General features: G+C 46.1%; 1 protein-coding gene across 3 annotated transcripts; it reads right to left on the reverse strand.

Moving 5' to 3' along the window:
* Positions 1-52,290: 52,290 nt before the first annotated feature.
* On the reverse strand, positions 52,291-231,730 carry PPP2R5E (protein phosphatase 2 regulatory subunit B'epsilon). 3 transcript variants are annotated; one of them, XM_062181829.1, is made up of 14 exons: positions 231,219-231,730; positions 228,968-229,131; positions 134,716-134,912; positions 104,586-104,687; positions 98,714-98,806; positions 72,664-72,794; positions 72,435-72,494; positions 71,423-71,531; positions 69,656-69,709; positions 69,498-69,548; positions 68,598-68,717; positions 64,662-64,789; positions 61,892-61,978; positions 52,291-57,008 (listed from the first exon to the last, which is right to left on the reverse strand). In XM_062181829.1, exons 2-14 carry the CDS (start codon positions 229,122-229,124, stop codon positions 56,909-56,911), a joined length of 1,389 nt encoding a protein of 462 aa, XP_062037813.1. In that variant the 5' UTR covers positions 229,125-229,131; positions 231,219-231,730; the 3' UTR covers positions 52,291-56,908. The 3 variants fall into 3 exon arrangements, with proteins under 3 accessions (XP_062037813.1, XP_062037812.1, XP_062037811.1); XM_062181828.1 differs by having other exon boundaries at positions 61,877-61,978; positions 228,968-229,128; positions 231,219-231,727; XM_062181827.1 differs by having other exon boundaries at positions 61,877-61,978; positions 231,219-231,727.
* Positions 231,731-288,358: the final 56,628 nt, after the last annotated feature.

Below are 288,358 nucleotides of genomic sequence, written 5' to 3' on the forward strand. Positions count from 1 at the left end.
GAGGATGACCCAGTGCTTGGGCCCCTGCACCCATGTGGGAGACACAGAAGAAGTTCCTGGCTGCTGGCTTCAGATCGGCACAGTTCCAGCCATTGCAGCCAACTGGGGAGTAACCTTGTAATGATGACAATTTACAGTCTCCACACATGTGGAATCTCCTAGGTGTCCACATATTTTATCTCTAAACCTTACAATTCTGTAAATGAATTGTTGCTTTCTCCATTTTACATAGGGAGAACAGGCAGATCAATCATTCTATAACCTCCTACTTCAAAAACCTTCAGCTTCACTGGGAACAGCAAGTGAGCTTGTTTCCTCTCTGTTGGAAGTGGCTGTCTGGAAGCCACCACGGCAAGAAGGTGACTGGAACCATCCCAAGTGCAGACAGAAAGGGTCTGTTGCTTTATTATGGTTGTAGAAAGTGGGGGATGGTGTACGGATGCCATTTGTCTGCAGTCCCTCCAGTGTGCCACACCACTTGTCTCTCGGTAGGCACACTGAGAGGTTATCATGCAATTTCAAAGGTTACTCAGGAACCTGGAACTTACAGAAAATCTCTGCACCACAGTCTATGCACCTGCCACGTTCCCTGCCGCCTACTGTGAAATTCCCACCACTGAAGCCACCACCTTGAGGTTACAGAGACGTAGGCTCTGTCACTAGCTGGAAAAATCTCTCACTTTGTCCCATTGTCATCTTCACATGAATTCCTTGAAGCCTTGGAGGATGAGTGCAAGATACAGATCTACTAGAGGTTAGAAGAGAAGAGAAGGAATGTACGAAGCGATTCTTCTGAGGTCTGGGGGAACCATGATAGCAGGGGAGGAATGGACCAAGCATCAGCACCTCAAAGGTGTGGCTGACACCTGAGCCCTGGAGCAGGGAGAGCGCCCCCAGGTGGGGAGGACCTGCAGTGTGCAGGAGTGCTGAGATGGAGATGCTGAGAGACCGGAAGCCCCCTCTGTGGCTCGGCCATGCTGACTCCAATTTGCATGAGTTTCTTTGGGATTACCTTAGCCAAGTCACTTCTCTGAGCCTCAGTTTGTTCCTCAGTAACTGCTAGGGCTGGACCCCATAACTCATAAGTTCCTTCCCGGCTCTGGGATTTGAGAATTTGCAAATGATTATATAGCAGAACAAAGCAAGGCAGATGGAGAATCCATGGGCTATAATAAATAAATAGACAGTCGTGCTGATTTGTGTTCTAATCCTGACTCTGACGCTTACCAACCTGGGAACCTGGGAAAGTCCTGTAACACCCCCGTGTCTCAAGTTCTCACAAAACTGAAAACGCTGGGGCAGGCATTTGGGGTTGTGTTTAAGACAGCACTTGAGGTGCCCACACCCCATGTTGGAGGTACCCATAAGGTACCACACCCCATGTGGGTTCAAGTCCCAGCTCTGCTCCTCATTCTAGCTTCATGCTATTGTACACCCTGGGAGGTAGCAGGTGACAGCTCAGTTTGTGGCATCCTTAGAATTGATCTTTGATGAGTCTATAAAAGATGTGCCTGCTCCAACGTGTATTTCTCCATGGTCCTCTCAAAACACACAGGCTGGGGCCAGCGTTGTGGTGCAGCAGGTTAAACCACTGCCTGCGATAAGATGCCAGCACCTTCTATGAGCTCCAGGTCAAGCCCTGGCTGCTCCACTTCTAATCCAGCTCCCTGCTAATGCTCTTGGAAAAGCAGTAGAAGATGGCCCGAGTCCTTGGGCCCCTGCACCCATGTGGGAAACCCAGAAGCTCCTGGATCCCGGTTTCTACCTGGCCCACCCCCAGCCATTACAACCATTTTAAATAAATTTTAAAATAATATTTTTTTTAAAAAGTATGCAGGGATCAACTCCTTCACCACTGTGCCTCCTATGGATGAATTTAAAAGATGCAAACATAGCCACCTGTTCCAAGGAACCAATAGAATTATTTTTTCCTTTTTTCCTTTTTTTTCTTATTTTAGGACTCTATTTATTTGATAGGCAGATATATATATATATATATATATAGTGTGTGTGTGTGTATATGTATATGTGTATATGTATATGTAACCTTTGAAATTGCATGATAACCTCTCAGTGTGCCTACCGAGAGACAAGTGGTGTGGCACACTGGAGGGACTGCAGACATATGTGTGTGTATATATATATATATATAGAGAGAGAGAGAGAGAAAGAGAGAGAGAGAGAAGTTTTCCATCCACTAGCTCACTCCCCAGATGGCAGCAATGGCCAGGGCTGGGCCAGGCTGAAGCCAGGAGCCAGGAGCTTTTTCCGGATCTCCCCCATGGGTGCAGGGGCCCAAGGACTAGGGCCATCTTATGTTGTTCTCCCAGGCACATTAGCAGGGAGCTGGATCAGAAGTAGAGCAGCCAGGACTCGAATTGGCGCCCATATGGAATGCCAGCAACGCAAACAGCGGCTCAACCCATTACACCACCACAGCAGCCCTGCAACTAACAGAATTAGTGATTTTCTGCAAACAGGTACAAGCACGGTCCTGGTTGGGGTCTTAACAACGTTGCATGCTGCTCTTAATCTCTCTCATCTACAGGGAGGAAAAACACTGGGCTTGTGGATGAAGACGAATGGTGAGGACAGAAGAAATGGATTTTATTGAAAAGCCATTTCTTCCTCTCCCAGCACTGGGTATTCGCGGGACAGCTCCTCATGTTATTGACTTAAAGAGATAACATTTGCCCTGGAATATGGTGCCGTTGCTATGGTAACATTTTTTTTTTTTAACTAGACTAAAAATAATGAAGCCTGTGTGGGATTTGCCAGGACAAGTCAAGCTTTCCCCCACCACCGTCTGAAAGCCGTGTCTGTCAGTTGTCACAGATTTATTTCGAATTAAGGGGCACATGGTTTAGGCGCTGAAGTGAAATGTTTTTATTTCCGCCTGGCTCTTGCACTTTGGAATGTCATAGCTGTGCAGAGCAAGGCAGACACATGCCCAGCAGAGAGCAACAGAGCAGAGTTTAATGAGTCGCAAAGAAGGATTCTTTGTGTCAAGTGTATCCTGTATCCTCCTTGGATGGAGTCCACAAAGCCGCCCGCTCCCCCAAACCCTTCATTTGTTATTCCCCAAGGCCAGGAGGGCTGAGGGCGCAGCAGAGAAGCCGCAGCTGCTCTTTCCTTGCCTACTGACGTCTTTCCGAAAAAGCCCCCCAGACAATGGACGCCTGTGTTGGATGACAACGGCGCAGGTGATGGAAGGGTGGAGAAGGAGCAGCAGAGAACTGCTGTGCTCTGCAGTATCCATAACACCAGATAACAGGCAGCCATGATGCCACGACTGGGTGCCAGGCAGGCGCTGTGTCACACTGGGGCCACCGAGTTCCTCTAGAAAATTCAAAGATGGTGATGGTGGGAGGCGTGCAGACGGCAACAGCTAACCACGGGCAGGATCGATGGATTTCTTTCCTTCTCTCGCTCCCTCCTCCCTTCTTCCCTGTCCTTAAGTATGTTACTGAGTTTCACAGATTATCACCATGTGTTAGAAGCATACTAAGCACATGTGATATAAACATGAACAGAACTGAGGAGTTGACCTCACAGCCAACAAGGAAGCCAACAGATCCGAGGGTTGGAAATCGCCTTCTTGGTCATCTAACATGAGTTCATGGAAGTGCATTATTATGAAAAAAAAAAAAAAAAGTACACAGGGCCTTTAATTCTCTGCACCAAAATAGACAGTTTTAAGTTAAATTTTTCCATGAACTGTTTTTGGAATACTTATTTATATTTTTAAAATTTATTCACAAGGCAAGGCAACAGATAGAGAAAGATTGTCATCTGTTGGTTCACACCCCAAATCCCACAATGGCCAGGGCTGGGCTGGGCTACAGCCAGGAGCCAGGAACTCCATCCAGGTCTCTCATGTGGGTGACAGGGACTCAAGTACTTGAGCCATCATCTGCTGCCTCCCGGAGTGTGTATTAGCAGGAAGCTGGATGGGAAGTGGAGGAGGGACTCAGTACCAGGCACCCAGATACAGGACATGGGCAGCTTAACTGGCTGCACCACCTCGCCCACCCCTCCATGAACCGCTGAAAACACATCTACTCATAAGTGCCCCAAACGTCACACAACTTGGGTGTCTTTCGACTGGTGAACAGTTAAACAAGCTGGGGTATATAACGTGGAACATTACACACTGGGGAAAAGGGAGATCCCACAGCAATGTTCAGTGAGCCCTGCTGAATTTAAAAAGCCAGCCCTGGAAGGTGACATGCTGTCTGCTGGCTGTCAGACAACCTTGTTGAAGTGACAGTTAGAGAAACGGCTACAGACCAGAGGCTGAGAGGTGGGAGGGCTGTGGTTACGAAAGGGTAACATAAAGGATTTTCTCAGTGAGCCCAATGTCCCCTTGACCGTGCTGGTGGAGGAGCAAAAGGAACCATGCCATAAAACTGCATTGAATTCAACAGGTGCACACACACACAGAGGAATACAAGTAAAGTGGGAAATCTGGATGAGATTGGTGATTGTATCCATGCCAACCCTGGTGACGATATTGTACAATAGCTTTGTAATATGTTATCATTCAGAGAAATTGGGTAGAAGGCACCTAGGATCTGTCTGCATTTCTTTTTAAATATTTATTTATTTATTTGAAAGGCAGAGTTACAGAGAGGCAGAGGATAGAGAGAGAGAGACAGAGACAGAGACAGAGACAGAGAGACAGAGAAAGAGAAGTCTTCCATCTGCTGGTTCACTCCCCAGATGGCCACAACTGAAGGAACTACATTGATCCAAAGCCAGGAGCCAGGAGCCTCCTCTGGGTCTCCCACGCGGTGCAGGGGTCCAAGGACTTGGACCATCTTCTACTGCTTTCCCAGGCCATAGCAGAGAGCTGGATCAAAAGTGGAGCAGCCAGTCTCAAGCCGGCGCCCATATGGGATGCCGGCACTGCAGGCGGAGGCCTTACCCACTATGCCACAGCGCCAGCCCTCTGCATTTTTTATAACTTCATATAGAATCCACAATTATCTCAAATTAAAAGATTTTATTTTTTCATTGCTACCATATTAATTGTAATTAATGCCATGATAAAAATAAAAATGTGACGCTATGAGAGCTGAGCCTAAGGGATGCAAAGGGGTGTTGTCTAGAGAGACTTTCCAGAAAGATGACTCCAGGGGCAGGGAGGAGAGAGAGGGGGAGAGAGAGAGAGAGAGAGAGAGAGAGAGAGAGAGAGAGAATCTTTCTAGGCAGAGAAAACCACACATACAGAGAAGTCTCTCTGTTCACCACTATTTCCCCAATGACTGGAAAACTGCCTTTGTAAAAATTAATTATCAAAAACTTTGTTGAACGAACAGCTCAAGACTTGGCAGAGAGAGTGTGGTTTTAAGCTCATCTGGTTGAGCCTAGCGTGTCCTCAGGAGGTCAGCCAGGGAGGAGGATGGGAGGAACAGGTGGGTCGGGTTCTCTGGCAGACCCTGCAGGCATACGGAAAAGAGACACTGGAGCAGTTAGCAGCTGGGGCACCTGCTGAGGCCACCCAGGTGAGGGCCTCCCAAACAGCCTCCCAGGGTAAACCTAGGTCTAAGGCAGGGGTGTCCGACAGAGGCAAAGCTCAAGCCACAGATTCAATGTCAAGTTTCCTAGCAGCCACAGAGAGAAAGGTAACGAGAGGGGCAGGTGGTTAGCACAGCCGTTCAGATGCCCACGTCCGGTATCAGAGTATCTGAGTTTAATGTCCAGATCCGGCTAGACTCCACCTTCCTGCCAAAGCAGACCTTGGGAGGAGAAGTGATGGCTCAAGTCACTGGGTTTCTGCCACCCGCGAGAAACCTGGATTAATAAGTTACTGGCTTGTTGCTTCATTCCTGGCCCAGCCCCAGCCATTGCAGCCATTTGGGGAGTGAAAGAAAGCAAATGAAAGATCTCTCCCTCTCTCTCTCTCTCTCTCTCTTTCCCTCTCTCTCTCTTTCTGCCTTTCAAATAAGTAAACAAATCTTAAATAAACTAACTAAATAAATAGAAACATGTGAGATTGATTTTAGAAAGTGCTAGAAATAAAACAGACTTTATTCAACTCCACATTATCCAAAATATCACCATTCCAACATGTAATCAACATAAAGTTACTTATGAAATATTTTGCACTCTTGATGTCTTTCTGATGCTAAGTCTTTGGAGTCTGGACAGCATTGACAGCACATCTCATTCCAACCATCCACATTTCCAATGCCCTAGGAACCACCACGGGGGCCACGGCAACCCTACTGCACCAGGCTGGCACTCAGCAGTGGCAAAGAATAATTAGGTGAACTCTGTGTGGACTCATTCCACGCGGCGTAGTTATTCATTCTTACAGCAACAACAATCATCCTACGAAAGATTATTTTCTATCCTCTCTGATGAGAAAACTGAGACCAGATACCAGAGAAATCAAAGTAATTAGAAAGAGCCTTCCAGGGGCCGGTTCCATGGTGCAGTAGGTTAATCCTCCACCTGCAGCGCCGGCATCCCATAGGAGCACCGGTTCGAGTCCTGGCTGCTCCTCTTCTAATCCAGCTCTCTGCTGTGGCCTGGGAAAGCAGTAGAAGATGGCCCAAGTCCTTGGACCCCTGCACTCATGTGGGAGACCCAGAAGAAGCTCCTGGCTCCTGGCTTCGGATCGGTGCAGCTTCGGCCGTTGCAGACATCTGGGGAGTGAACCAGCAGATGGAAGACTTCTCTCTCTGTGTCTCTCCCTCTCACTCTCTGTAACTCTACCTCTCAAATAAATAAATAAATAAATCTTTTAAAAAAAAAAAAAAAGAACCTTCCAGCTAATCAGTGATGAAGCTGGGATTCAAAATCAGGTCTGCTTGTCCTGTATCCGGCTGCTCTGGTTCCAGTAAGAAACTTTTTCCAGGGAAACAGTTTCAGTGTTGCAGTAAGAAGCCTTTGGATCAATCTCATAGCATAGCTGAGCCCTCACCAGCTGAGCCCCTGCAGGTGGAATTTCAAAGTGTAAAGCAGGAAGAAGTCACTAGAAGAGATTTTTTTTTTCCAGAACTTAATCAAAAATGCTTATATATCCAGAGCCATGATTTCTGATCCGCTGAGCCTACTTACTTGATCCGAGAGACTGCATCTCGGAAAATGCGCCTGTTTGCTGGACTGAATCAGGGCTTCTTAACGTCATTGAAGAGGCTGCATGAAAAGGAATTGCAGAGAACATCTCTCCCAAGTAAGCGCTGACATTCAGTGAGCAATGAAGCCGGAATAGGAAGTGAGTCCAGAGCAAGGGAAACCAATGTAATCAAAAGCGGAGGGATTTTATCATAAAGAATGGAATTGAACAAAATGACCCAGGCTGGATGGGCAAAGCCTGAGCAGAGGGAGAATACAATACAAGAGCTCGAAGCGCAGCAGCCCGCGGACAGCAGAGCAGCACTCACAGCTGAGACGCATTTCAGTCTGTAGCTGAGGCTCCTAGGTCCTTGGCCCTTCCCTCTCCCCAGCTCTTTCTCTGCCTCACCTCACGCTCATCCTCCAGGACATGGCTTAGCTGCCGCTTCCTTCAGGAAGCCCTCCTTCGTCCTCCCAGGGTGAAGTGCGCTCCCACCACGCCAAGCCCCTCCCCTATCACAGCTTCTTTCACAGGGCTCTAGCACCAAGCAGCTACCCTGTCTGCCTTTACACCCCTAATGCCTGCACACAGGAGGGAGTCTTCACGTGGCTGGCGCTGTGGTGTAGTGGGTAAAGCCGCCACCTGCAGTGCCGTCATCCCATATGGGTGCTGGTTCGAGTCCAGACTGCTCCACTTCCGATCCAGCCCTCTGCTATGGTCTGGGAAAGCAGTGGAAAATGGCTCAAGTCCTTGGGTCTCTGCACCCACATGGGAGACCCAGAAGAAGCTCCTGGCTTTGGATCTGCCCAGCTCCGGCCATTGTGGCCATTTGGGGAGTGAACCAGCGGATAGAAGACCTTTCTCTCTGTCTCTCCTTCTCTCTGTCTGTAACTCTATCTGTCAAATAAATCAATAAAATCTTTAAAAAAAAATTTTAAGTGAGAATTCAATGGACCAGCACCAGTCATCACGAAATGCCAAGGACTTTGAGTCGGTACCGTGTGGAGCCCACATGTGGGGGTGTGGACCAACCGAGGCAACGAACTTCCTGGAAGTATTGGGCATAGGCTGCAGGGTCAGCACCCACATCCTCGCCATCTTCTTCTCCATCCCAGGACATTAAACCTGGTAGCTTCCACCTCCCCCGAGTCTGAAGATTCTTCTGCCCAAATGGTCAAGTGCCCACACCGGCTTCTTGGTCCTCTTTGGCACCTTGCTCCGTTTGGTCGGGTTTGGTGACTAGTTTCACTTTTGTGGGGGAGGGGAAACAGCTCATCAAACAAAGGTGGAAAGCTGTTTGCTTCAATCACGTATGCTATTCTGTAGCTGCGTTTGGAAAAGAAGAGTTCAGACACTTCTGACAGTCTGATGAGCAATGATGTAATTTTAATAATCCTCTCCCGCCAGGGGCAGAGGTAGAGATGGAAACCTCATAATGGAATGACTTGGGCCCAGAGCTAGAGTCACTGGATTCGTGCTGTTTGCATTGTCCGTGTCCAGGACTCATGAAACCAGACGCCTGTCTCAGGCACGCCTGGCGTTGCTGTCCATGCTCTATTTTCTCAACCGCCCTGAAGATCAGAGAGGCCAGAAACAAGTGTGAAGTTTTAGAAATATGATTGGAATACACATACTCAGCTCAACTCTATTTATCATGTAAAACTATGGATCTAATCGCACAGTTTAAAAAGTTGTAAGACCTTGGGCTGGCGCTGCGGTGTAGCGGGTAAAGTCACCCCCCTGCAGTGCTGGCATCTTATATGGGTGCTGGTTCGAGTCCTGGCTGCTCTACTTCTGATCCAGCTCTCTGCTGTGGCCTGGAAAAGCAGTAGAAGATGGCCCAAGTCCTTGGGCCCCTGCACCCATATGAGAGACCCAGAAGAAACTCCTGGCTCTTGGCTTCAGATCGGTGCAGCTCTGGCCATTTCGGCCATCTGGGGAGTGAACCAGCGGATAGAAGACCTCTCTTTCTCTCTAGCACTGCCTCTCTATAAATCTGCCTTTCAAAATAAATTTAAAAAAAAAAAATTAAAAAAAAAATTTAAAGACCTATCAAAGGCCATGTTCATACTTCACTGAAATTGGTTTTAAAAAATCCAAAACTCACTGAGAACCAGAAAATACCTTGAACAGCCAAGATTTTTGCTCAAAAACCTTGAGCAAAAAGGACAAAGCTAGAGGCATCACACTACTTGACTAAAATTATAATACAAAGCTATAGTAGCCAAAACAGCACAGTAGTGACATAAAAACAGAACCAAGGGGACCAGCGCTGTAGCATAGCAGGTAAAGCCACTGCGTGCAGTGCCGGCATCCCATATGGGCGTCGGTCCAAGATCCAGCTGCCCCACTTCTGATCCAGCTCTCTACTATGGCCTGGAAAAGCAGTTGAAGATGGCCCAAGTCCTTGGACCCCTGCACCCACTTGGGAGACCTGGAGGAAGCTCTTGGCTCCTGGCTTCAGATCAGCACAGCTCCAGCCATTGTGGCCAACTCGAGAGTGAACCAGCAGATGGAAGACCTCTCTCTCTTTCTCCCCCGCCCCCCCGCCTCTCTCTCTTTCTCTCTCTCTCTGTGTAACTCTGACTTTCATAACATCACAGTGGCATAGTGGGTGAGGCCAGCAGGCTGATGTGCCTCTCAAGCTCCAAACTCAGCACCCTCAAGCAACAGCCTGGACAACATGGAAGAAAGAGACAAGCGAGGGAGATACAGAGTCACAAGCATTTTTCGTTTAAGAGGAAGAATATCTTACGGAAATTTCCTGCTGATTTCCTCTGTGATCACGTTGGCCAGAATCAAGTTACCTGGTCTCGTTGGCTGTAAGAAGTCTGAGAATGAAGGCACAAGGCATGCCAGAGACCCACTCACCACCAAGGAAGGATGGCAGGGGACAGCTACAGGGTAAAAGGTTAAACGACCACCGGCATCCATCCAGCGTGCAGGTGCCGCTCAGGACAGAAGCCATTAGACTCCCTACCAAGCTGGACTCTGCTATTTGGCTTCATTCAGTAAGAAACTCAGTATTTTTATCTCTTCCTTGGGGCTTATTTGTCTGCTCATTCCAAGCTCGGAGCAAGGGAAGGGACACGATTATTCCTCATCTCAAACACTTAGCAATCACCAGCAGGAGCATTGCCGACTATAGCAAAATCAACCACCACTTGCTCTTGGACCCCAGTTCCTTTATCTGAAAGCAAAGGAGCTGAAGGAGAGCACCTCCCTCCACCCAGACATGCCCCCCACAGTCTGTGGTCCCACGACCGTGTGTTCCAATGTCTCCAAGCAGAGAATCAAATCGCAAGTAGCCTAACGAATGTTATGAGAGGAAGAAATTCAAGTCACATTAACTCACGGTGGCCTTTGGGGCATCAAAAATAGTCAACTACAGTGACGTTTGAAGCCAGTGTCAGTTCAATAAAATTGGAACTTCTGACTGCGCTCCAGGCCTGTTACTGAGGGTAACCATGTAATGAATGGGCTTACAGGAATCTAGGACAATTGCTGCTCCCTCGAAAAATGAGTTTTGTAAGGCAAGCAGAATGGCAGGCGCTGAAACGACTCTCTTCTTTAGCTGCGCCTTGAAATAATTTTGAATGCCTACAAATTGCATCCCAAACACCTCGACACAGCTTCTAAAAAATCCTGTCCTGGGGCCAGCGCTGTGGTGTGGCTGGTTAAAGCTGCCGCCTTCAGTGCCGGCATTCCATATGGGCACTGGACCAAGACCGGGCTGCTCCACTTGTGATCCAGCTCTCTGCTATGGCCTGGGAAAGCAGTGGAAGATGGCCCGAGTCCTTGGGCTCCTGCGCCCATGTGGGAGACCCAGAAGAAGCTCCTGACTCCTGGCTTCAGATCGGCACAGCTCTGGATGTTGCAGCCATTGGGGAGTGAACCAACAGATGAAAGACCTCTCTCTCTCTCTCTCTCTCTGACTCTCTGTAATTCTGCCTTTCAAATAAATAAATAAATCCTTAAAAACAAATCCTGTCCAACAAAGCATGGGTCTATATCTATTCATACTCAGTAATGATAACAGCTAATTTTTTTAAAAATTTTTTAATTTAAAAGGCAGAGTTACAAAGACAGAGGGAGAGGTGGCAGGAGGCAGGAAGGAGGACAGATCTTATCTGCTGGCTTGCTCCACAAATAGCCACAAATGGCCACAACGGCCAGAGCAGGGCCATTCCAAAGCCAGGAGCCAGGAGCTTCATCCGGGTCTCCCACGTGGCTGCAGGGGCCCAAGGACTTGCCATCCTCTGCTGCTTTCCCAGGTGCATTAGCAGGAAACTGGATTGGAAGTGGAGTAGCTGAGACTCAAACCGTCACCCATAGGGGATGCTGGCACTGCAGGCAGCAGCTTAACCCACCACACCACGGCACTGGACCCCACAGCTAACATTTTAAAAGTCTTACCCTGTGCTCAACACATACGAAGTCCTTTCTGGTGCACGGTCTCTTTCAATCCTCACAATAGTAGTATTGTTATAACTACATTCTCCAGATGAAGAAAATGAAGCTAATTAATTTGCCCAAGGTCAGCCAGTAGAAAGTGGGGGACCAGAACTTACACAGACCTGGGACCAGAATCTGAACTTCAGCCATCTGTGCCTACAACCCAGGCCCTTGGCCATTACCTCACATTGCTCTGACAGCATTTAAATTCTTTTAAAATGTTTCTTGCATTTCTATTTCAACCACTATCACAGATGGGGCCATTGTCTCTTCATTCCCTAGCAGCATATCTGGCAGCTAATAGACACTAAATACTTCAAGGACAAATGAATGACATTTCATACAGACCTCACCTTTCTTCAAACACATTGTCCTTCATCGCACCCCTGTGCCCTGACTTCCGCCACTTCCTCTACCCAGAGGAATCTCTTCCGTGCTCACATGTCCTGCATGTCCTGCGTATGCTGTACTCTTCACATGGAAGAAAAGTCACAGGCAAAGGACCAAGAATCACAATGGCGCTGGGGTTATTAACTAATCAGGATGTACTAGCAGCAGTTATTAACTAATCAATCAGGATCCACTAGCAGCAGCTCCTAAATCTCAATGACTTTAACTCAACAAAAATCACTCACAGCCAGCAGAAGCAGCAGGCAGAGTTCTGCAAGCACCAATCGACAGAGGACACACCTATCGGCACCACCACCTCCAAAACATGGCCTATAAGGCTGCCATGGAAGGGCAAGAGCGCTCGTGGGGAACGGTGTGAGCACTGAACTGGGAACACCACTTGCATGGGCCTTAGCTTCAGTCTTACAGCCCTAATCTCACTGCAAACAAGGCTGAGGACCAAGTTTGCCTATGCACACAAGAAAAAGATAAAATGGCTGTGATGAGCAGAGAACACGGTTCCCACCGTTCCTTCCATAGCTCGGTATGGAGCATCATCATCAAATCCTAATGAAAATGACTTGCAACGTAGAACTCCATATCCAGCCAGAATGCCTTCAAGGGTGAGAATCAACTAAAGAAATAGTCAGACACGCAAGATTTCCAGAACTTTATAGTCTGCTCTCCTTCTCAGGAAGCTGCCAAACCATGTAAACAAGAAAGTCACTAAAGAAGTTGGAGCATCTCACCTAGACACCAGGGATCTGATGCAGGGGAGAGCAGAAGGCAAGCTCGTAGATGAGAGCTGGGCTCTGGTCTGGAGAGTGACTGTTCTCAGCTGGACCCGGAGGACCGCTGCCTTTCAACAATGTGAAAGGGGAAACGGACAGGGGATCTATTATTCTACCAGGTGCTAACTTATGCTGCTCCCTCTTCTCCCTGATAGAAAGCCTATGTAGGGGGCCGGCACTGTGACGGAGCAGTGCCAGCATCCCATATGGCCGCCAGTTCGAGTCCTGGCTGCTCCACTTCCAATCCAGCTCTCTGCTATGGCCTGGGAAAGCAGTGGAAGATGGCCCAAGTCCTTGGGCCCCTGCACCTGCGTGGGAGATACAGTCTTTCTACTCTCAGAATACTTTCTATTTCTAAGAACAATTTCTGTCTGTCCCCTCTGTCTTTCCTCCCTTCAGAACAGAAATCTGGTCTCAAGACTTGACCACTGGGACTGGTGCCATGTCATAGCAGGTAAAGCTACTGCCTGCAGTGCTGGCATCCCATATGGATGCTGGTTTGAGTCCCAGCTGCTACATGTCCCATCCAGCTCTCTGCTATGGCCTGGGAATGCAGTAGAAGATGGCCCAGGCCCTTGGGGCCCTGCACCTGCATGGGAGACCCAGAAGAAGCTCCTGGCTCCTGGCTCCTGGCTCCTGAGTTTGGATTGGCGCAGCTCCGGCCATTGCAGCCAACTGGGGAATGAACCAGCAGATGGAGATTCTCTCTCTCTCTCTCTCTCTCTCTCTCTCCCTCCCTCCCTCCCTCCCTCCCTCTCCTCTCTCTGTGTAACTCTGACTTTCAAATAAATAAATAAATCTTTTTTTAAAAAAGACTTTACCATTTGTCTCCATACCTCACTATGAAAACAGGAGTGTTTGATTTTCCTGTATTTCTGTGGATCACTTTTAAAAGTAAATTTCAAAATCAGAGAAATATAGCCAGGGATTTGGCGTAGCTGTTAAGCATCTTGGGACACCCACATCCCACCTCGGAGTGCCTGGGTTCAAGTTCTAGCTCTGCTTTCTGAATCCAGCTTCCTGCTTAGGCTCACTCCGGGAGGCAGCAGACGATGGCTTAAGTACTTGGGTCCCACATGGGAGATCTGGATTAAGCTGCTAGCTCCTGTCTTCAGCCTGGCCAAGCCCCAGCTGCTGCAGGCATTTGGGGAGTAAACCAGTAGATACACAACCTCTCTCTCTCTCTCTCTCTCTCTCTCTCATTCTGTTTCTATGCCTTTCATATAAAATGAAATTTAACACATAAAAACGAAAACCAGGTGACTAGTCTTGTAACTGGTTTCTGCTCTCCACTTAATCCTTCTTTGAGTCCCTGGTGAGGGAGAGTAGATCAGGCTCCCTTGCCCCCTTGTCCCCGCTCTGTGACAGTCGCAGGTGGAGCAGGTGGAGCAGAGGAGCGTGCTCGTTCTACGTGAGGCTGCTGTGATTGGAACCTCTCCCCGGGCACAGTTTACTGATACCGGGAATTTGTCATGGTTACAAAGCGCTTTGATTTCACAAAAATAAGAGGGTAGTGTTTTGTTTTCTTACATAGAGTAACTAGGCAAGGACTCTTCTCCTCTCCTTCCCAGCCAGCTACCAACCTGCTCGGAAGCCAGTGCTCCGTGAATGCAGTCACGAAATTAGAGTTGGAGAGGAAGTGAAGAGGGAAAGGTTTTGTCTTTGTCTTTGCGGTGAGGCTGCCAGGGCAGGCTCTTGCCCCGTCTGCCTGTACAATCTCACGTCCCCTGGCCCTTGGGTCCTGCTTATTAGCAACGAACTCTAAGTAAAGGCAGAGCTTTGTGTTTAGCCTGTTCTAAGAGCTCAGCCAACAGCAACTGAAAACAAACCAAATGGTGACAAAGTCGGAGTTCCGGCACTCGGACGCACCTGGTGGCTCGTACAGTTCAGCTCAGGACTGACTCTTACCTAAACCTGAGACTTAATAACAGAACAAAATAAAAAAGAAATGGTACGGACAAGTGTGAACACTACACTGACATTCCAGAGGTCTTGTCAGTTAGCACAAATCGTTTAGAAAATCATTTGCTCCTACATCTCCAAAGTCACAGAAAGTTTTCTACCCTCCCAGTCCTAGCACCAGACCTTGAAGGGAAACAATCTAAAATGAGACTACAACATAGGCAAGACACATTTATGGCAGTACACTGGTAAAATAAATAAATAAATAAATAAAACATCAAGAGGAAGCACCCTAATCATTTATTGGTAGAAAATTTTTTTTAAAGATTTATTTATTTTACTTGAAAGTCAGTTACACAGAGAGAGGAGAGTCAGAGACAGAGAGAGAGGTCTTCCATCTGCAAGTTCACTCGCCAATTGGCCACAATGGTCGTAGCTGCGCCAATCCGAAGCCAGGAGCTTCTTCCAGATCTCCTGTGCGGGTGCAGGGGCTCAAGGTCTTGGGCCATCTACTACTGCTCTCCCAGGCCGCAGCAGAGAGCTGGACAGGAAGCAGAGCAGCTGGGTCTTGAACCAGTGTCCATATGGGATGCCGGTGCTTCAGGCCAGGGCATTAACCAGCTGTGCCACAGCACCGGCCCCAGGTAGGAAATTATTAAATTATAGCCCATCCAAATGATAGACTAGCATACATCAATTACAATTATAAAGACAGTAGCATATAAAAATATATCATATGACATAAGGTTCCTGGGGGAAATCAGAATGCAAGATTGTACATAAGTGACATGGCTATATCTGTTTCAGTTATGCAAGTCAGTGGCCAAAACCTGGAAGGTCATATGAAAAATGATAATTGAGGGTGTTTTTTAAAGACTTTATTTCTGTATCTGAGATGTAGAGTTATAGACAGAGAGATGTAGACAGAGGGAGAGGTCTTCCGGCTTCTGGTTCACTCCCCAAATAACCGCAATGGCCGGAGCTGGGCTGATCCATAGCCAGGAGCCAGGAGCTTCTTCCAGGTCTCCCATGCAGGTCCAGGGGCCCAAGGACTTGGGCCATCCTCCACTGCTTTCCCAGGCCATAGCAGAGAGTTGCATTGGAAGTGGAGCAGCCTGGACTTGAACCAGCGCCAATATGGGATGCTGGCAGTGCAGGTGGTAGCTCAGCCTACTATACCACAGCGCTGGCCCCAACAGTTGAGTTCGTAAGGTGAGTAGACTGTGTTAACCACAAGGACTGAATTATTTCAAGCCTTCAAGGAAATAAGTCCTGACACTATTTAAACAATTCCAGAGAGGAATGCATCCCGGTTGTTTTCACAAAGACACTAATACTGCCGGTGCCACAGCTCAATAGGCTAATCCTCCGCCTGCAGCGCCAGCACACCAGGTTCTAGTCCCGGTCGGGGTGCCAGGTTCTGTCCTGGTTGCTCCTCTTCCAGGCCAGCTCTCTGCTATGGCCCGGGAGTGCAGTGGAGGATGGCCCAAGTGCTTGGGCCCTGCACCCCATGGGAGACCAGGATAAGCACCTGGCTCCTGCCTTTGGATCAGCGCGGTGCGCCGGCCGCAGCGCGCTGGCCGCGGCAGCCATTGGAGGGTGAACCAATGGCAAAAAGGAAGACCTTTCTCTCTGTCTCTCTCTCACACTGTCCACTCTGCCTGTAATACTGAAAACTTGAATGAGAAAACACCAGAAAGGAAGGCCCTACACTTATTCCCTTTATGAGTACTGATGTCAAAATGCTAAATGAAATACTAGCAAATCGGCCGGCGCCGTGGCTCAACAGGCTAATCCTCCGCCTTGCGGCGCCGGCACACCGGGTTCTAGTCCCGGTCGGGGCACCGATCCTGTCCCGGTTGCCCCTCTTCCAGGCCAGCTCTCTGCTGTGGCCAGGGAGTGCAGTGGAGGATGGCCCAAGTGTTTGGGCTCTGCACCCCATGGGAGACCAGGATAAGCACCTGGCTCCTGCCATCGGAACAGCGCGGTGCGCCGGCCGCAGCGCGCTACCGCGGCGGCCATTGGAGGGTGAACCAACGGCAAAAGGAAGACCTTTCTCTCTGTCTCTCTCTCTCTCACTGTCCACTCTGCCTGTAAAAAAAAAAAAAAAAAAAAAAAGAAATACTAGCAAATCAAATTCAGCAATATGTTAAACAAACAATATACCATGGCCAAGTTGGGTTTATTCCAGAAATGCAACGATGACTCAGTAACAGGGAATCTGTGTAATTCTCCTCATTAATAGATCAAAGCAGAAAAACACATGATGTCATCTCAAGAGAGGTTGCAAAAGCAAGTGATAAAATAAACACAACAGTTATTCCTTGATTTGAAGTAATATTGAGTTTTTTAGTAAAATAGTAAGAATAGCTGCTTTCTCGGTGTTCTGGGTATTGTGTGTCTTTCTGTGTGTGCATGCATGGTAGCTACACCGAACTTTGATTGTTCAAACTGTAAAAGCTTAGCAACAGCTCCTTCGTCCAGTGAGACCCTTGGAGACTAAATGTGCAACAACCATTGAAAAGCTCAAAGCAAGGGTGTACATGTGGCAGTTAAAAGACAGGCCAGACTGTGGAAGAAAATTTCCTGTATGAAAGATCTCTGTGAGTGAGATCCCAGTGGAAAGAACAGGCCGTCAAAGGAGGTACCTTTCTCTGAAGGGAGGAGAGAACTTCCACTTTGACTATGACTTTGTCTGAATAATATCGGAGTTTGTGGACTCAAGAGGCTTCCATAGCCTTGGCAGCTCATGACAAGAGCCTCGGGTGATCACTGGTATCATAAATAAGAGTGTCAATTGTTAAATCAACAACAGGAGTCACTGTGCACTTGCTCCCCATGTAGGACCTCTGTCCTTAATGTGTTGTACTATGAGAATTAATGGTAAAACTAATCTTCAAACAGTACTTTATACTTTGTGTGTCTGTGTGGGTGCGAACTGTTGAAATCTTTACTCAGTATAGAGTTGATCTTCTGTATATAAAGATAATTAAAAATTAATCTTAATGAAGAATGGGATGGGAGAGGGAGTAGGAGGTGGGATGGTCTGGGGGTGGGAGAGCGGGTATGGGGGGAAGAACCGCTATAATCCAAAAGTTGTACTTATGAAATTTATATGTATTAACTAAAAGCTTTCTATTAAAAAAGACAGGTCAGGATGCTTGCATCCCATACGGAAGTGCCTGGGTTCGGCTGACAGCTGGCTGTATGCCTGATTCTAGCTTTCTGCTAATGCGCATGCTAGGAGGCCCAGGATGGCTCAAGTCACTGGGTTCCTGCCACCCACGTGGGAGGACACTCTCTCGCTTTGTTCACCTCTGGGACGACACGCCTCTCACAATGCGAACCTCTCCCCTCTCCAGCTGCTGTGTCTGCGTTCTCACTTGCCACTGTGGTGGTATTTATCATTTATTGTGTAGGTCCATGAGGGTAAACATTGACCATACTATTGTTCACGGCTCCGTATTCAGTACCTAGGACAGCACCTGGTAGACCGCAGACCCGTGCTGAACACATTGTTGAAGCCACAGGGATGGTTGCCAGGTTGCAACCATCAGACACAGAGCTAAGTTCCAGATGTTGAACAAGTTCCACAGAAAGGCAGGGCTTCGTCCCTTTTCCGCAGAGATTTTCTCTGTCCTTCTTCGCGTTCCAGCATGGCAGCTCTGCCCTCAAACTGAGGTTGCCCTCATGGCCCCCAGACAGCTGCAGCGGCAACTGGAATGACATACTTTCTCTTTCATGACCACCGGGAGTGAGCAGGACTCTCCCCTCAACGTGGAATAAATCTGCTCTGCCCCAGTCAGTTCATGTGTCCACCCTGCCCCAGTCACTGGCAAGCTGGGGAGCTCAGTGATTGGTTCACATGACTCAGGCCCCACCCCCAGAGAAGGATGGGGTTGGCCTCCACAGGTCAGATGGGGAAGGGGGGAGGATGCTTGAACAGAACCTGGATCATGTGTGGAAGCAATAGGTAGAGGAAATGGATCCTGGATAACCAAGGACTCCAAAGGAATGCCTCAAACCCAGGAAACTTTCTGGAAGAACTGCCTCTTGGAACCTTGAAACACAGCCATTTTCTTGGGCTACATTTTGGGTTGAACACAACCTTAGGTCGGGGAGCCGAGCACTCCTTTTCTTGGGAGGGAGCAGGAGATGGGAACAGCTGTTGAAGGCACATCTTACACAGAACAGTGTTTGCGAATTAGCATCAAAACACAAAGCTTCTACCAAGTAAAGTGTTCCTACAAGGAACCTAAAGGTATTCGTGTTCAGTTAATATGGATAAAGGCATTCAGCCACAGGAGAAAAATATTTTGTCAGCAAAATGGCCATACATCAATGAAAACAAATCACTTGCCAACCATCCTAAATGGTTTTGTTATGTATGTATGTATTTAAGAGAACTACCACCCAGCTGGGCCAGGGCTGAAGGTAGGACCCAAGGACACAATCTAGGTTTCCCATGAGGGTGGCAGGGACCCAGTTACTTGAGCCATCACCTGCTGCCTCCAGGGGCTACGTTAGTAGTAGGCTGGACTCGGGAGCGGGAGCCAGGAGTCAAATCCAGGCACTCTGATTTGGGATTCAGACATCTTTTTTTTTTTTTTTTAAGATGTATTGGTTTGTTTAAAAGGGAGAGAGAGAGAGAGAGAGAGAGAGAGAGAGAGAGAGAGATGTTCCAACCCCTGGTTTACTCCAACAATGGTGGCAATAGCCAGGCTAAAGCCAGGAGCCTGGAACTCCATCCTGGTGTCTCCCATGTGGGAGTCAGGAGCTCAAGCACTTGGGCTGTCTTCTGCTGCTTTCCCAGCGGATTAGCAGGGAGCTGGAACTGCTGCAGAGCAGCCGGGACTCCAAACAGCACTCTGCTGTGGGACACCAGCGCCACAACCCAGCCCCGGGATGCAGTGCCTTAATTGCTACCCTGAACCATTCAACAACAGTTTGACTAGAGAGTTGTTCAGGGGGGCGACATATGCAATAGAATGATCTACCGGGAGACAGAGCCAGAGGCGGACATGGGAGAGTGTCTACACTCTGAAGAGAGTGAGGACATCTTCCTCCACTTCCTGCAGAAACAGAAATGGGTTTGCAAGCTATCCTCCCTGAGAGAGATTCCTCGCTTCGTTGCACTGTACGTCCTTCCCTGACACTTTAAATCTCATAGGATGTATAGGTTTCTAATGAGCAGCTGCAGTACGGCTAACCGCACTGAGACATTCGGAAGTGGGTGGTTCCCACACCTGGAAAAGGCTGCTTTTCTCAGCGTTCGACACACCAACGCTGATGTATGCTGACCGCCTTCCCCCGGGGCCCCAGCAAGAGCCTGCACACAAGGCGAAGTCGAGCCTTTGGTTTCTAACACAGAAAGGACGAAGCTTTGTTTGCTTTCTAACTGCCCCGCAAAGCTGTCTTTGCACTGCCCTCAGTGTGCCGCTGGCCCTACTGTTACACGAGCCCCAGCGTTAATGACAACGTCCATGACAAAACGTCCACTGATTCTGTCGGGAATGAGGGGGAGCGACAAGAGATTTGAAGATGCACCACATTTCATTCGTAGCCAAGAAAGTACATGAAGGAGCAGGGAGCCATGTAGCAAGTTGACATCGTGCGGTTGGTTTATGTTTTCCCCCTGAAGTGGAAAGCGAGCCCAGGAAGGGAGCAGAGCGGGGATCTATAGCCAAGGAGCAGGGTTCGAGGCAGGGCGCGGAGCAGGCTAAGCTACAGACAGTACCGAGGGCTGGGACAAGGCCGGGCTGCGCTTGCCCAGAGACGCTGGCTCCCTGTCTGCAGGGCTCTGCGCAGCAGCCCGGGGCCACCAGAGAGCAGAGAGGTCGGGAAGGGCGGCCTCCAGGCCAGCTGACAGGCACGGAGCCTGAGACCCTGCGGGGAGGGAAGCAGGGGGCGGAACCGAGAGGGTGGGACAAGGGACGAGACAGGTCGAAGCCATCTCTGAATCCCTAGCATCCACTGGAGCACCTGCTCCGTGCACGGTGGCTTTGTGTGCGTGAATGGAAGAGCTCACACACAGCCAGGGGTGCACACACACACACACAAGCCTCATAGACCACACTAGAACCAGAATCACCATCAGGCACAAATTACCATTTTTTAAAAAAGATTTATTGATTTATTTGAGAGGCAGAGTTACAGAGAGAGAGAAGGAGGGAGAGACAGATTCACTCCCCAAATGGCCTCAACAGCAGGAGCTGAGCCAATCTGAAGCCAAGAGCTTCTACCTGGTCTCCCATGCAGGTGCAGGGACCCAAGGACTTGGGCCATCTTCTACTGCTTTCCCAGGCCATAGCAGAGAGCTGGATTGGAAGAGAAGCAGCCAGGACTTGAACCGGTGCCCAAATGGGATGCCAGTGCAGCAGACTGAGGCTTAGCCCACTATACCACAGCACCAGCCCCACGAATTACCATTTTTAAGTTGTTGTTAATCCTTCTTATTTATCTGGACCCCTCACTGCTTCCCTCTGCATTATGGGAGACTCCAAATTAGGGACACCTCCTGGGAGTGAAGGACCCCAAATCTGGGAATCCAACGCGCTCGGGTGGTCGCCCAAAGACCCAAACTCCAGACCGGTAGATGCAAGAGCAAGAGGATTTTTATTAGGCGTTTGCGCAAACGGGCTCCCCAGCACCACAGGCGTGAGAGAGAGAGAGAGAGAGAGAGAGAGAGAGCGAGCGAGCCCCGAGCAGGGGTTACAGCAGTTTTTAAAGACAATAGCCACCTGATTAACATATGTATGCGGGGCGTTTGGTGATTAGCTATTTTGAAGGGCAACAGGCATGCAAACTTTTGACGCAATTTTTTAGCGAGGGAAGGGGTAAGTTTATACAATGGTCACTAAGTTACAGAACCTTATTGCAACTCTTTTCGGACTCTTGCAAGTGTTATCGCATGAGACAGTTACACAGAGCAGTTTCCCAAGGTTATTCTGCAGGCGGGTGGAGACACAGTTATCTTAAGGAATGTCTACCGCCAGCAGCTGAACTTTTTAACCCTTTACTATAATATTATTTTAATATTTACTTTTAGGAGGGGTCTTACAGGAGTCTTCCAGGAAATCATTTCCTTTTGGATGAAAAGGGACCCAGATGAAGACGCTCTTCTTTCTCCATACAGTCACGTCAGGGTGTGATGTCTGGAACAGTAGCAGCCGTTTTGCACCCAGGAGGAGGCAAGCCTGTGAATCAGAGTCAACAGGTAGTAAAAAAAAAAATAAATAAATAAAAAGTCCCTCGTCCCCATTGTTCCACTGAATGAGCCACTCTTCAGCTGATTCCTTAAGGGGGGTTATAAGTATTTCCTTATGGAAACTACCATTTGTCCCATTTTCTGTGATTGCAGCCCCATCCCATCTGAGACACAAGGCCGACAGAGTGGACCCCCTCACCTGCAGGCTTTTATCACACAAGGCTGTTGGGAGGGGAAATTAGCATTGCACTCACTAAAACTGTGCTATCCATGGACTTCCATTAGGAAGCTCAGCATCTCTGATGAGCAAACGCAAGGCAGGCTCATCAGAAAGGTGGCAGGAAACCCAGGGCTGTCTTCCTCTCAGAATTCCATCCCCTCTTCCCCGCACCCACCAGAACGGATTCCCTGGAAGTGACTTGCACCCCGCATTTGTTGCTCCTGTTGCGTATCAGACCCCATGCTGCTCACACTGCCCACACTAGCCATCTCATCCTCAGAACCAGCCTGCCAGTCAGGAGGCTTTCTCACTCCCATTTACACAGGAGAGCAGCCGGGCTGAGAGCAACCCTCAGGATCCCACCTCGCTATGAGCCTCCTCCCTGCTAACATCTTCACCCTTCGGGGTGGATGCTAACGACAAGGAAATACGCAAATATCAGAAAGCAAAGGAAGACAGAGAAGCAAGACACCCAATTAGTCCAGTGTCACAAGAAACCTAGTCATTATTATAATCACATAACTAATTATAAATTAGTTATAAATTGTGTAAGTAGCTCAGGATAAGATAAAGTAGAAAAATCGGCTTTTACCTAAGGTTCCTCCTGGTCCTTTTCAGCACCCTCTACGTGGGTTTCTGTCTCACTTCTTCCATGACTCCACTCCAGGGACGTCTCCTTAAGGACAGCTTCGTGTGAGTGAAACATGTCCAGCCATTTCCAAAGTCTCTCCTCAAGAATGAATCTTCTTGCAATCCCAGTCTCTAAAGTACAAAACTTTGGGGTTTTTTTTGTTTTTTTTTTTTGTTTTTTGTTTTTTGTTTTTTGTTTTGTTTTTTTTTTTTTTTTTTTTTTGACAGGTAGAATCAAACAGTGAGAGAGAGAGACAGAGAGAAAGGTCCCCCTTCCGTTGGTTTACCCCCCAAATATCCGCCAGGGCCAGCGTGCCACGCCAGTCCGAAGCCAGGAGCCAGGTGCCCCCCCCCACCTCGTTCTCCCATGCAGGTGCAGGGGCCCAAGCACCCGGGCCATCCTCCACTGCCCTCCAGGGCCACAGCGAAGAGAAGCAACTGGGACTAGAACCTGGTGCCCACATGGGATGCCAGTGCCGCAGGCGGAGGATTAACCACTCTGAAGAAGACACCTGTACAAAGAAACTACAAAGACAAAGCTATGTTTGTTTACTTTAGAGTAGCGTAGTAACTCTGTGCTGTTTGGTCAACTCTCCACCCAGACCAGGGCTCCTCGTAGTCAGAACCTTGACATTCAATGGAAGGAGAATCCATGAGGCTTATTTCTCTAGGCTGGTTTCCCGGGTAGATAAGCCAAACACGAATTTCATGATCTCATAGTGAGCCAGACTGTTCCCAAATCTCAGACGAAGAATACTGGAGAGAGGCTATGGATAAAGTAAAAAAAAAATAAAATAAAATAAAATAAAACCAACAGATGATAGTAGCAATGGCCATGTTCGTAGGAATAGTTTGTCAGGTGAAAGAATAAAGAAACAGTGAGAGTAAGAGTTTTCCGATATAGTGAAAGAATTCTGTAATCTCTCCTCTTAGGGCCTTGTCATTCAGGTTCACTGAGGATTGTGTGTCACAGTGGGCTCTCCAGCTCTCTGGAATCTTCTATAGCAGGTGTCACCACTTTTTCTTTTTGTTACTGGGGGGGGGGGGGTACCACTGGGACTTAGTCTCCCCAAGGGGAGGAAAGGAAAATATCTAAAATACTCCATAGATGAAACTTTCATTTTTTATAAGATTTATTTTTATTTATTTGAAAGGCAGAGTTAGAGAGAAAGGCAGAGACAGAGAGAGAAGTCTTCCATCTGCTGGTTCACTCCCCAAATTGCCAGGATGGCCGAAGCTGCACAGATCCAAAGCCAGGAGCCAGGAGCTTTCTCCAGGTCCCCCACATTGGTGCAGGGGCCCAAGCACTTGGACCATCTTCTACTGCTTTCCCAGGCCACAGCAGAGAGTTGGATTGGAAGTGGAGCAGCCGGGACTTGAACCGGCACCCATATGGGATGCTGGCACTGTGGGCAGCAGCTTTACCTGCTACACCACAGCGCCGGCCCCTGAATCTTTCTTCTGATGATGATGGGGGACGCTAAGGAATGCCCGCACCACACCAGAATGTGTTAGCAAAGCCACCAGAAGGCAAGGCAGCGCCCAGAGAAGCCCTGCCTGTGAATCCGTAAGCACATGGATGAGTCCACTTGAGGAATAATGAAACCCTTGAGAGAACAATGGAGTCATGGCCTGCATTTCACCTGTCATTTCATTATCTAGCCTAGTCACCACCACCCCACCCCACCCCACCCCGCCCCGTGAATCTGCTGGTATTAATACGATTTCCCAGGAAAAACAAAGAACAGTAAACTCTTAGGCGTGTCCCATAACAGTTGTGATATCTCAATCACTCTCTATCTATGTACATTTTAGTCTGCGTTTCACTTCAACCAACAGTTTGGAGGTGAAAGACTTGATCGCATAAAATCACGGAGTACGAGACTAACCCCCGCGCCTGTGAGTGTCTGGGAGCTTCGTACAGCTCACTGCTTCCCACGCTCTGTGTGCTCAGGATCCCTTTATCTAGGCAACCACTGTGGATCTCCAAGAGCTTTCATTTATATGGATTCTACCTTTCAATATTTACTATTGTAGAACTTAAAACTTAGGTATTTAGGGCCGGCGCTGTGGTGCAGTAGGTTAATCCTCCGCCTGCGGCTCTGGCTTCCCATATGGGTGCCGGTTCTAGCCCCAGCTGCTCCACATCTGATCCAGCTCTCTGCTGCGGCCTGGGAAAGCAGTGAAAGATGGCCAAGTCCTTGGGCCCCTGCACCCATATGGGAGACCAGGAAGAAGCATCTGGCTCCTGGCTTCGGATCAGCACAGCTCTGGCTGTTGTGGCCATCTGGGGAGTGAACCAGCAGATGGAAGACTCTCTCTCTCTCTCTCTCTCTCTCTCTCTTTCTCTCTCCCTCTCTCTCCCTCTCTCTCCCTCTCTCTTCCTCTCTCTCCCTCTCACTGTCTGTAACTCTGCCTTTCAAATAAATAAATAAAATATTTTTAAAAAGAAAAAAAGAAAAAAATTTTAAATGTCCAACTATTAACTAATTTTAAATTAACAGTAATAAACTCATTACATATTAACACACTTTTTGCAAAAAATAACTGTTCCCAAACAAAATAGTAAGGGAAACTACTCTGTTTCATTCATCGACAAATGCTTACACCTGCTCTTGTAGGAAAAGGTATTTTTAAGTTCAGATCACTGTGGGGTATTGTTTTAGCTGATGAATATGAAGAAAATCCAGGCTTCCAATGACAGATAGTCAGAAATGAGAGGAAAAGTTTTAATACCTTTCCAGGAATTTTGTGGGTATTTCTCGTTACTAAGTCATAACTCAACGAATGGTGGTTTCATAAAGGCTGATGGTAATGTGGGACCTGGAAGCTTAACAGAGAACTTTTTGTATGGAATTAGCTTAAGGCCCATTGGTCTGCCTTGCACTGTGAAAGAATCCTTTATAGATGCATAGTTTTTCTTTTTTTAATAGAAAACTTTCATAAATATAAATTTTAAAAGTACAACTTTTGGATTATTGTGGTTTTTTCCCCCCATAACCACCCACGCATCCCATCTCCTACTCCCTCTCCCATCCCATTCTTCATTAAGATTCATTGTTAATTAACAGATGCATAGCTTTTCACATCTCACATCTGCCATTTAGAGAACCCTAGTTCACGGATTGTGTAAATCTCTCAAGTGTTCACATATTTTGTCATACAACGTCAAGAAAATTCCATTCTCTAATATTACCAGTATTCTCACTAGGAAAGTCTTTGAGTTTTTGGAAGCTGTCAAGCTCACAGCAATAGAAAGAAGTTTTTCAAAACCCTAGGTCTCCCTTGAACGCTTGAATTTTATTACAAACAACAGATCCTGTCAGTTACTTTCCTTGAAGGGATGAGTTACTTGGTTCATCTTCTAGAAAATGTCTGCCAAGCATCCAGTTCCAAATAACCACAGTGTATCTGTCCTTGCCAGTAAAAATGGCGCACCATGAAAACAAGACAGCTGATTCAGCCGGGGTGAATAACAGCCAAGCTGAGTGCGCTCAACTCAATCACACAAATGCTTTTCCTCAGGACAACCAGCATATTTCTTTCTTTTTTTTTTTTTTCTTAAGATTTACTTATTTATTTGAAAGGCAGAATTACAGAGAGAGAGAGAGAGAGAGAGAGGGAGGGAGGGAGGGAGGGAGAGAGAAAGTCTTCCATCCAATGGTTCACTCCCTCATTGGCCGAAATGGCCAGGGCTGAGCCGATCCAAATCCAGGAGCCAGCAGCTTCTTCCGGGTCTCCCACATGGGTGCAGATGCTCAAGAACTTGGGCCATTTTCCACTGCTTTCCCAGGCCATAGCAGAGATCTGGATCAGAAGTGGAGCAGCCGGGACTCAAACCGGTGCCAATATGGGATGCCGGCACTGCAGGCAGCGGCTTTACCTGCTATGCTACAACGCTGGCCCCCAACCAGCATATTTCAACAAGAAGCGAAAGCACTTTATACAAACTTCACAGATCATCATGAACAGCATGGAAATGGATTCAAGCACTGGAATTTAGCAAAAGGAATGATTTTTACTGTTGTTTTTTTCAAAGACATTCTTAAGTGAAACAAGTATTATTAATTAATTTTTTTTTATTATTTGAAAGGCAGAGAGACCAGAAAGACAGAGATCTTCGTTTCACAGATTCACTCCCTAAACGCTTGCAGTAGCCAGAGCCAGGTCAGACTGAAACAAGGAGCTAGGAACTCGATCCAGGTCTCTCCTGTGGGTGAGCTGCCGCCTGCTGCTGCCTGGCAGGCTGTGAATTCGTGGGAATCTAGACTCTAAAGCAGAGCTGGGACTTCAGCATGCCCTGCAGGTGTCCCAAGTGGGGTTTGGCTAGCTCGCCAAATGCCTGCCCCTGTTTTTATTTCAAGGTTTATTTATTTATTCAAACAGTAGAGTGATAAAGTGAGAAGATGAATACAGAAATCTTCCATCTACGGGTTCACTCCCTCAAACGGCCCCAACGGCCAGGAGCCTGGAACTCCATTTGGGTCTCACATGTGGGTAGCAGAGGCCCAAGTACTTGGGCCATCATCTGCTGCTTTCCCAGGCACATTAGCAGGGAGCTGGATTGAAAGTGGGGCAGCCGGGACTCGAACCGGTGCTCACATGGGATGCCAGCATCACAGGCAGCAGCTTAACCCACTGCGCAACACCACCTGCCCCTATTTTTTATTTATTTTATTTTATTTCTGAGAGTGTGTGGTGGTGAAAATGTCAGTAGCTGCTATTAGCTCTGGGTGGCACTGCTCCACTTCATGCCAAAGTACCAGCATGCTCATCCTTCATGGTTTTTATACTATTAGTGCAAATGTTAACACATCGTAAGAGTAAACGGGGGACGGCACCATGGCACAGCAGGTAAAGCCAGCATCTGCAGTGCTGTCATCCCATATGGGTGCCTGGTTCAACTCCCAGCTGCTCCACTTCCCATCCAGCTCTCTGCTATGGCCTGGGAAAAGCAGTAAAAGATGGCCGAAGTCCTTGGGCCCCCGCACCTGCGTGGGAGACCCAGAAGAAGCTCCTGGTTCCTGGCTTCAGATTGGTGCAGCTCTGGCCATTGCAACCAATTGGGGCATGAACCAGCAGATGGAAGACCTCTCTCTCTCTCTGCCTCTGCCTCTGCCTCTCTGTAACTCTGACTGTCAAATAAACAAATAAATCTTTAAAAAAAAAAAAAAAAAAGAGTGAATGACATCTCACTGTCACTGTGAGACGTTTTTACCTTGCAAGCCTCCTAAAGAACCAGTGCCCTATGAAGAGATAGACTAAGCTGAGCCAGAGTAGGGGAGGGGGAAAGAGAGGGAAAGGAAAGGGAGAGAAAAGGCAAGAAGAATCTGATGCAGTTAACTGTTTGTTTTAACATAACTTTATTAGTGGTAGAACTAAAACAGCTAAAATAGTAATACATTTCCAGTAAGGTGATCATGGCTTTTATTAATAACCAGGAGGTTAGTAATCCACTAGCTGACACTGATTACCAAATATTCAAAATCAAATCTCTATAGTTTTTAAGAAAATCGATTTTAATTGAAAGGATGGCCTTTATATTACATGGGTAATTTGCTTTTGCTTTTTTTTTAAAAGATTTATTTATTTATTTGAAAGTCAGAGTTACACAGACAGAGGAGAGCAGAGAGAGAGAGGAGTGTTCCATCCACTGGTTCACTCCCCAGATGATCGCAATGGCCAGAGTTGCGCTGATCCAAAGCCAGGAGCCAAGAGCTTCTTCCAGGTCTCCCAGATGGGTGCAGGGGCCCAAGGACTTGGGCCATCTTCTACTGCTTTCCCAGGCCATAGCAGAGAGCTGGATGGGAAGTGGAGCAGCTGGGACTCAAACCGGTGCCCATATGGACTACCGGCGCTTCAGGCCAGGGATTAACCCGTTGGCCCTAGTAATCTGCTTTTAAAAGGTTAAATTTTATTTCAGTTTCTTTTTTAAAAAAATATTTGCTGATCTATTTGAGAGGCAGAGCTACAGAGAGAGGGAGAGACAGAGAAAGAGACAGAGAGAGATGTTCCATCCACTGGTTCACTCCCCACATAGCCAAAATGGCCAGAGATGAGCTTATCCAAAACCAGGAGCCAGGAGCTTCTTCTGGGTCTCCCATGTGGGTGCAGGGGCCCAAGGACTTGGGCCATCGTCTACTGCTTTCCCAGGCCACAGCAGAGAGCTGGATCAAAAGTAGAGCAGCCGGGACTCAAACCGGTGCCCAAATGGGATGCCGGGTCGCAAGCGGATGCCTAACCTTCTACGCCACAGCACAGGCCCCCTTATTTAAGTTGCAAGAAGGGATTTGAACTGCAATATGGTCAATTTATTATTATTTGTGATTCGGTCTTAGGAGGGCCAAATAACTTGCTTCCTCTACAAAAGAAGTGACCAAAGCAGCAAAGTCAAAAACAGGAATTGGACTTGGTCCTCCCCCTTCTAAAGCCCTTGGTAACTGCATTGCTCTTGGGATAAAATCCAAACACGACAAATGGGCCTGGCAAGCAGTGTGAGTGATCCTGCGGTTCTTAGCTGTCTCCCCACTCTGCACATCTCACCTTCTCAGGGCCTTTAAGCTAAAAAACATTACATTCTAGGCTGAGTTCTTAAAATTCTAGTTAGAGAAATGATTAGAGGGGAAGAGGTTTTGCATATTTATGTGTTACATATCATATTTTATTGGATAAAGGGAACCCAAATCTTATGAATCCTCTTTTCTGGCAAAATAATGCATTTACACTATGTTAAAAGTACAAATTAAAAATCTCATTACAGTCAATAAAAGTCTTGCTCCCGCAGCCGGCGCTGTGGTATAGCGGGTAAAGCCACCACCTGCAGTGCTGGCATCTCATGTGGGTACTGGTTCTAGTCTCGTATGCTCCACTTCTGATCCAGCTCTCTGCTATGGCCTGGGAAAGCAGTAGAAGATGGCCCAAGTCCTTGGGCCCCTGCATCCACGTGAGAGACCCGGAAGAAATTCCTGGCTCTGGATTGGTCCGTCTCCGGACATTGCGGCCAACTAGGGAGTGAACCAGTAGATGGAAGACCTCTCTCTCTTTCTCTCTCTCTCTGCCTCTCCTTCTCTCTGTGTGTAACTCTTTCAAATAAATAAATAAAATGTTTCTTAAAAAGTATTGCTCCCAATCTGTGTGCATTTATCCTGCTGGTGCAGGGGTGAGGATGTTTGGCCAGGAGCTGGGAACTCAATCCAGGTCTCTTATGCAGGTAGCAGAGGAACCCAACTACCTCAGCCTTCGCTTGCCCTCAAGGGTCTGTATTAGCAGGAAGCTGGAGTCAGGAGCTAGAAGTTGGTATCAAAATCAGGTGCTCCGGTATAGGATATAGACCCTCTACCTGCTGGGCTAAACACCGCTCAGTGACTGCTTTTTTTTTTTTAATATTTATTTATTTATTTGAAAGGCAGAGTTACAGAGAGGCAGATGCAGAGAGAGAGAGAGAGAGAGAGAGAGAGAGAGAGAGGTCTTCCATTACATTGGTTCACTCCCCAATTGGCCACAACAGCCAGAGCTGGGCCAATCTGAAGCCTGGAGCCAGGAGCTTCTTCCAGGTCTCCCCCCAGGTGCAGGGGCCCAAGGACTTAGGCCATCTTCTCTACTGTTTTCCCAGGCCATAGCAGAGAGCTGGATTGGAAGTGGAGACGCGAACCGGCGCTCATATGGGATGCCAGTGTTGGCGGCGGCAGCTTTACCCGCTACACCACAGTGCCGGCCCTGATGACTACTTTTTAAGTCCAGTCTTCCAGTAACACATAACCGTGCTTGTTGTCTGACCCCACAGCCTCGATCCCCTCAGCTTCCAATCTGTCATCCCAGAACTCCAGAAACCTTAATTTTAAACTGAATTCCAGAAAGTTTAATTTACACAAAATTACACAGTTGTGCAAACAAAAGAAGCCAACTCTGGAAGATTCAAAAAAACAGAGGAAAAAGTTGGAGATTCGGCTCAGACCTTACAGCTCAGGACTGAGCCGGTCAGGGTGACACAAGACAGCCCTGGAGAATTCTGTCACCTCCACCCCCTGACACTGAACCGCTCTGCTTATCTCCCCTCACTGGACCTCAAATGGCCCCAACGGAACCCCATCACAGCATGAAGAATTGAACAAATGATTCCTGCTCCGGAGGAATCACTCTGGGCTCTACAGCCCGGGAAAGGGGCGGGACGTGAGCCCCGTGCATTCTCCCAAGGCTCAGACGGAGGTTCAGGGGTTGAGCAGTTGAAAAAATAAAGGCAAGGCTATGTCAAAAAAAATTCATGAAAAATATAATTAAAATACAAGCTTATTTTGTTGCAAAAGCTTTGTTTGAATCTATAGGAGTCTCTTTATGCTTGGGAGTCCCAGGCTGCACTGCGACCATCTCCTCGCCGCAAACCACGAAAGGGCAAATTGTTGAGGAGAGAGTGGTGATGTCCCCTCTTCATCCCATGTGTACACACGCAGCCCCTCTCTTGCCCTACTGTCCCCTCACCCTCCAGGACTCCCCACCTCACCACACAGACAATGAGCTTCAATCTTCTGCCGTTACTTGTAAGCTGGCAAGGCGTAGCCTCTGCATTGGCCGGCTAATAACGAACACATTCCTGTGCACAGATCTTTGATGGTTCCACAGGGGGAAGGGTGCAGTCCAACCCTCCGACAGTTTTCCGTTCCATTTCAGTCTCTCCACTGGCCAGGGTTGTTGCCATGTTCCTCAGCAACTATGCAGGTGCAATCAAATCTTGCCTCAGCAGGAGCTGGTCTCCCAGCCAGCCAGCCAGCCAGCCAGCATGGAGTCATCTCTCCTAAGACGTATACTCCCATGATGCTCTCTCAACAAAATGCCTGGTGTTATGGGACCAATGAAGCCTCCCACTGTGTGATTTCAAAGACCTTGCAAGAGCCATTCTAGACTGATGACATCATGGCCCCACATAACTTTCCATGATCCACAAATCTTCTCTCTTTCTTTTTAAGGATTTATTTATTTGTTTGATAGAGTTACACAGAGAGAGAAGGACAGTCAGAGAGAGAGAGAGAGAGAGAGAGAGAGAGAGAGAGATCTTCCATCCACTAGCTCACTCCCCAATTGGCCACAACAGCTGGAGCTGCGCTGATCTGAAGGCAGGAGCCAGGAGTTTCCTCCAGGTCTCTCACACAGGTGCAGGGGCCCAAGGTCTTAGGCCATCTTCTACTGCTTTCCCAGGCCACAACGGAGAGCTGGATCAGAAGTGGAGCAGCCAAGACTTGAACCAGAGTCCTTATGGGATGCTGGCACGGTAGGCAGTGGCTTTACCCACTACACCACAGAGCCAGCACCCAAATCTTACTCTTAAAGGGAAGACAGATCATCCCCTCATACCAAATGATACTGCAAGGTCTCACATCTCTGCTGGCATAATGCATCATGGACCATCGTTAATCCTTTCACAGTTCTGAAATCCAGACTCAAGGTGATGGAGGTGTTAGTTCTTGCTGGTGCCTCTGAACAGAATCGGTTCCCTGTCTGTCTCCTGGTTTCTGAAGGCCCCTGGCAACCCTTGACGTTCATTGGCCTGGGGCTACATAAATCTGTTCTGTCTTCCCATCATGTCTGTATATCTGTCGCCCTCTCTTTCCATTACAAGGGCCCATGTCATTGAATTTAAGGCTCAGGCTAAATCTAAGCTCTCATCTCAAGGTCATATCTTAATCACATCTGCAAAGACTCTTTCCAAATAAAGTCACATTCTCAGGTCTTGGGCGGACATTCCTGGGCGGAGCTCTGTTCAAGACAGTACACCCATAGGAGAAGAGAACAGAGCAGAGTTCAACTGCCCTTAAGAGGAGATGGGCAGGGATGAAGACACACTTTGTCTTTGCAAACCCAGCCGATTCTTTGTCTCTGGACAAGCTACACTTCAGTCTTGATGATCAGAGATAACGTGAAACAACTTGGCCTGAATAGGAACCTGCTCTTACAGAGTTAATAAGAATTGTCTTTCTCATCCTTTAAAAAAAAAAAAAAATAGAATTGGCGTGTTCTACTTAGCAAGAGATTCCAAGTCTGCCTGTCTCTCACATCAACTAAAATTATTGCTACCCATATGATGCTGTCCCTGGAAGCTCTGTCTCCTGTCCACATTTTTTACAAAAGGAAAACAGATAATGAGTTTTAATTAAAGGTGATTAGAAAGTTGGACAAAGGCTCTCAGGCGTAAATACAAGGCTGGGCCACCCATGATCGAAGGAGCTTTCCGCCGAGGGAAGAAGAAAAAAAAAAAAAAAGAATCCTTTAAAAGAGAAAGAGAATAAAATCACATTAACAGTGGAGACCAGGGGCGCTGTGGCATAACAGGTTAACACCCTGGCCTGAAGCGCTGGCCTTCCACATGGGCACTGCTTTGAGACCAGCTGCTCTACTTCTGATCTGCTGTGGCCTGGGAAAGCAGTAGAAGATGGCCCAAGTCTTTGGGCCCCTACACCCACGTGGGAGACCTGGAAGAAGCTCCTGGCTCCTGGCTTTGGATCTACGTAGCTCTGGCCATTGCAGCCAATTGGGGAGTGAACCAGCAGATGGAAGACCTCTCTCTCCCTCTCTACCTCTCCTCTCTCTGTGTAACTCTGACTTTCAAATAAGTAAATAAATCTTTAAAAAAAAAACATGGAGACCAGGCTCCTGGCTAGAACCGAAGAATACCTGGCCTGGACGAACAAGAAACATCCATCAGAGTTGCAGGTGGCTCCTGCATCACAGTGGCCAATGCAGAAAAGACCACGGCCCAGTCAGCTGAGATGGATGTGAGGGAAACGCCTGTGGTACTCATGACATCACGCCGTATCACGCTCGAGAGATACAGACCAAGTGACACAGGCCTGGTCCTCAGGGCGTTCACACGTCCAAAGAGTTGTCATTTTTGTATCTGCTCGGGAGAAACATTCCGGATCAGATGAGAGCACGCATGAATGCCAAGCAACACTCCGGAGCTGGGGTCAGGCCCCCAGCCGGGACCCCGCGGCACACCATCAGCATGTACCCCCAGGAGTGGACACGGGCCATGGCAGGCACTGACAGTTTGGCTTGGCACCAAGAAAACAGCAATACCAAGAGGGCTTTCGGGGCTGTAGCCTGTCATTGTCGGGATGCCTGGGTGGCCGGGCTGCCACTGCAGGGCACAGTCGTCACAGAAACTGCTCATCCTGTTTAAATGTCACTGGAGGAGACATGTAGGCAGGGGCCCAAAGGCCCCACCCCAGGCAGTCCTCATGTTCACAGATGAGTTACAAATCTGCAAATGTCCGATCCCCCAGCCCCCACCCCCACCCGCACCCCAAACCAGCATCATCCAATTATGTCCTCTCTGAGCTGGTGTTTCTCAGGAACCCCAGAATCCACAGCCAGTGGCTTGGGGTCAAGAAAATGTGTCCGGTTCACTCAGCTGAAAGATAAGAAACCCTAAAGGGCAAATAAATATGCAAAGAAAATAAATCTAACTAAGGATGGTTGAATAACAGGGTGAGGACAACAGGATCAACCTTACCCAAAAAGATAACCATCATTCCGTGGCTTTTCTTGCACCTAACAACCTATTAAGAAAAAAAAGGCCAGCGCCACAGCTCACTTGGCTGATCCTCCACCTACGGTGCAGGCACCCCAGGTTCTAGTCCCGGTCGGGGCGCCGGATTCTGTCCCGGTTGCTCCTCTTCCAGTCCAGCTCTCTGCTATAGCCCAGGAGGGCAGTGGAGGATGGCCCAAGTGCTTGGGCCCTGCACCTGCATGGGAGACCAGGAGGAAGCACCTGGCTCCTGGCTTCAGATCAACGCAGCGTGCCAGCCCTAGCAGCCATTTGGGGGGGGGGGTGAACCAGCGGACGGAAGACCTTTCTCTCTGTCTCTCTCTCTCACTGTCTAACTCTGCCTGTCAAATAAAAAAGAAAAAAAAAATAAGCTTTCACTCAACACTCTGGAACCATGGTTGGTCAGCTGCCAACTTCCTCAGGTAACGGGCTGATACAAAGTCTAGCATTAGAGATTTTGGTCCGCGGAGGCGAGGTGCTGCTGTAACAAATACCTAAAACTGTGAGAGTGACTTCTGCTTTTCCAGGATGAGGCCGGAAGAATTTTTAGGAGTAGGGTTGGAAAAAAAAATCGAAATTGGTTCAAAGAGAGCGTTAGTACGAAGGATTTTGAGGACATGGCCGTGAAGGCTCAGAAGGAAGTGACGGCGCTACTGGAAACCACAGGAAAGAAAATGCTCGCGGTGTGGAGTAGAAAGCTTAGCACAGTCGTCTCCTGCGGTTCCGCAGAGAGCGAAACATTAAGGAATGACCTTGGCCATTTAGCTGAAGAGGTCTCCGAGCAAAACGAAGAGGGCAACACTTGGTTTCTCCTCACTGCTTATAGTAAATTGCCCAGGGGAATGGGTAAATCAACGGAAAATTATTAAACAGTAAACATCAAGGTTAATTATTTTGAAAATTATTCAACTCTCCAGGTGGGAAAAATGCTAAAATTAAAAATGGCTTCTTAGTACTTCAGGAAAATGAAGCATGGAGAAGCAGCCCAGCGTTTGATGCTCTCATTAAAATCTCACGACAGACCAGAGTCATTTCCAGTCACAGTAAGGACAGTGAACACGTGGCCCACAGGTCCTGTTAAGCAGGTGCTAGAGAGACAGTGGGCAGCCTGGGATCCTGGCTCCCCAGCCAGCTCAGCAAGACTCTAAGGGAGGGAAGGGCTCACCTTTACAAAGATCAGTAGGAGTGGCTTTCAGTGAATGAGACCCATGGGAGACCTACAAAGTTTCGAGAAAATGATTTTGGCAAAAAGACCATCAAGAAAAGTACAGAGAAAGTACAGAGTGAAAATTTGAGAAATAATAAGAGAAAGTACAGAGTGAATTATTTGGACTCCCCAGACCCTACATGCAGGAAGCAGGCTGATAAAGCTACTAAGCTGTAAATGCATGCTCTCTGTTATTTGTTTTTAATAAATAAATATAAATCTTAAAAAAATATAGTGAGTGTGCAATTTAAATAACTTAATGCTAATGGCCTGGGAAAAGTAGTGGAAGATGGCCCAAGTGTTTGGGCTGCAACCCACGTCAGAGACCTGCGAGAAGCTCCTGGCTCCTGGCTTTGGGCTGGCTCAGCCACCTAGCTGTTAGAACCATCTAGGGAGTGAACCAGCAAATAGAATATCTCTCTCTCTCTCTCTCTCTCTCTCTCTCTCTCTCTCTCTCTCTTTGAAAGGCAGAGTTACCAAGAGAAGGAGAGACAGATCTTCCACCTACTGGTTCACTGTCCCCCAAATGGCTGCAATAGCCAGGGCTGGGCCAGCCCAAAGCCAGGAGCCAGGAGCTTCATCAGCGTCTCTCTTGTGGGTGCAGGGGCCAAAGCACCTGGGCCATCCTCTGCTGCTTCCTCAGGTGCGTCAGCAGGGAGCTGGTCTGGAAGAGGAACAACCAGGTCTCGAACCGGTGCCCAAATGGAATGCTGGCGTCCATCTCAGGTGGTACCTTTACCCACTATCTCACATGCCAGCCCCATCGCACTAGTTTTTTTAAATAGTAGAGTGAAGTTCCTGATTTGGATGGTAAGATTCCGGATTTTGGACAGCTGCTGTGATGGGATGAGACTCTTGGTCCCTTGGGAGGCAGCAAATGAATTTTAGGAGGGGCTTAGCGGAGGGTCCTCCCTTGGAAGTCAGAAGGCCAACAGTGGTGAACAGCTTCCAAGACGGCCACGGTGATGCCTACTTCTTGGTGAGCCCACCCTCCTCTAAGCCCCTCCCCTGAGTGTGGTCCAGACTAATGACTTGCTTTAACCCAATAGAATATGGCAAACTTGATGATCCCTCACTTCCATGACTGTTACTTAAGATTCTATATCCACCATGCCTGGGCCAGCAGGCAGCCATGCGGGAGGGCCTCCATGCTAGGGAATTGAGAATGGTCTGTAGCCAGCAATAAGCCAGAAACCAGAGGTAGCACTCAGTCAGTAACCAAGCAGAAACCTTGTTCTTGTAATTGCAAGAAACCGAGTTCTGCCAACTCCCATGCGGGCTTGGAAGCAGAGCCTTTCCAGTCCTTGTAGACCACAACCCCCACCTCCCTCTTGATGGCAGCCTCTTGAGAGACCCCAGAGCAGAGGACGGAGCTAAGCCTAATCCACACGAACTGTGAGAGAATAAATGCGCATCGTTTTAAGTTGCCAAATTTGTAGCAAATTGTTACGCAGCAATAGAAAACTAATACAGATTCTGGTAACCTTGCTAGGGCTGTTCGGGGGTTTATACACGGAGCACAGCACTGAGATCTCTTGCAGAGGAGAAAGACAGGGGCTCACTCTACAAACACCTTCGTCGAATGGATACGCATATATGCAAATGATTCATTCATTCACTTAACATTTGCTTACTAAGCACCAGTTATGTACAAGTCATAGGGACTGGGTTGCAGCCATGAGTGAGGACGATGAGGTCTTTGCCATTACAGACTTGAGATTCTAGAAAGGAGAGAGAGTCAAGAGGCAAGTGAGCACATTTGGAAGTCAACACAAGAGTGTTCAAGCTGTGAGTTATTCAGCAAAAACAGGACAATGAGACAGGGGTCATTTGGGAGAAGAGACTCTGTGTTGTGTAGACAGAGGATCCACTGAACAGGTGACATGTAAGCAAAGAATCGAAACAGCTGATCCTACAGAGAGTCTCAGGCAGGGGAAACAGCAGGTGCAAAGGCCCTGAGGCACAGCCAAGGAGCAGCATGGCAGCCGGGGGAATTGGCACAGAGAAGCAAGAGAGGGGAGAAGCAGCAGCAAAGGTGAGAAAACCTGACGCTGAAGACCGGGGTTGGGTGACCAGGTTTTATTCTCTGTGTATCAGATAGTCACGGAATGGCTTTAGGAAGGGTAGTGATCAGCTTTCTCTCACTTACCTGAATCATGGCATTAATCATGGGATAGAAACAATCCTTGAGTCTCATAGAAAATCCACAGCAACTTCTTGGTATTTTATTCCCTCTCTCACAGCCCTATTTCTTTCAGAACCTGGACCTGAAGACTTCCACCACCTTCCCGGGTGTCGCATTTGTCCAGGATGGCCATTACCGTGGGCATCCTGGCAGGAGGACGTGCCTGGGGAAGCCCTGACGGCTCCTTCCCGGAGTGGAGACAATTCTAGGAGGAAGTCCCCAGAGCCACGGGCACATCTGGCCATCACGTCTGGAGCATGACACCCTTCCCTCACTAGCCGGTGACAGAGAATACGGTCTCTCCCAAGCTATTTTCTACGTCTCGCTTGGCTTTTTGGCTTTTATCTTTAAAAAAGAAATCAGGAACAATCCATCATGCTGTTCGTAACAGGTGCACTTTCCCGCCAAGATATGACACTTCACGGAAGAAAATGAAAGGTCAGGCAATCTCACAGTGAGAATAACACCTCCCACGTGGAAGTGCTTTCTCCCAAGTGATCCTCCCCAGATGGCCCTCCTCTCCTCTCGCCGGCTGGAACATAGCTGAATTGTTCACAGATCTGCCAAGGTTTCTGTGACTATTCCTCATCTAATAGCCAATCAGAAGACTACGTGGCTGCAGCTCCCACAGGGAGACCTGGAGGGGTTTGACCCTCAGGTGTACCGTACAGGTGTACCCTCAGGTGTACAGAAGCAATGCACTTGACCTGCCTCTCACGCCCCTGCACAAGGTCCCTTCCCAGCCCACAGGACCCCCTGCAGCCAGCACGGAGCTTTCTGAAGTGTCAGTTCCGCTGCATCCCCCTCACAATCAAGATGGCCTTCCTCTGCAAGTCCACAGGCTCCAATTGTCCCTTCATTATTGCCCATTCTGTGAACTCACCATTGTCTGAGGTGCCCCAGGTGCAGACGTGCAACCGGCATCCCAGATAAGACCCCTTTTGTGTCCAGGAAACAGTCTGTAGACAACTACCTCATTAACAGTCTCATAGTCACATTTTCTCATTCAAGCCAACAAGGAGGTAACAAGTACGTGTGCCAAGTTTCTTTCTAATCTGGAAGATAATAAACAGATCATCCTTGCATTCTCAGAAGTTCAACCTCTTTGATGGATTTGGCAGGATATCATCCTGACTTGCTACTTCCTAAGGCTTGAGCTGCATCTTTATCTTTAGAAAAATTGCTCTGGCTTCAAAGAAAGCCCTTTTTATACCAACAGACATGTCTTAATCCGCTGCTGACGTTGGCTCAGATCTGTAACACTGAGCTTTTGAAAACAGAATGCATGATATTTTTGACCTGTTTTTCATGCATTGAATCTTCAGTAAAATGTATTTTTTAAAAGATTTATTTGAAAGTCAGAGCTATACAGAGAAAGAAGGAGAGTCAGAGAGAGAGAGAGAGAGAGAGAGAGAGGTCTTCCATCTGTTGGTTCACTCCCCAGATGGCCACAACAGCCAGAGCTGCACTGACCCGAAGCCAGGAGCCAGGAGCTTCTTCTGGGTCTGACATGCAGGTGCAGGGACCCAAGGACTTGGGCCATCTTCTACTGCTTTCTCAGGCCATAGCAGAGAGCCAGATGGGAAGTGAAGCAGCCGGGACTCGAACTGAAGTCCACATGGGATGCCAGCACTGCTTTACCCACTACACCACAGTGCTGGCCCCTAAAATGTGTTTTACTATTCCTTATCGGCATGATCACTCTCAACTCCCTCTTACTAATTACTTCATCACTTAAGCTGCCAGTAATTGCTCCATTTCCAATTTGCTTAGGCTGCTATTTCTTGATTTCTGTTAAGGATTTAGCTCCCCTGCACCACTGATACCTCCCCTCACCCATATTCCTAATATACCACCACCTGAATTAAATCAATAATCAGAGTTTGGGCCGGCGCCATGGCTCAACAGGCTAATCCTCCGCCTTGCGGCGCCGGCACACCTGGTTCTAGTCCCGGTCGGGGCACCGATCCTGTCCCGGTTGCCCCTCTTCCAGGCCAGCTCTCTGCTGTGGCCAGGGAGTGCAGTGGAGGATGGCCCAAGTGTTTGGGCTCTGCACCCCATGGGAGACCAGGATAAGCACCTGGCTCCTGCCATTGGAACAGCGCGGTGCGCCGGCCGCAGCGCGCTACCGCGGCGGCCATTGGAGGGTGAACCAACGGCAAAAGGAAGACCTTTCTCTCTGTCTCTCTCTCTCTCACTGTCCACTCTGCCTGTCAAAAAAAAATAAAAATAAAAATAAATAAAAAAAATAATAATAATCAGAGTTTGTGTTCATGTCTGTGATAATATTCTCTGCAGGTGCAGTAATATACAATGATTACAAAGCTCTTACAAAGATTCTCTGTTTCCTAGATCTTAGAATTAATTGCCTGTATTTTTCTCTTACCCTGCCATCTACATTTCACTAATCATTTTCAAACATTATATCAACTTCTTTACCAAGTCCTCTCTTTTTTTTCTTGCTTCCAGGGTGTTTTAATGTCATCTTCACTGTTGATTTTACAGACCTGCTATTCACATACTAAATTTCTTCCTAGGCAGGGATCCACTGTTCCCTGCACCCTATGTCTTCTGCTTTCTTATTTTACTTTGTAGTGTTGTTGTCTTGCTGGGGCATATCCTGAAGTAGTTTCGAACTTAAGTAAAACTTAACGATAAGTGAATTTTCTAAATACTGGCTTGTATAAAAACTCCACTCTCACAACAGAGTGCCTGACTGCATATGTGATGCCAGGGGGCGAATCCCTTTTCCGTACATTTTAAAGGCACTGTCCGACTGCAAAGGAGGAACATGAGGAAGTTTTGAGCACAATGAAATTTTCTATGTGGAACTGTGGTGAGATACCAGATTCTAAGCATCTGTCAGAACCATGGGATGGCACAACAAAAACGAACTGCAAAAGTCAACCAAAGAGTAGGCATTGGTCACGGCAGATAGGTCACCACGTGAGATAGCCACGTTCCGTTTCAGAGTGCCTTGTCTGAGTCCTGGCTCCTCCGGTTCCAATCCAGCGTCTGCTAATGAGCACCCTGGGAGACAACGGATATGGCTCAGGTACGTGGGTCTCTGCCACCCACATGGGAGAATCAGGCTTAGTTCCAGGCTGCTGGCTTCAGCCTGGCCCAGCCTGACAGCTGTGGACATTTGGGGAGTTAACTAGTGGATGGGAGATCATTCTTATCTGTCTCTCTCTGCCTTTCAAAATTTAAAAAAAAAAAAATCTTCAAATTCCATTTTCCATGAATTTTTTGAAGTCCCCTTGTTTTTGTATGTGTATATTAATGCACATATACACACATTTCTATTGCTATAGCTGCACTTATGTGTTGAAAATATAAATACATACTGATACTTCTAGCACCAGAGAATTCAGCCTAACCTCCTTTCTCCAACAATGAAAAACCTAGCAATATTCCTCTGACAGATTTACTTACTTGTTTAACTTTATTTTTATTTTTATTTTATTTTATTTTATTTTGACAGGCAGAGTTAGACAGTGAGAGAGAGAGAGACAGAAGAAGGGTCTTCCTTCCGTTGGTTCACCCCCCAGATGGCTGCTACGGCCGGCGCGCTGCACCGATCCGAAGCCAGGAGCCAGGTGCTTCTCCTGGTCTCCCACGGGGTGCAGGGCCCAAGCACTTGGGCCATCCTCCACTGCACTCCCTGGCCACAGCAGAGAGCTGGCCTGGAAGAGGGGCAACCGGGACAGAACCAGTGCCCCAACCGGGACTAGAACCCGGTGTGCCGGCGCCACAGGCAGAGGATTAGCCAAGTGAGCCACGGCTAAAATAGTTTCAGAGTTCTTAACTAATACATATAAAAGAAATTTACGCTTCTTTTTGCTTTGAGCTTCACAATATTTAAAGTACTATTTAATACTAAGCACTATTTAGTACTAATTAATATTTAAGCACTATTTTCCTTAGCAATTTAGATTAACTCTTTTCTTCCCTATCCTAGTTGGTATGATTATGATTCATTTTTTTAAGATTTATTTATTTATTTGAGAGGCAGAGTTACAGACAGAGAGAGGGAGAGTTGGAGAAAGAAATCTTTAATCTGCTGGTTCACTCCCCAAATGGCCACAACATCCAGGGCTGGGCCGATCCAAAGCCAGGAGCCAGGAGCTTCTTCCAGGTCTCCCACATTAGTGCAGGGGCCCAAGCACTTGGACCATTTCTACTGCTTTCTCAGGCCATAGTAGAGAGCTGGATTGGAAGATGAGTAGCCGGGACTCGAACGAGCCCTCTTTTGGGATGCCAGCACTGTAGGCAAAGGGTTAACCTATTATGCCACAGTGCTGGCTGGGATTCATTTGTAACATAGTTATTTGTTGTAGTTCCCATTCTATCTTCCCCTCCACATCTTTGTTGATTTCTATTTGATAGATTTACTCCCCAAATGCCCACAGCAGTCAGGCTGGGACACGCCAAAGCCAGGAGCGGGGAATTCAATCTGCATCTCCCACGCGGGTGGCAGGGACCCAACCATCCGAGCCCTCACCTGCTGCCTCCCAGGGTGCTCACTTGCAGGAAGCTGGAGTCAGGAGCAGAGCTGGGACTTGAACCCAGGCACCCTAGATCCGAGATGTGGACACTCCAGACAGTTAACTGTTGGGCCAAAGGCTCACAGCAGAAGACAAGTTTATTTTGGTGAAAAAAAAAAAGAAACTTGTTTGAAATCTACACATAGCTTTTTAGTAATATGCATTTTCTCTGAATTTTTTTGAAGATTTCAAAAAATTTTACCCCCAAAATAAACTTACCTTCGAAATTCATTTTTCACAAACCTTTTGAAGTACCCGCAGGTTGCCTAGAAGTATCTCCCGGGACAGAGTATAAACAGTGGCAACGAACACATCTACTATCCAGTCTTAGTGTCTAAAATATCATTCTCTAACTAAAGAGGCCAGGGGGCTGGTGCTGCGGTGCCGTAGGTTAATCCTCCATCCGCGGTGCTGGCATCCCATATGGACACTGGTTCTAGTCCCGGCTGCTCCACTGCTGAGCCAACTCTCTGCTGTGGCCTGGGAAAACAATGGAAGATGGCTCAGGTCCTTGGGTCTCTATACCCATGTGGGAGACCTAGAGGAAGCTCCTGGCTTCTGGCTTTGGATCGGCCCAGCTCCAGCCATTGCAGCCAGTTGGGGAGTGAACCAGCAGATGGAAGACCTCTCTCTGTGTCTCTCCCTTTCTCTCTGGTGCTCTCTCTCTCTCTCTCTGCATCTCTGTAATTCTGCCTCTCAAATAAATAAATCTTTAAAAAAAAGTTTGTGGAAAATGGCATTAAAAGATGTTCATTTTGATGCAAAATAAATTTGAAATCCATGCATTGCTTTTTCATAACATGCATTTTCTTTTTTTTTTTTTTTTTACAGGCACACTGGACAGTGAGAGAGATAGAGAGACAGAGGAAAGATCTTCCTTCCATTGGTTCACCCCCCAGATGGCCGCTACGGCCAGCGCTGCACCGATCTGAAGCCAGGAGCCAGGTGCTTCTCCTGGTCTCCCATGCTGGTGCAGAGCCCAAGCACTTGGGCCATCCTCCACTGCACTCCCGGGCCACAGCAGAGAGCTGGACTGGAAGAGGAGCAACCAGGACAGAATCCAGCACCCTGACCGGGACTAGAACCCGGGGTACCAGCGTTGCAGGCGGAGGATTAACCTATTGAGCCGTGGTGCCGGCCAATAATAACATGCATTTTCTATGAACATTTTGCAGACCCCTCGTATTTGCATAGTCTCGAAGTAGGTAGTGATTATAAAAGGGGGAATAATTGTGCAGTGGAAAATGCTTGTGGACAGAACCTGAGTCCGGTGAGCTGGGAGCGCACAGTGATGTCTGGTATCCCCTGGTATCATGCACCGAGCCCGACTGGTCACCTCTGGAACGTGCCTCCAAGTAACGCACGCTTTCAATCTAATCAGGCAAGCGTCACAGAATCCCACCAGACTCGAACAAACCCCTGACTGGAAAAGGGCGGAAGTCTCAGTCATTCATTATAAGGGAAGATGCAGAAACTGCCGAAGACCGGGAGACTAAAGCGACCTGGAAACTAAATGTGGAGTCTGGGCTGGATCTTGGAAACAGAAGAAGACATTAATGGAAACAGTAATGAAATCTGATTCAGTTCAAAGTCTTGCTTAATAGCTCTGTATCGCAGACAACAGATCCAAGATGAATTTTCCTGCGGGTACAGAACATGTGACCACTAGGGTGACGGGCACCCGGGAATTCCTATTTTTCAACACTTCTGTAAGTCTAAAGTGATCTTAAAAGAAGGCTTAAAAAAATAAGTGGAGGAAAAATGAGTCAGCAGAAATGCTGAAGAACAAGTGTAACACAGCCGTGCTGTATGGTAAAACACATATGAGGATGGCTGATGGGTGAGAACCAATAATGTCAACTGAGAACAATGCCTGATGGATAACACACAGTGAGTGTATGTGGCCGGGCGCATCACGGGTCCCCACCACATACCCCTTGCTGGAAGACCTGTTTTCAGAGCACTTGACTAAAGCCCTACCAAACCTTGCCTTGCAGATACACATGCTAAAAATCCAGCCAAAACCCAATGGGCAGTTGGGAGTGAGTGGTGGGACATGGGGAGGCACCGACAGGTGTGTTCTGAAAGGGGAGCAGCTGTTGGAAGAAAAGATGCCCCTGGTGGTGAGTTTGCCGTCTTTATAGGGTCAGCGTCACACGAAGCAGGATGTAATACAAAGCTATCTTTCTGGCCTGGACACCCAGAGGGCATTCTAAAGTAGCATTGTGGCTGCCAAGAACTGAGGGCGGAAGAAATGGAGTTTTATTGTTGAATGGGTTGAGCTTTGGTTCTGCAAGATGAAGAGAGAGAGAGAGATGGATGGTGGTGACGGCCACACTATATGAATGTACTTAATATCACCGAGCTGCACACTTAAAAAAATTATTAGGACAATAAATTTCACATAAGAAAACCAAACAACAGCAACAAAGCGAGGGCAGAGTGCAGGACAATCACAGCCGGTGGGAAGTGAGGATGAAGGAAGTGAGAGAAGCAGAAGGCAAAAACCCAAACCTTGTACATCGTCCAGTCCAAATCTCTGTTCAAGCCTTGCACACATAGAATGACCTCCTGGGAAGGGTAACAGAACAGAACCGACATGGGAGCTGCTGCCCTAGAGGGGTCTGTGCTTTGGGTCCCTTCCAAGTCAACTGCTTGTCAAAACAAAATGATTGGCCAGCGCCATGGCCCAAGAGGCTAATCCTCTGCCTGTGGCACCAGCACACTGGGTTCTAGTCCCGGTCAGTGTGCCGGATTCTGTCCTGGTGGCTCCTCTTCCTGTCCAGCTCTCTGCTGTGGCCCGGGAGTGCAGTGGAGGATGGGCCAAGTGCTTGGGCCCTGCACCCGCATGGGAGACCAGGAGAAGCACCTGGCTCCTGGCTTCAGATCAGCGCAGTGCGCCGGCTGCAGCGATCATTGAGGGGTGAACCAACAGAAAAAGGAAGACCTTTCTCTCTGTCTCTCTCTCTCTCTCTCTCACTGTCTAACTCTGCCTGTCAAACAAAAATGATCAATGGACTCTCAGAGGAATACACAGGATTCAGAGTTTCCATGCTATTCAAAATAACCAAAATTACAAAGAACCAGGGAAAGGTGACAGATGCCCAAGAAAAAGACAAATAAAACAGATCCTGATGTGAGCCAGATGTTGGAATTTGCCAAGAATTTTATGACATGTACCTTCCGTGATATGTAGATTCAATGAATGAAAACCGGCAATCTCGGAGAAAGAAAAGCTAAAAATTAACGATGCAAACATCATAAGATAAAAAATCCAGTATCTAAAAGAAAAAATACCTGCATGGGCTTATCAGCGATAGAGGAAAGAGCCAGTAAACTTAAGTAAAGACAGATTAACCAAAGCCACCTGATTTGAAGAACACATGAAAAAAAAAGAGATGCTTTCTTAAAGATGAACAGCACCCTCCCTCGATGACAATAGAAATAACAAATGTTAGCATGAATATGGATCAATTAGAACCTTCATACACTGCGAGCAGGAACCAAACAGTAAAGCTGTTGTGGAAGACAGCCCGACAGTCCCTCAACAAATTAAATGGCAAGTCTAGGTTGGGCATATGGCCCAGCAGCCAAGACGCCACTTGGGACACACAGCTCGCGTCAGAACGCGTGGGCTTCAGTCCCTGCTCCTCTTCAAACTGCTGATGCCAACCGTAGAATGGTTCAGCAGGTGGGTCCCTGACACCACATGGGAGACCTAGATTGAGTTCCTAGTCCCTGGCTTCATTTGGGGAATGACCCAGTGCATGGAAGGAAATAGTTCTCTCATTCTCCCTCTCTCACTTTTTTTTCTTGTCACTCTCTTCCTTTCACTCCTACCAAGAACAAAAAGAAAAACAGGCATTGATACAAAAAGGTTTAATGAAGTTTGTTAACAGCACCACTCACAGTAGTCATAGGTGGAAATTATCTGAATGTCCATTCTTGATGAATGAACAAACTTCTAAGGGCAATCCCATTCACAATGCCTATACAAAAAATTAAATACCTTGGAGTAAATTTAACCAAGGATATCAAAGATCTCTACAATGAAAATTACAAAACATTAAAGAAAGAAATACAAGGAGACACACACACACACACAAAAGAACAATCTTCCATGTTCATGGATTGGAAGAATCAATATCATCAAAATGTCTGTACTACTGAAAGCAATTTACAAATTTAATGCAATCCCAATCAAAATACCAAGGATATTCTCCTCAGATCTAGATAAAATGATGCTGAAATTCATATGGAAACACAGTAGACCCCAAATAGCTAAAGCAATCCTATACAACAAAAACAAAGTCAGAGGCATCACAATACCAAATTTCAAGATATACTACAAGGCAGTTATAATCAAAACAGCCTGGTACTGGCACAGAAACAGATGGGTAGACCAATGAAACAGAATAGAAACTCCAGAAATCAACTCACACATCCTACAACCAATTTATCTTTGACAGGGGAGCTAAAATCAATCCCAGGAGCAAGGACAATCTCTTCGACAAATGGTGCTGGAAAAACTGGATCTCCACGTGCAGAAGTATGAAGTAAGGCCCCTACTTAACAACCTTATACAAAAATCCACTGAAAATGACTCAAAGACCCAAACTTATGATTCGATACCATCAAATTATTAAAGAACATTAGGGAACCCCTGTAAGATATTGGCATAGGCCAAGACTTCTTGGAAAAGACTCCAGAGGCACAGGCAATCAAAGCTAACATTGACAAATGGGATTCCATCAAATTGAGAAGCTTCTGTACTTGCACAAGAAACAATCAGTAAATTGAAGAGGCAACTGACAGAATGGAAGAAATCATTTGCAAACTGTGCAGCTGATAAAGGATTAATATCCAGAATCTATAACAAGCTCAAGAAACTCAACAACAACAAAACAATTCAGCTAAGAAATAGACAAAGGACTTGAACAGGCATATTTCAAAAGAAGAAAGCCAAATGACCAACAGACACGTGAAGAAATGTTCAGGATCATCAGCAATTAGGGAAGTGCGAATTAAAACCACAGTGAGGTTTCACCTCACCCTAGTTAAAATGGCTTTCATACAGAAATCAAAAATCAACAAACACTGGTGAGAATGTAGGTCAAAAGGTACCCTAACCACTGTTAGAAATGTAAACTATAGGCCGGCGCCGCGGCTCACTAGGCTAATCCTCCGCCTGGCGGCGCCGGCACACCGAGTTCTAGTCCCTGTCGGGGTGCCGGATTCTGTCCTGGTTGCCCCTCTTCCAGGCCAGCTCTCTGCTGTGGCCAGGGAGTGCAGTGGAGGATGGCTCAAGTGCTTGGGCCCTGCACCCCATGGGAGACCAGGAGAAGCACCTGGCTCCTGCCATCGGATCAGCGCAGTGCGCCGGCTGCAGCGCGCCTACCGCGGCGGCCATTGGAGGGTGAACCAACGGCAAAGGAAGACCTTTCTCTCTGTCTCTCTCTCACTGTCCACTCTGCCTGTCAAAAAAAAAAAAAAAAAAAAAAAAAAAAAAAAAGAAATGTAAACTATTGCAGCCACTGTGGAAAACAATATGAGGATACCTTAGAAATCTGAATATAGACCTACCATATGACCCAGCCATCCCACTCCTGGGAATTTGCCCAAATGGAAAGAAATCAGCATATGAAAGAGTTATTTGTACCCCTATGTTTACTGCAGCTCAATTCACAATAGCTAAGATATGGAATCAACCCAGATGTCCATCAACTGGAGACTGGATATAAAAAATTATGGTAGAGGTACATCATGGAATACTATACAGTGGTAAAAAAAAAATTAAATCCTGTCATTTGCAACATAGTAGATGCAACTGGAAAAGATTATGCTTAGTGAAATAAGCCAGTCCCCAAAAGACAAATACCATATGTTCTCCCTGATTTGTGGTAACTAATACAGTACCTAAAACGTCAGGGCGCCGGATTCTCTCGGTTGCTCCTATTCCAGTCCAGCTCTCTGCTGTGGCCCAGGAAGACAGTGGAGGATGGTCCAAGTGTTTGGGCCCCTGCACCAACATGGGAGACCAGGAGGAAGCACCTGGATCCTGGCTTTGGATCGGCGCAGTGCGTCAGCCATAGCGGCCATTTGGGGAGTGAACCAACAGAAGGATGGCCTTTCTCTCTGTCTCTCTCTAACTCTGCCTGTCCAAAAAAAAAGGGTAATCTATAGAAGTGAAATTGACACTTTGAGATGTCCTTTTGTCTCAACTGTTGAGGCACAGTCTTTCCCCCCATACTATTTGTTGAACTCTTTATTTAGTGTGGTGTTAATCTGATGTGTATGAAGTTAATTGAAAATAGCTCTTAGTAAGAAATAATGGGACTAGGAGAAGGAAGAGGAAGAAGTGTGGGAGGGAGGGTAGGAAGGGAAGAATCACTGTTTTCCTAAATTTTTATATATGAAATGCATGAAGTTTGTACACCTTTAAGGTTTCTAGGTAAAAACAATACAAACATGGAATATACATACCATGGAATATTATTTAGTCACGAAAAGTAATACTACCACATAAGTAAACTTCAAAAAGCATTGTGCTAAATCTAAGAAACCAGACACAAAAGCCCATAGATCATATGATTCCATTTATATGAAATATACAGAATACATAAAGGAAGAAAGCAGATTAGTAGTTGCAGGGACTGAGGAAGGAATGTACTTTGGAAGTGCACAGAATGATGGCTGCACACTACCGTGAAAGTTTAACTTCCTGCAGGGTTTACAGTGGTCGCGTTTGTTAACTGTGTTTTATCTCCATACATACAACAAAAATTTAAAAATATGAGCAATCTCAGGGACCTTTGGTACAATACCAAAAGGGTTAACACACATAACAGAAACAGGGAATACAAAGAATGGAGAAGTTTACCAAACCTGGTTAAAAGGTATAAACTTAAGAGATACAAATACAAACTGCTGAGTGATACACAAAGACACTGATTGAGAATCCTTATATACATAGTGTTTATCCCAGAAATTCAATAAAATAAAAGTAGAAAAACTGTAGCATCATTTCAATATATCCAATACTTATTCATGACAAAAAAAAAAAACTCAGAAAACTAAAAATAGAAGGGAACTTCCTCGATTTCATAAATGGCATCAATTTAAAAAAAACATACAATTAACATAGTTGATGGAGAAATATCACTTTCTCTCTAAGATAAGAATGACACTTGTGCCACTTCTATTCAACATTATGCTCCAGTCTTAATCTTCACAATAAAGATAAAGGAAAGAACTATAATAGAAATTTGGAGATCAAAACCAAAGAAATAAAATTTTCTATCTGCAGATAACAGGATTATTTACACAAAAACCTATGGAGTCTATAAAACTAATTAAATAGGTAAATTTAACAAAATGTAAAGATGTCAGTTAATACACAAAATCAATTTTAATATCAAACAAAAATGAAAAAACAATTCCATTTAATGCCTTCCCAAAACATAAAAATATTTACCAATACATTTAACAAATGATGCAGGAGACTTCCAGACTGAAAAATTACCAGATATTGTTGGGGGAAATTAAAGACAAAATGAATGAAGCTATACCATGTTCATGGATGTCAGTCCATCTCATGGGGCTGTAATAGAATGTCACACAGACCTGGGTGATGTTTAAAGAGAACAAGCTTGTTTCGCATGGTGCTGGATGCTAGGGGGGTCCAGGTGCCAGCATCTGGAGGTGGCCTTTCTATATCATCCCATAGCAGAACACAGGAGGGTGGGAAAGGGAGGGAAGGAAGAAGGAACGTGGAGCAGGAGTGAGAGAGAGAGATGGACAGCTAGAGATTGAACTCATCCTTTTATAACTAATCCAGTCCCAGGAAAACAGCATTGATCCATTCCTGTGAGCAGAGGCTCCTGCCTCCCAAAACTGTTGCACTGGGGACTAAGTTTCTAGTATATGCTTCAAGGGGAACACATTCCAACTACAGATTATAATTCAGTATTTGTGTCAGTCCTTCCCAAAATCATAGGTTCCATGTAACCCCAATCACAATCCCACCAGTTTATTTTCTTTTGTAGAAATAGATGGGTTGCTTTTGAGTTTTATGTAGAGATCAAAGGGTCTGGCTGGCATATGGACAGCAACCTTGAAAAAGAAAGAGCACAGACAACTTGTTCCCAGGCTGTCTTAACGCTACAGTAATCATGACACCATGGTTCTGGCCCAAGGACCTCCACTACAACTGGAGTAGAACAGCAAACCCCGATGTAGATGCAAACTTTCAGGATAGCTTGTTGACAAAGGGACCAAACCAACTCTTCAGGGAGATGTTTCAGCAAGTGGTGCCATGGTAACTGGATATTCATATGAAGAAAATGGATCTAGATTCCTAGCTTATAATCTACCCAAAAGAGAATCCAAGGGGAACTATGCACCAAGACAGAAAAGCTAAAATTATAAATAAGTTCTTAGAAGAAAACATAAGAGCATATTTTCGGTTCTGGGATGTGGAGGTGGGGAAAACAGAAAGGTTTCTTAGGTCATAAGAAACAATTATCATAAAACAATTCTGCCTTAAGAATAAAAGTGTAGGGGGCTTGTGCTGTGGCATAGCGGGTTAGTCTGCCATCTGCAGTGCTGGCATCCAAATGGGCATTTGTTCATGTCCCAGCTGCTCCACTTCTGATCACCTGCTACTGTGCCTGGGAAAGCAGAGGAGGATGGCCCAAGTCTTTGGGGCCCTGCACACACATGGATGATCTAGAAGCTCCTGGCTCCTGGCTTCGGCCTGGCCCTGAGTAAACCAGCAGATGGAAGATCTGTCTCTCCCTATCTCTGTAACTCTTTCAAATAAATATATCTTTTTTTAAAAAGTATATTTATAACATGCATCACAATCAGAAAAAAATCAAATTTTCATTTCTCCTAACTATCCCATGCTTTAGTTTTTTTGAAGCTAACGTGAACTTCAAAGAAACTTTCAGGATACATCACTAATTTTGTTTTTTAATACATTTGGGAGGCAAAGAGTCGGTGAGATACAGAAAGAACTCCCACCTACTGGTTTAGTCCTCAAACACCCACAATGGGTAGGGCTGGGCAAGGGCTGAAGCTAGCTCAGAGCTGGAGCTCAGGACCAAACCGGGGCATTCAGACACGCAGAGAGAGCACTGTAACCAGTGTTGGACACTGCCAGGCCAAACAGCCACCCTAGGACACATTACTTGCATAAAATCCGGGAAACACAATTGCACTTTCATCCACTATGCCTCCATTTTTGTAAATACGTATTTACAGGGGTGGCAGCCCCTGCCACTTTCACTGAAATGGGAGTCATCTCTTAAATCTCTAAGCCCTAAGTATTCTGTGACATGTTTCTTCTCCCCATAACCTGCCAAGAGGTTCATCTTCAGATGCTACAAGATACAAAATGCCCGAGTTTACAAGGACTTTTTCCTCCCATTCCAGATTCTCTGCATAGCAAACATCAACTGGTTACCTCCATGTTTCTCGGTTTTATACAATTTAATTGGCTAACAGTAGACCACACCCAAATCAAATGCTTTACAGAGAAACCATTCCTCTTGCACGTGCCTGCAAATTAGCCGAGACATTGAGGTTTGTGTGTCCCCCACCCTCACCTGAAGCTGAGCAGGCTCTGTGACTTTAGTCAATAGAACAGGACAGAAGTGATGCTAAGACCGTCGGCCCAGGCTGCAGGATGCAGCAAACTGGCAGTCCCCGTGTCCTGTCTCTTAGAACCCAGTGGCCACACTGTGAGAGAGGAGGCCCATAAGGCAAGTGCTCGCATGAACCTGACGGCCACGTTGAGTGAACCGACTTGGGAGTGAACTCTCCTGCCCAGCTTGAGACATCCATGCTGATACGAGGTTCACAGACCAGAAGCTCTTGCCAAGTCCTTCCCAAACCATAAAACCCAGAGTGAACACTTAAGCATTGCTGTGTGGAGCCGCTAGCATGGGGAGAGGTTGGTTATACAATAAAGCCCCTGGACCACTGCCCAGAATTATACACCCCTCATCATAGATGAATTCTCCCCAAATTGGAAGCCCCAGCACGCCAACCTCACTTGCCCTCAAGGCTGAATGGATCAACTCTATCACCTGTATGGTTCGAAAAAGGCCACGGAGGTGAGAGACAAACAAAAGAGTCAGGCGCCCCAGAACGCTCCACTGCTTTATTCTGATGCACCCACAGTACAGAACCTTTCACACAGTTGTGAACGGGGGTTACATTGCGTTGGGGGAGCACCTTCATTTTTGTTTCTGTCAACCACTTTGAAGAATGTTAAATCATTTCCAAAGAAAAAACATTTTAAGTTCCAAGTGTTTTAAGACCCAGCTTGCATTTTGTTGTGTCTGAGAAGGAAGGAGCTGGAAGATTTGGTGTTTTCACGTTGTGGATCAGAAGTCTTCACCGTCTGGTTGAACCAGTCTATAATTTTCATATGCAACTTTTCATATAAAAAATGCTTCACTTTTACCTCTACCCACAAACAGATGCTGTTACACACACACGCACACACACACGCACACACGCACAGCTAAATTCAAATCCAACCATGAATCACAGCATTACTAACAGGGAAAATGAACTTCTGCTGCCCTCTCCTGCTAAGACAATGAAATACTAAAATACCAGATGTATAAAGCTACAGCAAAATCCTCAGACCAAAAGCAATGGACATGTCATTTTCATTATGCTTCAATCAAAAATCAGACAACAACCAGAAAATGTATTGGTAATATTTATATTTTTGAAAGTTCCCCATTTGATACATGAGGTGTGGATTACAACTTATTTACAATAAGTGATTTCCAAAAAAAAAAAAAAAAAAGTAAAGAAAGAGGAAAGGGGGCAGGAAGGAAGGGAGGAAGACAGGCTAACAGAAAAGGGGGAGAAAGGAGGAAGAGAGGAGATTGGGCAGGGGGAAAAGCTCCGAGGAGGACGGGAGAGGCGGGAGGAAGCAAAGGAAACCTATGTTCATAGACATCGTAATACGGGACGTGTATTTCCGAGACCTCTGCTGCTGTCGCACACGAGAAGCAGCACAAACGAACATTCTGCTAGATCAGAATTTGCTCAACTTTCTCTCCAGATGCACAATCCTCCTTTTAGCTTTTCAAAATGAAATGCAGAGGAATCTAAGATGCACTGTCAATAGACCTACTACAAAAATCCCTTGTGGCTCATCCCTCAACTCCACTCAGAGAAGCGGCTGAGCCAGACACACACAAAAAATATCGATGTGCAAATACAACTTTACTGATCACGTCTGGTGCCACCTGGTAGCCACAGTGACTGTCACTTGGTGATAACATTGGTTATAGCATCAAAAGGATCTCTTCATTTCCTGGGCCAGATCAGTGCATCCAATTAAAAGGGAAAAAAAAAAAAAAGGGGTGGGGGAGGGCCAGAATCTGAACACTTAAAAATGCCAGTAACTTCCATATATCCCTTTCCCACCCCCCATGACCCCCACAAAAAAATAAAAAGGCTTTTAAAGCTCTAAATATACTTTTTTTTTTTCCTTTCCATAGTGTGATTGCGCCTAGGGCTATGTGTTTAAGTATAGCAGGTGCAATTACTAGCAATTCCTGGCTGTGCACCCTGGACTGCCCCATGCCTAGGAGGAGGTACAGAATAAATCCTTCTATTTAGGCAAACAAGCCCAAGAGGAAGGAGCATAACCCTGCTTGTGAGTATCCAGCGGCATTGAGGGTATTTTTTTTTTTAAAGGTTTTTTTTTTTTTTTTAAGTCAAATGTTAGGGAGAGCAAAATATACTAAAACTTAAAAGGACAAAACCTAACATTGAAGGAAAACAACTAGGACATTCGCATGATGAGAAAAAGGAATGCATGCTTTGATTCAGAGTATGACACGGGTTGATTTTCACTCACACAGTTGTCTAGGCCCACAGCCCAAGGCCTCAGTCTCGTTCTAAACCACAGGGCTGTGTGTATTGTTTTCTTCCAAAGACACTCGTAATCCTATCCCTGAAACCAATATGGTAGGGAATGGGTTGGAGTGATCCTCACTAACTACAATATTTGCTATTTAAAAAATATATTTATATATAGTTCTGGAAATCATGACGCAAACAAAATAGAACACCAAGAAGCATTTGTCACAATTAACTCGAGTTGCAGCAACAGCAGAATTGTGGGGAGGGACAGAGAGAGGGCGGCTGCCAAGGCAGCAAGTACGTCCTGAAAAAGGTCACATAGTGCAACAGTCGGCTTACCTCAGTTACTCTGCGTCACTGCACACAACGTGACACACGTCACATTGTCACTCTCAGTTAGGAAAGAAAAAGACAGCGTTTTCTTCTCAGAAACTGCCCTGTGGATTGTAGACATATAGCTCTACCGCGGCTTCCTTAAATACACCAAAATTTGGCTTTAGTCTTCTCAGTTTGGAATGATCAACACAAAAAACTGACATCCAGGATCACCTGTGTCATTTCCACCTTCACCCTGATGACAGTGTAAGGTGCAACAAAAAGAAAAAAAGGGATCCTGGCCTCTCTCGTCTCCAATGACTGCACTGCATTCCGATGGGCAGAGGTTCTTGATAAACCTGGGGTTTTCACATCTCCTATCTAAAAAGATGAATTCTGGGCAAAAAAAGTTTATACTACCAAAAATAAACGTGATGCAGAGTCACAAGGAAAGGGCGAAAACCAAAAGGGCGGAGAAGAAAGGTTACACACGGTCCTCCAGCATCAGTAACTCAACTTGCGCCTCGGCTCCCGCACTTTGGAAGTACGCTGCCTCCCCTTTGGCAGCCTCTGCCACCTTTACGTTGAAGCCCCATGAACTTCTTTTTTTTGTAAATCTAGGAATTCCATCAACCCACGTTGTGTTTGGTGTTGTGCGTGGTGTTTTTAATGCTATTTCTTTTTAGGAGTGAACAGAGTCAAGTGTAGTCTACAAAGTTACCTAGCTGACAACATCCGTAACCAGCTGACTCCTAAGGACGCACTGGACCTCATGGCCCTGGGGCACGAACTAGGGAGGAAAGCTCAGTGGCAACTTCTTTATCCTTTCTCTTGGAGACAATAACACTGTGTATTCTACCTTATATTTCAATGGAGGAAAGAAAATATACAGGCCCATATTTATATTTCTAGTAAGAGCAACAGTAGTTCATATGCTCATGTTTGCTACTATCACAATTTAACATATGAACAAAGACTCAGCCCTATACCTTGGATACATACTGTGGAGGAGGATGGCTGAGGATTCTCAACTCACTGCTGCCCATCTACGACGAGCAAACGCACCCTGGACATCACCCAGGACACAGCCTTCCAGTGCATCTCAATGCAGCCACGTTAAGTTCGTACGTACTGTACACAGGTTGTACCAGGGACTTCCCTACCCCCCGGTATAAGAGTCCTCTTTTAAGTACAAAGCAGAGAGCCAATAAGATACATCTATAATCTAGATTTTGTTTTTTGTTTTTGTTTTCTTAAACAATTTGGTCACGATGCACCTTTGATATAAAAGCATTTTTAAACTTTATTATTAATACTCAGGACATTAGGAATTTCCAGATTTTTTCAGTAGCATTTGTAGAACCACTTTTGGTAACAAATACAGTAGTTAGGAATACGCATCCAGTTCAGAATGCATACTGTTTATCCTGAACCCTTTCCGGCTAAAAACAGGGTGGGCACTGTGATGAGATATAGAACGAGAAATCTACAAAAAACACTGTAACATGTTTGTTTGTTTTTTCCCCAGAGGCTACATCCTCTTTTGCTGGAATACTTTATAAATACATATTAAAAAGTAAGGCAACAACTCCAAACAGTCCAAGCTGTTTGCTCAACTCTGTTCCCAATTGGATTCACAATCCTGGTGATCAATTTCATGGTTAGACTTTAGTGTTTGTCTTTCTCATTTCCTATGGTCCAAAAGGATGTTTTTCTGACATTTCTAAAACATCTCTGGTCTGTGTGTGTTCAGTGATGTATGCAACGAATACTGGCCAGGGACGGAAGCTTGTGCAGCCCCAGTGCCTGTTTTCAAAGGATTCAAGACACTGATTTGGATCCACCATAGACTCACGCGTGAACCCAAAACTCCCCTCCCTACTCTGTTTATCACCTCTTCTCTTTTGACTCCTAATTTTCAAATGAAAGGAGCATCAGGGCTACCTGGTGACTGGAAAGATGTTCACCCCAGTAAACAAAACTTTCTTTATCAGGGGCCTTAATAATTCATGGGCCCCTTCCACATGGACATTCAACTCATGAAGATGTGCAAAAGGAAAAGATGCCAAATTACAGTCAAGTTATCCAAAGGAGGATGGCATACAAACTTAAAAGGAAATGACAGTCTTTTTTTTTCTTTCTTTACTATAAATACATTTAACAGCTTAGCAGAAAGACAAGCTAAATTTAAGATTGTTCACATTTGAAAATTTTATCATACTCTCTGCTAGTGATAAATAAGGAACTCCTGATAATGGAATTTTAACATAGCAATTTCATCAACAGATCTCTGAAGACCGCTGTTTCGTGTTTTAAAGAGGGTTAGAACAATGATTACGTTTGCAAAGTTCTGAGAAGTCCATCTACTGTCCAAACTTTGGATTTGAAGTCCTTATTTTTTTTCCTTTACTTAGAGACAGGTATATACAGTGCTGTTGTAACAATGAAACAAATGTGAAATCTACTGTAAAGTTGCACAATACAGAAAACTGTTGCTCCATCTTCTACTACATAGATGTGTGGCTCCACAGGTTAGTTAGGTTGCTGGCGCTGTCTCTGTTAGGTTGGAATTATCCCGTCGCGTCTAAGGCCTCTCTTTAACTCCAGGTCCTCCAACTTCTTCCATAACTCTTCACGCTCCTTTTCTTTCTTTTTCTCACTGGGGAAGAGAAAAACACAACATAAACAACCGAGAAGCGGGGGAGATTCTCCACCAACAGCTGCCCTCTAACACATTTTTCCTGTCGATGTTTGAAAAGCCCCCAAAGGCTCACAGGAAGCTGGGGCGTGGTCCTCATTTTGCGTTTTCCTCTGCTGTGCTTGCATTTTGTGAATTTTTTTTTTTTTTTTTTTTTTTTTTTTGCTACCTACATAGGCACAAAAGTAGCATTACTCCACAGAGCAGATGCCACACTAACGCCCCTTTATACTTAGCTTAATGGGGAAAATCAGCTTCAGAATCACTGAGCAAGCGCCTGGGGTGGTTTCCAGGAGGAGCTGTCCCAGGACCGTGGCCTGTCAGGACGTCCTGGGGCCTCGAGGGACTCTGGCTTCTCAAAAAGGACGGTGGACACGACACTGACACAGAGAAAACAGCGCGATCGGGAACAGCATCTTCCCCGCTCTGTTCCTATCTGCTTTTCCTACACCAGGAATATGCCAACTCCTTAGCAGCTTGGGAGAAACGAAAACCTTGCAATTTCAGTTTAATTAATGACTGGGGCCGGCTTTGGCTGACATCATTATCTGTTCACTCTCTAATGTACCAAGACTTCAACTCTGATTCAGTATCAGTTTTACTGGTGATTTCCAGTCCTTCAGATTTCACTGACAAAATTTACTGTAAAACTGGATTCCAACATATAGTCAACAAATTGTATTTCCCCAAGGACATTTAGGAATTAGCAGATTTTAACCAAAGACAGTAAGTGTTAACATCAACCAAGCAGGAATACACAGCTATACTGTAAACTGAATGAAGTTCGTTTATTCAACATCATTCACTGTGCTGGTCCTAGTTCTCCTCATCTTTCAACAAAGCAGTAAAGGCAGACACAGGAACACCTCTGAGTCCACAAACTCCCATGATGCCTGAAAAGAGGGGCCCTGCCAGTTCAGGCACAGCAACGTGCTCCCTGCGCTTTATCAGCAAGGATTTAACTTCGGCCACAGTGCAAGTTTTACTACTCGGGAAAGTGGCCGCTCGCTCTCTCTGCCTTATAAAGAAAGAAATCTCTCAGGGCCAGCCCAGTGGGTTAAAGCCCCAGCCAGCAGCGCCAGCATCCAAATGGGCACCAGTTCAAGTCCCGGCTGCTCCACTTCCGATCCAGCTCTCTGCTGTGGCCTAGGAAAGCAGTAGAAGATGGCCCAGGTCCTTGGCCCCTGCACCCACGTGGGAGACCTGGAGGAAGCTGCTGGCTCTGGATTAGCTCAGCTGTGGCAGGTGAGGCCATTTAGGGCAGTGAACCAGCAGATCGAAGACCTCTCTCTCTGTAACTCTGCCTTTCAAATAAATAAATCTTTAAAAAAAAAAAAAAAGGAAAAAAGAAATCTTTCAATAAAAAAACCTCCAGAAAAATCAAAGTAGTTTGCTATCCTCATTCCTCTAGCGTCATGAGGGAATGCTGGGCTGTGTAACGAGTATCACCATTTCATAATCAATATTTTGATAACCTAGGCCTTGACTGCTGTAATTAGATTTCTATAGAACCTAACTCTTACTGGGCGTAGCAAAATCACCTATCTGGCAATTCTGACCATGAGAAACTGCATTAGCACGGCAGAGGCAAGATTGGATAACCCTCAACAACAATCTGGCCCCCGAGGGTAAGGACTTCTATTTCTCAAAGGCCACAGAGCAGAATGGAAAGGCGAGTCACAGACCAGAAGGTATCAGCAATGCACATGACCGACAGAATACTCCTTAAAAAATGAAAAGATAAAAGGGAAATCTAGCAAGTCACTATTTTTTTGCAAGCACTCATCATCTTCTTGCTGAAGTGTTTCACTCGTGTTCTTGACCACAGCTGAATGGCCATCAATACAAACTGGGCTTTTCCTCTAGGGCTTCTCCTACAGATGAACAGTTTTATATCTTTAAAAATTCTAAATATTTCTGATATAGTTAACTATCATTCCATTCTTTCCCACCTTCCTTTCTCCCTGTAGGTGGAAATTTTAAAACCTAGCCACAATGTCATGCTGGGGATATTGTCCAATTTTAATTTCACAAGGCACTGATGTTGGTGTATGTAGCTAAGGACGTTAAATCCTTCTTCCACCCACCATTTTCAGATTTGTAATACTTCAAAATTAGATCTGAAAAGAAACCATTAATTTCTTGACACCTGGAAGTGAAATCTTCCATCCACTTCTCTGATAATATCAAATGTATCTCCCAATTCTCTGATCCCAGTACCAAATCTGTAGAGAGACAAGTGGTTCCATCTGCTCCGTAGAATCTTCTAGTGCTCATTTAGCAAAGTATTGCCCTGGCTTAAAAAAAAATCGTTCTCTTCTATGAAGAAAGTCTACTCGCAATAACTCACTTTAATATGCCAGAGTACCTGAATTAACTGCACAGTTCTGTCTATTCTTAGTCCTCCTGGTTCATTTTTTTTTTTAACAAGGGTTTGGACTTAGTTCAGATGACAAAAGATCAGGCAGCAGCTTTATTATTGAAATTTACTAAATATGAAAGATTGATTGAATAACCATGATGAGCTTTCAGAGTGGCCGTTTAGCCTACTGTTTCAGACGCTGACTGAAGGCGCTGTGTCCACTTTGGAGTACTTGGGTCAGACACCACCTCAGTCTCCTGACTCAGCTGCGAGGCAGCAGTGGTGGTCCTACCGCCCGAGTCCCTGACACCCGCACAGGAGACCTGGACTGAGCTCCTGGTTTGGTCCAACCCAGTTCCAGCCATTGTGGGCCCCAGCGGAGTGAGACCTTCTCTCTCTGTCTCTGTGTGCATCTAATAAACCAAAATATTTTAAACAAAATAATAAGCTTTTAGGTGCTCCAAAACAGGATGTTCTGGGCAATGCACTCTTTAGTGGAATATCACAGTAATCAAATGTGCTCTTGGCCCCCTATTTAAGTAACTTAAAAAAAAAAAAAAAAGATTTAAGTTTGGGGCAGGAAGGCTGTTACAAATTTAATGATTGATAACAACTGCTAATATAGTGAATTAAGAGTTGTTTTTGGCCTGTGCTGTGGTGTAGCAGGTAAAGCCACAGCCTGCAGCGCTGGCATCCACATGGGTGCCGGTTCGAGTGCCAGCTGCTCCACTTCTCATCTAGCTCTCAGCTATGGCCTGGGAAAGCAGTAGAAGATGGCCCAAGTGCCAGGGCCCCTGCACTCGCATGGGTGACCTGGAGGAAGCTCCTGGCTTCAGATCAGCCTCGCTCAGGCCATTGAGGCCAATTGGGGAGTAGGCCAGCAAACAGAGGACTTCTCTCTCTCTCTCTCTCTACCTCTCTGTAACTCTGCCTTTCAAATAAATAAATAAATCTTAAAAAAAAAAAAAAAGTCATTTAAATTGCAAGTATGGCATGACATCCCATAATTGACATTTATTCCAAAACTGTGCTAAGAAAACTCAGCTTCTTCTGCATACAGCTGCATATTCCACAACAAGTTGCATTTCATAAATGTCCGTGGTGACTGAAAAAAAATTACTGCACTAATACTTCACCCTCTGCCACCAAACTTTCTCCTCATTGCTCTTCTAATCAGTAAAAGAGAAGTAACATACTCAAAATCAGCAAAGCCAGGAATCAGAAACCGCTTTTTCCAGAAAGGTGAGCAAGGGCCTGGGTCTGAGCCTTCGCACAGCCCTCTGGGACCCTCTGAGAACCATGGCCTTGGGAGATTCAGAACTGACACTTGCTCCTGGGCGATCAAAGGCCAGTCCCAAGGCCCAGCTACGAAGAAGAGCTCTCAAGATTTCCCGTGTTCTCGCCGCATCTTTTGGAAGGCATCCAAAGGTGGACACACAAGAGGTCTTCAAAACACGTACTGTGAAACATCTATGCAAGGACTTCAAACTCTTTGCACCAAAAAAAGTTAACTTTTAATTCCATCTGCCATGAACTTTTTGAAATACCAAATAACCAAACCGAGCAATATAAATGGCACTGAGGAAGGCCCACGGTGCCATAGCCTTACTGTAGGAAGCTCCAGTGCTATTTGCTTCCTTATGGCCTTAAATATTGGAACGGCAGACTGCTAGGCTCCATGTTCTTTGTGCTGTCTTTTAAATTGCAACGAGGGGTGAGTATTGGGTGTAGCAGTTAAGACATCACTGGGACGCCCACAGGCCATATGCGAGTGCAAAGTCCCAGCTCTGCTGCCAATTCCAGCTTCCTCCTAACGTGCACCCTGGGAGGCGGCTGGTGATGGCTCAAGGACTCGAGGCCCTGCCACCCACATAGAAGACCCAGCCAACTTCAGGGCTCCTGGCTTTGGTCTGGCTCAGTCTAGCTGTTGCAGGCATATGGGGAGTGAACCAGAGGATGGGAGGAACAACCTTGCTTTTGTCTCCTTCTCTGCCTTTCAAATAAATAAAAAAAATTTTTTTAAATAGTAAGAACATTGCAATGAGTCTGTTGAGTTCCCGTAAATCTGGAGCCAAAGTGCTGGACAAATGGCGCCGCATCCCTCCTGGGGGTGGCCTAGGTTGAGCGAGTCCGGGTGAGAGTGACCCGGCTGGCAAGCCACGAGCTGATGGCCGTGCACAGGCCTGAAGCAGCAGTTCCGTGCCAGACTCTCAGCCCCGAGGCATAACTGGGATATTTCTGGAAGGAAGGGAGGAGAGCGGGCTCCAACAACATGACACTGTCACACGGCTTCGTTACCGGTGGGCACCAGCAAACACACAGCTGATGAGCAGGCGAGAGTGAAGACATACGTAGGTAAAACTGCACTGTGCTTATGATGTGGGGAGCCACCGGGCAACATCGGCAAAGGGCAAGGAAAGAACTCAGTACTTGTATGCACGTCTGACAAAAAAGCTTTAAAAGTTACCGCTGACGATCTGACTTGTATGTGGCTGTCAGCTCATCAAACATGGTGCTGTTCATCTCCATAAACGCCTTCAGCACGTTGTACACCAGTGCCACGATAGCCCTGTAAGAGAGAGGAAGGGAGCGTGCGGTCAGCCACCTGCAGCAGGCGCCCAGGAGGAGCGCAGACGCGACCTGTGTCTGGAGGAGCTCCTTCGTGCACAGAGCTCACCCCCACCCCCGGCTGGAGCCACTGGAAATGACTCACAGTCCACTTCCAGTTCAAGAGGCTTCTACTCTTTACTGTTGAAGGCAAAACATCGTTCCTAGCGGTAGCAGACTTAGGAAAAAAGAAAAAAAACCTTAAATGTACCCCTCTAGAAATACACTTGCTCACAGCCTCTTGATAACTCTTAGTAAAAAGGCAGAACACCTTGAGTGTCTCTACGGAAATGCCTGGGACCACAAATGCCGATTGTGTCAGTTTCGGGACTGAGAACTATTTGCACAGACTTTTTACCACTGAACACCCCAACTCTGGAAATCCAAAATCTAAAACTGGCTGGGCGTCAAGGTGGAAATCAGAAAGTTCCACGTTTTAGAGTATTTTTGTAATTTTAGATTTGGGATGCTCAACTTTTATAAAAATAAAGCAACTTTACCCTAAAATAAGTTTATCTGTGGCCACACTGGCCCTCAAGACCTGCAAGTGCATAGAATTTTACTTGTCAAATATCACACATAATCCATCAAAATCAGAAGCTGTCCCCATGGAAACAAACATGTTTACACACAGAATTCATATTCAAAGGCAAGCCTCTGTAAACTGAGCTGTTTAATAGGAGGTCTCTATTAATCATGATTTCTATCAGTCCATCCACTCTGCTGACCCTATAAAGATGCTGATAAGATAACTGAAAGGGCCAGCACTGTGGAGTAGCGGGTGGAGTCGCCACCTGTGGTGCCAGCATCCCATTTGGGCTCCGGTTCGAGTCCCAGCTGCTCCACTTCCAATCCAGCTCTCTGCTATGGCCTGGGATGGCAGTGGAAGATGGCCCACAGTCATTGGGCCCCTGCACCCACATGGGAGACCCAGAAGAAGCTCCTGGTTCCTGGCTTTGGATCGGCACAGCATCAGTCATTGTGGTCAATTGTGGAGTGGACCAGCGGATGATGGAAGACCTCTCTCTCTGCCTCTCTTTCTCACTCTGTGTAACTCTGACTTTCAAATAAATAAATAAGTAATCTTTAAAAAAAAAAAAAAAAAGATAACTGGAAGCTGCTGAAGGCTGCTATTAGCTGTGGCACCCGACCCAGGGCACAGGCGAGGGTGGGAGGGTGGCAGCCCGGCCTTCTCAGCTGAAAGGGCAGGTCCCTGGCAACACGAGGGTGCGCCGAGAGGGGCTGGGGGCTTCGGCTACAGCCTCAGTAGCAGTGCCTCTGGCCAAAACACACAAGTTTGCTTCCACTTTCAACAAATGTGTTCCCATTACCACTGAAAAAGGCAGTCATAAAAATTAAGCTTTGCATTAAATAAACCGCAAGTCTGACCTTTCCCAAAACATGTATAAGAAGTACATTTGAGGGGCTGGAGCTGTGGCATAGCGCATGCAGCCGCCACCCGCAATGCTAGCATCCTATGTGGGTGCCAGTTCAAATCTCAGCTGCTCCACTTCCAATCGCGCTCCCTGCCAAGGCCTGGGATAGCAGCAGCAGACGGCCTGAGTGTTTGGGCCCTGTACCCAGTGGGAGACCCGGAGGAAGCTCCTGGTCACAGCCATCTGGGGTGAACCAGCAGATAGAAGATCTCTCTCTCTAACTCTTTCAAATGAATCAATCAAGGAGGGAGGGAGACAGGAGGGGGACGGGAGGGCAGGGGAGGGGAGGGGAGTGAAGACGGGGACTAGACACTGAACTTCTTGAAGATTTTCAACCTTTTTTCCTAGAGAATATACATCACAACTAACTTGGAAGCCAAGAAGTGGATGTTGGGAAAACACGAGCGCATTCAGACTACTTCAGTGTTTCCTCATCACCCCCTTGGTGAGACCTTACGTGGGCCCCGTTCCCCTTCCAGCAGCCTGCCCAAAAGCCCAGTGCTCAGCCCCCAGCCTCGGAGTTCTAAAAGCCTAGCACGTGTTTTCTACGTCACTGTGCCTCTCTGTGTGATGGACGGATCCGCTGAGCGGCCCGTCACATCCATCTGCCAAATCCCAGCCCCTCATCAATATCCACCAACCTCTCCCTCGGCTCCAGCGCGCTCCCTTCAGACAGGGCAGAGTCTCTCAAGTCAACAGCTCCTGTTCATCCATGGGCCTCCCTGCTACTCAGTAAATCCCTAAAAGGTAGGGACTTCCTCTTTGTGCCTGTCTGCAGAGCATTTGGCCCAGCGAGCATTCGAGACATTTTGACAAGACGACAGGAAAGGCCAGAGAGAGAGAGAGATGGAGGGAAGGAGGAAGTGATGAGACTCAAGACCGCGGCCGTGTCGCGGCGCAGCTGGCTAGGCCGCCGCTTGGGGCACCACACTCCGCAGCACACTGTTTGGCTCCAGTTCCAGCTAAGACCTCCAGGAGGCAGCAGATGACAGCTCAAGTGCTTGGGCCCCTGCAGGCCACACGGAAGACCCAGATGGAATTTCTGGCCCCAGGCTCCAGGCTTTGACTTGACCCAGCCCTGAGTGTTATGGGCACCTGGGGAGTGAACCAGTGGATGGCAGACCTCTGTCTCTCTCTCTCTCTGTCTCTGTCACTCTGCCTTGCAAGTAATGAAGATAAACAAACAACTGGTAAAAACTGAAAACCTACGGATTCCAGTGTTCTTTTGAAATCCTGTAAAGACTGGAGAACATGATGGGCAGGATGACGTTGGAGTTCTCTTCTATCAAGCTCATGATGTACTCGTTATTCCAATAATACAGGGCTCTTTCTGCCACCTGCGGGAAAGGAAACACGAGATGTCAGGCGAGAGAAAAAGACAAAGATACACCAGAACTGTAGTCTCTCCAAACAAAAGTAGTTTAAAAGACTACTTTTCAAAGTTTAAAAAAAAATCGGATTTAAAACTAATCGCATTTTATATTTTTAAAAAATCTCTCAGAAAGTTCCAAAGCGCTTCATCAACATCAGCTTGGAGAAGGAAAAGGCAGTTTTCCTACCTGCCATTCTATAGTCTCCTTTAAGTCTTCCCATTTCCTTGCACTGCAGATTTTTGCCTGCACAGCTCCCAAGCTGCAAACATCTCCAGCCGACCTGCACCCCACACGGCTCCCCTCCTGGCTCACCTGGCTCGGCCTGCACCCTCAGGCCAGCCACAGACCTGGCTGTGAGCATGCACTACAGGTGGACTGCACCAGCACAGCACCGGCCACCACGGAGGCATCTCTGTGATGGGTACACAGCAGCTCAGAGGCACTGGGAAACCCAGCCTAGGGTCACAGCGCTAGCAAGGGGTAGGGACCCAAGTGTCTTGGGTAGGGACCCAAGTCCCTTCCTTTAAACGGGGCAAGCCAGGAGGTGGCTGCTCAGTTTCTGGACATGCAGGGACACGGGCTGCGTCCCTCTGCTTGCCCTCTCAGAGCCCTTCCCTCGCCCACCACACAGACTCGAACTGCACCTGCTGCAAGCGTGTGGGGCTCATCGTGGATTTTACTGGTTCCAAGGAACATCTCAAAAACAAAACCTACAAGCTCTACAAGGAGAGGTCCTCTGTGGGGAAAGGAAAGAAGCGGCTGCCTTCATTCATACAGAGAGGAGACTGTGCGCTGGAAGAGGACAAACAGTACAGGCCGCACCACCGAGAAATGAGCACTGCTCCTTTACATCACTCAGTTTGGTTAAAAAAAAATATCCTGGAACCTGCTCAGCATTAGACCCTGAGAATACAGACAAAAATCACTTCTGAACGTTGACGGCACGCCTGGCCCTGGCTAAGCGGTCCACATACACAGTATCTCATTTAATTCTCACAACCAGCAAAGAGCTGCTACCACCACCCCAGTCTGCAGAGGAGGACCTGGAGGCTTAGAGAAGATGAGGTGCGGGCTCTTGGCCACACGGCTAGTGGGGGGCACACTCCCACGTCTCTGCTCTTTACCATCCCCCCAAGCTGATAAACTAGCGGGGAAAGGAGGCAGCAGCAAGCCCATGCCATCCCGAGTGGTGACAGACGCTGCATCACACAGAGGCGTATGGCACCCGGTAACGGTCTGGCTGCATGACCCGGCTGCCCTGGGGAGCCCTGGGGAGGCAGGCACGTGCCCGGGCAGGCGGCACTGACTGCGCTTTGGAGCATGAAGGCAAGGGCATCCCAGCAGAGGACGGCGGGGCAGAGGCACCCCCATCAGCAGTACGTCTGGAAACCACCCGAGCAAGCGGCGTGGCCAACGCGGCCAGCACAGGAGCCAGGGGAAGGGGCGCAGAAGGGTCAGAGGGCAATGAGGCTGCCTTGAAACCTGACACCAAAGGACTATGCTAGCAGAGATGGAGGGAAGTTAAAAAAACAGTCAACGTGGGGTGTGTTGTGGTGTAACAGGTTAAGCCACGGCCTTACAAGCCAGCATCCTGTATCAGAGCGCTGGTTCAGGCCCTGGCTGCTCTCCTGCCTACCCAGCTCCCTGCTAACGAACCTGGGAAGGCAGCAGATAACGGCTCAAGTGTCTGCGCTACTGCCGCCAGGTGGGAGCCCAGGACGGAGCTCACAGCTCTTGGTCACAGCCCAGTCAGCCCTGGCTGTCGTAGCCGTTTGGGCAATGAAACGGTGGTCGGAGATCAAATGATCGATCGATCGATCTCTGTCACTCTGTCTTTCAAATAAATAATAAATGTGTTTCCAGATGAACAAACATTTTTTTGAAAAGATTATTTTGGGGGGTCAGGTGTTGTGGCCCGGCGAGTTAAGCCGCCACTCAGAACCCCACATCCCCTAGCAGAGTGCCTGGGATTTGAGTCCCACTTCAGCTTCTGAGCCAGCCGCCCGCGAACAAGCCTGGGAGGCAGCAGACAAGCACCTGGGATTCTGTCACCCGAGTGCGAGAACCACATGGAGTTTCTGGCTCCTGGCTTCGGCCCGGCCCACCTCTGGCTGCTGGGGGCAGCTGGGGAGTAAATCAGTGGACAGAGATCTTTCTCTGTCCTTCCCTCTGTTTCTCTGCCTTTCAAATTAAGACAACTTCCAAAAAGAAATGATTCCGGTGCGGCAAGTTCTGGAACCCACGCACAGGTCTTTCATAGTACACATTTCCCATGGACTTCGTTGAAGCTCCCTCATACGTTGAAGTCTACTCTCCAATGTGACTATATTTGGACAGAGGACTTTTAGGAAGTCACCAAGGTCAACGGGGGTCATAAGGGTGAGATCCTAATCAGACAGGACCGGTGCCTCTCCCACTGCGCGTGCACACAGAGAAGAGGGGACACCGTGAGGCGGACGTGATAGGGAGCAGGACCTCGCCAGAATCCAACCCAGCTGGCACCTTGACCTTCGAGCCTCTGGAACTGGGAGAAACCAGTCCCATGTGCTAATGTACTACAGCACCAGGGCGACTAAGGCCCTGTCTCTCCTTCCCAAGCTCCTGAGAAACACTGAAGACTCCCTGGCGAGGCTCACTCTAAGAGACTCCTGCCCTGGGCCTCCATTCCGCCACACACCCTCACGGAGACAGAAGCCCAAGACGAGCAGATCGGCTGTGCAAGCAGCACAGGCCCTGTGTAGACGGGAAGCGCCCGTCGACACGGTTCTGCACGTTCTCCTGTTGCTACTCAGACAGGTCCTCCATCGTCTGGACAATCCACCCAATGATCTCTAGCTTTCCTAGGTGCTGTACGGCACAGTTGCTAGGAGTCCTAGGATCAGGGCACGGACATGCTAACATGTCTCAGGTCAGCAGCAGCCAGTGTTGCTACGCCGGTGGGGGACCCCACAGCGTCGGCAAAGGTGCATCCTCAGATGAGCCTGCCACAACAGGTGTGGCTTTGTGCTGCAAACCACGCTCTGAACAGCCCCTTGGCACTGGCAGGCAGCATGGACAGTGGCAGCTCTCCACCTCTGTCAGAGGTACCTCTGGTGACACAGCTGCAGGGTAAAACCCAACAGGAGTTCAACCCTGAACTACCCACCCAACACGACAGCAACAGCTCCAAAAACATTCGCCCAAGTTTACCTTCCCTGTGTTCCCCTGAGTGGCCACAAGGAGGCAGTGTGGTGCCACCGGAAGGTTATGGGCTTTCCCTAGAAGCTACGCCTAAGACCAAAAATGGGCTCCACACCTCTGAGCCTCACTTATAAAATGCAAAAAGGCTTCCCAGCACACTCTGAGGTTTTTCAGGAACGTGGGTGATGTAGCTGACACTAGAGACTGCTGGGGTTCTCACGTTCTCCCTAAGCACTACGTGGTATTCTCTCTTACACACAACAGGAAACCTATCAGCTCATTTCTTAAGTCAGCAATGTGCCCGAGCAAAGTGATTTTACCACTGGAGTTTCAGTGCTCACATCTTCAAAACCAGAAAAACATAAAGCCCTCCTTGCAGGGCATTATGGGAAAGTCACAGCCAGCGCAGAATGCACACTACAGTGGCCGCCGAGATAAGGCGCCTATTGTTAAAATTATCATGAGGGGAAAATGCAAATAAAGCCCAGGAAGTTGCTAGTGTCCATTTTATCTCTTTCAACACGAATAAAAGTTACCCAGAATAACTGCACCGGCCACGGCCACTCCGGCTCACGTTCTCTTCAGCACTAACCTGAAAGTGGGGGCTGGACACACACTTGGCAATCTGTTTAAACAAAGGTTCTTGGATTTTTACAAATTGTGAAGGTTCAATCACATCCAATATCTCTTCCAGCTCCCCAAGGAACATGACCTGGAAGTAAAAGCAAAACACAGAACATGACGGACCTCGTTAAAAATCCTCACGGACGGGTGAAGGGGAGTCTGTACTGACTGAAGAGAAATTTATACATCAAGCCAAACAGATAAACTGGGCATTATCCCATGTTAGACGTTGTGTTCACAACGAACTCACGATAGGGGACTTCTTAAAAGCAAGTCACCACGGCACTGAAAATACAGAAGTTTGCTGTGCATAATACAGGAACACACTGCATCAGGGCCCTGGGAAACAGGACTTTCCCTGGAGGGGGCTCACCTCCCTACTGGCAAGACCCAGCTACCTCTCCAGGGGGAGGGTGTGTCCCACCCCCTCCCCACACAGCAGCACACACCGCAACTGGCCAAGCAGGTACAGCCCCCGCCACGCGCTGGGTGCTCCTCTAGCACAACCAGCTAAGAGAACAAAGTCCAGAAAACACAGATGACCATTCCGGGACCTTTCTGGGGTGTCCTGTATTTTAAGATCCTACCTAGTTACCTCCACAGAAACAGAACTGCACCACGGGACACACGCCTGGGGCCTAAAGGCCCTGGGTTCAGAAGTCACAGGCACTGGCCCTGGCCCATTCACCTGTGCCCACCTGCGTAGCTTCACTACGGCTCCATCTCACGGCCAGTGAAGGAGCATTCCCAGGCCCTCCCCGCACAGCTACAGCACACGTCAGAGGGCTGTCACACAGGCAGGCCCCGCCCCTGGCGTTCAGCACCGCACCTGGCAAGCTGCTCACAGCGTGGGACAAGAAGCACTCACCTCTTTTTGACTACATGTTTTAGGCCAAAATTTCATTAATCCTCTAATAACCTAAAAGGAAAAGAGAAAGAGAATGATTGTTCACATACACTTCCAAGACAAGTCGTTTTTCTGAAGTTTCTTTTTCTTTTTTTTTTAATTATGGAAAAAATTCTTACTGGTTCTGTGAGTGAAGGGTCTTTTTCCAGAAACTGTACTATACAATAGGCCAACTGAGGAAACAAAAAGACAAGACAAAATTTTACATTCGACATACTAAGGGCTCAAAAAATGCAGTATTAAAACTTCCAAAAAGGATCCCAGACTCCGGTCTTACTAACTTCATGTTCAATTCACTTTAACTATGATACAAATAAAATGCATACAAAGCAAAATAAAAAGCTTCGTTTTCAAACCAAAGTCAGACATTAACAAGGCTCCAGGGGAATCTACTGGGAGGTGAGGGGGGAAGAGAATCGAGGTCAGAAACCCACAGCTAATGACAAGCAGATTCGGAGTCTCGTCCACACGCAGCTTCAGCGGCATCTCAGGCGCTTCCCTTCTACCACCAACAGGACTGGGTTTACTGTGGTTCTAAGGGTCCTGCAGGGGAAGCAGGCAATTCCAAAAACTTTGCTGGCTGCCTGAAATGGCACAAACTACGCAGGCTCCTGAACAGACGAAGGGTTGTCCGTCACAGTGAGAACCTGGAGCTCGCTATCCGATGCTAGCACATCTCAGCAAGAATTCTTATGTGGGCATGGAATGGAACATCCCATTTCCAAAATGAAAGGTAAGACGTAGGAAAGGTTTGTAAAGATTCTTGGCCAAGGGGCCAGTGCCGTGGTGCAGCGGGTTAACCTGCTGACTGCAGCACCAGCATCCTATATGGGCGCTGTTCGAGTCCCAGCTGCTCCATTTCTGATCCAGTTCCCTGCTAATGTGCCTGGGAAAGCAGCGGAAGATGGCTCAGGCCCCTGCCCCCAAATGGGAGACCTAGAAGAAGCTCCTGGCCCAGCCCTGGCTGTTGTACCCAGTTAGGGAGTGAACCAGCAAACGATAGATATCTCTCTCTCTCTCTCTAGTTCTGACCTTGAAATACATAAATAATCTTAAAAGGGGGGCGGGGGTGGGGGAAGACTCTTGGAGATCCACCCTCGTAAACATTAACATTTTATGGTGTTCCAAAACAGAAAAAGAGGAAGTAATTCTTCTTCAAAACACAGAACTTCATATTTAAAGAACAAACACTGCTTAAAAAAAGTGTTATATTCTGGCGCAAACTCAAAACACTCCTATTGGAGCGGGGAGGGGGTCAAGAGTTTTGAGACACTGCAATTAGAAATACACTAGGTCATCCATCTCCCCCTGGTGACACGCTCGCCATGCGGGGAAGTACTGGCTCAGGAGTCAGAGTGGGACAAGACAGGATATGCTTTTGCAGTAATAAGGCAAAAAAAAAAAAATGAAAATAGTAGACTTCCTGTGTTTATTTCTGGGTAGAAAGTGAGAACTAAATGGAAACTAACTCAGAAAAGGGGGCAAAAAAAGGCAACTGATAGGGTAATTTAAAGTGAGGCTAAGGATGGACACAATATGGAAGAACACTAAAAAAAAGACTGCACATGTCCAAAGATGCAAACCTGGAAACCCACACACAGTTTCTTCCATGCACTACGTATGTCCACACGCAGTTGTGTGAACCAGGGCAGTCACCTCCGTTCTCTGTCGCAGGGACGGCTTCTGCACAGAGGCCCCGCCCACCTTAAAAATGTCCCCAGGACTTTCCTGGGCATGGAGGGAATGACACACATCTTGATCTCCCTCGGGGAGTATTTTCAACTTGAATAAGTCCTTTTTTAAAAATAAGGAAACTGCAACAGCAAAAGAAACTGAGTTTCCCAACGTTTCGATGCGCTTCCAGACGCAGTTGTGGCACATCCTACCTGCGCGTGGAAGAGCGATAAGCTCCTGACAGTGTGCAAAGGGATCAACACTTTCACCAGAAACTGTTTGTGCTCGGCCTTCAGAGGTAAAGCAAAGCCATTGATAATACTAGGAGAAAGAAGAGACGCGAATTAGCGACGTTGACACAGCTAGACTCGCACACAGCTGCCCCGGGAAGCTGCTCAAACCTGGAACAGTTTGTGTTGGTCCAGAACAATCCCAAACCCGCCCCAGCTGCAGTCAAGATTTCTGTTACTTCAAAGAGTGCATGTAAGTAGAAAGGCAATTTAAAAGGAGAAATGAATTTGCTCATGCTCGCCCCACCATTAAAACTAATCAGATGGCTCCTAAAAGCTTTCCAGCAAAACTCCTTTGTTTTTTTCTCGCCTGCTTTTCCTCCTCCTCTTTAAATCCGACACTTCCCATTTCCAGACAGCATCACTCTTCCCCATGCCTGAAATCTCTGCCCACCAAAGGCAGGTCACTAACGGAAAACCGTGCGACTCCCCCAGCTGGGCTCACGCTGCCCAGCTGTCTCCCTTGCGTGTAGGAACCCACACAACAGCCAGCTTCCTCTAGTTCACTCCCCTACTCACTCCAGGCAGCAGCTTCCAAGAACTGCAGCAGGTACACGGTCCCTAGGAAGACAGCAAGCTCTCCTACGATTAGCAACTTGCTCTCCGCAGCTATGCCACAGGTCAGCAGCCTGGAAATTAGGCTTATGGCATTCAGATGCAATTAGACATACTTGTATTTTCCCTACAGTAATGAATGAGCTGTTAGCGCCTTCAGCCATCCCAGTGGAATTATGCTCATTAGCAACGCCTCGCGGGGAACACGGGGAACAGGAAATCGTGTCTGGTAGTCAGTTGGGAGGCACGCTAGGCACAAATGCCAGAGACCCACCGAACAGTCAGCAAGAGATCCAAGTCAGCACTTCTCAGCGCCACCTGCACCCCATCTACAGAAGGACAAACACCTGAGATGAACAAGCAGCCGAAAAGCACTTACCTTCCTAATATTTCCAGCAGTTCAGCTACACCATTGAAGTGTTCTGTTTCATAAACAAACCTTAAAAAGGAAGAGAAGGTGGGAAGATAAGGACAGGAGGGAGGGAGAGAAGGGTAGAGATGGGAAGAATAACATCAGTACAGTACACGCTCATATTGGAGGTTTACTGAATACTTCTATTAAGACATCAGCCTGGCTTATCCTTTTCCCCCCGCCGCCCTCCACTTACCTTAGAAAAATATTGTTAATCTGTTTTCGGATAAATGCTCTAAGACCAAGAAACTTGCCGTAGATTCTGTGTAAGACTGTTTTTAAGTAGTCCCGCTCCCGAGGGTCTTCACTGTCAAAGAGCTCCAGAAGCTGTGGGGAGAGAGGGCGGCACAGCTGTCAGAGGAGCGCTGCCAAGGACTAGGGACTCCAGCACTCACTGCTTCTAATCCCTTCCCTCTGCAAAAACGGGCGAGGATTATCGCTGGTCTTTGGGGATCTGGTGATAACTAAATCAGATAAAGGCACAAGCTCCAGTGAAGAGATACACAACAACAGGTGGACAGGAAGGACAATGCAACAGTCCAGCGAAAAGCAGACACAGCATTTACTGTGACTATCCATTTCCCAAGCCGTCCACACAGCTAATCCTCCCCGCGAGGCAGTTTTACTCCCAATTCACAGCCGAGGAAATGAGGATACACTTGAGCATGGTGTCACAGGAGTATGTGGCAGGGCTGGGACTTGAACCCAAGCAGTAAAGGTCAAAGTCCACGCTATCAACCAGGGCACTATGCCGCCTCCTGAGAATGTACACCAAATCAAGTCCTTACCAACAGAACCAAGGAGAAAAGTCCCGGAAACTCCCCACGACACCCAGCCATGCTCCCTTTCTCTTCATACACCTGTGCTCACTTCCCAACTATTCACTGCAGTGAACACTTAGTACTTACGCATACTATACATGAGTAACATTTTTAAGTCCTCAACCATGTGTAATCTACTGTCAACAGATCAAGATAACAGCCCAGGTATGCACTCAAAATGAGACCCAGTATATTCCTAAAGCTACAGCCTCAGGTCAACTGACAGCGAGTATCAGAGAGGCAGCTGAGTCCCCACCCCAATTTCCCGCTTTGACTTTGCAGAAATTAACAAACTGCTACTAAAATCTCTAAGCAAACGCCAAGGACCCAAAGAGCCAAATTAATCTCAGGCCGGGGATGGGGTGGTGGCGGCAGGGGATGAACTTGGAGGAGTTAGGCTTTCAATTTCGATATTTACTACAAAGCTACACTAATTAGGACAATGTGATACTGGCATAAGTTCATACATACATACAGATCAATACATTAGAACCGAGAATCTAAAAATAGGTTCCCACATTGTGGTCAATTGATTTTCAACGCAGACGCTCAGCCACTCTCGGTGAGAACAGTCCTTTCTACAACACTGCTGAGACAACTGGATGGCCACATGCTAAAGCTGGAACCTGAGCCCTTACCTCACCCCACACACTCAAATTCACTCAAAATGGATAACCACCCTAAAGGTTAAGAGCTAAATTATAACAGAAGCATTAGGAAAAAACTTAAGAATAAACCTTCATAATCCTAGATTAGACGATGGTTTCTTAGATACGCACCAACAGCATAAGCCACATAGAGAAAAGCACCATCAAGAAAACGGTATGACAATCACACAACAGGAGAAAGTGTGTGCAAACCACTTATCTGTGAGAGACTAGAATCCAACATACGGTAAAAAAAAAAAAAAAAAAAAAACTCTTTAAGCTCAACGACAAAAAATCCCCAATATTAAAATGAACAAAGGATTTTTTAAATACACACACCCCAAAGAAGGTATAAAAGTCCAATAAACAGAGGAAAAGGTGTTCCATTTCATAAATTATTACAGATATGCATGTCCAAGCAAGGGGCTGCCATGCACTGAATAGCTATAATCAAAAAGATAATGAGAAGTGCTGGCAAGGACATGGCGAAATTGAAACTCTCATATATTTGTGGCAAGAGTGTAAATGGGGGACCAGCAATGTGGCATGGCAGCTGAAGCCTCTATCTGCTAAGCCAGCACCCTACATGGGCACAGATTCAAGTCCTGGCTGCTCCACTTCCAATCCAGCTCCCTACTCATGTGCCTGGGAAAGCAGGCTAAGATGACCCTGGTGCTTGGGTCCCTGCACCCAAGTAGGAGGCACAGAAGAAGCTCCTGGCTTCAGCCTGGCCCAGCCCCAGCCTTTGCAACCATTTGGGGTATGAACCAGCCTTTCAAATCAATAAATACTTTTTTAAAAAGATTTGTTTGAAAGGCAGAGTTACAGAGAGAGGGAGAAACAGAGAGAAAGAGAGGTCTTCCATCTAATGGTTCACTCCCTAAACAGCTGCAATGGCTAGAGCTGAGCAGATCCGAAGCCAGGATCCAGGAGCTTCTTCCAGGTCTCCCATGCCGGTGCAGGGACCCAAGTGTTTGGACCATTTTTCACTGCTTTCCCAGGCCATCAGCAGGGAGCTGGATCAGAAATGGAGCAGCAGGGACTCGAACCTGCATCCATATGGGATGTTAGCGCCACAGGTAGAAGCTTAGCCTACTACACTACAGTGCCAGCCCCAACAAATAAATGTTTTTTTTTTTTTTTTATTTGACAGGCAGAGTTAGTGAGAGAGAGAGACAGAGAGAAAGGTCTTCTTTCTGTTGGTTCACCCCCCAAATGGCCGCTATAGTTGGCGCACTGCACCGATCCGAAGCCAGGATCCAGGTGCTTCCTCCTGGTCTCCCATGCGGGTACAGGGCCCAAGCACTTGGGCCATCCTCCACTGCATCCTCCCTGGACACAATAGAGAGCTGGACTGGAAGAGGGGCAACCGGGACTAGAACCTGGCGCCCATATGGGATGCCTACGCTGCAGGCGGAGGATTAACCAAGTCAGCCATGGCGCCGGCCCACAAATAAAATTTTTAATAGAAGAATGTAAAATGGTAGGGCCAGTGCTGTGGCTTAGTGGGCTAAGCCTCCACCTGTGGTGTCAGCATCCCATATGGGCGCCAGTTCTAGTCCCAGTTGCTCCTTTTCCAATCCAGCTACTCTGCTATGGTCTGGGAAAGCAGTAGCAGATGGCCTCCTCTAGAGGAGTAGAAAATTTTCTCAAGATTTTCACAGAGTGGAGCAGGCATTCAGCCTTGCAGTTAACACATCAGTTAGCATATCCCATATCGGAGTGCCTAGGTTTGACATGCACCTCCAGCGCACGGCTGCCGTTCTTGCTAACGCAGATCCTGGAAGGCAGCTGTCACGATGGCTGCAGTGATTGGCTTCTTGCCACCCGTGTGGAAGTCTGGATTACGTCACTGACTCCCATCTTCCACCACAGCCTAGTCCCAGCCAGTTGTGGGCATCTGGGGACAGATCCAGCAGAGAGGGGAGATCTCTCTTTCAATTCCCCCCACCATAAAAAAATTTAAATGCCACCTTTAGAAAGAAACTTCCACAGAATTACCATTCCCAGGTACATACCCAATAGAACTCAACGCACATGTCCACCCAAAATCTTTTTTATTGTTTTTAAAGGTTTATTTAATTTATTTATTTGAAAAGCAGAGTTGGAGAGAGAGAGAGAGAGAGAGTGAGTCAGAGTCTTCCATCTGATGGTTCACTCCCCAAATGGCCTCAAAAGCTGGGGCTGCACTGATCCAAAGCCAGGAGTGAGAAACTTCTTCCGGGTCTCCCACATGGGTGCAGGGGCCCAAGGACTTGGGTCATCATCCACTGCTTTCCCAGGCCATAGTGGAGAGCTGGATTGGAAGTGGAGCAGCCGGGACTAGAACCGGTGCCCATATGGGATGCTCGCACTGCAGGCAGAGGCTTTATCCACTACACCATAGTGCCGGCTTCCACCCAAAATCTTGTACACAAATGTTCATAGCAGGAACATTCACAACAGTCAAAAAGTGAAACAATCCCAAAAGTTCATTAACTAATGAATGTATAAGCAAAATGAGCTATAACGGAATATTATCCAGGCATGAATAAGAAATGAAGTACTGATACATGTTTTAACATGGATGAACCGTTTTCAAACATCTCGCCGAGTTAAGACATGAAAGGGCTACATAATGTATGACTCCATTTACCTGAAATATACAAAACAGATAAATCCATAGACACAAAGTACAATGGGAAGTCACTACTAACGGGTATGGGTTTCCTCGGGAGATGACAAAAATGTTTTGCAACTGGCCGGCGCCGTGGCTCAACAGGCTAATCCTCCGCCTTGCGGCGCCAGCACACCGGGTTCTAGTCCCGGTCGGGGCTCTGGATTATGTCCCGGTTGCCCCTCTTCCAGGCCAGCTCTCTGCTGTGGCCAGGGAGTGCAGTGGAGGATGGCCCAAGTCCTTGGGCCCTGCACCCCATGGGAGACCAGGAGAAGCACCTGGCTCCTGCCATCGGATCAGCGTGGTGCGCCGGCCGCAGTGCGCCTACCGCAGCGGCCATCTGAGGGTGAACCAACGGCAAAGGAAGACCTTTCTCTCTGTCTCTCTCTCTCACTGTCCACTTTGCCTGTCAAAAAAAAAAAAAAATGTTTTGCAATAATACTGTGGTTACCGGGGTGGGCACTGTGGCTCAACAGGTTAAGCCGCTGCTAGGGACTCCTGCACCCCATGTAGTAGTGCTGGCTTGAGTCCTGGCTACTCTGCTTCCAATCCAGTTCCCTGCTAATGCACCTAGGAAGCAGTGAAAGATGGCACAAGTACTTGAGTTCCTGGCACTCATATCGGAGACCCAGATGGAGTTCTTGGTTACTGGCTTTAGCGTGGGCCAACCTCAGCTGTTGCAGTCATTTGGGGAATGAACCAGCAGATGAAAGATCTCTAAAAAAGCATGGAATTTCTTGAAAAGGGTCCATTTTATGGTATATGAATTATAACCCAATACACTTGCTACTCTTTTAAAAAAACAACTGAAGTTCCTCATCTAAAGAGCACACTTTGGAGATCAGTTTGAATTCTATTCTGCTTTTCGAATGTGATCATCACTGCAATAAAGCAAAGCAAAACATTTCAAGAGCAGGCACAGACAGTCCAGAGGAAGCTGTCCAGAGCGTAGACAGGACACATCGCTATCAAAAACGTGACCAAGGCATCCACACGCGCAACTTCAGGCCAACAGAGTGGAATTCAGTAGGCAATCGGCCAACAGGCGTGCTTCTGCTTGCTGCTTCTCTTTGAATGAAGATCAGAGTTACGGACAAAAGCAGCCTCCCAAAACGGCAGGAAGCGTGAGCTGGAGAGTCCTGGGAAGTGGGCGTTGAGACAGGACCTGGTTTTGGCTCTACAATGCCTGCCTGTCATCCACCCACTCACGTAAGTCCTTGTTGTGGTCTACTCACAGCCAGTGGGCACACAAGGGGCAGCAGCAGAAGGAATGAGAGCTCACAGCACCTCTGCTTCCACAGAGCCTGTTCGGACAGAGGATGTGGTAAGGAAATGGCACGGTCTGCAGCTCGGGAGGCTGTGTGAATGCGGAGGAGCCACATCTGCTCTATGTGGAGTGAGGAGAGGCTCCGAGAGGGCAGGGCAGCCACGCTGACCCACGAGGAAATCAGAAGTCAAGAGTGGAGCCAGGAGCCGGCGCTGTGGCATAGCGGGTAAAGCCGGCACCTGCAGTGCCGGCATCCCATATGGGCACCAGTTGAGTCCCAGCTGCTCACTTCTGATCCAGCTCTCTGCTATGGCCTGGGAAAGCAGCAGAAGATGGCCCAAGTTCTTGGGCCCCTGCACCTATGTGGGAGACTCAGAAGAAGCTCCTGGCTCCTGGCTTGGGATCAGCGCAGCTCTGGCCATTGTGGCCATCTGGGGAGTGAACCAGTGGATGGAAGATCTCTCTCTCTAACTCTGCCTTTCAAATAAAATAAATCTTTTTTTTTTGACAGGCAGAGTGGACAATGAGAGAGAGAGACAGAGGTGCTTCTCCTGGCTTCCCATGCGGGTGCACGGCCCAAGCACTTGGGCTATCCGCCACTGCACTCCCGGGCCACGGCAGAGAGCTGGCCTGGAAGAGGGGCAACCGGGACAGAATCCAGCGCCCCGACCAGGACTAGAACCTGGGGTGCCAGCGCCGCAAGGCGGAGGATTAGCCTATGGAGCCACGGTGCTGGCTAAAATAAATCTTAAAAAAAAAAAAGTGGGGCCAAAGTGGGACACATTCACTAGCACATGCCCTTAGGAGAAGCCTATCAAATGGAGAAAGATACCGTTAACAAAAGCTGCCACCTCTCTGCCCATCCAGCAATAAAGGAAATAGCCAAGCCCTGAGATACACATCCCTGCGCCAGGGATCGTCCTCACTGCGGGCCACACACAACACTGGACATAGTCGGAGCTCACTAGAGGAGGCAGCACACAATTTCACAATACCAGGAGAATATTCCATCTAGGAAAGCAAGACAAGTGTCCCCATGGACACAATACCTGTCTAATATGCTCAAAATGATGTATAATCCCCCCATCCCATTCCTTGTTGGTGGAAAAAAATTAACCTTCGGGGTTCTACTTTGTAATCTGGCTTCTATTTTTAAGAATCGCAAAATGGTTGAATGAGTAATTTGGAAGCAACATAAGAGAAACTTTGAGGGGGTATAGCATTAGTAAAACTTGAAACAACCATGCTTATGCATTGTTAATCTTAAGAATTTAACGAAAACATAATAATTAAATAAAATTAACAAAGTTCCCATTAGGCCCTCAAAGAAACGCATTGCCAGACACCGAACTCGAGTCATTTACAAAGCCACAAGTATGACATGCATTATGCTTATGAGAAAGACAAACTGCACTACTGAACGATTTTGTCTGTTGCTCTATAGAACATCCTTTTGATGATTTTGAGAGTAAAACAACAGAGATATATTGCCGAGGCCAGAGAAGGGGAGGAGGAGGAGTCCTGGTTTCCAAACAGAACAGTGTTCAGTCAGAAGTACACTCCCCGGCACTTCCCACAAAAAAGCAAAGAGAAATACAATCCGGCATCTGTAAACGCGGAGGTGAACTGTGCCAGCCACAATGTGAGGCAGAGGGGTTGTGGAAGAAAAGCTGGAGAGTCCCCAAGGCGATCACAGAGCACAGACGGACCTCTCGACACACGGGCTCTGAGCTCACAAAACCGCCGTTCCGAGCCGGCAGGCAGGGGTGAGGTGCGCGCTGCTGTGCTCAAGGACCCTCCCTCTGCACCTCACAACAAACCGACGTGGAAGGAGAAGGGCGAGTGGAAGGGACAGTCGGGGCGTCCGGCTGTACCTGGAACCTCTCCTCCGAAAGCACTGTCGGGGAAGACAGCGGAAGAAACCCCAGAGCAGAGGAGACCGCAGGCGACACCTGTCTGCAGGCTTTTCAGCGACTCAAAGTGGGTGACAAGAGGCGGCTGCCTGTCTCGGGTTGCCTCTTGCTCCACTCTGCTGAGTGCTTTTCCATTCTGACAGCAGGGAGGGAAGCTGATAAGAAGTGTGGCAATTCCTACCAGAGAATCCTCGAAGGCTTAAGAAGTGAAGGCACCAGACACACCTGATGGATGTGTGAGAGGGACTGAACACTGGAGTGCTGGCTGAAGTCTACAGGACAGAGTACCAAGGCCCCAGATCCCTGTCCCCTGCAGTGCCCGTCAGATGTCCAACCTAAGTCTGGTCTTGGAGACACCTTACATACACAGGTACGTGATTCACTTGTGTAACATAATGGGATTGAGTAAAACACTGGACCCTCAAGTAAGGGCTTTGTCAGCTCCTCCTTCCAAGGCCCAGTTTCTAAGGTAGAGAGCAGAAGTTCTCCTTCTGGGGAAACTCACGGTCTCAAGAGAACAGGTCTATGGATGTAATAGTATCTGTTGGTTTCCCAGTGAAACGGCAAGTCTCTGTCCAACTGTCCCATTGAAAAACACCAGCTGTCAAGTGATACCCTTGCAAATAGATGGCACGTACATGTACACCCACATGCACAGGCTCTAAGTGGCTCTTGGGTAGACTAACTAGTATGACTATGAAGCAGGGGACCACCAGGCAATCTAATCTGAAAAAGAGACCAAAACAATTACAAGGAATTCAAAGGAAATAGGTACAATATAAGGAGTAAAACAAAACTGCAAAAAGGAATCTTTAACACCATCAGAGATAAATATATTGGATTCCTGAGACAAAAACAGAATGCTGTTACATATGAATATGCAGAAGATAAAAGTTTTTGGAAATTCAAGATATAGTAGAAACCAAAATTTCAACAGAAAGACTAGCACAGTAAAATGAACAAATCCAATGCTGAAAGTATTACCAAAAAGAGAATTTTAAAGAACTCATGAAAAAATGAAACTAAAAGTTTATTTTGCTACAAAAAATTTTGGAATCCATGCTTTTTTTTTTTCACAATGAACTTTTCTCTATTATTTATCTGAAAGGCACAGCAACAGAGAGACAGAGACACACAGAGATGTGGAGACATCGTCCATCCACTGGTTCATGCCCAAATCCTCACAACAGCCAGGGTTGGGCCAGGATGAAGCCAGGAACCCAGAACTCTGTTGGGACCTCCCGTGTGGGTGGCAGAAGTACTTGAGCCATCACCTGCTGCTGTCCAGGTGTGTGTAAGTAGGAAACTGACACAGAGGAACCGAAGCTCTAACCAAGCGCTCCAATATGTGATGCAAGAGTCCTGATCTTAACCATTGCACCAAACTGCTGTGCCTCGATGAACTTCTTGAAGATTGCTGATGTATAAGTTTTAAAAATTTTTATACCAAAATGAACATTCTTTAATTCCATTGTCCCAAGTTTGAAGTGTCCTTGTATAGAAGGAGACTAGAGAGCTGATCCAGAAGGTCCAATACACAAATAGTAAACAATTCAGAGAGGCAATCAAGAAAAATACAAAGTGAAGACAGGGAATTATCCCAGGAAGAACTCAGCGCAATTTTCCATGGGGGGAAAAAAGCATGCATTTTCAATACAGAAATGGCCCATTAGGAACTCTGTACAAATAAATGAACAAAAATCCACTCCAAAGCGTTTCAGTCTGAAGTCTCTGGACATAGGGACCAGGAGCAGATCTCAAAAGCTTACAGAAAAAGTAGGTCACTAGAAAGTATAAGGCATTCAGCTGACACAGGCCTTCTCAGTGCCAGCACTGGGAGCTACCAGTCACGGAGCACTTCCTTAGGACACCTAATAGATTACGGCTTCCAACCTATAAGTGAGTAGCTAGACAAAATGTCAAATATGTGCATAGGGGGCGGGCATTTGTCACAGCAGTTAAAACACCACTTGGGACATCCACACCCCACATCAGAGTGCCTGACTTGAGGTTCGGCTCTGATCCAGCTTCTTATTAATGCAAAAGGAATCAGCTGATGGCTCGAGTACCTGGGTCCCTGCTACCCACATGGGAGGCCCGCACTGAGCTCTAAGCTCTGACTTCAGCCTGGCCCAGCCCTGGCTGCATCAGGTATTCGGGGAGTGAACCAGCAATGGAAGATCTACCTCTCAGTCTGTCTCTATTTCCCTCTCTGTCTTCCAAATAAAATGAAAACAAATAAATTTTTTAAAGTATGTGGGTAGAATAAAGGCATCTTTAGACAAGTGATTTCAGAAAATGTTCATAAATTTTTTTTTAAATGTTTATTTATTTATTTGAAAGCCAGAGTTACAGAGAGGCAGAGGCAGAGGCAGAGGCAGAGGCAGAGGCAGAGGCAGAGAGAGAGAGAGAGAGAGAGAGAGAGAGAGAGAGAGAGAGAGAGAGGTCTTCCATCCGCTGGTTCACTCCCCAAATGGCTGCAATGGCCGGAGCTGCGCTGATACAAAGCAAAGAGCCAGGAGCTTCCTCCGGGTCTCCCATGCTGGTGCAGGGGCCCAAGGACTTGGGCCATCTTCTGCTGCTTTCCCAGGCCATAGCAGAGAGCTGGACTGGAAGTGGAGCAGCTGGAACTCGAGTGCTGGGGACTCGGTGCCCATATGGGACGCCGGCACTGCAGGCAGTGCCTTTAACCCGCTATGCCACAGCACTGGCCTCACATCTATGCTTTTTTGGGAAGCCTGTAGAGGATATATTCCACCAAAATGAAACAAAGGGAGTTAAGTAAGCAAAGGCAAGGCACAGAGAGAGCGAAGGGAAGTCCCCAGGACAACCACTGAGGACACGCCCGAGGGAAGCCACCACTGCGGTTACAGCAGGATGATGAAAGGTCCAGGAAGGAGGCCTCCAAGGGGAAGAACACTGGGGCTGATGTTGTAGTGCAGCGGGTCAAGCCACCGCCTGCGACAGTGGCATCCCACACGGTGCCAGTTCAAGTCCCACGCTTGGGCCCCTGCACCCACGAGAGACCCAGATAAAGCTCCCGGCTCCTGGTTTCAGCCTGCTTGTTGCAGCCATCTGGGGAGTGAACCAGCAGACGGAAGCTCTCTGTAACTGTCTCTCCCTCTAACTCTGTCTTTTAAATAAAATAAACAAACCTTCAAGAAAAATGTTGAACAGATTAGCTACTATGTGGGTCACACTGAGAAGAGCTATGTGGTGCCCTCAGATGATTAAGAGATGAACTAGTGATTGATACATAAGAAAGCAAACAAGAAAACAATAAGGCTGGGGGCCAGCGCCGTGGCTCACTTGGTTAATCCTCTGCCTGCGGCTCCGGCATCCCATATGGGCGCCGGGTTCTAGTCCCGGCTGCTCTTCTTCCAGTCCAGCTCTCTGCTGTGGCCAGGGAAGGCAGTAGAAGATGGCCCAAGTGCTTGGGCCCTGAACCCACATGGGAGACCAGGAGGAAGCACCTGGCTCCTGGCTTTGGATCGGCGCAGCGCTGGCCGTAGTGGACATTTGTGGGGTGAACCAACGGAAGGAAGACCTTTCTCTCTGTCTCTCTCTCACTGTCTATAACTCTGTCAAATAAATTAAAAAAAAGAAAGGAAGGAAGGAAGGAAGGAAGGAAGGAAGGAAGGAAGGAAGGAAGGAAGAAAGATAAGGTTACTACTAATTCCAGGGCTTAAAAACAAGGCTCTGTAAGAAAAGAAATACAATTAGTGATTCAGATATGAGCAATATGTATAGTCACACTAATGTAAGCACTCTGATTTTGATTTAATAGAATTTTATAATATGATGGACTGAACATGGAGGACAGAGATCTAAGGGGAGACATATAATGGCTTATACATGGAAATCAGGAGATAGCGAACACCTAGAATTTAAAAATCAAGAAATAGCAGTAAAAGCATGCTATTTAGAAATATGGAGATAAATAAAGGAAACAACCAGAACACTTGAATGTGGTTACCCCTAGGGAGTGGGACTCTGGGTTAGGGAAGAATGACACAAAGCATTGCTATTTTTCATTATAAACCATATAAACATATTTGAACACTTAAAATAGATATCACCGGGGCTGGTGCTGTGGCATAGTGGGCTAAATCTCCACCTGCGGCACCAGCGTCCCATATGGTCACCGGTTCCAGTCCCAACTGCTCTCTTCCAATCCAGCTCTCTGCTTATGGCCTGGGAAAGCAGTGGAAGATGGCCCAAGTCCTTGGGCCCCTGCACCCACATGGAAGACCCAGAGGAAGCTCCTGGCTCCTGACTTCGGATTGGATCAGCTCAGATCATTGTTGGCCATTTGGGGAAGTGAATCAGCAGATGGAAGACCTTTCTCTCTGTCTTTTCCTCTGTCTGTAACTCTACCTCTCAAATACATACATCTTGGAAAAAAAAAAAAAAAGGTAACTCACCTGCTCTACTCATGTACCATAAGACTTTAGGGAACATCAGAAATACTTAAGCAGGTAATCAATGAAATTGGTACTCTAAATGTCTTCATCCAAATTGCCAATGGACACCAAAACAGATTTCCAGGTTTCTGGCTTTGTTTGCACCTTTAGCCTGAAAACGGAGTATCTTCAACCTGACCAAACAATGCGCACAGAGAACACAGTGCAGAATCAAGAAATCAGAGCCCGTGGCAGCAGGACTCCAGCGAAGTGCAATGACCCAGAGGACTGTCCTCGGGAAATGGGGGGACCTGTGCATCACCAGTGATAGAGCACAGTGGATCCAAAGGTCACAATCTTAAGCCTCTAGCAACTCTGACTTTAAGATCCCTGTGGAAATTCAACATGAAAATTTCAAAGTTTAAGTCATATAAGTAAGAATTTAAGTAAAAATATCTCTACCAAGTCACAGGCTCTGCTTTTCCTCTTAATTCTAGGCATTCTTTTTACAAACTATGGAGAAGTCCTTAAGCATTCTGATTTAAAGGAAACCTTGGAATTTAAACTTTTATTAAAAAAAGAATAATCCTATATGGTGGATTTTTTTTTTAAAAGATTTACTTATTTGAAAAACAGAGTTATAGAGGCAGAGGTGGGGCGCACGTGGGGTGGGGGTGGGGGTGGGGGTCCTTCCATCCACTGGTTCACTCCCTAGATGACAGTAACAGCCAGAGCCACGAGCTTCTTCCGGGTCTCCCACACGGGTGCAGGGGGCCCAAGGACTAGGGCAATCTTCTACTGCTTTCCCAGGCCATAGTAGAGAGCTGGATTGGAAGTGGAGCAGCCAGGACTCGAGGGGACTCGAGCCATTGCCCATATGGGATGCCGATGCTGCAGGCACTGCTTTACCTACTATGCCGCAACTGTGGCAGCGGCTTTACCTGCCAACAACCCCGCAATTTAAACTTTTAAAGCATTCAACTTGATCAGCATTTCAACAGAGTTGTGCTTTAGTGGGATGCAGGCAGGGAGTATGTCCATAATCCGTGCAGCTCAGTGCAAAATGAACATGTACTGCACCTTGTTCCACAAGTATTAAGAATTTCAAGACAGCAAGGGCAGAATATTAAACCAAGCTCAGGGCCTCGTGAGCACCGGGTCTAGCGCAACTGCAGCAGCTGCACCAGCAAGCTGAGTCTGGATGCAGGCGTCACAGCAGTAAAGCCTTTTGGTTAAGATTTCTGAGTGTTATGTTGATAAGAGCGGCCTGATAGACTGTCAAGAGCTAGCTCATCAAATTCCAGGTGGAAATAAACGCTCCAGTTTCATTTGCTATAGGGTCTGAGAAAGAAATACAAACAGTTTGGCATATTCAACAAACTTGTTTAGAAAATAGTTCTTTGTATTTAAGCTGAGATTCAAGGCCTCACAGCATTTATTTCAGTTTAAAACTTAAAAATCTTTAACAGGTTGGACTATGTCATGTTCAATTTGTCTTGAGTTTTTAAAAACACAATAACAAAAGGTCACTGGTAAGGACAGCCTGGAAGATTTGCATAATTTGCATGATAATTACCGTACCTTTCAGCTAAATATAACTGCAAATGAGAAGTACAAATTACTAAACAGCAGTCTCCAGCAGTCCATATGTTTATGCGGATACTTGAATAGTATGTCTCTTAGCAACCACTGACTTGAATGGTTGAAAGCAAGCTTCAGAAATACCCTGCGAAATTCTTGCCACGATCATCCACCCAGTGAAATAATTCAGGGGCTGACAATTCGTCTGGATCTCAGCAGAGGGGAGGGGCGCCAGGTGAAATCATGTTTCCTGACAGGAGTCCAATCATCCCACAGGGGCCGGGGCTGCGGCGCAGAGGGTGAAGCTGCCGCCTGAGGAGGGGCTGGCATCCCATCCGGGCACGGTTCAAGTCCTGGCTGCTCTTCTTCTGATCCAGAAGCAGCAGCATCCTACCTATCCTCTGCTCTCTACCATTTCCTGGGAAAGCAGCAGAAGATGATCCAAGCGCTTGGGCCCCTGCACCCACGGGGGAGACCCAGAAGAAGCTCCAGGCTCCTGGCTCCTGACCAGCACAGCTCTGGCCGTTGCGGCCATCTGGGGAGTGAACCAGTGGATGGAAGATCTTTCTCTATCTGTAACTCTGCCTTTCAAAAAAAATAAATAGATCTTAAAAAAAAAAAAAATCATCCCACAAACCTAGGAAAATCTACACATTTACAGGCACAGAAGGAAGCTTAGAGTTCCCTATGTGAAAGACAGGTAACATTACCACAAACACACTAGCCATGTGCTCTCTGATAAATTTCTGACAGCTTCCTAATGTAAAGACTTAGCTGAGTACATGAAAAAATGCTAAAGGTTATGTACATCTAGATTTAATACAAATTACACTGAAATTCAGGAAGCCAGTTTAAGTATTCTCGAACAAAAACTACAATCCTGGGGCGGGTGTTTAGCCTCGCAACTGAGATGTCGGCGTTTGGCTTTGCATCCCCTAGCAGAGTGCCTGGGCTCCCTTCTCAGCTCCAGCTCCTAACTCCAGGTTCCTGCCAGTGTATACTTGGGGAGGCAGGTCTACACTAGCAGTTAACTGGGCTCCTAGCACGCCCTTGGGAGTTCTGGATTGAACTCCTGCTCCCAGCTTCAGGCCTGACCCAGTCCCAGACACCATGGCCATTAGGGGAGTGAACCAGCACATGGGCACTCCCTCTCTCTCTCAACCCTCAACAATTAATTAATTAATTAAATTGTAAAAAACCAACAAAACCTTTCTTAAAAAACATTCAAAGCCCTTTAACAAAAAAACAACAGCCTTTTTCGTCTGACCCACACATAATTCGGATTTCTAGCTTCTCTTGAAAAACCAGATGATTTAGCAACACTTGGCTCACTTACCTGGAAACAACAGTTAACAGGAGCGCATCAGCCGCAGAGCCCAATGTCAGCTGCCAGCTCCCATCACTCCCTTTGGTCACACCCAGGCTATGCAATTAAGTATCCCGTATCTGCATCCCGTGAAGATCTGAATGAGCTAGCCCTGGTTTCCACATACCATTAAGCTCTTTGTTCCTCAAACCAATAAGCATTGACTTTCCACACTGATGGGAAGAAATCAGCTGGCAATGTTGAACTGATAAGAATCCAAGAACACTGGAGACCACACGTAAGACCTCAAACCACACATGCGGAGTCCAACTAATCCATAACACGCCAGGAAAGACAGGACAGACTTCACAGACTGAAGTTATTAAAGAAAAAAACACCTTAAGAAGGTATCAAAATAAGAACTGCCCCTAATATAAGTATTAGCGACACACCAGTGTGACAATTAAATAACCACTTAGCATGTGTCAAGAATTTTCTAAATGCCTATGCAAGGGGCTTCAAAAAGTTAAAAGGAAAATGATTATCATGAAAAAACTGTGAATGGATTTCAAAATCTTTTTGCACCAAAAATAAACTGATCTTATAATTGTGTTTCCTAGGAACTTCCTCAAGACCTCTCATATGGCTGGCGCTGCAGCTCAACAGGCTAATCCTCCACCTTGCGGCGCTGGCACACTGGGTTCTAGTCCCGGTCTGGGCGCCAGATTCTTTTCGGTTGCCCCTCTTCCAGGCCAGCTCTCTGCTATGGCCCGGGAAGGCAGTGGAGGATGGCCCAAGTGCTTGGGCCCTGCACCCGCATGGGAGACCAGGAGAAGCACCTGGCTCCTGGCTTCGGATCAGCGCGGTGCGCCAGCCGTAGCGGCCATTGGAGGGTGAACCAACGGCAAAAAGGAAGACCTTTCTCTCTGTCTCTCTCTCTCACTGTCCACTCTGCCTGTCAAAAAATAAAAAAATAAAAATAGAAAATAAAAAAAAAAAAAGACCCCTCATACAGTATTCATTTACCCAATCTCAACAACAACCACAGGATGTAATCACTCGCATTATGGATATTTTGCATCTGTTTTCCAGAGGAGGAAACTCAGACACAGAATTACAGGTACATGAGTGGGGACCCTCCAAAAAGTCCATGGGAAAAATGGACGTAAACGACACCATGAGGGATGAGTGGTGCACGGGTGAAGATGCTACTTGACATGCCGGCATCCCAATTCACAGTGCCTGGGTTCACGTCCTGGCCCTGCTTCTGATTTCAGCTTTCTGCTACTGGCTATGCCCTGGGAAGGCTAATGCATCAAGTCAGCTGGCATGTATGAGCAATGCAAGGTGACAAAGGGAGAACGAACTTGCAACTGAACTGTTTACCATTCTTATTCATTATAACATACATGCTCATTATTTTTCAAATGCAAAAAACAGACAGACATACAAAACAGAAAGTGAGGCCACAAATAACCACACGCTTCTAGACAATGAAAACAATTTGTCTGTTTCTCCTTGCAAAATTGTCAGTGAATATTTCTATGGTCTGAGCGTGTCCCCCAGAATTCATGTGCAGGAAACTCTACCTGCAACACCACCATCTGAAGAGGTGAAGACAGCAGATCCAGAGGAGTAAAAGGAATGGGCTCAGCCTCTCTCGCCCTTCACTCTCCACCACACCAGACCGTGGTCAGCAGCCCTCACTCAGTACTATACCCTGGTCCGGGACATCCCAGCGTTCAGAGCTATCAGAAATAAGGTCCTGTCCTTACCCACTACCCAGTCCCAGATACTCTGCTAGAGCAGTCCAAACATTACTTTTCCCTAGAAACATCAGACACAGGCTCAAAAATTACTGTTCAACATCATGCATACTTCACTTAAAAACAGATCATATGTAACGCTCTCACTTTCTCTTTAACTAACTGATGACGATCAGTCATAATATGGAGTATGTCAATGGCCAGTTTATTCAATCAACTCCTACTGAGGAACTTTTAAGTTGTTTCCAATTCTCTAATAATTATTAACAATGATGTATTCAATATCTTTAAATTATGTGTGTGTGCAATTATATATATACATATACCTTTGTGTGTACATATCTATCTGATTATTTCTTCATGGAATTTCTGGGTCAAAAATTTAAGTTGACAATACTATTAGATTTCCTTTTCAGAAAAGTTAAGTCAATTTAGCATATGTATGTATGAATGAGTGAATGGATTTACCTATGATTTATCTATTAGCACATCTTAGGGGGTTTTACGGCAAATTCGGAAGGGTCTTTTCCACCAAAGACTGTTCTGTTCCATTTTCCTGTTCCAATACCATATCTGTTTTAATTACTATATCTTTATATAATGTGTTATTATCTACTAGGTAAAATACCACATCATTAATCAACTTTTTCAAAAGTTTGTTTCATGGACTCAGGAAATTTTTTACAAAGACTAGAATTTTAGTTGGCGCCACACTACATGGATAAATTACTTGGGGGGTGGCACAACTGTCCTCGTCCTTGTGCTGACAAGTCTTCCCATCTAGACCATGTCACATTCTTGCAGTTAGTCAAGCCTGCTTTGCAAAGCTTTACTGCTTTTTTGTTTATTTATTTATTTATTTGACAGAGTTAGTGGGAGAGAAAGAAACGGAGAGAAAGGTCTTCCTTCCATTGGTTCACCCCCCAAATGGCCGCTACGGCGCCAATCCGAAGCCAGGAGCTAGATGTTTCTCCTGGTCTCCCATGGGGTGCAGGGGCCCAAGCACTTGGGCCATCCTCCACTGCACTCCCAGGCCACAGCAGAGAGCTGGACTGGAAGAGGAGCAACCGGGACTAGAACCCGGCCCCCATGTGGGATGCTGGTACCACAGGCGGAGGATTAACCAAGTGAGCCACGGCGCTGGCCGCTTACTGTAAGTTTTACAGGAATTCTTAAATTTTGTTTCACAAGTTAGAAATTTTAAAATTAACACTGGAATCGAGAAAATAAGATATCCTACCAATGTGGGCAGATAATTTTAAGACGTGAAAAAAAGAATAATACTTAATGAGCCACTCTTAATGCCAGCAGACACTTTTCAAATCATCTCATGTGACCTCAAAAGAAGCCTACTTGCTGTGACTCCTTGCACAAGAGGTGAGTCTCCCCACCACTGCACAGAAACAAGGAGGCTCAGAGCGGTCAGTAACCGCCCAGGGAGCTCCGCACCTGCCTCAGACTGCGGCAGGGGTCCTGCCTTTGTGACGGAGCTGCCCATTTTAGGGAGTCTCCTAGTTTACTTAACAGTACTTCACTTATGCCTCATGTCAGGAACGAAAAAACTCAAGGCCTGAGCAGGAAGTGCACAGACTCACTAAAAGTCAAGAAAAGCCAGGGTTTGAATGCAGTTTCATCTGACCCCACAGCTCACATTCTTAGCTCCTAAAATACACTTACAGCACACAGGGGAGTCATGCAATCCCAGGGCTTCCTAACTTTCCACTACATCATGGCCTGGAAATGACTCGATTCTGATTCTGCTTTTGTGTTCACTGACAGAGGAATGAAAATCAGAAAAGACTGTAAAGAATACACTTAGCTGCTATAGAAAATACACTACGTCTCATGGCTAGAGTAAATTACATCTACCTGAATGAGGGTGTTTTAACTTGAGACAACCACAACTCTTTCTGAGATCATTAAATATCTATAGAAAATAGAAAGTTTACCCAAAGAAAAGGAACAAAATACATGCCATCCTGCTTGACCAAAGGACAAGGATAAAGGCTCATGGCCAGTCAGAGAGCTCAGCTTGGGTACAAAACACAGACAGGATCTGGGGGCACGAAGTGTCTGCAGGTGGGCAAACAGGAAAACGTGAGGATGTGAACAAGACCTGACCACAGAATAGAGAAGTGGGCAGGACCTGCCAGCCGAAGGGCAGGGGAGGCACGGGGACAGAGGCTCACAAGTCCTCCAACTCCAAAGGTCCACTCCTCCCCAGCAGGACCAACGAGGACCAAACCACACAGGAACGGAGCTCAGGAGAACTGAGGGAGGGGACGGAGGGTCCACCACTCTCAGAAGGTTTCGGGATCCCAGGGAAGTCAGTAAGAAGAGGGGCAGGAAGACAATTTGCTGACTGCAACAAGAAGGAATTGGCTGTTCTGGAAAATGGGAGCTACCAGGTACCCAGGGTTTGTCCCAATAAGGCAATGAAATGTACTGGTTGGTCAGGACTCATTCAAGTACCACTCAAAGGGGCGCTGCTGGGGCTACCCATAGCACACTGTGCTCTTTAGCGTCTTGAGAGAGCCCTGGTCCACAGGGCGAGTTCATCAACAGATCCAGCAGAGGCAGGTACTGAAGGCAAAGGTGGGAAAACAAGGAAGTGGCTAAAGATGTACAGTTCTAGTATGCTCCAATTCTCGTCTCTGACAAAACCCTAGCACAGAAGGACAACTCCCTGGTTTGTAAGCATTTAGAGTAAGCAGCTCATCAGGATCACCAACGTCACAGCATTCCTTTTCACAACACATTTACCAGGCCTGGAGCTGGCACTGTGGCACAGCAGTTAGGCCGCCCTCCACAACACCCGCATCCCACATGGGCACTGATTCGAGTCCCGGCTGCTCCACTTCCCATCCAGCTCCCTGCGGCAGGTGATCCCAGTCCTTGGGCCCTTGCACCCACGTGAGAGACCTGAAAGAAGCTCCTGACTCCTTGCTTTGGATCGTCCCAGCTCTGGCCATTGCAACTATTTGGGGAGTGAACCAGCAGATGGAAGATCTCTTTCTTTCTCTCTCCCTCTCCCCATAATTCTGCCTTTCAAATAAATCTTTAAAAGAAAAAAAGTTATAAGGCCCAGAGAGGAAGAGAATGCTGTAAACATAGCATTTAATCGAGTCTCTATGCTCTCCTAAAAAAACGCAACGAAGTCAAGAAATGCAAAGGATGACAACACACAAATACGTTTCTAACTGGTTCAATGATAGAATTCAAAGATTACGGCTCATGCCATCGGAACAGCGCGGTGCGCCGGCCGCAGCGCGCCTACCGCGGCGGCCATTGGAGGGTGAACCAACGGCAAAAAGGAAGACCTTTCTTTCTATCTCCCTCTACTGTCCACTCTGCCTGTCAAAAATTTAAAAAAAAAAAAAGAATTCAAAGATTACTGATGAATGAATTTGTGCTGAAATAAGAAGTATTTAAAGGCATGTCCCAGTCCTCTACTCTCAGTCCTGGCTAGGTCAATGGTTGTGATAAATGACTTAGATGACGCCAACAGTTAGCGAACGTAAAAGGATGACAAATGTGGGGCTGGAGGCATGGTACAGTGGGTTAAGCCACCGCCATGTGACACCGGCATTCCATCTGAGCACCAGTTCAAGTCCTGGCTACTCCACTACCGATCCAGCTACCTGCTAATGAGCCTAGTACTTAGGTAGTGCCACCCAGGTGGAAGGTCATGATGGAGGTCCGGACTTCTGGTTTCATATTGGCCCAAACCTGGCTGTTATAGCCACCTGGAGAGTGAACCAGGGAATGGAAGAGCAACCTCTCTGTGTCTTTTCCTCACTGCCTTGCAAATTAAAAGGAAAAAAAAAAAGTTAGACATCAGAAAGATGGAAGACAGTGAATAAAGTGGATGGATGACAATGTAAAGATCTAAAAAGACCTCTAAAGATGAAATCGTAACACAGGGCTATGGTTTCAACATGGTTTGCCCCTCTGAAACCCGTGCTGGAGTTTATTCCCACTGTGAGGTATTAACACGGTGGACACTCAGGGTAACTTTAAAGATGAGGCCTCTGACCGGTGATTAGGATTAGATAAGGTCATCAGGACGGAGGCCCCATGATTAAACACTGGTGGCCTTTTTAAACGAGAGAGAGAGAGGCCAGAGGATATGCACACACTCACCATCTGTCTCAGCACGTGGTGTCCTGTACCATCACTGTACTGTCAGCAACACAGCAGGTACCACACACAGCCCCACAGCCCCCAACCTCGCACCAGAACCATGAGCCAACACAAACCACTTTTCCCCACAATTTATCCAGTCCCTAGGATTATATTAGCAACAGAAAAAGGATTAATATACACAGGAATATTTGTCAAGCCCTCACTTAAATAAAATATCAAACTACAAAAACAAACAAGAAAGGGGGCACGGTAATGTGGCATAGTGGGTTAAGTCTCCGCCTACAGCCCTGGCATATGGGTGCTGGTTCGAGTCCTGGCTGCTCCACTTTCGATCCAGTTCCCTGCTAACATGCCTCTGAAAGCAGTGGAAGACGGCCCAAATGCTTGGGCCCCTGTACCCATGTGGGAGACCTAGAGGAAACTCTTGGCTCCTGGATTCAAATTGAATCAGCTCCTGCCATTGCAGCCACTCGGGGAGTGAACCAGAGGATGTAAGACCTCTCTCTCTGTCTCTTCCTCTCTCCACCTGTAACTCTGCCTCTCAAATAAATTAAATAAATCTTTAAAGGGGGGGGGGGGGGGGGGACATGCCCTAACAGCAACATGCATAAAGTTCAATCAAGAACACAAGGGTTTTTTTGCTTTTTAAAAAATTTATTTATCTATTTGAAAGGCACAATTACAGAGGCAGAGGGGGAGGGGGGAGGGAAGGGGGAGGGAGTGGGAGTGGGAGTGGGAGTGGGAGAGGGAGAGGGAGAGGGAGAGGGAGAGGGAGAAGGAGAGGGAGAGAGATCTTGTCAGTGGTTCACTCCTCGAATGGCTGAGTGGCCAGAGCAGGGCCAGGCCAAAGCCAGGAGACTGGAGCTCCAAGCAGGTCGCTTATGTGGGTGCAGGGGCCTAAGCACTTGGGCCATCTGCTGCTGCTCTCCCAAATGCAGTAGCAGGAAGTGGAGCAGCTGGGACTCAATCATACAGGCTGCCAGCACCACAAGCAAGTTCTTAACCCTCTGGGCCATCACACCGGACACAAGAACCCAAGTTTGACATCGGCTGTCAATATCATACAACAGCAAGAAATGCTAATGAGACGTTCCCTTTAAGAAACCTTTGAGACATCCAGACAATGGAATGGAAGACCCAACTCTAGGACGTGCTGGACTGAGCAGGCTCAGAGCGCTCATTCTGATGTAAGTGTTGTACATGAAGACACATGGACACATCCAGAAGATGCTGGAGGCCTCAGGAAGTGACAAATGCAAAAAGGCTGGCTCAGCACTCAGTCTGGAGCAGAGAACTGATGCTCCACAGCTGTTGGGCTTGATCCAGAAAGCAAACGGGCTGAGGTCATCCTAAAGACAACTTATCAGCATCAGAAAATGTGACATAAAAATCTAGATTTCTGTTTCCCAAAGAGGAGGGGGAGAAAAGACTGGTAATAACCACATAAGGGGGGAGCCAAGGCCGCCTTTAACAGGCACCAGTCTACCTCATCTGTGGACACCTGGCTACCAGACTCAGCACCGATCTAGAGAAAAACATGTGAACACAAAAGCAGTTTTCTTTTCTTTCTTTCTTTTTTTTTTTTTTTTTTTTTTTGACAGGCAGAGTGGACAGTGAGAGAGAGAGACAGAGAGAAAGGTCTTCCTTTGCCGTTGGTTCACCCTCCAATGGCCACCTTGGTTGGCGCGCTGCGGCCGGTGCACCGCGCTGATCCGATGGCAGGAGCCAGGTGCTTCTCCTGATCTCCCATGGGGTGCAGGGCCCAAGCACTTGGGCCATCCTCCACTGCACTCCCGGGCCACAGCAGAGAGCTGGCCTGGAAGAGGGGCAACCGGGACAGGATCGGTGCCCCGACCGGGACTAGAACCCGGTGTGCCGGCGCTGCAAGGTGGAGGATTAGCCTAGTGAGCCGCGGCGCCGGCTCTCAAAAGCAGTTTTCTAACACCCGAAAGGTTATTTCTGGGCTAGTAGTATACTGAGACCACTCTGGAAAAATCAGGCCTCCATATAAGGAGGCTCAACATAAAAAGAGCTTTCTAACAAAAAGGAAGGACCTGCCTAAGTGCACAGCCTTCCTGCACTGAAAAGGGCCTCCGGAGACTGAATCACTGGGTAAAGAACCAGAACGTGCAACCCCGAAGTCTTTCCAAGCATGGATGTGCCTGATGCTCCTGGCGTGGGCTTCACCGTCTTCAGCATCTGTCTACCAGAAAGAGCACGCGGGGCTGGCCCTGCAGCCTCTTGTGTGAGCACCGGCTTCAGCACGTTTCCACGTCAACTAAACACAGGCTCTTCTGTAGCACCACTATGTCACTCCCGCAGGCAGATTCATTGGCCAAACTTACGAGAACCCTGCCACTTCATCAGTGTTTCAACACAAGGGCTACACAAAAGCCACACTAAACAAACACAACTGTATCAAACTCAGACGCTTTTGCATAGCAAGGGAAACAACAGGGTGAGGAGACATCCAACAGAACGGAAAAAATATCTGCAAACCACCATTGACAAAGGATTAGTGTCCTGAACAAATCAGCTACTCCAAAGGCTCAACAACAAAACCACCAATCCAGCTGGGAAACGGAAAAGGACTTCAAAAACAGCTCTCCAGAGAAGAAACAAATGGCCAACAAATATGTGTAAAACGCTCAGCACCCCCAGCCACCAGGGACATGCAAACCAAGACCACAGTCAGGCATCACCTCACCCCGTCACTGGCTGAAATCCAAAACACGGAGTAACAAATGCTGGCGAGGATGTGGACAAAGGGGAGCACTTCCACACTGCTGGTGGGAATGTGAGTGAGTGCAGCCACTGTGGAGGTTTCTTTAGAAACTAGAAACAGACTTGCCGCATGATCCCACAATCCCACTGCAGGGTATTTACCCAAAAGACTTGAACACAATGTGTCAGAGACACCTGCACCACCATGGTTATGGCAGCAGTGTCCACAATAGCCAAAATTTGGATTCAACCAAGGTGTCTACCATCAGATGAATGGGTAACAAAATGTGGCATTGATACACATGGAATATTATTCAGTTATAAAAAAAGAATGAAATTCTACCAAATGCAGCAAATGCACACAACAGGAGGACATCTTGCTGAGTGAAATAAGACGAACCAGGAAAGACAAATACTGCATGTTCTCCCTTATATGTGGGAGCTAAAATTCAAAAATCAACAACAACAACAAAAAAGAAGAAAAAGTTTGTGTATATCAGTTGCTGCAAATATAGTTTTTTTTTTTAAAGATTTATTTGAAAGGCAGAGTTACAGAGAGGCAGACAGGGGAGGAGTCTTCCATCCACTGGTTCACTACCCAGATGGCCACAACAGCCTGAGCTGAGCTGATCTGAAGCTAGGAGCCAGGAGCCTCTTCTGGGTATCCCGCATGGGTGCAGGGGCCCAAGGACTTGGGCCATCTTTCACTGCTTTCCCAGGCTATAGCAGAGAGCTAGATCGGAAGTAGTGCAGCCAGGACTCAAACTAACATCCACTTGGGATGCCGGCACTGCAGGCGGCGGCTTTACCTGCCACAGTGCCGACCCCACAAGCATAGTTTTGTAAAACTTTGTTTTATACCTTTGTCAAACCAATGGTTAAGAATGTTACACTACTTGGCCGGCGCCGCAGCTCCCTTGGCTAATCCTCCGCCTGCGGCACCGGCACCCCGGGTTCTAGTCCGGGTTGGGGTGCCGGATTCTGTCCCGGTTGCTCCTCTTCCAGTCCAGCTCTCTGCTGTGGCCCGGGCAGGCAATGGAGGATGGCCCAGGTGCTTGGGCCCTGCACCCGCATGGGAGACCAGGAGGAAGCGCCTGGCTCCTGGCTTCGGATCGGCGCAGTGCGCCAGCCAGCCGTAGCAGCCATTTGGGGGGTGAACCAATTGTAAAGGAAGACCTTTCTCTCTGTCTCTCTCTCTCTCTCTCACTGTCTAACTCTGACTGTTAAAAAAAGAAAAGAAAAGAAAGAATGTTACACTACTATAGTTTTAATGATCTGGGATTACTTTAAAATTTACTGCATACGGTGAAATGGTCATTTTCCATTCAATTACTGTTTATAGCCTTTGTCTATATTTCCTCTAAACTATGGTGTTTTTGCTTTTTACTTGTTAAACTTCTTAATTTGCAAAGTATTAAGCCTTTTTACTGTAATGCAAATTTAAGTTATCTCAAAAATTTTTAAAAAAAGGGAAGAAGGAAGAAAGGTAAAAGGGGAGGGAGGGAGGGAATAGCATGATGTTCTTAGAATTCTATCTACAAAGCACACAGAATCTGTTAAACACTAATTAAAAATTAAAAACAAATAAATCTTTAATAAAAAGAGGCTCCTCCTCTCTTGTCACTTCAGGCCTAAGTGAAGGGACTCACAAGGCAGCAATGGGGCATCATGGACAGAAAACCAAAATAGGAAATGTGCTTGGGCAAACTGGATCTTCTTTTGAGACCTCAGTTTATTCACCTAGAAAATGTGCCTTAAAAACTTCGCCAATTCTACTCTAGAAGACTGTTGTACAAACCAAATAATACATGTAACAGGAGCTCTGACAACTATACAGCACCGTACACATGCAAGGGTTTTACAACACAAAGCACCGATCTGTTACTTCTAGTTGAGGTTTTCTGAAATGATGCTTGTTTCCTTGGTCAAAGGATCTGTATCGATCTACCAATTAAACCTGCGGTCCAGGGCTGCTGGTGTGCTATCAGCTCAGTCCTCCTTCCCCCAAAGCCTCTGATGTCAGGGTGTGAGCACAATTAGCCAGTGGGGCTCAAAGCACCTGAATGTGCAGAAGGAGTCAGTGATCTGCCCTGTGACCTCGGGAATGTGGACTGTCAGTAGGGGGGTGCTGATGAGCTAACACACCAAAGCTCCCTCCCACTCAGCCACATTACCCAGGGTGCAGAGGTCCTCCGTGGCCCGCCGAAGTCTGAAGCTGGCCTGCCTCTGGTATTCTGTTGAACTGAACCCTAGGAATCTGTCATGTGTCACACACTCAAAAGCTGAAATTCTACTTATTGCCCACTAGGAAACAGACATTTACTTTTTTCCTACACAGTGTGCCTCCTGTGCCACCCAGAAAGCAGCTACAACAGCCTATACACCATGGTGGCTCACGCACCTGTCTGCACAGATAAACAAGAGGAAGGGCTTACGACCGCAAAATTCAGGGCCACGAGAAAAGCATCTCAAATAAAAGGGAAGGTATGGCCAATGGTTATAAATGGTACGACGAGAAGACAGGAAAGATATATTCCCTGAGAAGTCCCAACTGGACAGGTCAGAGTTAATCCCCAAAGTGTTAGACTACTATTTTCTAGCAGTAAAAGCTCACTAATACCCAGACTCTGGTTATTAAAGGTTACTTACGCTCGGCAGTATGAACCTGCCTACTCAGTTTTAACAGATGTAGTAACAGTTCTTTAGGAATCCTTATGCAAATACAAATTTTTAAGCTGCATAAATATTCACACAAACCAGGGTTATATAAATGAAATTCCTTTATAATTAAACTTCAAGAAAGAAAACCACAAAGATTTAAGCATTAGCATTCGTGACTGTGCAAAATGCAATTAATTCCCACCATAAAGAAATTAAAAAGGTACCTGTTATTCTTAATGAAAACTAACATATATGCATACATACGTATACCTATATGGTGCTATAACAGTCATTGCAGGAGAAAATCTGATGAACTATACAAAGTTGAATAACACAACCAGAAGAATTTGCTTACCTGTAATACAAATTTCTGATCTATATATTTTTTGGCAATGCTGGGTTGGAATTCTTGGCTTTCCAAAAATCGTATGAAAAATTCATATACAAGCTGCAAGAAACAGAAAACAGTTCATGTAAAATTATGAACTAAAACCATGAAAGGCCTGTAAGACTACAACTGACAGAATTAGAAAGCTGCGCTTTCGTATCAATCAACAAGTCATCCCAGCCTTCCCTGTGGCTCACAGTTGCTATGTTTTTTTAACTATTAAAATTAAAAATTAGGGGCGGTGCTGTGGTGCAGCAGGCTAGGCTGCCTTCTACAGCACCAGCATCCTATGTGGGCACTGGTTCAAGTCCCGGCTGCTCCACTTCCAATCCAGCTCCCTGCGAATGCACCTGGGAAAGCAGAGGAAGATGGCCCAAGTGCTTAGGCCCCTGCACCCACATGGGAAACCCAGAAACTCCTGGCTTAGGCCTGGCCCACCTCTGGCCATTGCAGCCATTTGGGGAAGTGAACCAGCAGATGGGAAGATCTCTGTCTCTCTCCCTCCTTCCTGTCTCTCCCTCTTCCTTTGTAATTCTCACTTTCAAATAAATACATAAATCTCTAAAAAATAATTAAAAATCAGAAATACAGCCATAAAAAGTACAGAAATTTCGGCCGGCGCCACAGCTCACTAGGCTAATCCTCCGCCTTGCGGCACCGGCACACTGGGTTCTAGTCCCGGTTGGGGCGCCGGATTCTGTCCCAGTTGCCCCTCTTCCAGGCCAGCTCTCTGCTGTGGCCAGGAGTGCAGTGGAGGATGGCCCAAGTGCTTGGGCCCTGCACCCCATGGGAGACCAGGAGAAGCACCTGGCTCCTGCCATCGGATCAGCGCGGTGCGCCAGCCGCAGCGCACCTACCACGGCGGCCACTGGAGGGTGAACCAACGGCAAATAGGAAGACCTTTCTCTCTGTCTCTTACTGTCCACTCTGCCTGTCAAAAAAAAAAAAAAAAAAAGTACAGAAATTTCCCTATAATCTTACCGTTCAGAGACTACTACTGTTACCACTTTAATGCATGTATCTTTGATATATGTATAGTATGTATATTTAATGTATGTTGTATATTCTATATGTAATTTACTATAATGCATTTCTATATAGTTCTTTAAATTATTTTTAGCACTTAAACAATACATTGTAAACACTTTATGTCAACAATTACCTGAACCATCATTCCTAGCAGCTACAGTGCTTCATACATAATGTATAATGATTTCCATTATTCATAACTAATCTAGCCGATCTCCTAAGCTTAAACATTTAAGTAGTTTCTGAATTATTTCTCTACCAACTTATGACATAATGTGCATTATACAAGGTACATTAGTATACATTTGTTCAATTCTTTCATGAATAAACATTTCTAAGTGGAATTTCTAGGAAAAAAAAGATATCAAAACACTCAAGGCTTTAGATATTCATTAACAAAGTTATTTTACAGCAGCTGATACTCCTCCAAGCAATGCACAGCAGAGTGGCACAATACTGTCATCTGCAAACAGCCACTGTCAATATGTCCTGAGAACACGCCAAGGGCGCACTGTGTGTCCTTCCTGTATGATACATCTATGTTAGGTCCTCACGTAGTACGTAACACTACATGAACCCAACACTGAAGGAGTTTGAGGGACAGATGCTACATTGCAAGTCCAGCTCTGACACTGTTTCCACAACTTCATAAAGGGGAGGATAAACTCTATTAAATGCGGTGATAAATACCGAACCATCTGCGCAGTGACTGAAATGTGTCATCATCACTACCGCCTTCAACACCACTTGCAAACTTTTTGGTCTTAATCCTTTATATTTATAATTTAATCGGGATCCCAAACACTTTTTTGTCTATATGAGATATATGTAAGATATATATATATATATATATAATGTCACAAGTTAGAAATAAAAACTGAGAAAATTTAAAATGCTTTAGTTGTTAAAATAATTTTTTTGTGAAAAATAACTTTATTTTCCAAAACAATGAGAAGAGGGGCACTGTTTTATATTTTTGTAACCACTTTAATAGCTGGCTTAATAGTAGATTAATATCTATATATTAAATCTGTTGTGACATACTGTTTTGATTAAAGCATATAAAGAAACTCAAGTCACACAGATCTAGTAGCTGGAAAAACAAAAGAGTATTTTAATAGTCTATTGTAGATATCCTCCTTTGATACTACACAAAACTCAACAAACTGCCATTTTTTCTAGATCAGAGAACCTGAAACAAGATCGATGAGCTAACGAGGCAACGGCACTAACAACCCAAGAACTGCATCCCAGCGCTGCGTTGTTCTTCACTATTCTCAGAATGCCCATGGGAAATGGAATTAAGATACTCATTTTATGCAAAAAAAAAAAAAAAAAAAGTTTCAGTCCATGCAGTTTCTCATAATTCGCATTCTCTGCAAACATTCTGGAGACCAACCACTACATACAATTCCAACATTTCCTGCAGCATAATGAACTTATCTTTTTATTCCAATTCCCACAAGCTTTCTAAAGTCCCCCTGCACACTCCGTTTTCTTGTAAAATGTCATCCAGAAAAGGAAACACACTGCTACTCATGGAGTTTTTACAAAGCTTTGACAAGGTCTAAGACCACACTGTGTTTCAGTCGGAAAAAGCGACTGTTGGCTCAATTAAAAAGTAAAATGCTGAATTCAGTGATGGGGGATCACCACGGGGACGACCTATTGTGAACAGAAAAGGGATTTCTTAGACGTTCAGCCAGGGCTCTGTCAGTACTGCACCCAGCTATCAGTGAAAACAGAAAGGCAACCAATCTTGGGACTAACACGCACGAGGGAAAACACAGGACTCTCAAAACGAGGCAGGAAGCTGCACAGAGACACCCACGGAGCAACAGATGCACCTGCTCCCATGGCTGACTTTCCTACCAAGGAAGCCTGACCTGTGCAGTTAAGAGCAAAAGGCCTACACCTACCAAGACTTAGTGGGTCACTTCCTCCCCTGAGCTAAAGAAGACCGGGTGAGGATTACAGGCTCGAACAGGATGTCAACCCAGATGAACCTAGCCTGTTCTGTAACACAGTTTACGACTTGATATCCCAAAGGTGCCAGGCTTCATCACCACTCTTCAAGGCTGCCCTGACTTTAGGGTTTCAGATGAACCAATGATTCATACTATTCCTGCTGGAATGACAGCGTAAGCTAGAGTTTTTTTCGTGCCAGAATTCAGTCTAATAGCTTCAGGAATTAATTTGGCCCTATGTCTTACAGAGTTGTTAAGTACTGGAAGAATTAAATGAAGTACTGAGTTAAACTTCACTGAACTTTAGGGGAAATCTGTACCTATGGTAGTGCGATTTTAGAGCATTCTAAAAGCTCTTCCCAGTGAGGGGAGTGCTCTATTCTCTCTTCTTTGGGACACAGAAGACACAAGAAGCTGAAGCTTGGAAGACATTTCTCTTCCTGGTTTTTCCACCATCAGACATGGCACTTTCCCAGGGAGATTTAAAGAAAGAAGACGACAAAGGAAGAAACCAAAGTCTCTTCTTTCACTCTAAACTGCAATTCCATGAGCTGGTGCCACACATCACAGCTGAGACAGACAAGAAGTCCACCATTCAGAAGAACAATTCTTGTTTTGCATTGCATCACAGCCTGAGAGGTGCCTATGAAAAGCACAAATAGTTTTACAAATTTTTAGGTTGCAGACAGCACGTCTGGCACCTTTAAAAAAAAAAAAAAACACCTAAGAGAGTAAATCAATTATAATGTCAACTAATTCACCCACTCCCGGCACTGAAAGCATGAATACATACGCATGAAATGCCTATGTTGGAACTGATAAGAGAGAGCCCCCCAAAGCTCTCATGTGACATACAGCTGGGAAAATAGCATTCGTGGGTATCTGTAGCAACCCTGAACTGCCGAAGCACAACAGGCAAAAATGCAAATGTTTGTCAAAAATTTATGAGGGGGAAAAGTAAGCAGAGTATCTTCAGGTCATATATCCCTGCTGGATGGATTTTTTTTTAATCTTCCAAAGGTCATTCAGGAACCCTGAGAACACTTCTACAAAGACAGCGGCTTCTGCCTGGGGGTGAGAACGCACAGGGTTACACTGCTCCTCTTCCACCCTTCCCTCCTTGGTGTTTGTCACCTCCACTCTGCGGACATGATAACTCACGGAAAGATGGCTCTGGGGTTCAATACATCCCCGTTTCCTTGTTCTAGCCTTCTGTTAGGTAGGAAGCTGAGACATTAGCCTGTGCGTATGCGGGGCCTATGGGAAAAAAAGCCCCTGTGCAAAGGGATGCAGCAGCCTAGTGTGGTTCACCATACTGCACAGGGGCCGAGTTGTGACTTGGTGGCTAAAAATCGCAGCGGGTGGCCAGCAGCCCATACGGTGCTGGTTCATGTCCCAGCTGCTCCACTTCTAATCCAGCTCCCTGCTAACACCTGGGAAGAGCAGTGGGAGATGGTCCAAGTGTTTGAGGCCATGCCATTCACATATGAGACCTGGATAAAGACCCTGGCTCCCAGCTTTGGCCTGACCCAGTGATGCTGGGGAGTGGATAGAAGATTCGTTCTCAGTTGCTCTCTCTCCCTCCAACTCTCTCAAAATAAATCAATAAATCTTAAAAAACAAAAAAATCTTGCCCATAGCCTGGTAACTTTATAGGTGTTTCCAGCCTTAGCCCCAAGGAATAAACCCTAGGAGAACCCTCCCTGCCCAGTGCTAAGTGGGCTCCCCAGTCCACTAACACTGGCAATAAAACCTTGGGAGGAATTTTACCTATTTCACCTCCAGCAAATGCCTTGCCCAGGAGAAGAGGGTGGGGGAGGAGCTGGACCCCATTGCCTTCCGAGGCCCCATCTGCATACAGACTGCGTGCTCACTCTCTCCGGAGACGCTCCTCAGTCTAGCAGGAGGATTCCTCCACTCGGCACTCAGCTCTCTCCTGAGATGCTCACCTGGCTGGCAGGTGTACCCTCTCCATGAAGCCACGTAACTTTGCTAACCCCAGCCTGGGTGGCTGAGCACTCTCAGACTGCCATCCAGAGAGGCGATGCTCCACCCCATTCAACCCTGCTGCCTTGTTTCCCACTCCTGTCTCTCGTCTGAGTTCTTCCTGGCACGAAGACAAGAACCTCTTCCACCATCTCCGCTAACATTTTGAGAAATGCTGGTCATGAGGGAAGGCAGCCAGGAAAGGAGGAGCTGTAAAACGGCCAGGATGTAAAAGTCAACGCCAGGCAGATGGGTCTAGTGCTGGAAACGGAGACGTACGCGGCCCCGACCCAGCCCCGCACCTGAGCGGGGCTGGAAAACACGGCCTTCCCGGTGCGAGAGAACGAACTGGCCTTCCCCCAAGCTTTCTCCAGCTGCTGCTCTTCCTTACAACACTGCAAAAGAAACAGCTGCTGCGGTCCAGTTCTGCCCTGCTAGACTGTTCTAAAGAGACACAGTTATGATTATCATAAGGACAGGCACACAACGTCCCCAGGGTTAGCTACTGCTCAAAATGAGATACGTACTCTGTGACCTAATCACATCCAACTAATATTAATGTGAAAATGGTTCTGTCCTTGTCTGAGGCTCCAGCAGGCAGGATCACCGGACAAGCTCGCACAAAGGCAGGAGCTACTGGCTGGGCCTGCAACACGGGCACACCAAGGCATTGAAATGTGCTCTTTAACTTCTGCCGTTCTCATTATGAAGAGAAAGAAACATAAGAAGCACGCTCCAGCTTTCTATTCATGTCCTCCAAGCTGACTCCTTGGTGAACAAAGGCCGTCCAGGAACTCCCATGCCCATCAGCTAATGGGCTATGCTATTTCTTTTACAACAAAGGTAGTTCGATGTACCTGTAAGTGTGGCCAGGATGCCTCAAGGGTAGGTTCATCTTCTTCTGGATCAAACTCGTTGCTGTCACTAGGAGGGAGAGTTCTGAATATATTGCAAGATACCTAAAAATAAACAAGCAGCAGAGTTAACTGGAAGCCCCTTCTGGACTGCCTTCCAGGGCCCTCGTGGCCAGCTAGGGAGCATCCCCAAACTGCAGCAAGACCCTCTTGGGACAGACTGAACCAGGCTGCCAGGCAAAGCCGGAGAGGAGGAAAGCAGCTCCTTCCCAGGCTCCTGGACAGGGCTCCCTGCCCTTACTTGGCCACCCTCACCCTGGGCCCCCGTTGTCTTTATACCTTCCATCAGAGCTTGTTCTTGCTTATGTACCAGTGAAGCATGCTTCTAATTAACCAATTTACATTAAGATACAAGCGACTGCCGGTGAGCTTCCCATGCGTCCCTTCTCAGGCTCACTTGCATTTTGCAACCTGATGATTGAACTAATGGTGAGATCCCAGATGCTCACAGGAAAAAAAAAAAAAAATGAACTGGAAAAGATACTTTAGAATATTTCTAACATCCTTCAAATCAAGCCTAATCTGTCCTCAGCTCATTTACAGAACAATAATAATGATCAGGTTAAGATATCAGGGGACTCGAAAAAAACGCATGGAAGATGGTATTTTTTTTAAACACAGATTTTTTTATTTATTTGAAAGGCACAGTTACAGAGAGAGAGAAGGGAGACACACACACACAGAGAGAGAGAGGGAGAGAGAGAGAGATCTTCAATCCACTGTTTCAATCCCCAAATGGTCAAAGCTGTCAGGGCTGGGCTGGGCGGAAGCCAGGAGCTTCTTCCAGGTCTCCCACGTTGGTGCAGGGGCTCAACTAGCAGGGAGCTGGATCGGAAGTGGACCAGCTGGGTCTTGAACTGCTGCCCATATGGGATGCTGGTGTCACAGGGGGCAGCTTAACCTGCTATACCACAACACTAGCCCCAGAAGACAGTATTAAAAAAATAAGTTCATTGGAGTAAAAAGAATTATTTGAAATCCATGCATGCAAGGAGCTCTTGAAAAAGTTAATGGAAAATACGAATTATCAAAAGACTATGCATTAATTTAAAAAGAACATCTGCAACCAAATAAATATCTTTCAATTTCACATTTCCACAAATTTTTAAAAGTATACGCAAGGCTGTATCCGTGGCATATACCTCTATAAACTAGACATTCCCTCACCACAAATAATACTCAAGTTAAATGCTGGTTGCTCAACGAATGGCCATAAGCTGGTAACGGCTGACGAAGAATGATGGAGGGTTGAGGATCCACAATTCTACTACAATTTCTGTATGTATTACAAGATTTCTACACTAACATGTTTATTTTTAAAATGCTGTTGGTGCTATTTTCAGGGCTCCAATTTCCATTCCATTGCTGTACTTACATACCTATATTCTCTTAAGGACTCAAACATACCCTGATCTGAAAGACCGAAAGGGGAGAGGAGGGAGTAGACCATGCATAGAAGGTGGAAAGCGAAAAAAGAGAGATACTGCCCCAGAACCTACTGCTGGATTTTCTTATTTAAGGGAAAAGGAAAGAAGAAATGCTTAGGAACCCATATAGCCCAAAGATGCTCATTCTTTCAACAAATATTAGTGAGTGGCCCACTGTGTGCAAATAATGTTCTAGGCAGTGGGAAAACGGCCGTGATCAAAGCAGATAAAAACCTGTCCCTCACAGAGCTTATAGTCACGTCACAACTACCCATATTTCCTAGTGATGGAAACAGATCCCAGAGGTGTAAGCTATGGAGGGAAACTGGGTTTTATCTTACATGCAATGCGAAGTCATTAGTGGATCTTAACAAGGAGCTGACACTCTGAGATTTTTGCTTTTAGAAGAAATTGCTCTAGTGGCTATGCATAGAACAGACAGGAAAGGGCACGTTAGATGGCTGTAAGTATGGCAAGGTTAGCTAGGCCCAGAGTGGTAGTAAAGCAGACAGAAGAAGACTGATTCCAAATACAGTCTCGAGGTGGTACTTGCTGCTAGTTTGAATACATGGGATAAAGAAAAAAAAATCAAGGATTAGTCAATCAGGTCATTTATCCAAGATGGAGATGACTGGGAAAGGGAAAAAGTTTCCTTATCTGCTTGTGTGTTTCAGTGGGGAGCCACAGCGATCCAGCTGAGGACGTATTCCAGGATTAACACCTGGGAGGCAATTAGACATATGAACTGGGACTTCTGAGCCGGATAGGTCAGGGTCAGGACTACAGACACATAAGGACTCGTCGACATATAAATGATATTTAAAATAATGAAACTAATGGATCGTCTTGGAAACAGATAAACAGAAAGAAAGGACAAACTTTCTTAAGATTAATTTTATTTATTTGAAAGGTAGAGTTGAGGGGGAGGAGAGGGAGAGACACAGAAACAGAGATCGTCCATCTCCTGGTTCACTCCCTAGAGGGCCACAACATCCAAGGCTGGGTCAGGCCAAAGCCAGGAGCCACAAACTTCATCCGAGTCTCCCATTTAGATGCAGGGACCCAAGTATTTGGGCCATCCTCTGTTGCTTTCCTAGGTGCATTAGCAGGGAGCTGGATCAGAAGTGGAGCAGCTGGGACTTGAACTGGCGCCCATAGGATATACCTAGCGCTGCAGAGGACAGATTAACCCACTACACCACAACGCTGGCCCCAGGACAAATCTTTAGAAATTGGGTAGAAGAGCCAAGAAGAACCAATGAACAGCAGCAGGAGATACAACAAGCAAGACTGGATTTTGGGGTTTCAGGACAGAAAAGAGTGTTTTAAGAAGGAAGACGACAGCAGCAAGTGCTATCTAGAAGGTAAGAGGACACAGCGCAGCACCTTCCGGGTCTGGCAGCCCTATGAACTATGTGTCATTATCTCCCCACCTTTCCCTGAGGAACACAAGTACAAGTGTGGTTAAAGCTCCACGTTACGTTAGTAACCAGCAGAGCGACAACTGCACCTAGGCAGTTAGGCTCAGGGAGTCCACTGATGTGAACAACAGTAGGCAGACCAACACTTCTGTTCTTAGCTTAGGTAACAAAAGATGATCCTATTACAACACCATGCTTTTGTTAGTACTAATGACAGCATACACAGTTCTATTATTTTATTTTTACCCCTTCAATGATGAAAATTACATTTACAAAGAAACTAGTGACTTTTTAGATAACCATCAGCCTGCTACTTAACCTCCAACCAGCCAGCCATACATATCACATTCACATGGGCAAAGCACCTTCGATTATTCAATTTGAATGTTCATTGAAGTTATTTAAGTTTTCATCTCAACTAGTCTGTAAATTGCTGTTTCCCTCTCTTAAGATATGGAAGTAGACCATGAAAGGGGGCTTCTCTATAATAAAATCCCTGGTGAGGAGATGCATAAACTGATGCTCCTTTGTACCACACAGCACCCACTACTGCTGCAGCAATGAATTGTGGACACCTGTTTGTCACGACCCACTAACAGAATAACTGAGGAAATGTAATACGTGTGTCTTCCTAGCACATTCGAGGCATTTAATAAATATTCACAAAACATAAGTTTGGAAGCATTCATAAGGCTGTGTACTTGGGTACAGCTCTGTGGCATAGCGAGTTAAGTCGCCGCCTGCAACATCAGCATCCATACAGGCACAGGTTCAAGTCCTGGTTGCTCCACTTCTGAGCCAGCTTCCTACTAATGCTCCTGGGAAAGCAGTGTTAGATAGCTCAAGTGCTTGGGACCCTGCCACCCATGTGGGAGATCAGATGGAGTTCCAGGCTCCTGACTTCTAGCTGGTCCAGATATGACTATTGTGGCCACTCAGAGAGTAATCCAGCAAATAGAAGACTGACACCTCCCTCCCCCCGCCTCTCTCTGTTGCTTCCTCTCTGTAACTCTGCCTTTCAAATAAATAATTTTTTAAAGGCTCTGTACTGGAATTCTGCTTTAACCATTTTTTTCTAGATGCTTTAAATATATACTGGTCATTTACAAGGTGCTCTAATCCTCTGGTTTGGTCAAAATGCCACCTCTCAGTTATCACATCAAAAGAAGGCTGAATTTTGTCAACAATTACAACAGCAGGTAGTTCTAAAGTCACGTGCACCTCAACAAACCATATGCCACCATTTCTTCAGATTTACCTTCATTGTTCTGCTTTTAGTTTATTTCTAACCATTCCCAGATGAGTAACCAGGTCTGTTGGGCTGGACAATTCAGAGCTGACTGACTGGTTAAGTAGTTCCCCTAGCACACTGGGAAAGAATGGCAAAGCATATCAAGTGTTATGGCAATGGCGAAGCTTCTGGTCCAGCCTTGCAGATAGTAGGTGCTTAATGGGGTCACGAAAGAATGAGTGCTTACCCTCATCCCTGAGAACCTACCCTTGGCAAGTCATCCAAGACTGAAAAGCTACTTAAAGCTGTCATTTACAACATTCTCTGTAAAGTGTAGAGCTGGAAATAATCAGTCCATCTAGCATCAGAGAGGTACATTAACTCCGTGGAATACCGTGCAGCAGTAATCAAGAGGATGGAAGAGGTTCTCAAATAAGAATTTAAGCAGAAAGGAACTGAAAAGTTCACGCCGATACTTATAAAGAACGTAAATATGAAGTGGGTGTTTGGCTACAGCGGAGTGCCTGAGCTGGAGTCCTGGCTCTGCTCCCAGCTGCAGCTTCCTGCATGAATATACACCCTAGAAGGAAGCAATAAGGACTCCGGTAGCTGGGCCCTTGCCACTCAAGTGGGAGACCCAGATTAATTTCCCAGCTCCTGGCTTCAGCTTGGCTCAACCCTGGCTGTTGCAGGCATTTGGAATCGAATCAGCAGAAAGGAGTTCCCTGTCTCTCCACTCCTCTCAAATAAATACATGTTTTGTAAGAATGTAAGTGGACAAGAAAAATTAAAAGCTGTATAAAAGCGAGATAAATATGGATAAGTTAAGGTAGCTGCTGTTTTATGCCTGAAAACAGTTTGTGTATGACTCCAATTTGGGAAGAGGGCAAGGTGCCTTCATTAGATTTTCAAAAGGCTTCCAAGATCTAAAACTGCTTAACACCATTGTTCTACATCGTAAATTTGCTTCCATTGTGTCTTCTTTTATCACTGGCAGTTTACAGAATAAGATTATTAAGTGGATTATTAAACATAATGGCAGCTGCACGCTTATGCTCCCGTGTCATGACCACAGGTCCACCAGCATCACTCCCCACCACATGGCAGTTTCCTAGAGGGCCCATGTGGCTACAAGAAATGCATCCACATGCTTCCCAAGTTCAAACTGCCTCTATGACATATCCAGTAGCTGAAGCTCTGGCCCTAACTGTGCTATTTTATTCATTCAGATTATCAGAATGAACAAAAGACATTTTTAAGAGTATACTGGAAGGGTTTCTCAACTGTTTTCATCTACACTGCAATCGGTGCAAAGAAAACAAATTTTAAAAATAGAAGTCTTTGCAGTAGTCTACTTCCTTCCCCTTCCAGAAACCAGATTACAAGAAACACTGAATGTTAGGGTGAAAACTGCATGCTCTTGCAGACACTGGCCCGACCCCCAGAGGTGATTTTGGAGAGAGGGAATAAGGCTGCAGGGACAAGAGGAACCGGTGTGGGAACCTGGAGAACCCCTCTTCCAAGGATGAGGGACTCCACTGGGTAGCTTTTGAATCACATCATGACACAGAGTATTACATCTAGCCCTTTCACCTTACAAATAGAGGGGCAGGGGAGTGGAGAGCTTGCGAGGTTTTCAAGATGGCAAAGGGTTTGGGATGCATAGAGGCCCCCAGGGCTCCTTCTCTGATGAACCATCACCACCCCAGCCCCACCTGGGATCCATGGATAGGCCCACTTCTGTATTCCTCTCTTTCACTCCTGATCTCCCCACCCCCATTTCTTGTCATTTTTATTCCGCTCTCATTTCTCATCTGTTTTGCCATCGGACTCTGGGCTCCAGTGTCATCCTCCCACCAGCACTGCGTTGTGAACAAGCTGATGACCTGGCTCAGCAGCAACAAGGAACCGTTAGGGATCTGTGTCCCCGACTGCTGGTCCAGACCTCCAGCACCACACAGGGTGATTACTGCAGTGTCCCCTTTCTGCTGCTCCTGTCACATCCTTGAGTGGCTCCCTGGTTACATCTGGAGCCCCTCCAGCACTCTGACCCCCACACTATTTAATAAGCGCAAATAATTAGGGTTGCCAAAACAAATACAGGACATCAGTTACAGTTGAATTCCAGATAAATTAGAAGTAATTTTGTGGTATAAATATATCTCATACAATATTTGGGACAGTCTTACACTAAAAAATAGAGTTCCCTGTTCATCTGAAAATCTTTTTTTTTTTTTGGACAGGCAGATTGGACAGTGAGAGAGAGAGACAGAGAGAAAGGTCTTCCTTTTCCGTTGGTTCACCCTCTAACGGCCGATGCGGCCGGCACACCGCACTGATCCAAAGCCAGGAGCCAGGTGCTTCTCCTGGTCTCCCATGCAGGTGCAGGGCCCAAGGACCTGGGCCATCCTCCACTGCACTCCCGGGCCACAGCAGAGAGCTGGACTGGAAGAGGGGCAACCGGGACAGAATCCGGCGCCCCAACCAGGACTAGAACCCAATGTGCCGGCGCCACAGGTGGAGGATTAGCCTATTGAGCCGCGGCGCCGGCCCAAATTCTTTTCTTAAAGATTTACTTTTTATGTACAAGGCTGAGTTACAGAGAGCGAGGGATCCTCCATCCTCTGATTCACTGCTCAAATGGCCTCCATGGCTAGGGCTCTGCCAGGCTGAAGCCAGGAGCTTCATCCCAGGCTACTACGTGGGGGCAGGGCCCAGGCGCTCGGGCCGTCCTCCACTGCTTCCTTAGGTGCATTAGCAGGGAGCTGGGTCAGAAGTGGAGCAGCCGGGACTTGAACTGGTGCCCATATGCGAGGCCAGCATTGCAGGATGTGACTTAATTCACTATGCAAAACGCCAGCCCCTAAAATTCAAATTTATTTTTACTTGCTAAATCTGACAGTCCTAAAGTAACATCAATATTAATTAGGAACCATTACAAAGGGAAAGAACCTCTGTAGGCAAGGCCGCAGAACGAAAGACTGCTTGGCCAGGTGGACTGCCCGCTCCGTTATTTTTCAGTGCTGTATTAATTATTGCTGACTACTGTTGACTATGGTGCAAAAATATAAAGTTCAGAGTTCTGGCCAAATGTGAAAAAGCAGACTCCAAAGTTTTCGAGTTTATGACTTGATAAGCAAAAGAGGAAGAAGCTTTTAGGCATATTTTTATCAGTTTGTGATTAAACAACTTACTGCCACAGCAAAACACAACTGCTAATATTTTCAAATAGTTACTGAAATTACTGCAGAAAAAAAATAATTCACTGTGCCCAACTCCTTTGTCTCCACAGGAACTACATCTGACACCATGATTTTGGTTGAAATGGTGTGGTTTAAAGAAAATGAGCAGCAAATGACGCATACGTGTGTGTGTGTGTGTGTGTTTGAGAGAGAGAGAGAGACAGAGACATAGACAAAGAGATCTTCCACCTACTGGCTCACTCCCCAAGTACCCACAATGGCCAGGGCTGGACCAGGCTAAAGCCAGGAGAGCAGATCTTAATCCAGCTTCTCCCACGTGACTGACAGGGACCTAATTACTTGAGCCATTACCTGCTGCCTCCCAGGTAAGCAGGAGGCTGGAATTGGAAGCAAAGCCAGGACTGGAACCCAGGTACCCTAAGCTGTATTTTAACCGCTAAGCCAAGCGCACACCTCATTGGCAGAGTATAAAAAGAACAGAGTGTGATTAGCACCTGGTAGCTATGCACTAAATATCTGTAAAGATTAATATAAACAAAACAGAAGATAAAGATAATCCACTGTGAGTTATGGCATAGCAGGTAAGGCTGGTGCCTGCAGCACCAGCGACCCGTGTGAGCACCAGTTCGTGTCCTGGCTGCTCCACTTCCCATCCAGGTCCATACTAATGGCCTGGGAAAAAGCAGCAGAGGATGGCCCAAGTGCTTGGGCCCCTGCTTCAGCCTGGTCCAGCCCGGGCCATTGCAGCCCTCTGGCAAGCAAACCAGCATATGGAAGTTTTCCCTCCCTCTCTCCCTGTCACTCCCTCTCTATATATAACTCTGCCTTTAAAATAAATAAATAAATCTTTTTAAAAAATGGATACTCTGAATTCCATTTAATCACATTTAAGGCTTCAGTAAAGCTCTACAATCAAGGGACCACTCGTTCCACAATGCTACACCAGTCCAGTGAAATTACCTTTTCTGTGCTTTGAAATGTATCTTCTGGATGACTGGGTACCCACTTTACTGAATGAGAGCAGATGAACTAATTCCCTCAAGGATATTTTCTCCCTTTTCACCTGTGAAGCTCTCATTTCAAACAATCATGCAATAATGCAAGCACGTCATCTATAGTAACAAAGACAATGGTATCAAAGGCATAACAATGAATTCTCCTGAGATTTCATCTAAAAAGCAGTTTTTCACACTGGAAAAAGAGAACTGTATGAATAATGGTAGAGAACTTTCTGGCAAATTAAGAGGCGCCCTTATTTCTCCAGCACTAGTCACACTGAGCACTCTTCTGGGGACAGGTGTTGCAGAGCAGCAGGCTAAGCTGCTGCTTGGGATACCCCATATCCAGTGTTGGGGGGCCTGGGTTCAAGTCCCAGCTCTGCCTCTGCTCCAACTCCTTGCTGATTCATATGTTGGAAGACAGCAGGTCATGGCTCAAGTATCTGAGTCACTGCCTCCCACGTGGAAGACCTAAATTGGGCCCCAGTCTCCTGGCTTCAGCCAGGCCCAGCCCAAACAGTGGCAGAAGTCTGGGGAGTGAATCGACAGATGGAAGATATCTTTCTTTCTTTCTCTCTCTCTCTTTCCCTCCCCCTGCCTCCATCACCCTGCTTTTCAAATAAATAAAAATATTTTTAAAAATCTCATCCAAGTAAAAATTTTAATGATATCTCTCTTTTCATACTCTTTATTCATTCATTCATCATATATTGAAAATAAACCAAAACGACCTATCAATCATTCCGGGACAGAGGGAGGGCCTAACAAATGCAATGCTGAAGCGAAGTCGTCACACATTATCCTCACAAACGATGACACTAGGTAGACGTGGTAAAATGGGATCTTGAAAGAAAACAGACAAAACTCACAGTAATCCATCAACATTCACCATGGATGCCATTCTGATAAATAACTGCATCCCAAACAAAGGAAAAAAACAAACCAAAAAGAACATAAGCAAGACCTCTAAAGCAGACCTTGGAACAAATTAAGACTATTTCCCAACATGCTAGAATGTGTATTAAATATTCAACTCCAAGAATAAGAACTAAAATTCTAACAAAATTTGCTAATGTGAAAATAATAAGCAATATACATACAAGTCAACTTACTTCTGTTAACACCAAATTTAAGAACTGTTAATGGTCCCAGCGACAAAGAACCTTTCCAATCTGACTCTAAATTAACTACAGATAAACAACTACTGGTAAATAAAAATTCCAAAACATCTGCAATTATACTCAAAGGACTCAGCATCAAAACAGGTAATTATCTTTTAAGCTGATGCTTTGATTAGGAAACAAATGGAAAAATTTTAAAGCTTTCAAACTAGCACTTAATTTAATTCACTGCCAATTTGTTCAATCAATCATTTGGTTTTTTTAAAGCTAAACCATGTCTTTTAATTACAACAAATGTATTGCAGCTGCCAGTTCAAACTAGGTACAAAGTCTCTAACTTTCACCATCTATGTGAGTGATCACAGCTGTTATTCTAAGGAGCAGAAACTTAATTAAATATGTTTCGCAGTTCCTTAGATCATGAGCCATTCATTGCGGGTCTTTTATTCCATAACATATTAAATATGTAACTGTCATTGGTATGTAATATTACCAATACAATTACAATTTTCAGACAAAAATTTCCAGAAGCTATTGTTCCAAATATATTCAATGGAGTGAAACTTCATTCTTTGAGCCAAAACAATCACCACAATACCCTTATTTATCACAAAGTGCAGGTCTCAGCAGCACAATGAGAACTACCTGGAATACTGTGATACACAGTTATGGTCAAGCCACTCACAAGGCTGTCTACATCATTACCTTAAAACTACACAGGCAGGAGCTGGTGTCGTAGCGCAGCAAGTTAAGCCGCGGCTTGCAATGCCAGTGTTCTGGCAGCTCCACTTCTGATCCAGCTCCCTGCTGATGTGCCTGGGAAGGCAGCAGAAGATGGCCCAAATGCCTGGGGCCTGCTATCCACATGGGACACCCCGATGAAGCTCCAAGCTCCTGGCTTCAGTCTGGCAGATGTGTGTGTGTGTGTATGTGTGTATGTGTGAGAGAGAGAGTCTTCTTCTCTAACTACCTTTCAAATAAATAAATCTTAACACACACACACACACACACACAGACAAAACTCCACACCTTTGAGAAAACACTGAACCAAAAACCGAAGGCCCTCAAAATGGGCGACTAAGAAGCCTGCACTTTGTGACAGCTCTGAGGTTCATTTTATCGCATCCAGAAATCTCGATGGGGACTTTAAAAGGGTATTTCTAAAGTGAGTGACTAACCTTATTATTGTGAAACATTCACCATCACACTTTAAATCTGGATTAGTGGGGATTCGAGGGCACAACAACTATTCTATTAAACAGGATTTCTACAATGAGACCAAAAATATCTTAAAATGATAAAAAATTAACAGACCATTGGAGAAGGGGAGGAACAGAAAAGAAGCTGAAAAAAACTGTTTTCATTGTTACTGCTGCTCCTACTGTAGGCAGCAGGAGTATTTCACTGATAACATTATCACGCAGTGGTGTGACTAGATTTAGTATATATTGATTGTCTCTGCAAATAATTTGGTCCCTTTAGTCGCTGAGTTTCTGAAGGGATCACAGTGTTAGCAACTACAGGGAAGGAGTCGGTCCACGCAGTCAAGAACAACGAAATCCAACGGTTTCGAAATCTAGTCAAACGCAAGCACGAGGTATGGCTTTGAGGACTGTGTCAACATCTCATTATAAAGGGACAAAAGTGAGGGAGAGGACTTTGTCTTCTGCCCCACTCTCCTAGACCTGTCACCTATGCTAACCAGATGACAGAGATGTCCCAAAGACAGGAACAGAAAAGACACTGGGAAATCCAGGGGAAAGAGCTGGCCTCCCTCTGTGCACAGCAATCACGGACGCCAGCTAGCGCGATAACGTCCACAGAAGCAGGATCACAATGGCCTCAGACCGGAAGCAGCCTACATGCGACAGTGAGAGAGAAACCACAGTACACGTACGCAACCGAATATTAAACAGCCACAAAAATAAATTACGTGTTATGCACCACAAGCTGGACACATCTCACAGGTGAAAGAAATCAGACCTCCCTGAAATATATAGGCTGTCTGATTCAACGTATGGAAAATCCAAAATCAGACCAAAGTAATGAACGCTGTCGATGGCAGGGCAGTGCCAGAGAAACAGCTCGAATCCAGAAAGTCTCTGTCCTTAACCAAAGTGCCACGTACAGTCCTTTCTAATACGGGGCCCTGCAGAAGGCGGCACTACGGCTCTGGGCCTGCCTGCAGCAGACTGGCCAGGCTACCTCCTCATCACCCCCTTCCCCCAAGGACGCCCCTTTAACCCACATCTGTCAGCCTCCTCTGATTGTCCAGAGAACAATCGTCCACGTCTTGACTGGGGGTCTTTGATATCTGAGACTCAAGTGAGGACCTTCCCATCCAACAGTTCTCTACTTTCACAAGGGTCCCGCTGCTCTCACTGTACCCACTGTCCCCAAATCCTGATCCTCTTCAGTGTAGCCTCCCCCAAGAGGACGCCTCCAGTGTCTTGCAGTCACTGGGCTGCCCGGTTTCGGGAGAGTGGGCTGCGTCTGGAATTCCAGCTACTTCCTATGCAGACTTCCTTCCACGGCTCCTGGCCTCTCCCTGGCTGGTGCACCTGGGGTGCACCCTGGGTGTTTCCAGACTTCCACCACTGCCAACGTGGGTTCAGCTCTGACCATAGTTCATTGGCTTTCAAGCTCTCCTCTCCATTGTGCTTTGTTCTTGTGGGTTTTACTTATTTTTCAGTAACTTCAATGAGATTCCAGGAAGTAATTAGAAGGTAGACATTGTGGCTCAGTGGGTTAAGCCCCCACGTCCCACGACACCCCCGTCAATGTCCGCATCCCATATAAATGCTGGTTCCAGGCCCAGCTGCTCAGCTTCTGATTCAGGTCCCTGCTAACATGCCTGGGAAAGCAGAGGAAGATGGCCCAAGTGCTTGGGCTCCTGCCACCCACATGCGAGACTCAAATGGAGCTCCAGGCTCCTGGCTTTGGCCTGGCCCAGCCCTGGTTGTTGCAGCCATTTGGGGAGTGGACTAGCAGATTGAAGGCCGCCCCTTCTCTCTCTCCTTCTTTGTCTCTCCCTATTTTTCTGCTTTCAAACAAACAAACAAAAAAAAATTTAAAAAAGGAAGTAACCATATCTATGTGTTTGATCTACCTTATTTACCCAAGTTACATTATTTCTTATTAAATTCTTTCTTCCATTCTCCATTAGCTTCTGCTAATTCTAGTAATTTAATTTTCTTATACAGATATGTCAGTCTCTTTTTAGTGGGAAAGAGTCCAGCAGAACAAGAAAAGGGGCTGGAACAGCCACACAGCAGGTTAGGCCATGGCCTGCAGTGCTGGCATCCCAATATGGGCACTGGTTCAAGTCCTAGCTGCTCCACTTCCAATCCAGCCTCCTGCTAATACACCTGAAAAAGCAGTAGAAGACAACCCAAGTCCCTGGGGCCCTGCACCCACGTGGGAGACCTGGAAGAAGCTCCTGTTTCCTGGCATTGGCCTGGCACAGCCCTGGCCATTGTGGCCATTTGGGGGGTGAACCAGCAGATGAACATCTCTCTCTCTTTCTCTTTGTCTCTGTCTCTCCTTCTCTCTCTGCAAGAAAAACCAAATGGCAGCTGCTCTAATCCTAGCCAAGGCAAAATAAGAGATCTTCTTTCTCTGAATTAATACCTACCTTGTTAGTTGTAGGTCTCAGTATAACACAAAATTTTTCAACGTGCACTCAGGATCTGGAGATACTGAGTAGAAATGAATGCCTCAAAGTCAACATTTCATCCAACGAACGAGTATGCAAATCTCCAAACGCACACAGAACACCAGGAGTAGAACCAGGCTCACCCCGGAGCATGGTGCTCTTCCCACAGTACGCAGTTAGGATTTGCACCACACCCTCTCTTCCCAGGGCACATGGGCACCCTTAAACCGTTTATGTCCAGTTAACACTCAGAGCTGCTCTGCCACCCCACTACCATCCTAAACTCACCAACATCCTCGCTAGCCTCCATCTATCCATAAAAGAGAATTCTCCTCCCATATTTCTCCTTTCTCAATGGATTCACTATTCTTCTAATCCTCTGGAGCTCTTCAGTTCTCTCCTTTATCTGCTACAAATTAACCTGTCAAGAAGTCATTTTAATATTACTTCAAAATGCCTCTTTGTTGTTCGAGGTGCTCCTACCTTCAATAGTAAAAATGTATAAAGTATCTAAATAGCCCAAAATTGGGGGCCAGCATTGTGCCACAGTGGTTTAAACTGCTGCCTGCGATGCCAGCATCCCATATCACAGTGCTGGTTCAAGTCCCGGCTGCTGTTGTTTCCAATCCAGCTCCCTGCTAATGTGCCTGGGAAGGCAGTGGAACGTGGCCCAAGTGCTTGGGTCCTGACACCCCCATGGAGACAAGGATGGCGTTCCAACTTCCTTGCTCTGGACAGGCCCAATCCAAGCCCTTGCAAACATCTGGAGAGTGAACCAGTGAACAGAAGCATTTTCTTTCTCCCTCTCTCTCCCCCTCTCCATCTCTCTGTGAATGTGTGTGTGTGTCTGTCTCCCTCTCTGTAATGCTGCCTTTCAAGTAAATAAAATAAATCTCTTTTTAAAAAAGTCCCCAAAATGGGAAAATAAGCAAGCAATCATACATCCCAACTATGGACCATTAGAATGACATTTTTTAAAAGACATATAATTACATGAAAACCTGCTTAAGTCATAAAGCTAAAGAAATAAGGAAACCGAATCCAAATTACATTTCTAGGAAGATTAAGGAAAAAATGTTCAACAAAGGAAAACAAAAAAGGAGTATAAGGAAATTTTCTAGGGTTAGGGCAATGTTCGAGATCTCTGAGGTGACCACTCTGAGTGTAGACAACTGTCAAATTCATTAGAGCACTTGCTAAGACCTGTCCATGAATTTTATTGCATGTTAAGTATCTTTAAATGAAAAACAAAAAGAATTGAGGGGAAAAACTCATTAAAAAGAGACTGGGAGGGAATTGGCAAATGTGAACAACAGCTGAACTGAAACGACACCATGGGTGATACTTAACTTTTCTTTTTCAAAAACTTTATTTAATTAAAAAGGTAGAGACAGACAGACAGACAGACAGAGCTCCCATCTGCTAGTTAACTCCCCAAATGCTTGCAATGGCTGAGGCTAGGCCAGGCCCAAGCCGGGAGCTGGGAGCTGGGAGCTGGGAGCTGGGAGCTGGGAGCTGGGAGCTGGGTACTCAACTCCGTCTCCCACATGAGCTGTCACTGCTGCACTGGCAGGAAGCTGGCCTCGGGAGCCGGAGCCAAGAACCAAGCCCAGGCACTGCAATCCGGGACGCAGGGGTCTCTACCGAGCGTTTTGGTCACTGGGCCAAACCCGCTCTCCTCTCCTCTCCTCTCCTCTCCTCGGAGAATGGGGAACAGTCACAGAAGAACTCCTTTACATACTCTTCTCTATTTCCTCTTCCTCGGCCAATGGGGCACAATGAGGATCACAGCCCTGACTCAGCCATCTCCCATCCTAGGTCAAGCCGGCCAGTCTAGCCCTCCTTAAAGGAGCACACACTTTGTTTGCAGAGGCTGGGGACACAAAACAAAGGCTATCATTTACATTCCACCTCCTGTTCAAAAACCCCTACCGCTTCCTGCCTGCTGTCTCCAAGATCAAGCCTGCCCATCCCTGCCTCTCCACGTTGTCTCACAACTTGTGACTGTGGCCCTCTAGTCCCTGCAGACAGCTAATTCAAGGCCAAAACTTTGCTCGAAGTAAGATGCATCTCTTTACCTGCTGAAATGGTGACAGCAATGATAACTTAATTACCTCTAGAGTCTGTTACCTCCACACAGCACATCCCAGGGAAATCAGAGACAACTGTATCGCACTCTCTCCAAAATTGGAAATGCGGCCGTGAATCCAAAAGCAAAGATTGTTGATATTAAATCTTAGAGTCCAAAAATAGAGGTGTAAACACTGCCATAGTCATAGTGCTTACTGTGTACAAATACAGCGCAGGCCCTCGTGTCTGCCGGCAGGCACTGCCATCCCACACACAGGCTGGCCTCCTGCTGCCAGGCTTCTCGGCTTTTCATTGCCTGTGCACTGGGGGTCCTCAATCCCCCAGTGCTACTAAACCTGGGGAATTCAGTGACCTCTTGAAGAGCCAAAGTGTGCCAAGCTGATAAAATTATATCAATATCAGACATTTTTTGGAATAAGCGATTCCGAACATCCACTTTGAACACACATAGTGGTTCAAACAAGCTAAAGCTACAAGACAAATTAACACTCTTGAAAATCCGGCTACTGGTGATACGTCCTTATTTGAAATCACTAAAAATAAACAGCAGATACTGTCCAAGCTGCCACTGTCTCTTGCTGTTTCTCTGTCCCTGTGACCTTTCACTCATCAGAGCCCTGAGCCAGCAGGTGAGTAATGAAAGCACACCTGCCCACGGGACTGCCGCTCCCTACCCAGTACGACCCCTTCGTAGTGACCGAGAGATGCCACTGCAGTTGAGAGGGACAGCCCGCCTCCCCCACTGAGGCCTGTGCTTCTTGGCGGGGAAGCAGGGGACTGGGCCTAAGTTCTTTTAAAGAAAACCAAGAAAGGGCTCCCAAGACAAGAAAGTAGCCTACATTTAGGATACCCATGTAATTAGCACTGCCCTCTGATCATCTAATCCCTCAACAGTTACTCTCACTTTCCAGAACAGGATACACAGATGGCTCAGGTGCAGAGTAAGGGCAGCCGGCACAAACATAAAATTCAAGCTTCCGGAACTTTCTCTATTTTAAATTTCCTTTGAAAAAATGAACACTTTCTCAAAAGGAAGCAGCTTTTACTGCTGCAGAGGGTTCTGTCCTGTTTTCACACAAGCCTTAACTTCTAATCCCACAGCATTTCAAAGCAACCACTCAGGTACCCAGCTGAGACGGCGGGCTCAGCCCCCACTCCCCGTTCATACCTGCATTTCTGACAGGTTCTGAAACCTCGTGTTCTCCAGCACAGCTCCCTTGTCCGTGTTAGATATACACTCGGTCTCCAACTTCCCATGTAACTGCAGCCAGTCTTCTCTGCACTGACACATCCTTCCTGACAACGCTCCTTGCCTGGATCCCTCCGCAGTTCTTTCTCCACGGCTCCGCCAACCCCGCCTCCCTCTATTCAGCAGTGTAATTGCATTTTTACCCTCACAGGCCCTTATCTTCTCCCCTCTGTCCAGAAACAACTTCCTCTTCACAAGCCACTGGATAGCAAGTTTCTTATTTTCATCTACGGATTGAGTTTGGCTTTAGGTATCGGTCAGCACCAGCTTCCTCCTGGCAAGGATCTGCTCCTTGCTAGCTTGCTGTCTCCGAGAATTCCAGACTGAGGACACTCGTGCCCTCCACCTTCTCCTGCTAGTGCTCCACTGTGGGGGAACCAGCTTTCTCCTTAAAGAACCAACCAATAAATCCTCCCTGTCCAGCAGGGAAACAGCCACCATGAAGCCTTGGAGGGATCCAAGGCCCATGTGTGCGGACCACAGGCAAGAAGGCCCACCACGTTCTCGCCCATTTCCTTGGGAGACTTTTCCAGAGCACTACCTATCCTTCTAAACCACATTTTTCACTGTGAAGTTTAAATTAAAAGGTGGGAGAAAGGAGAAACCAAAACCTGAATACAGTACTGTAACTTATCCTGCAAAACTCTGCTGCCAGCGTGGGGGTGGGCAGCAGGGGTGGCGGGCTGGAGACAGAGCGGGAGGATTCTCGTCACAGCGAGAGGATATGATTGGATGCATCAGCGCTGGACAAGCCACAGCTGTCAAACAACTTTAAGTAGCCCGAAAACTCGGAGCAACCTTCCAAGCAGTTCAGGCGGAAGACCCACAGCTTGTAAGTGGAGCTCAGCAGCTTCCTGAGTAAAAAATCCACTTGTTAGCACAGTTAAATCAAAACAAGCACTTAAAATTCCTGTCAGATTCCTTAAGAAATACATCCCTTTTTGATATATATGTATATACATATATACATACATATATATATATATATATTCGTTTGAAGGGCAGTGAGAGAGAGAGAGAGAGAGAGAGAGAGAGAGAGAGAGAGAAACACTAAAGATCATGCATCTGCCGTTATATTATTCAAATGCCTGCAACAGCCAGGGCTGGGCCAGGCCAAACTTGGGTGGCAGGCACTCAAGTATTTGGGCCATCGTCTGCTGCTTCCCAGGACCCATGAGCAGGGAGCTGGATCAGAAGAGGAGTAGCCAGGACTGGAACTGGCACTCCACTATGGGATCGGTATGGCACAATGCCTGCCCCCAAAAGAGAATTCTTAGAGGACAGAAACGGCAAATTATTAATGCAGGCAAATTATTAACGTAGAAGGGACAAGACAGGCAAGCACGTCAGGAAAAGCTCTCCTCCAGGCGCAGTAAAGAAAGCATCTACACAGAAATGTGCACACACATACATACAAAGAAGGTGTATGTGCATAATGTATGCGTCCATATACTAGCAGATACTGACTTACATGGAGTCTTCTCAAATAAGACTTGAAAATAAAATTTTCCAGAGAGCAAGTTTAAAACCAACAGTCAGGGACCAGCACTGTGGCACAGCGAGTTAAGCTGCTACCTGCAACACCAGATCCCACATGGACACCTGTTTGAGTCCCAACTGCTAATGCATCTGGGAAAGCAGCGGAGGATGGCCCAAGTCCTTGCACTCCCCCCCCCACCCACGTGGGGGACCCGGATGAAGCACCTGGCTCTTTGTGACCACTTGGGCAGTGAACCAATGGATGGAAGATATCTCCCCCTACCCCTGTAACTCTGCCTTTCAAATAAATAAGTAAATAAAATCTTAAAAAGTCAAATAAAATCAACAGAGAAAATATAAAGTCTCTTAAAGAAACAAAAAAAAAGTATTCAGGCTAGCAATTCACTTCATTTTAACCAGCAAAATGTATTAATTCATCCAAAGAATCCCCTAAATTGAGCAGCGGTATCAGAGGTCGTACTATGGATAATGACAGTAACAATGGCTATCTTACAAGTTATACTGCGATAGGCATTTTTTTGTAATTAAATTTTCACAACAGCCTTTGAAAGCTGGAGACACCCCCAAGATCACACAGCTAAGTCAGCGTTGGCACTGGGTTCAGGTCTGTCTACCCATACCACCAACCCAGGCACAACAAAAGGCCCAGGCTGTACACACACAAGTGCTCCCAAGGATGATAGGGTCCACCTTGGAGGTGGGCAAATGTGAAAATCACTGAACTCCCTTTTTCTCCGAAGCCAGGCTGCCCAATCGGCTCACCTGCTTGGGCTCTATTCCAATGCAGGCTGAGTGTCTCCTATCCAAAATGCTTGGGATTCTTTTCAGATTTGGAAATGCTTGCATGTCTTGGGAATGGGATCCAAGGATAAACATGAAATGCCTTTACGTTTCACATACCTTTATAAACACAGCCGAGATAACTGTACACACTATTTCTAACGCATCTGCACTTTGACTGTGACCCATTATGTTATCAGGTTGGCTATGACATGTTCCACTTAGGGCACCATGTCAGCAATCAAAAGGGTCACATTTAGGAATTTCAGTTTTCAGCTTCGGGATGCTCATGCTATATGTGCAAACAGCTCTCCACTGAGCAATGCTCTTCTCATTTTACATTCATACCCTGACCCTTGGAATGTCCAGGTGTCTTCTGCGAGTATAACCAAGGGGACCACAACCAAGGGTACAAAGGTGGGGCACGTCTCAGATATGAGGGGGAGGTACCACAGAGATGATATCATTCCATGAGGAGGGCGTCTGGACAGAGGGAAATTTAATGGAGGGTCACAGGGAGAAACGTGGCATGGAAGAGCACATGAACGTAGGGGGCAGAATCACGTGTGGGTCTGTAGTTTGGCTGGAAGACAGAGTCTAAACTATACAACAGCCCCAATACCACACACCATACCCTGGGAGAGTGGCAGGGGAGAGGTTTAGAGGCAGCATCACCCATCCAAGAACAACAAAAAGCCAATGTCAAGTTATTACTTGGGCGAGGGGAAGGGAAACTATTTTTTAAGGAAAAATGAACGTTTAATCCCAAAGCTCACTACAAGGGGTCTTGAGCAAGTTCTCAGAGAGGCAAGTGTTTAGGTTAGCCCGAGTCCCACGTCAGTGCCTAGGCTGAAATGGAGCTCCAGTTTCCTGCCACTGCGGACCCTGGGAGGCAGTAGTGATGCGGCCTGCAACTGGATTCCTGGCATCCATATGGGAAAGATTCTCTGTCTCTGTCTCTCTCTCCCCACGCTCTCGCTTTCAAGTAAATTCAGTAAATAAAACTTTACAATGACTATGACCACAATTATAAACTGTGAAACTACTGCAACAACATAGAAAAATGAACACAAGGTAAAACAGAAAATCTGAACAGACAGCCATTTTAGAAACTGCATTCACTCACTACCAAAAGCCTTCCCATAAAGACCACCTCAGGCCCACAGTTGAAACCATTCTAACAACTTCGTTTTCTCACAGTTCCCGACATAAAAGGAAGAACTCCGCTCCTTTCCCATTGTCCAGCTGCGCAGCATCCAGCACAGATGTTTATAGCACACAGGGGGAATCAAGCCTGATCCATTTTGGAGCCGGCTACATCTTTGAAAATTTAATCAAACACAAATGATTTTTTTTTTTCCCTCCCACAAAAAATACACAGAACACAAAATTTTGTAGTTAACATCAGAGGGTTCAGTGACCCTATAAAACCGATTACGGACATCCTAAGATGCTAAGTACACAGTTAAATATGCATAAACTGAAGTAGCATGGAATATTAGGGTTTTGGGGGGATTTTTTTTTAGATTTAATTTATTTGTGGGGGGATATCTTCCATCCTCTAATTCAGTCGTCAAATGTCCTCAACAGCTAGAGCTGGGCCAGAAAAGCCAAGAGCCAGGAACTCCATCCAGGTCTTCCACACGGGTGGCAAGGCCCCGAGTACAGTATGAGATGTGGGGAGTCCCAAGCAGAAATGAAACTTGCTGTGCCGCAACACCCACTGCCCACCCCGAGGGGCGCAGTGTAAGATGGCCACTCAGGCAAGTACGAGTGCCAGGCAGTTTCTCTACCCTCTGACAACCACACGTACTAACTACTCCAAACACTGAGAAGCAATTCTTCCTCGGTTCAACCTTCATTATCACAACCTTCCATCTTTTCCTATACACCAAGACATTCTTTAATTTCTAAACTAATTCTCAGGTCCTTCTCTTAGACATATCCTCAAAATTCCCCAATAATCAGTTTGTAAATGCCCTTCTCAGATACTCCAATCTTGTAAGCAGGCCACCCCACCCACCTCTGTAGCTCCTTTGCTACTAACGCTCACCTACAGTCTTACCTCCTTTGGATCTAAAAAGCTCCCTCCAAGGCCAATGCCGGCCACCAAGTACAGATGGACTCCTTATCAGATGCAGGAATGAGAAAAATGAAAATTTCGTATTCCCCTCTGGTAGCTATTCTGTTTTCTTTCTTTCTTTGAGAAGCAGAGAGACAAGGAGACAGAAAGAGAGCACTCCCAATACCAGGCAAACTCCCGCAAGGCCAGGCTAGGATCTCAATCCAGCTCATCCCCGTGAATGGTGGGGAACTCACTCAAGCCATCACCACTGCCTCCCGGCTCCGCATTAGCAGGAAGCTGGGGACAGAGGGTGGGAGCTGTGCTCAGGTGGGACACAAGCACCATAGATGGTGTCTTAGCTGCTGAGCTTGATGCCTGCCTCTACTTTCTAGACTTCTGCTCTTTTATGAAAAGAAGCCTCCATCCTTGAACCAAAAGCGCAGGGAGTGAAGTTAACAGAGCACGAGGAATACACGTAGGCAGACTCTGAGACCTTTAATTGCTGCTTCATAATCTTCCACAAAACCATATCATTCCATTAAGAGGCTAACCAGAGCTATGAATTCCAGTGAAAGCAAAGAGTGTACAAAAGATAAAGCACTCAGATAACCAAGTGACAGGATATAATTTGAGAGCAGAAAAAAACAAAGCTAATGGTGGCCAGGAAACCATAGAAAGGATTCAAGGAAAGATCTCAATAGAAAAGAAAAAAAACTAAAAAAAAAAAAAAAAAAAAAAAAAAAAAAAAAAAAAAAAACACCTCTTCAATGTTCTTCCTCTGAACACTACTTTAATCTTGGAAAAATCACATATTCTACCATTTGCTGTATATAGAGATTTAACCACAGGCTGGGAATGGAGCAGGCTTTGAAGCCAAGTTATAAAGACAAAGTAGGAAAAGAGTAACACAAATGACCTGTGTGATGAGGTCTAATGAAGACAGTGCTCCCAGGGACCCACAGCTGTGTGCAGTCGGTAGCTCCAGTCATCGTCCCAACTTCCTCTCATTTCACCATTCCTCAACCTCCTCGCTCCCCTCCGCACCACTGCACTACAGCCCAGGGATACTCGGCCGTCAGCCGGAGTTTCACCGTTGTTCTATCTCCAGGCTGCCAATTACCAGTCCTTATCTCCGGCTCTCCCGTAGGCAGCTCTAGGTTAACATCAAAACACTCCTCAGAGAGGCTTCATCAACTACCTACATGGCAGGGCTACCCGTGCTCCTTCTCCTCTCTCACTTCAAACATCCGCAAGTGCTAAATGGCTTCCATTTCACCTCCTTGGAGAATTTCAAATGTGACCATTTGGGGGCCAGCATTGTGGCACAGCTGGTAAGGCCAGTGCCTGCAATACCAGCATCCCATGTGGTTGCTATTGTCCCAGCTGCTCTACTTCCAATCCAGCTACCTTCTAATGGCCTGGGAATAGCAGAGGAAGACGGCCCAAGTGCTTTGGCCTCTGCTCCCATGTGGGAGACCTGGAAGAAGTTCCTAGCTCCTGGCTTCGGCCCAGCCCAGCGCTGGCCATTGCAGCATTTGGGAAATAAACCAGCAGATAGAAGATTCTGTGTGTGTGTGTGTGTCTCTGTCAGTCTCTCCCCTTCTCTGTAACTCTTCCAAATATAAATAAATCAATTTTAAAAAGTCACCCTTTTTTCTCACCTGCACTTGGTTTTGTCCTCGATATTGCCTGTAATACAGCAATCCCCTAGCTGATTCCTCTCTGCCTTCAATTTCAGCCCCTTCCAAGCTATGTGCCGCACTGCCATTGTAACTCAAATCTGGGAGTTAAGACGCTCCACCCACCCACCTGCCTCACATCAGAACCCTCAGGTTCAATTCCTGGCTCTGGCTCCTGCTTCCTGCTTCCAGCTTCTCAGGAAAGCACCAGTAACTGGGTCTCTGCCAACCACATGGCAGATCTGGACTGAGTTCCAAGATCCTGGCTCTGACCCCAGCTCAGGCCCCGCCATTGTGGGCCTTTGGAGAATAAGCCAACAGACAGGAGCTCGCTCGCTCTGTCTCCCTGACTCTCAAATTAAAACGCACACACACACACACGTGAGCTGTCACTTCCCTGGCTTCCAGGGTTCTCCGTTGCCTGTGAGGCCTGCTCAGCATCTAGCCCTCATCACCTTCTTCCACTGCCACACACAAACCTGGACCCACTCCAACACACTGGGAAGAGCACCGCCCATGTCTCCAGGTGTATGCCATGCGCTGGGGGAATCCCTCTGTGCTGTGTGATTCTCTTTCGCTTGTCAGCACTTGTTCAGCCACCTGGAAACACATGCTCACCCAACGGAGGCTTCACTCACTGGGTCAGGCCTTGCTTCACAACCCACTGTGACCATCAGGAGGGAACCAGCATGGAAGATGTTCTCTCTTCTCTCTCCTTTCTCCTCTCTCTCTCTCTCTCTCTTTCCTCTCTGTCTCTCTCTTTCTCTCCTCTCTCTCTCTGCCCCTACTCCTTTTTCCTCTCTGGAGTTCTGCCTTTCAAATAAGTACATAAAGAAATCCATCCCCTACAAAACTGTAAATGTATGAAACTAAGACACTTAATAAAATATTACCCAGAGTTAACTACAATGCCTTAACCAACATTTCATGACACACTTAGAGTATCCCCAAAAGAAACATTTTTAAAGATGAAGCTGTAAGAGCCAGCACTGTGGCACAGCAGGTTAACACCCTGGCCTAAAGCCCTGGCATGCCATATGGGTGCCAGTTTGAGACCTAGTTGTGCCACTTCCAATCCAGCTCTCTGCTATGGCCTGGGAAAGCAGTGGAAGTGGAAGATGGCCCAAGTCCTTGGGCCCCTGCACCCATGTGGGAGACCCAGAAGAAGCTCCAGGCTCCTGGCTTCAGACACAGCTCTGGCCGTTGCAGCCAACTGGGGAGTGAACCAGCAAATGGAAGACACCCCCCCCCCCACCCCATGCCTCTCCTCTCTCTGTGTAACTCTGGATTTCAAATAAATAAATAAATCTTTTTAAAAAATGAAGATGTACGCAGGGTTGGATTTGTGGCACAGCGGGTAAAGCCACCACCTGTGATGCAAGCATCCTATATGGGCGCCAGTTTAAGTCCCGGCTGCTCCACTTCTGATCCAACTCCCTGCTAATGGCCTGGAAAGCAGTGGAAAATGACCCAAGTACCCTTGTGGGAAACCTGAAAGAAGCTCCTGGCTTCACCTGGCCCAGCCCCTGGCTGTTTCAGCCATTTGGGGAATGAACCAGCCAACAGAAGATACTCTCATTCTCATTCACTTTCTCTCTCTCTCTCCTCCTCCCTCCCTCCCTCCCTCCCTCCCTCCCTCTAAATCTCCCTTTCAAATACAAAAATAAATCTTTTTTTAAAAAAAGGATAAAAATGAAGATGTGTAAATATAAAGAATATAAAATATAGAGTTGAAGCTCAGGTCAACAAGAATTTACACAGCATTACTGGGAGAGTCATAAATTCTAAGCAATCCTTCAAGTGGATACATGGCAACAAACCCAAAAAGACACCAGCACAATGTGGGAAAAATGAGCTGCAGGGACAGAGCCTGCCTGCCAATTGTGGAGATGCAAGGAAAGGAAGAGTCCTGGTTCTCGTCTTCCCACTGGATCCACTTACCTAAGAAACCACTTTGGACAATGCCTGTCAATTTTAAGAAAGGCAGAACCCATCCTAAATTTCCACACTTTTCTTATACTTTGATGATCAAAGAGTGGTTAGTTTTCAAAGACAGAAGGATGTGAGACAGCATCAGCAGCTCCCTCCATTTGTGAATGTAGAAATCGAGGCTTAGAGAAGAAATTACGTAGCCAAGATCTCACCACTAGTTAGGTGGGAGAGAAAGGAGAGCAGTGGCTTCCACATTCCCTCTCTGGGGCTCTTTGCGCCGTCCCACACTGCTCCTCTGAAGTTTATGTTACATGCTATTTTGTTTACATGTAACAGCTTTCTTTATTAATTCTATCACTCTGCAGTGGCACCCAGACTCACTTAAATGTTAAAAACGGTTTCTGGGGCCGGCGCTGTGGCGCAGTGGGTTAAAGCCCTGGCCTGCAGTGCTGGTATCCCATGTGGGCACCGGTTCTAGTCCCGGCTGCTCCACTTCTGATCCAGCTCTCTGCTATGGCCTGGGAAGGCAGTGGAGGATGGCCCAACTCCCTGGGCCTCTGCACCTGCACAGGAGACCTGGAAGAAGCTGCTGTCTCCTGGCTTCAGATCAGTTCAGCTCTGACCGTTGTGGTCATTTGGGGAGTAAACCAGCAGAATGGAAGACCTCTCTCTCTCTGGCTCTACCTCTCTCTGTAACTCTTTCAAATAGATTCACACACACACACACACACACACCAGTTTCCACAACATGTAGATCACTTTCCTCTCTTCTCTTTTTCTTCCTCCACCTACTCTCAAAGCACAATGTGGATCAAAACACAAAAAACAACTCTCAAAACACATCAGTGTGGATCAAGGACTCTGGGTATTAATGCTGATACCATACCCCAAGTCATTACTCATTCTGATTTGTAAACCCAGCTATTATTTCATTGATATTTCTTCAAAAGTATTACCATTTCCTCAATAATTCCTAGTGCTGCTGTTTCATAGTAACAAGAGTAGTAGGTGGAGTACTGACTTTTTTTTTAAACATTCCTTTATGTATTTGAAAGTCAGAGTCATAGAGAGGGAGAGATTGAAAGTGAGAGAGTGAGAGTGAGAGAGAGAGAGAGAGAGAGAGAGAGAGAGAGAGAGAGAGAAAGAGAGAGATCTTCCATGCACTGGTCCACTCTCTAGACAGCTACAGTGGCCAGTGAGGGCCAGGCCAGAGCCAGGACACAGGAGCTGCATCTGGGTCTCCCATGTAGGCGGCAGGGGCCCAAACACTTGGGCCATCCTCTGCTGCTTTTCCCAGGCCATAGCAGGGGCCTAGACTGGAAGTAGAGCAGCCCGGACACAAACAAGTATCCATATGGGATGCTGGTGTTGTAGGCGGCAGCTTTACCCATTAGGCCACAACACCAACCCCAGGAATAGTGAGTTGATTTTATTTATTTGTTTGTCTGTTTATTGGAGTTAAAGAATTTAGAATCAGCCCTAGTCTGAAGTGCCAGCATCCCATATGGGTGCCAGTTCGAGACCTGGCTGCTCCACTTCCAATCCAGCTGTCTGCTATGGCCTGCACCCATGTGGGAGACCTAGAAGGAGCTCCTGGCTTCAGATCAGCGCAGCTCCGGCCGTTGCAGCCATCTGGGGAGTGAAGCAGCAGATGGAAGACCTCTCTCTCTGTAACTCTGTCTTTCAAATAAATAAAATAAATCTTTAAAAAAAAAAATTAGAATCACAACACATCTAGCTGATAGAGCATATCAAGTCCATAGACAGGAGCTATAGGTTCTACCAATGACTGAAAATCAAGCATCTAATAACAAAATCATCAAAATACAATATTTGAAGATTTACCACGTGTTGGGGACCATTCTAAGAGCTTTACACATATCCCTAACCTTTAGAAAGCCCCCAAAAGGCAATTCAGATATCGGTGAATCCCAGCTGCTCCACTTCCAATCCAACTCTCTGCTAATGACCTGGAAAAAGCAGCAGAAGATGGTCCAAGTACTTGGATCCCTGCCAATCCCATGGGAGACACAGATGAAACTCCTGGCTTTAGCCTGGTTCAGCCCTGACCATTGTAGCCACTTCGGGACTAGACCAGCAGGTGCAAGATGATTCTCTTTAACTCTGACTTTCAAATAAATCTTTTTTTAAAAAAGAAGATAAATGTGGACAAAGTAACACAAAATAAAGTAGGCTTAAAGACAAGGAGTGTTATTAGCAATAAAGGACATTTAACAATAATGAGTCAATTCAATAAGAAGACACAAAACTTTCAAATATATATTAAAGTGCTTCTACACACATGAAGAAACAAATGACAGAATATCTTCTCCCCTCTCTCACTCTGTCTCTCCCTCTCCCTCTCCCTCTTTCTCTCTCTCTGTAACTCTTTCAAATAATAAATAAATCTGTTTTTTAAAATAAAGAAAGAATTTCTGGATTTGGCTAAATGCTAGGATTAAAACTGGAACCTAATCCAATGTCCTAGTCCCAATTTGAAAACCTGAAATGTATACATTTTAAGAGGGATTTAATTTCTGTGTGTGTGTGTCCCTACCTCTAACTCAGCCTTTCAAATAAATAAAACGAGAGAATCCATGCACTTACTCAACAAACCTCAAGCATGTATGTGCCAGGAGACATTTATAGAGCCAAGACAGATGTGCCGGCCCCAGTTCCCCCATGAGAGGTATAATCAGACAGATGTGTGAACGGATAAAAAGCAGGAAACAAACTCCAAAAGGGTGGTCCTCAAGAAGCAGAGGAACTGAATACAGGAGAGAGCACTGGGCCTCCCCTCCACCAAGCACCACCCCCACCCCCAATGCCCCTTTCCCCAGGAAATAGAGCAGCACTTTAAGCCAGCCCTTGGAGGGAAATGAAATTAGAATGTGGCAGGGGATCCACGGAGGTCAGAGACAGAGGTAAAAGGGCCATCACAAAACAAACCAACTCCAAAAGCTCTCATTCACTGTTGGTGGGAAAGCAAATGGCAGGGCCATGTTGGAGGACAGTTTGGGAGTTGTTACTATACCAGGTGGAAAACTTGTGTCCATGCAAACCCTGCATAGGGATGTTTACGGCAGCTGTACTAACTGCCCAAACTTGGAAGCCAACAAGATGGCTTTCAGCAGGTACACCCCGACGATGGAATACTATTCAACACACTAAAAGCAGGTGAGCTCTCAAGCTGGGAAAAGATGTGGAGGAGTCTCCAATGTATGTTATTAAGTAAAAGATGCCAGCCTGCAAAGGGTGCAGACCACATAACTCCAACTGTATGACATTCTAGAAATAGCAAAACTTTGTAGACAGCACAAAGACCAGCGGTCGTCGGGAGGCTGGGGGTGGGATCCAGGGCAATGAAGACATGGAATAATACAAAGAACTTCTAGTGACAATACTCTGCGAGATACTGGTGGATACCTGTCATTGTACATTTGTCCCGAACTACAGAATGTACAACACCAAGCATGAACCCTAATGTAAACCACGGATTTGGGCAGAGTGGTGTGTCCAAGCAGACTCATGGACCATAACAAAGGAACCACTCTGGTGCGGGGTACTAATAATCAGGGCCGTGCATGTGTGGGGACAAGAAGACAGAGAAATCTACGGTCTTCCTCTCAGTTTCCTCATGACCCTGAAACTGAGAAATAAAATGTTTAAAAATAAACAAACCATCTACAGATGCCCTCACACAGAGCAAACTGATATATATACAGAGATATTCAACATTCATATAATGAAACATTACATAGCTGTAAAAAAAAGAATGAGACAGCTTTATAGATACTAACATACATATTGTTAAATGAAAAATGTAAGGTACAGAAAATGCTTATAGCACGCCACCATTTGTGTGTTTATAAAAAAATATAGCTATATGCCTGAAGATGCTCATACAGTCATAAACCGTCCATGAGAAGATACGGGAAAGCAGAGTAAGCATTTCTGTGCAGCAGGTTAAGCCACTGCTTAGGATGCCAGTATCCCATATGAGAGCACTGGTTCAAATCCTAGCTGCTCTACTTCCTGTCCAGGTTCCACCTAATGTACCTGGTGAAGGTGGCAGAAGATGGACTGAACACTTGGGCCTCTGCCACCCATGTGGGAGACCAGGGTGGAATTCCTGACTCCTGGCTTCACCTTGGGCAGCCCTGGCTGTGACAGTCATTTAGAGATCTTTCTCTGTCTCTCCCTGTCTCTCTCTGGCTCTGCCTTTCAAAATAGATAAATAAGTAATCCATCCATACATATATATATATATATATATATATATATATATATATATAAAAATATAAAGTTATAAGGAGTGGGTACATCTGTTGGGTGGGGACACAGGTAAGCTAAAACCAAGGACTGTACTCTTGAGAAGGCAGAGGGACAAAAGCAAACCCTCGCAATACCAGGTTCAGAATTCTAGACACCATGCAAACTCCAGAGCCAGGTGTTTCTCAACAGCAGCACTAGTGACATTTGAGGCCAGAAATTCTCTCTTGTGGCAGTCGTCCTGTGCCTTCTAAGACACTGAGCAGCACACCTGGACTCTACCCACAAGATGGTGGGGCACCTGCTTATGATGACCAGCAACGTGGCGAGACACTGCCCAATGTCCAGTCAGGCAAACGAGCACTGCTTGGAGCCACAATGGTAATGGTGAAAACACCAAGCATTCTAGCAGCAGTTTCCGGTAGATCAACCTCAACTCCAATGTGCAGTCCAGCATGGAACTGAGGAATACACTGGACCTTCACACAAAGGCCAGTTTCTCCAGCTGAGACGATGCAACCCCCTCCCCACATCTGAACCACACACACTCCATCACAAATGTGTCTTCTCTGCATTTGCTGACTACGAATGGCAAGAACAAAACAGAAAAGCTACACAGATGCTCAGCCTCAGTGTGCCAGCGTCCCCAGTGGGCTGCCCACGAGGCACTGACCCCTTGGGTTCGCTGCAGCTTAATCCATCAATCCAGCAACCAGCTCCTCCCACTCTGGCCCTCCCTCCAATGGCATGCACTCTACACCCAAGATCTTCTAGGGTGCCAAGGAAGGCAACCCTCCCCCAAACATCAATAGAAAATCACATTTTGGCTTCGCTTTTGAAAAGCCAATATAATTTGTTGACACATAAGAACGTAATTCCTCATATTATGCTAATTGTTTCTTCTCATAATTCCTAATGACCACACAAAGTGTAAGCCGCTGTTCCGAAATCATAAAAGGCATCACCCATGATTTCCAAGAGATTATAAAGAGAAGGATTAGCTGTAGAGCCAAGAGAGGTCCTAACTAGAATCAGCAAGTCACAGTTTTATTAAGCGTAAAGCCATTTCTAATACCAAAATGAATAGGGAGGGGCAAAACATCAAGACATCCAATAGGCTTGAACATTTTTCAAACACACATCTAAAATTCCTGGTGATTCTCCTGCGTCTTTTCCTTCTCCAAAGCCAGAAATCCAATCATACTCTGGCAATCTTGGCTTCATTCCTTGAAGTCACTGATTCCTTCGATACTGTGGTAGTGGAAAAGTTCTGGATTTCATTCTCATGAAATCACGCTCTTCCAGTTCTAGCACTGTGCCGACTACTTTGGCTTAGCTCTCGGAAGGTTGGCTCTCATCTGTGGAGGTGACCTCACTCTGCAATAAATACACCTGTGAGTCGCTATGGAGGCAGCTTAAGGGTGTCCGCGGCGAAGAAAAGAAACTCACCATTCTAACTACTTCAGGGTAAGTCTGCTCTGTCAAACAGCCTCTGCTTATTGTAATGTAGTCCACCAGTTCATTAAGAGTGGAGCGCTTGTATTCTTTCATTTTAAGATCAGATAGCGTGTCCATGAAGTCAAAAATGACACAGCACTGCTGAAGTTTCTTTAGGAACAGTTCAGGCTGCTCTGAGGATGGAACGTCTAAGAAAAAAAAAGGAAATGGTGTAAGTCTGTCATCAATTTCTCGGTAACAGGAATTCTCTGTGAAAGTTATTTCAAAAGCAAGCTCAAAAAAAAAAATAAGAATTCACATGACAACAGCGTTCTTGTTAACAGTTACCCAGGGGTGGGAGGGATACCATAGCCATGACTGTAGAGACCTTGTCTTTGATAGCTACGTTGTACCAACACCACAGCCTGCGTTTGCAATGCTTCAATCCCAGATTCCCCAAATCCCAACAGCCCTTAGAAGGTAGAAGCAAATTTTAACCAAAAACAACCCAATGTCAATACCCTGAAATCCAAAACACTGAAAAAGGTCAAACTTCCCCTTATAAGGTGAAGCCAGAAGCTTTCACCGCTGGTTTAAATTAGTTTTACTAAAATATTTCAAAGCAGAAATGTCAGTTGATTCATTTTAATTTCATGCTGACATGTTTGGTATTTGAAGCAATTGCTGTATGTTGATATTTTTGTTTGGTTTGGTTTGATCTCTAAGAAGTTTCTTTGTCAAACTTGAAAAATGAACAAAATAAAACAATACCAACTCTCTCCAAAAGAGCATTATCAGTGGTGGAGGAAGGAGAGCAAGCTCCATTTAAATCTATGCTGTCTGTAGACCTATTTACTTCCTTTACGGTGGAAGAAAACCACAAACATCTTTATTAATATGCTCTCAGAATAGACATCTGTTCTTTTGCCCACAAACAGCAGGTCAGACACGTGGCTTGGAGTAATTTCTAAAAGAATACACAAACTTTAGGTTAGTTAAAATTCTCCTGCTGGAAAGGAATGCGGTCTACAGTTGGACCTGAAATACACACACTAAGCTGCTCGCAGCCCACTCTCTTCATCCCTTCTTGCCACCACTTTATTCCCCAAACTGGAGCTTTCCTGGAGAGACAATGAAATTATGACCACAGTAGGCTCTGCCTTCATCTAAGGTGATTAGCTCATTAATCCTCAGAACACCCTTCCAAAGCAGGCAGGTGGCATGATTATTCTCCTGGCTTTCAAAAAAAAAATGAGAGACAATAATTGAGGGCCCACAATGAATGAGTTATGGAGCTGGGCACGGCGCCCAGGTCTCTAACCGCACTCCCACATTCCCGGGGTACTACCCCAGAAGGACTTTAACAGCAATTGGCCAGTCACTTGCAATTGCTCTCAGTTCCCAGCCTTCTAGTAAATGCTTTACTAGAAGCCACCTCACAGCACCAGCCACCTGCTCCGTGGCGGGCACTGGAACACCACAGCATCCACCTGCCAGCCCCCAGCGGCCACAGCAGAGGAGTGAGGGCCAGCCTCATATTCACAGCGTCTCCTCTCCACACCCTCCCTCCCTCCCCTCTTTACACACATGATCCACGGAGTAACAAGTAACCCCTCACAAGGACTGTCAAGGTGAGCCCGGATGGGAGAGGACAGAATTTCTCTACCAGATATTAGGGGACAAAAAATAGTCAACATTTTTGAAGGCATTGACAGCAATTTTGCTACTCTTGGCAAAAACAAGTTGTAAACTTAGAAATTATTAAGCAGTCTAAAGTGTCTCATTGTCAAACAGTTCAGCATTTAGTTTTCAGTGTGATATCTATCTTATCCTATATGCCCTGATTTAATCCATTTTAAGGCATGTAGCCTTAGACTATAAGGACTAAACTGAATTAGACCAAGCTTTCTCTTGGGACTCTACTTGCTTTGGTATTTGAAACAATGACAAAACCAGGCTTGTGAACATGATAGTGTATCTTTAACCACATCTAATGCATGCACAGGACCATCACGGGGAATCAGATCTTCTGAGTTCTGAATCAGACCCCATACCCCAAAAGCTGAATCAGACTTGTGATGCTGCAAAAGAACAAGAAAAATCATATTAAAGTATTATTAGTTCAAGGTTAAAAGCTTCAAGGGAAATTTTAATTATAAAATTTTTAATATAGTAACTTAAAGCCAAAAAGCCAGACCATCTTACATGAAGAACTCCTTAACTCAGCATAAATTATGAAAACATCTATAAAATGATAGCCTTTTCTCTGAAAACAGCATGTGTGGTCACCACAATAACACTCAAGAGATTCATGTATATGTCAAATAAAAAGACCCAGTTAGACCATTATTTTAATGTTCTGCACTAGAAATTCACTCCTAATTTATACAAATGGATGTCAAAGACAAATGTGAAGCAAGCCATCCAGCAGCTGAGGGAGTGACGGTAAGTGTTTCTATTTACTGACCATACTGGGTATACTTCTTAGGAACTATTCTAAGCATGTATAACGATCATATCCATTTAATCCCTACAAAAACCCTCATGTAGTAGGTGCTACCTCCATTTCAATAGTGAGACAGAGAGGTTCAGTGACTTGCCCAAGTCACAAAGCTATAAGCAGGGGAGACAGGATTCAAACCCAAGCAGGCTGGCTCCCCAGCCCGGATTCTTCACTACCATTCAAACAGTGAAGGGCCAGAGTAACACTGCACTCCAGAAATCAGGGTGTGTGCAAAGACAGCAGAAGAGGGAAAAACAGAGAGAAACGAGCCAGTCCAGCCCTGGTGTGCCCATTCCTAACGCAACATGCAGAACCTCTTCCCTACCTCGCCTCTAACCCATGCCCAAAGATTCACAGACAGCAAAAGCCACGCTTCACCCTCTTCTGACAGACTACATTCTTCTAAAATGACTTCCCTCCATTAAGCTGAGAAAAGCAGTCAAAACCAACATAAAAAGAAGGGACAGCATTCCCTTAAATAGGCCATTCCTTTACCGAAAATATTAAAAAAAAAAAGAAGAAGAAGAAGAAGAAGAAGAAGAAGCAGCTCATTCACACTCAAGGAGGACCTAAGCACCAATCTGCAGGTAAGGGGCCCTTCTTCTGGTGGCTGGCCCTCGACTGCCCCCACACTGCCAAGCCCCTTGGCTGTGTGCCCTGTCCCAGTAGGATGTGGAGTGAGAAGGTAGGATCACCCAGAGATCAGTGAAGACACATTGTCTGGGCAGTCCAGAAACTTTCAATGACGTTAAGAGAGGTTCAGTGTCTATGAAACCAGTCCCAGAAGCAGATCCAAAAATGCTTTTTAAAGAAACATTTATAAAAGGATCAGGAACTAGGCTACAAAGAAAAGTCCATAAATGACAAAACAAAGATCATACAGTGAGTACATTTTGACCACAAAACAGCTCAGTCACTTGCCTCCTAATTCAGAGACCTGAAAATCTGAACACATCTGAAGCAAAACTTACAGTGGAAGAAGAACTAAACTGTAAACATCTGAAACACATGTAGATCGGGAAAGACAGTACCAGCTATCCTCAAATCCCAAAGCAGAGCAGGCCACGGTGCTGCTGTCCTGGATGTTCCAATGGAAACCTGCCGCCCGCACCAGCCCTGCCCCAGGGAGAGGGGACCGGAGCCATAACCGGAAGTAACGTGGAATCGATGCGTGCTTCTGTAGCGCTGTGAAGGTCGTTACCGCGACTCGGGCATCTGGTGTGAGTGTGCACCACGGAGGGAACGCCTGGTTCCACCCACAGCTAGGCACGAGCTCCTGGCTCCCGGCTTCAGGCCGGCCCAGCGCTGGCCACTGTGGCCATCTGGGAGTGAACCAGCAGACCGGAAGACCTTTCTCTCTGTCTCTCCCTCTCACTGTCTGTAACTCTACTCTCAAATAAATAAATAAAATCTTTAAAAAGAAAATACACCTGCATAGACAAATACAGTGAATAAACTGAGGTATTTTGTTTGTGTACAGCTAGAAGGGGAGCCAGCGTTTTACCTAACAGTTAAGAGATCCCTGGGTCCAATTCCCAGATCTGGCTCCTGACCCCAGCTTCCTGCTAAACCCGACCACGGGAGGCAGCCATGAGAGCCCAGGTGGTTAGGTTCCTGCCACCCACACGGGAGCCCTGAACTGAACTCTTTGCCAGCTCCTGGCTGCGGCACAACCTCAGCCACTGTGGGCATTTAGGGAGTGAGCTATCTGATAGAAGCTCTTTTCTCTCTCAAATAAATTAATTTTTGTTAAACAGATCAAAACCCACTTTAAAAATATTCTTCGGCAGCATAATGATAAAGCTTTAAATAATAATATTTAATTATCTTCTCAGCTTAGACAGTCAACATGTACTTATTCATATACTCACGGAGCTCAGCGGTCTCCCTTTCCTAACAGCTAACAAACCTGTGCTCTCTGATGCCTCAGCAAAGCCCAGAGGTCACTATGCAGCCTCGGCAGCCTCACTGATTCAGAGCTTTCCCATCATTCCGACCCTGTGTAAACAGAGGGGAAACACACACGCACACACGCGCGCACACACACACACACTCTTCTGACAAGTATTTCTGTTTCCAACACTTCATTAGCTATCTCACATGTTCCATCTTCTAATGCCAAGGCAGACACTGCAACTTGTCAGCACAAGAAATAAAATATTTAAAAATTGATCCACCCCTAATTATAGGTGTAAATGACTTTGCTGCCACCAAGTTCAGCACAGGACAGAAGCTCCCAAAACCTTTCTGACTGGCACTGTCAACGTCTCTATTATTAATTCATTTCCTAAGGGCTTATTTCCAGGAGCAAAGAGAACAGGGCCTCATTTCCACAAGGAACTCCTAGAGTTTGCTAGGCTATACCAAACACAGGGCTGCAAGAAACAGACAGTACTCCTCAGTATCCATGCTGCAGGGTCCCTGTTTCAAGGATTTTATGTACCCATATCCCCTACTCCCCTCCCCAGAAAAGAGCAGGCAGGCGATCTTTTTCCAGGTAAAGGCATTTTAAGAACAGAAGCAGAAGGAAACATGAAAGCCCTAGGAGCAAGGGTTTAGGGTGACAGTTGAGAAGACCACACCCCACTTCAGAGTGCTTCGTTCAGGATTCCTGGCTCCAGCTTCCACCACTGCAGACTCTCGGAGGCAGCACTGGCTACTCAAGTAACAGGGTTCCCGCCACCCACATGAGAGACCTGCATTGTGTCCCTTGCTCTCAGCTTGGGGCCCTGCATAGCCCTCGCTGTTGAAGGAATCTGTGAAGTAACCAAGGGATGGATGATAGCTCGCTTGCTCTCTCTCTCTCTAATAATTAAAAAAATTATTAAAAGACAGTTTTTGAGAGCTAGCCACCATTTAATTTGCCTGTAATCTCATAAACAGAAAAGAACATTTTAATAGAAAGGACAATCTCTCAATAAAAGATAACCTATCTTTAAAAAGGAGAATGTGGGGCCGGCGTTGTAATGGAGAGAGTAAGCTGCCACCTGCGTGCTGGCAGCCCACATGAGCACCAGTTCAAGTCCAGGCTGCTCGTGTAGCTGGGAAACCAGTGGAAGATGGCTCTAGTGCGTGAGCCCATGCACGCACATGGGAGACCTGGATGGAGTTTCAGGCTCCTGGCTTTGGCCTGACCCATCCCCAGCCATCTTACCCATTCAGGAAGCGACCAGCAGCTGGAAGAGTGTCTCTCTCTCTCTCTCTCTCTCTCTCTCTCTCTCTGCCTTTCAAATAAATAAATCTTGGGGGGGGGGGGGAGGACAGGAGAATTTGGAAATCCTACACACACACACACACACACACAGAGGCATTGTCTCCCCCAGCCTTTCCTTTTTGTCTCTTTCTTTTTACTTTGCCTAACCAGTAACAAACAACTTTTCCACAGACTTGGATTTGAGAATTCCTGAGCCACATTATTTCTTTAAAAAAAAAAAAAGATTTATTTATTCATTTGTAAGTAAGAGTTACACAGAGAGAGAGCTGGATCGGAAGTGGAGCAAACGGGACTCGAACCAGCGCCCAAATAGGATGCTGGCACTGCAGGTCGTGGCTTTTCCCGCTACACCACAGTGCCAGCCCCCACATTATTTCTTTGTTTCAATGTTTCTACTAACTCTAGGTGCCTTCAGATCACATACAAGCTGAGAAGACAATCCCATGCTCTGCTGCCAGAGAGGGAGGGCAGCCACGGAGTCCCGGGAAAACTGTTCAAAGCAAGATTCCTGTGACACCTACACATACCTCTACCCAAGCACTTGCCACACTATACTGAGACTTTGTCTTTAAAAATCAGTGCCTCCTCTTACTTCAGATTCAGCCCTTAAGGCATTCTGGCCTGGCTGAAAAGCCCTTGAGAGAATTTCAGGCAAGGAAAGCCAAGACACTGAGGCAAAAAAAAAGTCCTACATGAAGGATCTCTGTGGGTGAGACCTCAGTGGAAAGAAGTGGTCATTAAAGAGCAGGTACTTTTCTCTGAAGGGAGGAGAGAACTTTCACTCTGCTTACGGCCTTGTCTAAATACTGACGGAGTTTGTGGATTCAAAAGGATCCATAGCCTAGGCAGCTCATGTCAAGAGCCTCGGCGATCACTGATGTCATAAATAAGAGTGTCAGTTGATAAACCAACAACAGGAATCAGTGTGCACTAACTTCCCATGCGGGGCCTCGGTCCCTAAAGACCTGGATTAGGAGAGTTAACAGTAAAACTTGTTCTCAAAGATTTATTTTGTTTTAGTGTATAAAGTGGAGGATATTCTTATGTCTCATAAGTTTTAGTTCTGCCTAAGTGTCCAACTCCATTGCTTGTTTTCTTAGGTGCGTCCTTAATTGTGATAAAACTCATTCTCAAGGACTTACTTTTTTTAATTTATTAAGTAGAAGATATTCTTACGTCTCCTAAGTTATAGTTATGTCTAAGTGTTCGCAAAATGTCATTCTTGGGTGCTCCTTTAAAGTTAACTAAGTCTTTAAAAAATAGAAAGAAGAAGTGAAATTATCTTTGAGATGCAATGACTATGAATAGCCCTTGTCTCAGCTGTTGAGGAACAGTTTGTTTTTCCGTGCAAATTGTTGAACTCTTCACTTAGTACAGAGTTGGTCTTAGTGTATAAAGTTAATTGAAAATGGATCTTAGTAGAGAATGGGACTGGGAGTGGGAGGGGGAGGAGGGAGAGGGGTGGGAGTGTGGGTAATATGGGAAGAATCACTATGTTCCTAAAGTTGTACTTATGAAATGCATGAAGTCTGTATTCCTTAAATAAAAGGTTTCTTTGGGGTGGGCGCGGTGAAAGGAGTCAGTGCCTCTCATGTATTGTCTGTGTTCTTTTAAAGCCCTGTCCCTAGCAGGAGTTTCTGGAATACAGTAAGTATATAATAAATGTTACTTAAGACTTATTTCCCCATGTTTTCAATTGTAAAATAGAACTTAAACTCTCTTAAAATAAAATTATACTGAATAGAGGAAAAGCTTATCATATTTAATAAAATAAAATATTTCCTAGTATATTGTAAATGCCAAGTCATTAAAATGCAGATAAAAAACTAGGATGGTTTTGTTTTGTTTTGTTTTTCACAGAGTGGACAGTGAGAGAGAGACAGAGAGAAAGGTCTTCCTTTTGCCGTTGGTTCACTCTCCAATGGCCGGCGCAGCGCGCTGATCCGATGGCAGGAGCCAGGTGCTTCTCCTGGTCTCCCTTGGGATGCAGGGCCCAAGCACTTGGGCCATCCTCCATTGCACTCCCTGGCCACAGCAGAGAGCTGGCCTGGAAGAGGGGTAACCGGGACAGAATCCGGTGCCCCGACCGGGACTAGAACCTGGTGTGCCAGCGCCGCCAGGCGGAGGATTAGCCTAGTGAGCCGCAGCGCCGGCTAGGATGGTTTTTAATGATACAGTTATGTACACAAAAAGAAGAAAGTATGTCTAACTTTAAAAAATCTAATGAAAGGGACAGCAGTTAGACACCCCTTCGGAGCCCACATCCTGTACTGGAATGTCTGAGTTCAAGACCCAGCTCCACTCCTGATTCCAGGTTCTTCCAATACACATCCTGGGAGGCAGCAGGTGATGGTTCAAGTACTTGGGTCCCTGCCACCCTCGTGGGAGTTCCCATCCGAACTTCAGGCTCCTACCTTTGGCCTGGCCCAGCCCGGGCTATTGCAGCCATTGGGGTCTGAACCAGCAGATGGAGGATCTCTCTTTCTGTGTGTGTACATATGTACATGTGTGCTGTCCTTTCTTTCTTTCTGCCTTTCAAATCAAATTTTTTTTTAAATCTAACTAAAAAAATATCCACAGTTCCTTGCTTTTCTGGACTATCTCCCCCGACAAATATCCAGTAAGATTATGCCTTATTTTTCTAACACTTCATAACAAATCCAGCTGATATTTAAAAATAAACAGAATGTTTTCTATTCAAAGATGTGAGGAAAAACAGAGGGGAAAAAAAAAAGAAGAAGACGATGAAGCTACAACATCAATGAGCAGCATAACCTGGAAATGCCTTGCACAGTTACAATAAAGAGCTTGCCACGCCGATCACCACCAGGTGGAATACGGGACGGCCCAGTGCAAAGGGTCTGGGCTTTGCACTCATTCATGCCTTCACGCCTCCACCCAACACTTATGGAACACCCATGGGATGTCAGGTACTGCCAGGATTCCACAAGGAAGGCCATCACAATCTGGAACATTCCATCGTGCAGGAGGAGACGAACAGCAGCAAGGAAAGACGATCAAGGACAGTGCCTGGTGGACTGACAGATGCTGAAGGACAACAGCACCCGGCAAGCAGGACCACTGCACAGACTGCAGAGCACAGTCTGGACAGTGTCCACCTGGGAGACGCCAGAAGAGCAGGCGTTTCAGGAAGCCTAGGTGGGCCGGAGATGCCGGGAAAGAAGCACCCCTGGCAGAGGGACGCAGACAACAGCACCCTGGCAGGAGGGAGCATCCGGGGGGTCTCAGGACGGCAAAGCCCCCGGCTGGAGCTGGCAAGGAAGGGGGGAGGCAGCAGGAACAGAGGAGTGAGGGACAAGGGTCTGCAGATCATCCCGGCCCTGAGGGGCGCTTCAAGGACTTGGGCCCCGACGCTGGTCCTGAACTAAGGATCATGGTTTTCTGTCTATTATAGGACACCAGGCAAGCTACTGACTCCCTGAGCGTGTTTCCTTAACTGTCATTTCAGAAAATGGAATTCACTAAGAATTAGGTAGTGATTAAAGGAAAAGTCACTTATTATTGGGTGGAAAGTTCTTTTCTTAATTTATTGCATTTATTTGAAAGGTAGAGTTACAGAGATAGGTAGAGACAAACAGAGAGAGAGAGAGGTATTTCATCTGCTGTTTCACTATCCAAATGGCCACAATGACTGGGTCTGGGCCAGACCAAAGACAGAAGCCAGAAGCTTCTTCTGGGTCTCCTATATGGCTGTGCTGGCCCAAGCACTTGGGTCATCTTCTGCTGCCTTCCCAGGCCATAGCAGAGAGCTGGATCAGAGTGCAGCAGCCGGGACTCAAACCAGCATCCATATGGGATGCCGGTGCTGCAGGCCAGGGCTTTAACCTGTCGCGCCAGAGCACCAGCCCCTGCAAAGTTCTTTTCAAAAAAAAAAAAAGTTACTCATTTGATAACATTTATCCAGTATCTCTAATGTACTGTGTGGAATCAATTTCCTGTTTTATAACTCTTATTAAAACTGCCTCCTGAGTGCAGGTGCTCGGTGCAGTAGGTAAAATGTTACTTGGGACACTCCTATCCCCTACACAAGTGCCTGGCTTGAGTACTCTCTCTGCTATTTCCAGCTCCACCCTGGTAGGCAGCGGATGACGGCTCAAGTACATGGGTCCCTGCCACCTGGCTGCAACCTGACACAACCCAGGCTGTTAGGGACGTTTATTTCAGGGGTTAACCAGCAAATGGAAGATCTCTGCTTTCAAATAAAATGAAAAATTTAAAGATTTTTTAAAAACTACCTTCTGTCTAGGAACACTTTTTTTTTTAACTGTTTTTGGCATACCTTCAAAATAATTTTTAAATAATATATTTAAATATATTTAAATAAACTCTGAAGTATTTCTAGGAACATTAAGTTTCTGCAAAAAGTATATTCTAGTAATGTCAAATATCAATTAGACAAAGCCTATCTATTTAGAACCCTCATAATTTGTCTTCTGCACTTGACTTTCAAGACAAGAACAACTCATAAAATCCTAATCAGTAAGAAAAATTTACAAACCAACCTCCAGGATATGCCTGAAAGCCAGCATCACTGAAGGCCCATTTCAGAAACATGAGCAACAAAAGTCTTCAAAAAGACAAGGTGAAGAAATAAATTAATAAAACAAATGATTTTCAGCAAGCACTTAACACCCAGCTGACAGGTCTGACATTAACAGACACAATGAAAGAGCACACTAGTTTCAAGCATCTCAGTTCCCTGAGGGCCCCCCCAAGAGATCCATACGGGATAAAAATGGCCTATCTGCTTTCCTTTTGTTCTCTAGGACTAACAGCCACAGGGATGGGGCAGAATGAGACAAACCTGCAGCTTCTTTAACAGGATGATTTGAGATTTACAAGCAAATGTGATAGGGGAATAGCATATTAACAGCAATTAAGCCCACTGTTAATTCACAACTTACAGCTGATAGCACTCACAGACATCACTAAACTAAAGCAAATCTTAATCCTGACGTCTGCAACAAAATGGATGGAACTGGAGATGATCATGCCAGATGAAATAAGCCATACTCAGAAAGACAAACGTCACATTCTCTCTTATTTGTGGATGTCAGTACAGAGTATAAAAATGATGTGGCTGTCCTATCATTTGGTATATACTTATGTTGTTTTCCCCAGTTGTAAGCATGTCACGAATCACTCACTTTGTGATATCAGTTATCTATTTTCATGACAAATGAATTTTTATACAAAAGAACAATCAATCCAGTGTTGAAATGCCAGCTTAGAGATGCTGTTTCTGAGTCTCAGCTGGGAGTGTTAAGCTCCTGTGACACAGGACCTAGTCAGTACAGGGGAGGAGCCTCTGACCTGAGAGTAATGAAGAGTGTACATTGAGAATGACAGTCATAATCTGAGCAATAAAATCCAATGACAAGATGTAGTGCATGCAGCCCCCTAATTGTGGAGCCCTTTCATGCTTCATACAAAAAATACCAATTAAAATAAACTAAACACAAACGTAAGCCACATGTAAGAGTTGAGAAAATCCAAAGTTCAAATTTTATAAACCTTACTAAGAAAACTAAAATCCACTTTAAAGCCTTATTTCCTAGACTTAATAAAAACAGTATTGTTCAAGCATTAAAAAAAAAAACTATGCTCATCTATGTAAATAGGTATGTACACATGACTACAAAATCAAAACTTGGAGAATGGTAATATAAGTAACATAGTGGGCAAAGATTGTGTCTGGAAAGCTTTCAGAAAAAGAAAAGCACTTTAAAACACTCGGTAGTTGAGATCTGATACTGGATTCAGCTAAGATATTCAAAACTTAAGTCTCTTCATTGCAGCTGGTTTCCTGTCCACAAAACACCTGTCTCTCAAATTAGGCAGTCACTGAACCTAAAGATATGCACACTACTGATGCACAGACTCTTTATGACTCTTGATGTAATTTAGCCTTCCATGTCCAATGGTGTGCCCCAAAGCTTAGCTAAACCTGACACTGAGCAGTACAAACATTTTCTCTTTCTGGTACTTTTCCCGTTCAGAAAACATATTCTGGGCATAACTGCATCTTCCATGCAAGAAACCAGACCAAATATGAGAAATAATAATTGACCTTAATAAGTATAATAAAATTGTAACTAAGCTGGTCATCTAAGTTCACTATCTCAAAAGTACATCAGCTGTTGTTTTTTGGTTTTTGGTTTTTGTGTTTTTTTGGACAAGCAGAATTAGACAATGAGAGAGAGAGAGACACAGAGACAAAGGTCTTCCCTCCGTTGGTTCATCCCCCAGATGGCTGCTATGGCCGGAGCCCTGTACCAATTTGAAGCCAGGAGCCAGGTGCTTTTTCCTGGTCTCCCCATGTGGGTGCAGGGCCCAAGCACTTGGGCTATCCTCCACTGCACTCCCGGGCCACAGCAGAGAGCTGGACTGGAAGAGGAGCAACCAGGACAGAATCCGGCACCCAGACCTGGACTAGAACCCGGTGTGCCGGCGCCGCAGGCGGAGGATTAGCCCAGTGAGCCATGGCGCCAGCCTGCCAGTTTTAATTCTAGAAAAATGTCACAGAAACATTTATGATGTCAAATGAATTAGATTTCTGGGAACCTGGGCAATAAAATATAAACCCTGCATTCTTCCAGCTGCCTGAGGTTGGAAATTAGGGGCCCAGGTTCTCACCAGGAACACCAGGAGGCAATTTTGCATGACACAGGGTGACAATGTGCTACAGAGTTCAACAACCTGGATTCCAAGGCTGGCTTAGCCACTTCCTAGTAGGGAGACCTCAGGTGATACCCTGTGCCTTGATTTCCTCCCCTGTAAATGAGGGCATAATAACAGACCCAACCTAAGAATTAAGCGAGTGAATAAAAACGCCAACACAGAGCAGCGTCTGGAACACATCTGGTGCCCAGTGAACTTCAGCTGCTGAGTTACTGCAGGGGTGGGCGTTCATCTCTCACAGAATGGTCTGGGAGCAGCTCTAGCACAGCTGAGCTTTCATGAGATAATACATAAACTGCGGGACACAACGCCTTGAACATGGAAAATGTTCAACAAGCGTCAGCTTTCAAACCACCACCACGAACTCACGATCTAAACCGAATGGCTCACATGGGCTTCTCCTTTCTTTGCACGTCCAGTTGTGTAAGCCATGTTAGGAAAAGTAATCTTGTGCTTGACCTACTAAAATCCAGGGAGATTACTTCAAAATAAAGTTATGATTTGATGAGAGGACAAGCGGAGATGCTGACTCAAGGCTGTGAGGAAGTGCAGCGGGCAACGTGTTACAATCCTGGAGGGTGCAGAGAGTCAGCACTGGGATGGATGAATGGCAGTCAGGCTGAGCACTTGTGACAGAGATGTACGAGGAGCCCCACAATGTCAACAAGCACTGCCAGAACCAGGACACGCCCAGCTCTCACACATCCCCAGAGCTTCCTTCCCACACAACCAGGTGTATGCACAGTTTGCAAAGCAGATAAAGAAGCAAGCAACACTGTCAGCTTTGTCCTTCAAGTCTGGATTTTAAATTATTATCACAGTCACAGATGTTGGTACCTCTAAATACTAACCAAGGTCACAACAGTCATTTATACTTAGAAGTGGTTTAGTATTTTATGTTATTTTAGTGGGAGGTCAATGTTTATTTTGAATCAGTTGTAAAGATTCTAAGTCTTTTGTAAACATTTTTTCTTTGACACATCCCCTGTTTACCATGTTTAACTTAATAATCATTCATTCATGCCACAGATACTTATAAAACACCTTCTACATGACAGGCACTAGTCAAGGCCTTAAATACGCATCACTGAGCAAAACCAAACAAATCCCAGGTTTCATGAGCCTTGCAGACCACAGCCCAAAATGGGGAGCATATCTAATTAAATGACCATATAAATAAATATAAAACAACCTGTGCTACAAAAAGGTACAAGGTATTATAAGAACATATACTGTAGAAAATTAAGAAGAAAGGGTACTGCCTACATAAACGATTTTAGAGGGAAGCAAGATCAGCAAGATATCTAATAAGAGAAAAAATACAATTAAAGTACCCAAATGTCATGGGCCAAATTGAGAGGTAGGAAAGGAAAAGCATGTGGAGAGGACATGGAACATCCAGCTAAGGGCTTTCCATGGGTCCCCTCACTGAAGCCTGGCAAAAATCCTGCAGGCATGCACTGATATTCTCATTTTAAATACAAGAAAACTGTGGCTGCAAAACTGAAGCTGCAAAAAAATTATTATTGTAGGTCAACAGCTAATGTACAGAAATAGCTTCATTACCCAGAACCAGAAATTATCATTTTAGGCCAAAATGGAAGCCTTCCTCACATTTGGACAGATAATACATGAGTATATGGCAGAGCAATGATTCTGTCCTCATAAGCCTCTATAGCTCCCTTTCATAACCCACTTCCAACCCCCACCGCACACAGCATTTTCACCACAATCACATCCTGTGCTCATGACCTGGCCCTCTGATAATGTGGTGGCAAATGGGTCCCCCACCCCAGAAGAAACATATTTATACTACTGCAAAAACTTCATGATGACAAAACTGCCTCACACGACAGCCTGATTTTAAGAATGGAATTTCAGGGATGAAATGAATTGTTTGGAGCCCGTTCCGTCACATCTATTCCACTTTCATAGGATCATATGGCAAGCCTTTATCAACAGATCTTTAAAAAATAATAAATAAATACAGCACCTTGATAAAAAGGGGAAAATACCTTACTTGAAAGTCTGAACAACACTACTTATTTGCACCACCGATGCAGCTGCTGTCACAAAGCTGACCGAGCAAGAGCTTCTGAGCCCTACTTACCCTCCCTGAAGCCGGAACACCAGAGATGCCCAGCACCGCCAGCAGATGACAACCTTTCTTTCAAAATGGCCCAGTGCAGCAAGCCTAGCAGAGACCTTCTGAATGACATTCATCGAGATTCCAGAAATTCCCATGTTACATAAATGTGGGAAAACATGCACCTCACTCTCTGTGGAATGAGAGCACAAATAAATATGTGTAGGTTTCAACTTCTAATGAAACCCAATACTTTATACCTATAGAGTGTTCCTAGACCCAACTGAGCTGAGAGAAGCTCAATTTACACAATCCTCGCTAGAGTATTTTCCTCTACTGAAAAGATCCCCGTCTCCTACAGATAAACTGCCCTTTCAGGATCTTCACCCTTGCAAGTAACGTCACAAGATACTGGTAAAGCATGAAGAGGCCAAAACAAACACCGGTCACCAAGGACAGGCCAGGTATGAAGAAAGACACGTGCTCTATGCTCTGAGCAGCCACTTCCTGCTTCACAGTAAACAGGTCTTTGAAAGTCCTGAGTGAGTCATCCCTCCAAGTCCTATCTGGCATATATAATAATAGTAAAGACTTAGTAAGCACTCACTCTGTGGCAAGCAACTGTTCTAAGCCGTGTACATGCATTAACTCCTTGAATCTTCACAATGCCAGAGATCAGTATCATTGCCCTTAATGTACATACAGGAAACTGAGTCACAGAGACATTCACCCTCCCCACCGGCCCCAACAGCCCCACTACGGAGCGGCAAGGGCGGCCCTGCAGATCTTTGGAGGTAGGCAGTCTGGAACCTGCACACCCTGTAGCACAGCAACGTGAGCTGGCTCATCACTAAGCGATTCTAAGTTTTCCATCGAATGCCTACAACATACACTAGGAGGGTTGATCTTTATAAGGGACTCTTCATACAGGCTGAAGCAAACACCTTATCTCCTCTCCGTAGCAAGCAAAATGCAACCACCCAGGGGTGACCACAGACTCTCAAAAGATGCTACCAAACCTTCCAAAATTTTCCTTGGCATCGAAGCTGGCTGACTTCAAAGACTTCAGCTTTCTCGGTTTGGAGTTAACTTAGTTTGCAGGAAAAAGTAATGACAAAGAGTGGCTTCATTTTGCTCTGGAACACCTGACATTGGTTGATTCCTCTTAAGTTCTGATAAGATGAGTCTAAGAGAGTTCAAACCTGTGTTATCAAGCAGCACAGCCTCAGGTCATGGAGATGGGAACCCTGGGCTGAGCTGACGGCACTTACACGGTGCCCAAACGAAACATGGAATACACCAAGGCAAGGAAAGAGACATTCTAGGCTAGGAGGGCAAGGAGGCGCGAGGAGGCCCACCACAGGGGAGACAGGAGAAGGGGTGTGTGTCTAGGGCAGAGGAGACAGTGAGAAACAAGGAGGGAAATGAAACACACCTGGCTATGAAAGGCTGCGAGACACGGGGAGCTGGGAGTCACATGGCTGACAACAGAGCAAACAGAAGGGAAAAGCACTTGGGAGAGGTCTGGGGGGAGGCAACCAAGTCAGTCAAAAAGCTGCCACCCAAATGAAGCAGGAAGAGTTAGGAAGGCCTACACTCAGCCACGGGCAGTGAACGGACAGAGAAACCGTCTGAGGTACATTCAGAAGGAGGAAACAAAGGGATTCCTGGTCACATTAGATAGAAGAGAAATGGAAGACAAAGGCTGGGGGATGATGAGACTACAGGGACAAAGGAGATCCCCAGGGGTAGGCCAGCTAACCCACTCCCCAGGATGCCTTTCACCCTGCACTGGAATGCATGGGATCCAGTCCTACCTGGTAATGCACCGGGCAGGCAGCAAAGGACAGCCCAAGTGCTTGGGTCCCCCTCACCCACATGAGAGATCCAGAGGGAGTTCTCAGCTCCTGGCTTCAGCCTGACCCAATCACAGCTATTGCACACATTTAGGGTGATGGACGATCTCTATGTGTCTCTCCCTCTCTCTGTCACTCTGCCTTTCAAACAAATAAATAAAACTTAAAAATAGCATCACCAAAGAAGTTAGTTTATCCAGGCTAGTGCTGTGGCTTAGTGAGCAAAGCCACCGCCTGAGGTGCCAGCATCCCATATGGGCACCAGTTCGAGTCCCGGCTGTTCCACTTCCGATCTAGCTCTCTGCTATGGCCTGGGAAAGCAGTAGAAGATGGCCCAAGTCCTTGAGCCTCTGCACCCACGTGGGAGACCAGGGAGAAGCTCCTGGCTCCTGGCTTCGGATCAGCACAGCTCCAGCCATTGCGGCCAACTGGGGAGTGAACCAGCAGATGAAGGATCTCTCGCTCTCTCTGCCTCTCCTCTCTCTGTGTAACTCTTTCAAATAAATAAATAATTTTTTTTAAAAAAAGTTTATCAAAGAAGTTCATATACTGTAGTACTGGGGACAGTGGAGAAGGGAGAGGAGGGGGAGGGGAGACCTCCAGTGCATCGAAGGAAGGGAAGATTGAAGACAGAATCAAAAACATGGGGCTAAACTAGAGCATGGAGATTCTGGAGTTTCTCAAGAATGGTACAAGTTTAAATCAGAGGACTAGTCATGCTCAATGACAGAGCAAATAGAAAACTAAAAGGTTAAAAATGGAACCTCAGGAGGTGGGCGCCATGGCACAAGGTAAGCAGCCACTTGGGACACCAGCCTATCTTGTCAGAGTGCCTGAGTTGAGCCCTGGCTACTTTGCACTTCCAATCCAACTTCCTGCTAATGCATCCTGGGAGGCTGTGGACAATGGCATAAGAACTTGGGTCCCTGCTGCCCACATGGGAGACCTGGATGGAGTCACTGGCTCATGGCTTCATCCTGGCCTAGACCTCACCCCTGTAGGCGTCTGTGGGGTGAACCAGCCGACAGAAGGTATCTCCTCCACACTCCCCCTTCTCTGTCACTCTTCCTTCCTTTTTCTTTTTCTTTTTTTTTTTTAAAGATTTATTTTATTTATTTGAAAGAGTTACAGAGAGAGATAGAGACAGAGAGAGAGGTCTTCCATCCACTGGTTCACTCCCCAGATGGCAGCAATGGCCAGAGCTGAGCTGATCTGAAGCCAGGAGCCAGGAGCTTCTTCCGGGTCTCCCACACACTCTTCCTTTCAAACAAACCATAAATCTTTTTTTAAAAAATGGAACCATAGGGCAGCTAGAAGCAAGACAGGAAACTCAACAATGAAGCAGAAAGTTCAGTGTGGGACAGGTCAGAGAACCAAGGAGATGAAGGGACACCAAAAAAAGGAAATAAAGCTTCCCAGCCATTCCCAATACTAATAGTGTGTGTATGACAGACAGACCAGAGTAAAACCTTTCCCAATACTAATAGTGTGTGTGTGACAGACAGACCAGAGTACAACCTTTCCCAATACCAACAGTGTGTGTGTGACAGACAGACCAGAGTAAAACCTTTCCCAATACTAATAGTGTGTGTGTGACAGACAGACCAGAGTAAAACCTTTCCCAATACTAATAGTGTGTGTGTGACAGACAGACCAGAGTAAAACCTTTCCCAATACTAATAGTGTGTGTGTGACAGACCAGAGTACAACCTTTCCCAATACTAACAGTGTGTGTATGACAGACAGACCAGAGTACAACCTTTCCCAATACTAATAGTGTGTGTGTGACAGACAGACCAGAGTAAAACCTTTCCCAATACTAATAGTGTGTGTGTGACAGACAGACCAGAGTACAACCTTTCCCAATACTAACAGTGTGTGTGTGACAGACAGACCAGAGTAAAACCTTTCCCAATACTAAAAGTGTGTGTATGACAGACAGACCAGAGTAAAACCTTTCCCAATACTAATAGTGTGTGTGTGACAGACAGACCAGAGTAAAACCTTTCCCAACACTAACAGTGTGTGTGTGACAGACAGACCAGAGTAAAACCTTTCCCAATACTAACAGTGTGTGTGTGACAGACAGACCAGAGTACAACCTTTCCCAATACTAACAGTGTGTGTGTGACAGACAGACCAGAGTAAAACCTTTCCCAACACTAACAGTGTGTGTGTGACAGACAGACCAGAGTAAAACCTTTCCCAATACTAACAGTGTGTGTGTGACAGACAGACCAGAGTACAACCTTTCCCAATACTAACAGTGTGTGTGTGACAGACAGACCAGAGTAAAACCTTTCCCAATACTAATAGTGTGTGTGTGACAGACAGACCAGAGTACAACCTTTCCCAATACTAATAGTGTGTGTGTGACAGACAGACCAGAGTAAAACCTTTCCCAATACTAATAGTGTGTGTGTGACAGACAGACCAGAGTAAAACCTTTCCCAATACTAACAGTGTGTGTGTGACAGACAGACCAGAGTAAAACCTTTCCCAATACTAATAGTGTGTGTGTGACAGACAGACCAGAGTAAAACCTTTCCCAACACTAATAGTGTGTGTGTGACAGACAGACCAGAGTAAAACCTTTCCCAACACTAATAGTGTGTGTGTGACAGACAGACCAGAGTACAACCTTTCCCAACACTAACAGTGTGTGTGTGACAGACAGACCAGAGTAAAACCTTTCCCAATACTAATAGTGTGTGTGTGACAGACCAGAGTACAACCTTTCCCAATACTAATAGTGTGTGTGTGACAGACAGACCAGAGTAAAACCTTTCCCAATACTAATAGTGTGTGTGTGACAGACAGACCAGAGTAAAACCTTTCCCAATACTAATAGTGTGTGTGACAGACAGACCAGAGTAAAACCTTTCCCAATACTAACAGTGTGTGTATGACAGACAGACCAGAGTAAAACCTTTCCCAATACTAATAGTGTGTGTATGACAGACAGACCAGAGTAAAACCTTTCCCAATACTAATAGTGTTTGTGTGACAGACAGACCAGAGTAAAACCTTTCCCAACACTAACAGTGTGTGTATGACAGACAGACCAGAGTAAAACCTTTCCCAATACTAATAGTGTGTGTGTGACAGACAGACCAGAGTACACCCTTTCCCAATACTAACAGTGTGTGTGTGACAGACAGACCAGAGTAAAACCTTTCCCAATACTAACAGTGTGTGTATGACAGACAGACCAGAGTAAAACCTTTCCCAATACTAATAGTGTGTGTGTGACAGACAGACCAGAGTACAACCTTTCCCAATACTAATAGTGTGTGTGTGACAGACAGACCAGAGTAAAACCTTTCCCAATACTAATAGTGTGTGTGTGACAGACAGACCAGAGTACAACCTTTCCCAATACTAATAGTGTGTGTGTGACAGACAGACCAGAGTAAAACCTTTCCCAATACTAATAGTGTGTGTATGACAGACAGACCAGAGTAAAACCTTTCCCAACACTAATAGTGTGTGTGTGACAGACAGACCAGAGTACAACCTTTCCCAATACTAATAGTGTGTGTGTGACAGATATACCAGAGTAAAACCTTTCCCAATACTAATAGTGTGTGTGTGACAGACAGACCAGAGTACAACCTTTCCCAATACTAATAGTGTGTGTATGACAGACAGACAAGAGTACAACCTTTCCCAATACTAACAGTGTGTGTGTGACAGACAGACCAGAGTAAAACCTTTCCCAATACTAATAGTGTGTGTATGACAGATAGACAAGAGTAAAACCTTTTCCCATAACCTTGCTAATAAAAAAAAAAAAAACAATTAGCTCTCAGAGTTCCAAGAAACACTAAATGAAATCAAAAACCCAGGAGACTGGGTCTTTAATTTTCTTGCGGATCGTATTAAGAGGAGGAAGAGGAAAGTGAGAAAAGATTGGAAGTAGACATAGAGTCCATTCACATTTATAGAAACTCCAGAGTTTTAATATTCAATCAAATGCATGTGTGGTGCATCTGACTGTACCATAGATGGAAGTCCTCCCTCCCCCCCGCCTTTCAAATAAAGTGAAAATAAGAGAGGTGGGGAGAGAGAAAAAGACAAGTTTTTCTGGGGGAAGTGGGACTGACAAACAAGTGATCACTGGTTGGTTTGAGCGACTGAGTAAATAAAGTAATTAAATAAAAGAAGAGGGGCCAGCGCTGTGGCGTAGCGGGTAAAGCCACTGCCTGAGGGTTGGCATCCCATATGGGTGCCAGTTCTAGTCCCAGCTGCTCCTCTTCCAATCCAGCTCTCAGCTATGGCCTGGGGAAGCAGTAGAAGATGGCCCAAGTCCTTAGGCCCTAGCACCCACATGGGAGACCCAGAAGAAGCTCCTGGCTCCTGGCTTCGGATGGGCACAGCTCCAGCCATTGCAGCCATCTGGGGAGTGAACCAGCGGATGAAGACCTCTCTCTCTCTTCCTCTCTCTCTGTCTCTGCCTTTCCTTCTCTCTCTGTGTAACTCTGTCTTTCAAGTAAATAAATAAATCTTTAAATAATAAAAATAAAAGAAATCGTTTGCTGGAGGAAATCTGGTCCCTTACCAAGAATGTGTTAATTTAGAGGTGCTCAGGAAACATAAATGGAGACGTCCAGTCCACAACTGTATATATATGACCAAAGTTTGAGGAAGGCTCAGAGGTAGAGATAGAAATGCAAGAGCTGGGGTGGGCATTTAGGCTAGCAATTAAAAAGCTGGTGAAGAAGTCCATATCCTGCAACCTGGAACGTCCATCAGCTGATAACTGCATAAAGCAACTGTGGTATACATATACGGACACAATGGAATACTACTTAGCCATAAACAAGAGTGAAATCCTGACTTTCACAACCGAATGATGCAACTAGCGATCAGAATGCTCAGTAAAATAAGCCAGAACCAAAAAGACAAACAGCATGTTTTCTCTGATTTTTGGTAGTTAATAAATAGAGAGCACAAAAAAAAAAATTAATGTATATGCAAGAAACTGACGTCTTTAGATTTGATCACCGTTTATCATCCTGTCTTTGTCTGCTGCACAGATGCCTTACTGCTTGTTACTTGCTGAACTCCATTTAGTGGAGCATTAAGCCTTTGACTATAAAGTAAATTAGAAATACGTTATCACAACAATTAAGAAAGGATGGGAGAAGAGGAAGGAAGGGGCATATCATTATATTCTTAGAATTGTATCTATGAGCTACATTAAACCTCTTCTCTTTATACTGATTTTTAAAATGGGATATAAAGATACACTGTATCTGAAACCCAGGAGCCAGGGATTCTAGGAATTACAGTTTTTCTATCCTGCACTTACATGTAGAGAGGAATCAGAATCAATGTTGAAACAGTTGGATTCCTGCCACCCATGTGGGAGACCTGGACTGCACTTCTGGATCCTGGCTTCAACCCGGAGCACTACAAGCATTTGGGGAGTGAGCCAATAAATAGGAGAGCTCACTCACTTGCTATCTAAATAAAAAAAAAAAAAAAAAAAAAAAAAAAGAAAGAAAGAAAGAAAGAAAAAATGTGAAAGCAGTATATACATGGCACTAAAGCCAAGGGAATGTATGTGATCACCAACAGTAATTCGCAAAAAGTAAAGCAGAAGGAGCCCTAAAGAAATCCAACACGAGCTGAGGACAGGAGCACAAGGCAGCACAGAGCCCGAGAAAAACACGGCCAGAGGGAAGGAGACAATGTGGGTAGCATCCCAAAAGCAAAAGAATAAATGCCCCAAGGGAAACGTGGACAAGCGTCAAATGCTGCTGGCAGTCGTGTGTCCACCAGGAGGTGCACTGACAAGACCAACTTCAGGGCAGAGGTGATAAAGGCAGATCACCCTCCACTCCCAACCAACAGGACTCACGCCTTCTTCCCTTCTTTGTTGTCTCTCTGCTTCTGTTCCTGCCTTTTACTGCTCTATGTCAAATTCAAACTTTCCTAGGCAAAGGTTCTAACTGGAACACCAGTCATCTCTTCTGGGTATAGCCATAGGGCCATAAAAATGCCTTGCCTATAGACTGGATGGCCTTGGGTCCCAACAGTCACCTGAACTACAGCACACATGACACCTGTTACAGGTGGTACTATGGCCTGTCTCTAAGACATTTTCCTGATATTTAAAACAAAGACCAATGAACACGTTTACCTACATCTAAGGAGGCTTATAAATTACAGCAGTTTATTTTTTTCTTAACTTGGGATGTGTATTCAAAAGTATATTTACATAGTAAAAAAAAAAGTTCTGGGGTCGGCGCTGTGGCATAGTAAGCTAAGCCTCTGCCTGCAGCACCAGCAATTCATATGGGTGCTGATTCACATCCTGGCTGCTCCTCTTCCAGTCCAGCTCTCTGCTGAGGCCTGGGAAAGCAGTGGAGGATGGCCCAAGTGCTAGGGCCCCTGTACCACATAGGAGACCAGGAAGAAGCTCCTGGCTCCTGGCTTCGGATCAGCCCAGCTCCAGCTGTTGTGGCCATTTGGGGAGTGAGTCAGCAGATGGAAGACCTCTCTCTCTGTCTACCTCTCTAACTCTGCCTGTCAAGTAAATAAAATCTAAAAAAAGTTTTTTAAAAATTTAAGTTCTCTATACCTTACAATTAGTTTACAAAATCTATTTATAATCTTTCAACTTGGGTAATAAATTGAAGACTATGACAGTTTTAAAAGAAAATCTACTAGAGCCAAGGAAAATGCCAAGTATGGAGTTATAACACCAAATATATTTAATGATATAAGAAAGAGAAACTACATATGTGGTTTTTAAAACATTTATGATAAAGTGCTATAAAATCTAAGGAAAGATCATTTTTAATAGCAGGGCAGGCATTCATTCTCTATTAAAAAGAAAAAAGTTTCCAACCAAAAACATTCAGACTAATTTTATCCCTCAGGAAAACCAAGCTAAGGGAGTTCACAGTGGAAACTCTGACGAGTCCTTCACGACACTGAACGGAGCAGCACTGCTGTCGGACGCTCGGACGCACACACGCACTCGGACTTTGAAAACACATTCTTCATGAGACTTAAGCCTATACTTGCCATTGAGGAACCTAGACAAACAAATACCCTACAAACACTATCTGGGGTCAGAATACTCTCAAACTGAACAGCACCCTGGCATTTGAAACCAGAAAGGATGCTGCTTTATATTTGCATGGTACGACTCTGAAAATGCATTGTTTCATTTAATGATCCTAGCTAAGCTAACTACATTTGCAATTGAGTTATCTGATTTGCGACAAGGACACCGGATTTGCTCAAAAGTACACAACTTGCAAGAAACAGAGACCCTATTCAATGTCTTGTAGGCTACAAGACCACTGCTCCTTTCACTAAAGTTTATATTAAAACAATCTTCAATAAGAGGTTTCAAATCCCGCTGGAATTGGTTCAAATATCATATACTATTCCAACTCCTAAACCAGACTCAACTATTTAACCTAAGTTATATTTATATTAATCACTAGGTGAATATCAGTTTTGAGATATCTGATGCCCAACCATACGGATGGATTAGCAGAGAGCCACTTCTGAGAAGTTGTTCATGACATTACTATTGCACTTAAAAAACACAAGAGTAAGTAGAATGCTGGTGGTCACCAGGCCTCCATTCTTAGCATTTCATGTGCTTTCAAACCCATTCACAATTAGTAGCCATAAAGTGATCTGTACATTACTTCTTCATGACATTCATCAAGAACATCATCTATGCAACAAAAAACTTAGCTGAACAAGAAAGCTACTTTATTACACCTCACCTGGGTCCACTAACAGCTGAAAATTAAGAATAGGGTAAATTATTTAGGCTGTAAAGTACTGGAATCTGTTTGTGACTTTGCTGCTGTTGCTGCTATTACTACTACTACTAACATACATGCACACACACAACACATCTCCATTTAAAAATGGATATATACAAGGACCAAATCTCTCCATTTCCCATTTAATTAATGGGCTGTTCTCATGAATATCCTTTTCGAAGGCCACAGTATCTGCTAACTGTCTGGACTACAGCCATGGAGTATAATCATCTGTCCCATTTCATAAAGACAGCATACAAGGGGCTGGCACTGTGGCCTAGAAGGTTAAGCCTCTGCCTGCAGCGCCGCCATCCGATATGGGCAGCAGTTCAAGTCCAGCTGCTCCACTTCCGATCCAGCTCTCTGCTGTGGCCTGGGAAAACAGTGGAAGATGGCCCAAGTCCTTGGGCCCCTGCACCCATGTAGGGGACCCAGAAGAAGCTCCTGGATTCTGGCTTCAGGTCAGCCCAGTTCTAGCCATTATGGCCATTTGGGGATTGAACCAATGGATGGGAAGATCTTGTGTCTCTCACTCCCTGTCTGCAGCTCTACCTCTCAAAAGAAAAGTTAGAAAGATCACCCATAAAACTTCACTGTCAAATAAATGCAAACACTCATTTAAGACAGGCCCTTTCTAAGTGTAAACATAGGGTAGCAATGAGATTAAGGGTCACGAATCTATATAATATAAGATCCTACTGAAAAAGCTTTTAATAAAAATGCATACTAGAGTTACAAACCCAAAAACCCACATCAGAGAAACGACTTTCAACTGACTACTGGCAACTGCTCTTAAGTAAAACAGTGACAAACAGATGAACGGTTCAACTATGGGATTCTTCACTCACTCACTCGAGGCTGCCTTCTCACCTTGAATGGGGAACTAGAACTAAAAAAGGACACTGCTTAGCTTCATTGCTGCTGAAACTGTGAATTACAAAACCAAAGACGAGAAAACTGAACATACATACCTATTCTACAGAACTGAAGGCTGAGATTATTTTCAAATGACTGCTACTGGGGCTGGTGCTGTGGCGTAGCGGATAGAGCCGCCGCCTGCAGTGCCAGCATCTCATATGGGCACTGGTTCGAGTCCTGGCTGCTCCACTTCTGATCCAGGTTTGGCCTGAGAAAGTAGTAGAAAATGGACCAAGTCCTTAGGCCCCTGTACCTGCGTGGGAGACCCGGAAGAAGCTCCTGGCTCCTGGCTTCGGATCGGCACAGCTCTGGCTGTTGAGGCCAATTGGGGAGTGAACCAGCAGATGGAAGACCTCTCTCTCTCTGCCTCTTTCTCTGTGTGGTTCTGACTTTCAAATAAATAAATAAATAAATCTTTAAAAAAAAAAACGGACTGCTGCACATCAAACATCAACTTCCGGTCCTCAGCAACCTAACAGCCAATCTTGTCTTTCAAAGAATAAGGAAGATGGCCAGCATCGTGGCTCACTTGGTTAATCCTCCACCTTGCCCCGCCGGCATCCCATATGGGCGCCGGGTTCTAGTCCCGGTTGCTCCTCTTCCAGTCCAGCTCTCTGCTGTGGCCTGGGAGGGCAGTGGAGGATGGCCCAAGTGCTTGGGCCCTGCACCCACATGGGAGACCAGGAAGAAGCACCTGGCTCCTGGCTTCGGATCAGCGCAGCGCCGGCCGTAGTGGCCATTTGCGGGGTGATCCAACAGAAGGAGGACCTTTCTCTCTCTGTCTCTCTCACTGTCTATAACTCTACCTGTCAAATTAAAAAAAAAAAAAAAAAGAATATGGAAGATGAAACCCAGGAAGGTTAACAAAGAAACCAAACCATGAGGTCCAACAGTTCAGGAGAAAGGGAACAAATGCTGGAATCAGACACACCCCCAGTCGAATGCTGGTTCCCTCACTGATAAACGCTGCCTCAGTCTCCTCAGCTAAAAGGTAAAGAAAGCTGTCATGAGAAATAAAAACATGTGTGACAGTTAGCTAGTAGGAAGCCATCGGTGAACGGCGGCAATGTCTTCTTAAGTGTCTCAGTAGGTGGTAGCTATCACTGTTAATAACATGAATACCGTCTTCAAAGAGGTAAGAGCTGCACCTGTCCGTCAGTGTAAGGCCTGGCAGGGCAATCCTCAGACAACAGAGGCAGAGAATAGAGAGAGATCACACAAGTAATTACTGGGAGAACCAACATTCAACCCAGTTCTCCTGAATTCCTTGTAAAGGCACTTATGCCCTAGCACCCCTGGGGGGTGGGGGGGAGTCCATCTGATAGAGCCCCCTCCCCACAAAAAAAGACACTTATGCCCTATGTACAGTAAGATGTTTCCTACTTTATGGTCTTTAGTTTCTTTTTTAAAAGTCAGAGTTACAGAAAGAGAAGAACAGAGAGGCGGGGAGAGAGATTTCCATCCACTGGCTCACTGCCCAATGTGTCCACAATGGCCAGGGCCAGGCCAAAGCCAGGAGCTTCTTCCAGGTCTCCCACCTGGGTTGCAGGGCCCGAAGCACTTGGGCCATATTCTGCTGCTTTTCCCAGGTCATTACCAGGGAACTGGATTGGAAGTGGAGCAGCCGGGACTTGAACCAGCTCCCATATGGGATGCTGGCGTTGCAGGCAGTGGCTTAGCCTGCTACACCACAATGTGGCCCCTTTATTGTTTTTAAACTTGGTGAGTTCTAACACCATATTTTTCATGAGAGTAGTATAAAACAGAATAGAAATGAGCCTATCCAAAAGAATCAGTTCTGTTCCATTAAACTTGAGACTAGTTACAAGTAGTAGTATCTTGTACTAATGTGTGTAGACAGATGTACCAGGCTCAAGGTGTAAAATCAATTCTTTACTCAGGTAGCAAAAAATCTGAAAAATGTCATCCTAGGTTTTCCAGAAAAGTTCTACTTTTATGTGATCCTGCATCTTCCCATAAAGGTAAAATGAAGTCTGTTAACTAAATGTGATCTGGGTTGTATGCACAAAATGTATCAAAAATTACAAGGAAAGGGGCACGCGTTTTCCATGGTGGTTAAGACACCTGTATCCCATCAGAGTGCCTGGGTTTGATTCCCAGCTCTGCCTCCCAAGTCCAGCTTCTTACCAGTGCAGACCCTGGGAGGCAGCAGAGGATGGTGCAAGTAACTGGATGATGCCACCACAAGAGAGACCTGGACCGAGTTTCCTGGCTTTAGCCTAAGCCCGGTTCCAGCTGCTGTGGACATTTGAGGAGTAACCCAGGGGAAGGAAGATATTTTGCACTAAGGAAGCCCCTCCTACAAAACTCAGGTGAAGCCAATCACTTGCCTTAAAAGTTCTAAACCACGACAGATTTTCTTGTCCTTAAAAAAAAAAAAAAAAAAAAAAAAAAAACAATTTCTTCAGCAGCCATGTGACACTGGCAGTGAATTCTCCGCTTAGGACACTGACATTCAGTGTCAGGGTACCTAGTTCAAGTCCCAGCTACTCTGCCTCTGCTCTAGTTCCCCACAAATGCACATCTGAGGAGGCAGCAGATGATGAATAAGGTACTTAGGTCCCTAACACTCACAAGAGAGACCTAGAGGGAGTTCTGGGTTCCTGGATTTCACCTGGCTTTGACTTGGCTTTGACCTGGCTGTTGCAGGCATGAGCAGGGTGAGCCAGCAAATGGAAGACCTATGCTCTCTGCCTTCTAAATTAAAATGAAAATAAACAAACATTTTTAATTTCAAAAAATAAATTTTAAATACTTACATATTAAGTTATTTAAATATAACAATTATAAATTTTAACTATTTACAAAAACAAAAACAAAAAAAAGTGAAAAGAGAGTGCCACCATTGTATATCACTGTAAATCTCTTTATGGTCTGACTCGATATAAAGCAACTAGATTCTCCAACCTACTTTTGCTTTAATTTCTTGTAATATGAGACATCATGTAGCTCCCGTCAAATTCCACAGTACATTCATGAGAGGAGAGTGCAGGCATATAACACATTAGTATTATTACAAAAAGTTTTCACCTCACAGAGCATTGTGAAGGACTCAAGGACCTTCAGGGACCCCCAAAACACCCTATAAGAATGACTGGTTGGGGCCAACGCTGTGGCCTAGCGGGTAAAGCAGGGCCAGCATCCCCTATGGGCACCAGTTCAAGTCCCAGCAGCTCCACTTCCAACCCAGCTCTCTGCTATGGCCTGGGAAAACAGTAGAAGATGGCCCAAGTCCTTGGGCCCCTGCACCCACGTGGGAAGACCTGGAGGATGCTCCTGGCTCCCGGCCATTGCAGCCAACCGGGGAGTGAACCAGCAGATGAAAGACCTCTCTCTCTCTCTCTCTGCTTCTCCTTCACTCTGCATATAACTCTGATTTTCAAATAAATAAAAAAAAAAAATCTTTAAAAAAAAAAAAAAAAAGAATGGTCTAGGGGATGGAGTACACGCGAGAACCCACAAGAACCTGATTCTGCTTCTGGCCCACAGCAGCAGATCACATCACTGCACTTCTCCAGATTCCAGTCTCAGGCTCACTGCAGAGAACAGGAACAACAGTATCTGTCTCTGGCATGTTATTTCCAGACTTTATAAAACAGATAAAAACATGAGACTCGCTCAGAGCTCTTTGAAGATTAACTTCTCAGCAATGTCAACTTCTCAGCTATTATCTGGGTGACAGCTCCACCTGTCTACTCCTGAACATTTCTTTCTGTTCGCTCAGCACCTCGCTAAATGAATTGATCTGTTTCCCCACACTTAAAATGGAGACTGGCAAAACCCAAGTCTTTGGTACAATAAGGAGAAGCAGCAGCTGCCTGGTTAATTTGGTCTATACAGCAACTAGCACTGTGCTGACTGCATGTTAAACTTCTTGTGGACAAATCTTAACTATTAAGGATAGTCTTTGCGAAATGAAAGAGCATGAAAACCACTCTTCCTGAGCCATCCAGCTGTGTTGCAAGTGAAATGAAACTGATAAGGAGGTTTAGAAAAAAAATGCATACAATCAAAGATTGTTAGGTGGAACCATGAACTCTCAATTTTGTAGGTTGGGGCTGACGCTGTGCCTTAGCTGGTAAAGCTGCTGCCTGCAGGGCCAGCATCCCATATGGGCACCAGTTCGAGTCCTGGCTGCTCTACTTCTGATCCAGCTCTCTGCTATGGCCTGGGAAAGCGGTGGGAGATGGCCCAAGTCTTTGGGCCTCTGTATCCATGTGGGAGACCCAGAAGAAGCTCCTGGCTTCAGATCAGCACAGCTCTGGCCATTGCAGCCAACTGGGGAGTGAACCAACGGATGGAAGACCTCACTCTCTCTCTCTGCCTCTCCTTCTCTCTGTGTATAACTCTGACTTTCAAATAAATTCTGCCTCTCCTTTTCTAATTCTTTTTTTTTTTTTTTTTTTTTTTTTTTTGACAGGCAGAGTGGACAGTGAGAGAGAGAGACAGAGAGAAAGGTCTTCCTTTTTGCCGTTGGTTCACCCTCCAATGGCCGCCGCGGTAGGCGCGCTGCAGCTGGCGCACCGCACCGATCCAATGGCAGGAGCCAGGTGCTTCTCCTGGTCTCCCATGGGGTGCAGGGCCCAAGTACCTGTGCCATCCTCCACTGCACTCCCTGGCCACAGCAGAGAGCTGGCCTGGAAGAGGGGCAACCGGGACAGGATCGGTGCCCCGACCGGGACTAGAACCCGGTGTGCCGGCACCGCAAGGCAGAGGATTAGCCTAGTGAGCCGCGGCGCCGGCTTTTTCTAATTCTTTCAAATAAATAAATCTTTAATAAAAAATTTGTAGGTCAAAAAAAGTGGAGACCGGCATTGTGGTGAAGTGTTATAAGACACCACTTGCAGTGCAGGCATCCCAAATGAGCACCAGTTCAAGGCCTGGCTATTCTGCTTCTGATCCAGCTCCCTGTTAATGCTCCTGGGAAAGCAGTAGAAGGTGGTCCTACTACCCATGTGGGAGACCCAGATGGAGTACCTAGCTAATCGCTTCGGCCAGGCCCATCTCCAGGCCACTGCAGTCAGCCATTTGGGAATTAGGGGAGTGAATCAAAAGATGGAAGATCTCTACCCCCCTCTTCCTGTTCTCTAACTCCTCCTTTCAAATAAATAAATTTTTTAAACACACACATAGACACACACACACACAATTTGTGACAATTTCATTTGGCTCAATCTAAAGGTCTGACCTCGTTAATGGCACTATGACTAACGGTGTCACGCCAAAAGACAACAGACCTCAAATAGAAGGCAAACAAAAGGAACCCTTTCCACAGAGGGCTTTTTTGTCTTACTTTTATCATGTGAATATTAAAACACACTGAAAAGCAGAAGGGACGCGGTGGGAATCTAGTCTAGGTGGTCAAGACCTTGGATAGGAGAACCATGCTGGATTTGATACCCGGCTCCAGCTCTTGACTCTAACTTCCTGCTAATGGGGCTCCCGGGAAGCAGCAGTGGTGAAGGTCAAGTGCTTGAGTCCCTGCTGTCCATGTGAGAGTCGCACTGAGTTCTGGGATCCTGGCTGCTGCAGACATTTGGGGAGTGACCCAGCAAATCAGAGTGTGTGCTCTCTCCGCCTCTCTCTATTGTGCATGTGTGTCTCTCTGCTTCTCAAAAAAAATTTAAAAATGTTGAAAGCTTTCACATACCCATTGTTCAACAATTATCAACCTTTTGCCAATCTTACTACTCAGCTTCAATAATGTCAACCTCATACCAATTTTACTACCCAGATAATCTTTTAAAAATCCATTTCCAAAGCAGCAATTTTCTAGGCATTCCTTCCTAAAACCCATCTGTCTGAAATCTTTTCTGTGATGTGAGTTCCCTTTTCAAATCTGCCTTCTCCCATTTGACAAATGAAGAACATACCCGTTCTCCAGTCCCATACCTGAACACTGCTCACTCCTACCCTCTCATCAAAGGGCTGGACTGAGACCCAGGTATCTGTGGCACAGTGGGTAAAGCCACCACCGCTGCTGTCCCAGCTACTCCACTTCCGATCCAGTTTCCTGCACTTGGGAAAGCAGCAGAAGATGGCCCAAGTACTTGGACCCCTGCACCTATGTAGGAGACCTGGAATAAGTCCTGGCTCCTGGCTTCAGATCCGCCCAGCTCCAACCATTGCAGCCATTTGGGGAATGAACCAGTGAGTCCCCACGCTCCCCCATAGTGCTGCCTTTCAAATCAATAAAAATCTTTTAAAAAAAAGAAATAAATAAATAAAATGAACAGCCAACAACTAAAAACCAAATTCTTTTGCACATATAATACTTTCTTGGCTTTCAACAATATTGTAAGAGGATCAAATCAGTTGTCATTAAAAATAATTTTGGGAAAAACATTTCAAAGGATTAAATGACAATGCAATAACAGAACGCTTGCCACTCCTATTTCCTATTTAAAAGAACAGGATTTTTAAGTGCTTTCTCACAATAAAAAATATGGAGTAGAATTAATACTGAATCCTCAATCCAACAATCAATATTCATTCATGTATGGAGAACTCATTGAATAAAATCACACTCCTACCGACTTATTAAAATATGCATTTTCATCATTTATTCTATTTTAGTAATTTACCAAAATAATCTATTATTTTGGTTTGAATTATGTGGTAATAATGATAATGATAAATCTTATTTACTTCTAGATTAACACTTAGAACCCTATGGTAACAGACATTTTAATTTTTTATTTAAAATGACATTTTTAAAATATTTATTTATTTGAAAGGCAGAGTCACAGAGACAGACACATAGAAAGTGAGACCTTCTACCCATTGTTTCACTCCCCAAATGGTGACAATGGCCAGAGTTGGACCAAAGCAAAGCCAGGAGCCAGGAGCTTCATCCAGGTCTCCCACATGGATGGCAGCGGTATAAGCACTTGGGTCACCCTCCACTGCTTCCCCAAGCACATTAGCAGAGTGCAGGGCCCAAAGTGGGGCAGTCAGAACTTGAATCACGCCCATATGGGATTATTTTCATCTACCTAAAAGACAGAGAGCAACAGAGAGGGGCGAGGGAGGGAGAGATCTTCCACACAATGGTTCATTCCCCATATGCCTGCAACAGTCGGGCTGGGCCATACTAAAGCCAGGAGGCAGAAACTCTACCCTGACCTTTCTCATGGTTGGCAGGGGCCCAAGTACTTGAGCTATCATCTGCTGCCTTCCAGGGGCATTAGCAAGAAGCTAGATTAGAAGGAAAAGTAGCTGGGATTCAAACCAGACACTCCAATATGGAATGTGGGCATTCCAAGAGGCAGCTTAACCCTTTGTGCCACACGGGTTCCCCTAAGAATGAGACAGTTATTAAGACTTCCAAGTTTTATGAAATTTTTATTATGATAAAAACCCACAAGATAAGTGGAATGAAAATAAAACTTCAATAAGAAAAAGGTTACAGAACTAGTTTGGGGTTTTTTGTTGTTGTTGTTGTTGTTGTTGTTCTCTGTTTGTAATTTATTTATTTGAAAGACAGAGAGAGAGAGAGAGACAGAGACAGATCTTCCATTTCCTGGTTCACTCCCCAAATGCCCACAACAGCTTTGGGCCAGGCTGAAGCCAGAAGCCCAGAGCTCATTCTGGATAGCCTATGTACGTAGCAGGGACCAAGTACTTGAGCCATCGCCTGCTACCTTCCAAGGTGTGCAACAGCGGGAAGCTGGATCAGAAGGGGAGCCAGGAATCAAACCAGCGACCCTGAACTGGGATGCAGTAGTCGCCAGGTGGCATCTTAATGGCTCCGAACTCCTGTCCCTGTTCAATATTTTAGAAGATGATGGAGGGTAACAAACTACTTTCTTTAAATTACACAAAATCCGTACACAAGAATAATAAAGCAGTTCAACCCTTCAATGTCAATGTGTATAACGCTCAGAAATTACATGCTATGTAGTTATCTTAAACACATAAGGAAAACTTTTCTGAGTCAATACAAAAACATTGTTTTACAAAATTCTTTCAAGTTCATTTGCGCAAAAGTGTTTGAAAACTGCTGCTAGGGGCACATGGGAGTTTTACGTTCTATAAAGATGGTGCTCTGGAAGCATGCGCTTTGGTGAGACAGTTCAGTTGTTGAGTCTGGGCCTATACAAGAAAGGGGGGTAATGTATGAAATACTTCCGGCAGACTGAGATAGCCTAACTCATCAGCAGAGAGTAAAACAGACTCTCACAAAAGGAAGACTCTAAAAAGTTTTTAATCGTATTTACCGGACAAGGGAAGAAACAGCCAACCTCTGTAAAGTCCAACAGAGTAAACTGTTCGAATAAAAATTATTTTAAAAAACAGAACTATTCAGCATCACTTTAATGTGCTCAATAATTACTGTGGGCTAGGCCCGACACACAGCTGAGCACTTCCCGGTAACAGACACTGTTGCAGTGCCCAAAAGACAGGAAGATGTAAGCACCGGTGGAGTCTGTTCTAGTGGGGCACAAATAAGGAATCTAAGAAACACATGACACAGTATGTGGTAAAGGGATGGGTGTGGGGCCGGCATTGTGGCATCGTGGGCAGTGCCGGCGTTGCATATGGTCACTGGTTCCATCTGACCCAGTTCTCTGCTATGGCCTGGGAAAGCAATAGAAGATGGCCCAAGTCCTTGGGCCCCTGCACCTGTGTGGGAGACCCAGAAGAAGCTCCTGACTCCTGGCTTTGGATCGGCCTAGCTCTGGAACTGTGGCTATTTGGGGAGTGAACCAGTAGGTGCAAGATCTCTCTCTGTCTCTCCCTCTCTCTGTAACTATCTCCCAAATAAATAAATCTTTTTTAAAAGGGTGGGGGGGCAAGTGCAAGAGAAAAAGAAAATGCAGAGTAAGGAACGAGAAACGGGGAGGGGATGGGGTGTAACTTTAAACAGTGACTCACAGACTCGTGGAAAAGACAGACATTTCCCTTACGATGATTAATATGATTATGATCCCCTTAATAAGATAAGCACAGGAGGAGGAGACACTTAACTCTGCCTCTGAGAGCAGGTGGAATCTAAGACGCCGGCCAGAAGCACGGGAGGGAGCAGGGCTCCCGAGGCGGGAGAGAGAACAACCCTGGCAGGGTGGAGAGAGCACCCAGGGAGTCAGTGGAGGCAGCCCTCCCAGCCTCAGCCTGGGGACCCCGGACCAGGAAGGAGGGAGCCAGCACACAGGCAGGCCGGCAGGGGTCAGATGGCAGCTGTTTTCCCATGTGAAAGTCAAGGCAGCTTGTTACCAGCTTATGTTGGCAACTTTGACAAGTGTGTCTGCAAGAGAGCAGGCTGTAGGCTGACAGACCTACCAGGAGTCTCCCTCGGTGGGCAGAAAAGAGAGAGAATACACGGAGGGAAGGAAGGACAGGGCAGGAGAGAGTCCAAAGGCTACTGAGCAGCTGGAAGCAGAGTCAGGGCCCAAGCACATGACACCTGGGCCATAAAGGAGAGGCAGGATACTCCTGGGTCTCCCGATGACTGGAGCCATCACCTGCTGCCTCCTGGAGTGGATGCCACCGGGAAGGTGGAATCAGAAGCAGAGCTGGCACTCAACCCCAGACACTCCGATACGGAATGTCGCTGTCCCAAGAGCTATATTAGCCACTGCACCAAAGTCTGCTCCAACAGCACTTCTTATTGAAAAATAGCTTTCCAGCACATAAGTATAATAAATAAGTTAACCCTGAAGCAATTATTATATCCAAACGCAATAGTCATTTCAGCTTTTTCACTGGCCTTGATTTTACAAAAGTTCATCTTCCACCCAAACGAAGCAACAATTTCTCCTGCACAATTCTAGCCTGACATCTCTCTGATTCATAGAAGAGCGATACTGCTATACAGTTCAGACAAAAGCAAACTGACAGCAAGGTGAACTATGAAATGCGGATGTCCTCTTGCACACAATGTGTACTTTCCTCCCCACGCACAGGTAGAAAAATCTCCAGATGTCTGCATTTTTAGTAAGATATAAAGTCTGATTCTTACTATCTGTGTGGTTGTACATATGCTGACAAACATCTGTTATGGGAAACTCCTCTAAAGGCATTTCTTCCCCCCCCCAAAAAAAAAAAAAAAAACCTTAACTAATGACATTTCATTCTAGATCCACCCCCAATCCTCTCTGTACTTCTTTTCCTACCACCCTGACTTCTCCTCTGCTCCCACCCCACACACCAATCCTTTCACCACTTCTACCAGGAAACAAGTTTTTTCACGGTGCTCATGAGTGGAAACATTTGCACAAATGACAGTTTTTCTAACAAATCCCAAAAGAAACATGCTTCCCTGGGATAAATTACACATGTAAATACCTATTATGTGCACATACAAGCCAGCACTCTTACTCCGAGATGTACACTAAATCAATATCTCTCTCTCTCTCTCTCTCTCTCTCTCACACACACACACACACACACACACGATGTAAAATCCTGTGACAAAACCATGGTGCAGGTTGCACCAGAAGAGAAGGCTGCAAACACAAGGCACACAGTACACCTCTGTTTCCCACCCCTTCCATGTCCTTTCCTATCCCAACTGCCCTGCCCCTCCCTTCCCACAAAGACACTAAGCCCAAGCTGCTGTCTGCGGTTCAGCTAGAGATCCCACACCAGCCTTCACCCCTGGTCTGGACACCTCAACCATCCCTCCTCTCTAGCCCCTGTCTCCACCCAGCCTTCGCAGCTCCCTTGATGTCACTTTCAGCAGACTTTCCTGGCTGGCTTCCTCAGCCTGGTGGGGCCCCTCCCTTCCTGGGAGCTGCAGGGTCCCTCCCTCTCACTCACCAGCTCCCCTTCCAGCCCTTGCCCGCACCATGCAGTAACAGCAGCCCTGCAGTACCTAGGAGATCAGCACCGAAAGGGAGAGGCGCTTGCTGTCTCTGTAACAAATCAGTTACTTTCAATATGGCTGCCCATCAAAGCACATCTGTCTCTGGGCTTGTTAACAAGCAGTGCTTCTACCTGGGGAAGACTCAGAGGAAGTAATTCGTCCAGAAAAGAAACACAAACCCAGTATCCTAGTATTTTAATATTTCGCCTGGGTTTCTAGAACGCCACTGACTAAATAGATTACTTGAAAGTGAAAAATAGACCGGCGCCATGGCTTAACAGGCTAATCCTCCGCCTTGCGGCGCCGGCACACCAGGTTCTAGTCCCGGTTGGGGCGCCGGATTCTATCCCGGTTGCCCCTCTTCCAGGCCAGCTCTCTGCTGTGGCCCGGGAGTGCAGTGGAGGATGGCCCAAGTGCTTGGGCCCTGCACCCGCATGGGAGACCAGGAGAAGCACCTGGCTCCTGGCTTCAGATCAGCGAGATGCAGCGGCCATTGGAGGGTGAACCAACGGCAAAAAGGAAGACCTTTCTCTCTGTCTCTCTCTCTCTCTCACTATCCACTCTGCCTGTAAAAAAAAAAAAAAAAAAAAGTGAAAATAAACATTAGCTCAAATAGTTAAGACACTTTAAAACAAGAGAAAAAAAAAGGACATATTCCGCTAGGTAATCAGATCTGGAATTAAAACAATTACCACTCAACCCACCACCCTTAAATTCCTCCTCTCTAGAGCTCCTGAGTATCTCTGCGGGTGATTGCAGCAGATGGGCTGCTTGCTCAGCGCAGTGCCCTGGACAAGACAAGGAGCTGGAAGGGAGAGAGCGGAGGGAAGCACAGCGGTGACTGTGGCCACACGAAGAGGCCAGTGCCCACGCAAGGCCGACCGGAATCAAGGCTTCTGAAAAGCACCTGAGAGACTACATATAAAACCGGAAGCTATCCCTCTGCTTTCAGACCTAAGTAACATGTAATCGTAGTTCTTTCTGCTTCACAAATTGATCCTTGAGCTTTTGAAATCCAGTAACATACTTACTGTTATCAAAGAATCCTGCCTGTAATTCTACAATTCAACAACACAACCTCAGAATGCCAATCACACACAGGTCATCTGAACACAAGCATTTTTTCTTAGTTATTCTCTCAGAGTCCATCCAAACATTCTTTCGTTAGATTATTCCAAATACTGCTTTATTATAGTAGTCTCGGGTTTTGTTAACAAATTATATTTGTCTAGTACATGGTCCCACCAACATCTTCATATTCTCTCCTTCATGTATCCAAAACATTAAATGAGGTATGATACAGGGAAGCACCTACTAAATTATATAGTAAAACATAAAACCTCATTTTATTTCTACCAGTCATTGTCATCTTTTGCATCATTCCTTTTTTCCACACTCATCTCCACTCTCACCCCTACTTGGGATACTTCTAAATTTTTTCATTTTTAAAAAAAGATTTATTTACTTATTTATTTGAAAGACAGAGCGAGAGAGAGAAAAGGCAAGAGGGAAAGAGAAAAGAGGAGAACGTTCTTAAGCACACATCAGCAGGAAGCGAGATCAGAAGCAGAATGGCCCAGCCTTGAACCAAGCGCTCTAAATATGGCCCGTGGACATCCCAAGCAGCAGCAGAAAGAGCCACACCACAACACCCACATTCTTTAGCGCTCAAGGGCACTGCTTGCCACAAAACAGGCATTTAACAGTCACTCGGTGAAGGATTTCAGGAGAAGCTCCTGGACTCTATTCGTTCCTTCTAAAAACTTCCCCCACAGGCTTTCATGACAACTGCCATGAAACTGTATTATTTATGACCAAGATTTAAAGAACTTAAAAACGCTAATTTCTGATTTTGCAGATGGCAACAGAGTTACCCAAAATTACACAGATGGTTAATGACAGAAGCAGAATTAGAATCCAGGTCTTCAAACCTCTTCACTTTTGTATATACTATTGGTAGTCTGCATTTTTCTGGTTTTGTGTTTTCCTTTAGTTTTTGCTTTAATTGGGGAGGGGTCTGATTATAAAATAAGCTTGTTGCACATTTAGAAGGTTGGAGGGTGAACCAACGGCAAAAGGAAGACCTTTCTCTCTGTCTCTCTCTCACTGTCCACTATGCCTGTCAAAAATTAAAAAAAAAAAAAAAGTATTGATTCATTATTCAGGTGTCACTGCCCTCACTCTCACTAAACCCAACTGTGTCTGCCCCAAAACACAAAGTTTTATTTGCTGAGGTATAAATCTAACTCAGTCCTATCTTCAATCTGAAAAGGCATTAATGAAAGTGGAGGAGCCGGCACTGTGCCGTAGTGGGTAAAGCTGATGCCTAAAGGGCTGGCATCCCATATGGGTGCCATTTCCAGTCCCGGCTGGTCTGCTTCCCATCTAGCTCTCTGCTGTGGCCTGGGAAAGCAGTAGAAGATGGCCCAAGTGCTTGGGCCCCTGCACCTGTGTGGGAGGCCCAGAAGCTCCTGGCTCCTGGCAGATCAGCCCAGCTCCAGTCACTGTACCCATTTGGGGAGTGAACCAGAAGGTGGAAGACTGCTCTTTCTATCTCCCTGTAACTCTTCCAAATATTAAATAAACCTTCATAATTTTTTGAAAGATTTATTTATTTGAAAGTCAGAGTTACACAGAGAGAGAAGGAGAGGCAGAGAGAGAGAAGTCTTCCACCTGCTGGTTCACTCCCTAAATGGCCACAACGGCCGGAGTTGGGCTGGTCCAAAGCCGGGAACTTCTTGTGGGCCTCCTTGGGTAGCAGCAGGTGTACAAGAATTTGGGCCATCTTCTGCTGCTTTCCCAGGTGCATTAGCAAGGAGCTGAATCGGAAGTACAGTAGGTAGGACTTGAACTGGCCACGTTGAAGGCAGCAACTTAACCTGCTACAACACAGCGCTGGACCTCCTGATTTTTTTTTTTTTTTTAAGGATTTATTTATTTGAAAGTCAGAGTTACACAGAGAGAGGAGAAGCAGAGAGAGAGAGAGAGAGAGAGAGAGGTCTTTCATCCGCTGCTTCGCTCCCCAATTGGCCGCAATGGCCGGAACTGCACCAATCTGAATAATTTGTTTTTAAAGAATACCTGTTCCAGGGCAGGCGCCATGGCTCACTTGGTTAATCCTCCACCCGCGGCACCGGCATCCCATATGGGCACTGGGTTCTAGTCCCAGTTGCTCCTCTTCCAGCCCAGCTCTCTGCTGTGGCCCGGGAAGGCAGTGGAGGATGGCCCAAGTGCTTGGGCGCCTGCACCCACGTGGGAGACCAGGAAGAAGCACCTGGCTCCTGGCTTCGGATCAGCGCAGCAATAGCCGTAGTGGCCATTGGGGGGGGGGGGGGGGCATTTGGAGGGTGAACCAACGGAAGGAAGACCTTTCTCTCTGTCTCTCTCTCTCTCTAATTCTGTCAAAAAAAAAAAAAAAAATACATGTCCCTGGAAAATTGACATAAACACAGGCACAAACACTATCAAGTCCAGGCCAATTATGTCATCAACTATAATACCATTTGACACGTTATAAGTATTTTCATTAAGAACAGTTGAGTTTATCAACTACAAAGATGTATTTTTTCCTCAGGCTACACATGTGTGTTCACAGATAAACACTCCTGAGCACCTGTGGGTTTCGGCATCCACAGGGGTCCTGCAATCAATCTCCTGAAAACACCAGGGATGACTCTATCTTAAGACATAATGAATTTTCCATATGTCTCTCCCTTTCTCTTAACATAGCCACCAAGATTGTTAAATTATATATGTAGCTCAAAATTGTGTTTTATACATTTTAACTTTTAAGATTTATTTATTTATTGAAAGTCAAAGTTACAGAGAGAGAGGTAGAGAGAGAGAGAGAGAGAGAGAGAGAGAGAGAGAGAAAACGAACCAGATTCACTGGTTCACTCCCCAAATGGCCACAATGGCCAGACCTGGGCCAGGCCAAAGCCAGAAGCCAGAAACTTCATCTGGGTCTCACACAAGGGTAGCGGGGCCCAAGCACTTGGGCTATCTTCTGATGCTTTCCCAGGCCATAGCAGTGAGCTGGATGGGAACAGAGCAGGCAGAACCTGAATCAGTACCCATATGGGAAGCAGGCATCGCAGGCGGCAGCTTTACCTTCTACACAACGCCAGCCCCAGTACCACCTTTTTACTGAAGAGCACTAAACCAAGACAATGAAAGAAACAAAATGAGGGGGAAAAAAACACAAAGGAAGGGGCTGGTGTCCAGACCCGTAGGTTAAGCTGCCACCTGGAACACCAGCATTCCACCATGAACTGCTTCAGACCCACGACCCTGCCTGGGAAAGCAGCAGCAGACGCCCCTGCTACCCATGCTGAGGCCCCGATGGTGCTCTGAGCTCCTGGCTTCTGCAGCCCCGTGGGAGTGAACCAGCAGCTGGAAGACTCATCTTCTTTGCTCTAATTCTGCCTTTCAAATAAATAAAAACAAGTATTTCTGGTAAAAAAAAAAAAAAAGGTGTGTGGGGGTACCACCATCATTGGTGGTCAGCCAGATGACCTACAGCTCACTTCCTGAGGGACCCTCACAAGGGAAAGAGCACCCTCACACACACTTCCAACTTAGACTAAGTCAACCTGCCGCAGACAGCAACGAGGACAAGCTACCACGCCTTCTTTCCCAACAAGAGAGCTTCCTGCTTACTTGGGGGAAACTTACTTCATGAGGCTCTAAGCTCTGAGCAGCTGTTCTCTCTAGGGAAGACTCCAGAAGTTCCTGTTCCTCTCTTCCATGATGGTCGATAAAAGAAGCTATGTGGCCCAATGCAAAGGTGCCCTTTAGAAAGACTTCCACCACACAAGCAGTATTCCGACGTTACTATGGCTCTGAGGGCTCTGTGAAGATTTTTAAAGGGCCATAACAGGTTTCAATTAATCCCACAGAAAGAACGGAGCATTGTAAAAGGATCTGGAGACTCCAAACATTCTTTTGGACTCTAGCAGCCTCTCCACTGGAAATGCACTCAAGACAGCCATAGCAGTTAGGCTTCTCTTACGCTAGACAAGGTAAAGGACAAACTTGAAATGTGGAATAAGAACAGTCATTCAAAGCTGGCTCTGATCACCACGTGTTTGGTTTGTGTTTGGTTTGTGTTTGTTGGGGTTTGTTTGCAGGAGAGGGGATTAGTGTTTGTTTTACTTCAATGTGTCAGTGGAAAGATATTTACCAGAAAATAGTAACAGCCAATTCTTCCAGGACAGAAATTTACCAGGAACAAAACACAGAAGTTGAGTCTTTGGACAACTTCTGTAGCCTTCACTTTGCCAAGTTCTTTATTAATTTAAGATTTTATTTATTTATTTGGGTGGTAGAGTTACAGACAGACAGGGAGAGAGAGAGAGGTCTTCCATCTGCTGGTTCACTCCTCAAATAGCCATTATGGCTGGAGCTGAGCCAATCTGGAGCCAGGAGCCAGGAGCTTCTTCCAGATCTCCCACACAAGTGCAGGGGCCCAAGCACTTGGTCCATCTTCTACTGCTTTCCCAGGCCATAGCAGAGAGCTGGATCGGAAGAGGAACAGCCAGGACTTAAACTAGCGCCCATATGGGATGCCAGCACTACAGGCGAAGGCTTGGCCCACTATGCCACAGCGCAGGCCCCCTTGCCAAGTTCTATCCAACTCTGCCTGCCTGTCTACACCTCTAAACAAAACATAAAGAAGGCTAGAAATAGCAAAGTCCCCATGTGTAGCCTGCAGCTGACATACTAAAGGTCATTCTGGCAGGGAGCCATAAGAAACAGGGTAGAATCAGTTTAGGTAAAGGACGCAGAAAGTTGGTCAAGCACAGCAACCTCCCTCTGAAACCCTAAGTTCGTATCTTTATAGAGGGCAGCTGTTCTATGAAATCCAGGATCCAGGATATTTGGCCTGTCTACCACTAGATGCCAGTAGCATCTTCCCACTTATACAGGCGTACAGGGGGAGGAGAGACATAAAACCACTTCCAGGTGATCCCACTAGTATAACACAAAAGCACTGCAGATGCTATGGCCAAAAAAAAAAAAAAAAAGATAAATGGCAAATCTTTAAAACAGGAAATATAATGTTCATAGAAATACAGATAGGGAGGGGTTACCAGTATGATGCAGTAGTTAAGCCACCGTTTGCAGTGCTGGCATCCCATATGGGCGCTAATTCAAGTCCTAGCTGTTCCACTTCCGATCCAGCTCTCTGCTAAGGCCTGGAAAAGCAGTAGAAGATGGCCCAAGTCCTTGGGCCCCTGCATCTGTGTGGGAGACCTGGAAGAAGCTCCTGGCTCCTGGCTTCAGCCTGGCCATTGTGAGTGAACCAGCAGATGGAAGAAGTCTATCTCTCCCTTTCAAATAAATAAATCTTTAAGTATAGATAGATATAGATAGTGAGAGAGACGTACAGTCCTATTTTCACAAAAAGAAACATGTATATACATGCATGTATAAAAATAAAGAGAAAACTCCAAATGAATAAACACTGATTTATCTGTTCTAACAAACAGGTGTTTAAGTCATTTATACTAGTTTCAAGACCCAGACTTAAAATGAGACTTAGACTATCTTGATTTTGCAAATGTGAGTTTCAAAGACTTTCTGTGGTGACCATCCTCACTTCTACAAATCAAGCACTATGGGCTACCATATATAATACATGGAGTGCCGTGGTACTCGCCAGCTTTCTACAACATTATGCTAACAATGCTGAACCCTCCAGAGTGAACCACTCAAAGCTTCATTAAAGCTGCTAAACCAGTCTCCGAGAGTTAAAAAGCCACCGAGCTGTCCTCTCGCACAGCATCCAATCAACAACTAAGAACAGTTTAATTTAGTAGAATGTTTACTTCATTTAATTTAGTTAATTTACAGTTTAATTTAGCAGTATCTGATCACTCATAGTCAAATTTAAAGGATTCTAACTTCTCAATTTATCAATCTAAATGATCAAAACTTACGGATGTGGCTTCTCTCCTCCTACTCAAATGTTGAACGAATAAACAAAGAAACAAAATGTCAGAAAGACTGACAGTCCTGACAGTAAAAGTTAAAATCGCAATTCTAGATTTGTCTATTTTATCTGGGTACACACCAAAAAAAAAGGGGGCAGTTTTCCAAGGAATTTTTCTGGTTCTAAAATACACAGGCAGACATACGTCAGAACAAAATGTCAGCACTCACCATAATAGCTATGGCCTTGAAACCACCCCAGCACCCTTACCCCACCCCCAGCTCCAGCCAGTTTAACTGCTTTTAAAAGGAACATTCTCGGTCATTAAAAATAAACTACCTCTGTTCCCTTCTGCTTACATTTTTCCATGATATTTTAACCTTTATTCAGGCAGCTATCATCACAAACATTCAGTACCTATATGATACCATTTCTAAACACTGTAGATACAGATGCATAAATGTGGCTGTAACAGTAATTCCTTTCCTTTCAAAGAACAACATGGCAAAGAACTCTGAAGTTCTTTACCAGTTAGGACACTGGATATGAAGACTGGCTCCCTGGGATCGCACAAGGCTGGTGTAGCTATCACAGGGCCACGGTGCTCTCCTTCCTGCCCAGGCACCATCTCTGGATTAATCACTCCTCCTCCATCTCCAGGGTAAGACCTGGGTATAAACACATGAACCTGCTCCAAGTTTACCCTAAACTGGAAAGGCAGATCAATGATCAACCCAAACAGCTGAGGAAAAGCCTCGTTTGATGGCAAGAAATGCCCTTGTGTCAGCAGATCACTTGGTACAACTTCAATATTTCTTCTGTCACAAATATCAACAAATCTCATTTTCTTACTTAGAAGACAATGCATTTGTGGTGAACTTTTTGCAGTAACTGAGTTGGGTTCCTATAGATGATGTCTTATTTTCAGCCTGATGCTAATTCAGTCAAAACATCTATCTCATCAGAAAGAAAGAATTACTTTGACAGCTTGCTTAGGTAGAATCGGCCAAACCTTGAGGGCTTTTGGAATGTCCGTTGCTTTCACCTTGAGACCTGATGCGCTAAATCTACTAAAGAGACAAATAATGTAGTTTTTATCAAGCAATAAAGCAGAGGTTGCTTAAATTCTCTAAAATGTGTACTGAGTGGGCCCCTGACCCTACTGCTGTTGACATGGTTCTAGAGAAGAATGTTCTCCAAGCTTCACATGCATGGGCCTTTGGAAAGTTTTAAAGTGTTCCTGGATCTTTACATAACAATAATTGTACATTAACATCTTTAGAGGAAAGATAATGACAAATCACTTTTATGAATGCCAAATGCTTTAAAATAAATGTCTATTAACCCTATGCATATGTCTGAAAAACAATAGTACATGTATGACCAAGGCCTCCTATCTATGTAGTATGCAGCCGGGGGTTCATCTGAACCCCACAGAACAGCTTCACGTACTTCCTTCAGTGTTCATGGCCCACAGCTGAGAACCACTGGCAGGGAACATGAAATACAAAACTGCCTAGTTACAAGCAGAACAGCTCACTAAATATTTCGTATCTTGGGGCCAGTGCCATGGCTCACTTGGTTAATCCTCTGCCTGCAGAGCCCGCATCCCATATGGGCACCGCTTCAAGTCCTGCCTGCTCCACTTCCAATCCAGCTCTCTGCTACGGCCTGGGAAGGCAGTGGAGGATGGCCCAAGTGCTTGGGCCCCTCAGCCCATATGGGAGACCAGGAAGAAGCTCCTGGCTCCTGGCTTCGGATCGGCGCAGCACCAGACGTTGCGGCCATTTGGGGAGTGAACCAAGGGAAGGAAGACCTTTCTCTCTGTCTCTCCCTCTCACTGTCTGTAACTCTACCTGTCAAATAAATAAATAAAATCTTTAATAAATAAATAAATAAATATGTGGTATCTTAAACAAAAACATATTGTGTCAGGTACCAATGTTTTTCTCCATAAAACTACAATTCCAAATTTTTTTTAATCAACATTTGTCACAAATATCACTTGTATACAAGCACTTACTTCCTAGGCAATTTTAAAGAAATGCAACCACACATTAAGAAAAACTCCTCAGGACACTTGAACAGAAGACATGCCAGCTATTATTTCTACCACCAAGAAGGAAAGAAAAGTGGATTTTCATCCTGATCTCCAAGGCGCAGACCAGAGCATCTGTAATTAAAATCTTAATAAGATTTTGAAGATATCATAGGTCACCACTGCCTGAAAAAAGTCAAATACACACGATGACAGAAATGTAAAAACACAAATCGTACCATACCCACCACCACACTGCCAAACCAGAAGGGCTAGACAAGATGAGGAGAAGAGGGCAGGTGTTCGGGTCAGCAGTTAAGATGCTGCTTGGAACGGCCCTATCCCACACAGGAGCGCTCAGTGCACGTCCCAGCTGCACTCCCAACTCCAGCTTCCTGAAAACGCTCGGGAAGCGGCACTGGTTCAAGCAGCTGGGTTCCCGCCATCCAAATGGGAGGACACGATTGAGCTCCCAGCACCAGTCTGTGGCCCCAGCGGGGGAGCCATCTGTTTTGAGCATCAGAAGAATAAACCAGCAGATGGGAGCACTCTCTTCTCGCTTTCTCTCTCTCTCTGCTTCTCAAATAAATAAATAATTTTTGTACAAGAATGAAAAGGGGCCGGTGGTACAGCGGGTTAAAGTCCTGGCCTGCAGTGCTGCATCCCATGTGGGCACCAGTTCGAGTCCTGGCTACTCCACTTCTGATCCAGCTCTCTGCTATGGCCTGGGAAAGCAGAAGAAGATGGCCCAAGTGCTTGGGCCCCTGCACCCACATGGGAGACCTGGAAGAAGCTCCTGGCTTCAGATTGGCTCAGTTTCAGCTATTGTGGACATTTAGGGAGTGAACCAGCAGATAAAAGACTTCTTTCTCTCTCTCTTTCTCTCCCTCTCTCTGCCTCTATGTAACTGTGCCTTTCAAATAAATAAATAAATCTTAAAAAAAAAAAAAAAGATTTGAAACACAGAGTTTCAGGGACAGAGAGAGAGAGAGATCTACTACCTGCTGGTTCACCCCACCCCCCCCAAATGGCCACAACAGCCAGGGCTGGGCCAGGCTGAAGCCAGAGCTTCTTCAACAGGAGTCACTGTGCACTTACTCCCCATGTAGGATCTCTGTCCTTAATATGTTGTACAATGTGAATTAATGCTATAACTAGTACTCAAACAGTATTTTACACTTTGTGTTTCTGTGTGGGTGCAAACTGTTGAAATCTTTACTTAAAATATGTTAAACTGATTTTCTGTATTTAAAGAGAATTGAAAATGACTCTTGATGTGAATGGAATGGGAGAGGGATCAGGAGAGAGGAGGGTCGCGGGTGGGAGGGAAGTTATGGGGGGTGGGGAGACACTGTAATCCAAAAGCTGTACTTTGGAAATTTATATTTATTAAATAAATAAAAGTTTAAAGAAAAAAAAGGAAGTGGAACAGCTGAGACACGAACTGACACCCATACGAGGTACCAAGGTCATGTCGTACACACGTAACGGCTTAACTCACTAAGCCACAACACTAGCCGTTCCCTTGTGTCCTAATCTGGGTTTGATCTGTATTTTTGTTAGGAAATCATGCTGACAGGGCAGGCACTGGGCCTAGCAGTTAAGGTGTCAGTTAAGAAGTCCTCCCCCGTCAGAGTGCCTGGCTTCAAGTCCTGGCTCCAGTTCCCTGCTAATGCAGACCCTGGGAAGCAGCGCTGATGGCTCCACTAAGCAGTGCCTGCCAGCCACAGGGAACTCCTGCACTGAATCCTAGGTGCCTGCTTTGCCCCAGCAAGGGGATACTGTGGGCATTACAGAGCGGCCCAGCAGGAGGAAATGTTTTCTCTAGCTCCCTCTCTCTATGGCAGATTGTCTCTCAAATTAAAAAAAAAGTTGACAATGAGTAGCTATCTTAAACAAATCTCTCAAACTTCACTTATCCCTCAGATCACTGAGGTCTGGAGGTGGGGGGGAGGGCATGTTTTGGGCACTGTGAATCGTTTTTAGAGGAACATATCTCCTCTTTGATCTTGGAAGTCTATGCGAAATAAATGCGTTTTTAAAAATTGGTCTCCAAAGCAACTTTTTGGAAAACAAATTCATTTTAATGAAAATAAAACATGGGTTTCAAAAATGAATGCCCTAGATTTCCTTTACTTCAACTAGATCAGATGGGTGCACCATCTCTCATTCCAATACACACAGCAAGGTGCCAAATGAGGCTGCATAATTACACTGCCAAATGCTGCCGGTCTTCCCCCAGCGAAGCCTTTGTGACAGGACACAGATTACACAGAATGACTCAACTCTCGACTCAGGACTTAGGACAGAACACTAAGCTGATCTAAATCATTCCACCGTACGTCCTTGTAAGGGTAACAGGTAACAACACAGAAACAATAAATAGCAATATGGAACTAAACAAGGAATCAAAGAGAAATATGATCGATCCCAGCAAAGCAACAGCCACAACTCATAGAGCACCTACTGGGGGCAAGAACCGCTGAAGTGCTTTCCACAAGTTACAAAGAACTCAGATTTATTTATCGGGGCCGGCACTGTGGGGTAGTAGGTAAAGCCTCCACCAATTCAAATCCCCGCTGCTTTACTTCAGATCCATCTCGCTGCTGATGGCCTGGGAAAGCAGTGGAGGATGGCCCAAATGCTTGGGTCGATTGCACCCCTTTCTGTCTATAACTCTGCCTCTCAGATACATAAATAAAAGGGAGAGGCAAAGACACAGAGAGAGAAAAATCTTCCATCCACAGGTTCACTCCCCAAATAGCCACAACAGCCAGGGCTGGGCCTGGTCAAAGTCAGGAGGTAGGAGCTTCCTCTGGGTCTCCCATGTGGGTGGCAGGGGCCCATGCACTTGGGCCATCTTGCACTGCTTTCCCAGACCCATTAGCAGGGAGCTGGATCAGAAGTCTAACAGCCCAGGACTTGAGCCACCGCCCATGGGATGCCAGCACAGCAGGTAGTGACAACCCATTGTACCACAGTGGCACCCCAAGTGATTTGATTCTTCCAACCCTGTATGTACCTACTATTATTATCTCTTGTTTTATAAATTAAGAAACCAAGGCAGAGACAGATTAAATGACAAACCCTTGGTCAGAAGCTTGTAAGGAGATAAGCTAAAATTTAAACCCAGGCACTGTAACTAAAGGTAGTGGAAAATTGACATGAAATGTCCAGAATAGGTAAACCTAAAGATTAAACAAGTAAAGCAGTGTTTGCCTGGGGATGGGGAGTAGTAGAGACAAATGAGGAGTGGATGTTAACAATTACCAGCTTGCTTTGAGGTGATCAAACTGCTGGACAATTAAGTGGCGGTAAGGATTACAGAACTCTTAAGACAGGAGTTAAGTCAAAAATTAGAAAAGAGAAGTCTTAAATTTAACTTATCACAGTGACTTGATCAGCCCTTGTCCTGAATGCTGATGAATAACTTAATACTCTATCCCTTTTAGTATTTTTTTTTGTTCTACTTAATACTATTGGTTAAACTCTGTAATTATTACACAATTATTCTTAAGTGTTGAAATTTAACTGAAAAGTGATCCCTGTTAAATATAAGAGTGGGAATAAGAGAGGGAGGAGATGTACAATTTGGGACTTGCTCAATCGGACTTGCCCCAAATGAAACGCTCCAGGAGACTCCAATTCAATCCCATCAAGGTGGCATGTACCAATGCCATCTCACTAGTCCAAGTGATCAATTTCTGTTCACAATTGAACATATTGATAGGACTAAGAGTCAAAGGGATCACATAAACAAGACCAGTGTCTGAAAATACTAACTGATAGAATAAAAAAGAAGGAGAACGATCCAACATGGGAAGCGGGATACACAGCAGACTCATCGAATGGCAGATGTCCTAAACAGCACTCTGGCCTCAGAATCAGCCCTTAAGGCATTCAGATCTGGCTGAAGAGCCCATGAGAGTATTTTAGGCATGGAAAGCCAAGACACTGTGGCAAAAAAAAAAAAAAAAAAAAAAAACCTATATGAAAGATCTCTGCGAGTGAGATCCCAGTGGAAAGAACAGTCCATCAAAGAAGGAGGTACCTTTCTCTGAAGGGAGGAGAGAACTTCCACTTTGACTATGACCTTGTCTAAATAAGATCAGAGTTGGCGAACTCAAAAGGCTTCCATAGCCTTGGCAACTCATGACAAGAGCCTAGGGTGATTACTGACACCATAAATAAGACTGTCAATTTGTTAAGTCAACAAAAGGAGTCACTGTGCACTTACTCCCCATGTAGGATCTCTGTCCTAAATGTGCTATACATTGTGATTTAATGCTATAACTAGTACTCAAACAGTATTTTACACTTTGTGTTTCTGTGTGGGTGCAAACTGTTGAAATCTTTACTTAATATATGCTAAATTGATTTTCTGTATATAAAGAGAATTGAAAATGACTCTTGATGTGAATGGAATGGGAGAGGGATCAGGAGAGAGGAGGGTCGCGGGTGGGAGGGAAGTTATGGGGGGGGAAGCCATTGTAATCAGTAAGCTGTACTTCGGAAATTTATATTCATTAAATAAAAGTTAAAAAAAAAAAAAGACAGGAGTTCCCTTCATCCACAATTTCACCTTCTGCAGTTTCAGTCATCTGCTATCTAAAAATATGCAATGAAAAATTCCAGAAATGAACAATTCATGAGTTTTAAATTGATGATGGAATCTTGCAGCATGTGGCTCCATCCCTCTCCAGGACCTTAATCATCCTTGGTCCAGCATCTCCACGCTGTATATGCTACTCATCTGTTTGTCACTTAGCAGCCAATGTGCATCTCAGGTCAACTATGAAAGTATCACAGTGTCTGTGCTCAATGAACCCCTATTTTACTAACTAATGTCCCCAGGGCCGGCATTGCGCATAGCAGGTCAAGCTCTGCCTATGATGCTGGCATCCCATACGGGTGCCAGTGTGAGATCCAGCAACCCCATTTCCAGCTCCCTGCAAACACACCTGGGAAAGCAGCAGAAGACGGCCTAAGTGTTTGGGTTCCTGTACCTATGTGGGAGACCCAGAAGAAGCTCAAAGCCCCTGACTTCGGCCTGGCCCAGCTCCAACCATTATAGCTGTTTGGGGAACAAACCAGCAGATGGAAAACAGCACTCGCACATGTTCTCTCTCTCTCTCTCTCTCTCTCTATTCTCTCCTCCTAACTCTGCCTTTCAAATAAATAAAAATTAAAGCTTTAAAAAATAACAATGACCCCAAAACACAAGAAGAGTGACACTGGCAGTTTTATTACACCATATTGCTATAGCTGTTCTATTTTATTAATTCTTGTTGTTAACCTCTTACTGTGTCTAATTTACAAAGTAAGCTTTATCAGAGGTACATTTTTACAGGAACACATCGGCTGTTGCAGGCATCCACCAGGGACCTCACAGCACATCCCTTGCAGACAAGCGGAATACTGTAGTATACTTTGCATGCATGAACTGCAGGGTATGTAAAGTGTATCTGAATAAAACTGGCTGTTTAAAAATGATGGTGAGAGGGGCCTGTGCTGTGGCGGGTGAAGCCGCCGCCTGCAATACCAGCATCCCATATCGGTGCCAATTCTAGTCCCAGCTGCTCCACTTCCGATGCAGCTCTCTACTGTGGCCTGGGAAAGCAGTAGAACATGGCCCAAGTTCTTGGGCCCCTGCACCTGCATGGGAGACCCAGAGGGGGCTCCAGGCTCCTGGCTTCAGATGTGCGCAGCTCTGGATGGAAGACCTACCTACCTCTCTCACTCCCTCCCTCCCTCTCCCTCCCTCCCTCCCTCCTACCCTCCTTCCCTCCCTCTCCTCTCCTCTCTGTGTGCCTCTTTCAAATAAATAAATACTAAAAAATTATGGTGATATATTCAAAATGGAATAATGCAGAGAGGAAAGGAAAAGATGGTTATGTAAGTTGCTAGTATTAGGAAAAGCAGATTGAATTCTCTATTTTTGCACCTTTAAGTCTAAAACTATTTTTTAAATGAAACTCATGGTTTTTAAAGAAACAGATCTATATGGGATCAGCATTGTGGTGCAGCAGGTTAAGCCGCTGCCTGTGAAGCCAGCATCCTATATGTGCTCCCATTCAAGTCCCGGCTGCTCCACGTCTGATCCAGCTCCCTGCTACTGTGCACAGTAAAGCAGCGGAAGATGGACCAAGTGCTTGGGCCCTGACACCCATGTGGGAGACCCGGATGGATTTCCAGGCTCCTAGCTTCAGCCTGGCCCAGCCCTGGCTGTTACAGCAGTGGGGCAAACCAGTGGATGGAAGATTTCTCTCTGCCCAATTCTGATTTTCAAATAATTAAATAAATCTTCTAAAAATAAGTAAAAAAAACTGAGAAATGGATCCATCAATATAAATTGGAAGGGAAGGCATCATTTAGAGGCAGGAGGTATGCCCTGTCTCCTAACATTTTTCACTTCTGTGTAATGAGGGGATAAATCCTCATCCTGCTCACCCCTCACTGGCCAGAGGGACCCATGAAAACACCTCCAAAATAATCAAACACCGTCTTTAGAAAGGTTAAGTGTCACCCTGTGGTGGGGAAACAGGCAAGTAAATCCCAAAAGCCACTACAAAAAAGAGTGCTACAAAAATGCTGGGGACGCTATGAGGGGACAGAGGTTGCAGTACCTCCCTAAGCCCAGGCAAATCACAGGGGGTTTCCGAGTTGACATCTTGAGCTGTATCTGGCCAGGGTCATAAAAGTTTGCCAAGAGAGAACGAGCAAGCAAGCTCAGGCCAGCGTAGCGGAAGGGATGACCAATGGAGCGAAGACACAGGCAGCAGCAAACACAGGACACAGAAAGAGAAGTGAACAGAAAGAGCAACACCACCTTCCACACTGAAACAAGGGAGCAAATACAGTTCCAGGTAACAACCCATCCCTGCTGGCCATCACAGAGCAGGTACATTCATGACAGGGTATGAGGAGATGGGGAATGAGATGGGGTGGCACTGAAGACTTCACCCCCAAATTAATCAAGCAGTTGGGTTTATTCCCCTCCTATTCAGGGGTGGGGAACATCAGGCCCATGGGTTGCATAAGGCCTGCAAAAGTATTTGGTCTGGCCCTGCCAAAGCAACCACAGGTGGGACTTAAAATCTCCAATAAATCTATAACAGGTGAACTTTTAAGCTGACAATTTTGTACGGCCAGCGAATGAGGTTATAAATATCCAAGTTGCAAAAAAAAAAAAAAAAAATTCCCCATTTGATGTGAGTCACCTGTGACTCTAAAAGGCCTATCACATGTGCGTAGAAAACAGCAAATGCCCAAGACCTGCCTTCTCCTGTACCGTAACTCCCTTCTATAAACTGGTGTCAGCTGTGTCCTGACACTCGTCAGCACGAGGCAGCTTCCTGTCTGCCCAGAAGATGAGAGGGCTCACCGGGCAACTGGAGAAATGGCCACCTTAGGTCAAAAACCGTCATTCTCCAAAACGCAGAGGCTGAACGTGAACACTCTGCTTCCTCTAACTGCAAGCAAAAATGTGCTAGCTCAGTTTTCAGTACTTAAACCAACAAGAACAACAAAACCACCTCAGCAGTTCCCAAAATGCAAGACACCTACTACCTAATAGTCTAGGCGCACTGCCCTTTATCAAAGGGCTCCAGTCTAGTGGTACAGCAGAGCACTGATCTGACCACAAGATGTACTACCAACTAGATAAGTGAATTACTCAATAAAAAGGCACTAATACAAATTACTCAGAGTTAAACGTTTACCAGAGGGTTCGATGCTGTGGGACAGAGGGATAAAGCCCCAGCCTGCAGCGCTGCCATCCCATTTGGGCACCGGTTACAGTCCCGGCTGCTCTACTTCCTACCCAGCTCCCTGTTAATGCACCTGGGAAAACAGCAGAGGTTGGCCCAAGTCCTTGGGGCCCTGCAGCCACATGGGAGACGCAGAAGAAGCTCCTGGCTTCTGGCTTCAGATTGGCTGAGCTCCTGTCATTGAGGCCATTTGGAGACTGAACCAGCAGATGGAAGACCTCTCTCTCTGTCTCTACCTCTCTTGTAACTGGTTTTCAAATAAATAAAATTAAAAAAAAAAAAAAAAAAGCATTTACCAGATGGATCACTACATTGGGATCAAGGATAGTCATTCAAAAAACTTTCATTAGTCTATTTAGAAATACAGTTAAAATTATCTTCAGGATCATGAGACCATGTAAACATTACAGCCTTCACTACCAAACACCACCACCACAACCTCCCCTCCCCCGAAAAGACAGCCTGAAGGAAAACACCCAAATTGCCTGAAGTAGTAGTCACTTCTGAAGCAGGGAGGAAGGGCAATTTTTACCTGTGTTTTTTTAAAAAAGATTTACTGGGGCCGACACTGGCACAGTGGGTAAAGCCACCACCTGCAGTGCGGGCATCCCATATGGGCGTCGGTTCACATCTGGCTTCTCCACTTCTGATCCAGCTCTCTGCTGTGGCCTGGGAAAGCAAACAGAAGATCGTCCAAGTCCTTGGGCCCCTGCACCCATGTGGGAGACCTGGAAGAAGCTCCTGGCTCCTGGCTTCAGATCAGAGCAGCACCCACCACTGTGGCCATCTGGGGAGTGAACCAGCAAATGGAAGACCACGCTTTCTCTCTCTGCCCCTGCCTCTCTGTAACTGTGCCTTTCAAATAAATAAATTAAAAAAAAATGATAATAAATAAAACAAAATAAAATAAAAATGATAATAAAATAAAATACAAACTCTGTCATTATTTGAATGACAGAGTTACAAAGACAGATGAAGAATGGGAGAGAGGGTGAGGGAGAGAGAGAAATTTTCCAGCTACTGGTTTACTCCCAAAATAGCCACAATGGCAAGCATAGGGCAAGACCAAAGCCAGCAACCAGAAGCTTCGTCTGGGTCTCCCACGTGGGTACAGGAGCCCAAGCACTTGGCCTCCTCCACTGCTTTCCCAGGCACATCGGCAGACAGCTGGATTGGAAGTGGAGCGGCCAGGACACTGGAGGCTGGCGCTGCAGGAGGTGGCCTTACCCACTGCACCACAGCGCCAGCCCCTAACTGTGTCTTCTGCAATCACATAGGCATGACTATTCTACCTTTGCAAAAGTTTATTTTTTAAGGGAAAGACCAATATGCACATTCAGCTATTCATATATTAACAATGAATACTTTTATGTTCTCTTGGGCGGGGGCGGGGGGATTCAGCAAAACTTAGTTCAGGGCTTCTAACTGGAACCTTTACATCAAATCTTTAGCAACCACATGCTCATTAAGAAGAATTCATTCAATGGTACTTTATTTTAATACTTAACATACTACTTTTAACATATGAAAACACATGTGAATGAAGCAACAGTAGAAACAGAACTCTAAAAATTACAAAAGCGTATCCAATAAATTTAAGACTTGGTGGCCAATCTTATAATTTGTTAGTAGTTCCACTCTTAATAAGACAAAATACTACCACATTTTTCTACTATGAAATTGATAAAAATATTAGAAGCTATCTAAGTTACATATCGTTATTTGATGCTGTGAAGATCACAATCTTAAGATTATCCCTACTTTTAAAGGACCTGAAATACTGGGAGAAGAGAAATGGGCTATTTTTACAGTAAAAGAGAAGGCCAGTAACATGATGTACTGTACTACAGTACATGAAGCTACACATGGGAAGCCTGAGAGACATAACCAGCAAGCTAGGGCATGTGAATGGTACAATGAACAAAGCAGGCCATAAATCAAGCATTACATACAGGGGAAGCTGAAAGGTTTTTTTTTAAAACTATCACACATATGGAACCGTTGCAGGGCTGAAGAACATCTGGCCTGTGGGCCTCCATGAAATCACGTGGTCAAAATTCAATAAAGCTGCGGTAGCCTAATTCTCAGACTGGTGATTTTGTATGGCCTATGAATGATGTTATAAATATCCCAATGGGCCAGGGCCGTGGCTCAATAGGCTAATCCTCTAACTGCAGTGCTGGAACCCAGGGTTCTAGTCCCAGTTGGGGTGCCAGATTCTGTCCCAGTTGCCCCTCTTCCAGGCCAGCTCTCTGCTGTGGCCCGGGAAGGCAGTGGAGGATGGCCCAAGTCCTTGGGACCTGCACCCGCATGGGAGACCAGGAGAAGCACCTGGCTCCTGGCTTCGGATCAGCGCGGTGCACTGGCCGCGGCGGCCATTGGAGGGTGAACCAACGGCAAAAGGAAGACCTCTCTCTCTGTCTCTCTCTCACTGTCCACTCTGCCTGTCTAAATAAATAAATAAATAAATAAATAAATAAATATCCAAATGGCCCCTGGCAGAAAAAAGGTTTCCCACCCCTGGGGAAGAAGATTTAAGATTAGACAGAGAGGGGCCAGCGCCGTGGCACATTAGGTTATCCACCTGCAGCGCCGGTATCCCATATGGGCGCCGGGTTCTAGTCCCTGTTGCTCCTCTTCCAGGCCAGCTCTCTGCTGTGGCCCGGGAGGGCAGTGGAGGATGCTTGAGCCCTGTACCCGTGTGGGAGACCAGGGGAAACACCTGGCTCCTGGCTTCGGATCTGCCCAGTGCTGGCCATTGCAGCCATTTGGGGAGTGAACCAACGGAAGGAAGACCTTTCCTCTGTCTCTCTCTCACTGTCCGTAACTTTACCTGTCAAATAAATAAATAAAAATCTTTAAAAAAAAAAAAGACTAGACAGAGAAAGCTCCTCAGGAAGCCTACCTCCTGAACTGAGTCCTAAGGGAAAAGACGGCTTCTACCCTGGGGAAACGAACACAGCAAACGCACCGAGGCCTCTAAAGAACACTGGGTGTGAGGCGGCAGACTGGGAACAGGGCGGCCAGCTGGAGCAGAGCCTAGACAAGGGCACTGGACGCTTCCCATCAGTGTCATAGCAGCTGCCCTACACATCCCCAGGGGAGAGCTAGGGACTGCGGCCCTGCGGAGGGCAGATGAGACCGACAACGCAACAAGTGCCTCAGGTGAGTCCTATGGACACGGAAGCTTGAACACAGAGCAAGGAGGTAACAAAAGGAAAGCGGTAAGGGCAAAAAAGCACATTTAACTCACATGTTAATGCTGCAAGGAAGACAGTTGTTTTAAAAAATGTTGTTTTATTTTTAATTTATCTGAAAGGCAGAGATCTCCTATCCGCTGGTTAGCTCCACCCACAAATGCCTGCAACAGCCAGGACTTAGCCAGGCCAAAGCCAGGAGCATGGAATTCAATCCAGGTGTCCCACGTATATGGCAAGGACCCAGGTACTTGGACAATCACCTGCTATCTTTCAGGGTGCACATTAGCAGGAAGCTGGAAAGAGTTGGTTTGCTTTAATGCTTTCCACTATTATCCTTCCTTCCTTCCTTCCCCAAAAGGATGTTAATGTATTACACAGCTCAATGAGTTTCACATCTGAAAATGATAAATAATCTGCCTCCTGTTAGGAATAATGAAACTCTGAGAATTGCCTTGAAAACCCTTATTTAAGGTGCCTGCAGCACCAGCATACCACATGGGCGCTGGGTACTAGTCCCGGTTGCTCTTCCAGTCCAGCTCTCTGCTGTGGCCCCGGAGGGCAGTGGGGCAGGCCCCAAGTGCTTGGGCCACTGCACCTGCATGAGAGACCAGGAAGAGGCACCTGGGGCTCCTGAATTCGGATCGGCATAGCAGCCATTAGGGGAGTGAACCAACAGAAGGAAGACCTTTCTCTCTGACTCTCTCTCTGTCTATAACTCTACCTGTCAAATAAATAAAAAATTTTTAAAAAGTAAAACAAATTGATTAATCGTGCAGCTCCAAAATCACATACTACGCGGCCAGCATTGTAGCGTACTGAGTGAAGCCGTTGCCTATGACACCAGTATCCCATATGGAAGCAAGTTGGCATCCCAGCTGCTCCACTTCTGATCCTGCTCCCTGCTAATGGCCTGGGAAAGCAGCTGAAGGTGGTCCAAGTGCTTGGGCCCCTGCATCCACGTGTGAGCCCAGGATGACGCTCCTGACTTTGGCCTGGCCTAACTCTGGCCCTTGTAGCCATCTGGAGAGTGAACCAGAAGATGAAGATTTCTCTCTCTGTGTCTCTCTCAATTTCCCTCCTTCTCTAACTTTGCCTTTCAAACAAACAAATAGATCCTTAAAAAAAAAAAAAAAAAAAAATCACATGCCAGTTTCCTATAAGCCCAAAATTTAAATTTTTAAGTTCATTATTTCCAAATGAAATCCGTTTAAAGAGACAGGTAGTATGGCAACTTCTGAGTGAGTCTCCAAGCTACTTCCAAGTGTTTGTTTCAAATGAAGAACCCAGAGGCTGGTGCTGTGGCGCAGTGGGTTAACGCCCTGGCCCATATGGGCAGCAGTTCAAGACCCAGCTGCTCCACTTCCAATCCAGCTCTCTGCTGTGACCTGGGAAAGCAGTGGAAGCTGGCCCAAGTCCTTGGGTCCCTGCACCGCGTGGGAGATGGGGAAGAAGATCCTGGCTCCTGGCTTCGGACTGGCGCAGCTCCGACCGTTGCGGTCAATTAGGGAGGGAACCAGTGGATGGAAGACCTCTCTCTCTCTCTCTCTCTCTGCCTCTCCTCTCTCTGTGTAACTCTCTCAAATAAATAAATAAAATCTTTAAAAAAAAAAAAGAAGAACCCAGTACAGGTACCATGCAGGGTAGCCACTTGCATCTAAGATATGTACATACTGTGCAGGTTATAAATTTCAAAGTTTCAGTTTTCTTACCAGTTTTTTTTTCTTAACAATTAAAAATTCCTCATCCAAGAAGTCAATCAAAGTACAAGCATCTGGCCTAATGGTTAAGGTGCCAATTAAGATGCTTGCATTCCGCATCAGAGTGCCTGAATTTGATATCTGGCTTCTGATTTCGGGTTCTTGCCAATGTAGGGCCCGGGAAGCAGCAGTGATTGGCTCAAGTAGCTGCGGGCTCTTCTCACCCATGTGGAAGATCTGCACTGAGTTCCTGACTCCCTGCTTCAGCCTAGCCCAAACAGCTGCAGGCAACTGGGAAACCGAGAAGTGAGACAGCAGATTGGGGGGGGGGGGGGGGTGCAGCACCGAGCATGTGTGTGTGTGTGTGTCTTTTTGTCAAATAATTTTTTTTTAAAAAGAGAATATAAGTGAATTAAGTCATTGTTGAGAACTATTTACTCCTGAAAATATGATGTTTGGGAGAAATGAAATACAAAATACACAGCTTGCAGTCCAACTTGAGAGATAAAGCGCACCCCCATGAAGAGCGACAACCTATAGAATGCATGCGCCTTGCCCATCTTAGTCACACCTTACCCCCAAGTCATAGCATAAAATACGTGTTCAGTAAAGTTAATAATTTTTTTTAGTCATCGCTGTCACTCCAGCACACAGCAATATTTGCTAAACGAATACATGATACTGTGCTTGTCCACATAAATGTATCTCGTGTGACCCAGGTTGAGAAGCTGGGGTCACGGCCGGCGCCGCGGCTCACTAGGCTAATCCTCCGACTGGCGGCGCCGGCACACCAGGTGCTAGTCCCGGTCGGGGCACCGATCCTGTCCCGGATGCCCCTCTTCAAGGCCAGCTCTCTGCTGTGGCCAGGGAGTGCAGTGGAGGATGGCCCAAGTGCTTGGGCCCTGCACCCCATGGGAGACCAGGAGAAGCACCTGGCTCCAGCCATCGGATCAGCGCGGTGCACCGGCCGCAGCGCGCTACCGCGGCGGCCATTGGAGGGTGAACCAACGGCAAAGGAAGACCTTTCTCTCTGTCTCTCTCTCTCACTGTCCACTCTGCCTGTAAAAAATAAAAAATAAATTAATTAATTAATTAAAAAAAAAAAAAAGAAGCAGCAGCTGGGGTCACGAAGGATGAAGTAATCCAGAACATCTTACTGGGAAAACTCCCAGAGCAGAAAGAAATCTGAGTGCCACAAAGACCATTCCGTGCTAACTCCCAAAAGCAGTTTTATGTGCCTAAGTTAAAAAGACAATTACACTTGGTAGTGACTACATTAAAATTGAGGAAATCCACATAAACAGTGGTAGTTAACATGTAATAACACCCACCTGCTCTCCACTGAACGCTTTGCCATTCACTCCGCTCTCCCCACCTCTTCCCCACCCTCAAAAGACCAGGCAAGAAGGCTTTGTTTAGAGCCAGCTTATCTCCAACGGTCAGGTAAAGTCAGGACTAAAATGGGCCATTACCTTTTTCTGAAGACTGAACTCCTCACAGCCCTCTGCGCACACTCCACAAGCATATGGGTTCATGAAAACTGAGAACAAACCGACTAGGCTACACCAATGGCAGAAGTCCCACTAGAGAAATTCTCGCTTTCCCTCAGGCAGCACGTACCGACCACCCCACACTAGATCCCAGCCCACACGCCCGAGATGTACTGAGGGAAGGATGGACAGGCCACCTGGCCCCCAACGGTGTCACTAAGTGAGGGAGAAAATATTACAAGTGAATTATACGACAGCATGGAGGGGATTAAGACAGACAGGAAAAAGTACTCTAGGAGTCCAGAAGAGGAAGTAACACTGTATAAAAGGCAGGGAAAGGCTTTCAGGAAAAGGTACTGTTTCTTGAACAAATATTTACTGAGTACTGCTATGCTCCAGGCACTACATGGGCACAAAGGACATTCTCCCTAGGTCCTAGAAGACTCAGCTGCAAGTTCACTACAGAAACAGCAGCAGGGGACAGGAGGGCATTCTTGTGAAGAGAAAAGGCAGAGTCGGGAAGCAGGAAGAGGGCCTGACAGATTTAGTGTTAGGCGAGACAGCACAGCTGAGCGAGAGTGCAGGGGTACACACGACAGAAACAATACGCAGTGGGCCCGCTTGGGGCAGAGTTTTCAGTATTTTTTTATTTGTTTTCATCTACTTGAAAGGCAGCATGACAAAGAGAGACAGAGAGACAGATCTTCCACCTGCTGGTTATTCCTCCCACAAAAGCCAGAGCTAGGCCAAACTGAAACCAGGAGCCTAGAACTCCATCAGCCTCTCCCATATGAGTGGCAGGAGCCCAAGCACTTAAGCCATCATTCACTGACCCCTAGGATGCATTAACAGGAAGCTGGATCAGAAGTTTGGAAGACCTGGACTCAAACTGGCAACTCAAGTGGTGGCTTAACCTGCGATGCCACAACACCCATCCCGTGCAGTTTTAAACGCCATACAAAAGTGTTTTGATTTTACCCTTTATAGACAGCAGGGAACTGGTGGATGTTTGTGTAGAGGGAAAGTGACAGGATCGACTTGGTTTTGTAGGAAAAGATTTCTTCTGTGAAGGACAGACAGGAAAAACAGTGATTTGTCCACTGCCAAACAGTCTGCACACGCAAAATGAGCCAAAACCCAGGAGTTCTGATTTTCAGCACAACTAGGGATTAAAAAGCAGTAAGAAAAACATAGACAACATAAACAATAGATAAATGAGACTTCATCATGATCAAAAAACTATTGTTCACACAGGACATAAAAAAAAATACAATCCACTGAACAGGAGAAAATATTTATAAATCACGTATCTGAGAAGGAACTTGTACCCTGAATACACACACACACACACACACATAGACAGATACATGCACACACTAGACAGATACATGCACACACACAGATAGACAGATACATGCATATATATATATATGTATGTGTATATATATGTATATATATATATATATATATATATATAAAATCATGGGACTAGCATTGTGGCATAGTGGGAAAAGTTGCCACCTGTAATGCCAGCATCCCATGTAGGTGCCAGTTCGTCTACTTCCAATACAGCTTCCTGCTAATGGCCTGGAAAAAGCAGTGGAAGATGGCCCAAGTGCTTGGGCCCCTGCTACCCATGTGGAAAACCTGAGAAGCTCCTGGCTCCGGCCTCCTAGCTTCCAGGCCTGGCTGTTGCAGGCATCTGGGGAATGAGCCACCAGATGCAAGATCTCTCTCTCTCTCTCTCTCTCTCTCTGTGTCACTCCTTCTCTCTGTAACTCTGACTTTCAAATAAATAAATCTTTAAAAAGAAATCTTGGGGGCCAACGTTGTGGTACAGCAGGTAAAGCCATTCCCTTGTGACGCTCATATCCCATATGGGTGCCAATTCAAGTCCCAGCTACTCCACTTCCACTCCAGTTCCCTGCTAATGTGCCTGGGAAAGCAGCAGAAGATGGCCAGAGTACATGAGCTCCTGCGCCCACGTGAGAGACGGGGAAGAAGTTCTGGCTCCTGGCTTCGGTCTGGCCCAGCCCTGGCCATTGTGGCCATTTGGGGAGTGAACTAGCAGATGAAAGATCGATCTCTTTCTCTCTCTCTGTCTCCCTCTCCCTCTCTCTGTAACTCTTCCAAATAAATAAAAATAAATCTTTTAAAAAAAATTTAGTAATTAAAAGACAACCCAAAAGTGGCCAAAGGATTTGAGCAGACATTTCTCCAAGGAACACATAAGGCCAAAAGCACATGAAAAGATAGTCAACATCTTCAGTCATCAGGGAAATGCGAATGCTGGCAAGGTGGCGAGGAAGTGGAATCTCGCCTACATCACTGACAGTAATGCAAATGACACAGGCACTTCGGAAAAGTTTAGCAGTTCCTCAGCAATCCTGCTGCTAGGTCCGCCCCAAAATTTGAAACAGCATCCACAGAAGCTTGTGCACAAATGTTGGTTAGCAGCATTATTAACAGCCAAAAGTAGACACAACCCAGATGTTCATCAGCTGATAAATGGATAACCAAAACACAGCGCCACGGAGTATTACTCAACCATTAAAAGGAATAAAGCACTACAGGAATATATGCTACAACATAGAGGAAACTCGAAAACATTATACGACATGAAAGCAGTTAGTAACAGTTAAATAACACTGTGTATGGCTCTGCTTATATGCAACGTCCAGAACCGGCAAAACTAGATTAGCGGTTGGCCAGGACTGGAGGCGGCCAAGATGGGGGCAGGGAAAAGAAGAGCGAGCAATAATGGCTAGTTCCTTTCAGAAGGGAAGAAAATTTTCTTAACTGGAGCGCTGATGGCTGTTCAACCTGTGAATATACTAAACCTTGGAATGTGTCATACAAATGGGAGAACTGTATGGTATGTGAACTGTATCTCAATAAAAATGTTAAAACAGCAGTAACAAGGGGGTTGGGTATTTTAGACCAAGAGAAAGGGAAAGAAAAGAAAGGTGGGGTTGGGGAAAGGGAGCAGAGGGAGGCCGAGCGGGCGCGTCCTCCGCACTGCCTGCTCAGAACAGAACCCTCGCGCGCACGCCCAGCGCCCGTCGCTTCCTGTTCTGTGGTGCTGCTGCGTATGCAGCTGCAGCCGGGCCGGATGCTTTGCGGCTCTCGCTGCTGCTGCTGCTGCTGCTGCTGCTGCTGCTGCTGGGGCTCCTGGCTGGGGAGGAAAACTCTTGGCAGCACAGGTAAACAAGCAGCAAGCACCAAGAGCCTGCCCTAGAAGCTGTCAAAAACAGCCAAGATGTCTTGCATAGAGGATGAGGTCCCTAAGAGGGCTGGAAGAAGCAATGAGGGATACCATCTGCTTGCCTGCTGGGAGTAGGAAGCCCCTTCAAAAGACCCCTCTTTCCTGGTGTCCAGCTATCCTAATTGCTCATTATTTGGCTCCAGATTAATCTGAGGAGAATAAGGGGAGTGTCTTTCAGAAGCCAGCACTTCCCCCACCAGGGCAATTTTTCTTTTCTTTCTTTCTTTTCTTTTCTTTTCTTTTTTTTTTTTTTTTTTTGGAAAGAGAAACAGAGACAGTAAAAGAGGTCTTCCATCTACTGATTCACTTCCCAAATTCCTGCGACAGCCAAGTTAGGCCTGGCCAAGGCCAAGAGCCTGGAACTCAATCTGGGTCTTCCACATGGGTGGCAAGGACCCAAGTACTTGAGCCATCACCTGCTGCCTCCCAGCGTATACATTAACAGAAAGCTACAATCAGGGTGGAGCTGGGACTTGAACCCAGGCTCTCCACTGTAGAATGCCAGTTTTAACCACTTGGCCAAACAGCCACCCAACAAAATCCTTTCTGAATCTCATCATTTTGCTCTTCTACTGCTTCTCTCTAAGTCCAAAGACTATCCCAGTCTTAATCACCAACCCAACCCAATATCCATTTCTACTTCTTCCTTGCTACGAAAGCCTCTGTCTTTTTTTTTTTTTTTTTAAAGAAGAGGAGAAAGTGAGTTCCCATCCACTGGTTCACTCCCCAAACATCATCCCCAAACTCCCCAAACATCCAGCTGGGCCCAAACTGGGAGTTGAGTTGAGAAGGCAATTTAGGTCTCTCAATCAAGGTGGGCAGCAGGAACCCAATCACTGCTGACTCCCAGAGCAGCCACCAGCAGGACTGGAACCCAGGCATTCTGATGGGGGAAGCAGGCAACCTGACAGGCAGTGTAAGTGCTAGCCCGAATGCCTGCCTGTGGATTTCTAAAATACAAACCAAGACTCCAAATTACACAATTGCAGCAAGGGTAATTCTTTTACTCCAGGGGCGCTTGAGGGGTAAGTTTGAGAAGCAGTACCTTTGGGATCTCTCATAAACCAGCAGGAGGACCTTTCAGAGGTCCTTCCAGAGCCTTTGTTTGTCTCCTTCCCCTGGGTAGAGAACTAGTTTGAGTGGCCAACTGCCTTGGGAATCGCGTGTAACTGCCTAACCCAGACCTCCAAACTCTCACCCTTCTGCCCATTCCCTCCTCCCCAACTCGCACCCATATACTCCTCTAGGCACAGTGCTTTCTTACTGTCCCTGGGACCCTCAGTCTCCAGCAGCTGGTGTGTGCTTTCCCACCTTCCACACCTCACACCCTGCCGTGTGAAACACCCTGCCCATTCTTCTCCAGACCACCCCCATTCACCACTTCCACCAGCTCAGGCCTTGCGAAGGCTAGGGCAACCCATTCCCTCCATCCTGTCCCTCTCACAAACCAACTGCCCACCAAAATGTCACGTACAACTGTGCCAGTGTGCCCACTGCCTCTGGTGCCATCTTGCTGAATGAGAAAACACACTTAACTACACAGTGGCTAACATTCCCTGAGCATCTACTCTGAGACTCATAGAAGCAGCCTTTCACATACATCACTTCCCTTAATCCTGTCAACAACTTAAGACACAGGCCCTCTCAACATCTCTTTTTTTTAACCAAGGAAACTGGTACCTGTGAACAATCAAATAGTAAATGGCTAAACTAAACTAAAATCCTAGCTAGTCTGGCCCCAAAGCACAGGTTCTTAATGCTGTCCCTTTCTGTCTTAAGCCGGAGCCCAAAACAGTCTGATAGTTCCTGCTGTCATTATCAGCATCCTCTTTGCACTAAATTATTTAAAGACTTCTCTTGCTTTGCTTCCCAGCCTTTTTTTTTTTTTATAAACAAAGCCCTCTTTTATTTTTTTCTAAAGATTTATTTATTTATTTATTTAAAAGGCAGAGTTACAGAGAGGCAGAAGCAGAGAGAAAGAGAGAGAGATCTTCCATCCACTGGTTTGCTCCCCATTTGGAGCTGGCCAATTCCAAGCCAGGAGCTACTGCAGGCCTCCCACGTGGGTGCAGGGGCCCAAGGACTTGGGCCATTTTCTACTGCTTTCCCAGGCCATAGCAGAGAGCTGGGTCAGAAGTGGAGCAGCTGGGACTCAAACCGGCACCCATAGGGGATGCCAGCACTGCAGGTGGCAGCTTTACCCACTATGCCACAGTGCCAGGCCCTGTTTCCCAGCTTTCTAGCTTTCTAACTCAACCAGCTCTGGGGCAATAAAACACAAAAAGGGGCAACCTCTCCAGTCAGGGCTACCTAAATGACCAGCAGACAGACAGGCAGGGCAGTTAAGCTTCAAGTCTCAGCAATTCCTCTTCAAAATTTCCATTTTTGACTTCAGTCATTGTAATCGAGTACAAGTTAATCTGCACCTGCACATTTTCAGCTCCTTACAAGTTATGAGAATTTCATATAAAAATCAGTAACTTTTTCAAATCAAATGTTGCAAGAAATTGAATTTCTCAGGTTCTTTGGATTAGCCTTCAAATTCTAAGCCAAATAACTCCTAGATATTGCTGCTTAAAATCCTTAGCTAATTCTGCAGGGCTGTGGTGAACTGTAAATATTTACATCACCGTTGCTTATAATCCAGCTATATCTTAAGCTGTCACATGCACTGTAATTATAAAAACATATAATTGCCCTTATCTTCCAATATTCTGTGATTCAGACACTTCACTAAGCCCTTCCTGCTACTCATTCCCATCTCCAATTATTCCAAATGAGAGGTCTGCCTTTATGTTACATACGTATCTGCAAGAATTCAGATGCGAAGCCTCAAATTCAGCTTTCAGAAAGTCATCTGAAAGACAAACGAGACTGCAAGGATAACAGCTCTACACCTGCCTGCGTTAGCTCAGCCTCAGAGGAAGTCTGAGCAGCTCAGGACGTGGGTCTGAGTGAAAACAGGCTTGGGAGCCGGCAGGAAGCTCCGCTCCGGAGCACACAAGGAAGGGCGAAACGCAGCTTCCCTGTGCTTACCGTCTCCCTTACAGGGTTTGTTCTGCATGCCAGCCTCTTCAAAATTACAGATGTGTTTAGGAGGCTACTTCAAAAGTTCATGGGAAACAGAATTAGAGGTTTATTTTGGTACAGAAACTACTTTAATCTGTGCAATTTTTCATACTATGCGTTTTTCATGAACTTTTGGAAGACCCCCCTCATATGCATCTAAGCATATAATGATTATATTCCTAAATCCATGAAAACAGGTATTTATAAAGAAAAATTATTATTTTTTTTTTTACAGGCAGAGTGGACAGTGAGAGAGACAGAGAGAGACAGAGAGAAAGGTCTTCCTTTGCCGTTGGTTCACCCTCCAATGGCTGCCGCTGCCGGCGCACTGCTGCCAGCACACCGCGCTGATCCGAAGGCAGGAGCCAGGTGCTTCTCCTGGTCTCCCATGCGGGTGCAGGGCCCAAGCACTTGGGCCATCCTCCACTGCACTCCCGGGCCACAGCAGAGAGCTGGTCTGGAAGAGGGGCAACCGGGACAGAATCTGGCGCCCCAACCGGGACTAGAACCCGGTGTGCCGGCGCCGCAAGGCGGAGGATTAGCCTGTTGAGCCACGCGCCGGCCGAAAAATGATTTTTAAAAAGTTATCAAGTTAAAATTTTGCTCGAGAATTTTAATGGAAGACAGGATGCACCCTTCATTAACACCTTTTGGACAGTCGAGCTGAGCGTCAAGTAGAGGAGAGCACATCAGCTGTCTGCAGCCCTGCACTGACAGGGCAGATCACACCTCAACCCCGGGGACCAGCCGCAGGGTCAGATGACCGTGTCCGCTGAGGCTCAGGGAGCTCCTAGGCACCGCCCTCACGGGGCTTGCCTTCTAACTGGAGGAGCAAAGCACAAACGTCAGATGGTGCCAGGTACTAGGAACTGAAACACAGCAAGCGGATGGTTATGGTGGTCAGCCAGGGCACAGCCCCAGGGCAGGAGCACCTGAGGGCACAGAGGAGGGGTGGCTGCAGCAGGAAGACTGAGCTTGACGTGAGACGAGCTCCAAGAAGGGGGCTGCATCAAGCACAATCCGATAGCCTCGAAAAGGAACTTCCAGTGTGGTCTGAATGAACTTAAAAAGCCCAAGGGAAGTTTGAAAAGTGGAGTGACATGATTCATCTGAATTCTACTTTTTGTTCTTTTCCTTTTAATTTTAGAAGCAGAGATACAGACAAAAAGAGCATACGCTTGGGGCTGGCACTGTGGCCTAGCAGGTAAAGCTGCCACCTGCAGTGCTGGCATCCCATATGGGTGCCGGTTCTAGTCCTGGATGCTCCATTTCCGATCCAGCTCCCTGCTATGGCCTGAGAAAGCAGCAGAAGATGGCCCAAGTCCTTGGGCCCCTGCACCCATGTGGGAGACCCAGAGGAAGCTCTTAGCTCCTGACCTCAAATCAGCCCAGCTCTGACCACTGCAGCCATCTGGAGAGTGAACTATTGGATGAAAGACCTCTCTCTCTCTCTCTCTCTCTCTCTCTCTCTCTCTCTCTCTCTCTCTCTGCTTCTACCTCTCTATGAATTCTGCTTTTCAAATAAATAAATAAATCTTAAAAAAAAAAAAAAAAAGAAAGTATGCGCTCCCCTTTGCTGGTTCCCTCACCGTCAGCCACAGCTAGCCAGGAACTCAGTCCAGGTCTCCACATGGTGGCAGACCCTCAACAACCTGAGCCATCGCTGCCGCCTCCCAGGGTCCGCATTAGCGACAAACTGCCATCAGGAGCCCAGGCCCGGAATCAAACCCAGGTGCTCTGATGTGAGACACAGGCTAAACACCAAGCCCTGACTTCTATTTTTAAAAGTATGCTGCGGCTTCTTTGTGAAACACAGGGGGAAAGGTGAGAACAGGGACCCTGCTAGCAGGCCAAAGATGACAGTGCTATGGACTGTAAGGCAGCAGGAGACACTGGAGAAAGTGAGAGATGCTTAGATTCTAAAGATACGTCAAAGCTGAGGCGATACCCTGGAGCCAAGATCCAAAGTCCCTGGAATATCCACGGCGGACTGCAAAAGCAGTGACGGTTCTTTGTCTTCCTGTATTCATGCCACTGCACTAGATTTCAAAGCTCCTCCACAGAGGTGGAAACTTTCTCCACCACTGGAATTTCAGATGACCTTACAACTTGCTTTGGCCAATGGGACAAAAGCAAACATGGTTCAGGCAGAAATCTGAAAAGAACTTAAGCAAGCCGCTGTGGAGAAGACCAGGCGAGCCTGCTGGAGGATGAGATGTACAGGGAGGAGCCAGGCACCCCTGTAAACCCAGCCAACGACACGGAGCCAACCAACCACCAGCGGACTGCAAGCGCAGGAGTGACTCCAGAGGAGACAAGAACCGTCACCCAGCCGAGCCCAGCCCAGCGCCAAACCACAGAATGGCTGCTGCCTTATGCTTGAACAGCAAAAGCTGATTCAATATTACTTATCTCCCAAACTGAATGCAAACCATTGAACTCTCTTACTTTTTCTAAAGGCAAACACACAAAAAACAAAAATGTCAATTCTAAAGTAAACTGACAGAGTATGGTATTCAGATGAGTTGATTAGAAAAGGAAGGAGCACAACTCATACATCACTGTGTCACTCATTAAAAGTGTGCCGTGACAACTCTGTACTAAGATCGCCAAGAATCTCAGAAAATAGTGAGAACGAAAGACTTTACACCACTAGAATTTATCTTTTCAATGTCCCATACACCATCTCCAAAAATTACTAGTACCTTACCCTTCCGGTGACTATAACATATAATGCTTTTTCAAGGTTATCTAGATAAATGAGCAATTAAGCTCTTTATTTAAAAAACAATTATATTAAAGAGATTACAGGTTGTACTTCTGCGTCTGATACAGACAGCTGGGTAGATGGCTGGGTGACTAGGGGACAGAAGAACAGGACAAACACATCTGTCTCATAAGCAATTATGCTGTATTCAAAGACTGGCATAGATATTCTATCACATTGTAACTAATTACACAAAGCCTTGATCTAATGATCACCAACCTTCACAAACAATATTTTTACTCCTAGGAATTTGCTTACTTTGTCTTAGTTGGAACGTAGACACGTCTAAAATATACGACTACGCTTCTGCTTTTTCATTAATTGTTTTAATGTCAGGACAGAGAATAAAACTTTCCATTCCTAATACCCAAAGATGACCACTGTTAACAATTTCCTTATATCTGCTTCTAGACCATTCTTTTCAAAGTTGACCATTGGGTGCTGTAGTTTTAAAAAGTAAAATATGTAATCCTTCCACACTACCCCTATGAATCAAGTAGAACTCGCTCCTATCTGCAAGTATTCTGCTGTCAGAACTTTCCAAACTCTATAAAAATCTAACATTAGTCTTGTACGTTGAGTTTAAAACAACCGATATTATAACGGCTGGATTTCTTAAACAGCTCATCCATTATCATCAAACAGAACTCAGAAGAAGTGAAAGACCCCATTCTCCCTCAAAAGATGGGGAGGGGTGGGGGAACCTGACTGTTAAACAGCTAGGCAGAAAATTACCTTTTTTGGAACTAAAACAGAAACTGTTTGGATGGCTAAATGAAAAGTACTCATTGGAGTCTGTGGGCCTAGTTTATACCTGACATGTGGAAATGAGTCTTCAGGAAGAAAGAACATTTCTGGAGACAGGTCTTGACTGCCCCTGTTTCTGAAGACACACACACCAGAGAGGCCTCTCAGGGTCATGCACCGGTCCCCTGGGAATCCACACTGCACTGCCTTCTCGTACAAAGAACAAGGACAGACTGCGTCTTACAAATTATACACAGGAAAATGAAGAACTCAGCAAATGAGGCCTCTGGGGCCAGTGCTGTGGCATGGCAGGCAAAGCCACCACCTACAACGCCAGCATCCCATAAGGGCACCAGTTTACGTCCCGGCTGCTCCACTTCCAATCCAGTTCCCTGCTAATGGCCTAGGAAAAGCAGCAGCAGATGACCCAAGTGTTCGAGCTCCAGCCACCTATGTGGGAGACACGGATGAATCTCCTGGCTCCTGGCTTCAGCCTGCCCCAGCCGTGGCCACGGCAGCCCTCTGGGTGTGGACCAACAGATGAAAAGATTGTCTCTCCTTCTCTCTCTGTAATTCTAATTGTCAAACAAATAAATAAATCTTTACCAAGAAAAAAGACAAGATAATGAGGCTTCTAATAAAAATAAAATCTCCCCAAATCTTTGAAAAATATCAAACATTGTGCTTCATGCTGCTTAAAAATTTAGAAAAATCACATCAAATCCTTCCACTCTTAATTACAAATCCTAATGAAGGGATAGAAACCTGGGCACCCTAAAACTCAGTCATCACTGTTCAATAAAAGTGTTAATGACTGTGGGGCTTTGGAGGCCAGGGAGGGGAGGGAGGAGGAGCTCCTGCAACAGCTAACAGAAACTCTGCCTCTTTAATTAACCCAACCTAGAACTAATATAAGCTTTTTTCAATTTCCTGAACATACATCAAACAAAAGTAAAAACAGACTGGGTGTCCACCTGAGAGAAAAGAGATCACACAGAAGCTGAGAGAGGAACTTTCTCAGCACTTAGCTCCCATTAATCATGATGAGCCAGAGCTGGTGTACCTGAACTGACAGAAATCCCTAAAAGGCAAGAGGGGCCAGGCTGAGAGAACGGATCGGAATACCACTCTCTCTCCCACTTCCCTCTCGCTCTTCCACAAACACGTCCCCCACCAGCAGCTCCCCGGACATTCCTGCGCAAAGGTACAACTGCTCAGGCCCTGGGTTCCAGCCCACTGTCTTCCACAGCGTATTTCAAGGAGAACTACAAAGTGCTAGATTAGTGCTGCCAGCAATTCTTGGGAACCAGCAGGTCTCTGTCCAGACTAAGCCTGAGAAGTGACAGGAAACTAAGTTGCTTTGACTGTCAAGACTGCACTAACATTCACTTACTGCCTGCATACTATTTCTGCTGTTCCGAGCTGATTACATAAATACTGCCCAATAAAGACTCCTCTAAATCTTGACAGCTGAACTATCACCACATGCATTCACTCATTCAGTAACCACTCCTACTGTCTCACACATGGCGGACACTGCCAGCTCTCAGTCACAGCTGAAGACATCGAGCACAGAAACAGAAAAAGAAACAGACACCTAGAGCCTTTCTCTCTCTCTTTTCTCTCTTTTTTTTTTTTTCACAGGCAGAGTGGACAGTGAGAAAGAGAGACAGAGAGAAAGGTCTTCCTTTGCCGTTGGTTCACCCCCCAATGGCCACTGTGGCCGGCACACCGTGCTGATCCGAAGCCAGGAGCCAGGTGCTTCTCCTGGTCTCCCATGCGGGTGCAGGGCCCAAGCACCTGGGCCATCCTCCACTGCACTCCCGGGCCACAGCAGAGAGCTGGACAGGAAGAGGAGCAGCTGGGACAGAATCCAGTACCCCGACTGGGACTAGAACCCGGTGTGCTGGCGCCGCAGGCGGAGGATTAGCCTAGTGAGCCACGGCGCCAGCCTACCCAGAGCCTTTCAAGGCCTGGAGACCGCTGAGAGGGAAGGGCCTTTCAGGAACTGTGTTCTGTCCACAGCAACCCGAGCAGGCTATGGCTTAAAGCTATGCTCAGTTTTTACACAGCTACATTACACAAAAACAGTCCAGTTTAAAAAAAAAAAAAAAAACAATTCTCTGGACCATTTAAGATGCAAAGCAGGTAAAAAAGCAATGCCCAAGAAGCAATACTACTCCCATCAGAATCTTCCCTGCTTTATCTACATGAAGAGGTCCTTTCCTGCCTGGAAGGACAGTGTCACTCAACAAGTAACTCACTGAGCAGTGACAATGTACGTGGGCACTCTCTGAGACAGTGGGAATGCAATCACGAATGGACGTGGACCATGAGCTCAAGGACGGGATTTGGACAACAGTCAATGACTAAGCACGCACCACATGTTGCAGGCAGGTAGTAATCTAGGCACTTCACAGACGTCACCTCGCAAATGAACCCTGCCAACGGAGATGATATTGTCATCACTTTACATGTGAGAAAACTGACTCTTAGGTGTCATTTGTTCAAGGTCACCTACTTACAAGGGAACTGGCTGGAACTTTCAGATGCTTTTTTGGCTCACAGACCTGTCCTCCTCCCATAACTCCACCCTGCTGGACGTGCAAAAACCCTGTGTCTCAATCGCTAGTGTCCCAAGCTTTCCACACTACTTCTGTATTTCTGACAGCTCTCTATGGCCCTAAGCAAACCCACTCACAAAACAACTAAGGGAGGAGAAAATCCAGAGATAATAAAAATTAATGTCAAAACTCTGTTTAGGGGCCGGCGCTGTGGCACAGCAGGTTAATGCCCTGGCTTGAAGCGCCAGCATCCCATATGGGTGCCGGTTCTAGTCCCGGCTGCTCCACTTCCGATCCAGCTCTCTGTTGTAGCCTGGGAAAGCAGTGGAGGATGGCCCAAGTCCTTGGGCCCCTGCACCCGCATGGGAGACCCGGAAGAAGCACCTGACTCCTGGCTTCGGATCAGCGCAGCGCCATCCATTACGACCAAGACCAACTAGGGAATGAACCATTGAATGGAAGACCTCTCTCTCTCTCTCTCTCTGTAACTCTTTTTTTTTTTTTTTTTTTTAATTTTTGACAGGCAGAGTGGACAGTGAGAGAGAGAGAGAGAGAGAGGTCTTCCTTTTTTGCCGTTGGTTCACCCTCCAATGGCCGCCGCAGTAGGCGCGCTGCGGCCGGCGCACTGCGCTGTTCCAATGGGGTGCAGGGCCCAAGCACTTGGGCCATCCTCCACTGCACTCCCTGGCCACAGCAGAGAGCTGGCCTGGAAGAGGGGCAACCGGGACAGGATCGGTGCCCCGAACGGGACTAGAACCCGGTGTGCCGGCACCGCAAGGCGGAGGATTAGCCTACTGAGCCACGGCGCCGGCCCTCTGTGTAACTCTTTCAAATAATAAATAAATCTTAAAAAAAAAATAAAACTCCGTTTAAAAAAATGTTTTAATTGATGGGAAGAAAAAAACCATTAAAAGGGCCACTGCCTCAGCATCCACAAAGCTGCCGCCAAAGAGCACACACACCGAAAGCGCCCGCCCGTCTCCACTGAGGTTTCTTCACTGAGTCCGCCTTTACAATCTTCACCATAACGTAACAAATAAGAACTCAAGGGAGAACAGAAACTAGGGCTTCTCCCAGCACAGGAAGATAACCTGAAGACAAAACTCTGGTTGACATTCTAGTTCAGCCACACTGAAGTGGCAGCGATTTCCCTCATCACACACCTCCTTCAGATGCATGTGTACGCTGCACTTACGAACAAAATCACCCAGTCACGTAGCTTATCTGAATGCATTATGAAAGGAAAAACTCCACAAAGGTGAATGTCTTTTCTTGTTCTGGCAGAACTGGTGACTTGTCAATGGCGATCCTCATTATCTTGAGATAAGTGTGAAAAATGCGTGTTTTGGACACCGTAATAACCATGACTTCCCATGGGGGAGACAAAGAAAAGTTACTCTAAGTTTGAACAAAAACTAAATACAGTTTCCATCGCTAAACAAAATTATACATGAACAACAAATCGATAATTTCAGTTCACAAGAATAGCTTCAAATAAAAAATCACAGATGAAGAAAAATTTTAACACACATGAAATACATATTCTAAGCCACCTGCTCCAAACAGACTTTTGTTAAACCCCTAGCATTTTGAAGACTTTTCAATGATCCCACTTAACAAAGATATTAGGTTAATAGCTATTTCCTATCTGTCCAAGTACCATCCACCAACCCCAACTGCAATGTCAACCTCCAACACTCCAGCCCTCCCCAGTGTTCCACAGTAACCATATCCAATGTCTTCACAAACATCCAGCCCCTCCAAACTCCCAGCACTGACCAGCTGGGGAAGACAGGTGAACACAATGCTGCAACATCTGTCATTAAGCACCACAGCCCACACTTGACTGTGCTATTTCTTGGGTTTAGAAATGTACTAATTTTGACAGCCTCCAAATGTTCCTTCACTCACAAAGTCTTTAAAAGCTCTTTAAAGTTCATTAAGCAAATGTAATATATAGTGATAGACTGTTTTACTTAACAATGTAGTCCATGAACAGATTAAATAGATCCTAAAAAATAAACACCTACTCTCCTAAATATAGTCTTTAGGAGATCTACTTCGGACCCAATTCTTAAGACTCAGACAATAAGCAGTATTTATTTATAAATTACGACAGCTAACATTTGTGTAACACCTACTAAAGAAGGCCTTGTTCTAAACATTAGCCGTACTATTAACTTACTCAATGTTCACAACTACTCTATGGGGAGGTTCTTAATCACTCAACTTCTGAGTCAAGCTAAATTTCACGACAATTCCACAATTAAAGAGACAAAAACCGAGCCAGCTACCCTTACATTAAGGGACAGAAATGAGCGTCAATCAGCACATGAGTCCTTGATGGGGAGAAGTCTATTCTCTTAAGTGGCAGTACACAGGGACAGACAGCCAGAGGAGCACTTAAATCACCTGTGTCCTACATCAGCGCACCTGGGCTTGACACTGGCTCCAGCTCCTGACTCCAACTTCTGCTAATGCAGACCCCGACAGGCAGTGCTGATGGCTCGAATAGGTGAGTCCCTGCCACATATCTGGAAGACCCAGCTTCAAGCTCTGTTGTGGGTATCTGGGGAGAAAACTAGTAGATGACAGCTCTCTTTCTCCTTTTCTCAAACAAATAAATAAAAATTTTTAAATAAATAAAATGAAATATAAAATACATTCCTAGCCTTAAAATGTAGGTATGGTGTACTACATTAATACACAACTGAAGAAAAATTTTTCATTAAGTTAAACTGTTAGGACATATGTCACCAAGATTACTTTTGTATTAAATACAGATCTGTGCTCACAAGAAGGCACACTGCTGGACTAACCATGAAATGACAAATCATTCTGAAATGTATTAACCATTTGGATACAAGATTGGTCATTTAAGCATCAACTGTCAAGCTCCAAAGTCGACAATCTTTTTATTAATTCTATTAGATTCTTCCACCGGTCAGTTTAAGACAATCATAGACAAAGCTTCCTTCCTTACAAGAGCCATCAGAAATCTAACTCCATTTCTAGCACTGATACTGAAAAGCACTTATTTCCCTGCATTTTCACCACCTACAGAATGAAGCACAGATAGCTTCAATTAAATTATAATAGCTCAGGAAAGGTTAAAATTAGCAAGTAGCAAGGAGGTGGATTCAATTTTTAACTTCATTCAGTTTGTCACCTTTACAATGCTCCCAATTATTTATTTCTCCAATCTTCACAGTAACCATAACACCAACCTTTGCCCAGCTGATTTTACTGTAGCTTTCATTCTCATTTAATGAACTTCACTTGGCGTGGACAGTAATCCTAGCTCCAATCTTCTAAACCTTTATTCTCTTAATGCATTAAATCTATTGTATCATACCTGCCACAATTCCACGCAGCACTTCCTAGAACAGTGCATTACAACACCTGTGAACCTGGCAGTGTGCACCTTAGTGACACTGGCATCCACAGAGCATGCAACTGAACCAACAGATGGATTTGATTTTCAGTTTTAAGGAGATCTGATGTTTCTTACATTTGAACATTTCATGTTTACGTCTGAAAGCAAACTGGCAATACAACTGAACAATAAACAAACAGGTGGTTTGTTTTCAAAGAAACTTCACTATCATGAAATGACAAACGTGATGCTACCACGGCAAGAGAATTTTTTAAAATTCCAACTCTTTGGCCAGCTTTGTCCAATATGGGTGCCAGTTTGAGTCCCGCCTGCTCCACTTCCAATCCAGCTCCCTGCTAACGGCCCGGGAAAAGCAGCAGCAGACGGCCCAAGTGCTTGCGTCCCTGCACCCATGTGGGAGACCTGGAAAAGGCTCTCGGCTTGCAGCCATCTGGCGATGAACCAGCAGATGAAAGATCTCTCTTTCTTTCTCTCTCTCTTTCAAATAAATACATGAATAAATCTTTTAAAAAAAAGTCCAACTCCAACAATAAGACTACTTCAAAGTAATTATGTCAAAATGCTGTTAATCATCACATGGGATAAAGAAGTATAATACAAGAATATAACAATATGAGGGGAAATATGAAATCCTCAGGGCTGGTAGGAGGATTTATATATTCTGGAGCAGTACATTCATGGATGGACAAGTGCTCTTGGGCCCAAGGACAAACACTTGAAAGCAGTCTGGATGATCTGGCCTCTGACTAGAACAGTCCCATCCAGTCTCTGATCTCCATCCACAATGACCTTTTGAGAAGAGCCTCATCAGCCTACCTGGCCTGTCTTTAAGTCTCAGGGTGAACACGGCTTGCTCCAGGAAAGCCTTCCGTAACAGTCAGCACACTTTTCTCATAGCACTTCCCACTGCTGGAACTCCACCTTCGTTTCATCAGCTAACATACATCTCCAGAGGAGAGTGGAACCGATCACGTTCTGCTCTCCACTGTCTTCCCAGGACAGTGTGTGCTGCATCTTATTACTCAGAAGAAACCTTCTGAATGACCGAATTAGACCACAGCAAGAAAAATTAAATGAGAATTTAAGGCCCTTGGAAGAGATTGATTTAGCCAGGTCAAACGCAGACTCCTTTTCATAGGTGTTTGTTTCACACATCCTTCTAATAACCCTTGCATACAAGCAAGCCTTACCATAATTCAAAAGAGTGTGAGTGGAGTCTACCGACCCTAAGCCCAAGAATATCTGAAGTTGGGGGTTAGCGTTGTGGTGCAGGCCAGGCCACTGCTTGCAATGCCCACACATCCTGTATCGGAGCATCAGCTCAAGTCCCGGCTGCCCCACTTCCAATCCAGCCCCCTGCAAATGCACCTGGGAAAGCAGCAGAAGATGGCCCGAGGTGCCTGGGCCCCGGCAACTGTCTGTGAGACCCAGATGGAGTTCCAGGCTCTTGGCATCAACCTGGCCCAGCCCCGGCTGCTGCAGCCACTTGGGGAATGAACCCGCAAACGGAAGATCTCTTTCCCCCCGTCTCTCCCCCTCTCTATGTAACTCTGCCTTTCAAACAAACAAACAGAAGATTACAAACCCCAGTTATACCAGTTGCAGATGGCACTGAGGAAGCAGACAGACAGACGGAAGACAGCACGACAGGGAACACGAGAACCTTTCACTGCAAAAAGGTCCCCTGTGTCCACCTGTGCTCAAGTGATTTTGACTGTTGGTCACAAAGCAGGGGAAAGCATCAGAGCTTTTGATGCAAAAACTGCCTTCCTGAGAAATTAATCTGATGAGCCAAAGGCTGAAAGTTGTCTTCTAACCCTCAAAACAACTCATTTTTGCCTGTGATTCCAAAGTATTCATTCATTCCAAAAGAAAAGTCTTGTGTGACCATAATGTGCCAGCCACATTTCAGCTGTGATTCCCATATGCTAAAAATAAGGGTGCTTCTTAGGAGCCTGCACCCCCACCACCATATTTCTTCATAAGGCACGGCAGTGAGTAGCTCCTACCAGCGCCAGATATCATATTCTGGGCACACTCTGGTAAAACGTTAATTCCTATTGGAAGACGGCACTTTCCCTGAAATAGTGCTAAGTCCTAATTTTCCCCATGTTCTTTTCAATGTTTCAACGCTTCACTGTGAACAATGTTCCAGGCACATGTAACCTTGAATTAATTAAATTAAATTAAAAATTAACATCGCCATGCAATTCAAGTCTCACGGTGCCTACGTAACAAATGGACTTTTGCCAGGTATCTTCGCCCACCACACTGCGTGTTCTGAAACAAGATCCTGGCCCACAGGGCTGACTCCAAGGCAGATCAGTGGCAAACAGAAAGATAAGGACAAATATTCATGAAGCAACCCATCACACAGCAGACAGTTACGCCAGGCTGGCTCACCTACTCCTCCCAACCACCTTGCGAGGTATAAGGCAAAGTGCAGACTGGAGTCCACAGGGTTCAATGACTGAGCCCAGTTCACAAGGCTGTGGTTACCACCTGAGCAGGAACCCATTCCCTCTCCCACAATAAGCTAGTGGCAGAGGCCACCAGTACCAGGTCACCACCCAGGACAGAATGGGAGTCACACAGGGCTTCAGAGGCGCTCCTCCTCCTCTCCACCATCCAGTGCACAGCTCTGCTTCGTTCCTGGGGAGCAGCGAGCACTGGCTGCTGCCCACCACCACCCACAGCGCTGCTACTGGCCTGGCTGCTCCCATCACTCTTCTCCACTGTTCTCTCTTACCACTTTCATCTGCCAGCAATGTTCAGGGTTCGTACCGAGAGATAGTAAGGCGGTCCACTTTGTGAATCATCCCAACACAACATAAAGTTTCAGGTTAGCTCCTGTTCTCACCTGGGTTCATTTATTGCTAATGGCCACAATAAGTAAGGCTCTGACTTTGGAGCCGGAGGAGCCTGGGACCCCACCTCTGGCTCTCTCTGCAGGAGCCAGCAAGCTACTTGGCCCTCAGTTACAAGGAAATATTTCTTGCATTTATAATAGTATTGGTCATCTTGTGATGCCAGGGAAACAGCAGAACCAACAGATATACGGGGTCTTCAAAAAAGTAAAGGAGGGGCAGTGTTGTGGCACATCTGGTTAAGCCTCTGTTTGCAGTGCCAACAGCTCCTATGAGAGCCCTGGGTCCAGTCGCGGCTGCTCTGCTTTCAATACAGCTCCTTGCTGATGTGCCTGGCAAAGCAGAAGATGGCCCAAGTCCTTGGGCCCCTGCCAGCACATGGGAGACCCCAAATGGAGTACCTGGCTCCTGGCTTCAACCTGTAGCTGCCTTTAATTAAGGCAGAGAACCTATGGATGGAAAATCTCTTTCAGCCTCTCCCTCTCTCTCTTATCCTTCACTCTGACTTTCAAATAAATAAATAAATCTTTAAAAAAAAAAAAGTTTCTACTTTTTCCATGAATTTCCTGAAGCACCCCAATACTTCTCTTTTCCTTCACTGCTGACCTGAATTATTTTTTTACCAGCAAAGACAGCCTGCCTCACCTCTCCTAGGTCTGCAGCTGTTTCGGAAAAAAATTTTATTTTTATAAGCACACATAATTTTGCCAGTAGTACTCCTCTGCATCCAACTTAAATTTTTTTTTATTTATTTATTTATTTGAAAGTCAGAGTTACACAGAGAGAGAAGGAGAGGCAGAGAGAGAAAGAAAGAGAGAGAGAGAGAGAGAGAGAGGTCTTCCATCCGATGATTCATTCCTCAATTGACTGCAAAGGCCGGAGCTACACGGAGCCAAAGGCAGGAGCCAGGAGCTTCTTCCGAGCCCCCTACAGGGAGTACAGGGACCCAAGGACTTGGGCCATCTTTCACTGCTTTCCCAGGCCACAGCAGAGAGCTGGATCAGAAGTGGAGCAGCCAGGACTCGAACTGGCACCCACATCGGATGCTGGCTCTGCAGGCAGTGGCCTTTACCCGCTACGCCACAGTGCCGGTCCCCCAACTTAATTTTTCAAACAATACCGATGAGGGCCAACATTGTGGCACAGTGGGTAAAGCCGCTGCCTATGACACCAGCACCCTCTATGAGCACCATTTCAAGATCCAGCTACTCCACTTCTGATCTCAGCTCCCTACTAATGGCCTGGGAAAAGCAGCAGAGATGGCCCAAATGCTTGGGCCCCTGCACCCATGCGGGAGATCTGAAAGAATCTGACTTCAGCCTGGCCCAACCCCAACAGTTCCAACCATCTGGAGAGTGAACCAGTGGATGGAAGATAGTCTCAATTCTCCCCCCCGCCACCCCCACCTCTCCAACTCTTTAAAATAAGCAAATCTTAAAAAAAAAAAAAAAAAAAGAGGATTGATGAACACTTTTTTCTTCCTCCTCCCTCTCCTATTCCCATTCATATTTTTTACAAAGATCCATTTTCAGTTAATTTTATACTCATAAGATTAACTCTATACTAAGTAAAGAGTTCAACAAACAGTACGAAGTACACTGTTCCTCAACAGTCGAGATAAGGCTGTTAAAAATCACTGCATCTCTGGCCGGTGCCGTGGCTCACTAGGCTAATCCTCCGCCTGAGGTGCTGGCACCCCAGGTTCTAGTCCCGGTTGGGGCGCCGGATTCTACCAGGTTGCTCCTCTTCAGTCCAGCTCTCTGCTGTGGCCTGGGAAGGCAGTGGAGGATGGCCCAGATCCTTGGGCCCTGCACCCGCATGGGAGACCAGGAGGAAGCACCTGGCTCCTGGCTTCAGATCGGTGCAACGTGCCAGCCGTAGCGTCTCCCTCTCTCTCTCTCACTGCTCTCTCTGTCTAACTCTGCCTGTCAAAAAAAAAAAAAAAAAAAAAAATCACTGCATCTCTTGGGGCCGGCTCTGTGGTGCAGTAGGTTAAGCCTCCACCTGCGGCGCTGACATCCCATATGGGCACCGGTTCTAGTCCCGGCTGCCCCTCTACCAATCCAGCTCTCTGCTATGGCCTAGGAAAACAGAAGATGGCCCAAGCTTGGGCCCCTGGACCCATGTGGGAGACCCGGAAGAAGCTCCTGGCTCCTGGCTTCGGATCAGCGCAGTTCCAGCCATTGCAGCCTTCTAGGGAGTGAACTAACGGAAGGAAGACCTTTATCTCTGTCTCTCCCTCTCATTGCCTGTAACTCTACCTCTCAAATGAATAAAATAAAATCTTAAAAAAAAAAATCACTGCATCTCAAAGTGTCAATTAAATACCCATAGATTATCTTTTAGGTGTTCTATTAGTTACTACAGATCAGAGAGAACATATGATATTTTTCTTTTAGGGAATGGCTTATTTCACTAAGTATAATGGTTTCCAGTTGCATCCATTTTGTTACAAAACACAGAATTTCATTTTTTAACCACTGGGTAATATTCCATAGTGTATATGTACCATAATTTCTTTAATCCAGTCTTCAGTTGATGGACAGCTGGATTGATTCTGTATCTTAGCTATTATGATCTGAGATGCAATAAACATGGGGTACAGATCACTCTTCCATATGCTGATGTCTTTCCATTTGGGCAAATTCCCAGGACTGGGGTGACTGTGCCATATGGCAGGTCTATATTCAGATTTCTGAGGTATCTCCACACTGCCTTCTACTGTGGCTGCACCAGTTTACATTCCCATCAACAGTGGATTAGGGTACCTTTTCCCCTATATCCTTGCCAGCATTTGTTGTTGTTGGTTCTGTATGTGAGCCATTCTAACTGGGGTGAGGTGAAACCTCATTGTGGTTCTGATTTGCAGTTCCCTAATGGCTAGTGATCCTGAGCATCTTTGATGAAAATTTTCAAACAACCACACTATAGTCAGGTAGTAACTTCTATCTTCTGACACCTTCTAAAATTCTGCTTGGTATCAAAAAGAAGGAACAAATCAGGAGAAATATACAGAAGAAACTCTAATCGGAACTCCCTTCTACAGAGCGCAAATATTCTACACATTCTCTGTCTACGCTCTAAGTGAGGAAACTGATGTGCACCAGCCAAACCAATGGTTTCCAGACGTTGGGAAAACTCATCTGAGAATTTGTGGTTTTTAGATTTGGGGGGTGGAGGCACAATCACTAGTTCACTCTCCAAAAGCCCACATCAACCAGAGGTGGACCAGGCTGAATCTGGGAGCTCAGAACTCAACCTAGGTCTCCCATGTGGTGGCAGAGATTCAACTACTTGGACCACCACCTGCTGCTTCCCAGGGTGTACATTACCAAGAAGCTGGTGTAAGATACTGGAGCCAGGTATCGTTTCCAAACACCCCGACACAGCATGCAAGCACCTTAACCAGTGTATTAACCACTAGACCAAACACCTCCTCCTGCCTTGAGAATTTGATAAAAGCTCGAAATATTTGCCCAGAATGTCAATCTTCCCAGTGACATAAAATTCTGAGTAAAACTTCAAGAGGATCAAGGGCCCTCTAGAACGACTGTGCTATGGCTTAGTAGTGGCCCTGCCTCTACTGCTGACCCAACTTCTTGCTAATGCACACCCTGGGTACACAGCACATGATAGCTCAAGTACTTGACTCTGCCACCCATGTTGGGAGACCAGATGTAGTTCCTGGCTCTGGCTTCAGCCTGCCTGGTTATTGAGAGCATTTTGAAAGTAAATCAATGCATCGAAGACTTATTTCTCTCTCTCTCTCTCTCTCTCTTTGTTGCTCCGCCTTTCAAATAAATAAACAAATTTAAAAACCCACCCATCAATGGCAAAATATGAACCTTCAACAAAGAACCATCTGTGATATTCCTTAAACTGGCAAAATTCTCAATGCAGATTTTGCTTCCCTGATGTACAATGCATTCAAAAGCCCAGGCAAAAACCTCAAGAAGGTAAACTAAGGAAGTTTTCTCCTTCAGGCCTCTCTGGTTCAAAGCAAAATGCAGAAGACTAACATGACAACACTCGAAGAAAAAGTTTTCTTTGAAGCAAAATGTCAAAGCTGTACTCCAGACCAGTGTGCACTGTGAGATGGGCAGAGGCAAAGAAGGCACAAAAATTGAGTACTAGAACATCTATGCACAAGGGGACTTCAAAGAGTGCATGGAGGGCCGGCGCCGTGGCTCATGTGGCTAATCCTCCGCCTGCAGCGCCGGAATCCCATATAGGCCCCGGATTCTAGTCTCAGTTGCTCCTCTTCCCATCCAGCTCTCTGCTGTGGCCCGGGAAGGCAGTGGAGGATGGCCCAAGTGCTTGGGCCCTGCACCCGCATGGGAAACCAGGAGGAAGCACCTGGCTCCTGGCTTCGGATCGGTGCAGCTCCGGCCATTGTGGCCAACTGAGGAGTGAACCAGCGGATGGAAGACCTCCCTCTCTCTCTCTCTCTCTCTCTCTCTCTCTCTCTCTCTCTCTCTCTCTCTCTGCTTCTCCTTCTCTCTGTGTGTAACTCAGACTCGGAGATTAGGAGGAAGCACCTACTCCTGGCTTCAGATCACATCAGTGCTGGCCGTAGCGGCCATTTTGGGGGTGAACCAACAGAAGGAAGACCTTTCTCTCTGTCTCTCCCTCTCATTGTCTGTAACTCTACCTGTCAAGTAAATAAATAAAAAATCTTAAAAAATAAATAAATACATACAGTGCATGGAAAATGGAATTTAAAAATAAAGATTTTTAAATGGTTTATTTATTTAATTTACTTGAAAGAGAAACAGAGAAAAAGAGACCTTCCATCCACTGGTTCACTCCCCAAATACCCCCAGCAGCTATGGATAGGCCAGGCCAGGGCCAAGAGCCTAGAACTCAATCCAGGTTTCCCACGTGGGTGGAAGGGACCCAAGCACTAGGACCATTACAGTGACTCCCAGAGTATGCACTGGTGGGAGGCTAGCTTGAAAATGAAGCTGGGGGGCCGGCGCTGTGACGCAGTGGGTTAATGCCCTGGCCTGAAGCGCTGGCATCCTATAAGGGCACTGGTTCTAATCCTGGCAGCTCCACTTCTGATTCAGCTCTCTGCTGTGGCCTGGGAAAGCAGTGGAGGATGGCCCAAGTCCTTGGGCTCCTGCACCCACATGGGAGACCCAGAGGAAGCTCCTTGCTCCTGGCTTCAGATTGGCACAGCTCCAGCCATTGCGGCCAATTGGGGAGTGAACCATCGGATGGAAGACCCCCCCCCCCCCGCCTCTCCTTCTCTCTCTGTGTAACTCTTTCAAGTAAATAAATAAATCTTTAAAAAAAAAAAACAAAAACAAAAAAAAAGAAAGAAAAAAAGACAATGCAGCTGGGACTAGGACCCCACACTCCAATATGGGAAGTGGGAGTCTAAAGCAGCATCTCAGCTGCACCAAACACCCACCCCACAAACATTTATTTTGGTGCAAAGACTTTTTGAAATCCATGCATAGTTTTTTCTTTTTGACTGATACAGTCAGACAGTAAGAGAGAGAGACAGAGAGAAAGGTCTTCCTTCCATTGGTTCACCCCCAAAATGGCCGCTACAGCCGGCGCTGCGCTGATCAGAAGCCAGGAGCCAGCCGCTTCCTCCCAGTCTCCCATGCAGGTGCAGGGCCCAAGCACCTGGGCCATCCTCCACTGCACTCCCAGGCCACAGCAGAGAGCTGGCCTGGAAGAGGGGCAACCGGGACAGAATCCGGCGTCCATATGGGGTTGGGGTGCTGGCGCCGCAGGCAGAGGATTACCTGAAGCGAGCCATGGCACTGGCCCACGCATAGTTTTTTCATAATATGCATTTTCCATGAACTTATGATGACTTCATACATGCACAGATTTCAAAAAAACAATCTGCACCAAAATAAACTAATTTTTTAATGTCATTCTCCACAGACTTTCTGAAGTATTCTCGTATTTGTTTTTCAGTATCATATTTTTAAAAATTGCTGCGTTTGTGCGAGGCAAGCATTATGCCACAACAGGTTCAGCCGCCGCTCAGGATGCCCACATCCCATACTGGAGTGCTAGTTTAAGTCCCTGACTTCTCTGCTTCCAATCCAGCTTCCTTGTAACGCATCTGGGAAGGCACCAGATGATGGTTCAAGTACTTGGCCCCTGCCATCCATGTGGGAAACCCAGATGGAGTTCTGGGCTTCTAGCGCTTGCCTGGTCCACTCCTGGCTTACATGGGCATTCAAGGAGTGAACCAGTGGACACAAGGCCTCTCTCGCTCACTAGCTCTCCCTCTCTCACTCTGCCTTTCAAATAAATCAGTCTTTGAAAAAATTACATGTTTGTGTATTTAACACACTTACATATTTGCACAATAGCACAAATATAAGGGGAATGCTAGAAATGTATTTACTGACAGACTTAAGCCATTACAAAAAAAAGTTTGGAGATTCTACTCTAATAGACAACTTCCAAAATAATTTTAACAGCAATTTTACCTGGTTATTCCACAAGCGGAATTTCCCTTGAAAATAATTACATTAGCCTTAGGTGCTCATTCCTGAAATGAGAAGTTGGTCTGAAAGTGACATTAACTAAACAGTACTGCGCAGATTGCTTCTTATCTAGTTCTCCTTTCCGAGAGCCGAATCAGAAGCCTAATTTTCACAGTTCTACACACTCCATATTCTTCTTCTTTAAGTGGAAATAATCCATGTAATGTATTAAGGGAATAAAAATCAACTGAAAAACACCAGTAATCATAGCCCACGATGAAGTGTTTCCCATCATTGCAGTAGCTAATTCTTGAACTCCTACAACATACCCAGCACCGAGCTGAATGTTTTACCTGCATTATGGTATTTAATCGGACGCTATGAGGTAGATTCTATTACTTGCCCAATGTTTCAGATAAAACTGAGGCTTAGAATTCATATGGCTTTGAGTAGTGGACGCAGAATTCAAATCAAAATACCTGCCATCTCAGGGTTTACACTTTTCCCCCAAAACAATGAGCTTTCCTTATCTTTTTTTTAATCCTTATTTATTTGAAAAGCAGAATGACAGAGAGAGAGAGAGAGGGAGAGAGAGAGAGAGAGAGAGAGAGAGAGAGAGAGAGAGAGACTGTTCTATCCATCCACTGGCTCACTCCCCAAATGCTCACAACAGCCAGTCTGGGAATTCCATCCAGGTTTCCCCCATGGGTGGCAGGGACCCAAGTACTGGGCCATCATCCACTGCCTCCTAAGGTGCACACAGTAGAAATCTGAACCAGCAGCAGGGGTGGGACCCAATCCCAAACGCTCTGATGTGAGATGATGGTGTGGCAGCTTAACCCACAGTGTCACAAGCCTGACCCCAGGACCTATATGCTTAGCTGAGACAGGTCACCTGTCTCACTAGGTAATGAACAAAAAAATTATTCTAGGGGCTGGTGCTGTGGTGCAGTGGGTTAAAGACCCGGCCTGCGGTGCCAGCATCCCATATGGGTACCAGTTCAAGTCCCAGCTGCTCCACTTCCTATCCAGCTCTCTGCTATGGCCTGGGAAAGCAGTGGAAGATGGCCCAAGTGCTTGGGCCCCTGCACCCTTGTGGGAGACCCGGAAAAAGTCCCTGGCTCCTGCCTTTGGATTGGCTTAGCTCTGGCCATTACGGCCACTTGGGAAATAAACCAGCAGATGGAAGACCTCTCTCACTCGCTCGCTTTCTACCTCTCCATAACTCTTTCAAGTAAAATAAATCTTAAAAAAAAAATTATTCTATTAATTAAGATGTAATTAAGATAGTATCTTATAAAAATAAGATACTATATCTGTTTTCAAAAAGTCTTCAAATACAAAAGGTAGAAAATAATTTTTAAGCAGTAAGAGGGTATCATCATTTGCAAAGAACTATCTTAAGTCTTTTTGAAATACCGAGAATTTTTATCTTTTTGAAGCGCTACAAAATCTGATTACTAATGAGCCAACAGTGTTATGAAAGTTTATAAATGAGAGAAAATTTGACCATAAAACCCTGCTCTTAAGTTCTTTATAATATTCAGATATGCTATTCTCTCTTAAACTACATAGTCTAGTGATCAGATTAGCCTATAATCAGTCCCCAAACACCAAAAGAAACATCAAGATTTCACTGTACTTAACATCTTTACTTTGTAAAAGAGAGGTGATGAGTCCCCAAGGTGTAGGATTGCTCTTGGCTTGGCTTATACCAAATGCATTCCATCCTCTTTCCACAAACCTCCACTCCTCTTTTAAATCTGAAACACACAGGACTCTCACAGCATAAAGCCACTCAGGATTTCATGTGAACACTTGGCAATTTGATCCTTTTAAAAGGGTTTTTATTAAACAAATTTATCATTTTGTGTAAGTTACAAGTTAAAATGTGTAAAATTTGTATTTTAAGGGGAAAATTTTATATTTTTAGCAAGAAAAATAAATGTCTATACTTCTACTACTTATTAATCAACTAAATCAACCTAAATTTCAACTAATAATGTTCATTAGTTTACTAAAAAATAAAGGGGACAGCACTGTGATGTAGTGGGTAAAAGCCACTGTCTGCAGTCCCAGCATCCCATATGGCATCAGTTCAAATCCCGGCAGCTACACTTCCAATCCAGCTCTCTGCTATGGCCTGGGAGAGCAGCAGAAGATGGCCCAGGACCTTGGGCCCCTGCACCCACGTGGGAAGCCCCGGAGGAAGCACCTAGCCCCTGGCTTCAGATTGGTGCAGCTCCAGCTGTTGCAGCCAATTAGGAAGTGAACCAGAGGATGGAAGACCTCCCTCTCTCTCTCTCTCTGCCTCTCCTCTATGTCTAACTTTCAAATAAGTAAAATAAATCTTTAAAGAAGAAAAAATATTTATTGAATGCCAACTATGTACCAGACATAGACTGAGACCCTGGAGATAAAGAGAACAAGGCTTCCACAGTGAAGATTATATTTTAATGGGGGAAAGGAGACGGATAACACACAAGTGAACAAAGACAAAACAATTCAGATTACAAGAAACAGCAGCGTGACAGAAACTTCACAGACTACTTTTAAAAGTCATTAGGGGGGCCGGCACTGTGGCATAGCGGGTAAAACCACATTCATCGTTAACCAAGGTAGTCCTGGCTATTCCACTTCCAATCCTGCTCTCTGCTATGGCCTGGGAAAGCAGCAGAGGATGGCCCAAGTCCTTGGGCCCCTGCACCCGCATGAGAGACCCGGAGGAAGCTCCTGGCTCTTGGCTTCAGATCAGCAGAGCTCCAGCCTTGCAGCCGATTAGGGGAGTGAACTAGAGGATGGAAGACTCTCTCCCTCTCTGCCTCTCCTTCTCTGTGTAACTCTGAGTTTCAAATAAATAAATAAATCTTTTTAAAAAAAAGTCATTAGGGAAGACCCCAAGGAGGCCCCTTGAGCTCAGTACTGAAGAATGATCCAGAATTAGGAGTAGCAAGCTCTCAGTAGAAGGGGCCACCTCACCTTATGGGAACATTCATTTGCTCCTTCGGTGTTCCTCGCCGCCTTGGCCACATGTTGGACAGGCCCACCACTGTGTTACAGTGCTGCCTGGCGAGGGTTAACGCAGCATGGGTGCGCATGCACACCAGTTGACACAACACTCATCCCCATCTGAGTCTACAGCAACAGCTCTCATCTTGGAGAAGAGAACTAGAACGGAAGGGTTGAATCTCTGACCCTCTGATGACAACAATGAATTCTCTCCTTCAAATTAAAAGGCACACGGAAACTTTACACATAATTTTAGAAGGGTCTTAGAACCCTGAAGCCCACCCATGACAGAAAACCATGAACCAAGCAGAAAACCATGAACCCTGGGTGAAGAACTAAATAAAGGTTGAGCATCCCTAATCTGAAAACCCAGAATCTGAAACTCCCCAAAATGTGAAACTTGAGCGCCAGCATGACTCCACAAAAAAAGAGAAAATTCCACCTCAGACCTCTTGTGACAAGACACAGCTGCACTAAAATCACTGTGTAAATTACTGTGTCCGAGGCATAGATGAGACACAAGTGAATTCTGTGTTTAGACTCAGGTCCCACTGCCAAGATGTTTCACTATGTGCAAGTGTCTCCAAGTCCAAAAAGATCCAAAGCCTGAAACACTTCCGGTCCACGCACTGTGGATAACGGACCCTCAACCTCTAGTTATCCAACTATGACGGGGTAGATGCAGTAAGTCAGGAATTCGTAGATGCTCCACTCCTTTTGGCCCACATAAGACTGTATGGGACTTTGTGCTATGCTGCAGAAAAAATTATCAGAACATATGAAAAAAAGTCTTGCCTACCAGTGAATGAAACAGCTCCTTGCTACAAGTGAGCATAAAGTCTCACACATGAAAATAATGTAGTTTGGCACATGGTTTTATGCAAGATCTTATAATTTCTTTCCCAAAAGAAAAATATTACTACACACTTTCAAAGGTTGCAAAAACTGAACTTTTTTTTACCACCGATTTACAGATATTGTCCCAGTTCAAAAGCAGATTAGTTATTTTTTAAAACCAACCATACACACACACACACACACACCACAATCTAGACGCTTAAAACACATCCTTGGGCCCCTGCATCCACACTGAGAGACCAAGAAGAAGCTCCTGGTTCCTGGCTTCAGCCTGGCCCAGACCTGGCTGTTGCAAGCATACGAGGAGTGAAGCAGTGGAGGAATGAAGACCTCTCTCTCACTTTCCCCTCTCTCTGTCACTTTCAAGTAAATAAAATAAACTTTAAAAAAAAAAGGGGCTGGCATTGTGGCATAGCAGGTTTAGCCACTGCCGGCATCCCATATGGGTGCCAGTTCAATACTGGCTACTCCACTTCCGACCCGGCTCCTTGGTAATGCACCTGGGAAATGCACCAGGAGGAAGGCCAGGTGCTTGGGCCCCTGCACCCACGGAGGAGGCCCAGAGAAAGCTCCTGACTCCTAGCTTCGCCTGGCCCAGCCCCAGCTGATGTGGCCATCTAGGGAGTGAAGCAGTACATGGAAAACCTCTCTCTCTTTTCTCCGTCTCTCTGTAACTCTTAAATAAATAAAATAAAATCTTAAGAGAAAGAGAGAAAGGACATCATGCTCTAAGAGATTATTCTTATAAATGCACTTTACAGCATTAGCACACCATATTCCTATCTTAAACTACACAAAGCAGAAACAGACAAAGACAAGAACTGTCCCACCCAATCATTAGAAAGGCACAAAAACTAGGTCAAAATTGTAATCTGTCAAGTTCTTATAAACTTTCGCCCTAAAAAGTAAAAATGTAAGTTGAATCTTAATCCTACACATCTTTTAAAATAATGATAAAATGTTGAAAAGAGTTTCTTTCTGAGGACCAGCACTGTGGCCTAGTAGGTTAAGCCACCCCTGCAACACTGGCATCCCATATGGGCGTGGACTCAAATCCCAGCTGCTCCATGCTAATGTACTTGGGAAAGCATCAGAGGATGGCCCAAGTATTTGGGCCCCTTTACCCACGTGGCAGACCCGGAAGACGCTCCTGGCTCCGAGCTTCAGCCTGGCCCAATCTCAGCTACTGGGGCCATTTGGGGAGTGAACCAGAGGATGTGAAACTTCTTTCTTCTCTCTCTCTCTCCCTCTTTAACTCTGCCTTTCAAATAAATAAAATAAGTCTTAAAAAAAGTTTCTTTCTGCTACATGGTGCCTGCCTCCAGTCATCACAGTAATTGGAAAGTTTAACAGTGAATGTCAAACTACCCACAAAATGCCTCAGAAACATACACTGAGTTGTGAGGCTAGCAATAATGATCACTTTTACTGCAACAGCATCTTCAAAGAGGTAGTCTTTTTCAAAAATATTTCATGCAAATTGAATCATTCCCTTGAAACTGAATCATTTAAGTCAAAGAAAGAAGGAAATCAGGCATGGGAGGGCAGGGTAGGGAGGGAACATAAATCACCACCTAACGAGGTACTGCCACTGCCACTGACACTGACACTGACACTGACACTACCACCACCAACCACTGACACTACCACTACCAACCACTGCCACTAATTATTATTATTATTATTATTATTAACGGAAGTGAGTGTGCGTGTGTTGCTTAAGTGTTTAGTCTGACTGTCCTTACTCACTGATGTACCTCAATAACTGTAAAGCTTGCCTCACGCAAGTACAAAGAAAGCATCCAGATATTTTCTTCTCAAACACATAATAACATAGGATGGGCAGGAAGTCGGACAAGAACTAAATGAGCTGGGAGATTTTCTGTAGTTTCTGTCTGTGGGCCCTGAACCCTAACTCCGCCCCATCACGTGCCAATCCAGCACACTCATGATGCACTGAGCCTGCTACTGGACAAAGAGCAGGATGCCAAGAACAACATACACTGAGCTCTACATGGAGATGCCCCTACAACTTTCCCAGAGGACAACATGGGCGCCAAACTGTACCCCAACTCCACTCTGTTTGTACAGTCAATTAGGGCAGGCCCCTACCAATAGAGGGAACCCCTGCTCTGGGGAGGGGCTGGGAGGGTGGCCTTCTCTTTCTCTCGGCCCCTCTTGGTAGGGCTGCCTGCACTCATGCCTGAGTGGGTACTACATTTAAATCCATCCTGCTCCATTACTGCACTTTACTCTTGTCCTTGCTTTGAAATCTTAACCTGGAATAAACGCCAGGAAACAGGGGCCGATGCTGCCGTGTAGCAGGTTAATCCTCCGCCTGCAGCCTGCAACACAGGCATCCCATTCGGGCGCCAGTTAGAGTCCAGGCTGCTCCACTTCCCATCCAGCTCCCTGCTAATGCACCTGGGAAAGCAGCAGAAGATGGCCCAAGTCCTTGGGCCCCTGCACCCAGGTGGGAGACCCGGAAGAAGCTCCTGGCTTCAGATCAGCTCAGCTCCATCCGTTGCAACCATTTGAGGAGCAAACCAGGGAATGGAAAACCTCTGACTCTCTCTCTCTCTCTCTGTAACTGTCTTTCAAATAAATAAAATAAATCTTAAAAATCTTTAAAAAAAACTGCTTCTCAGCCTTCTGGCTAAGATCAAGTGTAATCACAGAGCACTAAACTCCTACCGGGTTTTCTGTGAGTAAGAGTCAGATTCAAAAATGTTAGGGTTCTTCCAAACACCCTTTCAGAAGTACACACAGACAGAAACAATGCAAGTCTTTATCAACAAAGTTCAACCACATAATTTCAATACATCTAGCTGAGAAAAAGCTGGGCCACTCACTGTCTGTTTACAAAGAAGCACATGCTGGTGTTGCTTTCTACAGAAATAACACTAACGACACAAATTTCAAAATGCCACCTATCAGAAAAAGGACAAAACAGAAACTTTCCCTTTCTTTCCCTTTACTCTGTGTTCTAGTTCTGCACATGAACATCCTGTCAAAATGCAAAGACTGACATGGTATGCCTAAGTCTGCCAATCAAATATCACAATGCCTATAATAAACATTCTGATAATGTACACAATGATTAATGAATTTCATAAGCTCTGAGCTTTAAACATTATATTTAAAAGATGAGTTACATAATTCTGTTATTTATGCAATGTCCATCATCAAATTCCCTAAAATCAAGTCTGTCAGGACAAGTCTTCTACTTTGTTCTTTTAAATAACTCACAAAATTCTACTGCACATAATGTGTCTCAAATAAAATTAACTCAAACTTTCTAATTCAGTCAAAGAAACACTAGCAAAAAATAAATTGTTATCCTTTGGCCAGCATTTACTTAGGAAAAACCTAAGGCAATGCCAAAGAGAAGCCTAGAAAAGAAAATCTTCCTGTATTTTCTTTATAGTCCATAAATTATTTCCTAAAGTTAGTGAGGAGGCAACACACAAAGAAAAGTACAAAAGTTGATGCCCTATAAGGAAAACAAATGTCAGTTAGCAAACTCTTCACAGTCACCACAAAAATCAAGAACAAATCCATATTTCTGAAATCTGCGCCTGACTATTCTTCTTTATGCTTTCTATAGACAAGTGTGGGAATCTAACTGGTGGAATATTTACCCAGAATGTGTTTATTATACAAGAATCACTTTTAGTCATTCTGGAATTAGGTTTACACGGTACAGCTAGTCCTACTGCCCTCTCCAGTTCTCCCACACTCACAAAGTATACAAGTTCACACACACACACACACACACAAGAAATGCCGGACAGCAGAGTTCCTAGAAAACTTTAAATACAACCAGACTTATTTAAAAAAATTTCTGCCCCTCTCTCTCTCTCTCTCTCTCTCTCTGTATAACTCTTTCAAATAAATAACAAAATGAATCTTAAAAAAAAGAGAGACACCCAAATGGCCAATAAGCACATGAAAAGGTGCTGAACTTCACTAATCAAATGCAAATGCAAATCACAATGAAATACCACTTCATATCCATTATAACAGCTATTTAAAACAAAAAAAAAAAAACAGCAAATATCTGTGAGGATGCTGGAGGAACTGGAATCCTGGTGCATTCCTGATGGAATGAACAATGACACAGCTGCTGAGGAAAACTTTTTTTTTCTATGGCAATTCCTCAAGAAATTAAATATCAGATCCAGCAATTTCACTTTGGGGTATATACCCCCCAAAAATGAAAGCAAGCTCTCAAACAGCTGTGGTACACCCGTGCTCACAGCCAAAAGGTAAAAGCAACCCAAATGTCCACTGACGGACGAACGGGTAAGCATTATGTGTGGTACACACACAAGGAAGCATCATTCAGCCTTTAAGAAGACAAGAATTCTGACACACGCTGCCACACAGAACACTGAAGACTAAGGCTAAGTGAAATAAGCCAGTCCCAAAAGGACAAATACTGGCAGGGCTCCACTTACAGGAGGTACTGGGGCAGACAAAAGGTAGAATGGTGGCTGCCAGGGTTTGGTGGTTGTGGGGAAGAGGGAGGGCAGAATTTCTGTAGGGAAGATGAAAAGGCTCCAGCGATACCAGGTGGAAATGGCTGGGGAGCTATGTGAACGCACTTAATACCACTGAACTGCAGAAATGGTTAAACTCGCCCATTTTCTGCCATGCCTGTTTTACCAAAGAAGCAGAGAAAAGGGAAGCACACCATTAAAATATGTGTCCGAGTTCTTCTCTTACAACACCTCTTTCCTACCTAGATGTCAATATCCCATGACTGACTAGTTACACTCTGTTACCACAGTCCCAAGAAATTACTATTAATAAAAGTTTTAAAATTCCTTCGAATCATGAGAAAGCTTAATCTGTTTCCTCAAAATAAAGTTCTGCCGGACACAGATGCTTAGCACCTATTACGTGTCTACCGGAGATTAAACACATCACTAAAAATCCAATATTCTCTCCCAAATTTGTATCTGTCAAAGCACCATGAATTTTAGCCTCACAATTCCTCCTCATTTTTCTTCCAAAGCCTCATACAAACTATTTTCATGTTGAGCCGGAAAATGTTCAGCCAAAATTTTCTTCCCTGAAACTTAAGAGTTCATCCTTACTACCTGGTAGATCCATCACCTTTATGGTAGTCAGTATTTAGTTTCCACTGACTTCAAGTCTCCACATTGGAATCCTATTTATGAATCTCCTTCCCTTTTTTTTTTTTTTTTTTTTTTTTTTTAGGAAAAAAAAAAGGAAAAAAATAGCAGCTTGAAATGTCCTTAAGCTAAGTTTTCAGGATTTTTTTCCAGGTACATTTCAGTTGTCTTTTAAAATCTGACTTCACACAGTGTTACAGAAAAAAAAAAAGTGCATTAGTGAAGTAAACCAAGTTGTCTCATTTCCTCTGAGCCACTGGCGTCCACTGTGGCGCTGTTTCCTGTCTTCCCCAGGAAGCCTTCCGCAGACACAACTCCACCTTTAGAGGGAATTCTGACAGCTTCCACACTGTAACAGTTAGGTTTGGACACATTTCAAACTATTTCTCCCCAGAAACAGGAAGCAAGCAGATGAACTTAAAATTAAAAGGGAAAAAGGTATTTGTACACTAGATTCTAAAAAGATCTAATTTAGAAAAAACAGTGCTCATATTAAAAACTTCTTCACCCATTCCGAAGAAAAAAGTATTAAGCAAGTATGACCACCATGCATCTTTTCTATTTTGTACTACCCAAAGGCAAGAATGAAAAAAAAAGAAAAAAGAAAAAAAAAAGGCAAGAATGAATATCATCTATTACAAACTCTTTTTTCTTGATTTTTAAAAACTAAAGTCGCCAAACACTTCTCTCTACATGTAAGTTAGCGGTATTTATCTCCTTCACTACAAGTCTGCTCTCCGACCACACAGCACAATTTACAGTTGTCCTGGCACCTGCTGGATTCACCTAAAGGTCAACAGAAGCCTGAAAACCAGGCGCAGACAGCTGTAAGCTTTCTACTCATCAACGTGAGCAGGTTCCCAGACAATACATTTCTTTTCCTTGTCTATAGCTCTTTAGATTAAACTGAGCCCCTTAAAAGGTGAGCGTTACCTGATCACCTACCAGCAACTTCAGTGTGTTTGCTGCCTCCCATCCCTCCAATGTGCAACAGAATCTTAACACATACGAAACTCTACAAAAATGAAATTGTACACAGATACAGACAGATCCCTTGCAAACTGCATCCCCTTGGTCAGGAACCTTACCTTTGAGCAGCGGCAGAGGTGTTAGCTCAATAGGCTTGCCTTGAGACCTAAACTGTGAGGAACTTTGCGACCTCTTCTGTCTCGCTTTTCTGACGGACTTCCGAGAAAATCCGTCTACTTTATCCACTGATGGAGGAGTAGTTGGTGCTGAGGACATATCCCTACTGAAGAGAAAGAGGTGTCATCAGCAAGCGCCCAAGCGGAGTTACAGAAAAGACAGTGCTTCCCTCTATAACACTCATGAAAATAACAACACGTGCTCAGCAAGAAAGCAAACGAAGTCAGTTAACGGAAGTCCGATGTCAGTGGTAAAAATAGGAGAATTTGGTGAAAAAAAATGATGCAACTATCATGTAGGCAATACCCTAAGTCTAACACCACACTACTCTGCTGTAAGCGTCGTGGACGCTTATGTGGACCTGAAGAACTCTGTGCCGTCTGCCTACTTTCTTTGCACAGCTCTTCTCATCTCGAGTCTCTGGAAGTAATTTTGGAGTGGTTCTGCCGCTGGAAAACTTCCACTGATCCATTTTTCCCAAGGTATTTAATATCATGAATGGGCTCTGGAGCTAGAATCCTTTTTGGTCTCCACCAATCCACACCAGGGTATCAGAGCAAGGTGAAATTCACAATCACGACGACTCTACGCATGACTTTTAAAGCAATGTGCTGTGCTAGCTATGATAAAGCACCACACTGCAAACGAGGACAGGCTAGATTAAACAGAACACATAAAAGGCATAATTAAAATCATTTCAAAGAAGTCTTCTTTGTAATGAAGTCACCTAAAGTTATTAAAGCTTAATAAAGGAGCCTATGATGAAATCAAGCACCAGAGCTGAGCCGACAACGTAAATTCACATCCTACTTCAGCAAGTAGAGTTCCCCTGAGGTTTGGACCCTGAAGTTCACTGTCAACACCAATTGTCATTCCATCAAACTGACAGGACTATAGTTCTTTGGCATTCTTTAACCCCCTCAAATGAAGGCTGTTTCCTACAAGTGCCAAGCACGAAGTTCAATTTCATTCACTACCTAGACAGATGCCATCGTCTCTATGGTACTGAGGCTCCACGCAGGGTTCATGGCACACTGAGACAGAAATCACCCACGGGGTGGGGGTGGGGGCTGAAACGCAATTACTCACCTGCCATTTCAACACACAACACAACTGTTTCTAAACTTCTGAAGAGTCAGAGGGGCTCTTCCTGAACGTGTAGGAATTAAAAGTTAACCTGGATTATGTACACAGATTCTGACAAAGTAAAAATAACACCTAAAGAAATGATGTGGAGGTTTGGAACTTTAAGTCTTCTTTGGTTCTCTCTCTCTCTTTTTTTTTTTTTTTTTTTAAGAAAAAAAGGTGTTCTTCTTCTCATCTGCCTAGTTTAGCATAAAATATGTGGTAGATCTTTAAAATGTAATTGCAAACTACGAACGACTATAGAAAACGAATGACTATAGAAAACGAAAAGATGACTTTAAATACAATGGCTGCAGCAGCAAGCAGCTCCACATCACCTCTGTTTGCTGCCTGTTCAGGGCCGATTTTCTCATCAGGTATTTCGCTGGAATTACTTAGATTTTACTGTAACCCAACAGCGCAAGACTCCGGTAAATCTTGCTTCCATCACTCCTTCTACCTCTTCTTTATTCTCCATTCCCACCTCTAAAGAGGACTACGGGTTGCAATTTTCCAAAAAAAAAAAAAAAATCATTCGCCCCTTACGCTCGCGGCCCAGAATAAAACGTCAGAGATCTCAACCCTAAAGCATTGCAGGACCGAACGTTCGGCAGCAGCGAGTCCGCGCAAAGCCCTGGGAAACAGGTCTCGCCCGGGGCCAGCACGCCCGAAGCTCTATTATCCTCTGAGCAGCGGGCGCGGGGCATTTCCGAGGCTCAGGGTAATCCGAAGGGGAGAGCGGGGAGAGGCAGCCGGGGAGGGGGTACCTGCAGCCCGAATCCCTTCGCTCCCACCCCACGCATCCCAGGCGGCTGCGGAATGCTGCCCGCTGCCCCAAGCCCCCTTACTGCCCCTGCCCCGACGCCAGGAGCAGGAGGCGGAGGGGGAGGGAGGCGCAGGGAGCGCAGCGGTCCAGGTAATCAGACAAGCGGGTCGCGCGCGGCTCCGGCGCACCGCACCCCGGCGCACCCCGGCCTTCTCCGCCGGTGCCCTGCGGGTCCCCCCGGGGGGACCGTCCGGGGGAAGGGGGAGCCGGCGAGCCGCGCGCGGCTGCAGGGACCAAGTTACCTTGAAGCTTCTGGGGAGGAATCCGAAGACGACGTGTGGTTCCCAGGGGCGGGCGGCGGCTGTCCGGTGCGGCGTCCCTCCGGCTCCGCGGCGGCGGCGGCGGCGGCGGCGCCTCTAGGCCTCACGGCCGGACCTGAAGCTCAGCGCGGCGGCGGCGGCCTCACGATCCTCCCCCGCGGGCCCGTCCCATCAAATCGGCACCCGACTCCGCAGCGGCTCCGCCTGAGGCCCCGCGCTCACATTCCCGGCGGGCGGCGCCTCTGCTCGTAGCCCCGGACCCGGCGGCGGCGGCGGCGACGTGGGGAGGGGGGAAGGGAGGGAGGAAGACCGGATCCGCAGCGGCAGCAGGCGGAGGAGGCAGGAGAAAGAGGAGCAGCCGCTGGAGCTGGAGCCGCCGCTGCCGGAGCCGCCGTTCGCTGCCCGCGCTGGGTCCCCGTCAATGCCCCTTTCTCTCTCCTATTGTCAATATCACCGGGCGGCTGAGTCCATGGCACACGCTCAACCGAACCTTCTGACCAGCAGCGCCCGCCCCCGGCGCCCGCCCACTGGAGACTTCAAACGGGAAGCGAGGCCTCATTGGTCGCGATCCGCCTTCACTCCCCTGCCAGCAGGTTAGGCTGAGAGCTGACCGGGGATTGGCGGCGGGAGGGGGCGGAGACACAGGAGGGGTGGGAAGAGCGGAGGTCGAGGATTGGGCCGAGGCCTGGGGGACCCGGATGCAGCCGCGATCTCCGGCCGCGCCGCCGCCGCTTCCGCCGGGCGGCCGGGTGCAGGCTCGAGGTGGCGGCCGGGGCTCTGCCAGGCCATACGGGAGCGCTTCAAAGAGCCCGGGAGGCGTGCGGCCGGCGGCGCCGTGGGCGGCGGTCGTCTTCCCGCAGGAGTCCCGGAGCCAGGGTGGGGCGGCTCCCCTGAGCCTCGACCCCGCAGCCCTCGGCGACCGGACGGGACCCCGCGCTGCGGGGACCGCGGAGCCCGCTCCCGCCGCTCACGGGGCTCCCTGGAAGCCCGCGGTCAACCCCGCAGCCGCCCCGGGCGGGGGCCTGGCTCCGACCTGCAGCTCCGTGGCCCGCTGTCCCTCCCCGCGACGCCAGTCCGGCCCCGGAGGCCCCGCCGGCCCGGTGAGCCGCACCTGCCGCCCGCAGCTGGCCGGGCCGTGGGAGCGTTCGCGCGGGCGCCCCTCGCTCTGTGTGGGGCGAGGGGCCAGTCCGCGCCCTCGGCGAGCCCCGGGCCAGAGGGAGCGGCGCCAGCGAAGACTCCTGGCTGGCTGTCTGAATGCACGCTGCATACATCTTTATTTTTTTTTTCCCCTCAGGGAAGAACGTTGTAATGTGAATCACGAACGTCAGAGTGCCATTTGTTCAAAACTTGCAAAATTGGGGAGGGGAGGGGTAAAAAAAATAAGCATTATTCATATCGCTCATCTTAGTGCACGTCTTCCCAGTGGGTTTGTTTGTGTGTGTGTGTTTATTTATTTATTTCTGATCATCTGTGTCGTTCTGTAACCTAGTTTTCCCCCTCGGCAGCACATCATGATATCCACACAGGGAGTCGGGACCGTATTAAAATAAGTGTTTACCATGTGTACAACTGACAACCAAAAAAGGCATTTGCGTTTCTCAGTTCTGTTCTTTAGCACTCAGGTAGTGCCGATTTCCGTGTACACTGCCAGAAATGGCTCTTAGGTGAAAAAAAATAAATTATTATTTTGTGCCATGAAAGATAAAAATATCCCTGCCTTGGACAACGAAACGGGAAGATGACTGCCACGAAGCAGGCTCCCCCTGCTGACTTCAGGTGACTGGCTGCTGCTCTGGTATCACTCCTGTTCGTTTTGACTCTGAGCAAGTTCATTACCACTATGCCCTGGAAGACCGGAATACGGGACTAGTTCTGCCTTCAAGAAACTTCCACTTCCGTGTCTCCGCTTCCCGTACAGTCTTCATAAAAGTTCAGTGTCCCAGCCAAGCGGAACCGGGTTCCTGCATCTCAGGATACAAATGCAGACTTAAAACCAAGGAGGATTTTCAAGCCAACTCCATTTCCCTTGGCAACAGTTGGACCGTTAAGGAGTAGTGCACGTTTGAAATGCTCACAGCTGTTGCTTAGAACATTTCACATTTTGTAGACTGGAGATTTTGCTTGCAAATTATGGATCTCTACAAAGACAATTCATTTCAAAGTCATCGCATTTTCGATGAAATGGCTGAGCAACTGAAATGAGCAGGCCTTTTTTCAAGGGAAACATCCTTCCTTACGGGAGAAACTGTTCTCTGGACTCGTAATCTCTGCCGGAGGACAGTGCCTCCCAGGAGTGTGTAGACGCCAAAGATAGTGCAAGCCAGCCCATTGGGGATGCAGGAGAAGACAACACTCAGACATCTCTTTATGCCTAATTCTAATGTAAAAAGAAAGGCATTAACCTCAACTAATATGTTCTATCCACAAAGGAGGGCCCTGCACTCAGTCCATGGTGTAGTCCCGTGCCCTCATGCAACACAAAGAGATGTCCTCTTCCCATTCCCAGGAGTTGGCACTGGTCAACGTGTTGAAACATTACTACATTCAGTGAAACAGGCTTACTGACTACATTATCTAGATTTAATTCAACTCTCACAGAACAAATGGTTGTGTAAGAATCCTCTGCGAAGAAGCCACAGGAGAACAGCCAGCAAATGACAGAACCAACTCTTTGAGTAGCACATCTTAAAAAAAAAAAAAAAGATTTATTTAGTTATCTGAAAGAGTTACACGGAGAGAGGAGAGGCAGAGAGAGAGGTCTATCCGCTTGTTCACTCCCCAGTTGGCCGCAACAGCCAGAGCTGAGCTGATCTGAAGCCAGGAGCCAGGAGCTTCCTCTGGGTCTCCCATATGGGTCCAGGGGCCCAAGGACTTGGGCCATCTTCAATTGCTTTCCCAGGCCGTAGCAGAGAGCTGGATCGGAAGTAGAGTAGTCAGGACTCAAACTGTCGCCCATATGGGATGCCGGCACTGCAGGGCCCCAGGTGTCACATCTTTGACAACCACTTTCAAACTTCAAATGGCAACCTTATCAACCAAATTCTCATTAGGAAAACAATAAAACTATCAGGAAGACAATTTGAAATGTAGATGCTCTTGCGCAGTCCGCTATCAACAATGAACTTCACCCTGTGTATACTATCTAGTTACAAGCTAAGGACAGGAGCACCTGTATACCCTTTAAGAACAAATATATTTGGAAGAATGTGCCCCCAAAAAATAGACCAAAGGGAATGCATTATCAAAAAGCTGGACTGCTACTCCAGATAATAAGGAAAGAAAGACATCAACAGCCAACCGGGAGGCCAAACACAAGTGACAAAACACAGTTCATGGATATCAGATGAAAGCATACACTTCCCAGATATCAAAGCCGAGCTTATCGCAGATCTACTGGCAGGCTGGCCGTGTGATGAGCCTGGAACGACAGCTCACTGGTGAACTTAAGAAGGGCTAAGATAATGAGCAGAAGCAGCACCAATGCAATTCTCAACCAGTAACCAGAGAAGGAAAAGACCTATGCTGATAGAAGATCTGCATCGGAGGAAGACTGGCCCAATCCTGTGGGTGTGGGATGAGGGTATGTGAGCTGGGGCTGGACCAGGGGAAGAGCTGTGAGAAAGCCTAAAGCAAGAGCTCCCGTAAAAGGAGGACACACACAGCCAGTGTAGACAAGGGTGTCAGATTTCTTTGAACCACATCCACCAGGAAGCACCCTCAGCGGAGACATTTTCCTGGGTCACAGTTTAAACATTGCAGTTACATTTGCAATGTCCTTCATGGATTGGCATTTTCTTGCAGATTTTCGTATGATCACTGTGCATAATCGTTGCTTGAGATTTATTTGCCAGGGTCAGCTGCAATCCAGAAATGACTATCAGAGGAAGTTTGCTCCATCCAGAGTCAGAGTCCAATGTCACTGATGGACCAGAGCAGGAAGAGAGGCCTTGTGTCGCAGATGGGGTAGGACAGTTAGAGAAAAAACAGGGAGAGAAAGCCAGCTTCAGGGCTGGCGCCATGGCTCACTTGGTTAATCCTCGGCCTGTGGCGTCGGCATCCCATATGGGTACCTGGTTCCAGTCCCAGTTGCTCCTCTTCCAGTCCAGCTCTCTGCTGTGGCCATGGAAGGCAGTGGAGGATGGTCCAAGTGCTTGGGCCCCTGAACCCACATGGGAGACCAGGAGGAAGCACCTGGCTCCTGGCTTCGGATTGGCGCAGCGCCGGCCGTGGTGACCATTTGAGAAGTGAGCCAACCAAAGGAAGACCTTTCTCTCTGTCTCTTTCTCACTGTCTATAACTCTACCTGTGAAAAAATAATTAAATAAAAAAAAAAAAGCCAGCTTCGAGTATGCTTTATTGCCCACAGTACAAAATATAAAATAATGTGCCACAAGCAATCATGGTGCTTAAAAAATAGTCAAATAATTAACGAAAAATGAAAGCCATGCCTAGAATTTTTTTAAAAAATTTATTTATTTTATTTGAAAGCCAGAGTTACAGAGAGGTAGAGGCAGAGGCAGACAGAGAGAGAGAGAGAAAGAGAGAGAGAGGTCTTCCATCCGCTGGTTCACTCCCCAGAGGGCCCCAACGGCCAGAGCTGGGCCAATCCGAAGCCAGGAGCCAGGAGCTTCTTCCGGTTCTCGCACGTGGGGGCAGGAGCCCAAGGACTTGGGCCATCTTCTGCTGCTTTCCCAGGCCATAGCAGAAAGCTGGATCGGAAGTGGAGCAACTGGGACTCGAACCAGCACCCATGTGGGATACCAAGGCTACAGGCTGGGGCTTTAATCCGCTGTACCACAGTACCGGCGGCCCGGTACCTAGAATTTTAAGAATGCAGATTCTGAAATCAAGGCCTTAGCCGGAACTGGGGCAAATCATTCATCCCTCCCAGCCTTGGTTTTCTCACTTGCAAGTAAGCAGAATCAAAATCCCAACTCACAGGAGATTTACAAGATTGAAATGATTGTCTTATTTACTATAGTGACTAACATATGCTCCCTGCTCAATAGATACTGCCCATTACCACAAGTATCCATTTTCTTACTGTGACTACTCTTTATCCATATAGAAACTTTTCTTTAAGAAATTTTTCTTTAAGAAATTTTCTGGGGCCAGCACTATGGCACAGCAAGTTACTGCCCCAGCCTGCAGCGCTGGCAACACTCATGGTTACCGGTTGGCATCCTGACTGCTCCACTTCCAATCCAGCTCCCTGCTAATTTGCCTGGGAAAGCAGCAGAGGATGGCCCAAGTGCGTGGGAGCCCTGGATGAAAGTCCTGGCTCCTGGCTTTGGATCCGCTCAGCTCCAGCTGTTGTAGCCATTTGAGGAGTGGTGCAGCAGATGGAAGACCTCAGTATGTCTGTACCTCTCTCTGTAACTCTGTATTTCAAATACACAAATCTTAAAAAAAAAAAAAAAAAAAAAACAGGCAATTTTCTTGATTTTATTCCCCCTGCAGATTGTATTGTGGTGGAAGGAAGAAGACAAGGAGCAGGGAACCAGAGGCAGGCCTTTCATCCATGTGCATGCTCAATTACAGAATGTGGGGGGTGGGGGGGATTCATTAACAGTAGTAGGGATTTGCATTTTACAACATCCGTATACTTCTGCAAGTAAAAAACAAAACGAGCCAGCGCTGTGGTACAGTGGGTTAAAGCCCTGGCCTGCAGCGCCAGCATCCCATACGGGCACTGGTTCGAGTCCCGGCTCCACTTCCCATCCAGCTCTCTGCTATGGCCTGGGAAAGCAGCGGAGGATGGCCCAAGTCCTTGGGCTCCTGCCCCCACTTGGGAGTCCTGGAAGAAGCTCCTGGCTCCTGGCTTTGGGTCGGCTCAGCTCTGGCCATTGCCACCATTTGAGGAGTGAACCAGCAGATGGAAGACCTCTCTCTTTCTCTCTCTTTCTGTAACTCTTTCAAATAAATAAATTATTCCTTAAAAAAAAAAAATACTGGCCAGTGCCGTGGCTCAACAGGCTAATCCTCTGCCTAGCGGCACCGGCACACCAGGTTTTAGTCGCGGTCGTGGCACCAGATTCTGTCCCGGTTGCCCCCCTTCCAGGCCAGCTCTCTGCTGTGACCCAGGGAGTGCAGTGGAGGATGGCCCAAGTGCTTGGGCCCTGCACCCCATGGGAGACCAGGAGAAGCACCTGGCTCCTGGCTTCGGAACAGCAGTGTGCCGGCCGCAGCGCGCCGGCAGCGGCGGCCATTGGAGGGTGAACCAACGGCAAAGGAAGACCTTTCTCTCTGTCTCTCTCTCTCACTGTCCACTCTGCCTGTCAAAAAAAAAAAAAAAAAAAAAAACCTGTGGTTATTTGACTTAGCATCATTTCAGAGCTTTATCTTTGTTCTGAATTTACATTATTTGTTAAATTATTTTTGCTCTAAGCTTCCCTGTCACTCTCCCTCACTGTAACTTCTCGCATCGCACTAACCAGGACTGAGGCTGCATTTTCCAGGTGTAGCTCTGCCCTTGCTAACACTGGTGGGATGAGTATCTGCTTCCCATTCATCCTCTATTTCCATGGAGGACCACACCCTCCTTCCCTCCAAGAAGCTTCCTCCCTCTTGCCTTCCACCCCTCCCCCCATCCCAGAGGGCTGGGGTACATGACTCAGAGGGATCTGCTGTGTTTCTCCAATATTTGCTATTTTTTTCAAGATTTATTGATTCATTTGATAGTCACACACAGAGAGAAGGAGAGGCAGAGAGAGAGAGAGAGAAAGAGAAAGAGGTCTTCCATCTGCTGGTTTACTCCTCAAATGGCTGGAGCTGGGACAAGCTGAAGCTAGGAGTGTGGAACTCCATCTGTGTCTCCCACATGGGTGCAGGGGCTCAAGCACGTGGGCCATCTTCCATTGCTTTCCCAGGCCATCAGCAGAGAGCAGGATGGGGAGAAAAGCAGCTGGGACAGGAATCAGCACCCATATGGGATGCTGGCGCTGCAGGTGGAGGCTTAGCCCACTATGCCACAGGCCGGCCCCTCACCCAGTGAGTGTTAAACATTATCCTTATATACGTCCCTCTAGAATTCAGGCACATAACAAAAGAACAGAGCAGTGACCTGCCTAGCATGAACAGAAGTCACTGTTGCTGCTTTTCAATAGGTTATTTTTACTGTATTCTCTTAAAATACTAAGGTCAGCACACTCAGGACCCCAGCAGCCGAGAGCCTCTGCACCAGCGTTGGGGAGTGAGGTGCCTCCAGACTGCAGCAGCCCACGCCACTGGCGAAAAAGCTGCAGGAAGAGCCTGGAGGGAATCCCTGTGGGGGATAGTGTACCTGCCAAACTAGAGGAGAGAAAACAAAGGTGCGGCACGTTTCTCTCTCCCCAGGCACCCTGAAATGGCGTCCTGTAACAAGCTGATAGACAGCAGTCACCATTTCAGACATACGTAACAGCTGTGCCAGATTGTGGCTGTGCCCAGCAAGTAGCCAAGAGCAGACTCCCGAGTCTGGTGGGGAGAACAGACAGGGGGCTCGGTGCCCGGGACTGTGAAAACACTGCGACTGCGTGGGAGGACGCATGGTGTGGCTGGGACTCTGGGCAGTCATTCTGGGAGGCTCCATAGCTCAGAGCTCCCTGCTTACCTGGTGAGGCACATTGCTGGGGAATCTGAGCTTACGTGGAGGACTGCACAGCTCCTTTGTGTGGTCCGTGGGGCAGAGCTGGTGTAGCCATCCTAATATCAGACAAAATAGAATTTAACACAAAAACTGTTAAAAGAGACAAAGAAAGGCACTATGTAATGATTAAGGAATCAATTCAACAGGAAGATGTAACTTTTATAAACATATATGCACCTAATTACAGGGCACCTGGCTATTTAAAAGAAATGTTAAAGGATCTAAAGAGAGAAATAGACTCAAACATAATAGTAATGGGGGATTTCAATACCCCACTTTCAGAAATGGACAGATCAACCAGACAGAAAATCAACAAGGAAACAGCAGATTTAATCAACACTATAGACCAAATGGACCTAACAGATATCTACAGAACTTTTCATCACACAGTTGCAGAATACACATTCTTCTCAGCAGTGCATGGAACTTTCTCTAGGATTGATCAGATGCTAGGCCACAAAGGAAGTCTTAGAAAATTCAAAAAAATCAAAATCATATCAAGCAAATTCTCAGACCACAGTGGAATGAAGCCAGGAATCAGCAAATCAGGAATCACTAGGACATAGCAAACACATGGAGACAGAATAACACATGGAGACAGAATAACAGTGGACAATAGAAGAAATCAAGAGAGAAATCAAAAAATTTCTGGAAACAAATGAAGACAACAACACAGCATAAAGGAACTTATGGGATACAGCAAAAGCAGTGTTAAGAGGAAAGTTTATAGCAATTGGCATCTACATCAAGAAATTGGAAAGGCACCAAATAAATGAGCTATCAGTGCATCTCAAGGATCTAGGAAAACAACAGCAAACCAAACCCAAAGCTAGTAGGAGAAAAGAAATAATTAAAATTAGAGAAGAAATCAACAAAATTGAATCCCAAAAAACAATGCAAAAGATTAGCAAAATCAAGAGCTGGTTTTTGGGAAAATAAACAAAATTGACACCATTGGCCCAACTAAACAAAAAAAAAGGAGAGAGAAGACCCAAATCAATAAAACTGGAGATGAAAAAGGAACTGTAACAACAACCACCACAAAAATAAAGAAAATCATTAGAAATTACTACAAAGAGCTATATGGCAAGAAACTGGCAAACCTAGAAGAAATGGATAGATTCCTGGACATACACAACTTACCTAAATTGAGCCATAAAGACACAGAAAACCTAAATAGACCCATAACCAAGATGGAAGTTGAATCAGGGCCGATGCCGCAGCTCAAGGCTAATCCTTCGCCTTACGGGCGCCAGCACACCGGGTTCTAGTCCTGGTCAGGGCGCCGGATTCTGTCCCGGTTGCTCCTCTTCCAGGCCAGCTCTCTGCTATGGCCAGGGAGTGCAGTGGAGGATGGCCCAAGTGCTTGGGCCCTGCACCCCATGGGAGACCAGGAGAAGCACCTGGCTCCCAGCTTTGGATCAGTGTGGTGCACCGGCCACAGCGCACCAGCCATGGCGGCCATTGGAGGGTGAACCAACAGCAAAAAGGAAGACCTTTCTCTCTATCTCTCTCTCTCACTGTCCACTCTGCCTGTCAAAAAATTAAAAAAAAAAAAAAAAAAAAAAAAAAAAGAGGCCGGCACTGTGTCTCAACAGGCTAATCCTCCGCCTAGCGGTGCCGGCACACAGGGTTCTAGTCCCGGTCGGGGCACCAGATTCTGTCCCAGTTGCCCCTCTTCCAGGCCAGCTCTCTACTATGTCCTGGGAGTGCAGTGGAGGATGGCCCAAGTGCTTGGGCCCTGCACCCCATGGGAGACCAGGATAAGTACTTGGCTCCTGCCTTCGGATCAGCGCAGTGTGCCGGCCACAGCATGCCGGCTGCGGCGGCCATTGCAGGGTGAACCAATGGCAAAAGAAAACCTTTCTCTCTGTCTCTCTCACTATCCACTCTGCCTGTCAAAAATAAAAATAAAAATAAATAAATAAATAAAAGAAAAGTTGAATCAGTAATAAAGACCCTCCCCACAAAGAAAAGCCCAGGACTTACTGCTGAATCCTACAATACATTTAAGGAAGAACTAACTCCAATTCTTCTCAAGTTATTCAAAAGAATTAAAAGGGAAGGAATCATCCAAAATTCTTTCTACAAATCCAGCATCACCTTAATTCCTAAACCTGAAAAAGATGCAACAGAGGAAGAGAAATACAGACCAATTTCCCTGATGAACAGAAGCAAAAATCCATGAAAAAATTTTAGCCAATCAAATCCAACAACACATCTGAAAGTATGGCCAATTGAATCCAATAACACATCAGAAATATTACTCACCTGGACTAAGTGGGATTTATCCCTGGTATTCAGGGATGGTTCAACATTTGCAAATCAATGTAATACCTCACATTAACAAACTGAAGAACAGAAACCATATGATTATCTCAACAGATGCAGATAAATCTTTTGATAAAATACAACACCCTTTCATGATCAAAACTCTAGGCAAATTGGATATAGAAGGAACATTCCTCAATACAATCAAGGCAATTTATGACAAACCCACAGCCAGTGTCCTACTGAATGGAGAAAAGTTGGAAACATTTCCACTGAGATCTGGTACCAGACAGCGATGCCCACTCTCACCATTGCTATTCAATATAGTTATGGAAATTTTAGCCAGAGCCATTAGACAAGAAAAAGAAATCAAAGGGATATAACTGGGGTGGAGGAAGTCAAACTATCACATGCAGATGACATGATTCTATATATAGGGTATTCAAAAAAATTCCACGAAGAGACTACTGGAACTCATGGAAGATTTTGGTAAAGTAGCAGGATATAAAGTCAATACACAAAAATCAACAGCCTTGTATACACAGACAACGCCAAGGCTGAGAAAGAACTTCTAAGATCAATCCCATTCACAATAGCTACAAAAAAATCAAATACCTTGGAATAAATTTAACCAAGAATGTCAAAGATTTCTATGATGAGAATTACAAAACATTAAAGAAATAGAAGACACCAAAAAATGGAAAAATCTTCATGTTCATGGATTAGAAGAATCAATAGCATCAAAATATCCATTTTTCCAAAAGCAATTTATAGATTCAATGTGATACCAATCAAAATACCAAGTACATTCTTCTCAGATCTAGAAAAAAATGATGATGAAATTCATATGGAGGCACAGGAGACCTTGAATAGCTAAAGCAATCTTACACAACAAAAACAAAGCTGGAGGCCTCACCATATTTCTTTTTTTTTTTTTTTTTAATTTTTTGACAGGCAGAGTGGACAGTGAGAGAGAGAGACAGAGAGAAAGGTCTTCCTTTTTGCCGTTGGTTCACCCTCCAATGGCCACCACGGCTGGTGCGCTGCGGCCGGCGCACCGTGCTGATCCGATGGCAGGAGCCAGGTGCTTCTCCTGGTCTCCCATGCGGGTGCAGGGCCCAAGGACTTGGGCCATCCTCCACTGCACTCCCTGGCCACAGCAGAGAGCTGGCCTGGAAGAGGGGCAACCGGGACAGGATCGGTGCCCCAACCGGGACTAGAACCTGGTGTGCCGGCGCCGCAAGGCGGAGGATTAGCCTATTGAGCCGTGGCGCCGGCCTCTCACCATATTTCAAGGCATACTACAAGACAGTTATAATTAAAACAGCCTGGTACTGGTACAAAAATAAATGAATAGACCAATGGAACAGAATAGAAACACCAGAAATCAATTCAAACATCTACAACCAACTTATATTTGACCAAGGAGCTAAAACCAATCCCAGGAGCAAGGACAGTCTTTTCAACAAATGGTGATGGGAAAACTGGATTTCTACATGCAGAAAAGACTCCAGAGGCACAGGCAATCAAAGTGAAAATTAACAATTGGGATTGCATCAAATTGAGAAGCTTCTGTACTGCAAAAGAAACAGAAAAATGAAGAGGCAACTGACAGAACGGGAAAAATATTTGCAAACTATGCAACTGATAAAGGATTAATAACCAGAATATATAAGGAGATCAAGAAATTCCACAACAACAAAACAACCCAGATGAGAGATGGGCAAAGGAGTTAAACAGACATTTTTCAAAAAAGGAAATCAAAATGGAAACACATGTAAAAAATGTTCAGGGCCAGGGCTGTGGCTCACTTGGTTAATCTTTGGCCTGTGGCGTTGGCATCCCATATGGGTGCCGGTTCTAGTCCTGGTTGCTCCTCTTCCAGTCCAGCTCTCTGCTGTGGCCCGGGAAGGCAGTGGAGGATGGCCCAAGTGCTTGGGCCCTGCACCCGCATGGGAGACCAGGAAGAAGCACCTGGCTCCTGGCTTTGGATTGGCGCCGTGCTGGCCCTAGTGGCCATCAGGGAAATGCAAATCAAAACCACAATGAGGTTTCACCTCATCCCAGTTAGAATGGCTTTCATATAGAAATCAACAAACAACAAATGCTGGTATGGCTGTGGGGGAAAAGGTAGCTGATCCAGTGTTGGTGGGAATGTAAACTGGTGAAACCACTATGGAAGACAGTATGGAGATACCTCAAAAATCTGAATATAGACCTACCTTATGACCCAGCCATCCCACTCCTCAGAATTTACCCAAGGGAAATTAAATCAGCAAATAAAAGAGCTATCTGCACCCCCATGTTTATTGCAGCTCAATTCACAATAGCTAAGATATGGAATCAACCTAAATGTCCATCAATTTAAGACTGGATAAAGAAACTATGGGATATGTACACCATGGAATACTACACATAGGTTAAAAAAAAATGAAATCCAGTCATTTGCAATAAACTGTGATGAATCTGGAAAATATCATACTTAATGACATAAACCAGTCCCAAAGGGACAAGTACCATATGTTCTCCCTGATCTGTGATAACTAATAGCGCACCTAAAAGAAATTCTGTAGTAGTAAAATTGACACTTTGGGAAGCAATGACTGGAGCAGCCCTTGTCTCAAATGTCGTGGAACTGGTGTTTTTTATTCTTTCTTTTTTTTTTTTTTTCATACTATTTGTTGAACTCTTTTTTTTTTTTTTTTTTTTTTTTGACAGGCAGAGTGGACAGTGAGAGAGAGACAGAGAGAAAGGTTTTCCTTTGCCGTTGGTTCACCCTCCGTTGGTGCACCGCGCTGATCCGAAGCTGGGAGCCAGGTGCTTCTCCTGGTCTCCTATGCGGGTGCAGGGCCCAAGAACTTGGGCCATCCTCCACTGCACTCCGGAGCCACAGCAGAGAGCTGGCCTGGAAGAGGAGCAACCGGGACAGAATCCGGTGCCCCGACCAGGACTAGAACCTGGTGTGCCGGCACCACAGGTGGAGGATTAGCCTGTTGAGCTGTGGCACCGGCCATGTTGAACTCTTTACTTAACATAGAGTTAAGTATAGAGTCCATTGAAATTGACTCAGTTAAAAAATAAGTGTGGGAATAAGAAAAAAAAATACTAACATCATATTTTAGTAAATACAGCCTGTGGTTGAATGTCACAGCTGGCATTCTTTTTTTACTTTTATTTTTTATTTATTTGACAGAGTTAGACAGTGAGAGAGAGAGACAGAGAGAAAGGTCTTCCTCCTGTTGGTTCACCCCCCAAATGCCCGCCACAGCTGGAGCTATGCAGGTGGAGGATTAACTAAGTGAGCCACGGCGCCGGCCCCACAGCTGGCATTCTTATCCCACAATCATACAGAAGGAACACTGTCTTTATGTATTGGTAAAATTGGGAAAAATTGGAAGCATAGGGTCAGTCATCATTACAATATTCTGAGATGGAAAGTCAACCAAAAAAAAAAAAAGCTTGAAAACTTAAATCTTGATAATCTTGATTTCAGAGTTATTAAAAGAAAATAAGCCAATAAAGACAAGGCAGGACTCTCATGTGGGACTGGTCCTCTCTGCAAACACATGCAGCCACGTAGCGTGCTTCCGCAGGCACTATTTCATTTGCCTTCACTCCATACGGACTTCTTATATCCATCTCATAAATAAGAAAACAGGATTGGGAAGGTGACCAGATGTCAGACTGCTAGGAGCTCGCAGAGCCAGTTTGAACCTTGCTCTCCCATGGGCCAGTCCTCTCTACATCATGCCAACTCCCGTTGTCCGTTTGTTCATGGTGTGTCCAAGAGACTGAATATAAGGCTCCTATGTTCTCTACCTCACCGAAGACAAGACTCACAAGATACAGAGGCTAAGTTTCAATCAGGTCATAATGTAAAAATGTAGACTATAAGCCAGGAATTGTGACAGCCTCTCCACATGTTTCATTTTGTTTAATCCTCAAAGTAAGCCATTCCTGTAGGTACTGTTACCCCACTTCACAGATGCAGAAACAATAATGAGACAAAAATGATGATGATACAGGAAGCTTAAGCTTATTTTCCAAGGCTGCACATCTGGGAAGAAACAGATCTTGGGCAGGAGGTAAAACTGGAACATAGCATTGAAATTCTAAACTATTTTACTGCCTTTCACCCTGGGACTCCGGGAAAGAATCTGGTTTGTGTCTAGGGCCGTGTGGCACACAGGGTGCTTCAAGAAAGTCACAGAAAAATGGAAGTAAAAGTCAAGTTAATTTTGGTGAAAAAAAATTCTGAAAGCTATGCATAGTTCTTTCACAATATGCATTGTCCATGACATTCTTTTTTTAATTTTTTTTTAAAGATTGATTGATTCAAAAGACAGAGTTAGAGAGAGGAAGAGACAGACAGAGATCTTCATCTGCTGGTCCACCACCCATACAGCCACAAATGTTGGAGCTGGGTCAGACCAAAGTCAGGAGACTGGAAACTCCATCTGGGTCTCCCACATGGCAGGGGCCCAAGGACTTGGGCCATTTTCCGCACTTTCCCAGGTGCATTTGCAGGGAACTGGATCAGAAGTGGAGCAGCCAAGACTCAAACTGGCACCCATGTGAGATGTTGGCATCACAGGCAACGGCCCAACCTGCTGTGCCATCACATTGGCCCCTCCATGAACTTCTTTGAAGACCCCTCACATGCATCGATTTCAACATTTTTGTACCAAGATGAAATCATCTTTTAATTACATTTTCCACAAATTTGTTGAAGTATTCTCATTTACAGAATCATGAAGCCTTTCCAGCTAATTCCCACTGATATTTAAGTCTCTACAAAAACACAGACTCCCCATTCTGTCTTTGCTGGTAGAGTTATGTTGCAGCGTGGCTCCAAATCAACATTCCTTTTTCCCCCCTTAAATTCTCATTTATTTATTCCAGTAACAGAGAAAGAGACACAGAGACAGTCAGACAAAGAGAGTTTCTATTAGATGGTTTGATTCCTGAATGCATGCAATGGCCAGGGTTGAGCCAGGCTCAAACCAGATGCCAGGAACTCAATCCAGTTCTGCAATTGGATAGCAAGGACTCTACGACTTGAACCATCACTGCTGTCTCCCAGGGTCGGCATTAGCAGAAAGCTGGAATCAGGAACAAGGCTAAAACTTGAACCCAGGTACTCTGATATGGGATGTTGGCATGTCAACCAGCATCTTAACCACCAGGTCAAATGCTCACCCCAACATTCTCTTTAAGGAACAGAAGATTTTGCAGATAATCTAGGTTGATAGAGCTTTGAAAGCAAGGTTAGAGGCGGTAGTCATCTCCAGTATTTGAAAATATTCTGTTTGATGGTATTTCTATATCAAGAAAGCTTATACAAGTATTCTCAGGCTTGGAAGGTTGGTGACCCACTTAACAAACCAGTTGGCAACCAGAACAAAGTATTTACTTTTTAAAAGTATTAAAAAAAAAAAAAGCATTAGAAGAGACTCATTGGAAGTATAAAATCCCAATCTTCCTGACCCACAAGAGGAAAAAGTTATAATTAGCTAAAAGCCACTGACTTCATAGGCAGACTGTGGTAAATGCACAACTTCAAGTCATCCTCCACAAGGTGATAAATTCATGTCTATAAGACTTTCACCTACTTAATATAGAAGAACTTTCTAACTGACTTTTCATTATTTTATTTGGCCCTTTTCTCCCGAAGTCACATTAAACATCTAAGTACCCACTCTGCCCTGGGGAAATCCACTTATGTATGGGTAAGACACGGTAAGTACCAGGGCAGGCAGCTGTTTGGCTCAACAGTTAACACAGCTGCACCCCATATCTGAGTGTCTGGGTGTGAGTCCAGCTCTGTTCTTGATTCCAGCTGAGAGGCAGCAGGTAGTGGCTCAAGTGCTTGGGTCTCTGCCACTCACATGGGAGACCTGGATTGAGTTCCTGGCTTCAGGGCATCTAGAGAGTGAATCAGTGGGTAGGAAGTCTCTCTCTCTCTCTCTCTCTCTCTCTCTCTCTCTCTCTCTCTCTGCCTCTAAAAATAAAATTGAATAAATATTATTGCTCTAGTGCATTACAACATGTTATGATCAAGGGCTAAGTTTTTTAAAAGATTCATTTATTTGTTTGAAAGGCAAGATGAGAGAGAGAGAGAGTGTGTGGTCGAAGAAAGAGGTCTTCAATCCACTGGTTCATTTCCCAAATGGCCTCAGCAGCCAGGACCAGTCCAGGCCGAAGCCAGGGGCCACAAACGTCATTCTGGTCTCTCACTAGGGTGGCAGGGACCCAAATATTTGGGCCATTATCCCCTGCCTTCCCGGTGCATTAGCAGGAAGCTGGACCGGAAGCAGGGGAGCCTGGGCTCGAACTAGCACTTTGCTATGTGGATGTCCAAAGCAGCGGCTTAATCTACTGCATCACAATGCCTGCCTTTCAAGGGCTAATTGTTATGGGAGCCCAGAGCCAAGTATAATATCTTGTGACCAGGTGGTAAGAATAGGGGAGAAAAGAGAAAAACAGGAGGTGATCATGGAAACACTTAAAACTCCTGGCTCCAGGAGCCAGCAGGTTAAAACCCTAGCCTAAAGCACCGGCATCCCATATGGGCGCTGGTGCTAGTCCCGGCTGCTCCTCTTCCCATCCCGCTCTCTGCTGTGGCCTGGGAAAGAGGCAGAGGATGGCCCAAGTCCTTGGGCCCCTACACCCATGTGGGAGACCTGGAAGAAGCTCCTGGCTCCTGGCTTTGGGTCGTTGCAGCCATCTGGGGAGTGAATCAGCAGATGGAAGAGCTCTCTCTCTGTAACTCTGTCTTTCAAATGAATAAAATAAAATAAACAAACTAATGGCTCCTGGTTTGACACATTGTTATGTTTTTGTTTTTGTTTTTAGGGTATTATTTACTAAGAACCAGAACCAAAGTATCTCACATAGAGCAATAGGCTGTCAAAAAAGTTGTGGAATGGGACCAGCCTTATAGAACAGTGGGTGGAGCTGCTGCCTACAACATCAGCGCCCTACACGGGCTCTGGTTGGTGTCCCGACTGCCCCACTTCTGACCCAGCTCCCTGATAATGGCCTGAGAAAGCAACAGAAGATGGTCCAAGTGCTTGGACCCCTGCACCCATGTGGGAGACTCAGATGAAACTCCTGGCTCCTGGCTTCAGTCTGGCCCAGACCTGGTCATTGTGACCATCTAGGGGAATGAACTAGTGAATAAAAGATCTCGATTTGTCCCTCTCTCTCTCTCTGTAACTATGACTTACAAAATAAGTAAATAAATCTTTTTTTAAAAAAATTATGGAAATGGGCTGGTTTTGTGACATAGAGGGTTAGGCTGTAGTGATGCCAGTATCTTGGTTCAACTCCCTGTTGCTCAGCTTCCTACCAAGCTCCCTGCTAATGTGCCTGGGAAAGCAGCAGGCAATGGCTTGAGTGCTTGGGCCCCTCCCGAATGTGCGAGACCCAGAAGGAGTTCCTGGCTTCTGGCTTCAGCCTGGCCTTGGCCTCACTGTGGCCATTTGGGGAAAATGGAAGTGATCGCTCTGTCACTTTGTCTTTCAAATAAATAAATATTTTTAAAGTTTGTGGAAAATAGATTTCAAAGGTTTATGGGGTAGGCACTTGTCCTGGGGGTGAAGGTGCCAGTTAAGACATCTGAATCCACCTGTATCAGAGGACCAGGGTTCAACGCCAGGCTCTACTTCCTGACCCTAGATTCTTTTTTTTTTTTAAAGATTTGTTTATTTTATTTGAAAGTCAGAGATACACAGAGAGAGAAGGAGAGACAGAGAGAGAGAGAGAGAAGTCTTCCAAGTGCTGGTTCACTCCTCAAATGGCTGCAACAGCCAGAGCTGTGCTTATCTGAAGCTAGGAGCCAGGAGCTTCTTCCAGGTCTCCCATCGGGTGCAGGGGCCCAAGGACTTGGGCCATCTTCTACTGCTTTCCCATGCCATAGCAGAGAGCTGGATCAGAAGTGGAGCAGCCGGAACTCCAATGGGCACCCATATGGGATGCTGGCACTGCAGGTGGTGGCTTTACCCACTACACCACAGCCCCCTGACCCCAGATTCTTGCCAGTGCTAAACTTGGGAGGCAGCAGGGATGAGTTCCTTGACTCCCGGCTTCATCTTGGCCCATCCCCAGCCATGGCGGGTTATTTAGGAAGTGAACCAGTAGATAGAAGTGCTCTTTCTCTCTCTCTCTCCCTCCCCTCTCTCTCCTTCTCCTCCTCCCTATCTCTCCTCCCCTCTCCCTCTTCCTTTGTCCCTGTCTGCACCTCAAATAGATAAGCAATTTTTAAAAGTCCTTGAAAAAGAAATATTATGAAAAAACTATTCATAGGTTTCAAAATATTTTCACAACACAATCATTTACCTTTTAATTTCACTTTCCATAAACGGTTTGAGGAGTCCTTGTATTTGCTTTCTTTTTTTTTTTTTTTTTTTTTAAGATTTATTTATTTTACTTGAAAGTCAAAGTTACAGAGAGCAGAGGCAGAGAGAGAGAGAGGTCTTCCATCCACTGGCTCACTCCCTAGTTAGCCACAATGGCTGGAGACACATCACGGATCCGAAGCCAGGAACCAGGAGCCAGGAGCTTCTTCCAGGTCTCCTGCGCAGGTGCAGGGGCCCAAGGACTTGGGCCATCTTCCACTGCTTCCCCAGACCATAGCAGAGAGCTGGATTGGAAGTGCAGTGCTGGGACCCGAACCAGTGCTCACAAGGGATGCCGGCACTGCAGGCTGTGGCTTTACCCGCTACACCACAGCGCCAATCCCTGTATTTGCTTTCATTGGACTTGGTGCTCTCTCAATATGAAAGTCTTCCTTCCACTGTAGAGTTGGAAATCAGAATACTCAGTTCCCTCTGTCTCCATGTCATGGGATATTGAGAGCCTAGGCAGAATCTGGGGCACCGTCTCTTGGTTCACAGCGGCAGGGGCCTTACCAAAGACTCACTGCAGCTGGCCAAGCTACGCAAAACGGGAAAACCGCTGTTAGAATTCTGGGCAGGGCGCCCTCAGCCTCAGCAGCAGGAGCTCGCGGCGGGAGGGGAAGCCCTCAGCCCTCCGTTGTCTCCGTCTCTCTCATGTTCTCCGAGAGCCAGGCGGGGCTGGGCAAGATGGCAGATCAGGCCCTCCCTTTTGCCTTGTCTCCCTTAAGAGAGCAGCCAGAACTGAAGTTAGAATCCCGCAGTTTTAACCCAGAGTTCCTGGGAAAGGGACTCTGGCTCAGCGTAAATCAGGTGCCCTCACCGGGGCCGCTCCACAGTGGCCAGGGCCTTGGAGTCATAGGACGCAGGACACGCGGAGTGCCCGGGCCTGACTGCGCTTTCCACACCTGCTGAGAGAGAGAGAGAGAGAGAGAGAGAGAGAGAGAGAGAGAGAAGAGGGAAAAACCACAGTCCTGACACCCACCCGTGAACCGAACACTTACAACATCTTTGTTTCCTCACACTACATTTATAATAGTAAAATCAATGGTCTAAGGACGTGAATTTTTTTAAGCTCTTGATAAGGTTCTTCCACACTGCCAACATTATTACTCATTTTGTCACGTGGTCTAAGCTGATAGGCCAAAAATTTGAAAGTAGTTATAAACACCATGTTTTTCCTTACAGAGGTAGGGTAGTTATAATATTTTCCATCTATGTAGTAGTTACTTGTATTTCTTTTACTTAAAATTGGCTATTGGTGGTTTTGGTTTTCTGTTTTGGGGGAATTTTTTTTGCTTATTTTTCTATTACAGTTTCAGTGATTTTGTGATTTATTGATATGAATGTTTTATATATTGATTTTACATAGAAGCCTATACCATATTTCTTTGGGGATTTCTTTCATTGCTAAGCATAAATTCTCAGAAAGTTTCTCACTTAATAATTCTTCTCCCCAGAAATCTTTCATACAAAAATATCGCTAGGGCTTACCAGGGATATTCCTTGTAGAATATTAATAACAAAAAAAAAAAAAAAAGGAACAACCTAAATCTGTATCAGTTAAAGGGTAGATAAATAAATTATGGCACACCCTACTGTGGGATAGTATGCAGGCATTAAACATAAGGGAGATGTATATCATATGGAAATATTGGGAAAAAAGCAAGGTCACAGAATTATAGGGAAAGTAGCGTAGTAGTCAGCTTTCATTACTTACCTAAATTGCTTTAGAGAAGTCCTTATGACCGGCGCCGTGGCTTAACAGGCTAATCCTCTGCCTTGCAGCGCCGGCACACCAGGTTCTAGTCCCGGTTGGGGCGCCGGATTCTATCCCGGTTGCCCCTCTTCCAGGCCAGCTCTCTGCTATGGCCCGGGAAGGCAGTGGAGGATGGCATAAGTCCTTGGGCCCTGCACCTGCATGGGAGACCAGGAGAAGCACCTGGCTCCTGGCTTCGGATCAGCGAGATGCGCCGGCCGCAGCGCCATTGGAGGGTGAACCAACGGCAAAAAGGAAGACCTTCCTCTGTCTCTCTCACTATCTACTCTGCCTGTCAAAAAAAAAAAAAAGTTCTTATGAAGGAAGACGGTTCATTTCAGGTCATGGTTTGCAGATTCACAGTTGAAGACGGGGGCCCCGTTAGTCTGGTGTATGACGAGGCTGGCAGTGGCAGAGTGTGAGCAGTACAAGCATAGCACAAGGCAGGAAGCAGACAGGGAAGAGCTGGGACAAACTGGCTTAAACAACCCGTCCTTGAGAACCGCTGTCCCAGGGCAAGCCCCCCTGACTGAAAAAGTTCCCGCTTGGCCCACCTCCCAGATATCGCGATTGGACAGTCTCCACCCTTAACCACCAATCATTAACATTAATCCATTCACCACTAATATAAAAGTTGGGGTTTAATATCTGTATGAGTCTTGGGAGTCATATCCTGTTCAAACCATAATAATTAGTGTCCAATTCGTATTAGGAAAAATCGGATTATGAAATACATACATTATGGTCATACAAGGAATTATTACCATTGCATACCTGTGGACATGGGTTGTAGGTATGGGTAGTAGAGATTAAATTACAGAGGTTGGTATTGTGGCACAATGGATTAAGCCAGAATCCCTTATGGGTGCACCTGTTAGAGTCCCAGCTTCTCCCCTCTGATCCAGCTCCGTGTTGCTGCACATGGGAGACCCAGAAGGAGTTCCAGACTCCTGGGAGAACCAGTGGATGGAAGATACCTACCCCTATAACTACCTTTCAAATAAATAAATAAAGCCTCAAAAAAGATGTAATTATATACATAGATATTATTTTTAATTTTCATAAGGAACATGTATCACCTTTGCATTTTACTTCATGGAAATTTTTAAAAATAGCTTATTTATTACAAAGGGAGAGGTGGGTGTGGGGGAGAGAGAGATCTTCCCTCTGCTGGTTTACTCCCCAAATGCCTACAAAATTTGGTGCTGAGTTCTGGCTGGGCTACAGCCAGGCCAAAGCTGGGAGCCAAGGGGACCACTGCTCTGACGCAGTGGGTTAACATCCTGGCCTGAAGCGCCGTCATCCCTTCTGGGCGCCAGTTCAAGTCCTTGCTGCTCCACTTCCCATCCAGCTCTCTGCTATGGCCTGGGAAAGCAGTAGAAGATGGCCCAGGTCCTTGGGACCCTGCCCAGAAGAAGCTCCTGGCTCCTGGCTTTGGATGAGCATAGCTCCAGCCATTGAGGCCAATTGGGGAGTGAACCAGTGGATGGAAGACCTCTCTCTCTCTCTGCCTCTCCTCTCTCTGTGTAACTCTGACTTTCAAATAAATAAATAAATCTTAAAAAAAATGCTAGGAGCCAAGAACTCAATCCAGGTCTCCCGTGTTGGAGCCTGGTTCCCATTACTTGAGCCACCCCAAGGTGTGTATTAGCAGGAACCTGGAGCGAGCTCAAACCCAGCCACTCCCTTGTGGGATGCAGAGCTCCCAAGCAGTCTTAACCACTACGCCAAATGCCTGCCCCTCATGGGCTGTTTTAGACTTACAAACAACCACAATGAACAATACCCTGATCTACCCATACAGCCACCACACAGCTCTAGAGATAAAACATGACCGACAGAGTTAAAGCCTCCTGTGTGACCTTCTCCTCTCATAGTCCCTTCCTTCTCAGGGGTACCATATCCCTAAATCTACTGTCTCTCATTCCCATATCGTCACATTTTTTTTTAAGATTTATTTTATTTATTTGAAAGAGTTACAGAGAGAGAGAGAGAGAGAAATATAGAAAACGAGATCTTCCATCCCCTGGTTCACTCTCCAAATGGCCACAATGGCCAGGTTTGGGCCAGGCAGAAGCCAGGTGCCAGGAGCTTCATCCGGGTCTCCCACGTGGGTGACAGGGTCCCGAGGACTTGGGCCATCTCTTATTGCTTTCCCAGATGCATTAGCAGGGAGATGGACTGAAAGTGGAGCAGCTGGGACACAAACTGGCACCCAGGGGCCAGCGCTGTGGCACAGCGGGTTAATATCCTAGCCTGCAGTGCCGGCATCCCATATGAGCACCAGTTCAAGACCCAGCTGCTCCACTTCTGATCCAGATCTCTCCTATGGTCTGGAAAAGTCCAAGTCCTTGGGCCCCTGCACCCACATGGGAGACCCGGAGGAAGCTCCTGGCTCCTGACTTCGGATTGGCACAGCTCCAGTCGTTGTGGCCAACTGGGGAGTGAACTAGTGGATGGGAGACCTCTCTCTCTCTCTTTCTCTGCCTCTCCTCTCTCTGTGTAACTCCGACTTTCAAGTAAATAAATAAATATAAAAACAAAAACAAAAACTGGCACCCATGTGGGATGCCAGCATTGCAGGAAGTGGTAACCCACTACGCCATAGCACCCACCCAATGTCACACTTTTACTAAATATGTATGTATACCTAAACAGCATGTGATACTTTTCCATATTTTGGGATTAAATATAATTAGTATTATACTTCATTTTCACTCAACATTGTGATTTTTTTTTTTTGAAAGGCAGAGTGGACAGTGAGAGAAAGAGAGACAGAGAGAAAGGTCTTCCTTCTGCCATTGGTTCACCCTCCAATGGCTGCCGTGGCCGGCGCACCACGCTGATCCAAAGCCAGGAGCCAGGTGCTTCTCCTGGTCTCCCATGGGGTGCAGGGCCCAAGCACTTGGGCCATCCTCCACTGCCTTCCCGGGCCATAGCAGAGAGCTGGCCTGGAAGAGGGGAAACCGGGACAGAATCCGGCGCCCCGACCAGGACTAGAACCCAGTGTGCCAGTGCCGCAAGGCAGAGGATTAGTCTATTGAGCCGTGGCGCCGGCCTCAACATTGTGATTTTTAAAAACTGTGTTTGAAAGGCCACTGAATCACTCCTCAAATGCCTATAATAGCCGAGGCTGGACCAGGCCAAAGCCAGGATCCTGGAAGTCAGGGCAGGTCTCCCACGTGGGTGGCATGAACCCAAGTACTTGAGCCATCAATTGCTGCCTGCTAGATTGCACCTCAGCAGGAAGGTAGAATCAGGAGCAAAGATGGGACCAAAACGCAGGCACTCCCACATGGGATAACTAGTGTCCCAGTGAGCATCTTAACTGTAGACCAGATGCCCACCCTTTCATAACGTATTTGTGTGCACACTTTAGCGTGTCCACTTTCATTACTACAAAACCTTTCACGTATAAATGTTGTGCTTGTTCTGTGTGGCTTGGTTTATTTGCAGTTCTGTATCATAGGGAACAGAGGTGCTGTGACATCCCCAGGCAGGTCTCCTGCATACTGCAGTTTCTCTAGTGCATCTCAGAGTAGAACGGCTTCACAAGATACAGCAAGTCGCTTTCCGAAACCGTCGTTCCAATGTACAACCCCACTGCAGTATATAAGAGATTCTATGGCTCTAAAACTCCTGACCCAGGTGGGCACTTGGCCAAGCAATGAAGGGGCCTGCGTTGACTCTGACACCCCGCTCCAGGTCAGATGGCAGCTTCCTGCCAGTGCAGCCCAGGGGAGCCAGCAGTAATGGCTCAGGGAATTAGGTCCCTGCCAGCCACACGGGAGACCTGAATCGAGTTCCAGCTTCCTGCTGTTGTCCCAGTCAGGGGCCACTGTGGGCCTTTGGAGAGTTAACCAGTAGATCGATCTCTCTCTCTCTCTCTCTCTCAAATAAATAATTTTTTAAAAACTCCTTACTCATCAGTAGACATGCATCTATGTTATCTTAACTTTTATTTTTATTTTCACTCTAATCATGATTAATTTTGACATATGATATGAGATAAAATCCCAAATTGATTTTTTTAATTAAGTAGCTACTTTTCCCACCTCCATTAGCCGGCAAGCCTTTCTTCATTCCTCACTTCTAAATCTTTTTCTTTGTCTCACCTGATGAGTCATCTAGTTGAATTTCAGCGCTGTTTTTAGAGTTCCCCTAAATAATCCATTGGGATTTTACTATCATTGTATTATGCCCTTGAATTATTTTCTTCCTACATTCAATGGATCATTTCCATATTCTCAAGACGAAATGACCAATATCCTCAGGGCATGACATCCGGGGCCCTCAGCCTGTGCCTCAAGTCCCCCACCTGTCATCCCTCACCGCCCTGGCTGTGTAGTCCCCTGCTGTCACGTTTGGATGCAGGAGCGCTTAGGTCATTTTAAGTCCATGAGCTGGAAGCCACACCTCCTTCACTCTGTGTTCCCATGTTCAACGACCTGTCAATCAGGGGACCCCGCCCCAGGAAGTATTTCCTCTCATCAGGGACATGGGGTGGGACCATGGAAACACTTCTTGCTCTCTTCTTCATGGACTCAGGACAAGCAGAGCAGGGTATGGGAGTTCCCTTCCCTGGCCCACTCTCCCTAAATAAAGCCCTAATGAGCCTGTGTGTTTTTCTCTCTTTGTGAATAAAGTGTATGACACTGCGTGCCATATTTGGGCCTGTATTTAGAATTGTTCTCCAAGCCAAAGGCAAGAGGCTGGAAAATTACTTTAGGCCCAGCCTAGCCCAGGCCCGTCACCCCTCAGGGACCTGTGTGCTCCTGTCCCTGCTCTCTCCTGCCATCACTTCCTCAGCACTTTTGCCGCACGAGGTTCCCGGCCACCGAGGACTTGACCCCTTCCTTCCAACTCCCCTCATATTCCCATCTTCCCTTCCTCTAGAGGCTGGCCGAGGTCACACTCTCTTCTCCAAGTGTCCCAGTCTACACTTAATCTTACTCTTTTGCATTGCTCCTAAATTTTCTCACACATCTGTCACTGATTCTCGGATTGACTTTAGATCAGATAAGAAAAGAGAGACAAGTGGAACTTGCCTGAGAGAAGTCAGGAAGAGCAGTTGCTGGTCAGAGGAGCAGCAGCCAGGATAGGCGGTCTTCCATGTTAACATCTGTGGCCCTGCAGCTGGTGCTGTGGCACAGTGGATTAAAGCCCTGGCCTGAAGCGCCACCATCCCATATGGGCACTGGTTCTAGTCCTGGCTGCTCCTCTTCTGATCCAGCTCTCTGCTATGGCCTGGGAAAGCAGTAGAAGATGGCCCAAGTCCTTGGGCCCCTGCACCCATGTGAGAGACCTGGAAGAAGCTCCTGGCTCCTGGCTTCAGATCAGCGCGGCTCTGGCCATTGCAGCCATCTGGGGAGTGAACCAGAGGGTGGAAGACCTCTCTCTCTCTCTCTCTCTCTCTCTCAACCTCTCTCTGTAACTCTGTCTTTCAAATAAATAAAATAGATCTTTTTAAAAAAATCTGTAGCCTGGAAGAGGGGAAAGTAGCAGGACAAACGATAAGAGATGAAGGAACTACAGCCTCAACTCCCCACCATGCCTGGACACAGGTGGGCATGACAGTGGTCAACCCAGGTACTGGAGAACACCACCATGACCACCCAGCACCTTCCCCTGTCTGTCTCTGTGTCTATTTGCTTCTCTGCCTATCAAAAATAAGTTTGTTTTTTTTTTTTTTTTTGACAAGCAGAATGGAGAGTGAGAGAGAGAGACAGAGAGAAAAGTCTTCCTTTTGCCGTTGGTTCACCCTCCAATGGCCGCTGCGGCCAGCACATGGCGCTGATCCGAAGCCAGGAGCCAGGTGCTTCTCCTGGTCTCCCATGCGGGTGCAGGGCCCAAACACTTGGGCCATCCTCCACTGCACTCCCTGGCCATAGCAGAGAGCTGGCCTGGAAGAGGGGCAACCGGGACAGAATCCGGCGCCCCAACCGGGACTAGAACCTGGTGTGCCGGCACCGCAAGGCAGAGGACTAGCCTGTTAAGCCACGGCGCCGGCCCAAAAATAAGTTTTTTTTTAAGATTTATTTATTCATTTATTTAAAAGGCAGAGTTACACAGAGAGAGAAAGAGAGGGAGAGAGAGAGAGAGAGAGAGAGAGAGAGAGAGAAAGAGAGAGGTCTTCCATCTGCTGATTCATTCCCCAATTGGCCACAACTGCCAGAGCTGCACCGATCTGAAGCCAGGAGCCAGGAGCTTCTTCTGGGTCTCCCATGCAGGTTCAGGGGCCTAAGGACTTGGGCCATCTTCTACTGCTTTCCCAGGCCACAGCAGAGAGCTGGATCGGAAGTGCAGCAGCCAGGACTCGAACCGGCACCCAAATGGGATGCGGCACTGTAGGCAGCAATTTTACCTGCTACGCCACAACACCGGGCCCTCCTAACTGTATTTTAAAAGATTTTTATTATTTATTAACTTAAGAGGCAGAGTTACAGACAGAGATGAGGCAGAGAGAAAGGTCTTCCATCTGCTGGTTCAGTCCCTAGGTGGCTGCAGAGGCGGGAGCCAGGCTGAGCTGAAGCCACCTAACCATTTTCTTTCTTTCTCTCTTTCTCTCTTTCTCTCTTTCTCTCTCTCTTTCTTTCTTTCTTTCTTTTTTTTCTTTTTTTTTTTTTAATTTATTTGACAGATAGAGTTAGATAGTGAGAGGTGAGAGAGAGAGAGACAGAAAGGTCTTCCTTCAGTTGGTTCACCCCTCAAATGGCTGCTACATCCGGAATTACGCCTATCTGAAGCCAGGATCCAGGTGCTTCTCCTGGTCTCCCATGCGGGTGCAGGGCCCAAGCACTTGGGCCATCCTCCACTGCCTTCCCGGGCCACAGCAGAGAGCCGGCCTGGAAGAGGAGCAACTGGGACAAGAACCTGCCACCTATATGTGATGCTGGCGCCGCAGGCGGAGGATTAATCAAGTGAGCCACAGCACTGACCCTTCTAATCATTTTCAAGTCTACATCTCAGTAGTGTTAACTATGGTCACATTGTTGTATATCAGATCCCTAGAAACTTCTTCATCTTACAAAACTGGAACTCTATACCCATTAAACAACAACTTCCCACTTTCTCCTCCCCAGGTCCCTGACAACTAACATTCTATTTTCTGTGTCCCTCTAGATACTTCACACAAATGCCATCACACAGGATTCATCCTTATTCTAATAAAGGACTTTTAAGCTGTGCTTTTTTTTGTTTGTTTGTTTGTTTGAAAGACAGGCAGAGAAAGAGAGCTCTCATCCATTCGTTTACTTCCCAAATGTCTGCAATGGCCAGGGCCGGTCTGGGGCAAGGCCAGAGGCAAAATCTGGATCCAAGTCTCCCACTTGAGTGACCAAGGATCCAACCACTTGAGCCATCACTTGCTGTCTCCCAGGGTCTGCATGAGCAAGACCAGAGTTGGGACTCAAACCCGGGAGCTTTAGTCGGGATGCCAACATCGCAAGTAGCAGGCCAGCAGCTGCCCCTCAGCTTTGTCCTGTTATAACTGGCTTGTTTCACTCAGCATAATGTTCTTGAGATGTGTCCCTGTTGTGGCAGGATTTCCATCTTTTTTTGAGCCTGAACAATATTCCATTGTGTGTATGCACCACACTTTCATCTGTAATGGACGCTTGGGCTGCTTCCAGCTCTTGGCAGTGGTGCACCATGTTGCAATTAACATAGAGGTGCAAATATCTCTTTACAACGCTGTTTTCACTTCTTTGGGATATATACTCAGAAGTGGGATTGCGGGATCATATGGTAATTCTATTTTTAGTTTCTTGAGGAATTGTGTTAACTTTTAAGCAAATAGCCCCATTCTCATGGTCGCTACTGCAATATGTTAAGAGGCGGCATATTGCCTTCCCTCTAATTAAATTGAAAATAGCAATCATGCTCATATATAACCATTAAAATATGTTTAAACTTCTTGCTTAAGATGCGTCAGTTACACTGTTGGCAACGGTAGTCACTTCTGTTTCCTTCAAGTCTCCTGGGACAAGCTGTTCTCCCCTTGGAACAAGCCTGCCCCCCCGGGGTCACCAGAGCAGAAGATTCGTGACGGAAGGAGCTGTGTGGTTCACTATTGTGCCCCAAGCACCTAGCACAGGGGCTGACATGTAGTAAACCCTCAAGAAAATGGATAAATGAATGAGTGCATAAAAAAGACCATGTGCTGGGGCCGGCGCTGTGGCACAGCGGGTTAACGCCCTGGGCTGAAGTACCGGCATCCCATATGGGAGCCAGTTCTAGTCCTGGCTGTTCCTTTTTTTTTTTTTTTTTTTTTTTTTTTTGACAGGCATAGTTAGTGAGAGAGAGAGATAGAGAGTTATAGACAGTGAGAGACAAAGAGAGAGAGAGAGAGAGTTATAGACAGTGAGAGAGAGACAGAGAGAAAGGTCTTCCTTCTGTTGGTTCACTCCCCTAATGGCCGCCACGGCCGGCACCGATCCGAAGCCAGGAGCTGGGTGCTTCCTCCTGGTCTCCCATGCGGGTGCAGGGCCCATGCACTTGGGCCATCCTCCAGTGCCCTCCTGGGCCACAGCAGAGAGCTGGACTGGAAGAGGAGCAACCGGGACTAGTACCCAGCACCCCAATCAGGACTAGAACCCGGTGTGCCGGCGCCACAGGCAGAGGATTAGCCTAGTGAGCTGTGGCGCCAGCCTGCTCCACTTCCGATCCACCTCTTTGCTATGGCCTGGGAAAGTAGTAGAAGATGGCCCAAGTCCTTGGGCCCCTGCACCCACGTGGGAGACCCAGAAGAAGCTCCTGGCTCCTGGCTTTGGATCGGCACAGCTCCAGCCATTGCAGCCAACTGGGGAGTGAACCAACAGATGGAAGACATCTCTCTCTCTCTCTCTCTCTCTCTCTCTCTCTCTCTCTCTCTCTCCGCCTCTCCTCTCTCTGTGTAACTCTGAGGAGTTGAAGCATGTGGGAACCCCATGGAATTCTGGTAAGATGCTAGATTAACGGGATGGCCAATGACACAAGACCAGGCCTCCCATGTCTTCCGCCAGACAGCAAGGACCCTGGGGGAAGCACAGGAACCTAAAGCATTTTCCCCTCTGCTCCTCGGTTTGCTGTGTGTGAGGCTGATGGGTGCCCTCTGATGGGGACAGAGGTGTGAGGGCAAAGACGGGGTTCAACACACCGACAGCAAGTATCCTCTCCTGGAGCGCAAGCTCTCCTGCTAACAACGGCTGTCCCTCAGTCTTTGGATTTGATACATAACCTAAGGATGGAAACTAGAAGAAATGGGGTTACACTGTATCAATAAAAATTCAATTAGACTGAAGACGATTTGCATGAATTAATAAAGGGTACAGGCCTGGAGGCGAAGTTACTAAGTGGAAATTCCCCTCTTACACATGAGAAGGAGGAATTAAGGGTTTTCTTTTCCATTCAGAGGAAGAGATACAACTCAAAAGAAGAGTGTCTTTTAATAGGTGTGTCCCCAAAGAAGCATAAAGGACAAGGGGACAGTTGCCTAGAGATCATGTGAAACCTTTCTCATTCTCTGAGTCAAGAATATAAACGCACACTAGCAAACTGACAAAGTATCGGGCCCTGGATATGTTGTCTTATAGGAGTCAGCATGGTTCAAGGAAAAATTTCTAAACTCAAGGTGAGAAACCTTAACTTTAGGTACTGATTGCTTTGACCCCATGAGCCTTTTATAGGATTATCAGTTCCTAAGGCGCTATGGCATAGCAGGTAAAGCCACCTCCTGCAATACCGGCATCCCATATGGGCGCCGGTTTGAGCTCCAGCTGTTCCACTTCCCATCCAGCTCTCTGCTGTGGCCTGGGAAAGCACAAGATGGCCCAAGTCCTTGGGCCCCTGCACCCACATAGGAGACCCAGAAGAAGCTCCTGGCTCCTGGCTTCAGATCAGCACAGTTCTGGGCGTTGTGGTCAGTTGGGGAGTGAATCAGTGGATGGAAGACCTCTCTCTTTCTGCCTCTCCTCTCTCTGTGTAACTCTGATTTTCAAATAAATGAATAAATTTTAAAAAATTATCAGTTCCCTCCATCCACATTGCCAGTGAATGACACAAATCTCATCATGCTCTCCCCAGCATGAAACTCGTGGGCATCCATCCCTAGAGGGCTACTTCTGAACATCCCCCATCGTCTGGAGCCCGCTCACCACCCCGGCCCCCGCTACACCGTTCACCCCTCACTTCCTGTCCAGCGAAGCGAAGCATAGCGCAGCTCCCTAGGGGGCTACCACGCTTGCCCCTGCTTCCTCTGCCGGAACTCTCTTGGCGCTCATCTCACAAACTCGTCCTCAACATTTCTGCCTCCACTTCGAAGTCCCTGCTGACTTTTCCCCTGAAATTTCTAAAGATCTGTGGCCCTATTTTTCCTAATTCCTTACTTTGCATGCCTGCCTTTCCCACCCAGATTTTTTGTACTACCCTCACCAATTTGTTCATTTCTGATCATAAAAGTGGCATAAATTTTTTAAAAAATGCAGAAAGTAAAACGACCCCCTGAAAACCCACTCTCAAAGACAGCTCCTGGCTTCTCTTTTGTTAGTTTGCTTGAGAAAAGTTAGCATAAAGCACATAATGGCAATAACAAAATTGAGAGGCCAGCTTTGGGGCAGATGGGGTTAAGTTGCAGCCTAGGGCAACAGCATCTCATATAGGAGCACCAGTTCAGGTCCCAGCTGCTCCACTTCCAATCCAGCTCCCTGCTAATGTGCCTGGGAAAGCAGCTAATGATGGCCCAACTACATTGGAGACCTGGATGCAGTGCCAGGCTCCTGGCTATAGTCTGGACCAGCCACAGCTCTTGTGGCCACTTGGAGAGTGAACCATTGAATGGAAGATCGATCTTGCTCACTCTCTCGCCATCTTTCAAATAAATGAAATATTAAAAAAAAAAAAAAAGAACTTGAAACTCATGTGGTGCCAGAGAAGAGGAGGCAGCAAGAACTTCTTTCACCAAACCACCACACAGGACAGCAAAGGGGTGGAGAAGGAGCTTGGAAGAAGGAAAAGCAGCAAAGCTTTGAGATCAGCAGAGAGAGGCAAGCATCAAAAACCGGGAGGGGCTGGCGCTGTGCTGTAGCAGGTAAGGCCACTGCCTGCAGTGCCGGCATCCCATATGGGTGCCGGTTTGAGTCCCGGCTGCTCCACTTTCCATCCAGCTCTCTGCTATGGCCTGGGAAAGCAGTAGAAGATGGCCCAAGTCCTTGGGTTCCTGCACCTACGTGAGGGACCCGGAAGAAGCTCCTGGCTCCTGGCTTCGGATCAGTGCAGCTCCGGCCATTGTGGCCAACTGAGGAGTGAACCAGCGGATGGAAGACCTCTCTCTCTCTCTCTCTCTATCTGCTTCTCCTTCTCTCTGTGTGTAACTCTGACTTTCAAATAAAATAACAAATCTTAAAAAAAAAAAAAAAAAACCTGGGAGATGCTGAAGCTGCCACGACCAGCATCGTTTTTTTGGAAGAACACTCAAGGGTGTGCCACCATAGCTGGACTTCCGTTGGGTGTGAAGTCTACACATAGCACCTTCCACTGAAACGCTCGGGTAAAGTTCTCAACACTTTGGAAGTTTTGGTGGACTTTGGATAGTTAGGAGACCATGCACAGGGTGGAAACAACTGAGAGCCATGCCATGAAGAAGGCTTCGGGAGTCCCCGCTGGCCCCGGGACAGAGCGCTGTAGCATCCGGCATTGCTACGTGATCTGGTTTCAAAGGCAGAGGGTTTCAGGGGAGGGGATAGCGGGACTGGTAGAGTCAAAAGCTCTTCCCATCCCCACTTCAATGTGGGGGAGGACTCTATTTTTAGGCTTTATTTATTTGAAAGGCAAGGTGACAGAGAGAGAGAGGGACAGACAGAGAGAATGCGACAGAAAGAGAGAAAGAGAGCTTTCATCTGTTGGTTTGGCTGCAACAGCAAAGGATAGGCAAGCCCGGAGCTGCATCCGGGTCTCCTATTTTGGCGGCAAGAACCCAAACACTATGCCCCTGTCCTGCTGCTTTCCTAGGTGCATTACTAGGGAGCTTGATTGAAAGCAGAGCGGCTGGGAGTGGAACTTGCACGCCTATGTGAGATGCCTGTGTTGCAAGTGGCAGCTTAACCTGTAGCATCACAATGCCAGCCCCTTAGTAGGTCTTTTTTTTTTTAAAGATTTATTTTATTTATTTGAAAGACAGAGTTACAGAGAGAGAGGTAGAGAAAGAGAGAGAGGTCTTCCATCCACTGGTTCACTCCCCAGATGGCTGCAATAGCCGGAGATATGCCGATCCAAAGCCAGGAGCCAGGAGTTTCTTCTGGGTCTCCCACGTGGGTGCAGGGGCCCAAGGACTTGGGCTGTCTCCTACTGCTTTCTCAGGCCATAATAGAGAGCTGGATCAGAAGAGGAGTACCTGGGACTAGAACCGGCACCCATATGGGATGCCAGCGCTTCAGGGCAGGGAGTTAACCCACTGCACCACAGCGCTGACTCCAAGTAAGTCTTCTAATCTAACCCATGGGCATCGCTCACACTGGGAAATAATTCAGCCCTCAACAGCATCTCAAATCTGCTGTGGTTCTGCAGTGCAGCCTCAAGAATGCTTAATACATAACAGATTAAAATTTCATCCAGGAAAAAATAAAGATTCTCGCAAACTCAGTCCCCTATCCGGAAAAGCTCCATATGGATTCACGTGCCCACATCTGGAGGCACCAGATCCCTCTACAGCAGATCCAACAACAGGGAGCCAACGGAGGAGGCCCTTCCCATCTTTCCAGTTTTAGAAGCTCCACGTTGAAGCTGGGAGTGGTCGGAGGTGGGATGATGCTCAGGTGCCTAGTGGCACTGGGGGCATAGTCTGGGGCGATGGGCAGGTCGGCTCTCTCCCGCACTTACCTGGGCAATTCTTCCTTCCCAGCCTCAGGTGTCCTGTTTGCTCTGCATGGGCTTAAAGGGCTTGTGTCCATCCCAGGAGGAATTAAATTTCTTTCCATCTCCAAGCGTCCTGGAGTAGTGCATCGCACAGGTCTGGCTGCATATGGGGCAAGGTGCACCCATCTCCAGACGATCTCCACCCACACTCCCATGGTGGGGACCCTGGAACAGGTGCTGAGTCAGGTAGCGCAGCTGGAGAGTGGACCCAGAAGCAGTGCGGCGGCTCTCTCCTTTAATATAAGAGCATAGACCATGAATTTCCATCTTTAGATTCTCAGAATATAGCAGTGCCTGCTATAAAGAGTCCCCAGTAAGCAGTATTAATGAATGAATCTATAAAATGGAAATGCTATGGTTGTCCTAATCAATGGTGGTGTGGTGACAGGATCATGAACGATAATGGATACAAAAGTTCTTTAAACACTGAAAAAGCATTATGCAAAGTATGCAATGGTGTGATCACTGATACCTCTGGCCCTCATTTTTTATTTATTTGTTTATTTATTTGTTTTAAAGGCAGAATTACAGAAAGAGAGAGACAGACTGACAGACAGACAGAGATATTCTCTGGCTGCTGGTCTACTCCTCAAATGGCCTCAATGGCCAGGACTATGCCAGGCCAAAGCCAGGAGCCAGGAGCTCTTTCTGGTTTCCCACATGGGTGCAGGGGCCAATTTCCACTGCTTTCCTAGGTGCATTAGCAGGAAGCTGGATCGGAAGTGCAGCAGGCGGGTCCTGAACTGGTGCCTATGTGGGATGCCAGCATTGCAGGTGGCGGCTCAACCCACTACACCACAATGCCAGCCCTCGGACCTCTTATTTTTAATTTTTTTTCTGATTTTACATATTTGAGAGGCAGAAAGATACAGAGACAGAGATAGAGAGCTCCCATCCACTCCTTCACTCCCCCAATGACTTCAATGGCTGATACTGGGCCAGACTAAAGCTGGGACATCAACCGAGGTCTCCCATGTAGCTGGCAGGAACTCAAATCACTACAGTCATCATCGCTGCCTCCCAGGGCTTGCATTAGCAAGAAACCAGAGTCAGGAGCCAGTGCCAGGTGTGGAAGCCAGAAACTGCAATGTGAACACGGGTATCTTAAGCAGTGTCTTAATTTCTAGGGTAAATGCCAACCCCTCTGGACCTAATTTCATTAGTTTCTACTACCCAGAAAACTTGGTTTCGATGATGATGATGGTGGTGGTGGTGGTAGTTAACATTAATTGAGCACGTATTGTGTCCAGAGCACTGTGTTAAATGCTTCACTTATATATTTTTTTATTTTTATTTTTTGACAGGCAGAGTTAGACAGAGAGAGAGAGACAGAGAGAAAGGTCTTCCTTTGCCGTTGGTTCACCCCCCAAATGGCCACTACGGCCAGAGCTGTGCCAATCCGAAGCCAGGAGCCAGGTGCTTCCTCCTGGTCTCCCATGCTGGTGCAGGACCCAAGCACTTGGGCCATCCTCCACTGCCCTCCCGGGCCACAGCAGAGAGCTGGAGTGGAAGAGGAGCAACCGGGACAGAATCTGGCACCCCAACCGGGACTAGAACCTGGGGTGCTGGCGCCACAGGCGGAGGATTAGCCAAGTGAGCTGCGGCACCAGCCTGCTTCACTTACATTGACCCATTACATTCTTGTAATAAGTGAGGGGCTAAGGGCTTTTTATTTCCCCACTTTTTTCAGATAAGAAAGCCAAGTCCTAGATAGTCTATGTCATTTTCCCCCAAAAGTCGCAAAGGTGATAAGTAAAGCAACAACCCAGGCAATCTGGCACTTGAGTCCACACTCTTTTTTTCTTTTTTAAAAAAACTAATACACTTTAAAAAAATTATTTATTTATTTGAAAGGCAGAGATACAGAGAGAAGAAGAGAGAGAGATTTTCCATCCACTGGTTCACTTCTCAAATGGCTGCGATGGCCAGGGCTGGGCCAGATGGAAGCTAGGAGCCAGGAATTTCTTCCCGATGCAGGAGCCCAAATATTTGGTCCATCCTGTGTTGCTTTCCCAGGCGGATTAACAGGGAGCTGGATTGGAAGTGAAACAACCGGCACCCAAACCGGCTCCCATATGGGATGCCAGCACTGCGGGGAGAAGCTTAGCCTTCTACCAGCCCCAATACTGCGTCCACACTCTTTACCACTTCTGCTACTGCCTCCTACAGCCCGAGGGATGAGGTTCCTACCTCTGAGAGCTGCTCGTGAGGATTATCTCTAGCACTCCTTTAGGTGGAAATGCCAGGAAGGGGAATCAAACCCGGAGCCCAGTGCTGGTTCATGACTGCTCTGCACCAGATGTCGCAGGTAAGAAAAGCCCCAAGGACCGCTCTGCTGTGGGGAACAAGCCATGCCGGTGTTGGATGAAGAGGAGCTAAGCATCTACTGATGAGTACACTTGCGCGGCCAGATTGATGCTGTGGTCCAGCACTCCAGCCGAGGCCTAACCAGTCAGAGGCGGGCAGCAGACTTCCACGAACAAAAGAAGCATTTGCAAGGTGGGACACTCCCTTTGTGCTCATTTGGTTCTTTGGCTTTGGTCAAGGCCAGTGGTGGCCATGGCTGACACAGGATGGAACAGTCATAATGGAGATCAGAACCTTCAGCCCGTCAGCAGAGGTGTGAGTGAAGAACAAGAGGAGCAGAGAGAAAACAGAATTGGAGGAGCCTCGGCGTGGTACCTGCAGATTCGGAACAGCCTTCAAGGCTTGGAGCAAACCCAACCCACCATTCCCAGGAGTTGCCAGGCAGAGACTCAACTCTCTCCAGCCAAGCTCTGTGGGAGTCGGAGCCACGGAGGGTCTCCAGGGCAGAGAATCTGGCTAACCCTATTGGGAGGAGCTCTTTCTACTCCTGGGCCAAGCTACATTATTTGGAAAGCCCCTAAGGAAATACCGAGCCTTTATTCTGTCCTAGAGAGAAATGAAGGCGCAGCTGTCACCTCAGCCGTAGAGTGTGGTCAGTCATCGAGGAAGCGATGGTTGCCGGCTGGAGGCGGCGTTGCTCTAGGCTAGGGTCTCGCAGGGAAGGCGCCACACAGGCAGACCTGCCTAGGAGCTAAAGGGCCTGCACTGTGGCAGAGGTTAAATCAGCATCCATATGAGCCCCGCTGAGGTCGCAGCTGCTCCTCTTCCGATCCAGCTTCCTGCTAATGCACCTGGGAAGGCAGCAGACGATGGCCAAGTACTTGGGCCCCTGCCACCCATGTGGGAGACCCAGATGAAATTCCAGGTTCCTGGCTTCAGCCTGGCCCCGTCACAGCTGTTGCAGCCATTTAGGGCATGACTCATAGGATGGAATATCTCTCACTGTCTCTGGAGCACTGACTTTCACATAAAATAAATAAATCTTGAGAGAGAAAACTAGTAGCCAAAAACTAACCAGGAAGCCTTTACAAGGAAATCTTGCAAATGCTGTGGACGTCAAAGAAGCCTTTAGAAGGACGAGCAGCAGCGCGTCCCACAGGCAGCATGAGTCCACGGCGGGGCTCTGACCCGGCACTAAGGCACGTTTTTCCAGGAACAGTAATATGAGCAGCTTCAGTCACTGCCTAGCGGCATAGAGGCTAGGGAGCAGGCTCAGGGAAACACTGTCCTTCCAATTAAAACAGTGAAAAATCAAGATATAAAAGACGAGATGTGCCATCTGCAGAGGCAGCTCACCCTGAGAAATGCCCTGTGCAGTGTTATTGCAGAGAAACTTGGGAAGACCTGAGTGCCAAGCTCACGACAAGAATTAACCACGTGCTGTGTGCCTCTGCGCCTCTGCACATGTTGTCCGTCTGCCTGTTCCTGTACCCCCCCCCCCCGCCCCCGCCCCGGCTATTGGTAAACTATTTTCTATCAAAATGCAGTGCAGGCATCATCTTTTCACAACCTGTGCTTGTGAGCGGACAGAATCGTTTCCTTGTCCTTTCCCCTCCTGTGTCCTGACCATGAGAGGAGGATTACTGGGTGAGGATCCATCTCACCTTGCACATTGCAAGCTCTTTGAGGGCAGAGACCAAAACCCTGCCCCCAGCATCACCTACCGCAGTACCCATCCTAATCAGTGTCTATCTCAGCTGAGGTATGGGGTGGGCCAGGAGAGGAAGGGGGGATATGCCTGCCCTGAAAGGCGCATCGATCTTTGGACAGGTAGGGCTGGTTCCCAGGGTTGCCATAGGCTTTGGAGGCAGTGTCAGAATGCAAATGAGCCACGGAATTTTTACATTTATTGAAAGAGAACTCTGTTGGTGGTGGTACTGGTTATTTTCATAACAGTGGTATAACAGGGAGGAAAATGTGTAAACAAAAATGTGCAACTTGCTGTAAACGTATACACAAGGTGTGGGCTTTTGGTGCAGTGGTTAAGACAATGCGTGAGATGCCCACATCCCATATTGGAGTGCCTGGGTTCAACTCCTTGCCCTGCTTCTGATTCCAGTTTCCTGCTTGTGTGCGCCCTGCAAGGCAGCAAGTGATGGCTCCAGTGCTTGGGTCCCTGCCACTCCCATGGGAGACCCTGATTGAGTTTCAGTCTTCTAGCTCTTCTGGCCCAGCTCCAGCTGCTGTGGGCAATAAACAAGCAGATGGAAGATTCTCTCTCTCTCTCTCTCTCTTCTCATAATAAATAAAAATCAACACATAAAAAAAGAAATCCTGCCTTAAAAATAGTATACCCAAGACTAACACCTACTATAAAGTCAAAGAAGAATTAAACCCCTAAGTAGGGATAATTAAAAGTTCCGCAGAGGAGGAAGTGTTTGATCGGGGTCCTTAGGAGCTTTTCAAGTGTAATGATTCATTTGGGGTATGAACTTGCATAGACTAAGGGATGCCCAGATAGGTGACAAAGCATCATTTCTGGGAGTGTCTGTGAGCCTGTTTCCAAAAGAGACTAACATTTATATTTTAGGGCTAGCACTGTGGTGTAACAGGTAAAGCCACCACTTGCAGTGCTGACATCTCATATGGGCGCTGGTTCAAGTCCCAGCTGCTCCACTTCTGATCTAGTTCTCTGCTGTGGCGTGGGAAAACAGTAGAAGATGGCCCAAGTCCTTGGGCCCCTGCACCCCTGTGAGAGACCCAGAAGAAGCTCCTGGCTCCTGGCTTCGGATCTGCACTGCTCTGACCATTGCAGCCAATAGGGGAGTGAACCAGCGGATGAAAGACCTCTCTCTCTGTCTCTGCTTCTCTCCCTGTGTAACTATGAAGTTCAAATAAATAAATAGTTAAAAAGATTTATTTTTAAAAATTTAAAAGAAAGATTTTATTTATTTATTTGAGAGGTAGAGTTAAAGAGAAATGGAAAGACAGAGAGAAAGGTCTTCTATCCACTGGCTCACTCCCCAAATGGTTGTAATGGCTGGAGCTCAGCCAATCCGAAGCCATCAGCCAGGAGCTTCTTCTGGGTCTCTCACACAGGTCTAGGGCCCTAAGCACTTGGACCATCTTCTACTGCTTTCCCAGGCCATAGAAGAGAGCTGGATTGGAAGTGGAACAGCTGAGACACAAACCAGTGCCCATATGGGATGTTGGTGCTGCAGGCAGAGGCTTAGCCTACTATGCCACGGCGCTGGCCCCATTTTTAATTTTTTTTTAAAGTATTTATTTTTTCAAAGGGCAGAGTTGTAGAGAGAGAGGCAGAGGAAGAGAGAAAGAGAGATCTTCCATCTGCTGGTTTACTCCCCAAATGGCTACAACAGCCAGGGCTGGCCCAGGCTAAAGCCAGGAGCCAGGAGCTTCATCCAGGTCTCCCACATGACTGCAGGGGCCCAAGCATGGGGCCATCCTCTGCTGCTTTCCCAGGTGCATTAGCAGAGAGCCGAATTGGAACTTGAGCAGCTGGGACTCAAGCCGGCATTCATACGGGATGCTGGCACTGCAGATGCTGGCTTAACCCACTTTGCCACAGCGATGGCCCTTGAGCTTATCATTTAAACCACCAGACTGAGTAAGGATCTGTCCTCATCCAGTAGAGAGGTCACCATTCAGTCTGAGGTTCAGACAGAACAAAGCGGCAGAAGAAAGGTGAATTCACTCCTCTCACTCTCCTGCAGGGACACTCAGCCTCTGCCCTTGCACAGCAGAACTCTGGGTTCTGCAGCCTTCGGACTCTGGGACTTAGCATCAGCAGCACCTTGGCTCTGGCCTCTGGCTGGGCGACACCCTCAGCTCTGGGTCATAGCTTTTGCACTTGAAGTGAGCCAGCTACTGGCTTCCCTGGTTCTCCAGCTTGCAGAGAGCGTATCTTGGGAGTCTCCAGCCTCCGTCAACATGTGAGTGAATTCCTCCATCAAATCCCCTCTCTCCATTCATCCATCCATACATCCACCCATCCATCCATCATCCACCCATCCATCCATACATCCACCCATCTATCCATTCATCCACCCACCCACCCATCTATGTACCCATCCATGCATCCATCCATTGGTCTCTGCATATCTATATCTATCCATTCTGCTGCTTCTCTTTCTCTAGTGAACCCCAACTAATACATCAAGCAAACTTCCAGGCAGAGGGAACAGTGTTCTCAAAGCAGAGCATTATCATAAGAGTAGTTAACTTTGTGTTTGTCCTATTCTCAGGCACTGTCCCAAGAGCGTCTATAGTATCAGCTCATGTAATGTTGCCAGAATCTTAAAAAGTTTATACAATGTATCAGTTAGGTTTCATTGCTTGGAAGAGACCTAAAATAACAGTTGGTTAAACAACCAAGCAATTCATTTCTCTCTCCACAAAGACCTCAGTGTCTAGGACTTCTTTTACCAACTGCTCCAGAAACTAGGTGCAGCCTTCATCCTTTAAGGTCCAAGCTGTTGACCAGAGTTCCAACTATCACCTGCACATTCCAGGTGGCAGAAAAGGGTGCAAAAGGTACTCAGCACATGTCATTTTATATTGTTCTTTTTTAAAAAAAATAATTTATTTTATTTATTTGAAAGGCAAAGTGCCAGAGAGAGACAGAGAGATCTTCCACGGGCTGGTTCACTACCCAAACAGCCACATTGGCCAGGGCTGGGTCAGGCCGAAGCCAGCAGCCTGGAATTCCATCCAGGTTTCTCACGTATGTGGCAGGGGCCAAAGTACATGGGCCATCATCAGCTGCATTTCCAGGTGCATCTGAAGGATCCTGGGTCAGAGGCAGAGCAGCCTGGACTCAGACTGGCACTTGGGTATGGGATGCTGGTATCAGAGGTGGAGGCGTAACCCACTGCAACACACCACCAGCCCTGTATGTGGTTCTTAGACACCTTCACATATAAGCACATTTCATTACCCCAAAATAGGCTTATAGCCACAAGTATCTGCAAGCCACTATGCGAAATACAGTGTTTATTCTCGGAAACATATCTCTACCTCAGATGTGAGGGTTTCAAAACTGGAGAACAGGAGAACAGATAATGGGAGGCAATTAGCTATTTCTGACACAGAGTCTGATCTCCATTTCTGAGATAGAATCAATGTGAAGAGTGATTGCATTTATCTCATGGGAGAGTCACAAAATTTCATTGCATTTCTTTTGACTTATGCAAAGAATAAAGTAGCAAGAATGGGAGCTGGCATTGTGGTACAGCAGGTTAGGCCACTGCCTGCAGTGCCAGCATCCTGGATGGGCACCAGTTCGAGTCCCAGCTGCTCCATTTCCAATCCAGCTCCCTGCTAATGCACCTGGGAAAGCAGTGAAAGATGGTCTAAGTGTTGGGGCTCCTGTCACCCATGTGGGAGACCTGAATGGAGTTCCAGGCTCCTGGCTTTGGCCTGGCCCAGCTTAGCTCTTATGGCCATTTGGGGAGTGAATCAGCAAATCAAAGATCCACCTCTCTTTTCCTCTCTCTCTTTCTCTCTCTCTCTCTCTCCCCCCTCCCCCTGTAACTCTGCCTTTCAAATGAATAAATAAATTGTAGGGGGAAAAAGTAGGAAGAATGAAGGGAAAATGGGGCTAGAAAGATAAATCAAGAGATCAGATCATGAAGTACGTACTCTCCAGGTTAGTCAACGACTCAGTAACTTGACCAAGTCTGTAAACTGAGTTTTGAGATCTCCAAAAATGGCAAAGGGCATAGGAGATTTGCAGTCTTCACACCCACCCCATATCAACTTTAAACTCTTGTTCATGCCAATTCAGTAGATCTTTTTTTTTTAAAGATTATTTATTTATTTATTTATTTGAGAGGTAGAGCTACAGACAGTGAGAAAGAGAGACAGAGAGAAAGGTCTTCCATCCACTAGTTCATTCCCCAAATGGCCGCAACAGCTGGAGCTGCGCTGATCCTTAGCCAGGAGCCAGGAGCTTCTTCCAGGTCTCCCATCGAGTGCAGGGGCCCAAGCACTTGGGCCATCTTCTACTGCTTTCCCAGGCCACAGCAGAGAGCTGGATGGGAAGAGGAGCAGTCGGGACTAGAGCCGGCGCCCATATGGGATGCCAACGCCACAGGCAGAGGATTAACTTACTGTGCCACAGCGCCAGCCCCAATTCAGTAGATCTTAACAATGCATTACATCAAGACAACATCAATTACACTTAGAGCTAAGGCGGGGATCTCAGCAAGATCTGACTGTCTGATCTGTAAAATGAAAGGAAAAACAAACTTTCTTAGGGCTCTTCCTGCTCAAACATTCTAGAAAAGAAAAGTCAGAGGAAATAAATAATACAATATCAATTTAGCAATCTCTTCCCAAACACACTGCAAACCTTTGATACTTACTATTTTGTAAAATCGGCATGTAATTTTACATATCTATGGTATACTGCATGATTTTTTAAATTTTCATTCATTTATAATTGAAAAGCAGAGAGATCACCCATTTTCTGATTCACTCCCCAAATGTGTACAATGGCTAGGGCTGGGCCAGGCGTGAGTCAGAAGCCTAGAATTCAATTTGGGTCTCCCATCTGGGTAGCAGAGACCCAAGTACTTGAGCCACCAAGGAAGCTAGAATCAGACATAGAGTGGGTCTCAAATTTAGCACTCCACCATGGGATGCAGGCATCTGGGTGATGTCTTAATTTGGTACAACAAATGCCCATCCCCAGTGCAGTGGTTTTTTTTTTTTTTTAAAGATGTATTTATTTATTTGAAAGGCAGAGTTAGAGAGAGAAAGATAGACAGAGGAATCTTCCATCAGCTGGTTCAATCCCCAAATGGCCCCAACAGCCAGAGCTGGGCTGATCTGAAGTCAGGAGCCAGGAGCTTCCTCCAGGTCTCCCACGTGGGTGCAGGGGCCCAAGCACTTGAGTCATCTTCCACTGTTTTCCCAAGTGCATTAGCAGGGAGCTGGATCGCAAGTAGAGAGGCTGGGACTTGAACTAGCATCCGTATGGAATATTGGCACCACAGGCAGTGGCCTACCTACTATGCCACAGCATAGGCCCTGCTGTTTGAATATATGTACACACTGTATTAATAATCATATCAGGGTAATTAGCATATGCATCATGTCAAACATTTATCATTTCTCTATGGTGAGAACATTAAAAATCCTCTCTTCCACCTATGAAACTTACTCTTTTGGCCGGCACCACGGCTCACTAGGCTAATCCTCCGCCTTGCAGCGCCGGCACACCGGGTTCTAGTCCCGGTTGGGGCGCTGGATTCTGTCCCAGTTGCCCCTCTTCCAGTCCAGCTTTCTGCTGTGGCCCAGGAGTGCAGTGGAGGATGGCCCAAGTTCTTGGGCCCTGCACCCCATGGGAGACCAGGAGAAGCACCTGGCTCCTGCCTTCGGATCAGCGCAGTGTGCCAGCCGCAGTGGCCATTGGAGGGTGAACCAACGGAAAAGGAAGACCTTTCTCTCTGTCTCTCTCTCTCTCTCTGTCTACTCTGCCTGTCAAAATAATAATAAGAAGAAGAAGAAGAAGAAAAAGAAGAAGAAGAAGAAACCTACTCTTTTTTAAAAAAAAAAAAAGTCTGAAAAACCTTGGTATTACCTTCTCTTTCTTTCTTTTTAAAGATTTTATTTATTTATTTATTTATTTATTTATGAAGTAGAGTTACAGAGAGAGAGGCAGAGTCAGAGAGAGAGGTCTTCCATCCACTGGTTCATTCCCCAAATGGCCGCATGGTCAGAGCTGGGCCAATCCAGAGCCAGGAGTTTCTTCCAGGTCTCCCACATGGGTGCAGGGGCCTAAAGCTTTCTATTTCTACAGCTCTCCCAGGTCATAGCAGTGAGCTGGATGGGAAGAGGAGCAGCCAGGACTAGAACCGGCACCCATAGGAATTCCAGCACTGCAAGTGGAGGCTTAGCCCACTATGCCACAGGGCTAGGCCTGAAACTTACTCTCATTCTAAGCACAGGATTAGCTGGGCAGATGGCAATAAGATGTTACAGGTTTTGAGACAGATTAATGCTATTTTAAGAGATCAGTTGTAAAAAAAACTGTTCTTGGTAATCCTATGTACATAACTTTGGGATCCACAGGATGAAAGCTGTCTTCTTGTGAAAGATGTCATTTTAAAACAACATCGAGGGACCATTATCAGATAATCCTCATACAAATAAGCACAGATCAACACACAAAAATTTATCAGTAAAAGAAAAATAGATAACTTGAATTCATCAATATTAAAAACTTTTGTGTTTCAGAGAACACCATCAAGAAAGTGAAAAGGCAGCCTACAGCATGGGAGAACACATTGGCACATCATATGTCTGATAAGGGACTTAAAAGATTTGTGTCTAGAATACATAATCTTATCACTCCATAATAAAACAGCAAACTCCCCAGTTAAGAACTGAGCGAAGGCACTGACTGGACGTTTCTCCAACGAAGACCTGCAAAGGGACAACAAGCCCAGGAAAAGATGCTTGATGCCATCAGTCATGGACGAAAGCACAGTCAACGCCACAATGAGATGCCACTGCACCACTACAACACCTCCGATCAAAAAGTCAGGTGACGAGTGTTGGCGAGGAAGTGGAGAAATCAGCACTCTTACACACTGCTCGTGGCAATGCAAAATGCTGCTCCAGCATCCTTAGACGATTAAACACACTCGCCACGTGACCCGTATCTTGTGTGCCATGGCATATACCCAAGAGAGATGACAACACGTAGACATGCAAAACTTAGCACACATGTGGTTTTTTAAAGGTTTATTTATTTATTTGAAAATCAGAGTTACACAGTGAGAAGAGAGGCACTGAGAGAGAGAGAGAGAGAGAGAGAGAGAGAGGTCTTCTATCTGCTGGTTCACTCCCCAATTGGCCGCAATGGCAAGAGCTGAGCCAATCTGGAGCCAGGAGCCAGGAGCCTCCTCCAGGTCTCCCACGTGGGCACAGGGGCCCAAAGACTTGGGCCATCTTCTACTGCTTTCCCAGGCCATAGCAGGGAGCTGGATTGGAAGTGGAGCAGCCAGGACTCGAACCGGCACCCACATAGGATGCCATCACTGCAGGCGACGGCTTTACCCTCAATGCCGCGGCAACGGCCCCGCACACATGTGTTTATAGCAGCATTATTCATAGAAGTCAGGAGGAAGAAGCAATCCAAATGTCCTTGAAGTGCAGATGACTAGACAGAGTTGGTATATCTGTACAATAGAGTATCATTCGGACCTACGAGGCAAGTAGCTAGCGAGTGGCGAGGAGACGAGGATTGCCAACACCCAAGCTGCGCACATGACCCAAATCCCTCCATGCACAAAAATTCATCATGGCCGAAGACTCAGCACATCCCTTCTCCATCATGCACCAGACGCCAGGACACTTTCCTAGAGATTGCGACCACACCACTTGCACTGCAGCCCCACCCAAACCCTGCTTTCTTTGCACATTCAGTAAGGCCCTGCCCCAAGCCCCACCCCTTATCCTATAAAAAGGATGACTCCAGCCTGAGAGGGGGCAACTCTCATGAGGTTGCCCACACTCACCTCTGAGTGTGCATTATCCCTTTGCCTTTCAGTAAAGCCTGCTTTTCTGCTCAACTTTCTGTATCTCCTGGTTGTATTCCTACTAATGGGAAGACAAGAGTCCGGACTGAGGGGTCAGCATTGTGCTGCAGTGAGCTGAATGGCCACCCACAACGTTGCCAGCATCCCATATGGGAGAGCCGGCTCAAGACCCAGGTGCTCCGCTTCCAAACCAGCTCCCTGCTAATGTGCCCAGAGGGCATCAGCGGATGGTCCCAGAACTTGGGCCCTTGCCATGCATATGGGGAGACTAGATGGAGCCTTGGGCTCCCAGCTTTGGCCTGGCCCATCCCTGGTTGTTGAGGCCATTTGTGGAGTGAAATGGCAGATGGTAGATTGATTCTCTCTCTCTCTCTCTCCTTCTCTCTGTCATTCTGTCTTTCAAATAAATAAATCTTAAAAAATAAAACTAAAAAGAATGTGGACTAAGCCTAGCTGAGGGTCTCTCTGAGCCCAGCTAGGGCTCCCAATCCCTATAATACACTTTGCTGAGGGCTCAGGGAAGGGGAATTTTGGGTATTGGTTGATGACAGATAAAGAGTTTGTGAGATGGGGGGCCAGTGCCGTGGCTCACTTGGTTAATCCTCTGCCTATAGCACCGGCATCCCATATGGGTGTCGGGGTCTAGTCCCAGTTGCTCCTCTTCCAGTCCAGCTCTCTGCTGTGGCCCAGGGAGGCAGTGGAGGATTGAGCACCTGCACACACATGGGAGACCAGGAGGAAGCACCTGGCTCCTGGCTTCAGATCGGCATAACTCTGGCCATAGCGGTCACTTGGGGGATGGACCAACAGAAGGAAGACCTTTCTCTCTGTCTCTCTCTCTCACTGTCTAACTCTGTCTGTCAAATAAATAAATAAATAAAAAAGAATTTATGAGGTGGTGAAAATATCCTAAAACTGATGCTATTGTTGTGGCACAAATGCTAAAACAATAGAAGTATGCATTTCAAATGGATGAATTGTGGGATGAGCATTTAGCCTGCTAGTTAAGATAACCTCAATCCATATTGCAGTACCTGCGTTCAATTCGAAGCTCTAGCTGCTGACTCAAGCTTACTTTTTTTTTTTTTTTTTTTTTTGGACAGGTAGAGTGGACAATGAGAGAGAGGGAGACAGAGAGAAAGGTCTTTCTTTTCCGTTGGTTCACCCCCAATGGCCTCTGCGGCCGGTACGCTGCGGCAAGCACACCGCGGCAAGCACACCGCGCTGATCCGAAGCCAGGAGCCAGGTGCTTCTCCTGGTCTCCCATGCAAGTGCAGGGCCCAAGCACTTGGGCCATCCTCCGCTGCCCTCCCGGGCCATAGCAGAGAGCTGGACAGGAAGAGGGACAACCAGGACAGAATCCAGCACCCCAACCAGGACTAGAACCTGGTGTGCCGGCGCCGCAGGCGGAGGATTAGCTATTGAGCCGCGGCGCCTGCCTCAAGCTTACTGTTAATGCAGATCCTGGGAGACAGCAGATAGCTCAAGTGATTGGGTTCTTGCTATGTACCCCAGAGGACCTGCACTAAATTCCTCCCAACACCATAGGATAGAAAGCAAGAGAAGACCCAGAAGCAGCTCCATGTCCATGTGTCAGCTCTGAAGAAAAAACAAAAGACAGACCTTTATCCATGTTACCTGCTACGATTATGAGTTACTTCTCTAGAGGGGGGCATGTCAAGGTAGCTAGGTAGACATCATTGGCCTGTGTGGGGAGAGAGGGGGCAAAGAAAAGGGGAATATTTTGTTTTAGTGGGAATTTCTGTGTGTTTGAAAGAGGAAGCAAGCCTTGGAAGTAAACTAGAATTTACATATTAACAGTCTTGCCACTGTTCAATAGCCTGGTTGGGTCTCAGCCCTGTCCTTGGGGGCACCTTAGAGAAATCTCCTCTGCCCTTCACCAAGGGGACTATTATGAGTTCTGGGAGGAATTCCACACTGAGGAAGCCCCCCACCCAGCAATATCTCAGAGAGGGTGTGTAGGAGGAGGCCAAACAGGGGGCCCCCACCCACATCCACAAAAACTCTGATCTCAGTACAGACTAGGCTCTCAGTTATGTGCCAAGCCGCCTGCTCGATCTATCAGATATACTCTCTCCATTATTGCTTTTCATTAAACAAGGCTACGATGCTTACTGCTTTAAAAAAAAAATTGATCTCAGTGGTATCTATAATTAAAGAAATTTCAAGGGCTTTCTTTGGAGGAAATACAAGCAATTGAAATATAAGGATTATTAAAAACAAAGGTTGAGGCCAGCATTGTGGTAAAACAGGTTAAACTGCTGCTGATGGGGCCGGCACTGTGGTGTAGTGGGTAAAGCTGCTGCCTCAGTGCCAGTATCCCATGTAGATGCCAATTTGAGTCCCAGCTGCTCTACTTCCAATCCAGCTCTCTGCTAATGTGCCTGGAAAAACAATGGAAGATGGCCCAAGTGCTTGGAGCCCTGCACCCATGTGGGAGACCCTGAAGAATCTCCTGGCTCCTGGCTTTAGATCAGCCCAGCTCCAGAAATTGCAGACATTTGGGAAATGAACCAGTGGGTGCAAGACCTCTCTCTCTCTCTCTCTCTCTCTCTCTCTCTCTCTCTGCCTCTGCTTCTCTGTAACTCTTCTCTCAAATAAATAAATAAATAAATATTTAAAAAGAAAAACCTGCTGCTTGTGAAACTGGCATTCCATATTAAAGTTTCAGTTGGTAACCCAGCTACACTGCTTCTGATCCAATTTCTTGCTAATGTGCCTGGGAAAGCAGTGCATAATGGTGCAAGCACTTGCCCCCAACACCCGTTTGGGAGACCCAAATGGAGCTCCTGGCTCCTGGCTCCTGGCTTTGGCTTTGCCCAGGCCTGGCTGTTGTGCCCATTTAGGAAGTGAATCAGAGAATGGAAGATACTCCTCTCCCTCTCTCTCTCTCTCCCTCATCCACTGTATCTTCCAAATAAATAAATAAATAAATCTTTAAAAACAGAAATAAAGCTTATATGAAGTTCAGTTTTCTGCCATATGCAATTACTGGAAAGGGAAAAAGGAAAATTTTAAGATACGGCCTGTGAAAGAAAGCAGTAGAGGATAAACCCAAGTTCTTAGGCCCCTGCATCTGTGTGGGAGACAAAAGAGGCTCCTGGTTCCTGGCTTTGGATTGGCTCAGCTCCAGCCACTGTGGCCATTTGGGGTGTGAATCAGCAGATGGAAGACTTTCTCTCTCTCTTTCTCTCTCTCCACGCCTCTATCTCTGTAATTCTGTCTTTCATGTAAATAATAAATAAATTTAAAAAGAAAGAAAATTTATGCTGTATTTTCAAGTTCAGAATTTCAAATTTTAAAACAAGATTTATTTATTTATTTATTTATTATTTGAGAGGGAAAGAGGAAGAGACAGAGAGAGATGTTACATCCACTGGTTTACTTCCCAAATGGCAGCAATGTCTGGGGCTGGGCCAGGTTAAAGCCAGGAGCTAGAAGCTTCTTCCAGGTCTCACTATGGGTATAGGGGCCCAAGCACTTGGGCCACCTTCTGAGGCTTTTCAAGGTGCATTAGCTGGGAGCAGGATCAGCAGTGGAGCAGCCAGGACTTGAACCGGCATCCATATGGGATAGTAGTGTCACAGGTAGTAGCTTTACCAGCTACACCACAATGCTGATCCCAATATCATTATATATATAGAGATACACATTTCTGTATCTTTCCTGAGCTTCTCTATTTGGTGACACATCATCCTCATCCTTTAGTTCTTTGGACATGGTTTCCTTTAATTCTTTGACAATATTTTAAAGACTAGGTTTAAAGTCTTTGTCCAGTAAAAATGCCATTTAAGCTCTCCAGGGACAGTTTCTTTTTCTTTTTCGTTCTTTCTTTTTTCTTTCTTTCTTTCTTTCTTTCTTTATTTTTTTTTTTTGACAGGCAGAGTTAGTGAAAGAGAGAGAGAGAGAGACAGAGAGAAAGGTCTTCCTTCCGTTGGTTCACCCCACAAATGGCCGCTAAGGCTGGCATCTGCACCGATCCGAAGCCAGGAGCCAGGTGCTTCCTCCTGGTCTCCCATGCAGGTGCAGGGCCCAAGCACTTGGGCCATCCTCCACTGCCTTCCCAGGCCACAGCAGAGAGCTGGAGTGGAAGAGGAGCAACCAGGACAGAATCTGGCACCCCAACCGGGACTAGAACCTGGTGTGCCGGCGCCACAGGTGGAGGATTAAGCCTAGTGAGCTGTGGTGCCGGCCAAGTTTCTTTTTTTAATTTATTTTTTAAGGAATACAAATTTCATAAGTACAACTTAGGAATATGGTTATTCTTTGCACCACACCCCCCTCTCACCCACATTCCCACCCCTCCTCCTCATCCCACTCCCCTTGCCAGTTCTGTTCTATTCTCCATCAAGATTCATTTTTTTTTTTTTTTGACAGGCAGAGTGGACAGGGAGAAAGAGAGAGACAGAGAGAAAGGTCTTCCTTTGCCATTGGTTCACCCTCCAATGGCCGCCGCGGCCGGCGCGCTGCGGCCGGCACACTGCGCTGTTCCGAAGCCAGGAGCCAGGTGCTTCTCATGGTCTTCCATGGGGTGCAGGGCCCAAGCACTTGGGCCGTCCTCCACTGCACTCCTGGGCCATAGCAGAGAGCTGGCCTGGAAGAGGGGCAACCGGGACAGAATCCGGTGCCCTGACTGGGACTAGAACCTGGTGTGCTGGCACCGCAGGAGGAGGATTAGCCTATTGAGCCTTGGCGCTGGCCAAGATTCATTTTCAATTAACTTTGTACACAGAAGACCAACTTTAGACTAAGTAAAGATTTCAACAGTTTGCACACACACACACACACACCAAAAAAACTCTTTAAGAACAAGTTTTACAGTTAACTCTCATAATACAACTCATTGAGGACAAAGGTCCTGCATAGGGAGTTAGTGCACAGTGACTCCTGTTGTTAACAATTAACACTCACATATGACATCAGTGACCACCCAAGGCTCTTGACATGAGCTTCCTAGGGTATGGAAGACTTTTGAGTCCACAAACTTGGTCAGTGTTTGGACAAGGCCACAAGCAAAGTAGAAGTTCTCTCCTCCCTTTAGAGAAGAGTACATCCTTCTTTCATGGCCACTTTCCACTGGGGTCTCACTCACAGAGATCTTTCATATAGAACATTTTTTGTCACAGTGTCTTGATTTTCCATGCCTAAAATGCTCTCATGGGCTTCTCAGCCAGACCAGGAAGACTTAAGCGCTGATTCTAAGGTCAAAGTGTTACTTAAAGTGATTGTCATTCTGGGAGTCTGCTCTGTTGACTGCTTCCCATGTTGGAACATTCTCTCCTTTCTAATTCTATCTATTATTATTTCCAGGCACTTGATCCTATTTATTTGATCACTTCAACACTTAATCCTACCTATATGTTCACTTTATCACTTAATATGATCACTTTAACAATTAAGATAGCGCTTTGACCATCAAGCATAATGGGATTTGGAGTCCCATGACAAGTTTTTAAACTGTACCCTTAGAAGTAAGTCCGTAGGAATATATGCAGAACAGAGCTTTACTGTTACAAACTTCCTCCTCCTTCTCTTATTCCCACTCTTATTTTTTTTTCTGAGATCTATTTTCAATTGACTTTATACACATGATTAATTCCATGTTAAGTAAAGAACTCAACAATTACTATGAAGAAAAAATAAATAAATAAATGAAACTATTTCTCGAGAGTCAAGACAAGGGCAGATCAAGTCATCCCTTCTCAAAGTGTCAATTTCACTTTTACAGAATTCATTTTAGGTGCTCTATTAGTTCTCACAGAAAACATATGGGAGAACATATGGTATTTGTCCCTTTGGGACTGGCTTATTTCTTTTTTTTATTAGACAGGTAGCGTTATAGACAGAGAGAGAGAGAGAGAGACAGAGAGAAAGGTCCTCCTTCTGTTTATTCACCCCACAAATGGCCGCTATGGCCGGCGCTGCACCAATCCGAAGCCAAAGCCAGGTGCTTCCTCCTGGTCTCCCACGTGGGTGCAGGGGTCGAAGCACTTGGACCATCTTCCACTGCTTTCCCAGGCCACAGCAGAGAGCTGGACTGGAAGAGGAGCAACCGTAACTAGAATCCGGTGCCCATATGGGATGCCGGTGCCACAGGCATAGGATTAACCAGGTGATCCATGGTTCCAGCCCCGAGACTGGCTTATTTCACTAAGCAGATATTTTCCAGATTCATCCACATTTTGCTGCAAATGACCAGATATCATATATTTTTTAACACTGTGTAGTAGTCCATAGAGTAAATATCTCACAATTTATCCAGTCTTCAGTTGATGGGAATTTAGGTTGATACCATGTCTACGCTATTCTGAATTGAGCTGGAATAAACATGGAGGTACAGATAACTCTTTTGCTTACTGATTTCATTTCCTTTGGGTAAATTCCCAGGAGTTGGATGTCTGGGTCATACGGTGGGTCTATATTTAGATTTTTGAGGTATCTCCATACTGTCTTCAATAGTGGATTTACCAGTTTATATTCCTACCAACAGTGGATTAGGGTACCTTTCCCCCCACATACTTGAGAGCATTTGTTGTTTGTTGATTTCTGTATGGCTCTGGCTAATACTTCCAGGACTATATTGAATATCAATGGTGAGAGTGGGCATCCTTGTCTGGTACTGGATCTCAGTGGGAATGCTTCTAACTTTTCCCCATTCAATAGGATGCTGGCCATGGGTTTGTCATATATATTGTCTTGATTGTGTTGAGGAATGTTCCTTCTATACCCAATTTGCTTAGAGTTTTCATCATGAATGGGTGTTATATTTTATCAAATGATTTCTCTGCATCTATTGATATAATCATATGGTTTTTGTTCTTCAGTTTGTTCATGTGAGGTATTACATTGATTTGTGAATGTTGAACCATCCCTGCATACCAGGGATAAAGCCTACTTGGTCCGGGTGGATGAACCTTCTGGTATGTTGTTGGATTCGACTAGCTAAAATTTTGTAGAGGATTTTTGCATCTATGTTCATCAGAGAAATTGGTCTGTAATTCTCTTTCTCTATTGTATTTTTTGCAGGTTTAGGAATTAAGGTGATGCTGGCTTCATAGAAAGAATTTGGGAGGATTCCTTCCTTTCAATTCTTTGAATAACTTGAGAAGAATTGAAGTTAGCTCTTCCTTAAATGTATTGTAAGATTCAGCACTAAAGCCATCCAGTCCTGGGCTTTTCTTTGTGGGCAGGGCCTTTATTACTGATTCAATTTCTGACATTTATGGGTCTGTTTAGGTTTTCTATGTCTTTATGCTCAATTTAGGTAGGTTGTATGTGTCCAGGAATCTCTCCATTTCTTCTAGGTTTCCCAGTTTGCTAGCATACAAGTCTTTGTAGCAATTTCTGCTGATTCTTTTTATTTCTGTGATCTCTGTTGTTACAGTCCTTTTTCATCACTAATTCTATTGATTTGGGTCTTCTCTCCTTTTTTTGTTTAGTTGGGCCAATGGTGTGTCAATTTTGTATATTTTTTTTCAAAAAATGAGCTCTTTGTTTTGCTGATCTTTTGTATTTTTTTTTATTCAATTTTGTTGATTTCCTCTCTAATTATTTCTTTTCTCCTCCTAGTTTTGGGTTTGGGATGTTGTCATTTTTCTAGAGCCTTGAGATGCATTGATAGCTCATTATTTGGTGCTTTTCCAATTTTGATGTAGGCACTAATTGCTATAAACTCTCCTCTTACCACTGCTTTTGCTGTATCCCATAAGTTCTGATATGTTATACTGTCATCTTCATTTGTTTCCAAAAATTTTTTGGTTTCTCCTATTACCCACTGTTCATTCAGGAGCATGTTGTTCAGTCTCCATGTGTTTCCTATGTTCTAGAGTTTCCTGAGTTGCTGATTTCCAGCTTCATTGCATTGTGGTCTAAGATGCATGGTATGATTCGATTTTTTTCTAATTTGCTGAGACTTGCTTTATGGACTAGCATGTGTTCAATCCTAGAGAATGTTCCATGCACTGCTGAGAAGAATGTGCATTCTGAAACTGTAGGATGAAAAGCTCCGTAGATATCTGTTAGGTCCATTTGGTCTCTTTTAACAGTTTTTGTGTTAAATTCTATTTTGTCTGATATTAGAATGGCTACACCAGCTCCTTTTTTAGTTTCTGTTGGGGGAATATCTTTTTCCATCCTTTCACTTTAGGTCTGCATGCATAGTTGTTGGTGAGATGTGTTTCTTGTAGGCAACAAATAGATGAGTTTTGTTTTTTTAATCCATTCAGCCAGTCTATATCTTTTAACTGGAGAGTTGAGACCATTTACATTCAAGGATAACTATTGATAAGTAATGACATTGCCCTGCCATTTTTCCAAAAATATTCTTATTTTTTACTTTGAATTTCCTTTGAACTTCTACTGAGAGATCTTCTTCCTTTACCTTCTTTTGTAGTGATGACCATGTTTCTGTGTGCAACACATCCTTAAGCTTCTTTTGTGGGGCTGAATGGGTGGTGACAAATTCTTTCAATTTCTGTTTGTTATGGAAAGTCTTTATTTCATCTCCATTCATAAATGAGAACTTTGCAAGGTGTCGTTTTCTGGGGTGGCAGTTCTTTTCTTTTAAGACTTGGAATATATCTCATCATTTTCTCTTAGCCTGTAGGGTTTCTGATGAGAAGTCCACTGTGAGACAAATTGGAGATCCTCTGAAAGTAATCCGGTGTTTCTCTTGTGCATAGTTTAGAATCTTCTTTATGTTTTACTGTTGTGAGTTTAATTACAATGGGTCATTGTGAAGATCCTTTCTGGTCATGTCTATTAGGAGTTCTATGTGCTTCCTGTAATTAGATGTCCCTTTCTTTCTCTAAATTAGGGAAGTTTTCTGTTATTACTTCACTAAAAAGGCTTTCTAATCCTTTCTCCCCTTCCACGCCTTCAGGAACTCCTAGAACCCATATGTTGGGTCATTTGATAGTATCCTGTAAATTTCCAACAGTGTTTTTTAGTTTTCTAATTTCCTCTTCTTGTCTTTGGTTTGACTGTATAATTTCCTATGCTTTGTCTTCTAAGTCCAATATTCTTCTGCTTCACACATTCTGTTGTTAAGGCTTTCCACTGGATTTTTTATTTGTTCTATTGACTTCTTCATTTCATGTTGATTTCTCTTTAAGATCTTGGCTGGTGCTGCGGCTCACTAGGCTAATCCTCTGCCTATGGCGCCGGCACACCAGGTTCTAGTCCCATTCAGGGCGCCGGATTCTGTCCTGGTTGCTCCTCTTCCAGTCCAGCTCTCTGCTGTGGCCCAGAAGTGCAGTGGAGGATGGCCCTAGTCCTTGAGCCCTGCACCTGCATGGGAGACCAGGAGAAGCACATGGCTCCTGGCTTCAGATCAGCGCGGTGTGCCGCAGTAGCCATTGGGGGGGGGGGGTGAACCAACGGCAAAGGAAAACCTTTCTCTCTGTCTCTCTTTCACTGTCCACTCTGTCTGTCAAAAAAAAAAAATCTAAATTTCATGGGAGGAATTTTCTTCCATGTCCTGTATGGATTTCAGTAGTTCATGCATTTGCTTCTGATTACTTCTATGTAATCTTTTTTTTTTTTTTTTTTTTTTGACAGGCAGAGTGGATAGTGAGAGAGAGAGACAGAGAGAAAGGTCTTCCTTTTTGCCGTTGGTTCAACCTCCAATGGCCACCGTGGCCGGCGTACGGCGCTGATCCGAAGCCAGGAGCCAAGTGCTTCTCCTGGTCTCCCATGCAGGTGCAGGGCCCAAGGACTTGGGCCATCCTCCACTGCCTTCCCAGGCCATAGCAGAGAGCTGGCCTGGAAGAGGGGCAATCGGGATAGAATCTGGCGCCCTGTCCGGGACTAGAACCCGGTGTGCCGGTGCCACAAGGCGGAGGATTAGCCTGTTAAGCCACGGCGCCGGCACTTCAATGTAATCTTATGATCAATTTTTTGAATTCTATTTCTTGCATTTCTTCCATCTCACTATCTTCACATTCTAGTATTGAAGTGTTTTGTTCTTTTGGGGGTGTCATGTTGTCTTCTTTACTGCTTCTTGAATTGGTACATTTGTTGTTTGGCATTTGTGGAGATACTTGTTGGCTTCTACTTTGTTTTTTCGGTGTAGGGACTTTTATCTTTGTACCATGCCTCTGTAAATAAATGGAGTATCTGCTTTCAGTGAATATCTAGAGGTTTATAGTGGGTGTGGACAGGGAGTTCTGTTCAGTTCTCTGGGGTGAAGAGTGTGTCTAAGATGACACACCCAATTTTGGCATGGTGAATCTCCTCTTTTTTTATTTTTCAATCAGAAGGGAAGTTTATCTGCTCAGCTGAGCTCCTCTCCTCAAAGGAGACCAGTGCCTGAGCGCTAGCCCCAGTGGGTATAATATTCATCCACTCTGCCCCAAGAACCACACAAAGGACCTGTGCAGTCCTCAGTATAAGTTCAGATTCCCCAGCAATGTCCCTAACCAGGTAATCTGATGCCCTTGGCATATGGAGTCTCCCACAGTGACTGCCCAATGTCCCAGCCACACTGTGAGCCCTCACACAGAGCCTCATTTTTTTCCAGTCCTGACACAGAAGCCTCCCACAGTCACAAACTCCCAGCCCCATGTTTGTTCTCCCCACCAGAGTCAGGAGTCTCCACTTGGCTGGTCGCTGGGCATGAACATAAGCTGGCACAGCTGTTACGTATGTCCAAAATGGCACCTGATCTATTGGCTTGTTACAGGACGCTGTTGTAAAGTGATCAGGGAGAGAGCAATGTGTCCCTTTTTTTTTTTTCCTTCTCTAGTTTGCAGGTACACTATCCCACCCCCGCCCCAGGCTCCAAGCCGGGTTCCCTCTAGGTTCTTCTTGTAGCTTTAGCACCGGGGGCTTGGACTACTGCAGTCTGGTCTCACCTCACTGTCCAACACTGGCGCGTAGGCTCTCAGCTGCTGGAATCCTGATTTGTGGGAGTCCATTCCTTCCATATAGTTCCACTGTGTCCCTCTAATTTCTATAGAGTTCCCTCTGCCATTTTCTCCCTAACTCTTCCCTGAAACTGCACTCTCTCTACTTTTTTTAAAACTATCTTTGCCTGACTAGAGCAGTAAGCTCCCTCCCTACTCCGCCATCTTGGAACCTACACAGGGACAGTTCCTATTGACTGCTTCACACACACACATACACACACACACACGTGCTCTGACCATCTTTCTCATTCTTTGCATGTCTCATAATTTTTGGTTGGAACTGGGCATCTATAATAATACAACATGGCAGTACTTGAAATTGGATTCTTTCTCTTCCCAGGGTATGTTGTTGTTACTGCTGTTTGTTCAGTGGCTTTCTTAAACTAACTTTGTAGACTACGTCTGTATTTTTTTTGTATGTTTGGCATTGCCCAATTAGCTTACACAGAGTTCCTCAAATTCCTGAAACCAATCAATCTCTTGGCCTTTGCAGAGGGACTCTGTGCATGTGGGGGCCTGCCTTCAACACACAGGCAGGCATCAGATGACTGCTTTAGCCTTATTTGATGCTTGTAAAGAACCTCAAAGTCTGCCAGAGTAAGAGCTTAGGAACTTCTCGGGTGCTTCAGAACAACCCAATGTATGCAAACCATTGCCAGAGGCAGAAGGTGCAATGAAACTGAAGGAAGAGGACAAACTCAAGCTTACACAGAGTGTACTTCACTGCAGCAACTTAAGAACAGTGTGGTCTCAGGAAGTCTCAGAGCACACAGATCGGAGCACACCCCGGCGGTAGCGAGGGGTTTCCAGAATGAGCTAGACAAAGACGGCCTCCAGCTAACCCAAATGCACCTGGACTTTCTCAAGAAATATAAACATTCCAGCATGAGATAAGACACATTCCAGGGTCTGGCCTGGCAAGACAATCCTGGCAGGTTATCCTAATGACTTTGTTTATCCCACAATGTTTGGGATGACGGTCAGGGTTACCCAAAGGGCAAGCTGGTGGTTACAGCTAAGATGGTTATAATCATGTAGAGTTGAGTTCCCACATCAGGTCTTCTCTGGGCAAGTGAACAGCCTTGCATAGGCACGTGCCCTTGCAGATTCTGAGGAACGTGACAGAGCTTTTCAAAGCTCCCTGTGGACATCTTACATCCCAGCTTTTCCTTCCGTGTGCTTTGGTCAGTTTTTTTTTTTTTTTTTTTTTTACAGGCAGAGTGGATAGTAGGAGAGAGAGAGAGACAGAGAGAAAGGTCTTCCTTTTTTCTTGCCGTTGGTTCACCCTCCAATGGCCGCTGCGGCTGGCACATCTCGCTAATCCGAAGCCAGGAGCCAGGTGCTTCTCCTGGTCTCCAATGCGGGTGCAGGGCCCAA

Source organism: Lepus europaeus, chromosome 22 (genome assembly GCF_033115175.1).
Source record: "Lepus europaeus isolate LE1 chromosome 22, mLepTim1.pri, whole genome shotgun sequence".
Lineage (NCBI taxonomy): Eukaryota > Metazoa > Chordata > Mammalia > Lagomorpha > Leporidae > Lepus > Lepus europaeus.

Excerpts from the sequence above, each read along its gene's own strand:
- PPP2R5E (XM_062181828.1), bottom strand. The coding sequence starts at position 229,124 with ATGTCCTCAGCACCAACTACTCCTCCATCAGTGGATAAAGTAGACGGA. Across the intron at positions 72,795-98,713 it reads ATCAGAAATTTGTATTACAG|CTTCTGGAGCTCTTTGACAG; the intron begins GTAAGCAAATTC and ends CTCTCCCCACAG. Across the intron at positions 69,549-69,655 it reads ACCCTTCACTCACAGAACCA|GTTATTAGAGGATTAATGAA; the intron begins GTAAGAATTTTT and ends TTTTCCTTTTAG.